The sequence below is a fragment of the Lissotriton helveticus genome, chromosome 4_2 (genome assembly GCF_964261635.1).
Source record: "Lissotriton helveticus chromosome 4_2, aLisHel1.1, whole genome shotgun sequence".
Classification (NCBI taxonomy): domain Eukaryota; kingdom Metazoa; phylum Chordata; class Amphibia; order Caudata; family Salamandridae; genus Lissotriton; species Lissotriton helveticus.
Window position 1 is genome coordinate 114697633 of NC_136064.1, and position 288358 is coordinate 114985990.

General features: G+C 43.8%; 1 protein-coding gene across 1 annotated transcript; it reads right to left on the reverse strand.

Moving 5' to 3' along the window:
- Positions 1 to 93551: 93551 nt before the first annotated feature.
- On the reverse strand, positions 93552 to 221576 carry LOC144752066 (nicotinamide N-methyltransferase-like). Its single transcript, XM_078640017.1, has 3 exons — positions 221416 to 221576; positions 169822 to 170029; positions 93552 to 94286 (listed from the first exon to the last, which is right to left on the reverse strand). The coding sequence occupies exons 1-3, from the start codon at positions 221561 to 221563 to the stop codon at positions 93851 to 93853; spliced, it is 792 nt and encodes a 263-aa protein (XP_078496143.1). The 5' UTR covers positions 221564 to 221576; the 3' UTR covers positions 93552 to 93850.
- Positions 221577 to 288358: the final 66782 nt, after the last annotated feature.

Consider the following 288358-nt stretch of genomic DNA (forward strand, 5'->3'; position numbering starts at 1 on the left):
CACTACGACCTATGTTATATACGCTATATTATGCAAATGTGAGAAAGTTTATATTGGGAGCACCATCAGAAGACTGAAAGACCGAGTTAGTGAACACTTTAGGGGTTTAAAAAATAGGGACAGCAGAGTCCCTATAGCTGCTCATGCCATGGATTGCCCGTTACAAACAGAACACCTTACTATGTCTTTTCATGGTATAGAGACCATGCCTATTGATATAAGGGGTGGCAACCGTGAACTCAGACTAAGGCAACAAGAAGCACGTTGGATAATGCGGGTTCATGCGGTGGAACGGGGCTTGAATTTTGAGGATGAATTACAAATTTTTTTTTGGTATAATCCTCTCTGCTAACTGAAATATTGAATTTCCTCCAGAATGTGAGAAACCTATATATCTAATTAAGTACCATTGGATGAACAAAGAAACGGGTTGATGTGTGTAGTATGTAGATCTCATTGGCAAGTATATGGAAAATATACCTCTTTGGGGTTTCTTTTCACTTTTCTTTACCAAATTTTGAAAACTGTGTAAAGTATTTGTGTATGTATAATAATTTCCGTATAACGGACATATGAATGTTAGTATTGCACTTAAAATGAAGATTATTGACTCTCTTTTTACCTTCCGTCATTTCTAGTGGGTGACACTGATATAACCATATCTTTTCACATACTATTGGTTTCTTAACATCTTGGTGTACACCCACTTTCCTTTTTTCTGATATTGTAATGGTTTTCTAAATGGTTCTAACACTTGGTTTTACTTGTGCATTTGACGGACTAATTTCATGATAATATAAACTAAAACTAACAATGGCACGAATTACGGTGTCTGTTGGACAGCTTCTAGTTTATTTGACTTAACTTCTCAATACCTTGCGTGTTATTCTGAACATTACAAGATGTCGGGCGTTTGCAGCTAGAGACTGTTTGGTCCTACTTCTATGTCTCACGTCGCGTGTAAGATGTTTTAAGGAGTTTCAAAACATGGCGCGGTAGCTGCACGCCGCTTTACACTGGGGAACCCGCTCCTGTTCGGTCTCTGCACTCGGAGGTACGTGGGGGTTACTATATGATTTGACTTTAGACTGATTTACGTTATGAAACTATTTTCGCAAGTTTAAAGATTGTATAAAGATGTTTTATGTCTCTTTGACATGGGTGCAGTTTTGGTTTTCAGTCCGTCTTTGTATTCTTTAATTATTTACTGAACGTTATTGTTCTATCGTTTTGGTAATTAATAGAGCACGCTATGGTTTTAACTATCGCTTCGGATGCAGTACCCTCTTTACTTTTATTTTGAGGGGGAATAATAACTAAGGTTATGTTACATTTGGCTCCTAGGTAATCACCCTATCGTGGAAATCTTAACGACTCAGTCCCTGGATATTTGGGATATGAACTTTTTTTGCTTGGAAGGACAGGACGCCCTTGGAATTGATAAATACGCCATATGTTGCATGCTTAAGTGAGTGCAGCATTTTATTATCACTGTATACGATTTGTTGGTTTATACTAATCTCTTTTGCCGTTTATTATTGAAACTGGAAGAGTTATCCAATAAGATCTTTGTTTGCAGTTTTCTTGCAGACTTTGGACTTGGAGTTACTCTCTCCGTATATCTACATGACAGTTTCGTGAAATCTCAAGGGTGAGCCCATCCCTTCTGTTAGTTCACTACTATTTCTCACTTGGCTAAATAATTAAGGGCTCGGTTTCATGTAGATGATGGTCACTAGCATTACTGTTGGGCTTACTTTGATGGAACCTCTGTGCATTTCGGATACTTAATTATTTTTATTTTTATATAATTTTCTCTTTACGTTTTGGTGGGATGTGGTGGCTATCCCTTGCCCTTTGAACAATTCTGGAGATATCACGTTACTGAATTCTATGTGATACTCGACTCCTTATTTACAAAAACATCACTTATTACACCGGTTGCACAATGGATTTCTTAATCACGGTGTTAACTTTTAACCTTTTACCTTTGGGCGTGTTTCTGTCCTTGCACAGATGGATTTTTCTATCTGGTCTACCTTTCTCTCCAGTCTTTTTCGGGAATGTTTCATATGTGTTTAACTGAATTTGGACTAGGTTTGGCACAAAAACTTTTACTTGGCTGGTTGGTTTGCAAATGGAGTGTTCTCAAGACAACTTTGAGATACTCTTTCTTTGCCCTAATCTCCTGAGGCGGAAAGCCGGGAGCGACGCTTGCTGCTAAAAATTGTATTTTATTGTAAAATCTGTGTGAATTTGTGTATTTTAACGCACTCTGCCCCCCTCCCCCTGCACTTACCTGTGTCACTGGAAACAGCGGATCTGAACGCTGTCTGGCACAGGACTCACTCGCTCGCCGCCATCGCCGGCCACGAGGAGACTAGGACACGCCCCCTCCGGGTGGCCACGCCCACTTTGACTTAAAATCCTTTAAAAGCGCGCTCTGACCACTAGAGCTGCACTTTGCCCTAATCTCCTGAGGCGGAAAGCCGGGAGCGACGCTTGCTGCTAAAAATGGTATTTTATTGTAAAATCTGTGTGAATTTGTGTATTTTAACGCACTCTGCCCCCCTCCCCCTGCACTTACCTGTGTCACTGGAAACAGCGGATCTGAACGCTGTCTGGCACAGGACTCACTCGCTCGCCGCCATCGCCGGCCACGAGGAGACTAGGACACGCCCCCTCCGGGTGGCCACGCCCACTTTGACTTAAAATCCTTTAAAAGCGCGCTCTGACCACTAGAGCTGCACTTTGCCCTAATCTCCTGAGGCGGAAAGCCGGGAGCGACGCTTGCTGCTAAAATTTTTATTTTATTGTAAAATCTGTGTGAATTTGTGTATTTTAACGCACTCTGCCCCCCTCCCCCTGCACTTACCTGTGTCACTGGAAACAGCGGATCTGAACGCTGTCTGGCACAGGACTCACTCGCTCGCCGCCATCGCCAGCCACGAGGAGACTAGGACACGCCCCCTCCGAGTGGCCACGCCCACTTTGACTTAAAATCCTTTAAAAGCGCGCTCTGACCACTAGAGCTGCACTTTGCCCTATCTCCTGAGGCGGGAAGCCGGGAGCGACGCTTGCTGCTAAAAATTGTATTTTATTGTAAAATCTGTGTGAATTTGTGTATTTTAACGCACTCTGCCCCCCTCCCCCTGCACTTACCTGTGTCACTGGAAACAGCGGATCTGAACGCTGTCTGGCACAGGACTCACTCGCTCACCGCCATCGCCGGCCACGAGGAGACTAGGACACGCCCCCTCCGGGTGGCCATGCCCACTTTGACTTAAAATCCTTTAAAAGCGCGCTCTGACCACTAGAGCTGCACTTTGCCCTAATCTCCTGAGGCGGAAAGCCGGGAGCGACGCTTGCTGCTAAAAATTGTATTTTATTGTAAAATCTGTGTGAATTTGTGTATTTTAACGCACTCTGCCCCCCTCCCCCTGCACTTACCTGTGTCACTGGAAACAGCGGATCTGAACGCTGTCTGGCACAGGACTCACTCGCTCGCCGCCATCGCCGGCCACGAGGAGACTAGGACACGCCCCCTCCGGGTGGCCACGCCCACCTCAACCACCCTCCCTTTTGTGGGCATAAATAATGTGTCAGTTCAGGGAGCGCAGCGGACGGGCGCAGCGGGCGCGCCGTCAGCGCGCCGAAGGCGCGCCAAAGGCAAGCCCGTCTGGGCCCGTCCGGGCCCAGACGGACCTAGGCCTAGGGACTTTGCCAAACTGCACTCATGACCGTGTGGTGTACTCTGGAGAGGTGCCCCGCGCACTCCAACCTCAGAAAGACCTTGCTTGCTACCACACGCACATTGAGGGCACACCCTTCTCCAACTGTGCGCACTGCAATCCGACCCCCCGGAGCTCAACTAAATCCGAACTAAAACTTGGACTCCTTAATTGCCGCTCCCTTCCCAAACATGCCCTTGAAACCAACCTGCTAATACAAGATCTGGATCTTGACCTACTTTTTTTAACTGAGACATGGCTATCAGATAGCTCCGATTCAGACATCGTATCGGCCCTCCCCACTGGGTACCTCTGCCAAGCCTTACATAGACCAAAAGGGAGGGGAGGGGGGGTTGCCATAATCTTCAGGGACAAATATACCTGTAGAACTTCCAATGCCTACATTGAGGACTGCGAGAGTTGTCAGTTCTCCCTCCAAACCTCCCCAGCTCACTCTATGTCAGGGCTCTTAATTTATCGCCCCCCAGGTCCCCCCGGCAATTTCATCAACGCCGTCGTTGAGTCAGTGTCACAACTAGCATCTGCAACCTCCAACTTTCTCATGTTAGGTGACCTAAACCTCCATTTCATGGACCTTTCGGACCGGACAGCCTCCGACCTTCGGCTAGACCTGATGTCACTCGATATCCGATTGGTTAACAACGAGCCCACCCATGAGAAGGGACACCTACTGGATACCCTCTTTACAAACGTAGCAACTATCACCACTAAACCACCCATGCCCCTTCCATGGACGGACCATTTTCTGGTCCCTATCGCCTGGGAAATTTCCACCATGAACCTCCCTACCACTAAAATTCAGGTAACCGACAGACGGTGGCATAAACTTACACCGGGGGAATGGGCCACCGTCCTTGCAGAATCCACCCCCGAGCTCTCGACCGACCCTATTACAGCCGATAAGCAGCTGGAGGAGTGGATTACCGGCTCCCTAGACACACTTCTCCCTAAAACAGTGACCTTTAAACATCCCAAACGAATACCAGCGGCTCCATGGTACACCCCAGAACTTAAAGCTCTGCGCCAAGAGTGCAAGAGAACAGAACGCTCTTGGAGGAGAAATAAATCGAAGAGCGACAAAGATAGCTACTCGACCTCCCTTCTAACCTACAAAACCGCTATACGAAAAACCAAAAGCGCGTTTTTTAAGGAAAGAATAGAGAAAGCGGGATGCTCTAGTAAGGAATCTTATGTCATCCTTAAAGAGCTTTTAAAAACCCCAGAACAGGGACCAAGACAACCCACAGATCCCAAAGCTGATCAGGAAAAATGCCAACAATTGGCTAACTTCTTTCATAAAAAAATCCAAACAATTCTTGACTCAATCCCCCTTACAAAGTCATGTGACGAAAACGATCCCCCATACCTCTCAACACCTACTTGTCTCTCCTCTTGGGGGTAAGTCACAACGGAGGAGGTAGGAAACACGTTGAATTCCATAAAGAGTGGATCTCCCAGGGACCCCGCCCCTTTCCGGATTCTTAAGGAAGTAGCTCCCACGATTACCCCCTCCCTGACACACCTGATCAATGCCTCACTCCAACAGGGAGTTGTACCCCCGAGCTGGAAGAAGGCCGTCGTAAAAGCCTTACGCAAGAAACCCTCCCTCGACCCCGAAAACGTGGCCAACTACAGGCCTATTTCCCTACTCCCGGGAGTAAGTAAGATCGCTGAAAAGTTGGTCAACAGGAAACTCTCCCAGTTTTTGGAGAGTAACAACAAATTAAAGAGCTCACAGACGGGCTTTCGTCCAGGACAGGGCACTGACATCGCCCTCCTGGCCGCGGTTGAGGAAGCCAGAACATTGCTTGACGACGGAGGATCAGTGGCAGTGATCCTCCTCGACCTCAGCGCGGCATTCGATACCGTCAACCACCAACTCCTCATCAAAAGACTCAAGAGAGTAGGGGTGGAAGGCTCTGCCCTTTCTTGGATCTCATCCTTCCTAGATCAACGGACCTATCAGATCTGGGAAAAGAACGCGCGCTCCTCCGAAATTCCCCTCCAATGTGGCGTGCCTCAGGGCTCCTCCCTGAGCCCCACTCTATTTAATATCTATATGTCCACATTGGAGGAGGTTATCACCCCTTTCGGAGTGAGCGTCGTCAGCTACGCCAACGACACACAACTAGTGGTGTCTCTATCCCACCCCAGACAACAATCAGCAGACTTATTTAACTGCCTTTCACAGGTCCATCTCTGGATGAACAACTCAGCCCTAAAATTAAATGGGACAAAAACCGAAGTTTTACTCCTCGGTCCAAAAGGGCTCACACTCTCCCCGAACATCTGGCCAGCCTGTATGGGCCCCCCCCTGACCCGAAAGTAGAGGTAAAAAGCCTAGGGGTATGGCTCGACTCGGACCTCTCATTCACTGTGCAGGCAAACAAAGTAGCCGGGACCTGTTTCGGGCTCCTGAAATCACTAAGGAAAGTCCTGCCCCTTTTGCCCTTTAACTCCCAAAAATTGCTTATTCAAGGCTTGATAATCTCAAGGCTTGACTATAGTAATGTGATCTACCTAGGTGCCCCTGAGGCGACCCTCACCAAGCTTCAAAGAATCCAGAATACTGCGGCCCGGATTATCACAAATACCCCTGCCAGAACCTCCGCCAAACCTGCCCTCAAACTCCTCCACTGGCTTCCCATAAGGGAGCGGGTCAAATTCAAGGCCTTGTGTCTAGCCCACAAACTACTTCAAAAGCAAGGCCCCCCCGCTCTCAGTAAACTTATCACACCCTATAGACCCACAAGATCTCTCCGGTCGGACACAGAAAACCTCATCACCACCCCCAGATTTAAGAAAACCCGCTCAGGCGGAAGACGCTTTTCAGTCCAAACCGCACGTCTTTGGAACTCGCTCCCCCGCGACCTGAGACTAGAAACACGGTACCTTCACTTCAGGAAGCGGCTTAAAACTCATCTTTTTCCCCAATGATTCACGCCCACTCTAAACATTGACCCCCTGCCCCCCCTTTCCTTCTTTAACCGTCCTGAACCGGCCCAAACCAAAGAGATAGGGTGCCTAGCGCTGGGATACCTTATGGTGACTATGCGCTCTACAAAAATAAATAATAATTTGTGAGATTTATTTAACCTTTGTTGTGAAGACTTTACAAAAAGTTGTATTTTAAGGTTTGAATGAAAGCCACTTTGTTTACTTAATGTAAATAGCAAGTGTTTTTGACTCTTGACAACTTCTCCTGAGTGGAATGTAATTATGTTCATATTTATTGTAATGCTTACAGCCCTGACGAAGTCGTTTGGTTTTGATGACCTTGACGAAACACGTGTTGGCAGCGGTTGTTTTTGTACGTGTGAAGATTGGATTGATTCTACTAAAAGACTAAAGAAGAATAAAACGGAAAAAACTTACAAAATTTGGACTTGATATTTTGAACTGACCTGCTTCTTTCTAGCTCAGGATCTAATATTCATGGATTTCTCTGAAGTCCACTCCTCTGAGTCCTGCTCCTCCATCCTCCTGACTCACCCTGAATCCATTTCCCTCAAGCCAGATAATGATTGAATGTAGAATAGAAGTAAAAAGAAAATGGTTCCTCCTTGAGACCTTCAAAATAAGTGGAACATGATGACTACAATAGCTATCCTCCTTTCCGAGCCAAGAGAGATTGCCCCTTAACTTAAGATGAGAAGGAACAGGTAATGAATGATGGCATGCATTGGTCGCTGACTGAGTAATACTAATATTTAATCTACTCACTAAAAGTAACTGAAGTCAATGTTTCCCCTCTTGTTTTTTAATAACAAAATTGTACTTCTACTACAGGTCAATCCATTTCATTTTGAATATGGACTTTGGACTCACTCTGTACACTGCACATTGAGTTGGACAACACAATGATGATGACCAGAGTGACATAATATATATTCACAGTTACTCAGTAGGATCGGAGATGATTGTTGGAATGAGTCATGGCGTTTTATGAGTGACTTAAAAGATCAATAAGTCAACAACAACTACACCAACCTACATGTCTGTGTACTAGTTGAGTTGAGTCTGTGTAGTGGTATGAGTGACAGCAGTGCATTGATTTAGTCACTTTATTTATAAAATGCCATGTTGCTGTATATGTGCCTTGTTAAAAAATGTACGCTAAATGGAGGATGGGTCCCGGGTGCCGTGGGCCTTCTCTGTCCTGTTATTGTTGTTGTTGTAGGTTAATGCTGGAAACAGAGTACACACGATGTACCCATGCCTCCAGTGAAAGGGTTCTTGTTGCACTTCACTGTAATTTATGCATTTTGTATTCTCTTTCACCTTGATTTTTCAATATCCCTTTTGTTTTTCCATCTACAATTACAGGCCGGCCCTTACCCTGTGTTATACTGGGAAAAAAAACTCACACTTATCTTACCAATCCACATCTGCCAGGCAGGCAGTGGTGTCACCCAAGATTGATGGACGGAGTGTCCATGGAAGGGAGGACCAAGAGGAATGCCGAGATGCAGCTCCACAATTTGACCGGGATAACAACATACCGTAACAGTATCAACATTCATCATCTTTTAAATAATTTGATTAATTTTTTATCTTCAATCATTACAACTGTGTGTTGTTGTTACTATGTTTGCTTTCTGCTTATTATAATTCATCCCCACAGCTATTTTTCAATCTTTCTTGCTATCTTTAAAAGTAAGCCCATTACAACAGAACCGAACTGTGTGTGGTTTCGGTCTCTATGAGGACAGACACGCAAGGCACAGAGACATTGCATAATACACTACTGCTGTGTGCTGTCTAATTGTCTAGTAGTAGTTAGTAATTACTACTTATCATTAACCATCAAGTTATCAATATCATCTTCATGCATGTGTTTCCTTTTTCTTCCTTAACAGATCCAGGGATATGGTTGTCTGCCAAGATTGTGTTTTGTTGTGTGTCCATGCGTAGTATTTTTCTTTGTCAAACCTTTCCCCAAACTCCCCCTTCCTAACCATTTATCAAACCCTAACCCTCTTCCCCCGGGCAGTGTGATTTATTGAGGTGTGACTAAATTAAATGTACACCAATATGTTATCAGACGCTTGTTGGAACGGATGAGGCGCAAGCAACACTAATTCAATTTCAAAGCAGGGCAATGATCTTCTTCTGCTTGTCCACCCATGATCAGTATATTTGTATTTTTTTCCAGAGGAACCTAATCCATCATCATTAATTGCCGGCATCGATTGGATTTGTCATCCTCCTACATAGCACTAATGGTTACGCTTGTGTTGAGTGTAGGCCTAGTCGAGTGACTAAACCCAACTATAGTTTGTAACTTGCTGTACGAGGCTATCACCGCCACCATTATTTTTTATTTTATTTTTGCATATTATTGTTTGGCAGTAATTTCTGTACTGTATTTAGTTCTACTACTCCTTCCACAGTTTCTCTTAGGTGACGGACTGTTTCATTTTCTCTTTTTGCAAATGCTACTGCCAGTGTCTACTACTACCACCACAACCATGGCATGTTGGGAAACCAAACCATTATCATCGCCATGCAGCCACAGCTGTGCCTAAGTTAAACATCAAAATGTAAAGCAAAAAATTGATGGACAGAATGTAGAACAATGTCATACATTCACCCCAGTACAAAGATCTGGGCCTAAATCCATTGTTTTTTTGCTCACCATGCCATTCCACTTTGGACCAAGCTGTATGCAAATCAGTCCGACCTTGCACCCAATGGGAACAGTCCAGCCTGAACTGCCAGGCCAAGTTCTCCATGGACTCGAAACAAGCATCCTAGAACCGGTTTGGGCTTTCAGCCCTCATCAGCTAGGATAGCTTGACTCCAGTGGCATGGAGATCACAGGACCCACGTCTGGGCATTCCCATCCCACTCGGGGTGACAAATGCAAAAAGAAAAACTGATGGACAAAATGGAGAACAATGTCATACATTCACCCCAGGACAGAGATCAGGGCCTAAATCCATCGTTTCTTTGCTCACCATGCCATTCCAGTTTAAACCCAGCTGTATGCAAATCAGTCCGACTCTGCACCCAATGGGAACTGTCCAGCCTGAACTGCCAGGCCATGTCCTCCCTGGACTGGAAACAAGCATCCTAGGAACTGATTCAGGGTTTCACCCCTCATCAGCCAGAATAGCTTGACTCCTGTGGCATGGAGAGCACAGAACCCACTTCTGGGCATACCCGTCCCACTTGGGGTGACAGAGCAAAAAAGAACACTTGATGTTCAGAATGCAGAAAAATTTCATACGTTCACCAGAGTACACAGATTTTTATCTAAATCCATATTGTTTTGCTCCTCATGCCATTCCTGTTTGAATTCAGCAATATGCATATCAGTCTGACCCTGCACCCAATGGGAACAGTCCAGCCCAAAATTCCGGGCCAGGTCCTCCCTGGACAGGAAAAAAGCATCCTAGGATTGGTTTTGGGGTTTCACCCCTCATCAGGCAGGATAGCTTGACATGGAGTGCACAGTAATTGCATACCCGCCCTACTCGGGGTGACATAGGCAAAAAAACAGGTGATGGACAGAATGCAGAAAAATGTCATACATTCACCCCAGTGTTGCAGGGATTCTGCACATATACATAACTATGCACAGGAAAACAGGGCCCCAGTGAATAGCGGTGTACCTACCTACCACATTAGTACCCACAATCACAACCGACTAGCTAGTGTCTCATTTGTTCTCTGACTCCAGCGAAGCTACCAATGATTAGACAACCCGGAACACTTCACTCTCTCTTGGGAATCACGGGAGCCAGATACTCTTTCACACACTCACTCATACATGTTCACAATGTAAGGAATCTGAGACGGGGTATAGTTTAAAAGTTTATTTCAACTAACGCGCTCTATGGTACAATATACGTGCCATTACTAGCATCAAAAGGCAATAACACAATATAGTCAGCATTGTCACAATTCCATAGAATACTAACACGGATTCCATTTTATAAAAGACAGTGGACCAGGACTAAAAGACATAACCACCTTCCCCATTGTAAGGAATAGTTTATTATAAAAAGAAGACCTCTGGGCTTTATCGGCAGACCCCCAATAACTCAAGGCCTAGATGCAAGATTTACATCTCAGGATAAGCACAGCTCTTCTCTCTGGAAAAGTGTGTGAAAACATGTTTTGGTTGTAATATTAAAGCACACGATTTCCAGTAGTGCAGCTGTAGGTAGCATGCAATGTCTAGATGCTAGGGACTGACCAGATCAGAATATCATGGGGCATTGTTGATCGACCTTGTACAATGTGTGCAGACTAAACTTCAGAGCACAGCAGAGAATGTGCAAAGCAGACAGTTCTCATATGAACAGGGCACAAACAGAGTCTTGCAAAATATATGCATGCTGTGTTGAGCACAACAGCAGCCTCATGGCACGAAGCTCATGCTAACTTAGCATGAGTCGACAACGGACCTAATGGACCCATAATCCATACTACACCCTCCCCCTGGTAAGTCCATCATTTGTAGGCATATGATGAAAACAGAGTTCAAAAAGTGTGCCCATTAATTTGGAAAAATCAAAGACAAGAGTCTAGGAAAAAAAATTATTATTGGAACAAGAGAGGAGAAGAGAGAGAGAGAAAAAAAATTAATGAAAAAAAGGGCATCCGAAACCCAAATGATGAGTGCTGGCCATATCTGCGGTCAATCCATCAGAGTGTAGGTGCAGAAGAATGCAATACCCTCCAAAAGAACATCATTGTGGTCAGTAGAAAAAAGAGACGCCATCCAATTTAGCAACGTGAATGAACAGGAGTGTTCCTCATAGTTGGGTGCCTCCATTAGCATCACTGGATAACTTGCGTGATTTTCAATATAACTCTGTAATAGGAGACCATGAGCAGCTTCACAGATATCCCATTGGTCCAAGATTCCAAGTGCAGATGCACGTGCCATTAAGCCAATCCCAGAGCAGTCCTTCTCATGAGCCACTAAGGGGTCCATCAGCTGGGTCCGGACATGACATATTGGTAAGGCATAAGTCCAACGCCAATGTAAAGTGACATCTTAAACATGAAAAGACTGGTTGCACGCAAGTGAAAAATGCAAAAAAAAAGGACAACCCATAAGACACGCTGAGTGTCGCCAGCAGTAGTGTACTAAAGCATCTATGCATCCGGTCAGAAAGCAATTGCAGCTGGCCCAGTCTGTGCAGTACCACAAGAAGAGCATCCATTATGTAGCAGGCACAGCAGAATCAGGATTCCAGCGACTAATGCCAGTATTAAGGGAAAACCACCAAAGGCGCTGGAAATTGTAGAATTAATTAATGCAGGGTTTTATTACTGGGGGTCTCTAGGTGGCAATGGTTTGCACCTTTGAGCAAAAAGGGACCCTTGCTTCTAGTCAGGGAAAGGGGATTACACTCCTGGATTACCCCTGCTCAACCCCTTGGTAGCTTGGCACGAGCAGACAGGCTTATCTCAAAGGCAGTGTGTTAAGTATTTGTGAACACATACAGTAATACAGTGAAAACACTACAGATTGAAACCATACAGGTTTTATAAAAATGAGTATTCTTTACATAGACTTATCATAAGATCACAAATGACAAAAATCCAAAATACTGGAATCGAAAATAATACTTCTAGATGGTAGAAACAGTTCACTTAAAAGCAGTTTTTAGAAACACATAACCCCAACTGGTGTTATCACTATGTGAAGGTCAAAGAGTTCCCAAAGTACAGCGCCGACCACGAGGTGCGCGCGTCAGGCCCGGAGTCAAAACAGACCCACACAGAACAGTACTTTGGAAAAGCAAAATCAAAGACAGCTCACGATGTCGGGGAGGTGCGGAGCCGTTGGCGCCTTGTGGCGTCAGTTCCTTGCTTTGGGGGAGATATTGAGTCGGTGTCCTGGATGCTCACGCAAGCAGGGGATGCATTGGTTCCTGACCGGAGAGGAGCTGACGTGACAATGGCGCCAAACTCATGGCTCCGTACGATGTCACAATGTTGATGGATTCTTGACCACCCATTTTGACGATCGGCTCCGCGAGTCGATGCGGCACAGCAGCAGGCGTCGGGCCTACGTCGTAAGTCGGAGCAGCGTTCACTGCTATGGCAGGTTTACGATGTTGTTCACTGGCGTCGATGTGGCGCTGCAGCTGGTATCTACGTTGCAAGTCGGAGCAGTGCTCACGGCTTCGATGCAGATGGCGGCGTCGCTTGCCGGCATAGGTGTTGCAAAATTCCTTCTGTAGCAGCTAGAACAGCAAGTTGCAGATGCAGGCAAACAGAATGGGTGAATTCTGGTATCCCTGAGACTTCAGTCAGGAGGCAATCTCAAATCAAGCCCTTGGAGTAATGTTCTGCAAGATGTTGAAAGTTCTTTAAAAATTGCTTCTCCTTTCATTGGCAATGAAGAGACCACTGCAGGCCAACCAAGCAAACAGCACACTGGCAGAGAGACAACCCAAACTCCTGCAGCTTCCTTGGTTCTTTTCCTTGGCAAAGGTTTGTCTTGTTTTTCCAGAAGTGATTTAAAGTCCTGGGGTCTGGGCCCCAATATTTATACTAGCAAATCATTTGTCCTTGGAAGGCAGATGATCCTCTACCTAGTCCAAACCAGTTCTGTGCTGTCCTGGAGAACTTTGTTTACAGTACTCCTTCTTTCCTTTGTCAAGGTGGGCCAGGGTCATCAGATGCACCACAGGAGGTGTAGCCAGCATTGTGGAAGGCAGGCACAGACCTACTTAGGCCCAGGTGCTACTCCTCCCACCACTCTACAAGCACAAAGGTCTATTCAGCCTTGTGCTTACTCACCCTGTCTCCTGGAGCCACCCCGGCCCCTGTCACTCACAAAACCAGGCATAAAATACACAGCCTATCAGAGGCAGGCTGAATGGTTAGGCAAGAAAATACATACTTTCTAAAAGTGGTATGTTCAAACACAGCCTGTTAAAACCAGCTTCACTAAAAGATGTATTTTATCATTCTGAGTAAAGGCATTCTAAATTTGAATTTCTACCATGTCCCCCGTGTCAGTTAGAGTTCTGAGATGTTATAATCAAACTGCCCATTCAGGCCTATGGGGACAGGTAACCTTGTAATAGTCATCTGCATCAACCATCCGAGGGGCCTGTGGTCTGTCTGAACCCGGAAGTAAGTCCCAAACAGGTACGGTCTCAACTTCTTCAGTGCCCATACCACAGCAAATGCCTCACGCTAAATTGCACTCCACCTCTGTTCCCATGGAAGTAAACTTCTACTGATGAAGGCTACAGGTTGGTCTAGGCCCTCCTCATTAATCTATGAAAAAACAGCCCCCACACCATGCTCTGAATCGATATAGGTGAGTCTCGAACTTTCGGCCCCCTGCCATTGCCAACATTGTGACCAGAGTGCGAGTGTGCGCCGGGGCATCAGGGAAGGTGGGCCAAAGTTGCCGCGCAGTCGCCGCTATTTTAGCGTATTGGAGATATTGCCCTGGGCCAAGCTCAAAGGCGGTGACCGCCTCCTGATAGGTCATAAACTTGTCGTTTGGGTACAAATCCACCAGCATGAGGCACCCTCCCTCCGCCATTTGTCTATGGACATGACCCCCCCAATCCGGGCAAAGGATGGCAACAGCCAGAAATCCAATTCAGGAGCAAAGGGCTGGGTATGGAGAAGGCGCCGCACCACCTGGTTCCAGACCGCGGCCGCCAACCACGCCAGCAGGGGGGCGAGATTACGTCGCCTCCCAACCTGCCAAAGCAGCACTCCCAGTTGCCCCGTCCCAAACGACCCTGCAAGTAAGGACCATTCCCAAGAGGTGTCCGTATCCAGCCACGTAATCGCGTGCTGCAGTTGTGAAGTAAAATAATACAGCTCCAGGTCGGGGACCTCCAGACCTCCAGCACCCCACCTGCGTTTTAGAACCTCCAGACTCATCCTGCACCTCTTCCCATTCCATAGTAAAAGGACTAGGAGAGAATCCAGTTCACGGAAAACCCGGTGTGGTATCTCATTGAAGGACCCCTGCAAAGTGTATAGACAGCGTGGGAGGATCGCCATCTTAATGAGGGCAATCTTCCCCATCAGGGAAAGTTTAAGGGCGTTCCAGAAGGCGATACTTCCCTTGAGACCCTGGAAGATCCGTCCCATGTTGTGTTGGTAGAACGTGGCCGAGTCGCGACCAATCCAAATCCCTAAGTAGTGGAGTGTGTCATGTTATGTTATGTTATGTTATGCACTTTTGTATTGCGCACAGCTGCCCCAGCTAAGGGGCGTCCTGGCGCATGGCAGGCAATGTGCAAGAGTTAGCAGAAACACAACACAGATAAAAGAGTTTATTTAAAAAGGAAAGTTTTCAGTGCTTTGCGGAAGGCCAAGAGGTCATCCAATAGCCGCAAGTCCACTGGGAGGGAATTCCAAAGTTCAGCCGCCCTAACCCGAAAAGAGCGACCACCAACCCGACACAGCCTGTATCGGGGGACCACAGCGAGCGCTTGGCTTCCCGATCTCAGAGCGCGGGAAGGAACATACCACGACAGGAGATCAGCAAGAATTGGCGGACCTACTCCCCTCAAGATCTTAAACGCCAAGCACAACACCTTAAACTGGATGCGAGATTTGATGGGGAGCCAATGCAAAGATCTCAAGACTCCCGAGACAGAACTCCTTCGAGGTAAGCCAACAATGTAAATGTGTTGTATTTGTATAGCGCGAACAGTAACCCGGAGGCATCCCGGCGCTTGTACTCCTACCACAAGGGAACCCCTCCTGGCTTTTCCTTGTGAGGTGTCCACTCCTGGGCATCCCATGGTGAAACCAGGCATCCCTTGTGCATCGGGGGCCGTTGTGGAGACTAAGCAAGCTATTGCCCAGAGTTGCAGCGTGGGGCCCATGCTTAGATTCGGCACTGAGGCGAGAATATCCGGTCAGAGGAATTTTAGCCCGATCCCGCCGAGGCGGGAATCGAACCCTGGTCCCTGGCCAGCGTTCTGCATCAAGGTCTGCCGCTCTAACCATTGAGCCACACTTCTCCACTGGCTCTCGCAGCGGCATTCTGCACGCGTTGGAGGCGGGTGGTCTCCGCCACATTGGTCCCTGCCAAAAGCGAGCTGGCATAGTCCAGGCGAGATAATACCGTGGCCTGGACTATCAGCTGCCTGGTACCACGGTCAAAGAACTTAAGAATGGGCCTCAGCGACAGCAAGATACCAAAACAGCAGGCCGCGATTTTCTTCGAATGGCCCTCGTAACTAAGAGCAGGATCCATCCAAACTCCCAGATTCCTAAGTTCAGTGACCGGGAGAGGGACCGGCCCCAGTTCAACGGGCCACCACTTGTCCCCCCACAGTTCCGCCCTCCTGCTGACGATCATGATCTCGGTTTTCTTCGCGTTGAGCTGGAGACAGTTGTTCTTCATCCAGCTTGCCACCGCCCTAAGTCCACTCTGAAACCTGGGGGCATCCCGGTCCGCATCCCCGCTGATAGTAACCGCTAGCTGAGTGTCGTCAGCATACGAGACCATAGTCATGTCCCATTGCTTGACGATCTCAGCCAGCGGTCTCACGTACAGATTGAACAACGTGGGAATCAGCGAGGAGCCTTGCGGGACCCCCTGTCTCAGAGGAAGGAATTGGGACTGGAACGGTGGCAGAGCAACGCTAAAGAAACCATCGTTCAGGAAGGAGCGAAACCACTGGAGGGCAGAGCCACCCAGCCCGATCTCCTCCAGGCGATGCAACAGGATAGGATGGGACATGGTGTCGAACGCGGCGCTCAGATCTAATAAAACGAGCGCCGCTGTCTGCCCCGCATCCATCACTGTGCGCAGGTGTTCAGCCATGGAGAGAAGGGCGGTCTCCGTGCTGTGACCCGCACGGAAGCCATTTTGGGTGGGATCCAAGATGTTAACCTGGATAAGGTGGGCCGAGAGAACTTTGTTGACATGGGCCTCCATAACTTTGGTAGGCCAGGGAAGCAAAGAGATAGGCCGATAGTTTTCAGACTTGTCTGGGTCCAATGAGGGTTTCTTTAGAATGGGAGAAACCACCGCCCGCTTCCAGCTAAGGGGGACCGTGCCCGACTCCAACGAGATGTTGATCAAGGAGTGTACCACGGTCCGGCCCAAGAACGACTCATCTCTAAAGAGAGCCGAACTAAGAGGGTCGGCGGGGGACCCAGATTTCACCTGCTTTGCCAAGATGTCAAACCCTTCAGATGTCAACAGGGGCAACGCGTGCAGGGCCGTGTCTCCACAGATGGAAATCGGAGACTCAACTGGGGGTCCTGTAGATGGAAAGGTCTTATAGATGTTTTGGACCTTTTCCTGAAAGAACACCGCAAGGGCCTCACAATGTGCAGTGGAGCCAATCGTCGGCGCCCCAAGGCGCTTAGCTAGAAGGTCCTTCATCAATTTGAAAATGGTTTTCGAGGGATTAGAGCTGTTGCCAACTTCGGCAGTATAGTAGGTTGCCCGAGCACGGCACACAGCCCGATGGTACACTTTGACGGAGGCGAGATAGATAGCTTTTTTCCCCGAATCGTACGCCTTCCGCCAAGCCCTCTCTGCACGCCTACAGCTACCCTTGAGCGCACGTAGGGCGCCATCGTACCACGGGCTAGATTCTCTAGCACTGGTCTTACAGGCGGTGAGTGGAATAAGCGCATCTAGCGCCTTGGAGATCCACGCGCAGAACCCATCGTAACCTGAATCAACAGTTACAAACGGGTCTAATGGCTCTGCAGCGAGGACACGGTGCAGATCTTCCAACCGTAATTTACCCCAATGCCGCCTCATCTACCCACGGGAGTCCTATCTCCGGGCGCCGGGCCCCCTCCCAGTATACCTGCTCTCCAGGCACATACAACTGGGATTTCGCTTTGTTGACCGCCACACCAGAGGCGGCTGCAAACTGCGTTAGTGCGGCCATCAGGATCGGCAATAATTGCGCCGGACAGCTCAGGTAGATCAGAGCATCGTCCACATACAGGGACACCACCCCCACTCGAATACCCCGGTCTTTAAGCGCCGTACGGAGATGGCAAGCCAGTGGCTCCATTGCCAGGGCAAAGAGCAGGGGGGAAAGGGGGCACCCCTGTCGGGTTCCCGCTTGATATTGATATCTCATCTGAGACGCATCTACCCGTGCGGACTCTGGCCACTGGCCTAGCATATAGCAGTTGAACCCACCGTACAAACCCCTCCCCTAGCCCAAGTTTTAAAAGCATCTTCCAGAGGTAGGGCCATCGGATCGAGTCGAACGCTTGTTCAATGTCTAAAAATACCAGCGTTTTTTGCCCGGCCCGACCCTCGGAGGTTTGCATGACATGGGCCAAGCGGCGGACATTCCGCAGGGTGTTCTGGCCCAGAATAAACCCTGATTGGTCATCATGGACCAGGCGACGAAGGTAAGGAAGGAGTCTAAAGGCCAGAACCTGGCTGATAATTTTCAAATCCACGTTTAACATGGAAATGGGTCTATAGGATCCTGGGAGGAGGGGATCCTTCCCCGGCTTGGGGATCATGACAATTGTTGCCGCCCGCATGGAGTCTGGGAGCAAGCCCTGATCATAGGCTTCCATAGCCATAGTTTTGGGATCAGAACACCTCTGAACTCTTTATAAAGTTCAGCCGCAAATCCATCCATTCCGGGGGACTTAGCCGTCTGCAGATGGGTTATGGCTGCACGCAGTTCTTCCATGCGAAGTTGTCCATCCAATTCCTCTTGACTCTCCGCGTCAAGGCCGGGCAGTTGAATCCCTTCTAGATACAGTTCCATGTCCTTGGCGCCCGTCTGGGGTTGCGCCTCCGAATATATTCTAGAGAGGTGGGACCGGAACACTTCGTTAATCGCCTGCTGGGTATGCACGAGCCGGCCCGCTTTGTTTTGCAGCACCAAAATCGGGTGGGGTTGGGTTTCGGCTCGAATCAAATGGGCCAGTAGCCTCCCAGCATTGTCGCCCTCCGTGTACCATCTCCTCCTGCTGGCTGTCCTATTAAATTTACCAAGGGAGGCCCAGGTGTCTCCTAGGCATTGTCGCGTGGCCGTCCATTCCGGCCGCTGCTCTTTGTCCGTAGGGAAATCTCTCTCCAGTGCCGCCAAACGGTCTTCGTGTTGGCAGAGCTCCCGTTCTAGCACCCGATTGACCCCTACCTCCGTGGACAAGCAAGTTCCCCGCACCTTCATGGCGTCCCATTCAGTCGCCCGCGTACTAGCCTCGAGCCCTTGCAAAATAGCCTCCTTACATGTGGAATCACCAAAAGCCTCGATATTGAGTCTCCAGAGTGGGATCTTGGGCTAAGGGCCACCCACCAAGTATGTAAGTAGGAGCGGAGAGTGGTCAGACAGGTAACGCGCCAAATAGTGTATTTTGTCCACCCGGTCGGCGACCGTGCCCTGGAGAAAGAAGTAATCCAGTCTACTGTGGGTGTTGGCAGCAGGCGTGTAGCACGAATATACCCGGCCCACAGGGTTACGATGCCTCCAGACATCTACCATGTTATAGCTAAGGAGCATCTGGCTCAACGCCTCTCTCATTTTGGGCTTCGCATCCAACTTTGGGGGACTCCTGTCTAGATCCTTATCAAGTGCACAGTTAAAATCCCCTGCTACAAGGAGCTCCGTTTTAGGGTCTATATCTAGGTGTCCCAACACTCGACCCAAGAACTCACCATCATCAACATTGGGGGCGTACACATTCACCAAACATACATTACGGCCATACATAGTGCCCACCACTATTACGAACCTTCCCTCTGGGTCTAACTTTGAGCTAACAGCTTTAAAAGGAACCCCTGGAGCTACCCATATTAGGGCCCTCCCTGGCAAGCCCAAAGTAAGACGTGGCAAAAAACTGCCCACGCCATCTACGCTGGACATATTTAAGGCAGTCTCCCCAGAGGTGCATTTCCTGGAGGAAAGCAAAGCTGACACCATACCGGTGGAGATAGGAGGCCACCCTGATCCGCTTGACCCTATTATTGAGCCCTCTGACATTCCATGTGATCAGTTTGTATTTGCATGCGTCACCTGTCATGGTACTGCTGTGTCCGACTGTGCACCCCCCATTCGAAGGCCCTTGGAACCCTCCTCACTGTGCGACATGACCCCTCAATAGGTAAATTGTTTGGACAATGCAGAGCACAGGACCCCCTACAGGGTAAACCAACCTGACATTCCAAAACTAAATTATAAAAAGACCATGCAGGACCCCCCCAAAACCTAAACAAGGAACCCCAACATAACCCACCCACAGGCGGTAGTACCGCATCCCCCAATCCGAAACCGGTCGGGAGACCTCGAACCCCACCCCAATGCGACACCTCCCGCAGACCCCCCTTCAACTTGGAGTTAGTGGATTAACAAGTTAAACACAACAATAGAGTTCTCGATAGTCCAGAAGAGTCTTTTCCCCTCGTGGTCGAACCTTCAGCCGACTGACTGGCACCGTGCAGCCCTGCCCGGCCGAGGCCTAGCCGGCTAACGCGGCACACTATAATCGGCCACTTTGAGGAAAATTGGTACAATAGAACAATTACTGTGATAAACAGGTTCACTGCCCCCCCGTCCCCTCAACCCGACACTCCTATTACTCCGGAGAACAGTCTGATCTCTCAGGCAACAGGCTGCAGCAATCCCCCAAGGTTAAGGTAGTAAGATACTCACAGTGTCCGAGACCCACTGCGTTACAGTTGGACCACCCCATTTACCAGTCAATTGTCCTGAGCAGGTGCGACCACTGGACTGGCTGCTGCCCCTGAGTCCGACTGGGTTTCCTGCACCAAGGAAAGTGGGGAAAATTGATTTTGGGTTGGAATCGCCACCAGGTCGGTCTTCAGGGTGCCATCCAGGCCCACTGTAATGCGTTCATGGTACGTTCTCCCTGGGGTTGACTCTCCACACCGTGTCTTCGGTTCCGCCGCCGCGCACTACGTCGTCGCTGTTCTTGCCATCCCTGCGTGTGATCCAGTCCCGCCAGGCCCGTGTGTCCTATCACCGTGCAGCACTCGGAGGCTCGCCGGGAACAGCAGGCTGTACCTAATATTTTGAGCCCACAGCCGTCGTTTGACCTGGAGAAAGTCGTTCCGGAGGTCCTGCACTTTCCGAGTGTAGTGCGGGAAGATGTAGCCCATGTGTCCTATCACTGTGCAGCACTCGGAGGCTCGCTGGGAACAGCAGGCTGTATTTAATATTTTGAGCCAGCAGCCGTCGTTTGACCTGGAGAAAGTCTTTCCGGAGGTCCTGCACTTTCCGAGTATAGTCCGGGAAGATGTGAATGTCCTGGTTGTCAAACCTAGGTGGACAGGTCCGGCGGATATGTTGTAGGATCAGGTACCGTTCCCTAAAATTGAAGAACCGGGCTAGTATGGCCCTATGGGAAGACCCCGGTTTCGGAGGCGGTCCCAGGGTCCTGTGGGCCTTCTCAATTGCGAATAGTTTAGAAAGGTGCAGGTTCGGGAAGACTTTGCCGATCAAATCCTCCAGAAACAGGTCCGCCGCCGGCCCTTCTGAACACTCCGGGAAGCCCAAAAAGCGGAGATTGTTCTTCCGGGACTGCCCTTCTGCATCCTCGGCCCATTCCTCCAGTCGGGCTGTATGATCCTGGAGGGCCGCTTCCGTATGGGCCTCCATCCTCCAACCCATGCCGGGGCGCTCCACCGTCAAAGGGCCCGGGACCGTGTATTTAACTATCTTGTTCGCCTGAGCACCCCTCGTTGCTGGACGGTCCTTTCCCATCATACTGTGGTCACCGAGGGCAATCCACCGGGGCCCTACCCGGGGGGACTTACGTACCAGATATTGTTTTCCCACAAGCTGCGGCACAGGCCTGATCTCAGTAGCCCAGGGTCCGGCCGGACCGGCCTCTAGGCAACCGCAGGGCGGTCACACCTCCGATGGTCACCGGGCACTCCTGTACCACCACGGGGTCACCCGAGCCCTCGCACCGCCCAAGATCAAGGCGGGGTGGGAAGGGCGATACCCCAATGCCAATTGTCCAGCTTGCAGGTCACCGCTCGCCGCCCGGCCACAACCGCCAGTCTTCACACCCCCTCAACCAGGGGCAAAGGGGGGGTCCAGCCCACTCCACAGGATCACCTCCTGGCTCCGTCAGTTCTCCCCCACAGCCGGAGCGCCCGCAAACCTCGTGGATACCAATCAGGGGCAGGAGGGGAAAGAAAAAAAAAAAAAGGCAGCCCAGTCTTAGCAACCGCTCCTCTGACTGAAGTCTGTAGGCCGAATCCGGGCCTTCAGGAAAGCGGGTAGGCCTCGCCATTGTAAGCGCCCCCACTCACAGCTTCCATGCCGGGGACCCAGTACTCCTACCTCTGTCTGCTCCTCGCAGCCTGTCTTCCACTCCAGTGACCCCCGGAGGATCGCAGCCTTCCCTCTGACGTGTCCGTGGGGCCTCACACCACGTCAGGGCAGCCGGGGGGCCAGAGCCATCCCCTGATCCGTCCGCCGCCGTCGTGGCTCATCTCCCGGTGCCAGGGGGAGATCCAGCCCTTTCATAGTCAGCCGGGGGGGAGAGGTCGAATGCTGTCCTCAATCGCTCCCAGCCCGCAGGCCCAGGCCCCGGTCTCTCAGACGGCGCCCGGGGGCACGAGCAAGTACCTAGGCCGCTCCAGCAGGCCTCGCTTGGGGGTCACACTCCCGGATCCAATGGGGCACCTCTCGCAGCCGCTCCGAAGCACCTCTGAAAATGGGGAGCTTCTTGTCCGGGCTCTCTGGGCACCCCGTCGGCTCCAGCGGGGACACGCAGCCGCACCGAAGGGTCTCCGGGTCTCTAGCGCTCTCAGGGAAAAGCGGCCGCCATTTGTCAGCCGTAGGCGCGAACAGGTCCGTGACGGGCCACCGGGTCCTCAGCCTCCACCGATAAATATTTCTCCCCAAAACAGCGGCAGGTCAGGTCCGGGGGGGCTCCACACCTCAGGAGCACCTTTTTGACAAACCAAATGTGCCAGGATAATGCAGGAGTAAAAGCGTCAAAGCAGGAGCTGGACTAAGACACGTCTAGCCTGACATTTTCTTAAGCCACACCCCATATTTTTTTAAAAGTTGTGAAAAAGTTTTAAAATTGTAGTTGCAGCAACTGCAATGCCCCAAACAAACAACACCAACTTACTTGTAAAATCTCAAATCAAGTCCAAAAAGTCCTCAAATACAAATATCCAGCAGCAGCAGCAAAAAGTAATCCTTCCCGCTCCAGATCCAAATGAAAAGTGACCAGGACATGGACAAAGCACTGGGAGGAGCCTGCTGGACAAGAACAGGAAGTTGGAGACTCTGGGGCACTTCGTTCCTCCCACCCCCTCCCCAAAAATAGACTCCTTGCACAAAAAAGTGAAACCAAATGTCAATCTGAGGAGTTATTCTGATCAAAATCATCATTTTCAGAAGGTTTATGCTGCCTGCGGTGCATTCCTTGTGCAGAATTGCAATTTTTGCAAACTCGGGAAAGCAAGCTGTTCAAATCTCCCGCCGGAAGTCAGCTGCGCGCTGCATCTACGTGTTCGCAATTGTTTACTCCCGCGATGCGTGATTGCGGGCCCTTATGACGCACTCGCGTTGTCAAACTCTTGCTGTGCAAGATGGCGGGCTGCGATGACGTACTCGTGGTCGAAAAACTCTTGAGCGATCACGCAGCAAGATCCAAAATGGTGCAGCACACACAAACCGGGAGAAAAACAACTCGGCGAACTCAGAATCACTGTAAGTCAACGCCACGCAATCGATAATGTATTTTTCAAGCGCGACTAAGCCAAAAAATCCGCCAGCTTGTGAATTGCAGATTTTTGTGCAAATTCGCAGGATTCGCGGACCCCGAAATTGCCAAAAATCCACAAATTCCGTGAGCGGAATGGATTTTACGCCCATACTTACTCTCCACAGAATCCCTGAGAGCCCGTTATAAACTTGACTCTCAGTGACTCCACGGGGGGAAGAGGGAGTGGATAAAATAAGAAACAACAGAGAGACTGCGCTGGAACTGTTCTTACTGCTTCTCTTGTTCAGTCCGTCCTGCTGACCCAACTTCGGAGAAACCCTAAATGTGCCCAAAAAGAGAGATTAACATACCACCTAACTACTCTATATTCTATCTTTGCTTTTGCTCAATATCTTTACCTAAGCTTCCAGTAATCTTGCTCCTCTTCTTTTATTATAGTCTCATTATTCTTTTGACCTCGTCTGCTGAGATGATACCTATTGAACAAGACATTGTTTGCTATATCAATCCTTTTTTTATCTATTAATTTCATTAATGTATTAATTCCTTACCATCTCAACTTTTGTGTTGGCTCTAACTTTTTTCAGGAATAACTATTCAATAGCTAACCTACTCTATCTAAGTATATACTATTGAGTACTAATCCTATTCTATTCAAATAACTAAGATGTACCTAGCTGAGAATATAACTTTAATATGCCTAACTAAATGTGCTTACTCTAAAGTATCTCCTACTCTATTAAATGCATTGTCTTATTCTTTCAGGTTCTCCGGACATTTGTATCACGGGTAAGTTGTTTTATGTAAATTAACTTTCTGTTAGGACATCGAAAGAAATCACAGCGCCGCCGGACAGGAGAAGGAACTACAAACCCCAGAGCGCATAGCTCGAGAACTACGGGACCCAGAATGCCGAGCTGTTGACCGGCGCTTTTCAAACGAAGAGCATAAAGCCCACAACGGACGCAGAGTAAGGCGTAGGATATTGCTGTTCGTAGACGGAGTTATCAGCTTCAGCAAGGTGAGACCTTGAATCCTTTACCGTGCCACAGCATTGTTCTCACGCGTAGCGTGCTCCGTAGACTTTGATGAGAATCGTTGTTCTCAGGATCCGTCCCCACCGTAGGGTTACCTTTCGTTCAGAGACAGCTGCGGGAAGGTTCGCCCGTGAGGTAACAGGCGAACAAACAAAGCTGTACAGCTGCAGTCCCCGCTCGAGGGTATTTCGAGCCTTGAGACTCGCGCTTAAGGTGCTATTTACTGCAGTCCCCGCTCGAGGGTATTTCGAGCCTTGAGACTCGCGCTTAAGGCGCTATTTACTGCAGTCCCCGCTCGAGGGTATTTCAAGCATTGAGACTCGCGCTTAAGGCGCTATTTACTGCAGTCCCCGCTCGAGGGTACTTCGAGCCTTGAGACTCGAGCTTGAAGCGCTATTCATCGCAGTCCCCGCTCGAGGGTAATTCGAGCCTTGAGACTCGCGCTTAAGGCGCTATTTACTGCAGTCCCAGCTCGAGGGTATTTCGAGCCTTGAGACTCGTGCTTAAGGCGCTATTTACTGCAGTCCCCGCTTGAGGGTGTTTGGAGCTTGGAAACAAGCGCTAGGAAGCGCTCTACACAGCAGTCCCCGCTCGAGGGTTTATCGAGCGTTGAGACTCACGCTGCTATATTTGTTTGCTTCGCTGTAAGACTAACCAATTGGAGAAACCGGGCTGGAGAACAGCTTGCGTGGGAACGCCCTCCGTTGGCTGGTGTTAGGAGTAACATCAATGCCGAGGACGAAACAGGAAAACCACCTTATTCCCCCATAACAGTCGAGTGGCATTGTCGGCCACTGCTTAGCACGGTGTCCTCTGTTGGAGAGTGTCGGGACCGACATTCGTGCAGAGGACGGTTGGAAGGAAAAGGCATAAGTCCCTAAGCTTCTCCAGAGTTGTTAGTCTCAACTTGCGTTATAAGCTGTGATTAAAACCTCGGTTAACAGCGTACCTGATTCTGTGGTGTCATTGCAGGGTACGGAAGTGGGTGGTAGTGTTCTATACTCAATCCTGAGGACACAAGGATTACACTTTCTACTGAAATTCCTTTCCGTAATTTAATATCCAAGAAATATCATCCTCTATAATTCCTTTAAGTTTGTTCACTTATCTCTCTTTTCGTTCTTCTTTGCAGGAGTGACGGCGTCGGTGGAGGCCATAGAAGAACAATGAAAACGAAAGTACGTGAAGTAATTCAGAAGCGGTAATAACGGCTTCTGTTCTCGGGTCTCAGACGATTGCTTCCTGCATCCGCATATTGTAGAAACACCGTAAGAATCACACCGACTTCGTTTAGGAAATTGCAATAACAGGAGCACTGAGGAACACGGCTGGCTCGGGCAATTACTTTAGTGAAGTGCGCAGTTTCCCGTGATTGTGCGCTTCACCTGAATCACCGCACCTACAACCTGCATGGAAACTAGACCGCGTTATCACTGTTGACTTTAGCGGCCATCTTGGAGTTCCAATTGTGGTTAAAGTACCACTAATCATTATTTTGGGGGCATTTTCCTTGGTTCAACCAATTTGGTTTACTTGCTACAGAGGAGATCACATGTCTTGCTTGCCTAGGAGTTCTGGCAATGGGTGGTGACAAGGAGATGGCTGGACTGCATCAGTAGTTCTCAGGGGATTGTAGCAGTGCAAGTGTTACTGCCTGTGTCATTGCATTAGTACATGGGTAGTAACTGGATGATTAGAGTACTGCAAGGTGAGTTCATGGTGAATTTATATGTGCTTGTGTTTTGGCGCAGTAATTAGATAAATACATGGAACTGGCTGGGTGATTGGAGGAGTGCATGGGTAGTGACAAGGAGATGGCTGGGCTGCATCAGTAGTGCTCAGAGGTTTGTAGCAGTGCATGTGTTAGTGCCTGGGTCATTGCATGAGTACATATGTAGTGACTGGATGATTAGAGTACTGCAAGGAGAGTGCATGGTGAATTTATAAGTGCTTATGTTTTGGGGCAGTGATTAGATAAGGACATGGAACTGGCTGGGTGATTGGAGGAGTGCATGGGTAGTGAAAAGGAGATGACTGGACTGCATCAGTAGTGCTCATGGGATTGTAGCAGTGCATGTAATAGTACATGTGTCATTGCATGAGTACATGGGTACTGATTGAATGATTAGAGTACTGCAAGGAGAGTACATTGTGAATTTATAAGTGCTTTGGTTTTGGAGGAGTAATTGGATAAGAACATGGTGCTCTCTGGGTGACTGGAGGAGTGCATGGGTAGTGTCAGGGAGATGACTGGACTGCATGGATAGTGCTCAGGGTATTGTAGCAGTGCATGAGTTAGTGTATGGGTCATTGCATGAGTGTATGGGCACTGACTGGATGATTAGAGTACTGCAAGGAGAGTGCACTGTGAATTTATAAGTGCTTGGGTTTTGGTGGAGTAATTGGATAAGAACATGGTGCTCTCTGGGTGATTGGTGGAGTGCATGGGTAGTGTCAGGGAGATGACTGGACTGCATGGTTAGTGCTCAGGGTATTGTGGCAGTGCATGAGTTAGTGTATGGGTCATTGCATGAGTGCATGGGTACTGACTGGATGATTAGATGATTTGGCGGAGGGATTGGATAAGTACACACATGTCACATCAGGCCCGCCTCCTCCCTTCATCACTGTGCAAACACGCCCCCTGGCAGTTTTTAAGTTGGGGGATTAATACCCCTTGAATCCCGAGGGTCCCTGGAGGCCAAATGGCCCACCAGGTACCTCAAGTGAGTATCAGTGATGTCATTTGAGATGTCATCAGTGATGTCATCAGTGATGTCACTGACCATGTCAAGAATGATGTAATATGTGACATCTTCAGCAGTGCATTGCGGGGCCAGAAGTTATAGTTAGCTGAACTAACTATACCAGCGGGATTTCTATGGTTTTGCACAAGTGAAATATCTAACTAACTATAACATCCCTGAAACCTATGTTTTTGTCATTGAATTTCAATGGTTTTTTAAATGCTAATTTCTAACTATAACGTCCCTAAAAACCTATGTTTTTCAGTTAATTTCAATGTTTTTTTCAAATGAAAATTTGTAATTATAATGTGCCTCAATCCTATACTTTTTAAAGTTAATTTCTAAGGTTTTTCAAATGCTAATTTCTAACTATAACACCCAGAGCAAATTCTGCCATTTAAAAAAAAAAAAGAAAAATCTTTTCTTGGCCCAGGGGGTCTCTGTGGGACGCCCAGAGCAGGCCTAGGGATCAGGGTGTTTCTATCATGCTCCCTTGTCTTGTTTTTTAATTTGTATTCTGATTTCTTGTGACTCTGTTACCGAGTCACAAATGGCTGCCAAAACTTCCTGGTTTGGAGTGTTGACAGCCAATTAGAATGAAGGTTGTGGTCAGGAGGGTTCGCGAATCCACCACGGCCCTAGATATCAAAACTTTTTCTGTTTTAAATTCCTCAGCATCTACTGAACGGATTTACAGCATTTAACCAAAAGGACTCTTTCTGAACCAAGGGCTACATTTTTGCCACATTTTGTGTAATTCCAGTAGCAGTTTGGGCTGTATGTTTTCTATGGAAAAGAACATGGGAAAAATGCTTTTTGTCAACCTTATTCATCAAACTGCGCTAAAGTTATTTGGAAAACAAAAACGCTTTTCCTATGGAAACTAGGTCCTAATTATAAGTACCTACTGGTGACCGCCAGTAGGTAATGCATACATATATATATATTCACTGAAAAAAACATAGGTTTCAGGGACGTTATAGTTAGGAATTAGTATTTAAAAAACCTTAGAAATTCACAGAAGAAAACAATGGCATCACTGATGACATCACTCATGAAAAAAATACAGACTACCATTTTTGAGCCCATAGACACACTAATACCAGATACTAGATACCCATCCACTGATTCCTATCTACACTCGTACATGCTGTCACTTAATATTACATCAGTATAATAGCCACTCATACACATATACATGCATTCACAAAGTGCTACTGATCCACAGAGTTGCTCACACATCTACTCAGTCATACCAAAAATGATTCACACACCCATGTACTCACCTATGCAGATATATACATACCACCTGACCTATTTATACACACACTACTTCCCTGATTTATATAGATACTATCATATACTTACTCTCTTATACAATCAATAATACAAGTACACATTTGTGTATGTAGACACTCTTGCAATCACTCTGTCTCACTTATAGTCAATTAAACAGCCCAACACTCACATATACTGTCTAAAAACATTTATAGTTACTCACATATATACAACTGAGACATCAATTCACTAATCAACACACCTGTAAACACAGTCACTACCCATACAGCCCTTCTGAGATGCACTTGTGAATCTATAGAACCAATGAATCATCCATTCACACATGTATGCAGAGAGTCAGGCACCCCCCACCCACCCACTTAGACACTCAGACACCAATACAGACACTCATACAATCACTCAATAACCCATATAGACACTGGTGTAGCTATTCACCAACCCATGCACCTGCTTACACACCAACTGAGAGACTAATAGAGACATTCACACAGTTTAGTCATTAATCCATGCATTCAGTAACACACTAGTAGTTCAATCAGTGACTTATAGAGTTAGTCATGCATCTACAAAATAATGCATTCATGTACTTGTACATCGATTCATTCTTCAATGGACCTAGGCATAGATATATATATGAAAAATATTTAAACTCTACAGAAACAAACATTCACTGGATGATGTCATCAGTGATGTCATCAGTGATGTCATTTGAGAAGTCATCAGTAAAGTCATGAGTGATGTCACTGACCATGTCATGAGTGATGTAATATGTGACATCATCAGCAGTGCATTGCGGGGGCACGAGTTAAAGTTAGCTCAACTAAATATAACAGGCAAATTTCACTGGCTTTAAATTAGTGAAATGTCCAACGAACTATAACGTCTTTGAAACCTATGTTTTTTTCAGTAGATTTATATATACTGTAGTGTAGTTCCTATTATCCCAATAGGCTCTGCGCATTGGAATAATATCTTCAATAGTATAGACGTAGGACAGAGGTTAACTAGGTCTTCTACTGACGATATTAGACTTAAAGTTTAGTGTTTGCCAGCTAGCTCAGAGTTCACTAGAAACTTTTTCGAATAGACAAGGAGGAGTTTAACCTCCCTGGATAGACAAGAAGGGATTTAGTTTCTGACAACCATAGAACATGACAACTTTGCTATCCCCTAATCAAGAGTATATCTCTAGAGTCGTGTGAAAACAAAAGACAACTTATTTTACTCAGTCAGTTCAGTGCATTCTTAGTTTCACCAGTTTGTAGAGAAAAGGAAGAGACGGGCGTGTTCAATAAAAAGATCTTATTTATTGATCAGTCTCTTTTCTCATACAAGAGAAATGAATCGCTATTATTGCAATACTTAGAGTTAAGTAAAGTGCATACAGTAATAACAGAATTATAAAATAATACTCTAAAAGCATTGATATGGTTTCTTAGCCATATGATACTTAAAATGGATAAAATAGATACATACATATATACATTGACTAATCGTACTCAACTGGTGCTTCTAACTACGCCTACCCCAATGTACCTGACCTAAACCTAATACGTGGCGGGAGTAGATAAGTAGCAGTTTAAGTTAAGTTTGTTTTGCCAAGGGTCTGCTTCAAGAATTCTCTACAAAGGATGATTCAGTTCAGTACCTGGGAGTTTAGAAGGCTGGAGGGCTGGTATCTCTATCTCAGGTCTTGATATTCCAGCTGCCTGCGAGGGCTGCTTGGAAGCGCCGGAGCTGGATTTCTCGGCAGGAGGAAAGGCAGCGTCTCTCTCTCTCTCAGCGCGTCAGAAAGGAGGGGCAGCGTCTGTGGGCTTCGCTGTCAGCTTGGCTCCTCGGCAAGTCTCGCTGCTCCAATCTTGTCACCACCTCGTGTGTTTGCTTAAGGCAATGTCGGTATTATTTATACCTGAAAGGTGCCGGGATTGACGTAAGGATGGACATAAATACGTCAATAAGGATGTCATACGAACTTGATCGTTCGCACATTCTTTACTGAAGTTCTCGGCTAAATCAAAACAATGGCTGTGGGGATTTCCCAGATCGTGGTAGGTTTGATTTGTTTTGAGAACACCGTATGCCTATTAGGGGGCTGGAGGAATAGTGCTTGCCTAATGAGATGGCATGCGCTATGACCTAATCAGATAACGGGCTTCTGTGCCGTTGTGTGGCTAATCAGATAACGGATTTCTGTGCAGTTGAATGGCTGCTAGTTAATTATTAACCAGACAAGGGTCAGAAACAGGGGGATCGATACAGTACCCATAATAAATACACCACACCCACTCCACGTAGTCTATGTCCATATTTACAAGTCTAGGCATAGTACACATACTAGTAGTGCATGTGTATACCGAACCACCCCAAAATACAATCATTTGCATATTGAAATTTGGAAATGCGAAATACATGAAAAGATGAGTATAGTTACTATATGCACTTCAAGCAGTATAATAAATGCTAAATCTAAACGCATATTTTGAAATCAGCATAAATGAAATGCGGAAATTACACATAAAAAGGCTCTTAATACAGAAAAAAAAGTCGAGACCATCTCGTCACAAAATCATAATACTCTTGAACATGCTAGAGGGTAGCTAATGTGTCTTGAGTAGCTAAATATAGAAATGTTGTTCTCTAAGAATAGTCTTACTTTAAGCAGAAGATAAGTGTCCCCAAAAAAATCGTAAATATTTTGGAATGGAAGGGGAAAAATTGTCTCGCTCTCTGTAAAAACTGGTGAGAAAATTTCTTTTTGCTGTATTTTCAAGGTTGAAGGCCAAATACAGGGTGTAGGGAACGCCGTGTGCTAGTTTGCTCAAAGTCATTCTTTCTGCTCTGGTGAAAACATCATATTGTTGAGACTTTCCAAAAAAACTGTCAACTGCTTCTTGTGAAAGTTCCACTAACTCGGATAAATTTTGTAACATGCATTCATGAGCATGATTGCCTTCATTGATGCTTCGATCAGCATAGCTGACAGAAGGTTGTACCTGATCGATGCTGCTTTCATCTTGTACTTCACAACTCTTCAATCGTAGTGGTGAAGTCTCCACGAATGCCGTCATCAGGATTGGTAGCCGCTGGGGACAGCATAATGCATGAGCCGTTACCGGACCCAACAAAGTCTCTGCGTCCATTGGCACATCCGATTGTAGTGTCAGACAGGTGTCCAACACGCATTCTTCGCCGCATAGCAAGCACCTTAATACAGGCATAACACAACTTTGCCACATCGGTCTGAATGAAAGAAACCAAGTCATGTTCAAATCTCGTAGCCGTGCTAGTCCAAGGACTTTAGTTATGCGGTCCCGGTAGCCTATAGCTCGGATTGTTTCTTCCATTATCGCTGGTGTGTTGTCTGTGACGTGGTTTGCCATAGCGAAGTAACAGGATCAAAAATAGGATGCCTGCCACTAGTCCCAAAAGGAGAGGAAGTCCGCCAAAGATGGAATGGACAAAATCAGGAAAAATACCCAGGATGGCTTTCAATGGGGTTAAAGCTCCCGAAAACACTGTCTTAAATACACTCGCGATTCCGCTTGTATCAGAAATATTTAAGATTTCGCTCAGTATTTCTGCGAAATGTATGGGGGAATTGGTTGATAACAGTGAATGAATCTCAGCCGTTGTCCTTGCAACTTGGAGATCATATGTTTCTTTTGATGATGATAACATGGTTGGCGTCTGTAGGAGCACTGTCTTCATTCTGCTTAAAGTATCAATTCGAATAGAAGAAATTTTCAAACTGGGCCACAACCTTGCCTCCCTGTCTTGGGCATCGTTCGGGTACAATACTCGTTCACAGCACATGACCTTCGTAGTCACGGTTATGAGATAAGGTTTTCCGGGCAGCAGACTGCAACATCTGCGATCTACAATTAGAATGTAACTCCCGTTCGAGAGTCTCCTAAAGAATGGGTCTATCTGTGTTGCAGGTGTGCCTAGCTGGTGACATGAAAGGTTATTTGAGTTCCCTTCACATGCTCCATGCAAACTAATACCCTGACACAAAAGTGTACCGCTTAGTGACCTTTCACAATTATTGCCACTAAGGAACACACTTTGTCCTTTATTACTAACACATGCGTGTGTATAGGGCAAGTTCCATGTTGACTTAATGTATCCTTTACCAAACCTTTCATACTGGCCTGCCTGTATATATTTTTGGCAGTATTGAAACTGGAAAGTTGTTATCGGAATATTTATTATCCCATGTGTTATCCTTTCAATGACAGGTCGTTCTGACATTGTCAATGGTAATCTCTCAAGTTTTTCAATGCTCAGAATTGTATAGTCAGCACCCTTCTGTGCCAAACTGATTTGTTTATCAGTAAGGTTAAAGATATTAAATAGTGACGTTGTGTTGATTAAACGCCAAGGCACATAGCCTGAACGCAGATTTTGTAACGTCCAGCCAAGCTGTACAATAGAACGCAATTGGGACTGACCGTGTTGTAACATCAGTAAGTCTTGCGATATTATATCGATTGCTGAAGATACAATACTGTCCAGTGAATATATTCTGGAGGACAGAGTCATTAACCCATTGTCCACAACAGAAAGTGATTTTTCAAAATTAATACGGTCAATTTCCCGTATTTTTTCTGCTGTCTCAATTTGAGTTACTTTCCAAACTTCATTGTAAGCTGCATATATAGAGGCCGCTGTGAAACGTTTTTGACGCTGTTTGCGTGGTCCCATAATGAAATCACGCAAGTCAGCACCTTCTTGAAGTAAAGTTAGGTGTTGCTTAATTTCTGCCAGTGTGGATGTTTGTAGCCATTGAAGGCAGAGCTTGCCCACACTGTAAGTAGTTACTATCCCTGGATGTTGTCTTTGGGAATATCTAGGGTCTGGCCTGGTCAATTTGAACCCCTGTATTTTGTTCAGGAATCTGTCTTGACAGTTATTTGTGTCTGTGGGCCAGATCAACCATTGTTTCCAATCAGGATGTGTTCTGTTTTGGTTTAAAATATGGTTTACGTCTATCTCAACATCTATAGAGTTATTACTATTCGTTGTTGGCTTTGTAATAGACGGTTTGTTTAAGTCTTTAATTTTGGCTAAGCCAAGACAGGTAGTTTGTTGAATGGTGTCATTCAAAAATATAATTTGTTCTGGGATCATGCAGGCTCTGAACAATGATTCTATACCTTGTACTTGCCAATCTTTTGTACCCCAAACAGTTTTTGTTTCAATGTTACTGTTCCAGAAATCAAAACCAAATGTATTCATTTGCTCAAAAAATGAATCTGAATATATCAATTTTGTGTTTGTAAGCATGGTCTTCATACCTGTCTTATTTGACATTTTGAAATAAAATGTTTCTGCATTACTAGTGTTAAACCCTGAAAAGTATGATTATTTATCATAAAATGTTTTAGAACTACCCTTTGGAGGAGTAGCACAATGTTCCCATTAGTTATAATTTAAAACATTTCTAGGTTGTGCAGATTTATGGAGATAATGGTTACCATAGTGGTTCTAGCAGAACATTTGATCATAATTAGACGAACCTTGCAAATAATCATGTTCTGTAAATTTAGCAGATATTACTAGGTCAGACATCATATCATTAATACTTTCAAAGTCCCAATCATCAGCAAATATGCTTGGTTTTACAAAGTCACTTAACGAGATCTTAAATTGATGTGGATACTTCAGGATTTCAACCGGGCCATAGATTTCATAATCAGTATTGTCCCATGCTACACTGCCTGGTATAGGGTTGGCTGTGAAGTTCACTGAAGAAAGTTCTCTTTTCTTGACGTGTGAAGTTGTGTGTGTTTTAAGGACCAAGTTGATTTTCTGGCTTGCTGTGTCCATTTTAGCATATTTTCCCTCAATGAAATGTCCCAAGCATAGTACCATGATGAGCCAAAGTATGAGGATAAATGCACCTAATGTCACCCAAATTTCAATCCATGGAGAAGTCAGATAGGTTCTCTTTAGTTGATGAAAAAGTTCCTTTGCTTTGTCTTTAAAAGTTTTTGTTGATGGCTGTACTTCTGGTTTGCTTTGTCCTTCTGAAGAATCATCGAAGTTGATGAAGTAGCCGGATGCTGTTCTGTCAATTGTTCCAATTGCTTCTGGATTACTTTTTGCTTTTGGCTTTTGCTTTGTTTCATTAGAAAACTCTGTAGTTACATCATCGTAGGTTGTTGTTTCTTGATGAAAAGCTTTGATTTGGGTTTTAAGAGGTTCAAGTTCCATTGCTTTGTTGCATAGTCCTTGTTGTTTCACTGTAGATTTTCCAAATGTGATCAGTCTTTCAGATTGAACCTCTGTGGATGTAGCAAACTTTGGTGTTCTGCTACTTCTTGGGAGTCCACTTGGCCTACTATTTGTTATCGGCCACATGATTGTGGTTTAACCAGGTCGATGGATATGACTCGGTTCTCCTTTTTACCAGCAAGGGGCGGTAGTACTACGGATCTTGTCCCGTTGATAGACAAGACAGGAACTGCTTTTCTGTAAGAAGGCCCAAATTCCTTCTTTACCGCGATCTTTTCTCTGACCAGATCCCCGACTTTTGGAATCCAGACAGGCCTTGCTGGGACAGGTGGTTTTTCTTCAGTGGTTGTTGGCTGCTGTTTCAACTTTATGTTGCTCAGGTCTTTTCTTGTTTCATTTAAGTCCTGTAAAATAGCCAAGCGATCTTTGATATCAAAGCATTTTTCTTTAACCACTGAAGACTGACTATCTAAGTCCTGGATTAACATTCTAGTCCCAAACAATAGTTCGTACGGACTGAGTCCTTTCCGAGAATTTCTTGGCAGGTTATTTAGACTACGTTGGACACTTATTAGATGTTTGACCCACCCAGCTCCCGAACCTAATACCTTTGCTGTTATAGATTGCTTTATGCCTTGGTTTTTTCTTTACACCATCCCGTTTCCCTCAGGAAGGAAGTGAGAAGAGTCCCGCAATGCAATGTTCATTCTGACCAGGCACCCCCATAAGCTGTTTTAGAGCTAGAGTGAAGATTTTGGTCAGAACGTAACATGCTTCTTGCGTATATGCCATTATAGACTCGCAAATCTTTTATAACAGTTCAGACGTCAGCCAAAAGTTGGGGTCTACATTATAAGTGAAAATAGTCTTTATATGTTAATGTGACGCATTATTCATACTGGTTTTTATTTGTCGATTTGATACATTCTGGAGTGAAACGCCATTGTATTAACCCGTTTCTCTCGCCACTGCGATCTCTATTGCAGTCTGGGCATTTTTTTACAAAAATGTGATGATGCAGGCTCATGCCTGGCCACCAGTACACTGATTGTAATTCTTCCAGAGAATCTTTTAGCTTAAGGTGTCTGAGACCCTCACCCATATGTGCGTCTGCTATTAACAAACCTCTCCTGTCCGTGTTTGGAATTACTCTATCCCCCAATCCAGGGATTCGAGCAAAAGGGACTGAGTTTGCATCGATTATGTATGTATAATTGAGTGGGTAATTGATCGGTAGCGCTGAGCAGTCGCCTTTTGATGACGTTTTTACTGCTAGCACAGTTTCCCCGTCAATGTATTTTACTGCACGCTTTTTTGTAGCTACGGAAGCCAAATTACTTGCTACCGCTGTGGCTGTCTCAGCCAATGAATTCCCTGCAACGTGAACGCCATCACGCTGATGACTCAGTGAGTGTATCACGTGAGTTTTTGGTAGTTCTTTCTGTATAATAACTACTTGTTCCCAAAGCACTTTTTGCTTTATTGTTGCACCTGTGTCATCTTTGTAACCGTTTTGAATCCATTTCTGTAAATCGTTATTGTATGATTTGACGCAGTAATACGAATCGCACGCTATAAGTTATCTAGCGCCATTTTTAACGCTAATATTTCAGTTTGTTGTTCTGAATTATTTTCCACTGAGTGTGTTTTTGTAAGTAGAGGTCTTAATTTACCTCCGCGCCACACTTCTTTTACAATTTCGCATGTGGCGTTGTAAGCCATTTCTCCCCAAACTGAGGGTTGAGCATGTCCGTCTGTATATATTACACAGGCGTACTGTCGTAAAGGGTAGAATGTCGATTGGCAGAGGGTATTCTCTCTCATATTCTAGATATTTTAATTCTTTCATTTCCGGGTCAAAATAGTATTTTACTTTGTCTGTAGCAACAGAATTTACCCATTGTATCCATTCTGGATTCAGTGCCGTTGTCGGTAAATTACATGGTGTTGTTAATGCCTCAAAAGCTGATTCTGCTGTTCTGACTGTAACCTGTCTACCGTCGGCTTAGTATTTCTCTTTTGCTACAGCTGTCTGAACCGCATGAACAATGTTTTCCTTAATGCTGAACCTTTTTTCAGTTTCTGTGTACAAATGTGATTTGTATGCTATTGGTACCTTTTCTCCCTCATTAGAGGTCAGGTACGTGAATCCGCATCTTCCTGGGATGACTCGAATCACAAGGTTGCGTGTGTTGTCACGTGTTTGTAATTTTGTTTTAACTAACATATCTGTTTGTAAAGACCTCAAAATTTCTGTGTGTTTTTGAGTCCAATTGATTCTTTTAAAATCTGGTTTTATAAGATCATAGAGAGGTTTAACTCTCTCTGCATAATTTATAATGTAAGTTCTTCCGAAATTTAGGAAACCTAGAATTGATTGTAAGTTTTTTAGTGTTCTAGGTGCTTGGATTACAGCACATTTCTCTAGGAAATTGTCAGCCAGGCTTTTGCCTTCACTTGATAGTTCATATCCTAAAAACAGGACTGTTAGATGGGCAATTCTTGACTTTTTAAAGTTGAATTTGTAACCCTCTGCTGCGAACCCAAGTATTATGGTGTTCACTCTCTTCAAGTGGGTATGCAAGTCATCATCTGTTAGATAGATGTCATCGTCATAAGATAATGCCTCATCATCATATATTTGTAGTAACTCTGTTACTCTTACTGAGAATAATCCTGGGCTGTTCTTGAACCCCTGGGGCAAACAACAGAATTTTTTTTGCGCGCCATTTATTGAGAACGCGGTCAAATATCTGCTCTCTGGTGCTATGTTTTGACAGAAGAATCCATTAGAGATGTCTAATGTTGTTTTGTATTTTTTGCGCACTATGTTATTCATTAGTGCAGCACTATGTGAGTTTTGTACTGAAAAGGTTTTGCAACAAGAGTTAAGGTGTCTGTAGTCCAAAACAAGACGATATGAATTATCTGCTTTGGAGACAGGAAACAAAGGATTATTCATTTGTGAGGTGCAAGTTTCAATCACCCCCTGGTATTCAAGTTGATCTAGGATCTCTTTTACCCGTTTTTTAGCTTCTTGCTTAACTGGATACTGCCTCTGAGCAGTAGGTTGTGATTTTAACTGGATTTTGTGAGGAGGAGAGTCCTCATCCCATCCCACATGGTTTTTATATAATGCAGGAGCTTGGGCTACTGCCCATTTTCTTGCAAGTGTATATTTTTTATGAATTGGAATATGATTTGAGAAGGCAGGCATAATTATTTCTTCGCCATGAGGGCACTCCCTGACAAACTCTGGTGGCCAGTCTCTTTCAGCTAGAAGGATATCATATCCCTTGGAGAGATTATCCCAAAAGAGACCCCTTATTTTCCTAGTCTTATCCCCCTCTATACGCAATGTTATTTCATATATTTCATGAGGTTTGCTAACTCTGGTATCTGCAGTTTCCACCTGAATGTATTAATTCGTGTCCACTGTCTCCAGATGATTCATAAGGATCTTGCGAGCTATGCTCACTTCTGCTGCGCTGTCTAGCATTGTCTGAGCCCATTCTCCGTTTTTCAGCTGTGTCCTCAGTATTCTCGGCATGGTTGATTACTTTAATACTGGCTACCTTCTTTTTTGGAAACTGTAATTTTTTATTTTGATGAGCAGGTTCCTTGTCTTTGGACTTGACGTGCTCTTCCCTGTGTTCTGACCGTCCTCTCCTTTCCGATTTCTGCGAGGAAGTCTGAAAAGATTGAGAGGGACGTGTATCAATATCTTGATATCTATCAGGTTTCTTCAGATTATCCCTATTTCTAAGGTTGTATTTTTTCTCAGAGGGCTCCCTTTGGGGAGACTTGTGTCCTTGGTCCGGAGATCTTTCTCTCCGCCGAGGAGACCTTCCTCTGGACTGGAATCTTTTTTCTTTAGGAGTGGATTGTTTATTTCCATCCCAACTCTTTTTGTGAGTGTTTAGATTATTTTTAATAAATATTATTTCAGGGTTTTCAATTAGTTGGGGTTTCACCGGTTTTCCACCCAAACTATCTCTTCCTAGTTCTTCATAGGATTTTTCTATGATTCTGGCAATTTCAAATAGTTGGTCTGCTATATCTGTCTCTTTTAACCTCTGGCGAATCGCCACATTTGCTGCTTCTCCCTTTATATTGGTTAATAATATTGCCAAGACCTGCTTGAAGTCTTTTAGTAATTTCATACCAAGAGTTAAAGCAGGTTCTGGACCGTATTCATCTTGAATTTGTTTTAGCACATCTGGTATTACTGACATGGATGGAACACCATGTGTTTTTGTATAAATGGAAGCAAAGACTGTACCCCAAGTGTCACAGTCCTCCACATGTGGTGCGATTCCCATTGGAAGACAGACAGTCAGAATTCTGTGTTTCTCAACCGGGGTGGTATCTGGAAATACCGCCTCTATTTGAGTGATTTTTTGTGCTAACCAGAATGGAATTTGTTCCCGTTTTGCGGGTACTTTACCTAGACAGGACTGTATGTTCTGTGGTGTAATTTTATTTGTGTTCCCCTGGTGAGGGATCAGCTGTGGAATTTTAATAGCTGGTAGGACTGTTGAAGTCCGCATTACATATTGGACTAATTGTCTGTGTATTTTAATTAGTTGTTTTAGCTGTGCTAAAAGATCTGGTGCAGACATTTCTTCAATGTCTGGATGTGGTGTGTATCCGGATAGGGCCGGCCAAGTTGCTCCTGGTCTACCTAGTGGACCGAGCCTGGTGATGTGATTATTAAGTTTTAGGGCGCCATTAAACCAGAGCATGTGCTCTTGGTATTTGAGTGGTATTTCCACCTCCTCTAAAGGAGTGTACTCATTAGGAGGTTCCTCTGTTTTGTAATAGTAGAAGTCCTTTGTTACAGCGTTTGCTGCTGGAAAGTTTATCCATGAATAGAATACCTCTGTCTGCCGATATTTGTGTGCCTCGATTACCAATATGACTGTACCACCTTTCGGTGTCAGCCCATTTTCTCTAAGTTTTAAAGTTATAGATTTTCTTATGTTGACCGGGATGAGTATTGCATCTGGGTCTGTTTGCAGCAGAGTATTGTCAGCTGCTAGGAGTTCAGCTGCTATTCTAACTGTCTCCCTTTCTTCTTCTTCTAGTGACATTTTAATGTCAAGAAAGTTATTTTATTTATTTGCAGATCAGGTTTCTATGGAAACAAAGATTAGATGCACAATATTTTGGAACAGTGTATCCTTCAACGTTGAATAAACCAAGAACCATACATAGAAGTCTCCTCCTACTAAGTTTGGTGGATTTAACCTTTCACCCACTCCAGACGTCTTTGGAGTATTATGGGGAAAAAGGGTCTGTGTGAAAAAGCACGACTGAGTTACTCTAATGTCTTACGTTAGATTTATCGCCCATCCAAACACGTTGGGCGCCATGTAGTGTAGTTCCTATTATCCCGATAGGCTCTGCGCATTGGAATAATATCTTCAATAGTATAGATGTAGGACAGAGGTTAACTAGGTCTTCTACTGACGATATTAGACTTAAAGTTTAGTGTTTGCCAGCTAGCTCAGAGTTCACTAGAAACTTTCTCGAATAGACAAGGAGGAGTTTAACCTCCCTGGATAGACAAGAAGGGATTTAGTTTCTGACAACCATAGAACATGACAACTTTGCTCTCCCCTAATCAAGAGTATATCTCTAGAGTCGTGTGAAAACAAAAGACAACTTATTTTACTCAGTCAGTTCAGTGCATTCTTAGTTTCACCAGTTTGTAGAGAAAAGGAAGAGACGGGCGTGTTCAATAAAAAGATGTTATTTATTGATCAGTCTCTTTTCTCATACAAGAGAAATGAATCGCTATTATTGCAATACTTAGAGTTAAGTAAAGTGCATACAGTAATAACAGAATTATAAAATAATACTGAAAAAGCATTGATATGGTTTCTTAGCCATATGATACTTAAAATGGATAAAATAGATACATACATATATACATTGACTAATCATACTCAACTGGTGCTTCTAACTACGCCTACCCCAATGTACCTGACCTAAGCCTAATACGTAGCGGGAGTAGATAAGTAGCAGTTTAAGTTAAGTTTGTTTTGCCAAGGGTCTGCTTCAAGAATTCTCTACAAAGGATGATTCAGTTCAGTACCTGGGAGTTTAGAAGGCTGGAGGGCTGGTATCTCTATCTCAGGTCTTGATATTCCAGCTGCCTGCGAGGGCTGCTTGGAAGCGCCGGAGCTGGATTTCTCGGCAGGAGAAAAGGCAGCGTCTCTCTCTCTCAGCGCGTCAGAAAGGAGGGGCAGCGTCTGTGGGCTTCGCTGTCAGCTGGGCTCCTCGGCAAGTCTCGCTGCTCCAATCTTGTCACCACCTCGTTTGTTTGCTTAAGGCAATGTCGGTATTATTTATACCTGAAAGGTGCCGGGATTGACGTAAGGATGGACATAAATACGTCAATAAGGATGTCATACGAACTTGATTGTTCGCACATTCTTTACTGAAGTTCTCGGCTAAATCAAAACAATGGCTGTGGGGATTTCCCAGATCGTGGTAGTTTTGATTTGTTTTGAGAACACCGTATGCCTATTAGGGGGCTGGAGGAATAGTGCTTGGCTAATGAGATGGCGTGCGCTATGACCTAATCAGATAACCGGCTTCTGTGCCGTTGTGTGGCTAATCAGATAACGGATTTCTGTGCAGTTGAATGGCTGCTAGTTAATTATTAACCAGACAAGGGTCAGAAACAGGGGGATCGATACAGTACCCATAATAAATACACCACAATACATACATATAGTTCACACCAAAACTTCACCTGAGAGAAGAAGCAGAAGCCACACGGGGATACTTGTGGAAGCTGAGTAATTTATGGAATGTGGCAAGATGCATTTCGGCTTCAGTGGCCTTCGTCAGATGCTCCATATTCTGGAATGCTGGCCCCACCTCGTTTAAATCCATCCTGCGCCCATCCCATTGGTGGGAAGTCGCCCAACCTCCAAACATCTATCCGTATACTCCTTGCTGGTCTCAAATACTACAAGTCCCAGAGTTCTCTTTGTTTGGGTAAGTACTACGTGGGGGATTAGTATGATGGAAAGTGTCCAGTGGACTGGCAGGGTGCATGAAATCACAGGAGAGGCGAGAAATCAATCACCTGATGGATGGTGCAATGCACAAAGCTTCCTCAGGCCCCCAAACATTCAAGCCCCCACGAGTACAGACGCGCTGGGCAGGGGCAAGCATGACAGTGCATCTAGCCCTTCGTGCAGTCACGAACTGCGCAGCACCTGCCCTTGCTGTGTCTGAACCGGGAGGCGAGCCCGGGCCAAGCCAATACCTTGGAGAGACAAGAAAATCTGCCGGAGCATATAGTTCCTTCAACTAGTTATCACTAACTAGAATATTGATTTTAGTACTAATTATATTGCTTTGCGACCAATAATTTTTAGAACCCCAAGGTTGGGCGTAGTTCGTGAAGTAGCGCTACACGTGACTATGCAAAGTGCACTTTGCACTATGCGAGCTACACGTAGCACTACTCGAACTGCGTAGTAGCATGTTCGCACTGTGCAATATGCCGTTTTCAATGATTGCACAATGCGGACAAGCATCCGGCACTGTGAAATCATTGAAAACGGTATCTTGCACAGTGCGAGCTGTAGTTTTCTCCAGCTCGAGTAGATTTTTACTCGAGCGGCAGCTTTCTCAATGCAGACTGGTAGTTTCTCATCGCGAGCGGTCGCGAGCAAGCGAGAAACCACTCACAATGAGAAACCTGACCTCCCCGCGTTGAGAATCTCGCCTGGTGGTTTATTTTCCACGCTCACGATCGGAAACTTGATGTGGGAAAAAGTCTCGCCAGGATGTCATTTTGCTTGCTTGCGGTCGCCAACTTGACGTTGAGGACCGCGAGCAAGCAGAAAATGACCGCTGCACTACGCTACGCATGTTCGCACTGTGCTACATTCAGTTCACGTAGTGCAAAGTTGCGCAAACTTCGAAAACTACACAAGCGTAGCGTAGTGCTTCATCCAGGCATACAAAAAACCCCAAGAGGACATTAAAATGATAAGATAATCTTCCCAAAAGAATAAGGAAGGAATGGGTGAAAGTATTACACAAACACTCATAGCCCAATGAGGTGCAACAGTGACATAGACTCTGAAAGTCCATGCCAAGCATCAACAAATAAATCATACCGAAGGGAAAATTCCAACGTACAGGAAAATACATACAAACACCCAGTGTGGGTAAATCTAAGTTTTGAAAAGAAAAATAAATAAATATCCCAAAGCGTGGGGGTCTCTGAGGAAAAAAACAAGGGACAGGGAAAAAATCCTCTGAGGTACAGTATAGAAGATAAAGAATGGTACATAACAACTACAATGATTCCCGGGCCCGGCTACTTTCACATGAATTCTGGGAAAAATCACTAAAAGTATGCATCCCAAAACACCGACTGGAATAGTGAGTAGACAGGTGTCAGTTGGTAAAATGAGTCGAATTATACCATGCAATTGTATGGAATGACTCCTAAGTGGTTAGCACTCACACAGGGGATGGAAATCAAAATGTAAAAAGGAAAATCTAAAAAACACAAAAGCCACACATGGTGACCTTGCTACTGAATATAATGGAAAAAGTAAATACAAAAAACAAACAAGCACACACTTACTCAGTACTCAGTGCTCGGTGAGCCAGATATTGCCTTATCTGGATACTATACATGGCCTGAAACTTTCTCAGCAGGTACAGGGCTCTACACATTTAGCTGGCCACACGCTTAATCTCCTATTCTCTAATAATCCTGGTCTAACTACCCTTCCTCCTTTACCCCTTACCTGGTCTGACCACTACCTGATCCCATTCAGGTTGACTGTGTCCTAGCCATCGGTTACTTCATTCAAAGTCAGGGACCAGGGTCGAAAATGGCACAAGGTTACCTGCGATGCCCTAGAACCCATCTTAGCTAATCTGATAGGGCAGCCCTCTAACGATCTGAACACAAACATCTCCAATTTTAACCCTTGTCTTTCCTCCTCTATCGACCTCATTGCCCGATGCAACCCTTATCTTCCTTGAGATCAAAGCCCTCAGCTCCTTGGTTCTCCATGGCTTTACACGAGGAAAGGAGCAAATATAAAAAATTGGAACGCAGTTGGCGACTAACGTACAATCCTGTCGCTAAGCTGCACTAAAAAATTTCCACAAACTTAAGCGTGCCACTATGAGGGATTATTTTGTCGATAAAATCAATGCTGCTGAAAACTCATCAAAAACCCAGTCAAAACCTCTGTGACGGTCTCTCAAACTTCTTTCATGATAAAATTACTAATATCTCTTCCTCATTTAATCAGGATCGTGCATTCCCTCCGCTAGACCCCAAGGCCCCTCAAGAGGAGGCGTTTGTCTCATTTAAAAGCAAATCTATGGAAACTGCTCTGACAATACTGCAGTGGTGTAAACCGGGTTCACCACGTGACCCTGCTCCTGCCCAGGTGCTGAGCACTCTTGCTCCCCTTGTGACTAGCCCGCTTCTTTCAATCTGGAATACATCCCTACTTTCAGGTCAGTTTCCCACCTCATGGAAGCAGGCTATGCTGATTCCAATCCTGAAGAAGGTTGACGCCAACATCTCAATGTTCAGCAATTATCAGCCTATTTCGCTCCTCCCTAAGCCAGCAAAAATACTTGAGAAAGTTGTGCAAGAGCAACTAGCCGACTATCTTGAATCTAGACAACTTCTCCATGACTCTCAGTACGGTTTTAGACCGGGCTTTAGCACGGAGACCGCACTAATTGAGGTGTCTGAGACCATTCAGGAATGCATGGATGCAGGCGAGGAGGCCATGCTCGTTCTCCGTGACCTGTCCACGGCTTTTGATACCGTTTCTCATGATATTATATTAGATACACTGTTCAATATCGTTATACGGGGTACTCCTTTGGCCTGGTTCAGATCTTTTCTGATGGGTAGATCACAGCAGGTGTTCCTCCGGCCTTTTGTCTCTGAGGATAAACCTCTTCTCTGCGGTGTCCCACAGGGCTCGGCACTGAGCCCCCTTTTTTTAATGTCTATCTCGCTCCTCTGGCTGAAGTAGTCGAATCCTGGGGAGTCAGAGTGACCTCTTATGCTTATGATACTCAGCTCGTGTTTTCCCTCCAGAGATCACTCTACAGCAGCCTGGCCAACTTTAGACGCTGCCTCATTAACATCTCCTCTTGGATGACTTCTAACTCCCTCAAACTTAATACGGATAAGACCGAGGTCTTCTTTTTCAATCAAAGCACTCCACCACCTTCTCTATTGTGGTGGCCATCGGAGCTTAACCCCCCTCCGGCACCGGTCAAATCAGCTCGTAACCTGGGCTTTCAATTTGACAACGACCTGTCCTGTAAGATTCAAATTAACAAGGTCACTTCAGCTTGCTTTGGTAAACTCTGCATGATTAGGAAAATTCTACCTTTTCCTCCCCTGGAGTCGCACAGGACCGTCATACATGCTTTAATCACTTCACATCTAGATTATTCCAATAGCATGTATGGGGAGCCCCAGCTTATTTGATTACGCGGCTTCAGACAGTGCAGAATGCTGCAGCTAGGCTGATATGCAACATCCCTTATCGCCATTCCATCACCCCTTACCTGATGAAACTGCACTGGCTGCCAGTTACCTATCACATCCAATTTAAAGGGTTAGTCTTGGCCTTCAGGGCCCTTTACAGCCTTGGCCCGGCCTATCTTAGAAGAAGGCTAAAGCCCTTTCACTCAGCGCGAGCTCTTAGATCTAATCATCTTCACCTCCTCTACTCCCCTCGCTTTCGCTGTTGTAGAACGGGGGGTAGAGCCTTTGCTGTGGTAACTGCAAAACTGTGGAACAGCCTTCCAATGGGCCTACGGCTGACCACATCTAAAATATTGTTCCGAAGCAAATTGAAAACCTGGCTGTTTTCCAACTTCTAGCCACGCCTGAAATTCCTGCTGCCTTCTGTCTGTAGCACCGCGACACCCCCGTTGGGGGTAGCCGTGCACTTTATAAGCTTCAAAAATAAAGAAATAAATAAAAATAGATGTGTTTATTAAAAAAAGTAATTATGAAACAAAAAATGAACACAAAAAGTTTCTTCCAAATGATGTACCTGAGCAAACAGAAAAGGAGTCATACATCAGATAACATGCTAGTGATAACCTCTTGATGTAACCTACATAAAGGAGTCATCAGCCGAACGCCATCAGATCTAAGGAGTACAAGGGAAAGGTGAAACTATAAAAACCGGCAATGTCAGTTGTGACACATCACATGCTCAGGTGCTTCTTAATGAGAGATGTAGCAAAAACAGCGGCTTTTGAAGGGTGGATAAAGGCACAATGCAACCGTACCAATGTTTCTAGGGGGAACTAAGATCAGAGGTCAATATGCTCCCAAAAATATTGGTATTGAAACATGAGCAATGGTAACCGCAGCTATACAGTTTGAACCGGGAGTGTCAAAATACAGAGGATATTGGAAAAATGTTGAATATTGATTCATGATAATATTCAAAAAATGTTGTTGCAAAGAAATGATGGCTGCACAGCCTGAAACGGGAGCATCACAAGGGGAAGGATAACAGCAGCAACACATATACCGCAATGTTGATTACCTAATATATGGTGCACTTTGGGCATGAATGGCACAGAGCCAGATTACTCATTCACAGTGGGCAAAAAATGAGCAAAAATTCTGAACTGACTTAGGAAAGAGAAGTAATAACCTTTAAAATTGACAGTCATATCTAATAAGTACAATTGAACAGATTACCAGTGCCTAAAGTTTTACCATGTTCATATGGGATGGTACTTAACCCTCTACATGGAGCCAGTATATCACTCATACAGCTTGTAAAGGTGAATAGATACTTGAAGGCCCCAGCAGTCTTACAAAGCATTGTAATGGATAGCTAGCTCCCACGGAATTGATTTATTTAGGTCATGGGAAAAATCCAGAACACTTCTCTGCTTTTTTTTACAGCTTCGGGTTCACATTCAGGTTTATGATTGATTTTTACCAATATAAGCTTCTCTTGAGGTTTATGACCTAAATCCAGGAAATGCCTTGCCAGAGATGCAGCAGTTTTTTTTGGTGTGGATAGCCGATTGGTGCTCCATGAGACGTGTGGTAAGGGCCGAGATGTTTCCCCTACATATCCTAATCTGCATGGACAAAATGAGAGATATACAATGTACTCTGTTTTACAATTGGTAAGTGACTTCATGGTTATAGGATGAGCATTATATTCAAAAGTGGCCCTGCACTGTGTACATTTGTAATTACCAATGACTGTGGTTTGTCTGTCAATTGTTTTCTGTATGTAGGATACATTAGTACTCATATGGGAGTGTTCTACGTGATCTTTAAGGTTTTTATTATGCCTATGAGCAAACACATGATGCAGTAGATTGTCACTCTGTTTTATGTTTGTGTTCAAAATATACCAGTTGGTACATATCATCTGGCAAACTTTCTCATTGAGGGTGAAAATCTAGTTACACATAACAAATTGCATTGAGGATTTCCCAGCAGATGGTCTCTATTGTAGAAGTGTCTTCCTTTAGGTCTAAATATGAATTATTTTCAGTCATTGATTATATTTTGAGTTCCTCTTATATTTTGATCCCTGCCTAAAGGAACTTGTTAGAAATGGGGGTCTCTAGTTGGCCGGGGTAGGTACCACTGTCCAAATAGGGACGCTTGCTTCTAGTCATGGTAAAGAGGAAACCCTCTGGGATAACCCCTGCTCACCCTCTAGGTAGCTTGGCATGAGCAGTCTAGGCTAACCAGAGGCAATGTGTAAAGTATTTGTACCAACACTCACAGTAACACGGTGAAAACACCACAAACTGAATCCACAACAGTTCAGAAAAATAAAGGAATTTCATCTAAACTACACAAGACCAAAACAACAAAAATCCAACATACACAGTTCAAGAATATGGTTTCAAAAGAGTTCTTAAGGTTGCGATAAAAATTCTTCAGGTTGCGATAGTTTAATCCACAGTTACGTGAAAAGTTCACAGTTGCGTGACGTTTAGCTCACAGTACCTTTAGTTGCGACAAAGTTCCAAAAGCAGAAGCTGGTGCGGTGGAAAACAAGCGATGCGTTGCTCCTGAGACCCTGGGGAGGCGTTTGCGACAGCCCCGCTGCAGCAGCGGGCGTTTTGCGACAAATCCGGTCTGTATGGGGAGGAAGGCCACTTGTATGGATTCTGGTGCATAGGTTCCGTAGGAAGTTAGTTCTCGCAAAGGCACGATGCGACAATCTTTGGAGGTGCGGCGATCTCCGGGGCGACGATGCGTGGACCAGCGGTGATCTTTTCTCTCGCAGCTCCTCGATGCGTTGGCTTCGGCAATGACTCTCGCAGCGACGTGATGCAGTCCGCAAGCAGGCAGTGCGGCGATCCCACCCAGCATTGACAGGCTCTAGGACGACACTCGCAGCGATGTTAGACTTCCCGCACTGATCGGGTGCGTCCCGCAAACTAAGCATGCGACGGCTCTGACAGCGGCAACAGGCGCTGCGAAGATGTCGACCTTCGTAGCGGCGGGAATCTTCCCGCACTGTCGGGGATGCGCTCCGCAGCGAGCTATGCTATAACTTTTCTTTAGCAAAGTCTCTCAAGCTTAGTTTCCAGCTTCCCAACACAGGTACAACTTCCAGAGGCACCACACATGGGCCAAGTACTCCAGGAAGGACAGAACTCTCCCAGTAGATTTGATTTGATTTGATTTTGATTTGTGGTTTTGTATAGCGCTCGTATGCCCGTGGGCGTCTTGGCGCTGTAGAAAAAGACGTGTTGTCCTAAACTGGTAACATTGGTTTATAGGGCCTTGAATAGCCATGTTTTAACCGCTTTCCTAAATGACATTAGGGAGGTACTGTTTTTGAATGCGAGAGGAAGTTGATTCTAGTCTTTGGCAGCATGTAAAAGGAAGCTTTTTCCTCCCCACCTCGTTTGTTTGAACCTGGGTACTTGTAGCAATCTTGCCTGGCTGGACCGAAGGTCTCTTATGGGGACGTATAACTTGAGGTGTGTTCTCAGGAACTGAGGTCCCGATCCTTGTAGTGCTTTGTATGTTAGACACAGCGATTTGAATCTAATTCGTTTTGCCAAGGGGAGCCAATGTAGTGTGTCGAGATGGTACGAGATGTGCTCTGACCTTGGTATGTTTAGTAACAGTCGTGCTGCTGAGTTTTGCAGGCGTTGTGATTTAGTCAAGTATTGGGCTTGCATCCCAGCATATAATGCATTGCCATAATCAAGTCTTGATAAGGCTAATGTGGTCACCACTGTTTTTCGGGACTCTATGGGGATGTATGGCAGCAGTTTTTTGATCATTTTTAGGATGAACCACATCGTAGATACTAGTTTATTGGTTTGGGCCTCAAAGGTGAGTTTGTTGTCCAGCAAAATGCCCAGATTTTTGACTTTGGCCACCGGTGAAGGGCAGTTGCCGAGATCTGCCGGCCACCATTCAGGGGACCAGATTTCTGTATTTGTTCCTAGTAACATGACTTCACTCTTATCCCCATTTATTTCAAGCAGTTTTGCTCCATCCACTGGCTTACTAATTTCATGCAATTGTTGAAGTTATTTGCCGTGGCTGAGGTGTCATTTTTATGGAGACTACGATCTGTGTGTCGTCGGCGTACGACACTGGCAAAAAGCCACAAGCTCTGATGATTTCGGCTAGCGGTCTTACGTATAGGTTAAAAAGCGTTGGGCTTAACGAAGACCCCTGCGGGACCCCACATGGGGATTTAAAGGATTTTGATTTTTTTTCGCCCAGTTCCACTTTGAAAGTTCTATTTTCCATGAATGATGCCAACAGCTTTCTAGCCTCTTGGTGGACTCCTACTGATGTTAGTCGGTCCAGGAGCATGTCATGGTTCACCGTATCGAAGGCCGCTGATAGATCTAATAATATCAGAGCGGCCTTCCCCCCGGCGTCCAACACGCTCCTGAGCTCTTCCACTGCCATTAGCAAAGCTGTTTCGGTGCCGTGACCTTCACGGAAGCCATACTGTGAGGGGTCCAGTATGTTCGCCTTGGTGATAAATTGGGCAAGTTGTTTGTTTAGCAGTTTCTCCGCTACCTTAGCACCAAAAGGAATTCTCGCTATTGGCCTGTAGTTACCAGGATCTTCTTGATCTAAATTGGGTTTTTTCAGGAGGGGCAGGACTGATGTAGATTTCCAGATGGCTGGATATGTACCAGAGTTCAGTATGAGTTCCAGAAGATTGATCATTTGCTCACTGTACAGCTCTGGGAACAAGTGAAATATTCTTGGAGGACATGGATCTGAGTATGCCCCTGATTTGGTTGCCATTACAGTCTGGTGGATGTGCTCCTTCTCAGGTAGGAGGAATTTGAACTCTTGTTTTGTGGTTGTGTTCCTATCTGGGTCCTTAGTATGGACATTTGTGTCTTGTATAGGGGATTGTGGGGTGGCAGATTTAAATGATTCATAGACTCGGGTCACTTTGTCGATAAAAAATTGTCCCAAGGTGTTGCAAAATTCTGTAGTGGCTGGCATATTGGTTTCGGTTTTAACTTTAGCAAGTTGTTTTACTGTTCGAAATAATTCCTGAATAGAGTTTTTTGCTTCCTCTATTTTCTGGGTAAAATATTGACTTTTTGTGGTAAAGATCATTTTCTTGTATATGTTCAGAGAGGTCTCATATTCCGTTTTGCTATCTGGGCTATAATTTACTCTCCATGTCCTTTAGAATTTCCTGCATATACGCTTCTGAGCCCTAAGGTTTTCTGAGAACCAGGGTTGCGATGGTTGTTTTTTCATAAAGGTTGCCTTTTTTTGTGGTACTGCTGTTTCTATGGCCGATGTTATCCAGCTTGAAATTTGGTTGGTGGCCATGTTACATTCCTCAGTTAATGTTGGTTTATGTGATGCTAGATGGTCTCGTAATTTTATGTCGTCTATATTGGACCAATCTAGATATAAAGTAGGTGTATTTTGTATCTGTGCCGACATAGCTCCTTCTTTATTGTCCATGGTCAAAGAAAAGATTATGACCTTGTGATCCGACCAAGGGACGGGAAGACAGTCCAGTATTTTAATATGTTTATTGGAGGTAAAGATACCATCCAGAGTGTGTCCTGCTTTGTGTGTGTCTGTGTGGACTAGCTGTTCTAAGCCCAGATTATTTAATGTGTCGGTCAGCACTGCTGTCCCAGTATTGTCGCTTTTTTCAAGATGAATGGTAAATTCCCCCAAGATGGTATAGTCGGAGTATTGCACGCTGGATTCTAAGAAGGGGTTTAGTGAGGATGTCAAATTGATTTTGGCTTTTGGCGGTCTGTAGATCAGAAGGCCGTTGAAAGTATAGCTTTGAGTTAATTTGATGTGAAAGGACAGCGTTTCGCAGTCCAGGGTGCTGCCTGAGGCGCAGCTCTTCATTTTTAAATCACTTCTGGCTATGATAGCCAGCCCCCCCCCCTCGTTTCTTTTTCGATCAGCTCTAGCTAGTGAGTATCCTTCTGGTCTAGCCAGTAGTAGGTCTGTATCGGATGCTTCATCGTCCCAGGTCTCGGTGATGAATATTAAATCCAGACTATTGGCATCTATAAGCTCTGCTGTTTCGGTATTATGTTTAATTAAAGATCGAGCGTTGATGAGCCCTGCTTTAAAGGATTTTGTCTCGCAGGTCATAGGCTGAGGTAGTGGCATCCAATTGCTGCAGTGAGTATATTCAAACTTGATTTGGTGCAATATTTGATTTCGGCTAGCGGGGAGAGCGGATTGCAATGGTGTTTGGGTCTTAGGGATAATGGCTCCTCTGCAGAGTAGCTCTTCCTACCCCTATTATGATTTTTTTGGACAGGGTTTATGGCCCTGGGCCCGGTCCAGGCGCGGACGGGCGCAGACGGGCTTGCCTTTGGTGCGCCACTGGCGCGCCGGCTGCGCGCCTCCGCTGCGCGGTCTTGGGTTAGTCATAATATATACACCAGGGAAAGTATCAGGGGGTGTGTCCTCGCTCAGCCCAGTCCGCCCTCCACTCAATCAGCCTCAGCTGCGGTGGACCGGGGTCGGAGGGGAGGCGTGCTGCGCAGGTAGGGGTCAAAATGAGCTTTCAATCAGCCCAAACAAATGTTAAAAAAAGTGAATGTTTTAAAAAGCGGCAATCTTTTCTGCAGACAAACAGTGATTAAAGGGTACAGCTTAAGCACAGCGCGACTCACGTCTTGTCTCTCGCGTCAGGGGAAAGCTACTGGCCTTAAATATGTTTGCTGTTAATGTATGTATCAGGGGGTGTGTCCTCGCTCAGCCCGGTCCGCCCTCCACTCAGGGGAAGCTGGGGGTGAAGTCCTTTTGTTCCTGGGACTTCAGAACAGGGAGCCAGCTCTTCTCAGGCCCTTGGAGATTCCTTCAAGCAAGGGGACACAACACAAAGCAAAGTCCTTCCCCTCTCCTTGGCAGCAAAGCAACAGAATGGCAATCCAGCAGCGCAACAGCTGGACAATCTTCCTTCTTCAGTTTCAGCTTTCTCCTTGGCAGAGGTTCCTTCTTGATTCCAGGAAGATCTAATTTTCTGTTGTCAAGGGTCCTGTACTTATACCCCTAAAAGTCTTTGTTTTCTTTGTGCAAGTGGGCCTTGAGCCCGGTCTGAACCAGTTCTCGGTGTTGCTTGAGCACTTTGTTTTCTTGGCTTCTCCTTTACCTTCAGCGTGAGGGGTAGGGTCGTCAGTCGTCCAGCAGGAGGTGGAGCCAGCATTGTGGAAGGCAGGCACAGCCCTATTCAGGCCCAGGTGCTAACTCCTCCCACCACTCAAGTTGCAAATGCAGTCATTCAGCCTAGGGCTGACTCATCCAGCCTCCAGGGGAATCCCCAGGCCCTGTCACTCTCAAACCAGACAGTCAATACACGAACAGGCCAAGGCACACAGAAGGGTAAGACAAGAGAACAGCAACTTTCTAAAAGTGCTGTTCTCAAACACAGGATTTAAAAACAACCTTTCCTAAAACATGTGTTAATAAATTCTGAGTTCAGGGATACTAGACTCTTATGTCCTATCTTGTTCCTATGGGAAGAAACGCTGGTAGCCACTGTAGCCAGCATCCCCCATGTTAATCTATGGAGCAAGATAGCCTTACAATAGTGAAAAACAAAAATGGCTGCCATTCACTACCAGAGCATGTCACCTGCACCAGTTCATGCTCTACCTTTCACATACACTGCACCCTGCCCAGGGGGGTACCTTGGGCCTTCCATAGGGGTGACCAAAGTGCACACAAAGGTAAGGGTTAGGCCTGGTCAGTGGGGACACTGACCAGGAGGACATGGCAGTTCACAGACTGCACACAAGCACTGAGGTGGCAGGCCTGAGACACCATTGTGGGGCTACTCATGTGGGTGGGACAATCAGGGCTGCAGGCCCACTAGTAGAACTTGTCATCACCAGCCCTGGCACACTCAGTGCACTTTACTAGGGACTTCATGGTGATACAAATATGCCCATCTTGTATATCCAATCACAATAACAATTTATACAGAGAGCATATGCACTTTAGCACTGATCAGCAGTGGTAAAGTGCGCAGGGTCAGGAAAAATAAGGGAGGAAGAAGCGAAAAGTTTGAGGATGACCCTGCAAAAAGAGCTAGTTCCAACAGAACTCTAATGCTCTCTTCGATCTCTCTGTACTACAGCGCCAAGACGCTGCGGCATTTGAGCGCTTTATACATTTTCAGTCAGTCAGTCATTGAGGAACTATGGAAATATTGAATAGCATGGGGTCCTTGTCTATTTACACTGCAGGATCTGTGAATCACCAGTGGAAAAATAGAGAACCAGGCATTTACGTGGCAATCTTATACAGCATATACCACACTTTGTTCAGTTCTTCCCACACAATCATGAAAGTGATGCAGAAATGTGCATTCGTAAACCCACACATCCTGCCAGAATACAGCTTTTGCCCCATTAATATATTTTTGTACTATAGTCTGACTGACTTTGTGAACTTCTCCTTTACTCTTTTTACGGCTAAAAGTTCTGACTGGACATTGGTTTGCCATTCTGTGATCTCAAATCCAGCTGCTGCCTCCTGGGGTATGCTTAACTGCGCATAAAATGTACTTTTGCAGAGAGGAGAATATAAAGGGAGAATTGATTATGCAATTAAAGCAAAATATTATTTGAGATCTCTGACGCACCTGGTCCAGCAGAGAGAAAGTACTCTACTACTGACTGGCAACTGCCTTAGAAACTAAAGTTTAGGCCTCACAAGAAGAAAGTCAAGCATTGAATTGTGTTGTTAATGTTCATTTGCCCAAGCTTCTTTTCTCTTTCCAGAAGGTACCCCAATCCAGAACAGCCCCAAACATAATGGACCATTAAAACATGTAGAAGGTCCTTTTACTTTTTAAAACTTTGCAGGTGCATTTGCCACAGGAGGAGTGAGACTTTGGATAGGCTGAACAAAGGTCGCATCCAAAGCAGAGACATTGGCTGAGGAAAGATTCATGGAGAAGTATAATTTACAAAAATATATTAGATGTACTAAGCCTTGGCATCATCCTTGCATCACACAAGGCGATGCAGGGAAACACAAAGTCTACTTGGAACTTTTAAACACACGCAAGGCCTAATTTGGATTGTCTTGCATGGCTTTGTAACAAAATGCAATGCAACACAGATGCTGATGCTGCCTTGCATTATAGTTCAACTTGTGAGGCCTTCCATGGTTAGAACATTGGCCTTCCATGGCTAGAGCATGGTCATTCCATGGGAGGAGCATGGGCGTTCCATGGGAGGAGCATGGACATTCCATGGGAGGAGCATGGGCGTTCCATGGTTGAAACATTGGTGTTCCATGCATAGAGCATGGACATTCCATGGTTGGAGCATGGCAGTTCCATGGGAGGTGCATGGGCGTTCCATGGGTGGAGCATGGATTTTAATGCATTCAAAGGTGTACTAAACCATGTAAGCCTGAGAATGGAGCACAATGCCATCCCTTCCCCAATGGAAAGGTTTGGCACAGCGGCGAGGGCAGCTGACACCCAAGTGTGTGGCTCAAAGGTTGATCCCTGGCACCAGGGGCAGATCAGCTCATCATTATGTGACTCTTGGCAATAGCTCACTTAATCATCCCCGACAGCCCCCTGTGCCATGTGACGCTTACGGGTGATTAGTTTGCACTTTACAAATACCGGGTTAATGAGGTGAACAAGAAAAACATCATTTATTTCTCCTTGTTATTCCCTCTTTCGATGTGTGTTAAATTCAGCAGCAAACACAGGGGAAAGAGTAAAATACTCCTAAGGACTGTGTTTAAGCAGGAAGCTTTCAGTTTCTGCACAAAAGCTGTCCAGCCTGTTATGCTGGCACACTCGCTCTATGGTGCAAGGATGCATGCGTTGGTGCTAAGCATCACAAATGGGCAGTTGAAGGAGGGAGCAGAAGTGCTCCATATCTTTGCATTTCTCTTTCCCTGGAACGCAGTGCAGCAATTGTGGTTGTTGCCTAGTGTTGCGGGAAAACTTGGTAAATAATACATCTGTCTGGGTCAGAAAAACAGCTGTATAGGTCTGTGATCTCATTCTTATAGCATTGCTCGATTATGGCGCTGAACGTGGGAGCTCAATTGCAATACAAGTCCAATTATGCACAACAATTTTGATTTTGTGGTATTCCAAAGCCAAACATCATCACTATAGGGGCAGTGATGGCTCACAGAAGGATGGACGTTGCTCTGGGCAATGTAAGCACAGCTCCCTTCTTCCTTCCTCCAAAGACAACTCTCCAGTTCCATCATAAAAATATCTAATTATACTGGTGAATACTCTGCAGGGGACATGATTAAATACAACACTGCTTTGTGTAGTGAACATGTTTGCTTATTAAGCTTTTTCTCCAGGTGATATTCTTTAAGTGTGTGCTGAGCTTTGTGTGATGTTCTTTTGGTGTTGACTCTTCATCTGGTAAACATCAGAAAATGAACTGAAAATCTATGCGTCTGAACCATGTAAACCAGGACCTGACATCCGGCCTGAGGGAGCTCAATGGGATGGGCCCAAAACCTGAGGCAAGAAAACGATGGTGGCATTGCACATATTTAGATGCCTTCTCATTGAAGGACATCTTTAAATCACCCTATTATAGGAGGTTCTCAACTTACAACTGGAACCTTTTCTCACCCCCAGTCAGTCTTTAATTCATTAAATACTTTATTCCCATGAAACTGAGCCTTACATGTAATACATCTGGGTCAGATGTACTAAACACTTTTGCAGTTAGAAACTCTACAATTCACAAAGCAACTACAAAATAGCTATTTCTAAAGTACAAAATCAGTTTTACTGTTCATAACTGAGGTTTTTCCAAACAGAATCTTTAGTTTTATTTTTTAAAGTAGCACTGGTTCCTTTAATGAACATGGGCCGCTTTAAATAATAAAATCCAAACATAGAAATGCAGGTCACCATGCCTATGTTTGTAACCAATCAATAGGTATTTGCAATTTTCAGTAGAATTCTTTAATTGTGTTGTTCTGAGACACCCTGCCCTTGGAGATTTTACAAACCAGCCTAGAAGCACATAGGTTTGTTACAAAATTAGGTACTGGTCATAAACAATCGGTGCACAGTTGTCTGCCCACTTTTTGCACCCACTATCCTGGTATATTGCTTCCTTCTCGCTGCTATCATTGGAACTTCTCTCCATCCATTATCAGCAGGCAACAGTGATGGCACATCGCTGGGAAAATAGGTAGGGCAGGGGGGTAAGGAGGGTATAAAAGAACATAACTAAATCCTGATGATTGCTGCCTTGCCATTGGTTCAGCTCCAGCTACCGACATGACGATTCTCACACAGGCTCCCAGAATGCCCTGGGCAAATCCAATTGCTACTCTCATGCTGGTATTACCCAGAATGAGAAAAGCATAGGGATTGGACGGAGTGGGCTGGTTCCATGCTCCAACAGGGACTGAGAGCCTATGGAGATATCCATGTGCGCATGTTGGTTTGGCTGGCCATGGAGGCCAAACCAACATATGTACTGGTAGTGCCCGGAGGCAACCACTCCTCCGACTGCCAGAAGCCCCACCCTCAAGACCCGGCGGCAGCTCCGGAGCAAAATATAATGTCTACTTTTGAGAATTATAGCTTTCCAGGACCTATTATTGGTTTCATACCCATTTTTTACCATTGACTGGAAGGAGGTTGAAAGCACAAACAATAGCAAAAATAGGCTATGTGCCAATAAAATGCGAAAACCTTGTACAAAATGTTGGTTTTCTGAAAAAAGTCTGTCATTCTTTGAAAGCTGGAAAGATGGTGCTTTGAGCACCACACACCCCTTGTTGATACCATTTGCAGAGACAAAACCATACACTTTCAACTGCAGTACTTTTTTACCAATTAAAAAACAAATAGCAATATTTTGGCTAATTTCAGGATTCCCTCAAGGAGAATCAACAAGCACTAGGTACCTTTAAAATCACCATGATGTTGGAAGAAAAGGACACAAATTTGGCGTGGATAGATTATGTGGTCATACTGTTACGGGGGCCTAAGCATAAACTACCACAAAGAGCCAAAAAAAGGCTTAGCACAGGGGGGCGGGAAACAACTAGCACCAAAGGGGTTAATATATTTGGTTTGTAATTTAATGCATTAGTTTAAGTGTTTCAGTAATACATGTATATGTTTTTAAAAAACATTGTATTGCTGGTTGTATACAGGTTTTTTTTTTTTTTTAAATATGGTTGGTATACAGGGTGGGAATCCTCGCGTATGGTACGCAACCCAAGCACAGTGTAGCTATTACAATCATAAATGTATGGTAAACTTTTCAAATTAGTTCAAAGTGAGGTGATTATTAATATAGTAAATACTAAAATCTAGGATGCAAGAAATATTAAAGTTTTGATGTTTACCAATGATTTAAAAAAAATTGCAATGGTATTGTATACCATTTTTAGGAATCGTGTTAGGTACTCGATTCCAATGTAGTGTTGGCTGTTATAGTTAGGCTGACATTTCACTTGTACAAAACCAGGGAAATTTGTTTGTTATAGTTAGCTGAGCTAACTATAACTCGTGCCCCCGCAATGCACTGCTAATGACATGACATAGTACATCACTCATGACATGGTCAGTAACATCACTGATGACATCATTGATGACATCTCAAATGACATCACTGATGACCTTATCCAGTGAGTGTGAGTGTTTCTAAAAAGTTTAAGAATCTTATATATATTTACGCAAAGGTGTATGCGAAGAATGAGTTGGTGTATCAGTGTCTGCATGGATGATTTCTTGTGTACGTGACTGACTGTATGAGTGAGCGATTAAATGTGTCTTGGTGAATGCATGGGTGAGTGATTAATCTGTGTAAATGTGTGTATCAGTCTGTCAGTTGGTGTGTAACTGGCTGCATGGGTTGGAGTGTAGGTACATGAGTGCATATATGGGTTATTGATTAGTTGTCTGAGTACCTGTATGGGTCTTTGAGTGTCTGTGCGGGTGGGTGAGGGGCTGTGCGACTCCCTGCATGGATATATGAGTGGGTGAATCACTGAGTGTGTAGGTTCATGAGTACATCAGCGAGGGGCTGTATGGGTGAGTGAGTATGCGTATGGCTGTGTTGGTGAGTATATGGATGTCTCAGTGTTATATGGGTGAGTAATTTGTGAAAAGCAGTAAATGTGAGTGTTGGAGTGTATAAGTGACTGTATGTATGAGTGAGTGAGTTTGAGAGTGGCTATATGGGTGAGAGTGTGCTTGTGTCAGTGTTGGACTTGGCCCGTCTGGCAGGATCACCCCTAAACTTTTTGCTTTGGTATGTGACTTGGTGTTAGTTATTTTTGGCTTCTGCGCACTTTACTACTGTGTCCCAGTGTAAAGTGCGTGCGCACTCTGAGTGCGTGTGGTGAGATTGGCCTGCCCTCCCATAGGAATGCATCTGGAATGTATGTGTCCCTGGTAGTTCCTGATGCGTGGGGAGTGCTGGGTGGAGTTTGGTATATGCGAACTCATGAGAGTAAATGCTGCGCGATGATGTGTGTGGCTTTAATGTGGCTAGTGTGGAAGTGCCACTTCTAGAAGCTGGCATGTCTGTGTAATAAAGGTAAAGTGACTGTCTGGGTTTTTTATTGGCTGGAGCTGGCTGGTGTGCCTGACTCCAGGAGTCAGGATAGGTCTTCTCCGGTGGTGTAAAGAGAGATTGACAGCCAGATGGGTAGGAGGAGTGCACCAGGGACCTGAATATTGCTGGGCTTTCCCTACACAATGCTGGATCCGCCCTCTGTGGTGCGACTGATGACCCTAGCTGCGTCTGGTTTTCCCTTAACCCTGCAGCCTCAGACAAAGGATTTATGTGTATAAAAAGGGGCTGTGACCCCATGCAAAATCTTCTCTTCCATGATCCTACCTTGAGGGGGGCCTGCTGCTGCTGGGCACCAGGAGGATTGCCACTGGGTGCTGAATCCCTGCTGGAGGACCCTGTGAGCTAGCCCCTGGGCCCAGCCTATGCCCCCCACCTCCTACAAGAACTTTCCTGGACTTTTGGGATTCCAGCCTGCCAGCCCCTGGGACACGCTGGCCTCCCCCTCCTGAGAATAGTGCATTTGCGCTGCTGGAGCAGTGATCCTGGCCCTGAGGGATTCCCCAGTGTGGGGATCCCCTTTTGCTTATTATCGGTGCGGGTGCCCACCCCGCCCATTGCCGTATTTTCTTTTGTTATTATATCCCTAGCGGGTGCCCACCACACCGGGTACTTTGTGTTATTTTTCGGGAGCCTACCCCGTAGTTCTGCCACCGTGGGAGGTACTGAGGGCCGCCGCGACGACCCGGAGGTTGTTCCGGAGACACTGGAAGCCAGGCAAGTTGTGGCGTGACGTGGGCGGGACCGTAATAACCAGGAAGCGGATGGGAGCCTACCCCGTCCTCCTGTGCTGACTGGAGAGAGCCTCCGTCTCTCCCCGGGGCTCCCAAGAGCGAAGGAGATCCCCGGGTGCTGCCAACGCCGCAAAGCCCACGGAGAGTGACGGGAGGTGCGGGCGAGGCTCCGGTGCTAGAGGAGAGCCCCGCGTGTCGCCCAAATCCCTGGAGCCCCTGAGGCTCCAGAGGACAGCACCGTTATTTAAGGAAGAGTGGAGGGGGCATGAGGTACATTGCCTGTGCCTGCCCCCACCGCAGTTCAGGGAGAGTGCTGCCAGAGGAAGGAAGAGCCTTGCGCTACCCTGACGCAAACTGTAGGCGTCTGCTTCAGAACCTGGTGATTGGGGCCAGAGATCGTCTAAGTGGAGCGGGAGTTCGGGTGCACACAAGGAAAGGTGTGCAAGACTCCTGGGGGTATTGTTTTTTTGAGCCCCAGAGGCTCCAACGGGCATTGTTGTTTCCAGCCCACAAGGCTCCCGGGGGCATTCCTGTGGTGTTCAGAGCCCCGTGGCTCCAACGTTGGTGGCAGCATTTTAATCTAGAGCCCACAAGGCTCCAACGTGACCCGGGTACCTTTTGTTTCAGAGCCCAAGAGGCTCCGATGTCTGGGGCTTTATTATCTGAAGCCCACAAGGCGCCAACACGCATTGTAGGCATTAGAGCCCACGCGGCTCCTGGGAGATTTTGTATTCAGAGCCCACGAGGCTCCCACGTTGTTTTGGGGCACTGTGTTTGTTTGGAAGCCCAGAGGAGAGCCAGGAGGCACGCTGGTGCCAGGCTCAGTTCCCCAGTTGCCCAGCACTTAGTGGGCAGCTGCATCCTTTAGGCCCTTGCAAATTCTACTTTGGCTGCCTGCACAGGCAGCCCAGACATTCTGGACATTGGGCCTGTGAGCCCCTGGGAGGCCAGGTTGGCCTGGGGTCAGTAATGCGATCTTTTGCGCAAATGTGATTACTTGCCTAATGTGATTTATGCAATGCTTTATGCCTATACCCCTAAATGTATTTTTATGCTTAGGAGGTTGTTTTTCCTAGTATAGGTTCTGCTAGTGAGTTCATGGTTCCCTGTGTGATATATTAGGATTAGGATTACGTAGTGGGTACTTACCTTTTACCAGTGGTTACTGGTTGTGTGCTACATTTGCTATTTGGAGCTACAATTATTCTAAGTTCTAAGTGCTATTTCTACAAAGTGCTAGTTCTAAAAGTGCTTATTCCTGACAGTGGTCAACGTGGCCCTGTCCCGTGTATATAATCCCCTCTAAATTCTGCCCGTGCCAGTTGGCACCGTGTAAATTGTGTGTTTATTGTGTAATGTGTTTGGTATAATACAAAGGCTATTTTTATATACAACCTTGTGTGGAGTTTCCTTTGTGGTGGGTCTTGGGTGTTGTTGCTGGGTGCGCACGCAAACGCTTTACACCTTACCTCCGAGATAAGCCTGACTGCTCGTGCCAAGCTACCAATCAATCAATCAATCAATCAATCAAGCATTTATATAGCACACTACTCACCCGGGGGGTCTCAAGACGCTAGGGGGGGTGTCCGCTACTGCTCGAACAGCCAGGTCTTGAGCTGCTTCCTGAAGGTGAGGTGGTCCTGGGTCAGGCGGAGGGGGGTCCGGAGGGAGTTCCAGGTCTTGGCGGCGAGGTAGGAGAAGGACCTTCCCCCTGTGGTGGCTCTTCCGATGCGGGGGATGGTGGCGAGGGCGTGGCCGGTCGATCGAAGCTGGTGTTTGGGAGCTTAGAAGTTGAGGCGGTTGTTGAGGTATCCTGGGCCTTTGTTGCGTAGGGCTTTGTGTGCGTGGGTGAGGAGGCGGAAGGTGATTCTCTTGTTGACCGGGAGCCAGTGCAGGTCTCTCAGGTGTCTGGAGATGTGGTTGCGACGGGGGATGTCCAGGATGAGTCGTGCTGAGGCGTTCTGGATCCGCTGGAGTCTCTTCTGGAGTTTGGCGGTGGTTCCGGCATAGAGGGCGTTGCCGTAGTCCAGACGGCTGGTGACGAGGGCCTGGGTGACCGTCTTCCTTGTCTCGGTGGGGATCCACCGGAAGATCTTACGTAGCATGCGCAGGATGTTGAAGCACGACGAGGAGACGGCGTTGACTTGTCTGGTCATGGAGAGGGAGGAGTCCAGGATGAGGCCCAGGTCGCGTGCGTGGTCTGTTGGTTTGGGTGCGCTGCCTAGGGCGGAGGGCCACCAGGAGTCGTCCTAGGCGGAGGGTGAAGATCCCAGGATGAGGACTTCCGTTTTGTCCGAGTTCAGTTTCTGGCGGCTGTTCTTCATCCATTCGGCTACCTCTTTCATCCCTTTGTGAAGGTTGGCTCTGGCGGTGGCGGGGTCGTTGGTGAGGGAGAGGATCAGCTGGGTGTCGTCGGCGTAGGAGATGATGTTGAGGTTGTGCTGGCGTGCGATGGCTGCGAGGGGGCTCATGTAGACGTTGAAGAGGGTTGGGCTGAGCGAGGAGCCTTGAGGGACGCCGCAGATGACTTCGGTGGCTTCTGATCTGAGCGGGGGGAGGCGGACTCTCTGTGTCCTTCCGGCGAGGAAGGAGATGATCCACTCCAATGCCTTCTCCTGGATTCTGACGTTGCTGAGGCGCTGCACAAGGGTGCGGTGGCAGACAGTGTCGAAGGCCGCGGAGAGGTCCAGGAGGATGAGGGCCGCTGTTTCTCCGTTGTCGAGCAGGGCTCGGATGTCATCGGTCACTGCGATCAGGGTGGTCTCGGTGCTGTGGTTGGCCCGGAAGCCAGACTGCGAGGGGTCGAGGGATCCGTTCGTCTTGAGGAAGGCGGCCAGCTGTTTGTTGACGGTCTTCTCGATGACTTTTGCAGGAAACGGGAGCAGCGAGATGGGGCGGTAATTCTTGAGGTCGGTGGGGTCGGCTGATTGTTTCTTTTGTAGAGCGCTGAGTTCGGCGTGCTTCCAGCTCTCCGGGAAGGTGGCGGTGTCGAAGGAGATGTTGATGATGTCCCGTAGGTGGGGTGCGATGACAGCGTCGGCCTTGTTGAAGACGTGGTGAGGGCAGGGGTCGGTCGGAGATCCGGAGTGGATGGAGTTCATCATCCGGACGGTCTCTTCGGTGCTGACCGGGGTCCAGGCGTGGAGGGTGGTGGTGGGGGGCGGTGGTTTGATCGTGGCGTGCGTCGGTTGAGTGCCGAAAGCTGTTGTGTATGTCCGCGATCTTGTTGTGGAAGTAGGAGGCGAGGGAGTTGCAGAGATCTTGCGAAGGGGTGATGTCGCTGTTTCCGGCGTTGGGGTTGGAGACCTCTTTAACGATGTTGAAGAGTTGCTTGCTGTTGTGGGCGTTGTTGTCCAGTCGTTCCTTGAATGCAGTTTTCTTGGTGGCGTGGATCAGTTGGTGGTGTTTTCGGGTGGCGAGCTTGAGGGCAGTCATGTTGTCCGGTGTAGGGTCTCTGCGCCAGGTTTTCTCGACTGCTCTGCAGTTCTTCTTGGAGCTCTTGAGTTCGTCGTTAAACCATGGGGCTTTCTTGCTGCCGGGTCTGCTCGGCGGGGTCTTCAGAGGGGCGAGGTCGTCTGCCCAGTCGCTGATCCACTTCGTGAGGTTGATGGCCGCTTGGCTGGGGTTTGTTGTGCTGGTGGGAGGGTTCTTGCTCAGGGGGGGTGCCAAGGGGGTGAGCAGGGGTTATCTTTGGCGGGTTACTTCCTTGCCCTGAAGTAGAATGGTGGTTTCTGCCCGGCTTTGGCGCAAGCCTTAGCCAACCGGAAATCGCCATTTCTAACAGTCAGTGATTGAAGAAAAGAGTAAGTATGTGTTACTATCTGTATAAATAAGTGAGGTGCTGTGTCTATAACTGTATAGGTAAGTAAATGGCAGTGTGATTTACTCTTTGGGTGACTGACTTGGTGTGTGAGTAACTCTATGGGTGAGTGGCAGTTTGTGACTTTCTGAATGGGTGTATGAGTACATATATCAGTAGTTGTATTAATGAGTCACTGTGTGTATGACTAACTGTATGGTGAGTGAGTGGATGTGTGTGTAGACCTATGAATCAGTGAGTAAGTATGTACCAACAGGTATTGGTGTGTCTATGTTACATCTATCATAGTCTGTATTTTGGAGTAGGTATATGAAAGGTTATATTAGAGTTTGAGGAGGTTAAACAGGTATTAAGTGGATAATGTCATCAGTGAAGTCATCAGTGATGTCATGTGGGATGTCATCAATGATGTCATCAGTGATGTCACTGACCATGTCATGAGTGATGTAATATGTGACGTCATCAGCAGAAGTTCAGAAAGAGGAGGAAAGGTGCAGAAAGAAGCAAGAGATGTACAGAAACAATCTACAAAGGTACAAAAAGAATCCTACTTTGACTGTGACTTTCAACAAACAAAGTAGCCTAATCACTAATCCCTCTCCCAAGATGTCTTAAACCTCACTTTTCTCTTGAAGGCTCCTTAACACCTTGGCTGCTAGAGGTTTTCCCCTCCTGTGCTGCATGCCCAGATTTACCATTGTTCATGACAAGGTCAGCTCGTCATAAGCACACGACCAATGTACTGCATGACGAGCTGAGCTCGTCATGAGCAGGGAAGGGGATATTAATCGACTGCTCAGAATGTTAGACCTACAAAATATAAAACAGCAATCCTAAGCACATCACTGTTGTAAGTCTGACCAAGTTTGTGAAGGTATGCATGAGTGTGGCTCTGCTTTTACCTAGTGACATGTTACATAAAAATAAACATACAAATAAGTGAATACCTATGTTTCAAACAGCGTACTTTGTAAAGTTATGTAAAAAAATATTGAAGCAAGAGTAGTGCAGAAACAAGCAACAGAGGTGTAGAAAGAGGCAAGAGGGGTGCAGAAAAAAGTAAGAAAATTGCAGACAAAAGCAAGAGAAGTACACAAAGAACCAATGGAGGTGCATAAAGATACAAGAAGGGTACAGAAAGAGGCAAGAGAACTGCAGAAACAGGAAAACAATGTGCAGAAAAAGAGAAAAAGGGTGCAGACAGAGGTAAGAGAGGTGCAGAAAGAGGGACGAGGGGTGCAGTAAAAGTAAAGAGGGGTGCAGAGAGAAGCAAGAGAGGTGTAGAAAGAAGCAAAAGAAGTGCAGAATGAAGCAATATGGATGCAGAAAGAGGCAAGAGGGATGCAGAAAGAGGCAAGGTGGGCACAGTAAGAGGCAACAGAGGTATGGAAGAAGGCAAGAGAACTGCAGAAAGCTGCAAGAGAGATGCAGAAACAGGCAAAAGATGTACAGAAAGAGGGAATAGGGGTACAGACAGAGGCAAGAGAATTGCAGGAAGAGGGGTGCATAAAGAGGTAAGAGGGATGCCGCAATTTGCAGGAGAGGTGCAGAAAAAAGCAAAAACAGTGCAGAAAATACCACCAGACATGCAGCAAGAGGCAAAGGTTGTGCAGAAAAAGGCAAGAGAAGTGCAGAAAGAGGTGAAAGAGGTACAGATAGAGAGAAGAGGGTTCATAAAGAGGTAAGAGAACTGCAGAACGAGGCAACAGAGGTGCAGAAATAGGCAAGACAAGTCCAGTTAAAGGGAAGAAGGGTGCCGAAAGAAGCAAGTGAGGTAAAGAAAGAAGCTGGTGGGGTGCAGAAAGAGTCAAGTGGGATACATAAAGAGGCAAGAGAGATGCACAAAGAGGTACTAAGGGTGCAGAAAGAGACCAGGGGGTACAGAAAGAAGCAAGAGAAGTGTAGAATAAAGCCGCAGGGGTGCAGAAAGAGGCAAGAGGGGGCAAAAAGGCAAGAGGGGTGAAGAAAGAGGAAACAGTGGAGCAGAAGGAGGCAAGAGAAGTGCAGAAATATGCAAGAGAGTTGTAGAAACAGGCAAAAAGAGGAACAGAAAGAGGGAACAGGGGTGGAGACAGAAGAAAGAGAAGTGCAGAAAGAGGGAAGAGTGGTGCAGAAATGTACACAAGAGGTACAGAAAGAAGCAAGAGCACAGCAGAAAGACCCAACAGAGGTGCAGAAAGAAGCAAGATGGGTGCATAAAGAGGAGAGGGAAATGCATAAAGAAGGAAAAGGGGTGCAGAAAGACCCAACAGGGATGCAGAAAGAGGCAACAGAGGTGCAGAAAGAGGCATGAGAGTTGCAGCAAGTGGAAGAGATGAGCAGAAAGAGGCAAAACTAGTACAGAAAAAGAAAGAAAGGTGCGGAAAGAAGAAACAGAAATCAGAAAGAGGCAAAGGAGGTACAGAAAGAAGTAATGGTGGTTTGCACACCATTAGTACCAACTTAATACCCATATTTAACATTTCTAGGTTTGCAAAGGGCCTACTAACAGTTGTCGCTGCATTTTTGTACTGTTTGAGGAGTTTGAGCTAAAAACATTTTTTTTTGTTCAAAACTGCAGATTATGCTGCAAATGATGGGTTATGTGGCAAATGCGGAAATTGTATAATTGTGTAAAAGTCAGTGCAGACAAATAGTTGCATAATTTCAGTGGCCCTGCTCATAATGTAGTTCATAATTTAGCTTCTATGGAAACGAAGAAGACTAAACTTGAGGTTACCAGTCCACAACATAGACTACCATACCACATATTTACTCTCCATAACACATAATCATACTCTACATAATTCCTATACACTAAATACTACATACTTTCTATCAAGATAAATTCACTGAAAAACAAACCACATAATTCCACTACACACAATGTACATCCACTTCACTCTTTGCAAATGCAAACCTATTACATTGCAAATGCTTCTTTAACTAGTAGTCACATTTGCAGAGAGGCGGAGAAAGGGGGATGGGCCTCCAACCAGCGTTCAGGAATTCCACTGCACAGGAGCTACCAGGAGGGGTTCTTGCTCCCCAAAGTCCCTCAGGAGAAAAGTGGACTTCATCCCCCAACCCGTAGTGTGCCAGGAGGCACATGTGCAGAGTGGTGGTGAAATGGGAGCATGGCCTTCGAAGACCTCTTAGCAATTCCACGGTGCGGGACATACTGGAGGTAACAGGAGGGGTAGTTGGCCACCAAGGAGATCCTTGGGGGCAAACTACCCCACCTTTTACGTCCAGTAAGTCCCACGCAGCAGCATTGGTAAGCTCTCATAGCAGGCCACGCCCCCTTTGCCCACCAGTCTGCAAGCACTCTCCCTGGAAAGCTCTTCGATGGGGATTAAATAACTGTTCACTGTTGGGAGTCAATAGGGGCCTACTAGCCTACTTGTTACCTCCAGTAAGCCCCACACAGTGGGATTGCTGAGATGTGGAAACAGGCCATACCCCTGTTGTCCTTTACTCTGCAAACACACCACCTGGTGTACTCTTAGTTGGGAGAAGTCCCCTTGCCTCCTGAGGGTCCCTGGGGGCCAACTAACCCTCCTATTATCTCTAGTAAGCCCCACACAGCTGGATTACTGAGAGTGGTCAGGCCATGCCCCCTTTTTATACCACTCTGCAAACGCGCCACCTGGCACACTTCTGCTGGGGCATAAAAAAGGTTACCGGGGCTTTGGGGGACTGCGAGGCCTCCCGCCCATCATAAATGGACTTCTGGAAAACGAAGCACGTTAGCCCACGTTAGCTGCATTATTGGCACCAACATTACATCAAAATATTGACACAATACAACAACAAAGAGTCACCAGGTGCTTGTAAATCTGCCCCAGAGCGTATGCACCAGTGTATATATGCTGACTGGGAAATTGTAGATTTATAACACAACTCTAATTCTACACAAGCAACACTATTAGTGGTGTGGAGTGGTGTGGCTCACTGGTTAGAGGCGGCAGACCCGGAAGCAGAGAACGGCCCGGGACCAGGGTTCAATTCCCGACGCGGCAGGGTCATGGACCAGGGTCAGCGGACTCGATAATTCTCCCCTCGGTGCCTACTCTAACCAGGGATCACACTCGGCAACTCTGGGCATTAGCTTGCCTCATCTCTACAACGGCCCCCCACATTCGCCGGGGATGCCTGGTTTCACCTTGGAGATACCCAGTAGGGACCATCTCACAGGGATAGCCAGGACGGGTTCCCCAGCGGTCTACAGCACCACGACGCCTCAGGGCAGCAGTGCGCTTTACAAGACACATACATACATACATACATTAATTACTCTTGAAGAGCTAATATGACTGCACACATTTCAGAAATATAAATACTGCATTTTACTGTACAACCATTAGTCATTTTGCAAAAACAAAAACAATAACTAGTTTCTAATTCCATCAAAACGTTTAAAAAAAGAGATATTTAAGCACCTATGTTTCTTCAAACACGAAACATACAAAAATGCTTCACTCAGAATAATTCCAAAATGCACACAGACGCACACTGTGATTCTACACAAAAAATATTATACATTGCATTTTACCAAAACACATTTACTAATCTAGAAACGGTAAAGTGACTGAACACATTCCATGTATATAACTACTGCATTTCAGTGCACAGCCCTAACTCATTTTGCAAATACATAAGCAATTACCTGCATTATTTGTGGCAACAATACATCAAAAAAGTAACAAAATGGCAGCACAAAGACAGGCAAGAGGCTTGTAAATCTGCCCAAGAGACATTGCAGTAGTTTATGTATACTGACTGAACAATTGTAGATTTGAAACACAAGCCTAATGTTAAACAAGCAACACTATTAACTACTCTAGATCCCGCAAGCAGCTTACAAACACGCTCCGGAATTTTGGGGACCCTGTCTGGCGCAACTGTTTTTGGACGTGCAAAACTGGAACAGAGTACCCGAAAGCTGGCAAGGATCCATATTGACGCCAATCTACAAAGGTGGTAAAAGATCAAATCCAAATAACTATCGCCTAATAGCATTGCAGGACGTTGAGGCAAAATATTTTGCAACGCTTCTCTTAAATGATTTGGTCACTTGGTCAAGTGAAAAAGAGCTGATACCCATCAATCAGACAGGGTTCAGGAAGGGAATAGGTACAATAGCAAATATCCTATCCATCACTATGATAGCGGAGAAGTGTATTACCAGCAAACGGGACCTTAACCTGTGTTTTATTGATCTTCAGGCTGCATTTGACAGTGTGGACCGTAACTTATTGTGGTCGAAATTGAGAGCATGGGCAATACCGTAGAACATTTTAAGGGGTTTGCTGTTATTTTATTCTAGTACTTGGTCGCAAGTAAAAATAGGGGATGGCACACGGTTGTCGAGAAAAGTCTTTACATCAATTGGACTCAAACAGGGGTGTGTTCTTGCCCCTCATTAATTTAATCTTTTCATCTCTGATCTTACTGGGAAACTGAACAATTGTAATGCTCACCCACCTAAATTAGGAGACCTACAGCTGACCCACTTGGCTTACGCCGATGATATAGTGCTCATGAGCCAAACGAAAGTTGGTTTAACCAGATTAGTTACTGAACTCTCAACATTTCTTTTGGCAAATAAGTTGGTTTTAAATGTTTCAAAAACCAAATCCATGTTTATAACCAATCGCCGTGGATCTAACTGCAACATCTGGCTAAAAGGAAAACCATTAGAGAGAGTCTCAGCATACAAGTATTTGGGTTTCTATCTGGATGATAAGCTTAATTTTAAAGAACAGAAGAAATATCTGACGCAAAGAGCGGGTGCCCTGATATTCGGACTAAGTACATTGACAAAAAAACTTGAAGGTCCATCACGTAAACCTTTAATAATTGTAATGGCCAACATAGTTCTTCCAACACTGTCCTATGCAAGTGAGGCATTGCATGGAAAGGATATGGACCTACTTAACAGTTTAACAACAAAAATCTACAAGAAGGTCTTACGATTACCCAGGATGGCGTCGCCAGCTCAAATGCGACTAGAATTTGGCATAAAAAATGAAACTGTGGGCAGATTATACTCATATATCAAAGTATGGTATCAGATCAAGCAAAAAGCAACTAATAATAACCTTAATACACACCTATGGCAAGAGCTTGAATACCCAAAAAAATCCAAAGCGAATCAATTCCTCACACACGCTTTGGAGGTGACTTGTTCAAAAACCCCATGGGACAAAAATCTGTCATTTGCAGCACTAAAACAAGCATTAAATAAAGCGGCCAAATTCCATTCATTGGTATTGGACAAACAGATTTTTTCCCATCGCTCGCACTCCTGGGCTGTGATAAACGGCTATAAAACACTAACCCCAGCAGTGTATCTGGAAACAACATATTCCATTTTTATTAAAAGAAAGCTGATGTTACTGCGATTTGGCAAATTCCCGACATTGGCAGAGGAACCAGCTTGGAATCAGCACGTAGCTGTAAAATGTCGATTGTGTGGTAACCTCAAAGAAGATTTAATACACATAATCTGCCACTGTAGGATGTTGTCTAAGGAACGTTCATACCTTTTAAAGCAAAGTTTTCGGATCAAGAAGCTACGAACATGTAGATCTGCTATAATTGGAAGCCTGGATATAACTGCCCCTCAAATGCATTGCAAGCTGGTGAAGTTTTTGCAAGCATTTGAGAAATATCTTAAACAACACGAAGACCCCAACTGTTAATAATCTGGAAAAATGATTGACTCTTAATTCCTGTTCTTATAAAATGTTTTTTAATCCTTTTTAAATGATAAGTTATAAACTTTTATAATGTGTGTGCGAAATACATCAAATTGTTATGGTTTTAATTAACTAAACAATAAAGTTTAAATTAAAAAAATAAATAATTCAAATACTCTAGGACTGAAAAAGTGACTGCACACATTCCAAATTTTTTAGTACTACACTTTACTGAACAAAGCTGACTAACCAAACACATTAACTTACCAAATGGTTTTACCACAATGGTTATCCAAATGCAGACAAACTCAGAATGTGATTCTACACACTTTAAAATGATAAACACATTACTCTTACTAAAAAAGCACCACATACATTCCCTTACAAGTTATCAACTCAACTTTCAAATTGATTTGTAGATTAAAAAGAATGCCAGTCACACAGCAGATATTCTTATACAGAATCTCTCTACTTCAGTGTTCTTAGCAAAACCAGAAAATGCCCATTTTCCCTCTCAATTTACACATATATGCATGTTAATTTCAAATCAAATTGCTTAACACACTAATTCAAAAGGAAACACACATTTCTATTGGTTGAACATTTGAACCCTTTCCAACTGACATAACTTTGAACCCTACCCCAAACAGATCATGCAAAAGTCAACTGACCACAGATGTCAAAAGTTCAGCACACTGTAAAACACTCCTCCTCAACAAGTTTAGACTCTGCATAGGTACTTAGTTATAAGTACCAATAAAGAGAAAAGCTGTTATTAGAACCAACTAACATCTAAACACAAAAGATTGATAGATAGCTTTAAAATATATATTTTTTATTGTTTTTTTCTTGATTAGGTACGCGTACGGGACGACCGCACTTGGTACTCATACTGTAATTTTACCATTAAAAAAAGCCCCTACCACTAATTTTTATCATCCCCGGGGGCTCCATCCCCGGGGGCTCAAATAAAATGTTGGGGACCGTGGGGGGAGCCCCAATGCCCCCTATTCGTATCCCGTGATTTAAAACAAATATATATATATATATTTTGGGGCCTTGGGGATCCTTGTGGGACCCCTGAGCAGGACTAGGGGGTCAGGGTGTTTCCACCCTGCCCCCTTTCCGCCTTTTGCGCACTTGTTTTTCAGTTTTCTTGTGCCACGGTTCTACAGAGGCACAAGATGGCTGCCAACACTTCCTGGTTTGGAGTGCTGACAGACAGTTGACAGCCAATTAGCATGCAGCTTGTGCTCGTAATGGTACGCATACCGTATGCGTACGGTACTTTGTCTATAGATATATCTATGATTTTACTTGTGATTTTCTCAGAAACAACTGCACAGATTTACACCATTCAACAAAAGGTGTAATCTGCAAACCAAACTTTACCTTTTTGCCAAATTTGGTGTAATTCCGTTCAGCAGTTCGGGCTGTAGCCTCACTTAAAGGTCCCTATGGAAAATTGCATGGGGAAAACACCTTTTGGGACCCCCTTTTTTCTCGGCCCCCGCTTCACAAATCACCCCAAAACTTTCAGGGAAGGAGCGGAGCGCCCCATCTTCTTTGCGAATTTCGTGAAGATTCGTAATCCGGCGCTAAAGTTATTCCAAATAGAATGTTGCGGATTTCCTATGGAAACTAGGTCCTAACTATAACTACTTACTGGCGATATATATATATATGTATTTATATATATATTCACTGAAAAAAACATAGGTTTCACACACGTTATAGTTAGGAATTAGCATTTAAAAAACCTTCGAAATTCACTGCAAAAACCATAGGTTTCACACATGTTATAGTTAGCTGGACATTTCACTCACACAAAACCTTTGAAATTCCCCCGTTATAGTTAGTTCAGCTAACTATAACTCGCACGCCTGCAATGCACTGCTGATAACGTCACATATTACATTACTCATGACATGGTCAGTGACATCACTATAGTCCGCATCCTATTATTGTGTCACAGTTTGCGGATCTGAAATTTCTTTGTAAATATCGCAACAAATTACTTGGTTACGGTGAGCAGTCTATTGATCTCATTGGGAAGAGGAAAGAAGAGCACCCTTGTCCAAAACATTAGTTTTATTTTTTACTATTTTGTTCCTGTTACACAGTTTTTTGTTTCCAGTTCCATTTTTTTTTGTTTAAAAAAAAAAAAAAAACTTGTTGAAAAAATACAAAAAAAATAGAAAACTAAAAAGACAGAACTACCTTCACTGGGCAAAGAAAGAACTATATTTCTTATTTTTTTTTTAAGGTTTTTACAGTTTTAATCCACCCAACCCCCATCCCCAAGATCACACCCCCCACATACGGCAACTTTGGGTGGTATATACATACATACTCTTGATGTTGTAACAAACAGAATTATTTTTCATAAAAAGGAAAACAATAAAGAAAACAACAGAGAAAAAGGAAACCAATTAACATTTCAGTTAAAGTACTTAAATGGCATTACACATCCGGTCTTTCTATCCATTGTTTAAGAGGATACCATATTTCTAATCCTTTTCTTTTCTTGTTCGTACCTTTCCGACTATAAATGGCTATTTCCAGGCTATATGTTTCTAAAAAGCATGCCCGCCATTGCTGAAATGTCGGAGGATATGGATCTAGCCAGGCAGATGCCAGGCAAATTCTAAGTACTGCCATTGAGATAAACAGAAGTCCCTGCATTGTATCGGGTCTGATATCACTGTCTACCCCTAATATTATTTCAGCTGTTGTGATCTCATTTCTTGTCTCAAAGATTCCAGATAGAAAAGTGGAAATTTCTCATCTGATGGTGCTTAGAGTATGACATGTGGCAAGCATATGTATTAGATCAGCTTCCGACATCGCGCATCGAGGGCATAGTGTACCTTTACCTGTACTCCATTTAGATATTCTATTGGGGGTATAATACAATTGAAAGAAAGTCTTATAGAATTGGGCTTGCAATTTGGTGGACATTAATACTGAATTTGAAAGTTCGAATGCTTTTTGTGCTAAGGTCTCTAAGATTCCTAGTTTGTTGTGCCAAAGATGGGTATGTTTATCTAAATCATCGGGAAAAGCTATAACTAAATTCTTATCTATTTCTCCAATTTTCACCCTGTCACTTTGAACCACTGTTTCAATTGCTAGAATTTTTACGAAAGCCACGCTGCCACCCCCCTTTTTCATTATAAAATCCCTAATTTAAAAAAATCTCGAGATTCTAAACCAAATTTATTTTTTAAAGATTCAAATGAACGGAAGCCATGGAACAAATCCATGTTGCCTAATTGATATGATTTTGTGGATTTTTTTTGCGGGGGCTACTAGCTAACAGTTTTTTATATATCTTAGAATCATTATTTATTAATGTAATTGGACGATATGCTCCTAATTCTGTGGGGTCCTTATCTTCTTTCGGGAAAACAATAATTTTTGCCCGGGCCCAAGATTCCGGCGGCCGTCCACCTTGAAAAATATGAATCGTCAAATTAGTTACGATTTCTTTCAGTTGCTTGCTAAATCTAGCGTAAAACTCCACGGGAATTCCATCTAGGCCAGTTGCCTTCCCGGAGGGAAGGCTATTTATCGAGAGGAGAATTTCTACCCATTGTGGAGCCTCAGCAAGACTATCTTTATCAGATTGAGGTAATTGGGTCCCTGTGATTAGATCTAAATATTCGTCGATTTTAAACTGGCTATTACATGTCTCGGTGTATAAATCCACATAATACCTCTTAAAGGCATCCCTGATCTCCTTAGGGTCTTGTGTGAGTCCATGAATAAGGTCTCTAATTGCTTTAATTGTGTTTTCGGTGTTTTGCTGTCTTGTACGGATTGCCAGTTGATGTCCTACCTGCTTGCTCAGTTGGTAGATTTTCTCCTTCTTCATTGTAGCTTCACAGATTGCTTTGGTGGTAAATGTTTCAGATATATAATTCCTTGCTATTACTACATCACTTAGAGCCCTTTCTATATTGTTTCCAACTTGGACTGCTCTCACTAGATCTTCTTCCTTCCTTGCCAAATTTTCCTGTAGGTTTTTTAAGTTTTGTTTTTCTTCATTATTATTTCTTATTGAAAATCTAAGAGTTTCACCCCTTATTCCTGCTTTCAGTGTGTCCCAGATCACCTCCAATGGGGCACTACCCACATTAAACTCTAAAAAATCAATCCAATTTTCCATAAGTTTAAATTATTTTTCATTGGTCAATAAGGCCCTTTCACATGTCCGGATACTGTGATCTGATTGTATCTTCCCGGTGTCAATGCTGATAGTTAAAGGATTATGATCGGAAAAAACCCTTGGTAATAGATCTTTAGAGCAACTCTAAATAATAGTATTTGATGCAGATATATAATCCAATCTGGCAAATTTAGGATGAGGGTGGGAAAAAAAGGTGTAGCCAGGATTGGATGGGAGTTTCATCTCCCAACAATCTAATAACCCATGAGTATGGCAAAGCTCTTCAAGGGCTCTAAAGGTTTTAGGTTTCCTACCTTGATAAATAAAGTTGTGCCCCGAAGACCAATTTGATGGAAGATTAAGGTTAAGGTCACCACAAACAATCATTGGTACAGGCCAGTGTGCTAATTCATTAGATAAGAATACTAAGAGTTCGCGATCATCTATAACACTCCCTTACACTGAGCAAATCGTAATTTTTTTCCCATAGCATATTGGCAGTCCGTGATTGCCCATCTACCACATTTGTCAGCAGCTGATCTCATAAATTGAAGTCCCCCACCCCTTGCCAGAATAGCCACCTCGCGTGTTTTATTTACCTGTGTAGCGGCGACAACTAGTCTATATCCCAGGTTTTTCAGTAAATGTCTTTGGGACCCCTCAACATGAGTCTCTTGAAGACAAACAATTTCAGCCCGATAGACTGAAGACCTATAGCTAATTTCTGTCTTTTTTTCTGGTCGTTTAGCCCACAAATGTTGATGGTCAATATTTTAAATTTAGCCATTCATACTTGTAACTTTTACTTTGTATAATTCTAAACATTCTCTTATTCCTTGTTTAGAGGACGCGTTTTTATTTTAATTATTAGCCAAGCCATAAATTCTGACCTGATTCTTTGCCTGTATGATCGCCCCCTCCCTCTTCCCCCTAACACGCCTAAAACCCCTCTACTGAACCCAACCCCCCCACCCCTAGGCCCCATCCCCCCTTTACCATCTAGTGAGGCTACCTGGTTCCCGAGGATCCAGGTTGCGGGCATCTTGGTGATCAGTAAGCTGCTAGCATTTCCGCGTCCTGACCCCTGTAGCTACTGGGATTGGAGGTATAATAATTATTCTCTGTAATACATTGCCATATATTTCCTGCACGTACACATTGATCATTCGTAATGCTGTTGTTTATCTGTCTATAACACCCCCACCCCTCATCTCCCTTTCTCAACTTGCCCTGCTAATCATATCACTGGTGATATGGGCGTGTTAACATATGAATGCAGTCTATTTGTTTTGCTTTGTTCTTTTTTTGAAGTTTATCTTTGTCTTTACCAGGTTCTGTGATCAACTCTAAATATGTTTGCGCCTGTATTTCACTGGTGAAACTTCTAGTGACGCCATTGAAAATGATCTTTAATCTGGCAGGATTCTGTAGAAATACTGTGGCTCCCAACTGTTCAAAGGGGGTAAAAAGTTGCTGCATCCTCCATCTCCGTTCCACCATCGCATAGGAGAAGTCAGGTCTACTAAAAAACGTATATCCTTTATATCCTCTTTTACGGGTTGGTCGTGCCAGATCAAAAATAGCTTCTCGTAGAAGAAAATTGCCAAAATAGACCAACATTGCTCGTGGGTATTGCGCTGATGAGTGCGACCGTTTAGTAAGGGTTCGTGGGAAATGGTGAGCCCACTGGACCTCTTTGTCCCAATCCCAGGTGGTTAGTTCGGGGAATAATACTTTAAAGAGGGATAACATATGGGTCGTTCCCCTCGGCTCCCTCGGGGATTCCAAGAAGGCATAAATTATTACGCCGGGCCCTGTTTTCCTGGTCCTCAAGCTTCATCATCAGGTCTTTCACCATTCCCTCTTGTTCTTTTCCCTGTGTCTGCAGGGCGGAGACATCTTTTTCCAGGTTTTCGATACGTAGCTCTACCGAAGCCATTCTATCCGAAATTTCAAGACAAGTTTGGCCCACTTTGTTAATAGCTCCTTGGAGTTTCTTATTATCATGTTTCACGTCTTCTTGGAATTTCCTGATAGAGTTAAATACATCGCCCAGGGAGGGCTCTCTTTGTCTTCCCCCGTTGCCAGATTGATTATAATTGGACTTTTTCGGATCTCTTAACAGACAAGGATTCGGGTCTAACAGTGAAATTGCTTGTGGAGATGAATTCTTCAGTCTGGGATCAATCCGATCCATATTGCTCCCCTGATCTGTTGTGTCCTCATAGATTAATTTTTTTTGTCTCCTTTGTCTTCTTTTCTTTTTTTTGCGGTGTTGTCCTTAGGAGAATCGTTCATCTTTTTAGCGTTAGAATCTGAGGGTTCTGAGGATTCAGTACTTGTCTGCTCACGTCTCAATCTCTGCGCTTCACTCGAAGTGGACACCCCAGTCTCATAGATTTCAGACTCCGCTTCTGACTCTGACTCTGACTGTGACGCTGATCCAGGCTACGGTTGTGTTTGTGCTCCTTGTGCACCTTGAGCTCCCGGTGCTTGAGCTTGTACTGGTGTTTGTTCTTGGAACTTTTGGAGGGTGTTTTGAGCATTATCCCCCCTCCAACACCTGTTGGAGCGTTGCTGTCTGATGACGGAACTATAACGTCTGAGTTTTGCTCCGGGTATTGTTCCTGATATGTATCGTCAAACTCTGCGCTATTCAGGCTTAGAGGTTGAGGAGAGGTTAAAATAACATGACCAGCGGACTGTTCGGGTTCTTCTGTTGGTGCTGTCGGGACGACTGTAGGTTCAGCTAATACTGGACTGACCAATCCAGTCGCTAGTCCGGTCGCCAATTTCCCACTTATGGCTGCCGGTGTCGTAGCAAGCCTCAGCCAGGCCCGCTAGTGCAAGGGGTTCACCCTTCTCCGCACAAATTCCTCAGACAAAACGAAAGAAGTTGGCACAGGAACTGGAAATACAAAACATAATGTTTATTACACCTCATGAGGTGGTGCTACAATTCAAACAGTACCCTGTGGCATTGCAAGAAGTAGCACACCGAACTAGGGATGCGTGGTTTATTTATACCCACACAGGGGCTCAAAAGAAGGCGGTACAAAGCACAAGAGGACAATTCATGTACATATAAGGTAATATCAAGAAGCACAATCGATCAGTGGGAGGAGCTAACAGTCTTGGGGTTTCGGCTAACACATTCCAATCTAGGACTAATCGCTAACAGATGTGGACCCTAACGGTCAGTGGCAAAACAAGGGGACGCTAATATTAGCCTGTTGCTGGGCAGATTCAAGTGCCATGAGCAGGAAGATAGGACAAAGCACATGGTCGACATGAGGTAGCGTGTGGCAGACAAAATGGCTGCCATGAATGTAAAATGGAGTCCACTAAATGCCAAGATAACGGCTAGAACTAAGATGTCTTTTGCTAACGCTCAATCTAATTGCTGTTAAATTACAACACCGGGAGCATGCTCTGAATATCCGGTAATTTTGACTGATTACTTGATTTTCTTGCAGCCTCAACTACCCCTCCCAGATCAAATTGCTCCTTGATTACCGGGCTGAAGATGGTTGAAATCCGAGGCTGAGCGTCATTCGACAGACCTCTGGTTTTGGCAGCCGACTTTAAGTTTTTAATGGCCTGTAGTCGCCTTGCTTATTTAGCCAATATTTCCATTTTTGAAGATGACTGCAAATTGTCGGGACCCACTTCTGTATCTCGATCCTTTTCTTTATTTTTGTCTTTAACTTTGTCTCTCTCTCTATCCTTTTGTTTCACTTTCTCTTTCTCCTTCTCCTTCTCTTTGTCCTTATCTTTATCTTTATCCTTGTCGGTGTTTTTATATTTGTCATCCTTATTTTTAGAACCCCTTGTTTCAGGCCGCCTCATTGTATTTACCGGGCCTTGTGTGTTCTAGGAGTCTGGGGAGTCATGTTTATCCTGAGGGATTCCCCCCCCTGTGAGCCCATCACTGCTGTCTCGTTCTGCACGCACCCGGACCCTTCCACTCCAGCCATGCTAACCTGCAAAGATAGATCCTTACCCTGCACTGACCTCCGTATCTGCAGTAGTCTCTCTTGGCTGCCCGTGTACTGGCAGGAACAGACAATCTTCCTCTCAACTCCCGATGTCAACCGGCGTTTATTAGTCATCAGCCAGGAACAGGACCAAACCCGTGGCGATGGGCCCCTACAAATCAAACGGGCCACAATCATCAGATGCGTTACCACAGAACGGCCTGAACAGCCTGAAGTGGAGCCTGAAGTGGAGCAAACAATAGCTGCAACAGGGCAAGCTGAGTCAAACAGAATGGGGTCAACCCGCATTGGATCCCGGCTGTGTCTCCTTGACAACGGAACGATGCCGGCGGAGTTTTGCAGGCAAGCAGGTGGAGCTGGAAGAGCAGTGGAGCGTTGAGCGTGGAGCGCCGAGCAGTCATGTCTGTCGATCCCCCCTGAAGCTGCCGGCAACCTGCTACTTGCTTCATAATCCGTGGGCGCTCTTTACCCCCCTGCAGATCTCCTCCTGCGAGGGCCCGTCCCGCTGTGTGCAGAGGAAAGAAGAGATGACTTTTCATACAGCCTCCAAAACCTTTCAGGTCAGCATCGGGGTGACATGGTTCTCCAGCAGAAAAACGGCCAGGCCAAGGCCAAGAGGCCGCGAAGCTGTTATCGGGGGTAACGAGGTAATGGGGGATAATGTTACGTTCATAAGCGTTCATAGGCGTTCACAGGTGACCCAAGCGTCATGCACAGGTACTGGCATGGTAGGATTCCGCAAATGACAATCGGCAATCAGCAATCGCCCATACTGCGGTAAAGCTGATTAACCTGCTTAGCTTGTTTAGCCTGTTTCGCAAGTCCAGCCTGTCAGGGAATCACAGGGAATCACCAGGGAAACACCATCACAGTATCGCCATCACTGTATGGCAAATGTCCATTTTTTTCGTCATGTTCGAGGCTAGCAAAACAAACCACTTAAAGATTCCAGTGTAGGTTTTAATCATAGTCCATTGCCAGGGTCAGAAGACACAGGGCACGACACAAGGGTCAAAACTTCACGGAGTTCAGCTTTCTGCCCCCGACCACGCCGACTCCATCTTGCCTCCGGAGATGCCAATAACTATATTTCTATGTTAGTGTGTAAAAGTTTGTCAAAATTAATGTGTAGGTCATAAATGAATTAATGCATACATTAGTACTGTTTGCTGAATGTGAAAGTGCCAAGTGAGAATGAAAGTGAAAGTGACAATGTCTAGCTGAATGTATAGCAGCTTCACTTTTAGAACAGTATATACATAAGCACATACTATTGAATGACTCACTACAACATTGAAACGGTAGTGTGAGAGTGTTTGGTAAAAGCCTAATGATACAGACTGGGGAATAGAAGCTATAAAAGACAAGTTTGCCGGTGCATAAAAAAATACATTTGTAGTCTATAAGGGTTTCAAGCAGTCTATACCCTAAGACCCACTTTCCACCATGAGTACTTGGGTAGTAGCTGAATGATTACAATTCTGGAAGCAGAGTGTCTCAAAACATTATTATTATATAATAATACATTTATTCCTGTAACATTTTATAATTTAATAGAGCTTCTAAAATAATTTCATCAGGTATTCCATTTTCCTGGTATCAATTTCAAAAATCATCTGATGAATCTCAATCTCATCTAATGCTTCCACAAAAGCATCATCCAAGGTTTCATCAAGAAAATCACAGCTGATATCTCCAGCATTCATTTCTTCCACTTCATTAACATTGCTCGTAAAAGATATGTTCATCTCTTCTACGACAGTGTTAGTATTTTCAAAATCGTGTTCCATATTGTTTTCTTGATTTTCCATTGTAAATTTGTTATGCTGAGCTCCTTCTACAAAAACATGAACACTTTATTTTATAATTTTTCCTAATACAGAACACAAAACTAGCTTTAACAACTAATTTGCTCTTTAAAAAATATTATATAAATACCATTCTCAACTACTTTATAACATTATATAATTATAATTATTTATATGAACGTTCAGTTTAAAATGTCTTAAATTATCAAACAAGTACTCCTTATCACTATGGAAAAATCCAGGCTGTTATTATAAAATGCAGTACTAAAAAAAGTACAATATCTCTATTCACCTTACCTGGTACAAACTAGTAGATGTGTTGTAGTAAAATGTAAACAATACTGGAACACTCAGTATATTTTTATTTTAAGTTTTTCAAATGTATATAAAAGATACAAACCAGCTTTGAACACTTATGTACTCCATCCATGTTTTGTTATTTCACCTCTGTAGTAGCACACTCTATTGGCAATTTGTAACAGTTATTTATACTTACCTTAAACATAATAAATAATAATAAAATTATATATTATGAAATTAGCATCTGTGGAAGACAAAAAAATTACAGTTACAATATATCCTTTACAACACCATAAAATGTGTCAAACATGTTATTTGCCTTTTATGCTGTTCTCAGAATTCATTGAATTTCACTAGAAATAGTGAATTCAATAGTACTCGTCACATAACAGCGGGCAAAAAATAGACAATTAATAAGATTATCTTAAAAAAAGCAATCAACATTCTCAATACCAATAGAAAAAATTTAAATAAAACATATGTTAAATGTTTTTTTCAAACAGCAATTTCTTACGTAACTATGAAATATCTCAAAGAATCTTCAAGTACCAAAACACTATCATTAATTTTCAAACACTGTAAAGAAAGTTACTTTTAAACATATGCTGAGAAAGTAGACAACAAATAGTCCTTAATAGTTGTATACACCTTTCCTCATGGCCAAATAGTATATCTCAAATTCTTAGTAAAAAACTTCCTCAATAGTAATTCTCACAATCCATCTCCCACCTTTCTGATGCAAAACCTCTGACATCATTTTCAACATCCCCCAGGATCATTCTTCAACTTGTCGCTATTCAACATCTACATGGCACCCTTACACAAGTGGCCCACCTTCACAACATCAACATTATCTGCTAAGGCAATGACACCCAACTCATCTTCTCCATCGCCAAGGAGCCACACACCACTGAAGGATGTTACCAAATGCATAAGGATCAACTCTCTAAATCTCAACTCGAACAAACACCTACAACGAGTTCAACGAATCCAAAACACCTCCGCCTGACTGATCATCAATGTCCCCTTCCCCAGGCACATCTCCCACCACCTGAGAAACCTACACTGGCTGCACGTGAACAAGAGGATCACGTTCAAGCTGCTCACCCTCACTTACAAATCACTCTACAACACCAGTCCAACCAACCTTAACAGCAGTAATCCTGAAAGGTCAAATTTTGTTCTTAACATTTTGGATTTAACAATATTAGGTAAGAATTTGGTATCTCTTTAGGCAAAAGTGGTTTAAAAACCAATTGACTATCATTACAATGTATCCAACCTTTCAGACATTGTAAATAAACAGTGTAATGTCCACATGTTGTAGAAGGTCCATCATGAAAAATAATTGCAACAGCTACAAAAGATCTCCCTGATATTGATACTTGACCAGCTACAAAAATTTTAATTAAAGTTTCCAATTTTCTTACATCAGCTCTACAGCGTTGCAGCATTAAAATAACATACTGTCCATATTTTTGTATAAATAATGTTGATGACATTTCTGATTTACATTGTCTACACTCCATGTTTTGACTTGCTCCTCTAATTAGATTGTTAAAAGACACCTATTCACAGTCAGGTAGAGTCAAATATATGAACTTTTCACTGTCAATGTTACTGCTACATGTAAACAAACAATGTTCACAGCTATGTTCCCATTTATAAGAAAGGCCAAAAAGATTTTCAATATCTATACCTTCAGGTTCCAACACAACAAGCATATACATTAGAAATTCCTGACAATCTTGCTGACTTTTCTGTGTAAATTGAGTAGAACCAGAACATATGTCCAAAACATTTCGAATATCAGAAACACTTTCTATTTTACTTTTATCACTACTACATTTCTCATAAACAGAATACAACAACGAACAGAATCTTTCTTTCCGATTTTCAACAATTTGTTGTTGCAAACTTTCAAGAAAAAAACAACATTAACAACTACATTAGCATAGCAGTTTACACCAGAACTATTTTCAAACTGATAACCAACATTCTCTTCAACACTTGCCTTTTTCTTTCTGCCTCCAATCACAACTTCATCTTGTTTTTTTTTCTTTCTCTACAGCTTCACTACAGATATTCTCAAATGTTCTTTTTCTACGTACCACACGCTTTTCAAATACTGGATATTGACCTATATTGGGTGCATATTCTCTACTTAACCTATTATACTCTTTCACACAACTTGCATCTGCACTAATGTTTGTCTCATCGAAATCAATCAAGTACAATCCAGATAAAGTTCTCACTCGAGACAAAGCAACATATGCCATACCCTCTTTAAACACAGTACTTCCAATATTCACTAAAGCACTATCTACACTTAAACCTTGAGATTTATGAATTGTCACCACATACACCAAATTAATAGGAAACTGTTTTCTGTGAACACACAAATCTTTTACAAGCAAAAACCGAGCTGAACAACGACTAAATTGTTGTACTTCATCAAGTTTATAAAATTTGATTTTCAAAAATTCTATACCATCTCTATTTACATAATTAACAAAAGCAACAATTTAACCCACTGCTCCATTTACTAAACCTTTTTCAACATGCAAATTACATCGTAAAATTACCCTACAGTTTACACATGCATAGAAATTCTTTTCTAAACCAGCAGTTTTACTTATCGATTTCTCTAAAGAATCCATTTTCCTCTTCAACTTTTTAGTCAAAATGATAGTGATTGCTTCATGTTCTATTTTATCAATAGCTCCCAATTTTATAATTTCTTCATTTTCCAACTTTAACATTTCTTCATTGAATAGAGAACATTCACGCAGTGTTGGCATTAAGAAGATTACAGATTTGTTTTCTGCAATTCTCATATATATTTTCTCTGGGACAATATTTGTATTTGGAAACAAATTGGAAAGTAATCTTCTCTGTAGAGCTTCTTTGCCATGTGTAGTCACTTTTCCAATTCTTATATCTTGAAGAATAGTTCCATAATCAACATCATTTGCCTGTCGCATATTTGTAATAAGTTCCTTATACTCAAAATATGACCAAATGTTTACATTTCCAATGCTCCCCAAAGACTTCTGGTATCTTCATGCGCCAGTGTTTTAAACACTGGTTGTCCGTTTACAGGAGTAAGTTGTAGTAGATCTCCAAAAACGATGACGTGTTTTCCTCCAAATAATACGTCATACTCTGTTTTAAGTATTTGCTGCATTCTTAAATGCACAAAGGCAAGCATTAAGTTTGATACCATGCTTACCTCATCAATAATGAGAAGTTTCATTTTCCTCAAGACTCTTGAAAGGTTCTCCAGATAGGTTTTGGTATTCTAATTTGTTTTCATGCTCTACTGGTAGCATTAATAAACGATGTAAAGTAATTCCTTTAATATTGTGGACTGCTGATCCAGATGGGGCAGTGACAATACAAGACAAATGCGACTCAGTTGCTTTCTGTAGAAAAGTTGTGATTAATGTAATTGAAAACCTTTTCCTGTTCCAGCTTGTCCACTCACGTACATTCGGATAGGGTTCAAATGATGAGCAAGAGCACTCTTTCTTCTCATAAAGTAATCCATGGTGAATCTGTTCTCTCACTTGCTCATATGTTTGATTCTGCTTAACATTTATTTGTTCTTCTAAGTTCCCTAAGTTTGTTACACCTCCTTGCGCTTGATACATTGCTGTTTCCACCTCTTCCATAGCAGTTGCTGCTTCATTTTAAACAATTGGTTCTCCTAGTGGGTCCTGACTCAACGGAGCAGAAGTTTGACTGTCTTGAGAACTGTCTCTAGCAATCTCAGCTGCAATTGTAGCTTCTTGCTCAATTTCGTCTTTCAACATTTTAGCACAATTAGCCAAAAACAGGACATTCTATAGTATCTTTACTTGCGTTGAAGGAATCTTCATAGCTCTCAAAATCTACAAGTAATTCCAATTCCCAACGCCATGGCTTGAAAAGTTCCAAAAGAGCTAAGTAGTAAAATTCCCTTTTGTCAGGCGTTACACAACTCAGTTTACGGTGATTAATCAAATGTCCTTTTCTTTGTTTCAGCAAACATCCTTCAGAACCAACCACGGCATATATATCATTATTGATGTTTTCTGTAACATGCCGTTTAAAAATATAGTTTTGAAGCACTTCATAGAGACACATGTTCTCAAGATGATGACTTCTATTTGGATAATATGTATCCAACATATTTGTTTTCACTATATCTGTACTTTTTGGCTCTTTTTCAGCTAAATACTCTATTTTTTGTACAGATTTAAGTACTCGATTTCATGTTGTATCAAGACCTAGACACATCCAAATGATTCTTCTAGATTTGGAGTAAAGACTTGCAGATGATAAGCGATCTGAACATTCATACGCTCCAATTTCGCGATGAGATAACATCTTCAAACTGTAACTATATAATTTCTTACCTAGACTCTTCTCGTGGGAAATCTCTTCCCACATCTCCTTCAATTCTGTCTTTTCTGATTTTGTTATGTAGGATGTTACATATCAAGCAACAGCAATTGAATTGTCTGCAACATATTGAATATCCATGTTGGCATTCCACATGGACAAAATGACTGGATTGTAGTCATTTATGTATTTTGTCACTCTTCCTTTCGATATAACAGGACGTGGAAATCCAAAACAACATTTGCTGTAGAACTTGTCCTTCGATTTGTACTTTCGACAACAGTATTTCCCTCAAAGATGGCTTTGGAAACGTAAGACTTGTTGTCTTAAGTCCTTATCTTATGTACTTTTGGGTATATCACATGTAGCATATTCTTCAATAAAAGGCAACAGAGTATCATCTGAGTCTGTTCCAAATTTGGGAGCAACTTTGATCCATATTAGTATATGTATGTGAGGAGCACCTCTCACTTAATACTCCTTTCTCCAAAAGAAATCGAGAACCTCTCCAAGAGGAGGATTTTTTTATTGGTGATAAAAGACATCATTGCTTCGAATCTATGATTGAAATACCTGCATACATTAACTGGATCCAAAGAGCACAATTCTCCAGGTGTCTTGTATTCAATATTTAGTATATTTGGATTTGCCTCTCGAAGAAATTGAAGTAAATCATCCCAAGCGTACTCAGCACAGCTTAGAGTAAGGAACCATGTAGGAGTTCCTAAGTTCCTTTGCATACATTTCAGTTCTCCATGACGATAGTACCAGTACTCATTAGTACCACGCTGACATGCCATAAGATTAATCAGCTGAGATTCCAAAACATTATCTTTCTGCTGTACTTTATCCATAAATTCCTTTGCCGAAACATTTTGCAGATGTACACCTGTTTCAATATATGGTTTACTGCATAAGAAAGTCCAGACAAATCACTCTCAAACAAAAGATGAAACAAATATGGAATACATTGTCGAAATCTTGGATCTTCTGCATATAATCTTGATGTCTGGTATTCAGATGCAGGAATCTGCACAGGTCGGTCATCATATCGTCCTCCTTTTCTTGTGGGAAACAACTGAGGGACACTATGAGCTTCCAAGCTTTTTTCCCATCCATTAATGGGATTTCCCTTTGCTTCTTTCATTTGGAATAACTCTATAGTATTCCCCATCACTTCTTTAGAATGAAGTGGATGAACACTGTAATGTCCGTCAATTTCTTCAGTTCTGGACACATCCACTTTTTCGATTTGTCTAGATGGCGACTCACTATCTTCTTCTACAGTTATTTCTTCTTCTCTCACATACGCATTTTTATAATATTGATTATTTTTGACCAGATTCAACGTTGTCTTTTTCACTTTCCTAACATCCACTAATTCTCGCCAGATTTATTTACTCTTTGTAGCAACGCCATTAACAAGAATAACTAGAGGTTCATCTTCTACATTTTCTACACCAATTGTTTCAATATTTTTCTTTAAATCTAGAGGCAAATATACAACTCTTCCCTTTAATCCTCTCTGTAAATCTGAAGGTGGCATTTTTCCTGTCTTAGGCTCCATACAAATAATAGCCTAAAATGGATGCACACATTGAATAAGATTAGACTCATAGGTATTTAAATCCATCAGTTCAGATGGAATACTTACTGACTCAAGATTATTATGCACAGCTCTAGCAGGCATTTTGTTCTCATCTAATTTGTTATAACAATATTTACAAATACGTTGATCAGAACCCAAATCAAAACAATTCTCTACCAACAAATCAGTTGCAAAATCCTTCCACTCCTTATTATTTTCCTTTTCACTTTTTAAATACAGATCAACAGTCCTGGTCTGAATTTTATAATGAGTTTGTCGACCACAAATACAAGAATAATTTGGCCTTTCACCTGAAATCAACTTAATCTTTGTAATTTCTTGCTCAAAATTTTCCGAAGTACAACATTGTGCATTCTGTTCCACATTTTCTTCTATTAATATCTCAGTTTCTGCACTGTCTTCCTGAGGACCAAAGTAACTAAGCTGAATTTCATCACAAACATTCGTTACATCTGATACATATCCACGCAAAAGAGCACTGTTCAACTTTTTTAACATTAGTGCTGGAATTTTTGCGTAATACAATATTCTGACTCATTTCCTCATTCCAGTATGATGAACTGCTAATATTCTGAAATGGTGAAAAACACATTGACATACTTTTTTAGAAAGACAAGCCAGAGAATGACCTTGCAAACCAGTATTTTCTCTCACTCTGTATAGTCCTTGCAACATCTTAATCTTTTGTTTAACACTTTTCTTACTATAGTTACGTAAGAAATTGCAAAAAAAATCAATAGATTCTTGCCGTACATTACAAATACATATCAACAAAAGGTAGTTCCGCTTCCCTGTGCTTAAAAATAACTTTTTGGACTGACACTATCTCTGCAGGTGAAATCGCCGTGACTCAGAAGGCATTGGTCTATGGCAGCCATGATTGGTATGTCGAGAACATATATACCTTTCACTGTGGCATGAGGCTCTGCTTGTGTGTCTCCGGCGGCCAGACCCTCCCGCCCACAGCTAAGATGGAAACCCTGTGTTGGTGCCTCCACCCAGAAGAGGAAACTACAGGGATGAGGTGGGTGAAGACCGTCTGCTGGACGGAGCAGCCGGAGCGTGCCCCCACCCGCCAAGGACAGAACAGCTGGAGCTGGATTCATGCAAGTGGGGCAGGATGCCAGAGCAGGAGCAGCGCTCTGTCGCTGTCCTAATGCCCAACGGGCATTGCCGCAAGTGATATGTGGAGCTTAAGTGGCAGAGGTGGGAGGGGGCTAGGAAGGCCGGGAGCTAAAATTACTGATAATTTAGCAATTTAGAACTTTTTATCATGTTTGAAACACACCCTTCTAGCCCAAGGAAGGAGCAATTGCAATGTTCATTCTTTCTGCCAGGAAGCTCCCCTTTTTCATATCTCGAAATCCTGCCACTTCTAATCAAATTTAATTTCTGCTATGGTCTCCAAAATAGGCTTAGAAGTCCTGCCCGAATCTGCTGTGGCATACTGGCCAAATATTTCAGTTCCGTGCAAATTACATGGCCAGTGAAGGCACCGTGGGTTGCTGCCCCTGACGCTTCTGTGTCTACCCAAACACAAGCCTTGCATTTTATGTGCTCCTGTCATTCCACACAATATATTATCACTGGTACATCATTATTTCTGGGTGAGCAAGCATTAATAGATGGCACTCGAGAACGGTTTCATGCGCACTCATTCGGCTTGCATGGTGTGTGAGCAGTTTCCCAGTACCGCTGTTCTTAATGTTTTAAAGCCAAGATACCTGCTGAAACGAAAATGTGACAAGATAACTTTGCACTGCAGTACATTGGTGCTAAGATGAGATTGTGGGACAACCAGGGCTTTAACCCCTTCACCGCAGGGGTAATTTCCCCATGATGCGGGAGGGTGCGGGGGGGTCGTGGCGCCTCGGTGCTCGTGAGTGACGAGCCCAGCTACTCATGAGTCACAGTGGAGATGTGCTCATGACGAGCTGGTCTTGTCATGACCCAGCCCACCGATTAATTCTCCTGCAAAGATGGGGAATCAATCGTGCGTGGGTTGGCCGCGGCCGTTATGACGATCCAAGCTCAACATGAGCACAGCTCCACTGTGACTCATGACGAGCTGGGCTCGTCATAAGCATTGAAGGGGTTAGGTGGGCTTGGTCTGTTGCCAGTGCTCAGCATTAGCAGTTCTTAAAAGCAGGCACCGAAGCAGGTCCCTATCGCACTCTCTATTTTTACCCTCGGGGTGAAGGGAACGTAACTCCACAATAGTAGCACCTGTCACTGCTTTTGATGTACTTTCTAAGAGACTCCTTTTTGTTTGTTTTATATAGCGCTAACTTGGAGGGCTTTACATTAGCACCAGCTATATTACACAAGCACATAATTATTTTTTGAATCACTAGATGTACAGGCGACGTTAGGCTTGAACCTGCTGTCTCAGCTCAAAAGCTCCAGCCTTACGCCACATGCTCGCTCACAAAAACTGCAGCATTTCCAGTATTATATATAACTAAAACATAATTGGTTCATATTTATCTTATGCAACTTACAACAATTGACAAAGGCAATTGTACTGGCTTGTTGCAGGTGTAATGTCACTTCTATTATATATCTGGATGCAATGACAGGAGAAGCACAATACCTTATCCAGCAGTTTTTGACACAGACTTTTCTAAACTATCCCATTTTGATTGTAGTTTTCTGTTAGTAGCACTGTAACTTCTTCATGTTCCATTTTATCATTTGCTCTAATTTCAACACTCTCCCCTTTTTCCAGTTGCAATAATTGTTTATTGAATTTACTAAACTCCTCAAGAGGTGGCATCAAGCACACAATAGAGTTTTCTTCCTTATCAATATTGTACTTCAGCAGCTGAAACATTACTTGGAAACACATTTTTGATGAGATGGGTTTGTTATCCTGTCTTGCCCTGTCATGTGAGGACTCCCACTCGTATATCCTTTTGTATATCGGCATAATGTATATTTGATGCTTGGTACATATTTTGGATTAACTCTTTGTATTGACAGTTTTCCCAAATGTTTACATTTCCAAACTTTCCTAGTGAATTCCTTGTTTCATTATGTAGTGATTTCTTGAATATAGGTTGTCCTTTTAGAGAATTAGTTGTAGCAGGTCTCCAAAGACTACTTAGTGTTTTTTTTCCAAAAAGTACATTGTAGTCAGTTTTAAATATTTGCTGCATTCTTAAATATACAAAAGAAAGCATTAGATTCGACACCATCCTGACCCCATCAATATTTAGTAGCTCTAATTTCTTTAATACACTTCCCACTTCATGACAAGCATGACATTTGTTGTCATGTTCAACAGGCAGCATTAACACTTGATGAAGAGTAACTCCTTTAAAAGTATGAGCAGCTAAGCCAGTTGTTGTAGTGACTACCCATGACAAATTGGACGCTGTTGTCTTCTGTAGGTAACTTGTCAGTACTTCAATCAAGAAGCTTTTTCCAGTTCCAGCTTGGCATTTATGTACAATAGAACTGGTTTATATGTAGAATATTCACAAGTAGTATTCTCATGGAGGAACCCATGTTCTACTTTACCTCTTCAAAACGTTATTTCTGATCTGTGTTCAATTGAAGTATTAGTAGCTCTAGATCCACAGTGTCCTGTCTTACTTGCTGCATTGCATTCTCTACCTCCTTCATGAAGTTGCAGCTTCATTTTCAATGATTGGCTGTCTGATACAATCTTGACCTCCAGGTGCAGAACTGTGACTGCTCTGAGAACTCTCTCTTGCTATCTCAGTGTTATATTCCATATAGGTACCCTGATATCGGCCCAGGTAACTTTGTTACCCCTCACCTATATTCTTCCCTACATTACACTTATAACGGTTTACAGGCACTGACCTTTTACCTAGATATGACACTGCATTCAGAACACTGGTTTTCCCTACTTCAAAATCTCATACATTTTGCATGAGGATTCTTGGAAGCACAGCAGGACCACCATCTCCTGTATAATATCTATGAATTAGGTTCATGTCCAACGTCATCATTAGTCGGACACAGTAATACAGCGATGTAGGACCCCTTGGGAGACCTATGGGTGTATATACATCACATCTTGCTAAGATAGACAAAGGAGACCAGGACTTTCAGGCCGACACACTGACCAGAGAAGCTGAGGTTTCTGCATGCAGCTGCTCCAGCTCGCTGTGGTCTAACACCCCTCGCGAGATGTCCAACCCCACACCAGGATGGGGTCCTGCAGTCTCTTATTACGGGTTGACTTTATCCTAGAGGGATTCTTGGCTTAACACTGACACACATATTAGGTACACTTAGGTATATCCAGTTAGGGAGGCATCGTAGGAGCATGCATCTTTTTATTATCATGTATTTTAAATGCTTGTATGTATTTATGATTCCTGCAATATGGTAGAGTTATAAAATTCATTTACTTTTATAACATTGCTAATCATTTATATCTTTTACTGTCTATTGGTTGTTGCCGTTCATCTATTTTTCACTAGAATAACAACTGCTCAATAAATACTTTTGTGTATCTCTATCAGACAGACTAAGTAAGCACGAGTGACTGAGCAAAAATTAGTATATTGTTTCCACGGTCCTGAGGGATCAGGGTTGTCATGTTTGATAGTTGCCAGGAACTATTCTCTCATTTGTAAGAGGAGATTATAGTGGTGCTGTGAGCTAGCTGATACGAGAGGACAATATACACAGTGGGGTGTTCGGAATCAGTCTAACACCAATCCTACAGCGTATGCTGTCCAAACGCGCAGATCCTGTATAGTGTTATAGAAACTACATGACATCAGCAGCAATTGTTTCTTCTTGTTCAAACTCATCTATCAACATTTGAAGATACTCTGGAAATACTGAGCACTCAATGCTGTTACATTTTCCAAATAACTCACTTTCAGTTTGCCATGGCTTGAACAACTGTAACAAGGCTAAATATAAAAACTCTCTTTTGTCTGGAGTTTGGCAAGTTAACTTTTGATGGTTGATTACATTTCCTTTGTTATGTCTCACCAAACATTCTTCAAATCCCGCCAAAGCAAAGTTACCTTCATCTATGTTTTCATTGACATTACTTCTGAGCGTATAATGTTGAAGTATTTCATAAAGACACACCCTTTCCAGATGATGAATTCTTCTTAGATACTATGTATCCAGCATGTTTCTCTTCGGAATATCTGTACTGTGTGGCTCAAATTCTGCAAGATACTGAATTTCAGGAAGAGACATCTGTACTCTTGTATTAGTATTAGCAAGCCCTAAACTCACCTATCGAACTTCTCTAGATTTAGAAAAAGAACGAGTTGAGATTAACTGGTCTACACATTCATAGGAGCCTCTGTGAGAAAGCATTTTCAAACTAAAACTGTACGTTTTCTTTGTAAGGCTCTTTTCTGCTAAAATCTCCTCCCACATCTTTCATCTCAGTATTCTATAATTTTTTTATTTAAAATGTAATGTACCAAGCAACAGAAATGGAGTTGTCTGCAACAAACGGCACATCCATGTTTGCATTCCATATCTTCAGGATTACAGGGTTGTAGTATTTAATGTACTTGGAGGCCTCTGTTCTCCTAAGATTATATGTATTTTTCGGGTGAGTTCCTTGTAAGTGTATGAATAACCGCAGACTTAAAGCTGTTGACTCTTCCTTATGAGACGACAGGTCGTCGGAATCCGAAATGACATCTTGTATAAAATTTTGCTTTTGCTCTGTATTTTTGCTGACAATATATTCCCATCTATGATTATGGAATTGTAGAACTTGTTCTCTTAATATGTTTTTACTACTACCATTTGGGATGGAGAAAGTGATATACTGCTTAATAAAAGACTACACTAACTCATCACTGTCTGTTCCAAACTTTGGGACCTCTTTTACCCACAACAGCAGGTAAATTTGAGGAGCACCTCTGGCTTGGTACTCCCTATGCCAAAATAAATCAATTACTTCACCAAGAGTAGGTTTTGTTTTGTTTAAGATGAAAGCCATAATTGCTTGAAATCTGTGATTAAAATATCTGCAAACATTTACAGGGTCTAGTGAGCACAGTTCTCATGCCGTCTTCAGATGAATGTCTTGTATATTTAAATTTGCCTCCTGCACAAATTCTAGCAGGTCATCCCATGCATATTCAGCACAAAGCAGCATGCAGAACCAAGTAGGTGCTCCAAAGTTCCTCAACATGCACTTAAGTTTGCCATGAAACAGATACTAATATTGATTAGTTCCACACTGACATGCCATTAGGTTTATTAAATTGTATTCCAAATGCTCATCTTTTTCGTGAATTTTTCCCAAAAGTTCTCCTGCTGATATATTATGCAAATGAACTCCTGTTTTTAGGATATGATTCACAGCATATGAAAGCTTAAACAAGTCACTCTCAAAATAGGTTATATATATGGAATGCACTGACAAAATCTAGGATCTTTTGAAAACACTGCACTACATACCTTCCCCATGGCTGTAGGTATTTGCACAGGCCGCTCGTCATACCTGCCACCTACTCCAGTAGGAAAAAGATGTGGGAAACACTGAGCTTCCAATCTTTTTTCTCACTCACTTAATGGAGCTCATTTAGTTCCTTCATTTGAGATAGCTCAATGGCATCATCAATAACCTCCTTAGAATGCAAAGGGTAGATGCTATAATGGTCATACATTTCTGCTGTTGGTGGAAATGTCTGATCTTCCATATGTGTGATATCTTGCAGGCTTTCCACATTTCTATAGTAAACATTGTTTTGTACTGGATATAAAGATGCTTTTCTAACTTTGGTAAAATCTCTCAACACCTGCTATATCTTGTTCTTGGTAGGCACACCATTTACAAGAATTACTATTCCTTCCTCTAAATCTCTATTAACCCCTTACATTTCAATGTTTTTCTTGACATATAATGCAAATACACTACTCTGCCTTTTAGACACTTTCACAGCTCTGATGGGGTAACTTGCCTGTCTTTGGCTCCATATCTACTATAGCCTGACATGGATGTATAGTTTGCATAAGAATAGGCTCATAAATAGTTAAACCTTAAAGTGCTTCTGGAATGGAAACCAGTTTTAACTTGTTAAGCACAGCTCTAGCAGGCATTTTACTATCCTCTAATTTATTGTAGCAGTACTTACATATAACTTGTCATTTCAAAATAAAACATTTGAAGTATTGAATTCACAACAAGAAAGTCATAACCAGGAGGTACAATGACAGCACTCTTTATTGACTGACTATATGAATCAGCTACTCATTACTACTATAACTACTCCCATTTATGCATCAACTACTCACTGTTACTACAACTACTTACATGTATGCATGAAATACTCACTACTACGACAACTACTCATGTGTATGCATCAACTACTCGCTACTACTACAACTACTCACATTTATGTATCTACTACTCATTAATACTACTATACATAAACTGCTAAGGTAGGAATTTGATGCTCGTCCGATATCACTTTTTCACTAGTTTGCTTCCTGGCAGTGTTCTCCATTTCATTTGCAGGCTACAGTTCTCTTTCTTTACGTGCTTTTAAAACAACAACATATTTATGATCTAATATATCATACTGACTTTCTGCTACACGATGATAAATATAATCTTCCAGGATGACATACCCAGCCCCCTTGAGTGCATCCTTCAGAAAACCCTCATACAGGCAGAAAATAGGAAACTTGAAGTCTCCGCACATGAAAAACGTTGCTTCGAGGCAGGCACTCATTATCAGATGTCCTCCGGTCTTTAACAGTGAGGAGACATTTTTCAGAGCTTCACAGTAGGACTTCTCGTCTGTGACAAAGTGCTCCAAATAGTGTGCCAAAACCAGACAGTCAGCCTGGGGGTAGATGACGGGAGACAGAGGGTTTCTGTTTGTGCTATCATGTTTGAGAACTGTTTTGACTTTATTTTGTAACATGTGTTTCTTCTCAGTCCATGTGTCACTGAAAGCAAAGAGATACACCATGAGTAGCATGCTTTTATTTGTTGACTGACACATGCTTTGTAATGTGAAGATGATCATATTATAGCCAGTTTTATAAAAACAAATAGATGTTTTCAAGATGGCCGCCCCCTCCGTCTGTGCTCCTCACTTTGTATCACACACTTCTCTGCAGCAACCTCTTATGATGCTTTAATTATTGAGAGAGACCCCTTATGTACCAGGGGATTGGAGTACTTCAAACAGTAAAAAAGAGATTTTCCCTTGGCTTACACACTAGTATTCTCATACACATTCGCATGTGTTTTTATATGAGTAGTGAGCTACATACGTTGCAATCTATCCACACATGAATTTTTTTTAAATTTTACAACATTTATTCTTAAAAATGTCTTTTACTTTAGTACACAATTATTGGACAGTTTAAAACAAGTTTTTCATAATCACAGAACACATCAGCAATATGACATTATTACAATACAGCATTAAAAAACAATTCATTAGCACAATATTATACACTCAAATAATTAAAAAGCGCAAAGGTAAACATTTTGCACTGGGTTATAATGAACCATATGGCAATACAGATGTCATTCAACTTCCACCGTCTTGCATCTGTTTTGCTTTCTGGAATTAGTTGTTTGCTAGACAAACAAGAACACTGTGTACATTTAGTGGAAGTATTTCTGAGAGATTCCAAAACCTAGGCGATGGTAATAAAATGCATGTTTTGGGAATTGTGGTCGTTGTCAGATACATTTATAGTCAGTGCTTCTTTTCTCCACATTACTTATATCTGAAGGCATTATGTGGGAGCACTTTTTCCCTTCACCATCAATAAACACTACATGTAACTCCTACTCAACGTTGCTCCTCAGTAACTCTGATATTAGCTTGGTCTTATATTTTTCAAGAACGGTACTTTGAAATCTGAGGCCCTGATCATAGTAGATTTGTCAGACCACCATTTAATTCCTTTCTCCTTCCTCCTTTCTAAAATGGTGACAACCAAAACAAACATTATGATGGGTCAAAGCCATCCATATCCTTGCTTCTAATGCCTCTTTCTACCACAGCATGACAACAGTGAACCTGGGATAAACATTCACATGGCCAATACAAGAAACAATGACCGAGATCATAAAAGTATTGATACCCTCCAAACTGAAGAGGCAAAACAATTAAGAAATTCAACAAACGGTTCTCAAGCAATCTGAACAAAATAATCAAAATCCCTTTGTAGACTAAACTTTAAGCATTATACAGTAAGTGTGAACAAGAACAGAAAACACACTTTTAAAAAGCATTTTTTTATTATGAGGGAAAATGAATGTGTAGAAAAATATCAAAAATAAATATATTTGCAAGTGTCAAGGAACACATAACTAAATCAGTGACACCTCTGTCAGAAAGAGCAATCAACAGCTCTGAAAATGTCCTCAGATACTTAACCAGTCATAATTTGGCACACTTCTGAAATCAGATCTGAAAATTAAATAAATCCTCTATTCGAAATTTATGCATACCAAGGTGAAGATTAAACCCACTTCCAACTCCTGAACCCAATAAAACGTATTAACACATCCCTTTATTTACTTCCTCTAGACCATCCTTATTAATAACTCCCTAGCCCTGGAGGAAGCATAAACCTACCAGAAAATTGGTCAGACCTTACCTCTACAAAAAAATTCAGAAGCAGATCTCAAAGATGGGCACACTTTGATCTGTATCTCGAACTGCCATTTTCTGGATGGTACACGGACAAAATGTTGAGTTTTAAATATCATGTTACAGAAAAATTAGAACACAAATTGTGCTAGAAAAATATTGTGATGCAAAAATATCATTTTCAAGATATAAATGTTGTTTCAGTAAATATTACAGTTATCAAAAATATTGCTGTTACTATAATTTTCAATAATATATTTGTAAAAAGTATTGTGTTTTAATTATTTCTATGTGTTTTAGCTCATATATTAAATGGGTATCATTATTATTTGTATAATTGTTAATAATATTGTTGAATATCATTTGTAATTTTATGTGATTTATAATCTTTAACTTATTTTAGTAATTTATAGTGTCATAGTAGGTTGCTCAGTTTTAGAGGAATTATTTAGGTATAACACATAAAAAATTAATTATTGATTCAATGTCAAATATTTGATTGAGCGTTCATTAAGTAATTGTGCAATAATTATATTTTTAAGTCATATGTTTAGCTGGTTCCTGTTTTGTAAGAAAATAGGGTGTAAAGTTAATTGAGGCAAATGTCATTAATAATTACCAATTTAATATATTACTAATTATTTAATTGATTATTCAATCTGTAAATTGTGTAATATTTATATGTTTTAATTATATATTAGATGTGGGCTGTTGGTTTTGTTGGTATATCGGGTGAGAATGTAACTAAGTAATGATTAATTAATAATTAATTGATTCATAATTATGTAAGTATTTTATGTGAATCTGTTTTATTGAATTTTAATATTGTTACAGATTAAGCCATGATAAATATGTTAAATAGCAAGCAATGTTGAGCGTCACAATAAATATGTATATATTAGTAATTTGTGCAATAAATATATATTTTATAGTTGTATATATATAGGTGAGGGTTGCTGGGTTTGTAGGGGTATAGAGTGGGGAGGCTATTAAGTAATCATTATTTACCAATTCATTATTATTACATTATGAATTATTTAATTGATTATTAATTATTTAATTTGTGTATTTATTGTGTGCACTGTTGGGTTTGTAAGGATATAGTGTGGGATGTTAATTAAGTAATATTTAGTTAACTATCTATTACTTTATGTAATTTGCTATTAGTTATGTTAATTGTGTTATGCTTATTTGTTTAGTTATGTTTTGAGCGTGGGATGCTAGTTTTGTGGGGGGTATAGTTCTCAAAGTTAATAAATAATTGATAATTACATTTTTAATCGATGACTAATTATTAAATTGTCTAATAATCATTTAAATTGTTTTTTTTAAATAAATATATGTTTTCATTTGGCAATTTAATAATGTTCATATTTAGAGTTTTATATTTATTGCAAACTGATAGGGTTATTCAAATATGTTATTTGTTTCAAGTGAAATACTTTCCCTAATATTGCACAGAATGGAGTATGAATAGTAAATGTAACCCCACCGAAGCCCAAAGCTCACCTTACTGTTGCACAGATTAGAGTGGGAATAGCAAAGGTTATCCCTCTGAAGTCCAACTCTTTCTCAGCTGTTGCACAGACTTGAGTAGGAATTGTAAATCTTACCTCTCCAATGTCTAACCCTCCCCCCACAGTTGTCGAGACAGGAGTGAGAATAGTAATTGTACCCACCCCAATGTCAATGCTTTCCATACTGTTGCACAAACATGAGTGGGAAAAGACAAATGTAATCCCTCTGAATCCCAACACTTTCCCTACTATTGCACAGAATGGAGGGGAATAGTAAATTACACCCCTTCATACTCCAATGTTTTCCCTCCTGCTGGGAACAGTATATCTATTACTTCCAGACTTCAATACTTTTCTTAATATTGTTTGAAAATATCTATAATCATATTTATGTAATGATGATGAAGAATGATGTAGGCACTCCAATAGAATTCACCAATTTTTATTCAAGGAAACTACAAATTCATCAAATATACATATATATGTATTTTTAGAAATGGGATTTCAGATTGCTAAGGCTTGCGCCTAAGCCAGGCAGAAACCACCACTGTAGTCAGGGCAAGGGAGTTACACACTGAAGATAACCCCTGCTCACCCCCTTGGTAGCTTGGCACGAGCAGTCAGGCTTATCCCAGAGGCAATGAGGAAAGCGTTTGCGCAACACACTCACACAGCAGCAACCCACTAGGCACACTACAAAAGGAACTCCACACAAGGTTTTTATAGAAAATAGTGATTGTATTGTCATAAACACATTAGAATAGTACTCACATAATATACATTGTGCCACCTGGCACTAGGTCATACATATAAGGGATTATATACACCTGACAGGGCCAACTGGACCACTGCCAGAACCATCAGAAAGTGAACTTAGTAAAAGTAAAACATATCATAAACGTACAACCAGAAATCACTGGTAACCACTGTACTCAGCATCATCCTGTAACATAAGCCACCTTATGCACAGTATCACATTAGGCACCAAATCTATTGTATGCCAACCTCATAAACCTAAACACATTAGACCATAACCTCCTAAGTATAACCCACATTAGGAAATAATCTCACTAGCATAAACCACAGTAGAGAATTACTCAAACAAAAACACAGTAAACAATACATCATAGTCATAAAACCACATTAGAGGCATAAAACAGGGTGCGTAAATCATACTATATAAATCATATTTCCTAGCACCACATAAATCACATTAGGGCCTGGTGCCCTATAAACCCCTGGCCAATTGGCCTTTTCAAAGGGGCTTAAACGCCCTATGTCCAAAAGTCAGGGCGCGCTGCCACTGCAGCAGTATCCAAAAGTGTGTCATGACGCTGGGGCAGGAGTACACCTCCCTCCTCTCTCTCACCATGCCCCCAAAAAGTAATGCAAAAACAACAGATGATGGACAGAATGCAGAACAACGTCATACATTCACCCCAGTACAGAGATCTGGGCCTAAATCCATCGTTTTTTTGCTCACCATGCCTTTCCAGTTTGAACCCAGCCATATGCAAATCAGTCTTGACCCTGTGCCCCATGGGAACAGTCCAGCCTGAACTGCCAAGCCAGGTCCTCCCTGGACTGGAAACAAGCATCCAAGGACCGGTTTCGGGCTTTCAGCCCTCATCAGCCTGGATAGCTTGATTCCAGCGGCATGGAGAGCACGGGACTCGCGTCTGAGCATACACGTCCCACTCGGGGTGACAAAAGCAAAAACAACAGGTAATGGACAGAATGCAAAACAATGTCATACATTCACCCCAGTACAGAGATCTGGGCCTAAATCCATAGTTTTTTTGCTCACCATGCCTTTCCAGTTTGAACCCAGCCATATGCAAATCAGGCTTGACCCTGTGCCCCATGGGAACAGTCCAGCCCGAACTGCCAAGCCAGGTCCTCCCTGGACTGGAAACAAGCATCCAAGGACCGTTTTTGGGCTTTCAGCCCTCATCAGCCTGGATAGCTTGATTTCAGTGGCATGGGTCAAACCCATATCTTTTGACTGGGTGTGAGTGTTTGATTGGTTCAGATGCTCCGTCCATCACCACCCCCTTTTGTACCCCCCTAAAAAATTAATGGCCTAAACGTTGCAGCTGCCCACTACTTTCTGGGCAGCTGTGCATATCAAGTGAAGCCTGGCACCACTGTGCCCTCTTAAGCAAATGTGCCCAAAACGTTACAGCTGCCCTCTGTCTTGTGGGGCAGCTGTGAATACACAAATAGGCACTGGCACAACTGTACCCTCGGGCCTCACTCGAGCTCTGTGCACAAATCTCCATCAGTGCAGCTGCCCTCTGCAAATGGGGCAGCTGGGGTAAATAAACTGAAGGGGCCCTGGCATATCTGTGCCCTCGGGCCCCACTGGGCTTTTCAATTAAATTGGCCCCAACATTGGCCCCAACGTTGGAGCGGCCAGCAACAGCGGGTCCACTCAAGGAAACAGTCACGGTGGCCTCACTGGCACCACACCGCGTGTCATGAGCCCCCACTCACTGGAACTCAGTGGCAGCTTCACGCTGTCTCCTCTTATGGCGCGGAGTCTCATGTGGCGGGGGCAGGTACTGACAATCTGCCTCGGGCCCCCTCCACCTCACTCTCCTCCAGCTGCAACCTGCAGGGCTCTCCCTCACACACGGGAGCCCCACCACTTCACTGGACATTCTCACCGGCGGTTCCTTCCTGCCTGCCACCCCGCCTAAAAGCTGGGCCGTCTTCCAGGTCCTGACAGCGGCCCGGAGAAGTTTCAAAAGCGGCACAGGCCGCGGCGGTGAAACACGGGGTGGGCACCATAATGCGGGGTGGGCACCAGCCAAATAAATTAAAGCAAAAATGCAGCATCACAGCTGGCTGGGCACCAGCGCTTTAGATATAAAAAATGAGCAGGGTGGGCAACCGCAATTAAGGCATAACAGAGGAATCCCTACAATGGGGATTCCCTCACCAAGGGCCACAGCTCAGCATTGCACAGCCCCCAGGCTCTCCCTCTCCTTTGGGGAAAAGGTAGGATAAGTGCTTCCAGGACACAGAAGACAGCAAAAGGTCCTGAGTCCTGGAAAAAGAATAAGTGCCAGCAAAATGTTCTCAGAGATGAAAAGGGTAATGCAGGTCTCCCAGGTTCAGGGGTCAAGGCAGGGCCCAGGGAGGCAAACCCTCATGGTAGCCCCCCAGGCCCCAGCAGCAGCGCGCCCCCAGTAGGAACAGCGCACAAAGACTGAACATTTTCATGGAGTCACCTCCCCTATATTTATATCAACATTTCCCTTTGTGTCACAGCACAGGGCTTGGGATACCAGTCAGAAAAGGTTAAGGAGGGATTTGGAGTACTTTGTTTTCAAAGCTTCTCTTCTCCTTTGTCAGGTGGGGGCTCAGTGATCAGACGCACCACAGGGGGCAGAGCCAGCATTGTACAGCCTGGGCACAGTCCTATTGAGAGTCAGAGGATTACCCCTCTCACTACTCTTAGCCCAGGTGTCCCATTCAGCATAGCTGACTCACCCTGCCCCTCCTGGAGCCACCCACACCTCTCAGCTCCTGTCACTCACAAGCCAGACATACAATTCACATCAGGCAGGCAGACACACAGCACACAGAAATGCCAACTTCTAAAAGTGGCATTTCTCCACCAGTCACCATAAATCTGCGCACACCATTGCGCAGCATTTATCCTCACGAGTTCATACATACTAAATTCGACCCTGCACTCCTCGCATACCAGGAATTACCATGGACAAACGTATCCCCCATGCACTCCTATGGGAGGGCAGACCAACCATACCAATGTAACAGAGAGAGCGCACACACTTTACACTGGACCACAGTGCTAAAGTGTTCAGAGGCCTAAAATCACCAACATCATGTTACAGAAAAAGGCTAGGAAAATGCAAAAGGTTTTGGGGTGAACCTGCCAAAAAGGGCCAAGTCCAACATATATATAAACTACTGGATGTACTAGACAGGAGACATTGGGTATCAAAGCACTTTAACAAGAGCACCTGTTTTGTTACAGAAGGGCACATTAATTTAGGCACGGGGAGATTAAGAGATTTGCCCAGAATCACAGGATGTTGAGTGTCGATGCCAAGACTCGAACCCGGTTCCCAAGCTTTGAAGCTTAGGTAGTTATAATTAGGTCCTATTATGCATAGGAAATCTGCAACATTCTATTTCTAATAACTTTGGCGCCCATTGATGAATCTTAGCGAACTTTTACGAACTTTCGGCCATCTCTGGTCTGCTCCTATCCAGAAAGTTTCACAGTGATTCGTCAAGTGAATGCTGAGAAATAAGGGGGGTCCCAAAACGTGTTTTCCTCATGCAATTTCCCATAGGACCTTTAGCCACAGCTACAGCCCAAACGGCTGAACAGAATTACGCCAAATTTGGCAAAGCGGTAGTCCTCAGTTCAGTCTTGTGCATTTTGCTTAAATGGTGTCAATCTGTTAAGTAGTTCCTGAGAAAATCACAGTTAAAATGATGTTAATATCTATGGGCACGGGGATCCGCGGAGTCTGCACGCATCATCATCGTACCATAAGCGCACCCTTACGATCACGCGCTGAATGCTAATTGGCTGTCAAGTGGTTGTCAACATTCGAAACTAGGAACTGTTGGCAGCCATTTTGTGCCTCGGCAGGAGCTAGGCTGAAGAAGTCAGTGGAATATGTGTGCAAAACATAGAAAGGGGGTAGGGTAGGGTCTTTTTTTTATTTATAAGACCCGGCAGGTGCGTGTAGGGTGCGCGGATTCTGCCGTAAAAAAAAAAAATTAAATGAAACAGATATTCTTTTATAATTAGCCCCCGGGGGGACAAATCCTGGGGGCAAAATTAATAAATGTAAATGGGCCCCAGAGGGGCCCCCTAGCCCTGGGGACCCCCACCCTAGGCGTTACAAAATACATTGTTGGGAGGGGGTCAAAAGTCCCTCCCAGTATAATTTGTGGGGGGCTCAACGGTTCCTCAAGCCTCTGGGAGCACCACCCCCGGGGCTTTGTGTATTGTGGGAGGGGGGCTGCATGGCCCCCCTCCTGGAGTCCTCGAGGGTCCTGGGGGCCACCACCCCCCAGGGCAGCTCCTGCAGTATCCTGGGGTGTTTGGTGCACAAATCCTACGCGTTGGGTGCACAACTCTAACGCGTTGGGTGTGACTACTTCAGATATACTTCAAATTTATGTGTTTAGTTCTTAGGTGGCTCTAAAAAGAGCCCTTGTGTTTATTGCAAGATTTTGGTACCTACAAGTATACAAGTAAGTACGTATGCAGAGTCTAAAGTTCAAGAGGAAGACTCCCATCTGTAAAATGTACACTATCTCTCCTATAGATGCCATCCATATTGAAACGCAGATTGTTGTGGTAAATGGAACCCTATCTATAGTCTTGAAGAAAAGCAGAAACAGATTTATTCACATGTTTCCTAGCTTTCTCAATCTGTGGACAAAATTGATTGGACCAGTTCCATTTCTGCCTTTGGCATATGTTAGAATGGGCAAAGGCAGTTTTGGGGAAAGGTGTCCTTCATAAGCATTTTCAGACCTACCCCAGTTAAAGTGCCTAGGTCATTGCCACCACAGTGCACAATTATGAGGTCAGGGTGTTGGAGATGCAAAAAGGATTTAACCAATGGCATCAATTGGTGCCACTTCAACCCTCTCTGTCCAATCCATTTAATGTCTACATTTGGTAAACCTAGGTCTGTGTGATTTCCCTTGTTTTCTGCGTACCTTCGGCTCCAGCTCCGGCAACACTAAAATGCAGTACTAATTCTAGACTATGAAATGTGTTTTGGTAAAATGCAAGGGATAGTGTTGTTTGTCTAGAATCACAGAGTGAGTCTTGTGTGCATTTAGGAATCGTTCTGAAAGAAGCACTCTATACTAATGTGTAGTAGAACATTTTGTGCAATGTGTACAGTCACCTAAACTATTGTAGACTAGTAAATGTGTTTTAGTAAAATGCAAGGGATAGAGTTGCTTGTTTAGAATCACACAGTGAGTCTGTGTGCATTTAGGAATCACTCTGAGAGAAGCATTTTGGTACTTCATGTGCTTCCTGACATGTAATTGATTAAAAACGTATTATGTTCTCACATTTTGGTACAATTAGAAAATAGTTATTGCTTATGTGTTTCCAAAATGAGCTTAGCTTTAATAGTAAAATGCAGTTATGAAATATGTGGAATTTATACTTGATGTGTTTGCAGTCAAATAAGTACATGTACTGTTGCAGTGAGACAGGCTTTAGGGCACGCAGTGCTTGAAACTCCTATGCACTATGCAAGTGGTTGTCTAACCACCTTCACAGTTTTGTTTCAGGCCTACATTTCCCCAGTCAGTATCTGTACACTCCATTTATAAGACGCACTGTTATTTGTCGAGAATCACACTGTGAGCAGTGTCCATTTGGGAAAATTGAAAGAGAATGATTTGGTTGGTTGATGTGTTTGCAGACATATACTTTTGCAGTGACACTACCCCCAGCACGATTCCCTAAACTACACAAACACCACTGCAATACCCTAAACCCTCAATCTACCTTCAGCACATCCACATACACTATCCATTCACCACTGTACTACCCTAAACCATAAAACACAACCCAAGCACTACCCTGTACACTACTCAAACACCATTGCACTACCGTAAACATTAAATCTACCCCAGCACGACCTCCTACACTACCCAAACACCAATGCACTACTCTAGAATACTACCACAGCACGAGCCCCTACACTACACAAACACCACTACACTACTGTGAGAAGTTGGCCTGGTAGGGGATGTTTCCAATTCTGGAACCACCTACTACCTGACCAAACAATCCCTTATGGTGTCTGGTTGTAAGTCAACCTTATTAGACAAGCTATCCTAGGGGTAGCATGGACTAAGCAGCCTAAAGGCTTAACTTAAGAGGTCGTGTTAAGCGAGCTGTTTTACCACATACAATCCTGTAATACCAAATGAAAGGACACCACACAAGTATATATTATAAAAATATATGTGTTTATTACTAAAAACAATCCCCAGTATTCTTTATGAATAAAGGGGCACAAGCGTTAAATCAAAAGCACTGTTTAAACATACAAGTTGCACAATTATGGATGAGGGCGGGGGGCCACTCAAACCATATACTAAACAAGTGGTATAAGAGAGGCCACTCGAACAGTGGTTAGGCCTAGGGCCTAGGGAATCGCTGGGAGCAGTCAGGACAAGCAATGCTGAAGTCGGGAATGGCCCTCGGGATTCGGGAGATGTGCGGAAAGCGCACGCATGCACCAATGTTAACCAATGGTGCGTAAAAGTCAAATAGTTAAAGTTTAAGGACACTTCCGCTGAACCTAGAGGAACAAAACTTAACACACAGACCCTAGAGGTGTGCACCAGTGTGGGAACACCGGCGGAGCAAAGTTACCTCACCCACAGGAAGTGGGTGCACAGGGTCGAAGTGGCGTCGGGTTTTGACACGCAGGCTCTTGGTGCTTGGAGCTGAAAGGGCTGCAGGCAGGGTGAAGACGAAGTGTCCGGTGGAGTCCAAGGGTGGACTCAAGTTGTAGAGTACCTGAAAGCAGAGGGGACAGAGTCTGGGTCACTCAGCAGTGACCAGGGTGGAACCAGGACGGAACCAGGCAATGTCGGGCGCAATCAGGTGGTCGTCGAGGAGCTTCTCTCCGCTGTCACGTGGGCTCTGGGGCATCTGCGACGTCCAGGAGCAGGTCACGATCTGTCCCACGCAGGCTCTCACCGTCGGTGCAGTCGGCTTCAGGTTTGGAGCAAACAAGCCTTGGTAAGAGCAATCCACGCAGGATCGGAAGATTGCTTCTCACTCGGACCAGGAAGGTCAGAGTCGGGGCTCCTTTTCAGGGGAGCTGGTGTGGATCTGGAGCAACCAGATTCACGAGTCTTCTTCGGTAGTTCGTCGGCACAGGGACCACAAGCCAGCTGGCAAGTGACCGGGCCAACGCGTTGAGCCAAATCGTGCCAAAGGGCCCCACGCAGCACTCGTCGAGTGTGGAGGGCTGAACTTCGGCTCAGGAGTAGCTCAGGGTGGGGGCTTCTCAAACCCCGGTGCACAGCTTCGAGGGTCACTCGTGGGCTGCACGGTCAGCGTCTCGTGGTCACTTCAAGATGGCGTGCCCCACGCTTCCGGTCGCCTCCACGGGTCTCAGCTTTGCAGGGACTGTGGATCGGGCTGTTAGAAGCTGGGCAGGCTTGATCTCGTCGATCTCAGTCGCTCGAGTTCCGGCGGGAACTGCAACTAAGTAGACGTCGAGGGCTGGATGGTGCCTGCTGCTGCAGGGTGGTCACTCCTTGACCACAAGGGAGATTCTTCGGGCTTCCACGTTGAGATGGAGGGCGAAGGGTCCAGAATATCGTTTCAAATGTTTCTTCCAGGAAATCTGATGTGCATTGGCACTGCTCCCACTCTTATTCGAATCTGGTGGGCGTGATTACCTGCTAGGTCCCCTCCTATGGGTGGGACCCAGGAAGTGGGTGGTTACACCCCCTTCCTTTGATCCAGGCCGCCCTGGCACGAGGGCTGGAGTGCCCCAGAACCGGTTTGGCCGGATTATGCAAGGGGCAGCCTTGTGCGCCCCAGGCAGTGTCTGGTTTCTTTCAAACCTCCCTGCTACAATACACTATCTCCTGTCTGGAGGGCGGTGACACCCTCCTGTGACAGGAAACCCTTTGTCCAGGACCCCCTTGACTGGGTTTCGGTCAGCTCCAGGGGTCCAGACATTTGTCTGTGGCAGAGGCATCCATTTTGTGGATCTTAAGGCCTTTGGAGAAATCAACCGCATTAAAGTGAAGTAACATGTCTTACCCCTCTAGAGGGGTGGAATGCCATCCCCGTCGCCAGAACTGGCGAGGGGATGGTATTCCAAAGCGTATGACACCTTACACGACATGTTTTGATAAAGCCAAACCAGAGTTGCTAAATAACCGCGAGGATTATAAGGCACTTAATAGTATATGGTATGGCATTATCCTGAAACAGCTTAGGGATTTGTTCCCGACGGCTGCAGACAGGCTCAGCTCATGCTAGAGCTCCATCTCACATAAAAACCATGCACCCAGCCTCCAGGATTGGTGAGGCCTGTCTATAGGAGTGGCTCACAGGTTTACATGTGTCCAGATATAGGTTTAGACATAGGTATACTATATCTAAGCAAGGGGTGTGTACACCACCTTACCCCAGCTGAGTGATCAGCCAGTTGTGTCAATTTAAGAACCAGCCAGGGGTGGCAAAAGATATGCTGCAGCCCCTGGTAGGCCTTAGTGGCCCCTGTGCCCTGTGCACCTATAGTGCATTCTACAGGGGCTGACAAGGAGTCCATTTCCAATTGGTATGTGCCTATAGCACATGTGTCATTAATTTAGTGAGAGAACAGCAGGCTGGGGGTCTGATCAGCAGGCCCACAGCCTCAGTAGTCGAAAACCAGTGAAGCAAAAAGCAAAAATTTGGGGTGACCATAGGATAGCAGACCCTACTCTCCTACACAACCCCCCCCCAAACGCAGGGACATTAAACTAACCTTGACCAGATAAGTCTTCATGTTCTAAGTGGAAGTACCTGGAGAGACCATCTGCATTACCATGGTCAGTCCCTGGGCGGTGCTCCACTGTAAAGTCCATCCCCTGTAGGGAAATGGACCACCTGAGCAGTTTGGGATTTTCACCCTTCATCTGATTAAGCCATAAGAGGGGCTTATGGTCTGTTTGCACCAGGAAGTGAGTTCCAAACAAGTAGGACCTCAACTTCTTTAATGCCCAAACCACAGCAAAGGCCTCCCTCTCAATGGCTGACCAACGTTTTTCTCTTGGGGTTAGCCTCCTGCTAATGAAAGCAATTGGCTGGTCTTGACCATCTTGATTAAGTTGTGAGAGTACAGCTCCCACCCCCAACTCAGAAGCATCTGTCTGAACAATGAACTGTTTGGAGTAGTCAGGACTCTTTAGGATAGGTGCAGAGCACATGGCCTTTTTCAGGTCTTCAAATGCCTTCTGACAGCTAACTGTCCACTGAACCTTTTTTGGCATCTTCTTGGATGTCAAGTCATTTAATGGTGTCACTATAGACCCATAGTTTTTCACAAACTTTCTGTAATACCCAGTCAGGCCCAAGAAGGCTCTGACTTGTGTCTGGGTAACTGGAGGAGCCCAGTCCTGTATGGCCTGGATTTTGCTTTCCAGTGGCTGAACCTGGCCTCCACCTACTAGGTGGCCCAGGTATACAACCTTACTCTGCCCTATCTGGCACTTTGTGGCCTTGATAGTTAGGCCTGCCTTTTGCAGGGCCTCCAAAACTTTCTTCAGGTGGATCAGGTGATCCTCCCAGGTGGAGCTAAAGACAGCAATATCATCTAGATAAGCTGCACAAAAGTCATCCAACCCAGTAAGGACTTGGTTCACCAACCTTTGGAAAGTGGCAGGTGCATTCTTCAAACCAAAGGGCATTACCACAAACTGATAATGTCCACTAGGGGTAGAGAATGCTGTTTTGGCTTTTGACTCCTCAGCTAGTCTGATTTGCCAGTAGCCAGCTGTCAGATCAAATGTGCTCAGAAACTTGGCAGAAGCCAATCTGTCAATGAGCTCATCTGCTCTTGGAATGGGGTGAGCATCTGTCCTAGTGACAGCATTGAGACCCCTGTAATCCACGCAAAACCTCATTTCTCTCTTACCATCTTGGGTATGAGGTTTTGGCACCAGGACTACTGGGCTGGCCCATGGGCTCTCTGATGGCTCAATCACTCCAAGCTCCAACATCTTTTGCACCTCAGCCTTGATGCAATCCCTGACATGATCAGGTTGCCTGTAGATCTTATTCTTGACAGGCAGACTGTCACCAGTGTCCACAACATGGGTACACCAGTCAGTTTGGCTGGGTGTGAGTGAAAACATTTGCCTGTGAGCCTGCAAAACTTGTCTGCAGTCCCTCTGTTGCTGGTCAGTGAGGCTGCCTGCCAAGGCTACTCCATCAACTGAACCATCATCAGGGTTCTGAGAAAGCAGGTCTGGGAGAGGGTCACTCTCTTCCTCCTGTTCCCCATCTGTGGCCATGAGCAAGCTCATGTCCTCCCTGTCCACAAATGCTTTCAAGCGGTTCACATGGATTACCCTGTGAGGGCTCCTGGGTGTTCCAAAGTCTACCAAGTAGGTGACTTCCCCTTTCTTCTCAATAATAGGATAGGGTCCACTCCATTTGTCTTGGAGTGCTGCTGGAGCCACTGGCTCCAGTACCCATACCTTCTGTCCTGGTTGGAACTCTACCAGCACAGCCTTTTGGTCATGCCAAGCTTTCTGCAATTCTTGGCTGGCCTCCAGGTTTTTGGATGCTCTTTCCATGTACTCAGCCATCCTGGAGCGGAGACCAAGTACATAGTCCACTATGTCTAGTTTGGGCTTTTTGAGAGGTAACTCCCATCCTTCCTTCACCAAACACAATGGACCTCTCACAGGGTGGCCAAACAAAAGTTCAAAAGGGCTGTAGCCAACCCCCTTCTGTGGGACCTCTCTGTAAGCAAAGAGCAGGCAGGGTAAAAGAATGTCCCATTTCCGCCTGAGCTTCTCTGGTAATCCCTTTATCATGCCTTTAAGGGTCTTGTTAAATCTCTCCACAAGCCCATTGCATTGTGGATGATATGGGGTGGTAAACTTATAGTTTACTCCACATTCCTTCCACATTGCTTTTAGATAGCTGGACATAAAATTTGTCCCTCTATCTGATAGTACCTCCTTAGGAAAGCCCACTCTTGAGAAAACTGCAATGAGGGCTTTTGCCACCACAGGTGCTGTGGTGGTCCTTAGGGGAATAGCCTCTGGGTACCTGGTGGCATGATCCACTACCACCAGTATGAATCTGTTCCCAGATGCTGTTTGGGGGTCCATTGGACCCACAATATCAATTCCAACTCTCTCAAAGGGGACCCCCACCACAGGTAGTGGTATTAGGGGGGCCTTTGTTGTGCCACCTGACTTACCACTGGCTTGGCAAGTGACACAGGAGCGACAGAACTCCTTGACATCCTCTGACATGTGAGGCCAGTGAAAGTGTGGAACAAGCCTGTCCCACGTCTTGTTCTGGCCTAAGTGTCCTGCAAGGGGAATATCATGGGCCAAGGTAAGGAGGAATCCCCTAAACTGCAGAGGTATCACCAACCTCCTGGTCATGCCAGGCTTGGGGGCTCTAGCCTCTGAGTAAAGGAGTCCCTCATCCCAATACACAGTATGGGTACCTTGGGCATCCCCAGCAGCCTCAGCAGCAGCCTGCTGTCTGAGGGGTTCAAGGGAAGGGCAATCTAATTGAGCCTGCCTCAGGTCTGCCCTTGAGGGTCCCCCTGTCCCCAGAAACTCAACCTGGTCAGATTCAAGCTCCTCAGAGACAGTCTCCTCTTGGACTGCAGAATCAGTTTCCTCTGAAACCTGATCCTCAACCTGGGGCAAGGTGGAAGGCGAGGCCTTTCCTCTCTTGCTCCTTCTCTTGGGTTGTGGCTGGTCTATTGTCTCAAGATCCACCACTGGTTCAGGAAGGCACTTCTTAGCCTGAGCCCTTGTCATGGCAAGGACATGCTCTGAAATCCCTAGCATTTCTGCATGAGTCCTGTACTCCACTTCTGACCATGCTGAGCTTTCAAGGTCATTGCCTAACAGACAGTCTACTGGTAGGTCTGCACTCACCACAACTTTCTTTAGGCCATCAACCCCTCCCCAGGAGAAGTTCACAACTGCCACACTATGGGAGGTAGTGGAGTTGCTTGCATTGGTTACTAGGTAGCTATCTCCTAGTACAATCTGTCCAGGGTCCACAAAGCCAGGGGTCACCATGGTGACACTAGCACATGTGTCCCTGTAAGCTTGAGCCAGTTTCTCATTTATTAAGGGAGTCTGCCTGTATTTGCCCAGGTTAGTGGGGCTTACTGCAGTGGGCAACTCAATGTCCACATCATACAGGAGAACTGCCTGTGTAGGGACTCTGACTAGGCCAGATCCTACTTCAATACCCAGGGTCAACCCAGCTACACCCTTGGACTGTGTTCCACCACTGCTTACTGTACTTGGGGTTGCAGTTGCTTTAGGAGCTGTAGTGGTGGGAACTGGATTTGCCTTGGTGCACTCACTGCCCCAGTGTGAAACTGATTTGCAGGTATTACACCAAGGTGTCTTTGGACCTTTGTTCTTCTTCTTCTTGTTACCATTTTGGGAACCACCCTCCTTACTATTAGTTTGGGGGCCTGAAGACTTCTGGTCTTTTTCTTTATCTTTCTGATTCTGATTACCACCCTTCTGGTCTGTTTTCTTCTGGTCACCACCTTGGTTCTGGGGTTTCTGCTTAATCCTTGTTCTGACCCATTTGTCTGCCTTCTTTCCCAATTCTTGGGGAGAGGTCAGATCAGAGTCAATAAGGTATTGATGCAACAGCTGGTTTGTACAGTTATTAAGGATCTGTTCTCTCATCATAAGATTGTACAATCCTGTATAGTCTGAAACTTTACTTCCCTGTAACCAACCCTCCAAAGCCTTAGTGGCACACTCCACAAAATCAGTCCAGTCTTGAGTCTGTGCTTTCTGGGTGTCTCTGAACAACAACCTGTATTGTTCAGTGGTTAGGCCATACCCTTCAATGAGAGCACTCTTCAAAACAGAGTAGTTTTTGGCATCCTCAGGTCTAACTGTGAGGAGCCTGTCCCTCCCTTTCTCAGAAAAGGAGTACCACAAAATTGCAGCCCACTGATTCTCAGGAACCTGCTGTACCATGCAGGCTCTCTCAAGAGCAGTCATCCATTTGTGGATGTCATCCCCTTCTTTAAAGGGGGGCACAATCTTGGTCAGGTTTCTATTGTCATAGGCCCTGTCTTTTTCTCTTGGAAAATTGCTGCCACCAGTGACATCTAAGCCACTTAATTTCTGCTCTCTTGCCAAGGCAAGTTTAGCTTGAGCTAAGGTAAGCTTAGCTTGACTCAGGGCTACCTCCTCTCTCTCTATCTGGAGTCTGACAGCCCTCATTCTAGCCCTATGCTCAGCTTTCTGAGAAGCACTCATGCCTCTCTCTGATTCTCTGGAGGCACTAGAAAGATGAGAGTCCCCTGAGGGAGATCTCACTCTTCTGTTGCCTGGGAGAATCACATGTTGGGTTCTGGGGAGGTGCTGGCCCTCTCCATTCCCCAGTAGGTCCAAGTTGGCCTGGCTAAGCCTACCAACTGGAACCTGGCTACCCTGATCCTGTACTTCTAAGTCCTCAACATCTGAGTCCTCATCCAAGTCATCATCATCCTCCTCTTCAGGGGGATCAACTGCAGGGGGGTTCCCTCCAGTTCCTGTGTCTAGGGAAGCTGCTTTTGCCTTCTCTAAGTCATCCTGTTCTAGGATTTCTACCAGGATTAGGCAGGTGGGGCTTCTGCCCCTTTTTAACCCTCTTGCTTTGCACAAGGCAATCAAGTCTCTGCGGGTTAGTTTGTCATATCCAAAAGTTGCCTGGGTAGGGTCAACAGTCACAGGACTAGACCCTGAGGCCTTTCCTGTGTCAGACATGGTTACTAGTGAGGTGTAAGTGGTGCACTTACCTACACTAAGTGTTTTCCTACTGGACCTTGCTAGTGAGTTGTAGTCAGGGGTGTGCTACTCCCTTCAACCTACAACTACTAAGTTCAGTAGAACTTAATATGCTAAGCTTTTGATTTTATATGTACCTAGAGGTACTTGATGTGATCTTTCAATTTGATATAAAGATTGCAATGGTAAAACAACAGCAAGCTCAAATCCGCACCGCTGCTCACCAATGTGAGAAGTTGGCCTGGTAGGGGATGTTTCCAATTCTGGAACCACCTACTACCTGACCAAACAATCCCTTATGGTGTCTGGTTGTAAGTCAACCTTATTAGACAAGCTATCCTAGGGGTAGCATGGACTAAGCAGCCTAAAGGCTTAACTTAAGAGGTCGTGTTAAGCGAGCTGTTTTACCACATACAATCCTGTAATACCAAATGAAAGGACACCACACAAGTATATATTATAAAAATATATGTGTTTATTACTAAAAACAATCCCCAGTATTCTTTATGAATAAAGGGGCACAAGCGTTAAATCAAAAGCACTGTTTAAACATACAAGTTGCACAATTATGGATGAGGGCGGGGGGCCACTCAAACCATATACTAAACAAGTGGTATAAGAGAGGCCACTCGAACAGTGGTTAGGCCTAGGGCCTAGGGAATCGCTGGGAGCAGTCAGGACAAGCAATGCTGAAGTCGGGAATGGCCCTCGGGATTCGGGAGATGTGCGGAAAGCGCACGCATGCACCAATGTTAACCAATGGTGCGTAAAAGTCAAATAGTTAAAGTTTAAGGACACTTCCGCTGAACCTAGAGGAACAAAACTTAACACACAGACCCTAGAGGTGTGCACCAGTGTGGGAACACCGGCGGAGCAAAGTTACCTCACCCACAGGAAGTGGGTGCACAGGGTCGAAGTGGCGTCGGGTTTTGACACGCAGGCTCTTGGTGCTTGGAGCTGAAAGGGCTGCAGGCAGGGTGAAGACGAAGTGTCCGGTGGAGTCCAAGGGTGGACTCAAGTTGTAGAGTACCTGAAAGCAGAGGGGACAGAGTCTGGGTCACTCAGCAGTGACCAGGGTGGAACCAGGACGGAACCAGGCAATGTCGGGCGCAATCAGGTGGTCGTCGAGGAGCTTCTCTCCGCTGTCACGTGGGCTCTGGGGCATCTGCGACGTCCAGGAGCAGGTCACGATCTGTCCCACGCAGGCTCTCACCGTCGGTGCAGTCGGCTTCAGGTTTGGAGCAAACAAGCCTTGGTAAGAGCAATCCACGCAGGATCGGAAGATTGCTTCTCACTCGGACCAGGAAGGTCAGAGTCGGGGCTCCTTTTCAGGGGAGCTGGTGTGGATCTGGAGCAACCAGATTCACGAGTCTTCTTCGGTAGTTCGTCGGCACAGGGACCACAAGCCAGCTGGCAAGTGACCGGGCCAACGCGTTGAGCCAAATCGTGCCAAAGGGCCCCACGCAGCACTCGTCGAGTGTGGAGGGCTGAACTTCGGCTCAGGAGTAGCTCAGGGTGGGGGCTTCTCAAACCCCGGTGCACAGCTTCGAGGGTCACTCGTGGGCTGCACGGTCAGCGTCTCGTGGTCACTTCAAGATGGCGTGCCCCACGCTTCCGGTCGCCTCCACGGGTCTCAGCTTTGCAGGGACTGTGGATCGGGCTGTTAGAAGCTGGGCAGGCTTGATCTCGTCGATCTCAGTCGCTCGAGTTCCGGCGGGAACTGCAACTAAGTAGACGTCGAGGGCTGGATGGTGCCTGCTGCTGCAGGGTGGTCACTCCTTGACCACAAGGGAGATTCTTCGGGCTTCCACGTTGAGATGGAGGGCGAAGGGTCCAGAATATCGTTTCAAATGTTTCTTCCAGGAAATCTGATGTGCATTGGCACTGCTCCCACTCTTATTCGAATCTGGTGGGCGTGATTACCTGCTAGGTCCCCTCCTATGGGTGGGACCCAGGAAGTGGGTGGTTACACCCCCTTCCTTTGATCCAGGCCGCCCTGGCACGAGGGCTGGAGTGCCCCAGAACCGGTTTGGCCGGATTATGCAAGGGGCAGCCTTGTGCGCCCCAGGCAGTGTCTGGTTTCTTTCAAACCTCCCTGCTACAATACACTATCTCCTGTCTGGAGGGCGGTGACACCCTCCTGTGACAGGAAACCCTTTGTCCAGGACCCCCTTGACTGGGTTTCGGTCAGCTCCAGGGGTCCAGACATTTGTCTGTGGCAGAGGCATCCATTTTGTGGATCTTAAGGCCTTTGGAGAAATCAACCGCATTAAAGTGAAGTAACATGTCTTACCCCTCTAGAGGGGTGGAATGCCATCCCCGTCGCCAGAACTGGCGAGGGGATGGTATTCCAAAGCGTATGACACCTTACACGACATGTTATGATAAAGCCAAACCAGAGTTGCTAAATAACCGCGAGGATTATAAGGCACTTAATAGTATATGGTATGGCATTATCCTGAAACAGCTTAGGGATTTGTTCCCGACGGCTGCAGACAGGCTCAGCTCATGCTAGAGCTCCATCTCACATAAAAACCATGCACCCAGCCTCCAGGATTGGTGAGGCCTGTCTATAGGAGTGGCTCACAGGTTTACATGTGTCCAGATATAGGTTTAGACATAGGTATACTATATCTAAGCAAGGGGTGTGTACACCACCTTACCCCAGCTGAGTGATCAGCCAGTTGTGTCAATTTAAGAACCAGCCAGGGGTGGCAAAAGATATGCTGCAGCCCCTGGTAGGCCTTAGTGGCCCCTGTGCCCTGTGCACCTATAGTGCATTCTACAGGGGCTGACAAGGAGTCCATTTCCAATTGGTATGTGCCTATAGCACATGTGTCATTAATTTAGTGAGAGAACAGCAGGCTGGGGGTCTGATCAGCAGGCCCACAGCCTCAGTAGTCGAAAACCAGTGAAGCAAAAAGCAAAAATTTGGGGTGACCATAGGATAGCAGACCCTACTCTCCTACAACTACCTTGAACCCTAAAACACTATCCCTAGCATGACCCCCTCAACTAGATAAACACCACTTCACTACCCTAGAATACTGTCCCAGCACGACCACCTACATTAACCAAAGACCATTGTACTACCCTAAACCTTAAATCTACCTCAGCAAGACTTGTTACGTTACCCAGACACTACTGTACTACCCTAGAACACTATCACAGCATGACCTACTACACTACCCAAAAACCATTTCACTACCCTAAACTTTAAACCTACTCCAGCACGACCCCTTACACTACCCAAACACCACTGTACTACCCCAATACTCCATTTATAAGAAATACTGATATTTGTCTAGAATCATACTGTGAGTCAGTGTCTATTTGGGAAAATTGAGAGAGAAGGATTTGGTTGGTCGATGTGTTTGCAGACGTATACGTACATGTACTCTTGCAGTGAGCCAGGCTTTATGGCATGCAGTGCTTGAAACTCCTATGCACTATGCAAGTAGTAGTGTAATCGCCTTCACACTTGTGTTTGAGCCCTACATTTCCCCAGTCAGTATCTATAAATTTCATTTATAAGAAATATTGTTATTTGTCTAGAATCACACTGTGAGTCAGTGTCCATCTGGGAAAATTGAGAAAGAATAATTTGGTTGGTTGATATGTTTGCAGACATATAAGAACATGTACTCTTGCAGTGACACTACCTCCAGCATGACCCCTTACACTACCCAAATACCCCTGCACTACCCTAAACCCTAAAACACTACCCCAGCATAACCCCTACACTACCAAAATATCACTGCACTACCCTAAACCCTAAAACACTACCCCAGCACGACCCCCTACACTACCCAAATATCATTGCACTACCCTAAACATTAAACACACCAGAGCATTACCCCTTACACTACCCAAGCACCACTGTACTATCCTAAAAGAGTACTTCAACACGATCCCCTACACTACAAGAACACCATTGCGCTACCCTAAACCCTAAATCTACCCCAGCACGACTCCCCACACTACCAATTCACCAGTGCAGTACCCTAAACCCTAAAACATTACCTCAGCACGACCCCCTACACTACCCAAATACCATTACAGTACTGTGAACCTTAAATCTACTCCAGCACAACCTCCTACACTACACAACTCCACTGCACTATCCTAACCTCTAAATCTACTCCCAGCATGACCCCCTACACTACCCATTCACCACTGTACTACCCTAAACCCTAAAACACTACCCCAACACGACCCCCTACACTACATAAAGACCGCTGCACTACCCTAAACCCTAAATGTATCACCAGTATGACCACCTACACTACCCTTTCACCAGCGCACTATCCTAAACCCTAAAACACTACCCCATCACAACTCCTACACTACCCAAACACCATTACATTACTCTAAACCTTAAACCTACCCCAGCACGACCCTTACACTACCCAAACACAACTGTACTACCCTAAAATAGTACTTCAGCACGATCCCCTACACTATATAAAGATCATTGCACTACCCTAAACCCTAAATCTACCCCCCAGCATGACTCCCTACAATACCCATTTGCCACTGCACTACCCTAAAACACTATCAGAGCACGATCCCCTACACTACACAAACACCACTGCACTACCCTAAACTCTGAAATACTACCCCAGCACGGCCCCCTACACTACCCAAATGCCATTGCATTACCCTAAACCTTAAACTTACCCTAGCACGACCCCTTACACTACCCATTCACCACTGTACTACCCTAAACCCTAAAACACTACCCCAACACGACCCCCTACACTACATAAAGACCGCTGCACTACCCTAAGCCCTAAATGTATCACCAGTATGACCACCTACACTACCCTTTCACCAGCGCACTATCCTAAACCCTAAAACACTACCCCATCACAACTCCTACACTACCCAAACACCATTACATTACTCTAAACCTTAAATCTACTCCAGCACGACCTCCTACACTACACAAACTCTACTGTACTATCCTAAACTCTAAATGTACCCCCAGCACGATCCCCTACACTACCCATTCACAACTGTACTACCCTAAACCCTAAAACACTACCCCAACATGACCCCCTACACTATTCAAACACCATTGCAGTATTTTAAACCTTACATCTACCCCAGCATGAAACTCTACACTACTCAAACACTACTGCACTACCCTAAAACACTATCAGAGCATGATCCCTTACACTACACAAACACCACTGCACTACCCTAAACTCTGAAATACTACCCCAGCACGGCCCCCTACACTACCCAAATGCCATTGCATTACCCTAAACCTTAAACTTACCCTAGCACGACCCCTTACACTACCCAAACACAACTGTACTACCCTAAAAGAGTACTTCAGCAGGATCCCCTACACTACATAAAAAAGATTGCACTACCCTAAACCCTAAATCTACCCCCAAGACGACTCCCTACACTACCCATTCGCCACTGCACTACTCTAAACCCTAAAACACTACCCCTGCAAGACCCTCTACACTAACAAATTCCATTGCACTACCCTAAACCTTAAACTTACCCCAGCACGACCCCTTACACTACCCAAACACCACTTTACTACCCTAAAAGGGTAATTCAGCACGATCCACTGCACTACATAAACATCACTGCACAACCTTAAATCCTAAATATACCTCCAGCACGACCCCCTACAGTGCCCATTCAGCACTGCACTACTCTAAACCATAAAACACTACCTCAGCACGACCCCCTACACTACCCAAACACCATTGCAGTACTCTAAACCTTTAATCTACTCCAGCACGACCTCCGACACTACACAAACTCTACTGTACTATCCTAAACTCTAAATGTACTCCCAGCACGATCCCCTACACTACCCATTCACCACTGTACTACCCTAAACCCTAAAACACTACCCCAACATGACCCCCTACACTACATAAAGACCGCTGCACTACCCTAAATCCTAAATGTATCACCAGTATGACCACCTACACTACCCTTTCACCAGCGCACTATCCTAAACCCTAAAACACTACCCCATCACAACTCCTACACTACCCAAACACCATTACATTACTCTAAACCTTAAACCTACCCCAGCACGTCCCCTTACACTACCCAAACACAACTGTACTACCCTAAAATAGTACTTCAGCACGATCCCCTACACTATATAAACATCATTGCACTACCCTAAACCCTAAATCTACCCCCAGCATGACTCCCTACAATACCCATTTGCCACTGCTCTACCCTAAAACACTATCAGAGCACGATCCCCTACACTACACAAACACCACTGCACTACCCTAAACTCTGAAATACTACCCCAGCACGGCCCCCTACACTACCCAAATGCCATTGCATTACCCTAATCCTTAAACTTACCCTAGCACGACCCCTTACACTACCCAAACACAACTGTACTACCCTAAAAGAGTACTTCAGCAGGATCCCCTACACTACATAAAAAAGATTGCACTACCCTAAACCCTAAATCTACCCCCAACACGACTCCCTACACTACCCATTCGCCACTGCACTACTCTAAACCCTAAAACACTACCCCTGCAAGACCCTCTACACTAACAAATTCCATTGCACTACCCTAAACCTTAAACTTACCCCAGCATGACCCCTTACACTACCCAAACACCACTTTACTACCCTAAAAGGGTAATTCAGCACGATCCACTGCACTACATAAACATCACTGCACAACCTTAAATCCTAAATATACCTCCAGCACGACCCCCTACAGTGCCCATTCAGCACTGCACTACTCTAAACCATAAAACACTACCTCAGCACGACCCCCTACACTACCCAAACACCATTGCAGTACTCTAAACCTTTAATCTACTCCAGCACGACCTCCGACACTACACACACTCTACTGTACTATCCTAAACTCTAAATGTACTCCCAGCATGATCCCCTACACTACCCATTCACCACTGTACTACCCTAAACCCTAAAACACTACCCCAACACGACCCCCTACACTACATAAAGACCGCTGCACTACCCTAAACCCTAAATGTATCACCAGTATGACCACCTACACTACCCTTTCACCAGCGCACTATCCTAAACCCTAAAACACTACCCCATCACAACTCCTACACTACCCAAACACCATTACATTACTCTAAACCTTAAATCTACTCCAGCACGACCTCCTACACTACACAAACTCTACTGTACTATCCTAAACTCTAAATGTACCCCCAGCACGATCCCCTACACTACCCATTCACCACTGTACTACCCTAAACCCTAAAACACTACCCCAACATGACCCCCTACACTATTCAAACACCATTGCAGTATTTTAAACCTTACATCTACCCCAGCATGAAACCCTACACTACTCAAACACTACTGCACTACCCTAAAACACTATCAGAGCATGATCCCTTACACTACACAAACACCACTGCACTACCCTAAACTCTAAAAAACGACCCCAGCACGATCTCCTACACTACATAAAGACCATTGCACTACCCTATACCCTAAATGTATCCCCAGTATGACCACCTACACTACCCTTTCACCAGTGCACTATCCTAAACCGTAAAACACTAACCCATCACAACTCCTACACTACCCAAACACAAACAGGCAGACAACAAGCAACAATGTTTCTTCCTTCTATTTCATCCAGAGAGGTAGTCCGTATAATCTCCATACTTAGTATAATCTTCGTGTTTACCCATCTTTCGTTGCGGCAGCTGGTATACCGTTAGGGTCTCCCCCTCTTTTTCCAGACAGTTCTTTACACTGCTTAATTCTGACCCCCCCTCAAGGTTTTCAGTTCTCCGGGGCAACATCTTGAAACTGAAACTACCTGTCCCAGAATGCATCAGCTCGGATGTGAGAGGGGGAGGAGCTGCTTTGACCACAATATCACTTGCAGGTATTAATGTCGAGGTAGTACTGGAGCCCCCAAATGCTTCCACTACTGACAGCTGGCGCATAGTACATTCCCCGGCAGTGGCCGTTTGCAATCTTGTTCCACCAGCCACTGTAACTTCGGGTACCCTGGTCACCTCACCTTTCTTTCTTGGGGCCTCACGCCGTGTTTGCCCGATTTTTCCACCGTTATCAGACCGCCCCAGAAGGTCTTTCTTCTCTTTCCTCTCTCTCCTTTCTCTAGTCTCTTGGGCGGCCTCCATAGAGTCTCCATTGTCTCTGCCATCCGCAGCGGCACTCCCGACGTTCTGCTCCTTCAGCACCTTGCTTGGTTTTTGAGCCATACTCGACCGCCACCAGCGCTTGGCAGAGACGACATCCCACGGAGAACCAGGAAGAGCTGGGGGCGGTGCACTCTACTGAATATCTCCCCAATCGGATGACCAAAGGTACGCTGATTCCGCAAATATTGTCGATTCACCGGTAGCAAGTGCCAGCTGCCCAATTCCTTTTCGGGGGCAGTGGCAGGATTCACCAAAGCCCGAGCAAAACTTAACATGGGGCAGGTCAGGCGTAGGTCCTGCGTAGGTCCGGCATAGATTCCTGCAATTTAGCAGACCATAAGTACGGGTCCTGTGTCTTAAAACAATCTCAAAACAGTCTCAGTAGGAGAGGAAAGCCAAACCATCCTCTCGGGTCACAGAACAGGGGAGGATGGTCAGCGCTGCCTGCAGTGAGCTCAGCCAGCGGCTATCTTGCCCCCAGTGTCGTATGTGGCCTCACAAGAGCTGTACTCCTAAACTGGTTCATTTCCACCCCCTTCTCCCTGCCTTGTGGTGTCCCGCCAGTTTGAAAATAGTTCTGGTGTCAACTGCTATGCTAATGTAGTAGTCAATGTTTTTTTTCTTGAAGGTTTGCAACAGGAAATTATGTTGCATTCTGTTAATGAAAAATTAAGAACTGATACAAGTAAAATACATACAGTTTCTGATGTTCGTAATCTTTTGGATGTATGTTCTGGTTCTACACAATTTACAAAAAATATCCAACAAGATGCTTAGGAATTTCTAATGTATATGCTTACAGTATTGGAAAATGAAGGTGTAGACATAGAGAATATTTTTGGCCTTTGTTATAAATGTTGCACTAATGTAGACACTGAAAGATCTCTATGTTTGACATTACCGGACTGTAAATCAGTGTCTTTCAATGAATTAGTTAAACCTGCAAATCAAAACATGGAGTGTAGCCAATGCAAATCAGAAATGTTATCAACATTATTTATACAAAGATATCGACAATATACAATTTATCTACTCAACTATCAATATCAGGAAGGACTTTTGTAGCTGTAGCAATATTTACCACAATGGTCCTTCAACAACATCTGGACATTACACTGCCTATCTAAAAAGTGACAAAGGCTGGACTCTTTGTAATGATGCTGAGTTGGTTTTCAAACGTTTGCCTTTCGAATTACCAAATTCCTACCTAATATTTTTAAAGCCAATGTTTTAGGAAGATAATTCAGCCTCTGAGGAATTTATTATTATGATTTAATAGGAATACCATTGGACAATTTACATAAAAATGACTGCAAAAATGCAATTTGGCCTTAAGGCAAGGTATTTCTTTGAATTATGGACTTTTTCTTGTACATTGTCTCGGCGTACATTTTTAACCGCAAACATTTACAGTGTTTATAAATGTAATTTATAACATTTTCTTAGCAGTAACCATTTTATATATGTGTGATTTGTATTATACGGTATTTTACTGTGGATGGATTGTTGTTTTTTTTTTTAAAGTCTTCCATGCTCATGACGGTTCCCGGACGTCATGAGTCATGGTGGGCGTGTGCTGATGATGGCCGGGAGCTGTCATGACCACGCCCGCAATTGGAATCTCAGCACTGCGGCGGAATTCGTGCTGCAGCAATGAGGTTAAATAATCTAATTGATTGGGTTTTTGTTGCCCGCTGTTATGTGATGAGTATGATTGAAATCACTGTTTCTAGTGAAATTCAATACATTGTGAGAACAGCAAAAAAGGCAAAGAAATTACTTTGTAAAATGTTAAAAGGATGCTGTATCGTTAAAAAATTATTATTACATGTTATCATTATTTTTTCTTTTCTTTTACAGATCCTAATTCACAAATATGGAATTTACTATATTTTACATTATAAAAAACAACTGAATAAAATGTGTAGCGTTTTTTAGTTGTATTACTGCTGAGGTAAGTTTAAGTAAGTCTTAAAATGCAAAATGGACTGTGTTTGCACACATTCGAAAACATGGAGGATTGATGGACTAGATTTGTGCCAGAGAATTCAATTGCAGACAGTTATGAAATAAATAGGAGACAGCTTCAGAACACCTGTCTGCAAGATACATGGTATAGTACACAATAGAGACATGTGGTGGTCTTGTAGGTCTTGGTAATTTTAGAATTATAAGAAATAAAACTATTAAACTTAAAGCACATCACAAAGTGTTTTTCCTCATGTGACAGTAGGCCCCATCCCTTCTCTTCAGTCATATATAAATATGTGCTATAAGATTCGTAAAACATAAGTACTTATAAATGTATCTTGTTCTCTGTTAGTAGTACAGAAATGTACTCCTATAATAAGAATTGGCCCAGCTTTTAACTCTCTTTCTTATTTGCAAGGTAAGGGAAAGGCATTCTATACACTGTTTTCCATGTAAAGATAATCTCATCATACACATCACTTTCCGTTGAAAACGTGTTCTATAGGTTTTGCTTTCCGTGTTTGCACAGAACAGTCATAGAACAAGACATATATCCAGTTTTCTAAAAAATTATAAATCCGGCCATGTATGTGAATCGTGCATCATCCTCCATTCGGTGTAGCAAAGCATAACAAGGAGAATTGTTTTCACTTCTCCTCATTTTTTCACTTTCAATATATGCTACAACGCATTTTTCAGGAGTCATTTTGCTTTGTTGATTATAAGAAGTTATCGTGCCTCTCGGAACAAGGGAGGGCCTCTGTCTGATGTAAGGGTTTACAGGGAAGGGAAGTTTGCGTCTGGCATCTTTCAGTGTTCAATTGTGTATTTTGTCTGTAAATATAGACAAGGTATACATGTTCCTGTTATAAGGCTCGACAGGGAAGAGAGGATTTCTTCCGGTCAATAGTTCCAAAAAAAGAAGTTGGAAATGTGGGCTTACATGGCCAAGAAGTTACGGTTTTCACTTGAAGTCACGATTCACTCTTGTATAAGAAGAGGAGGAAGGTTTCCCCCAGGATATTTTAGTAGATATTATATTTTTGCTAGCTTAAGCATTGTTTTTTAGAGCTTACATTATGTTTTTTTTATTATTATATAAATATATTTTGTGCTACGGAGATAGAGTTTATGCCTGTGCAGGAAGGCAAGGATTTTGCATTAGGCAAATATCAACTATTTGCTGGATCAGGAGCGGTTCTGAGTCCCGGATAAGATGTGCCACTCTACGTCTTGTGACTGGCACATGAGGATTTATGATCAACAGCTATTAGACTTCCTTGCCTTTTGCAAGGAGCTGTCAGTATCTATGTTTATTTCCAAAGACAGTCAACATGAGTATTGTGTGATTATAGGTTGTGAACAAAAGGCTTTCCAATGTGGTTTTCTGTTCTCTTCCTGTGTTAAAATGAAATGTAAAGACGTTTATTTAATAGTTCTGCTGGTTTATATATATAAATAGACGTATACATAATATGCTTCACATTTTGTACAATTGAAGTACGATTATTTTATGATCAAATATCTTTTTATTGTGGCCTTTTAGCATGCATTGTGGTTGTCTTTTTAAGCATCTGTGTCTTGTGTAACTTGGATTGTGACTGTTTTTATAAATATCAAAGCTCTAGCTTTTTTTGAATATGTAGTATTATATAACTACCCCTTGCCCACCCAGACCCTGTCTGAACCATGTGGCACAGCACCACATTTAATTAGCTCAAGTCACTATCAGATAACTGACCACATAATGTACAACTAACACTGATTTGTTGAATTAGTTCTTCACATTTATATATTGAAGTATGTACTTGATGACAGGAGGTTGCTTCTGGTGTCTCTCACTTTGTGCAACAAATATGTGTTTATGGGACTGCGTCTGGCTGCTTACATTTGTTTTGAATTTTGATGACCTATTTGGGGTAAATTGTATTGTTTGAATGTTTATTTCTGCAAGGAACGGGGGGCATCTTATCACATTGAGTTTAATAGTGTCTTTTTTCCACTGCATGCTTCCAAAAGGGAAGCTACTTTCCTTCATCACATCGCATTGTGGTGTCCCATCTCAGGCCTGGCAGTAGCCAACGCCTTTCGACTTCTCTCTCCATATTGTAAAGGGTGTCCTCTTTTCTTCTCCTTTTTCAGCTACATGCAGTGTACTTTAATAGATATAATGTCTGTCACCTTTACTCGATTTGCATTTGGCATCTCTCCCTCTCTTACCTGGCTTATAGGCCTTTCTCCCTGAAGTGACGCAAATACTGATCAATAGATGTTCAATTTGATTATGATTCATGGTCAAACATCCTGTGATCTTTTTCAGAAACTTTTTGTAGCGTGTGTGGCACGTCTATTTTCTTAAATATTTCCCAGAAGTGACCAAAATGCGTCATGTCCTATAGGTCAGAGGCACCTGATAATGTTGTCCTTTTATGGTCAATGGTTCATCATTAAAAGAGTATAACGATCTGCTCCTTAGTCCGTTCGACAGACTACCCCGCTGCAGTGACCCCATGGGTCGCTGATGCCTGTGTGGTCTCCTTCAGCCCTCTATCTAAGCATCTTTGGCTGAAGCTCTAGTTTCGTATTGTGCTTTGAAATGGTCTCTTTCTCTCTCCTCTGCATTGCCCTTATTCTAAAACATTATTGCAAAGTAATATTGGTTGTTCCTCCTAACTTTACGTGTGCATTCATAGCATCTCAGTCAAATGCATGTTGCATTTTGAAAGAATTTCCATTGATTTAAAATATATTTGCATAGAATGAGTTTGTTCTTCACTCCAGAGATGTGACTTTAAATGCCAAGACTTTGCTAAGACTACGTAACAGTTGCACCTCCTGAGAAAAGCATCATTTGCAAAGGGAGAGCAAGGACAGAACAGGGAATGCAGCCTGCTACCATTACCAAATACCTGAAAGACCTGAAAGGTATGCTGTAAGGATTTTGTTAAAAAATGAACAAGAGGAGGGAATGAGAGAGGGTCTATTTTTTACCCCAGGACCATTCTGCCCACACCTTAGGTATGAGACCCTTATCCTTGTCCTGCCAGCATAATTTGTAGGCCATGTTAAATCAACCAGAGGGACCGGTTATACCATATACCAAATACCCTGGGATATCCTTACCACTCAGCCAGCATAAACCCTTATGTAGGCCACTCTGTTCAATTTGTAGGCCTTTTGTTAAATTGACCATTGTTCTGTATAGCAGGCTGAAGGCATGCCTGATCCAAATCTTATCCAACTCCTCTCTCTGCGAGGCCTCCTGCTCCAAACTAAAGAGCCCCCACCCCACCTGTGTGCGAAGTTCACTGTCTCAAAGTTCAACATCCCTCTGTTCTTTCAACATATAGCAGACCGCATCCTGGGCCAGTACATGAAATTAGGGAAGTTTTCCACCGCAGATGTGTACAGCTGAAGTGATGACTGTGGCAACCAGGACGTACAGATATATATATGTATATATAAAATCCCTTCACAATACACATTTTTCTGCTTGCCCTATGCAATTCGCGACAAGAGTTTAGCTTAAGAACTGACCTTTCACCTAGCTTACGTGCCACATTTAATGGAAAAGGTACCACAGTATCTGACAAGAGTGTGAACCATGCTATAAGTGACGTAGGTAGAAGTGGCGTGAGATGACATTACCATAGCCACTTCTCACCGCCTTAGAGACTATAAAAAAGGAGTCCACAGAGACATCTCGGACTACCCCACCCGTCTGTTGGTAGATGGCAGGCGGGTGTGGGTGCTCCCCAAGAGCTCTTGTTTTTTTGTTTTAAGACACAATTTAACTTGCCAATGTATTTGCTGTATATGCTATGTATGCTATTTTGTCTCCATGTTGGTGTTTCCTTATTGAGAAATTAATGCTTATATTACACTTGCAAGGCTGATGTTCAAACCTGAGTATTCCCAGCATTTTAGATCAAATGTGTTTTGCATTCTGAGGAACATGTTCCTTGATTTAAATCATGTTTCTTATGTTGCATTTATAGATGTGTCCTCAAGGTTTTTAATCTGCACATGTTTGAATTTGAATTTGAATTTTAAAATATTTATTAATCGCACTTATACCGGAACGGTTTCATGGCGCTGGACAGCGGTGAACCAGTGGAGGCAGAGAGGGAGGCTAGACTACTGCAGATCTAGAAAACAGGAAGGTCTTAAGAAGTTTGCGGAATTCCAAGTAGGAGGGTGAAGTCCTAAGTGCAAGAGAAAGCGAATTCCAGAAGGATGGAGCCAGCACCGCAAATCTGGCCCCCCCCGGACTTCTGCTTCCTGAATCGGGGGACTGACAAGAGAGCCTGGTGAGCGGAGCGGAGCTCTCTAGTCGGAAGGTAGGATGAAATGGCTTCACAAAGGAAAGCGGGGGCAGTCCCCGACCTAGCCTGATACGTGATGCAGCCCAACTTGAAGAGGGCCCTCTCCCTCACCGGTAACCAGTGCAGAGACTGCAACAGGACAGGGGGGTCGCATGGTTGGTTTTGGGGAGACCATAAATCAGGCGAGCCGCCTGATTTTGTATCAGTTGGAGCCGGCGGATCAGGTAGGCTGGAGCACCATTATAGATCACATTCCCATAGTCAAGGCGCGATAGCACCATGGCCATGAGAATGAGCTTGAGGGCGGCGACAGAGAAGAATCGGGAAACCTTACGGATGGTACGGAGGGAAAAGAAACAGGCAGACACCACTGAGTTGACCTGCGTGTGAAGGGTGAGCAGGGGGTTAATAAAGATACCCAGGGTTTTAACCTTGGGAACCGGAAGGGGAGAGAGGCCAAGAGAGTGGGGCCAAAAGGAAGAGGACCAAGGACTGCAATCACCCCCCGTCAACACCAATTCGGTTGAGGTGGTTGCAGTTCATCCACTCTTGAATGAAAAGCATGACTCTCTGGAAGTTCAGGGCAGAGGTGAGGGAACAGGAGAGATTGAAAATAAGTTGGAGGTCATCGGCGTAGTTGAACACCGGGACCTCCATCTGCTGTAAAGAAAAAATGAGGGGTGAGATGTATAAATTAAATAACAAGGGAGACAGGGAGGAACCCTGGGGGACGCCGCAAGTCACTCTCCGAGGTGGGGCAGCAAAGTCGGCCAGATGGACGGCCTGCTCCCTGTCCGTTAAAAAGGATCGGAGCCAGGCAAGGGCCGTGCCCCCAATGCCCGCCGCCTCAACACGGGTCAACAGAATGTCGTGGTCCACCGTGTCGAACGCGGCGGACAGGTCTAACAGGACCAGGGCCTGGGGGAGGCAGGTGTCGATGCCCTCCCTCAATTTGTCCATCACCGATACAACCACCTTCTCGGTAGAGTGCAGCGGGCGAAAGCCCGCCTGACGGGAAGAAAGGCGGCCCGTGGATTCCACAAAGGAGCTCAGGGTCCCGGTGACGTGAGCCTCTGAGACCTTCGCCAGGTAAGGGAGAAGGGAAATGGGACGGTAGTTAGCAGGCAGGGAAGGATCAGTGCCTGCCTTTTTCAGAATCGGAATGATGACTGCCGATTTGTGGGCGCAAGGGACAGTGCCAGTTTTAAGGGAGTGATTGATTAAAGTAAGTGGGGGGGAGTAACAGTTAGAAAAAAACTCTTTCAGGGCAAATGCTGGACCAATGTCCTGGGGGGAACCCGATTTTACCCGGGCCAGTAAGGGGAGGAAGGTTTCTCGTGTCAAAGGGGGGAACTGGGTAAAGAGTGAAGCGGAGGGGGAGGGGTGAGCAGCAGGCGGTACCGGAAGTGAGGGAGGGATGTTGGCCTTGATGAGGGCTACCTTCTCAATAAAGAAGGAGTTAAGGGAGTTACAGAGTGTTTGAGATGGGGGGATTTTGGAGGTCACCCTGTCGGAAGCAGCGAGCTCGTGTACTGTGGCGAATATTTCCTTGGATTGATTTTCCGCTGCCAGGATTCTGCCAGAGAAGTACTCAGCTTTTGCTTTTAGTATGTCCCTTTTATATTCCTTGAGTACCGAGCAGTAGCTTGCTTTGAGGAGGGGGCAATAGGTGCGCCGCCACGCTCGTTCGGCTCTGCGTGCCGCTAACTTTTTATCTCTAAGGGAGGGGGTAAACCATCTGTTGGCCGCGTGGGCGCGTTTAATGATCACTCTCTTGAGGGGGACAGTACTGTTGCACGCCTTTAACAGCCAGTTGTTAATGGCTGTGAGCTGGGTGGGGAGGGATAAACCACTAAGCTCAGGGCTAGATGCTGCGAGGGAAGAGCAGACCGCGGGGAGGTCGGCCTTGTCCCACTTTCTGGCCCAGGTGTTTTTGGGCAGGGGAGGTTTGGGCGACCGTCCGAGGTCTACTGCAAAGGAGATAAGGGAGTGGTCTGACCAGGAGCAAGGCGAGATGGTGGGGTGATCGATAGGGATATTAAGGGTCCAGATTTGGTCAAGTTGATGGCCATGGATATGGGTAGGCGTAGTGAGTTTGTGGTATATAAATAAATAATACCGGATCTATTTTTGAATGAATGAATGAATAAATAACAGATAGCTCAATAAAATAAGAGTCAAGATTCGAGGTAGTAGGAGTTTCTGCAGGTTTATTACAGCATAAGGACAGGATCAGGACAACCTGCATAGAACAGAGGTGACAGGGCCCAGCAGGACAACTGGGGCCCAGCAGCTGCCGGGGCTTGATCTGGGATGAGCGCGCGCTAACTTTTAATAACAATACATGGACTTATATACATGGCGCGAACACATAGCATTACATTGCAGTAGGCGTAGCAGTGGGTGGAGCAGAAGGCGTGACGCGTAGCAGTCGCGAAAGATAACAGAAAAAGTAGGTGTAACTGGGAGTATACATAGACATGTGATGCAAACGTAACAGAATATGTCATGAATGGGCGGAAACTTTGGAGGGGGCTTACCTAAGGAGCCGGGACCTCTAACCTGATGGTGCGCGCAAACTGGCAATGACGTATTACTAGGAGAAGCTGGGGGCTATGAACTCTGTGCTAGGAGCAGAGACTAGAGTCTGGAGGGTCGGAGCGACATGTACCTAAACCCTATCTGGTATCTGATGTTTAGGGAACATGTTGATATAAACTAGAAGTCATGAGGGGAAAAGCTAACTTGATTCTAAGACTGGACCATGCATTATTCTACATGTAGTGCGTGATGAAGAATATTAAATGACCATTTAAATACAGTATTTCTCTAACGTGGAGACGAGAAGGCTAGACAATGACGGAAACTATTGATGCAGTTCAGTAGCTTAGGAATGCAGAGAAGGAGGACTGAACTGATAACTGGAACTATAACATACTTTTGGCAGACTCAGAGGCAGAGCCAGGCTGCACCGGGCACTGCGAGGCAGGAAGTAAGTGAAGGGTCGAGGATACAGGTGGGGGCTGTATCGCTCCTCAGCGAGGCTTTCAGGAGACAGGAGCTGAATCTGATGTCCGGGCCCTGTTGAGGCCTGGAAACGGGGACTTTATAATGGAATAACGTGCACACTGAGAAACGTGGCAACGTAACTTTACATAGGCCTGATATTCGTAGTATTCACGAGGACTGGAAACTAACATACTAAAGGTGGACACAACTGGAATTGCGTCATTAATCGGACATGGGGAATAACATATGCATATTAGTCATGCACACATAACATATGATGGATGAGGCGTAGGGACACAGAACATGGCAAAATTTACTTTTCCACATTCCCTCCTTGTCACTACGTTTCCATCAGGAAACATCAATATTCATGATACCATCTATCATTTCATACAGTACCATTTGCTCGTCTCGAATTGTCTTGGAACGGGATTTAGAACGGGGCTTGGGACTAGGAATACAAGAGGTAGCACACATGCTGCAAATCGCAGGGCCACATTGTATACAGAGGCAGCAGCTAAATATGATCGCTACTGCAATACCTAAAAAGGACAGGACTTTCCATCCCCATGCGGAAATTATATTCCAGAACCAACCGGACCATGTCCAGGTGCCTGGATCTTGGTGTAACAGATGAGCAATTTTATGGAGTCTGGTTATAGCTGAATAGACAGACGGCGCGTTATTTGGAATGAAAATGCAGCAACTAGATCCGATGACTCTACAGGCCCCGCCCCTATCGGCCAGTATGACGTCAAGGACGAGACGATTTTGCAAAACGACAAATCTCATAGCAGATTGTTCTTCGGTTAAGTTACCTAGAGCAGAGGCAGTCTCATTTACTACAGCTTCAAGGGTTCTTGTTAACCTACGGATCAGTTTACTATTCTGGACAGGTCCTACAAAGAAGAAGAAACCTTTATTGAAATCTGTATACTGTTCTAGAGTAGTTTCAGTATAATCGACAATTGGGGACTCCCTTCTATGTCTAATGTGTACTAGATGTGTGTTTCTGTGATAATCAGATGGGGCTAGGAAAACAGGTGGCAGTAGGAAGGCAATGTAACAGGTTCCCTCCCAATCGAGGGGCAGACGAACATATGCAGTTTGACCACAAATAAAATAAGAATGACGTGAAGCTTTGAAAACAGATTTCCCACTGTCACTATACTGGATAACAGTAGTACATTCACTATGACCTACATGTATGGAACCATAACTACGGACACATAATTCGCCTTTTACAGGTAGTACTGAAATAGCAGGTAAGTCTGGAGTAGTATCAGACTGAACATTCAGGACCATGAAATTCGACGAATAATTACCTAAATTATACACTTCATTTTCTAGATCTAAACCTGTTCTGTGGGGGAGACCTTTCTTGTCTGGAAAACATGTACTGTTAAGAAAAGACATATCTGTTGCGGATGACGTTAACGTGGACCATGCTCCACATGAACCATTATGAGAAAATGGATAAGGAAAGAGTGGCAGAACTCCCTTCGGTGTCTGGAAAGGGGGGAGTCGACCACACACCCAACAATTAGTGGCATTGCTGGTCTGGTGTGAATAATGTAACATACGGATAAATGAGTTGTTGCGCATAGCGAGGCGGTAAGAATATTCGTGAGGAGGCAGATCACTAAACGTGTGCTCTACTGTAGCATTAGCAGACATATTTACATGAGGAACTGGAAAATACAGATAGAACGCATAGCTGATGCAGGAAATCATAATGCTGATGAATAATATGAAACTTAGAAAAACGATACATCTGATTGAACTTTGACTGACTCTCTCACTATGGGGGTCTATTTTATACATGTCAGAAACAATCTAACCGTTTCACCTAGGGGAGGACTTATACAATCAAACTGACTGACTTATTTTGCTAGACCTGAGCTTTAACTTATACTCCTGTTGCGGAGTTTTCTCTAACAAGGGAGGGGTTGTAGTAATGTCTTTTGCGGGACAGTCCTTTAAAACAATGTTTTGGCAGTCTTTAGAATCTTGGGAATCCTTGGAAATGTTCTTGGAGACTGGTTTCAATCCATTGAAAAGTTTTACATGAGAAAGATGGACCCACCCCTTCCTGCCTTCCAACTTGACGGCAGTACGGGTGGTCAAGAGGACCTGACGTGGCTCCTTCCAACGAGGCTCCAACGGACTTGATCTGTCAAAATTTCGGACCATCACAAGGGAACCTGGAACGATTTCATGCGGTGCCACCTCGGTATTGTCTGGAAATGCGGCGGCAACCTGTGAACGACATGAGTTGAGGGCAGACATCAAGGAAGCTAGGTAATCTGTCAGCATATTACATGAAACATCGGTAATACTTCGGGGTCTAGGAGTACCCCACATGTTAGGGGGGCGGCCGAATACGACCTCATACGGGGACAGACCTGATCTGGAATGTGCGACCATGCGCATATAAAACAAAGCGACTGGCAGAGCTACTAGCCAGTCCACACCTTTTTCTTTACAAACTTTGGCAATACGGATTTTCAGGGTCTGATTATGTCTCTCGACTAGACCGGCTGCTTCAGGATGGCGTACACAATGAAACTTCCACTGGTACCCTAACAAAAGGGAAACGTGCTTCATTAACTCTGAGGAGAATGGCTGACCGTTATCAGAATATACGACTCTAGGGAGTCCGTATCTAGGGAAGAATTCACGAACCAACTGCTTGGCAGTGGTCGCGGCTGTGTAATCTGGGACTGGATATGCTTCTGTCCACCTGGACAAAGCGCATACGACTACAAGGACATACTTGAAACCTCGACATCGCTCCATCTGAATATAATCCATCTGGAGGACCTCAAAAGGGTGGTCAGGGGGCTGGAAACCACCTTGTTCCACCGGGACACTTTTACCTGGATTAAACTGACAACATATCATACAGGTACGGACTTTCTGTTTGGCTGCAGCTCGTAAATGCTTATTGAACCAAATATTCTGGATACTGTCTAACATAGCTTTTTCTCCTAAATGTGCTGGACTATGTGCGGTATTGATAATGACTTGAACCATAGAGTCGGGGAGAAACCATGTGGCTCTACCCTTCGTTAACCATCCTTGATCTGTCTGGACCCCTCCTTGTTCAGACCATTTCTTGATTTCATTGGGAGTAGCATGTAACTGGATATCTATGACATCTTGTGTAGGGTCCTTAACTGTCATGCATGTAATCGGATCTGGAGTATGTGTCATGTTAACTGGAATGTCTGGAGTCTGTGCTGTAAGCTTGGCTGTGCGGTCTGCTAGATCATTACCTTGGGAAATAATGTCAGTAACTTTCGTATGTGCTTTGCATTTCATGATAGCAATAGATGTCGGTAAATGTATGGCATCTAACAGGGCTTGAATAAGGAGACCATGCTGAATCTTGGTTCCATGAGAAGTCATAAAACCTCTCTCCTGCCAGAGCACTCCGAAGTCGTGTACAACTCCGAATGCGTAACGTGAATCTGTGTAAACATTAACTTTCAAGTTCTTGGCGTGTATACAGGCTTGTGTCAGAGCAACTAGCTCTGCTGCTTGAGCGGACAGGGTGTCAATACGGTGTGTCTCAATAACTTCGGTGTCAGTAGTTACTGCATACGCGGCGACTAGTTCTCCTGTACTAGTTCTCATACATGAACCATCCACATAAAGTGTCAGGTCGGGATCTGGTAACGGAATATCTGTCAGGTCTTGTCTTGGCTTTGTCGTAATATTAACTACTTCCACACAGTCATGTGGGTCAGGATTTGAACTAACTGATGGTAACAGTGTAGCAGGATTCAGGACGTTGCAGCGTCTAATTTCTATGTGTGGCTGGAACAGTGTCAATTCATAACCTGTTAAACGTGCAATTGTCAAGTGCTGTGTTTGTGTTCGGTTTAAAAGAACTTCTACTGAATGTGGGACTTGTACTGTCAGGGAGTGTCCTAAAACTATGGAATCACTTTGTCTGATAGCTAGAGCTGTGGCTGCAACTGACTTGAGGCACGCAGGCAACGCCTGGGCGACTGGATCTAATGTGCTCGAAAAATAAGCACAGGGCTTGTATTGTCCTGCTTGATCTTGTGTAAGAACAGATAATGCTGTACCTTCACGTTCAGTAACGAAAAGTGTAAAAGGCTTACTGTAGTTCGGTGTAGCTAGAACTGGAGCTTGACATAGGGCTTTCTTTAACTCGTTGAAACTAAGTGTGTGTTCAGATGTCCAAGGGAGGACAGTCGATACGGCTGCCTCCTGTGTCGTTAACTGTATCAGTGGCTTGGCTAGAAATGCATACTGGGGAATCCATTGTCTACAATAAGAAGTAAGGCCGATAAAGGCACGTACCTCCTTCTGGGTTCTGGGCTGGGGAAGACTCGCTATTAACTGGATACGGTCGGGTGTCAACTGCCTACCCCTCTTGGACAGCAAGTGTCCTAAGTATACCACTTGCTGGACACAGAATTGAAGCTTCGAAGGTGACACCTTGTGCCCCATCTCGGCTAGAAAATACAGAACTGTAAGGGATGCTCGCTCGCAAGCACGTTCAGAACGGGCTGTGATCAGGAGATCATCGACATACTGGAGCAGGGCAGTGTCAGTTGGCATGTGAATGTTGTCTAGTTGTCTCTTAAGTGCTTGACTGTAAATACTAGGGCTTTCTGTGAAACCTTGAGGAGCGCGTGTAAACATATAGCTCCTTCCATTTAAACAAAATCCGAAAAGAAACTGGCTGTCTGGATGAATTGGGACACTAAAAAATGCATTCTTGAGGTCTATGACAGTGAAGAACGTGGCTTCGGAATCAATGGCTGTTAATAGGGAAGAGATGTCTGGGACAACTGGGTACTGCGGAATAATACATTTGTTAAGTTCTCGTAAATCAATCACTAATCGATATACTGGGGGTGCATTTGGATCAGTACGTTTCATGACTGGAATGATCGGAGAATTACATACATTGGAGTCAGTTTCTACAACTACTCCTTGAGCCATGAGCTCGTCAATAATTTTGGATAAGGCTGCTACAGCCTCAGGTGGCAATCTGTACTGTCTGATTCGTGGTAACACTACACCTGGCTTGAGAGTCACACGATGGGGTGTGATTTGCATGTAACCTACATCAGTTGGACCTTGCGCCCATAAGTGCTGTGGAACATTAGACAATCTCGAATCAAAATCTCGTAATACATAGTGACCCTTGAAGTCACGTAGGAACAGACGTATTCCCTCTGGGGAACAGCAAATAACTGCACCTAACTCTTTCAGTGTCTTAATGCCTAATAGGTTTTCTGGACATGACCTAGTAAGTAACAGATCAGTAGTGCGGGACAATGGACCTACTTCTAGAGTAACTGGTTTTGATATCTCGTTAACGATGGGTTTTCCTGAAAATCCAAGGGAAACATTTCTTGAGCCTGAGAGCGGAGCCCCTGGAACTTCGGCATGACTAATTGTGGTCCTACTTGCCCCTGTATCGATCAAAAACTTTCTGTCTTTCCCTAATACTTGACTGTGAACATAGGGACCTTCTTGATCTACAGGTATCTCGATGAGAGGCAAGCCTACCTCCCTCTCTAGGCTGTTTCATGAATATGGCTGGTACTCTGGATACTCAGACTGTGCATACTGGTACATCTGTGATGTGACATGCTGTGTTGCAGCAATAGGCTGCGGTACTGTAACTGTCTGCTGTGCATTCTGTGACTGAGGAATCTGTGAAACTTGTTCTTGTCTAAGCGGACGTGGTCTTTCTTTAGTCTTACCAGTAGCTATATTATGTTTCAGAACTGCACACTCGTTTATAAAATGACCTGGCTGTTTACAATAATTGCAGTTCCCTTTAACGGGAGCTGCAGGATGACTGACTTGATTCGGACCCCTCTTCTGACTGTCTTGAGGAACAGATTGTGCAACCAGCACTTTCATTTTCGTGTCTTTCATACGTTTTCTCTCGTGTTCTTGCTCTTCCCTGATTCTATTCTGGTGATACTGAAGCATCTGGAGCATCTGGGACGGAGTATTTGCTTGCCAGGTGCTTTCGACTTTCAAAACTCGATTTTTAATTTGTGGACTTGAATTCTCGACTAATTTAGTAACGAAAAGGTGAGGGTATGACTCACTACTTGTCTTGAGACCACTGTTAATACTGAAACATTTTTCAAACCTAGAATAAAAATCACTAATATCTTCATCTTGTTTCTGTTTACAGGCTGAGATTGCATCCCAGTCTTCTTTTCTTGTTGTCAATAATCTGGGTAAAACTTGTATTAATAATTCTGGTAACTCTTTACATTTATCTCCAAGACCGGTACCTGGTACTCGTGCCTTGTCTTCAGCTTCTAGAGCTGCCCAATCTATCTTTTTCTCTCCCACCTCCCATTCTTTTTCCTTTAACTTTTCATACACCCCTGCGGGCAACAGAACCTTTAACATTTTAATGATATCTGGGTAAGTGTATTCTCCCATACGGAGCATGTCTTTTAATTCTCTATGGAACCCTGCTGGATCTTTGTCATGACAGGGAATTAATTTCTTCATTTCAAGAAGTTCCATCTTTGAAATCGGAGTGTATACAAACACTCGTTGCATTACGCCACCCGCCCCTTGGACTGGGTGGACTTCTCGTAACGGATTCTGTCTGTCTATGTAGAATGATTTGCTTTCTGGGGGTGAGACATGAACAAAATGCGGGTTCAGGAACGTTCTATATTTGTGGCGCTGTTCTAGAATGACACTAATTAAATCGGTACCTAGACCTCTCCATTTATACTGGAGTAACTCGTTCAGGATATCGTGTAACGGGCCTGGATCAGAGTGTTGACCCTCATACAGAGTAATGAGGTACTGGATCATATACATACCCACCAGTCGTTGCTCGGCTGGGGGCAGTTTCAGAAACATTTGTGCCACTATTTCGTCTGGAAAAGTGGTAGAATCAGTAATCCATCGGACTGCTGATCGGGCTAGTTCTTGTTCATGCATGGTACTTAACTCACTGTAACCGACTCGTGATTTCAAAATGTGATCGGTAGCTTGAAATACTTGTTCTAGAGAACCTTGTTCTGGTGCTAGATGATAAATAGACTTGGGTTCTAGGCGTAAATGGCGATCTGGAAATCTAGATTTTCCTACATACGCTATTCTGGCGGAATTCTCGTCTTCCTCTTCAGGATCAGAGATACTTTCTTTCTCGCTTACTTGTGCTGCTTTACGTTGTTCGTGTATCTTTATTATCTCTTTACGGATTTTCTTGTACATACTCTCCATAGCACCGACGGTCTTGTGCTTACCCTCGGCTATATTATCACTCCACCTTGTCAGGATTCTCATTTCGGCGGAATCTTTAGACGGGTAATCTTGTTCTCTTATTAGACAATTGATCAGGAACTTTAATATCATGAGTTGGATCTCGGCTTTCCTTTGAGACATAGTCTCGCTAATACTTTCTGGATCATCCCCTGTACGGATGAAACGATATATTCTGTCTAGATCTTCTTTCATATTCGGTAAGGTGACTAGATACTCGGCCACCTTTCTTACGCGGAATGAATATAAAACCATATTATCCTCGCCTGGGACTGGATCATAGCAACATTCGGCAAGGGATTTTCTTATTTCTGCTACAGACTGATACCTAGGCGTACGCTGTAATGCTTGTGCATGTAATTCGGCTAACGTTAAACGCTTGTGTGGCGGCTGGGTTTGAGGAGGACCTCCTCCTGCGGCCCCTAAACTGGAGTCGTCTACTGAGGCTCTACGTCCTGGCAGAGTGGGAAATGGAAATGCAGGCTGGACTTGTATGGCGGGCTAGACCGGGGGTACCGTAACAGGTACTCCGGTGTCTGGAAGAGCGGGAAGTGCCTGATTTACAGGGACTGGCGGAGCGCGAACAGCATTTGCATATTCTGGGACTGTGTCGTCCAAGTAGGACGAAATAAAAATATCAGCTGCGGTCTGTTTGTGACGTAACTTAGTCGGAACTAATGGTGGCGGGAAATTACTGGATGCCTCTGGGGTCGCTTTTGGCAAACCTTCGGCAAGAAGAGGATACATACCCTTAATAAGGGCATGCCTCTGTCTGTCTGACTGTTCGGCTTTGACTTGTTCACCTATCTCGATTAATTCTCTTTCTTGGGCTCGTTCCTGGGATTCTCTACTTAACTCCGACTTTCTGACTTCCTTTTCAGTTCTTTTATGAGCTTCTTTACGCCATAACTCGATGGCATCTTTCTGTGACTGTCTGGCTTTCTTTTTCCATAATGCTTCTTCTACTCGCATGATACATTCGGCATCCCATGTACCCGATACGGGCCATCTATACTTTTCTTCTAACTGTTTGGTATACTCTACCCATAAATCTAGATACAATATGGCGCTTATGCCATGTTTCTGATACATAAAGTGACCTGGACTGTCCCTAGGCGGAACAGGAACTGCTGCTTCCAGCAGACCCTTTCTAGTTTTTAACTGACGTAGTTTGGAAAATATAGGCATGACTGAACTGTAATCTAGACACAATACAATACACAATAAAAACACGAAATCACATCACACTCATACCACAACATTAAAATACATAAAGAACATTATAAATAACAGTTCGAACAGAATATTACCTGAAATACTGAGAACAGAAATACAAGAATTTTCTCGAGAACGGAACAGACTAGAGTTACTGGATGCACTGCTATAACAGTACGGAACATACCGGTCCCATAAAGGAACGCATCAAGACCCGTATCCACCTAGGTGAACACTTCGTTTGCGAGTCTGGGTACCACCAACCCACGGACCAGGAGTCAATTTAGATTGGTCCTGTCTAGATACTACCCCAGCAATGGTACTCACCGGGCAGCACGGAACGGAAGGCCTCGGACGGGACTGGACTGCTACGACGACGAACTTCGGACTTCAGTTACGGGTGGGCCTCCGGATACCTCGGACCTTGGACTCTCGGCTTGGGCTCAGGTCGGGACTCGCCGCGTTCCTCCACCGTCTCGTTCGGATGCTGGACCGCCTCCTCCGTCTCCTCCGTGGGCCTGAGGGATACTTGGAGCAGAAATATCTGCCAGTGCACGGTATGGTTCCGTCACGACTGCAGAGGGTCAGGGGGTCGGCGTGGCTTCACCGACGCGTGGGGAAAGGGCAAGTCCCTGTTCGGGCGCCATTATGTGGTATATAAATAAATAATACCGGATCTATTTTTGAATGAATGAATGAATAAATAACAGATAGCTCAATAAAATAAGAGTCAAGATTCGAGGTAGTAGGAGTTTCTGCAGGTTTATTACAGCATAAGGACAGGATCAGGACAACCTGCATAGAACAGAGGTGACAGGGCCCAGCAGGACAACTGGGGCCCAGCAGCTGCCGGGGCTTGATCTGGGATGAGCGCGCGCTAACTTTTAATAACAATACATGGACTTATATACATGGCGCGAACACATAGCATTACATTGCAGTAGGCGTAGCAGTGGGTGGAGCAGAAGGCGTGACGCGTAGCAGTCGCGAAAGATAACAGAAAAAGTAGGTGTAACTGGGAGTATACATAGACATGTGATGCAAACGTAACAGAATATGTCATGAATGGGCGGAAACTTTGGAGGGGGCTTACCTAAGGAGCCGGGACCTCTAACCTGATGGTGCGCGCAAACTGGCAATGACGTATTACTAGGAGAAGCTGGGGGCTATGAACTCTGTGCTAGGAGCAGAGACTAGAGTCTGGAGGGTCGGAGCGACATGTACCTAAACCCTATCTGGTATCTGATGTTTAGGGAACATGTTGATATAAACTAGAAGTCATGAGGGGAAAAGCTAACTTGATTCTAAGACTGGACCATGCATTATTCTACATGTAGTGCGTGATGAAGAATATTAAATGACCATTTAAATACAGTATTTCTCTAACGTGGAGACGAGAAGGCTAGACAATGACGGAAACTATTGATGCAGTTCAGTAGCTTAGGAATGCAGAGAAGGAGGACTGAACTGATAACTGGAACTATAACATACTTTTGGCAGACTCAGAGGCAGAGCCAGGCTGCACCGGGCACTGCGAGGCAGGAAGTAAGTGAAGGGTCGAGGATACAGGTGGGGGCTGTATCGCTCCTCAGCGAGGCTTTCAGGAGACAGGAGCTGAATCTGATGTCCGGGCCCTGTTGAGGCCTGGAAACGGGAACTTTATAATGGAATAACGTGCACACTGAGAAACGTGGCAACGTAACTTTACATAGGCCTGATATTCGTAGTATTCACGAGGACTGGAAACTAACATACTAAAGGTGGACACAACTGGAATTGCGTCATTAATCGGACATGGGGAATAACATATGCATATTAGTCATGCACACATAACATATGATGGATGAGGCGTAGGGACACAGAACATGGCAAAATTTACTTTTCCACAAGTTGGGAAGAAAAGTTGAGGCTGGTGAGCAGGGCCGTGAACTCCTTAGATCTTGCATCTTCAGCTGGGTCATTCGGCCAATAGTTCAAGTCCCCAAGCACCAGGACTGCAGAATTATTCACTACCAAGGTGGCCAAAAGACCCTCAATAGAGGTTAGAAAGTCGGGGGTGGACTGAGGCGGACGGTAGATGAGTACACAAGTCAGAGGAACCCCGAACGAGGTCGAACGGACTACTAGACAGTCCACAGCGGGAATAGGAGGGGAAGGTAGTGTCTGAAAATGGAAATCAGTGCGGGTAATCAAAGCAACACCTCCCCCAGTCTTTCCCCCGGGGCGATCCATTCTGATGGCCGAGTAAGTGGAGGGCAGCATAGATAAAAGGCTCGGGAGGGAGTCATCCCTAAACTATGTTTCCGTGAGGAATAACAGGTCAGGCTGGCGGGAGTCAAGCAGGTGGAATAGCTCAAGTTGATGCCCAACCGCAGACCTAGTGTTAAGAAGGATCGCAGTGGTGGTAGGCTGGGGGCTACCAGGGATGCGAGGGGAGATGGGGTCGTGCCTGGGTGACAGACGGACTGGGGATGGAGGGGCGTCGGACAGCTGTTGAAGTGACACACTGGGCCTTGGATGTGCGGAAGAACAATTACGTAAGCCAAGTGAGGCAATGCGCTCTAGCACTGTGGGTTGAGGGGGACATGAGTGCCAGAGGGAGTAAATGGTCGCCGGAGAGTACATAGTGGGTATGTGGGCGTAGTGACCGGTACCGGGCCCCGGCCAGCCGCGGACGGGCGCAGACGGGCTTAACTCTGGCGCGACTCCGGCGCGCCTACGACGCGCCCACTGCGCTCGTCCGCTGCGCTGACGCATATTGGCTGGGATGTTATATTACATTTCATTAGCTGAAGCGTCTCTTTCTTCAATGGTTTCAATGCTTTGGTTTCAATGTTTCCATTTAAAAGTGCCTTCTGATCTGAGTCTGAGCCTGATCTCTAGGAATGCAAGGTCATTATATTTTATATTTTGTATTTTAAATGCTTTATTCTTGAAGTTGCACCTTCTAAATAAACCTGTTGAACCTTTTGGCTTGGTTTCCATGACTCACACATCTGTTCCCTTAATTTTAGAATGAGTGTTCCCGTGCACCCTGCCTCAAATTAAGGTGCCCCTTTTGCCCCTAAATCACTCCCTCGATCATTCGGTGAAGATCCCAAGTACCCCCATGCCCCCTATAAAACGCTCCCTCGAACATCTTGGTGAGTAAATGAATGTCTCATTGGTATATGTGTAAGTAACTACATATGTTTTAAGGCAATATATGTGAGTGTTAGAATACATAAATGACTATATGTGAGAGTAAGTTATTTGAAGAGTGTGTGTATAAATGAGTGTCTGATTGTATCAGTGATTGTATAAGATAGTAAGTATGTGTTAATATCTGCATAAATAAGTGATATGGTGTGTGTTTAAATAATGGAGTTGGTGTGTATAACTGTATACATGAGTAAATTGGTATGTGATTAATTCTTTGCATGACTGACTAGGTGTGTGAGTAACTCTATGGATGAGCAGCGGAGTGTTACTGTATGCATAGGTGTATGATTGCATATTATAGTACAGATAACATATGGCATTCAACCATAATTAACTTTGCAGTCTAAAACATATGAGAGGATGCTGTTGACTAGGCTCGGACTGGACCTTTTTTTCAGACTGGTTGTTTTTCCAATGAATAAGGCCTGGGAATTAAGTTTACCCCCATGTCCCTGTGACGGGAAATCCACACAATCTAATATGCACGTGATTATGTTTTGTAAATTTTACCATCCCCTCAGAAAACGTTGGATTCTCCCGATATGCAGGCGGTGGGGTTTTAGACAGTGCCGACCGGCATTTTATCGATTGCAATTTTTAGAGTCTGAAGAAGTGTGTTATGTAGTTTTAAACTTTTTAAAATGTATCATGAACCACAGTAAAAAATCTTTAGAAACGTGTTTATGAAAAAGTAACAACCCTCAAATGCAATATTTTTTATAATATCTCTGTTTATATTCATTGCATATTGCTTTTTATGAAATCTCTCTTTGTTTTACAAGCTGTACTCTCATGGATTCGTACTTTTGATTGTGTCTTTTATGGTTTTCTTTGCGATAAACCGAATAAAGAGTTGTTATTATTATTATTATATTATAGTACTGTATTGATCAGTAACTGCATGTATAAGTGACTGGATGTGTGTACAGACCTAGGAAACAGTGAGTGCTATGTAGTATCTGGCATTGTTGTGTGTATTTTAGAGTGCATGTATCAAACTTTATATCAGTATATACATTAGATTTTCACATGGATGATGTCATCAGTGATGTCATCAGTGATGTCATTTGAGATGTCTTCAGTGATGTCATCAGTGATGTCACTGACCATGTCAAGAGTGATGTAATATGTGACGTCGTCACCAGTGCTTTACGGGCGCATGAGTTATAGTTAGCTCAACTAACCATAACAGGCGAATTTCTCTGGTTTTATATGAGTCAAATGTTCAACTAACTATAACGTCCCTGAAACCTAGGTTTTTTTTAGTGAATTTCAAAGGTTTTTTAAATGTTCATTTCATATTTTAATGTTTATAAAACCTATATTTTTCTAATATATATATTATATTTTTAAATATTTTGGAACTCTATTATACTTTTTTTTAACTTTAAAAATTATGTAATTTTTTATATACTTCTTTTTTTGTTGAAAAAACTGCACTCCCATACCAGTAGCGTATCAAGCTCCATCACCACGCAAATCTGATCCACCATATTGTTAAATTCTTAAATGATGCGCATTTCGTATCCAACGGGTTCGTGACACCGCGTCCAGCAGAACATCATATACGCATGAAGTTGCCCCAGCTGCTACTTTGGTATCCGACGGGTACGCAGTACCAAGCAACGTGTTACATCATGTATGTATGGGGTTGTGCCAGCTGTGTATTGCGTATGCGAAAGGCCATGCCGGGGCCATGCCACCAGGCCCTGTGTTACGTCACAGATGTATGGTGACACGCCGATTACGCCATTCCCTCTTTTTTTGTCTCAAAAGCATATGTAAATAACTGTAAACAGTATATGACAGCAAGCGATAATCTAAAATATTTTAAACATTTATATATTTCTAACTGTAATGAACCTATAATATGATAAATATGTTTTCTCAAAATCGCGTCGGGTGCGGTCTCCTTGCACTCTTGGTGCACGATTGCCATGTGACCTTAAATAAAAGCATTTGATTGCTTCATAACATGTCCCATTGTAATAGTTGGACGACTCCTCCCATTTTAGTCATTCTCTTTACAATGTTTGTTGAGAGACACCACTTTACCTTAAACAACTTTTTTGAAAAGTTTTTTTTCTGTGTACACATATCTTATACTACACGCAACATGCAACCATCATCTTGATCAATATTTATGGTCTGTAAATTAAGCCTTCCACGTGTGATTGCCATGAATCTCAAACGTTACATTAAAAAACAAATGTGTGTTAGACAAAGCCCCTGGTGTGTGTGCTGCTTTTGGGCCTGGGTATTGGTGACTCTAAGGAGTATCATCAGCCACAGGCAGAGTGCACATCCTAGATCACATGTGACAAACAGTAATGTGTAGATTTGCATTGCTGTACACTCTGTTGTCAGGCTTTACTAATATAGTAGTGTGCCATATGTGACATTTTCAGATTCATGTTTGACATACATTGCTTGACTGTAATGAGCATTATCACTGTGTATGACGTAGCCTCACTGCTGATCCTCCCTCCATCCAAGCACATTCACATGTGTACGCTTCGCGACAGCAACACTTTCAATAATAGCGCACTCCATTGACATGCATGTCTGCGCATATCCACAACCTTCAAACGACATGTGATGTTCGCCATTCAATCTTTTCGAACAGCATCCCATTAGCGTAAGTTGCCACCCTCCCGATACATGCTACATTAATATAAATTGCGCATTCTGCGACGTCAAAACTGCAAAAGAAACACACATAACTACACTTCCTGGACAGGCTGGAACTGAACAACGCCCAGATCTTCAGAACAATTATTCACACCCCTATGCTGGCCTGGCATACGCAAGCCCAGCCTACTTTGCGTACGTATAAATAGGATAATGATGATGCCACAAGTCCAAGTTCTTCCACACTGCCTCAGGTGATATGGCTGCATCCACCTTGCATATCACAATGCGTAATACAAAAAAGGGGTCCATGAGGTGTTCACCATCTTGACAATAAAAACTGGTTCTAAATTGTGAACCCTACTGCCCGTCGTTTCTCTAAATGGATTCATGAGGTGTACACCATCCTGCAATCAACACTACAACTGAATTGTGAACACTGCTTCCCGTAGTGTTTGCACACACAACAATGACAGAAGGTGAGCAGTGGGGCATGGGTGCACAGGGGCTGAAATTGAGCACAGTACTACAGTATGGGTGGGGTGCATCAGCCTGACTGCTCACGTGCGAGCAAGTGATGATGATGTGCATAATGATGTGATCTTTGACCTCATTCAGTAACATGTCTGTCTCATTTTAAGGACCTTCTGGACCGCACTGTAGGCCTGAGCCAATGGGCAGCGCTGCGCTACAGACACGTGTTGAGCACAGTGCTGCGGTAGGGGTGGTGTACATCAGCCTGAGTGCGTAGGTGCGAACAAGCGATATTGCCGTGTGTAATGATGTGATCTCTGACCTCATTCAGTTTCATCTCTGTCTCATTTTAAGGACCTGTTGGACCGTACTGTAGGCCTGAGCCAGCGGGCAGCGCTGCCCTACAGACACATGGCATTGGCTGTTAGGGCACTGTAGTGAGCTCATTACTAAGTCTACATGCACACAGGCTTCAGCCACTGCATTACACATGCACTTCATGCTTCTAGCATGCGCTCTGTTCCTTTATATGTCAATCCTTGTTATACCATATTATTATTTAACATTGTGCATCCTTGTTATACCATATTATTATTTAACATTTTGCATTGTCCTCTTTGAACCACGATCACCACTAACAGTTGGTGGATCGTACTTCAAAAATGAAGGAAGCACTCAACTGGTGTTTTCAATTAAGCTTGGAATAAACCTTCATTTACCTCCACACGTTTAGACCATTAAATTATTTCTCCCTTTTCAGACACTGAATTTTCCGAAAATGGGCGGAGCGGGTGCTGATCCTGTGATGATGCCCTCGTCAGTCTGACGCCTTCCATCGTGGTATCAAGACACCGGACCCGACATGAGACCTGCTCGCCCACCCTACAAAAGTACCTCTAACTCTGAGCTTGCACGGGCTCGTCGTTGGACACACCAATGGTGACAGGTGAGCAGTGAAGCCTCAGTGAGCAGGACCTACAATTGAGCACAGTGCGGGGAAAGGGGCTGGGGTGCGTCAGCCTGGGTGCGCAAGTGTGAACATGCGATATGGCCATCTGTAATAATATGATCTGACCTCATTCAGTCACATCACTAATGACCTGCTGGACCGTACAGTAGGCCTGAACCAGTGGGCAGCGCTACCCTACAAACACGTGTAGAGCGCTGTGCAGCGGGAGGGGTAGGGTGCATCAGCCTGCGTGTGCAGGTCCGAACAAGCGATATTGCTGTGCGTAATGATGTGATCTCTGACCTGATTCAGTCAAATCTCTGTCTCATTTTAAGGACCTGCTGGACCGTACTATAGGCCTGAACCGGCGTTGGCGTTTAGGGCACTTAGTGAGCTCATTACTAAGGGTACATGCACACAGTCTTCCACCACTGCATTACACGCGCGCATTATGCTTCTAGCATGCGCTCTGTTCTTTTGTATGTGAATCCTTGCTATAACATATTATTATTAAACCTTGTGTATTGTCGTGCACTCCAACTCCTCTATGAACCACGATTACCACTAACAGTTAGTAGATCGTATCATCAAAAACAAAGGATGCACTCAACTGGTGTTTTCTATTAGGCATGAAATAAACTTCATTTACCTCCAGACGTTTCCACCATTAAACTATTTCTCCCTTTCAGACTCTGAATTGACCGAAAATGGCCGAAGCGGCTGCTCACCCCTTCATGATGCTCTCGGTATTCTGATGCCTTCCATCGTGCTATCAAGACACCGTCCCCGACCGAAGACCTGCTCTCCCACCCTACAAATGTACCCCGGACTCGGAGCTTGCACCAACATGTCATTGGACAGCACCTACAATTGAGCACAGTGCGGGGGAAGGTGGTGGGGTGCAGCACCCTGGGTGCACAGGTGCAGCCAAGCGATGTTCCCATAGCTAATAATGTTATCTCTGGCCTCATTCATATGTTTCATTTTAAGGACTTGCTCGACCACACTCTTTCTCGCAGACCATAGCATCCTAGACAAACGGGTGATGGGATGTAAACACAAAGGGCTGGGTGCAATAGGCCGACGCTCCGTCTCCTCCTCCCTCCCCTTCTACCTTCCACCCACTCCCTCTTCCTCCCATTCTCACTATCTTCCTTTCATTCGAACTACCTTTCTTTTCCTCTTCCACATGGCACACATACTTATTTCTCATTTTTGTCTTTCAGGTTTTATACACTGCTACCGGAGGAGTCTCACCCACGTATTTCATGTCAAACTGTTGTTTGTTCTAATAAACATGCGTCTCCATTTATGTGTGTTGTTTTAATAAAGATTATTTTTTTCCAATAAATAAGTGAGTGTATAGGTCTTTTTCTGACAGCACTTGTCTTTAGTTTATTGTGAAAATCGTCTGTTTATAGGAGGTTTAGAGAGAAAACATTTGTAACTTAGCGGTGAACCTACCAAATATAAACCAATAGACTATTACATAAACGAAGCCTGTGTAATTTCACAACTGCAAGGGTTCTATGCTTGTATCACTTTATAACACCATGAGTACTACCCGTGTGATTGCAGAACCATCATCATCATAAATAACTTTATTCGATTCAGGAGAATCATAAAAGTATACAGTTTAATTTATAATGAATTTAATTTAATTGTGGGTTTATATAGCGCTAGGAATCGACTCCCGGAGGAGTATCTCCACGCTTCGACCGCTGGGGAACCCGTCCTGGCTCACCCTGAGAGATGGTCCCAGATGGGTATCTCTAAGGTGCGACCAAGCATCCCCGGCGATCTGGGGGGGCCGTTGTGAAGATGAGGCAAGCTGATGCCCAGAGTTGCCGCGTGTGGTCTCTGACTAGAGTAGGCACCGAGGCGAGAATTATCAAGTCCGCTGACCATGGTCCACGACCCTGCCGCATCGGGAATCGAACCCTGGTCCCGGGCCGTTCTCTGCTTACGGGTCTGCCGCCTCTAACCAGTGAGCCACACTTCTCCACAGTTTAACATACAAATTCACAAATGGTATTTCATTTCCAAAGGTTCAAAAACAGAAACACAAAACACAGTATATAAAAAAGCACAATATCAGTAAATATGATATTCATATAAAAATTCTTAAAAATCAATCTAGTAGAGCTCAGCATAAAAGTAACATTAAAAGACAATTAGTAACGATCTCTGTTGCTCCAGACTTCCTTATATAGTCAAGATCGAGTATCCCTCAGGAAGAGTTTAATAGCTTCTTTTAAAAGCAAGCAAGAAGATATAAAGTGCACTGTGCTCTATCAAATTACATTACTACATGTACAAGTGGGTTAGCCCCTCACACCAACCCACTTGGTTTTTCCTGAGAATCACCAAAACTGGGTACATTTTAACTAAATGCATTCGTATAGATCATTAATAGTATTTAATTTCTAGAGATTTCAGTAGCTTTCAGTGGCAAACACAATATATCACATCAGAAAACATGCTATCAGTAGTGATTCCTGATTAAAAGGGCCAATCTAATAAAGCTAAGGATATAGCTACATACAGCAGCAGTTTGTAATGATCTTAAGTGCTCAAAACCTTCCTTAAAATTACAAGGTCGAATTTCCCTTCGGAGGGGTTTAATAAAACGATCTCTTGGAGCTTTATAAGGTGTGCAAAATAGCACAAAGTGCATTGCGCATTGTTGAGCTTCATTATCACATGGGCAAGGGGGTAGCCTCTGACACCAACCCCCTTGCTTCGGAAAAGCAACTGAAAAGTGCAGTGCATTTAGCCGAAATCTAGTTAAGTAAAAACGCCATTGTGTATGTGTAGTAAAAGATAGATAAAACTGTTGCTGTGATTTAACTGCTTGGTATAGTGGTTGTTTATCATATTTGTACACACCTAATATAGTACGATATGCATTCTTGATCACCATCTTAGTTTCTGATTAAATTGAATCTGGGTTATCATAAAAATTACCAGACCAATTTAAAAAAAGGTTTCCTTTACATAACGCAGCCATGGAATCTGCATGGTATTATCCAAATATACACAATCTTTTATGATTTCTTTTGAGAACAGCAGGTCTTCTGAGGACCACATTTTTCCCCATAGGAGCAGTGGAGACACATGAATACTGTCACTCACAAAGTCTAGGCCCACCTCGGAATGACAAAAAGTATTAGGAGCACTATTTGGAACCGATAGAAGGCATTTTAAAAACTTGTTCTCCATGATTTGTTTTTGTGCGCTTTTGTGGTATCCCCATACCCCTGCTCTATAGGTCGCAACTGGCAAGCATTTAGATTTGTACAGTATCTTTAATTCCGCAATTGTTTTTTGACCTAATTTGCTTGCAAAACGGAAAAGGGCCTGTATCGATCTAGTTGTCTTTTGAACCCGAGTTGCTATTAGAGGGTCCCAATTCAAAGTTTTTTTAAAAAGACTTCCCAAATAATTAAAATTTGGAACTTTTTCGATAACCATATTATCCACAACAAATTTATGGGTTTTGGTCCTATTTGGGCCGCAAACCATTGTGAATGACTTTGTAAAGTTAACCTTTAGGTCTAATCCCAGCATAAATTCATTAAAAGCATTCAAGCATATTTGCATACTATTTGCAGTTAAAGTCATTAGCACAGTGTCGTCTGCATAGGACAATAAAGGTATGTGTTTGCCGTTTATTTTAGGGAAGTCCAAAACATTTTCCCCCCCAAAATTTTTAGACCATTTGTGTAAACTAAAAACAGAAATGGGACCAAAATACAGCCCTGATGGACGCCTTCAGTTGATGGAATATCGAATGGTCACAGAAGTAGCAGCATGTAATCTACGCAACAAAGTGACCAATGATTCCTCAAACCCCATATACTCCATCAGAAGCCACAATTTCCCCCTACACACAGTGTCGAAAGCACTGGATAAGTCCATAAAGGCCAGGTGCATAGAAACACCCCTGACTTTCATGTACTTACCCATGATGAGGGCCAGATTGAGACACTGCTCCGTTGTCACCCTACCTTTTCTGAAACCATATTGTGTATCCACAATAAGTCCAGAGGAGTTTGCCCATGTCTCTAGACGGGCCAGTATTACTCTCCCCAATAGCTTAAAGGAGGCATCTATTAGGGAGATTGGCCTATAACAACAGGGGTCGCTTTTATTACCTTTTTTAAACATTGGCACAACTACTGCCTCTTTCCAAGATGATGGAATAGGCCCCACAATGATCTCCTTAAAATCATTAAGCAACAGGGGTACCCAAACATCAAGATTAATTTTAAACAAATCCAAGGGTACAGCATCGGGACCTGGTGCCTTGAGTGGGATACCTCTTCTCAAGGCCTCCTCCACTTCACCCAAGGAAAGCGAGAGACTAAGCTGTTGTGCAGTCGCAATATTAAGATGGATAACATTCTCACTTTCCTTAACCAAAGTGGTTCCCTTTCGGTTAAAAATCTTGGAGTAATGGGACTCCCAAACCTCCCCGGTTATATGCATAATTATGGCCCTATTTTCGTTACTAAGGAAGGGGCGATTTATGACCTCCCAAAATAACCTACTATCTCCTAAATCAGAGGCTTTCCCCCGGTCATCCCAGGCCTGCTTTTTCAATTCTAATTTCCTTTTTTCAATGGTCTCTTTATAATTTATTCTTGCTTTCTTAACCATTGCCTTATCCCGTGGGACTCCGCGTAAAGCCTTCTTCAATAATGTTTGTACTGCGGAGCATTCAGCATCAAACCATTTGTTTTCTCGGGTACTACCCTTCCCGACAGGTTTAAGCAAATATGTGACAACACTCTCGCAAAGAACTTCAGAGTTCTGTACTATCAATTCAGGCTCACAGGTGCTCATTAGACGGGTAGTTACTTGGGATAAGTTAGCTTTAAAGATTGTTTCCTCCAACTCTTTAGGATTTACCCTATCTCATTTTAGCCTAAAACCACTGTGCCTCATGACGAGCTCAGCTCGTCATGAGGCACAGTGCTCGTGTGCTCATGACGAGCTGAGCTCGTCACAGCCACACCCGTTTTCATGGAAAGTTCAGCACAGCAGGGGAATTAGCCCAGCGCCAAGCGTTCCACGGCTCATGACGAGCTCAGCTCGTCATGAGCACTGGAGCACCATGCCTCATGACGAGCTGAGCTCATCATGAGCATGCAAGGGGTTAAAAACACTGTGGAAATGCATGGTAAATAAAGAGTACACACTTCTCACAGTTTATCATACACCTAAACAAGTGGACGCAACATTTAAGAATGCATAACTCTCTCTCACATCCCTCCTCTGCCCTGTGGAGTTGCCCACGGATCAATCTCTCACAAGGGCCTCTGTTGAAACTCCACATCTCCTTTCATGGACATGTTGATAACGCTCAGCTATTTACTCTGGATTTACTAAGCCACCTTTCATGTGGCTTCGTAAATCCAGAGTAATGCAAAATATTGCAAATAGCTGCCTTCTGTATCTGTACATTAATAATAATAATAATAATAATAATAATCCACATTTGTGAAGCACACAATCACCCGTAAGGGTCTCTAGGCGCTGGGGGCCGTTGGGAAGATTAAGCAAGTTATTTCCCAGAGTCACATGGTGCTGGGCTAATCTGCCGCCGGTGCCAGGGAGCGAACCGTGATCCCCGGATTCCGGAGTCAGTCGCCCTAGCCGCGGCACCACACCTCTTACATTGGAAAGGCATTCCATAGGTGGAGCATTAACATTTCAATGCATTTGCATGGATTTTGGCATTTGCCCAGATTTTCTAAGACATTTTATTCATGGAATGCATCAAAATGATATGCCTTTCCAACATTGGCAAACCAAGGAGAAATGTCTTTATTTCTTGTTGTTGTTTCCTCTTTGTCTATGTGCAGCAATATGCCGCACACTTAGAAAGAGGAAAATGCCTCAAAGGTATATTTTTGTGCATGTCTGGATGAGGAACCGATACTGCAGGAATCTAGACTGACCAGGACGATTGGCCGCTACACTGGCCCTTGGGATTTAGAAATATTGAAAACAATTACTCCTTGCAATCCACTTTATCTGGTACATGGAGGAATTGGGCTAATATTTTGGGCCTTTCAATTTGGATAATTGTGGGACACTGGAATTGAGTAGTCCAAAAGTCTTAATCTTTTAGGAACTAAGGCCTATATTTGCCTTGAATGAATTTTTGGGAAATATTGACCCAAGCGCACAATGTAATCGGACCTTGTTTCAGATATTGGAGCCCTGACGAAGTTCCATTTGGAGCAAAACGCCTTGACTGATGTCCAATTTTAAACTACTGCTGCAATAAAGGATATTATTTGGATATATTGGGAACTCATTGACTTCTTTCTGGTGCACCTTCCTACTCTTTAAGAATGTTGTATCATACATACAACTAAAGATGTGAATTTTTAAAGTCTTCAAAAGTAGATGCAGGTTTAGATTAAACTGTACCTATTGAAATTAATGAAGGAAAACACAGGTGACACTCGGCCACTTGCATGGTGAGTTCAAATTAACCCTCTTGTGGTTATGGTTCTGTGGGCCCTAGACCAAGATTCAAAAGTTGTTACTTCGCTACTTTGCCCAGGGAGTTTGGGTGCAGAGGTGACTAAGCTGTCCTTGGAACTGAACTGGATCCGCTGGAGATATCAAACTTGCAGCACTTGACATAAATACACTTGGAGATGGATTACCAGTCTACCCATGCAGAGTAGAGGCCTTTAAGGTCATACCTTGCTCGGCAGCTGTCAATCACCTGAGGCAATGTATGCGAAAGATGGTATGCTGCACAATCAAAGACTCTAAATTCAGGATGCAGGAAAAACAGCAGTGGGGTTGTTAATGACATCGATCAATGTCACTGGGAGCTGCTCTCCGGCTGGAGATGCCATTCAAAGGGTCGATCACCTGCCCAGCAATTACCATGGCTTGTCTGCAGGAAATGTAATCCATTGTTACTTTGGCAGATGGAGAGCAACACGAGTGGAGTAGCAGCTTCAATCATGGTGAAACTTTGCTACTGTTCTGGACTTACACTCTCTACTGGCCAAGCAGGTTGAACGTCTTGTCACGCAGCACATCGATTTTGCTGCTTGCAGGTTACTGGACCCACCATCCTTTGGGAATCTGTTTTGGAATCTGTTTTGGTTTCTGGCATCCACTGGACTCCCTCTTGCTGGGAGCACAAGTAATAACCATGGACACTCCTCAGTGTTGTATGGTGTTTTAGGATCTGAGCAAAATTTCCCGATTCATGCCCTTATATAGGTACAATTCAAATTGCCATAGTATAGGCATAGAAATCATACACTTATTTAGACATAGCCCAGGAAGTCCAAAAAAATGCATGGCTACTTCCACCCGTACCAAAAACGTCACAACGATTTCTTGGAAAATCGACTTAAGCAGTCAGGGACCTCCCCTTGCTTGAATATTGATTTGTCCAAGAACTCATGTACTTTACAAAGAACTACTATTTCCTTGGGGTTCTTTACTGACTTTATTATGCTCGACATTACGTCAAACTAGCCACCTTCAAGGTATAAATATGCCCTCACTTGCCCTAGAAAGACACAGTGGTTCAGAGCAGTTCGACTATATACATGGCCGACGCAGCTCGCTACAGCAAGTGCCGAAGGAAGCCGACCCTCCAGCTGATGCACTGATCGTGAAGCCGTCCTTTCTCTCACTGAGAATCCAGCTCCAGTGTTTCCAAGCTCCCCTTGCTGGGTGTTGGGAAATAGAGTCCTCAGACAGAGGTACCAGGCGTCCTTCATTCTAAACTAAGGTATGGAGCTGATTAGAACCTAAGAGAAATCTTTGATAGATTCTTGGCAAAGAAAAACAAACCTACGCTACAAAATACTTACTCCCTCCCTGGTACTAGACTTAGGTTAAGGTATATTGGGGTAGGCGTATTTTAGAAACACCAGTTGAGTATTTTTAGTCAATGTTATTTATGTATGTATCTTTATATGGCTTAGAAACCATAAAATGCTCTTACAGTATTATTTTATAATATTGTTCTTGCTGTATGCATTATACTTTGCAGCCTGCATTAAGATTGTAGCAGTACATTTCTTGTGCTTGAGAAAGAAGACTGTTCAATAAATATTTTTTATTGAAAACGCCCTTCTCTCTATATCTCTGCACCTCTGTTAAAACGAAGCCTGTACAATTGACTGAGTGAAATTCTTATCTATTGTTTCCAAGACTCTAGAGATACATTTCTTATTCTTGGGAAACAAAGTTGTCCTGTTTATGCGGTTGTCAGATACTAATCCCTTCTTGTTTATTCGAGAAAGTTTCTAGTGACCTCTGAGCTAGCTGGCACTCACCATTAAGTCTAATATATTCAATAGAGACCTAGTCGACCTTAGTCCAATGTCTAATCTATAGGATATATTATTTCAATACGCAGAGCCTTTTGAGAATATAGGAAATACACTACATGGCGCCCAACGTTTGTTAAGGCACTAATTTAAAGCTAGATACTGAAGTAAATCAGTCATGATTTTCACAGAGACTCCTTTTTACCCGTAAAATACTCCAATAGACGTCTAGAGTGGGTAAAAGGATAAAATATCCGCCATAACTGAGTAGGACGAAATTCCTATGTATCAGTTTTTGGTTTGTTCAACGTTGAAGGATACTGTGTTCCAAAATATTGTACACCTTATCTTTGTTTCCTTGAAACTTGCTCTGCAAACTTTCGGTCAACAAAATGACTAAAAATGAGACCGGTGGAGCTGCAGCAGCTGTAGCCCTACCGGGCTCTGATGTTACAGGCTTAAATGAAGCCAAACCGGATGCTATAATCATCCCGGAAAATTTAAGGAAAACCATCACTATAAAGCTCAAAACAAATGGCCTGTCATCAAGAGGTTGGAGGGTGATTTTTGTGATAGAGGCACATGCATATCGGCAGACAGAGGTATTCTATTCATGGATTATCTTCCCTGAAGCAAATCCAGTGGCACATGTGTTTCACTTCTACAAAGAGGAGGAACCTCCAACGGAATACACTCCTTTCTATGATGTTGAAATTCCATTAACATACCAAGAGCATGCGCTCTGGTTTAAAGGCGCACTACAACATCAATATCAAATTACCAGGCTCAGATTTACTAAGCCACCTTTCATGTGGCTTCGTAAATCCAGAGTAATGCAAAATATTGCAAGTAGCTGCCTTGTGTATCTTTACATTAATAATAATAATAATAATAATAATAATCCACATTTGTAAAGCGCACAATCACCCGTAAGGGTCTCTAGGCGCTGGGGGCCGTTGGGAAGATTAAGCAAGGTATTGCCCAGAGTCACATGGTGCTGGGCTAAACTGCCGCCGGTGCCAGGAATCGAACCGTGATCCCCGGAGTCAGTCACCCTAGCCTCGGCACCACACCTCTTACATTGGAAAGGCATTCCATAGGTGGAGCATTAACGTTTCAATGCATTTGCATGGATTTTGGCATTTGCCCAGATTTTCTAAGACTTTTTCATCATGGAATGTATCAAAATGATATGCCTTTCCAACATTGTCAAACCAATGAGAAATATCTTTATTTCTTGTTGTTGTTTCCTCTTTGTCTATGTGCAGCAATATGCCGCACACTTAGAAAGAGGAAAATGCCTCAAAGGTATATTTTTGTGCATGTCTGGATGAGGAACCGATACTGCAGGAATCTAGACTGACCAGGACGATTGGCCGCTACACTGGCCCTTGGGATTTAGAAATATTGAAAACAATTACTCCTTGCAATACACTTTAATCTGGTACATGGAGGAATTGGGCTAACATTTTGGGCCTTTCAATTTGGATAATTGTGGGACCCTGGAATTGAGTAGTCCAAAAGTCTTAATCTTTTAGGAACTAAGGCCTATATTTGCCTTGAATGAATTTTTGGGAAATATTGACCCAAACGCACAATGTAATCGGACCTTGTTTCAGATATTGGAGCCCTGACAAAGTTCCATTTGGAACAAAATGCCTTGACTGATGTCCAATTTTAAACTACTGCTGCAATAAAGGATATTATTTGGATATATTTTGAACTCATTGACTTCTTTCTGGTGCACCTTCCTACTCTTTAAGAATGTTGTATCATACATACAACTAAATATGTGAAGTTTTTAAAGTGTTCAAAAGTAGATGCAGGTTTAGATTAAACTGTACCTATTGAAATTAATGAAGGAAAACACAGGTGACACTCGGCCACTTGCATGGTGAGTTCAAATTAACCCTCTTGTGGTTATGTTTCTGTGGGCCCTAGACCAAGATTCAAACGTTGTTACTTCGCTACTTTGCCCAGGGAGTTTGGGTGCAGAGGTGACTAAGCTGTCCTTGGAACTGAACTTGATCCGCTTGAGATATCAAACTTGCAGCACTTGACATAAATACACTTGGAGATGGATTACCACTCTACCCATGCAGAGTAGAGGCCTTTAAGGTCCTACCTTGCGCGGCAGCTGTCAATCACCGGAGGCAATGTATGCGAAAGATGCTCTGCTGCACACTCAACGAATCCAACTTCAGGATGCAGGAACACAGCAGTGGGGTTGGTAATGACATCGATCAATGTCACTGGGAGCTGCTCTCTGGCTGGAGATGCCATTCAAAGGGTCGATCACCTGCCCAGCAATTACCATGGCTTGTCTGCAGGAAATGTAATCCATTGTTACTTTGGCAGATGGAGAGCAACAGGAATGGAGTAGCAGCTTCAATGATGGTGAAACTTTGCTACCATTCTGGACTTACACTCTCTACTGGCCAAGCAGGTTGAAATTCTTGTCACGCAGCACATCGATGTTGCTGCTTGCAGGTTACTGGACCCACCATTCTTTGGGAATCTATTTTGGAATCTTTTTTGGTTTCTGGCATCCACTGGACTCCCTCTTGCTGGGAGCATGAGTAATAACCATGAACACTCCTCAGTGTTGTATGGCGTTTTAGGATCTGAGCAAAATTTCCCGATTCATGCCCTTATAGAGGTACAATTCACATTGCCCTAGTATAGGCATAGAAATCATACACTTATTTAGACATAGCCCAGGAAGTCTAAATAAAGGCAAAGGAGAAGTGTGGCTCAATGGTTAGAGCGGCAGACCCTGATGCAGAGATCTGGCCCGGGACCAGGGTTCAATTCCCTGCCTCGGCGGGTCTTGAGCTCAAAAATTCCACGGACCTGAAAATTCTTGCATCAGTGCCTATTCCCATCATGGCGTCCCACTCTGCAACTCTGGGCAATAGCTTGCTTAATATCCACAACGGCCCCCACAACGCTAAGGATGCCTGGCCTCCACCTTGGGGATGCCCAGGAGTGGACATCTCACAGGGAAAGCCAGGATGGGTTCTACAGCGGTATTCGTACAAGCGCCTTGAGACCCTTGCGGGTGAGTAGTGCGCTATACAAGTATCAATTAAAAAGTTACAATTTACTTCCACCCGTACCAAAAACGTCACAACGATTTCTTGGAAAGTCGGCTTAAGCAGTCAGGGACCTCCCCTTGCTTGAATATTGATGTGTCTAAGAACTCATGTACTTTACAAAGAACTACTATTCCCTTAGGGTTCTTTACTGACGTTATTATGCTCGACTTTACGTCAAACTAGCCACCTTCAAGGTATAAATATGCCCTCACTTGCCCTAGCAAGACACAGTGGTTCAGAGCAGTTCGACTATATACTTGGCCGACGCAGCTCGCTACAGCAAATGCCGAAGGAAGCCGACCCTCCAGCTGACGCACTGATCGTGAAGCTGTCCTTTCTCTCGCTGAGAATCCAGCTCCAGTGTTTCCAAGCTCCCTTGCGGTGTGTTGGGAAATAGAGTCCTGAGACAGAGGTACCAGACCTCCTTCATTCTAAACTAGGGTATATAGCTGGTGAGAACCTAAGAGAAATCTTTGATAGATTCTTGGCTAAGAAAACCAAACCTACGCTACAAAAAACGTACTCCCTCCCTGGTACTAGACTTAGGTTAAGGTACATTGGGGTAGGCGTATTTTAGAAACACCAGTTGAGTATGTTTAGTCATTGTTATTTACGTATGTATGTATGTATATATGTATGTATGTATGCTGCGCTGCCGAGGGCGGATGAGCCCTCGGCAGCGCAGCGGACGCGACGAAGGCGCGCCGAAGTTGCGCCTAAGTTAAGCCCATCTGCACCCGTCCGCGGCCAGGCGCGGGCCAGGGCCCAGCCCCCTGCCCCTCCGATAGGACACATACGCTGGAGTAGAGCTGACCTGTTGTCCCTCCGCAATAGGTGTGCTAGCAGTGCTTGTCTGCACGGTATGAGCGCGGAAAGGAACTCTGGTTGTAGGCACTGCCAGTTTACTTTTGATGCCAGTTTACTTTTGACCTGCCTATAATGGCCAAAAGGGAGCATTACAAGCTGATCTGTGGCTTGTTGAATGTCCGGTCGTTACGCAAGCACAGGCTAGACATCTATGATCTCCTCAGGGAAAAATATTGGGATTTAGTTTTTCTCACGGAGACATGGCTGGACTGCGACTCCTCCCCTGAGGCCCTTGAAGCTATTCCGGAGGGTTATACCCTTGTAAGGCAAGATAGACCGAAGGGCAGAGGTGGAGGAATAGCCATTGTTGCAAGGCAGGGCCTACGCTGCCTTTTGGATCAGACTGTGGTCACAGATAGCGAGGCGGGTGCGTTCTCCATTCAAGTTAATGGGGGGTACACTGTGAAGGGCCTCTTGATATACAGGCCACCTGGCCCATCTGCCAGATTTGTAGATAGTCTGGTTGAAAGTATTACAGAGGCAGCCTTACGCACGGATAAGTTCCTGGTGCTGGGTGATCTCAATCTACACCTGGACGATCCTGTTGATAAGGTGGCTGGGGACCTCTGTAAAGAGCTGAGTGCGCTTCAGCTCGAGTTGATAAGTGAACTTCCTACCCATTTACGGGGCCATTTGCTGGACCCTATTTTTGCTAACTGGGGACAGGTGGAGGCCCTGACTCCCGTACCTATCCCCTGGTCGGACCACCATCTGGTTCCCTTTTCGATCTCTATTCCGGGAGCTAGAGTACCGGAACAGGTAGCATTGCATCGCCCGAGACGGAGATGGGCTAACTTTTCCCTGGCCAGGTTTAATGAGGCACTCATGGTGGGGGATGGACCAGGGGGAGAGGAAGTGGAGAAAGCCAATAACAACCTGGACCAGCGCATTTTAGATGCCCTGGACCAAGTTGCCCCGCTCGCCCGGATTAAAACAGAGGGACGCGCCTTGAAAACGGCATCTTGGTTTAATGAAGAGGTGCGCATGGCCAAGATTGCGTGCAAACGTGCAGAAAGGCGGTGGAGAGTAGATTTCGCCACTCAAGCCAGAATGGATTATGTTGTAAGTAGGCGCAACTACCATACACTAATTAGAAAGGCCAACAAGGTGTACTATGACACCAGGATTAGGGAAGCAGAAAACTCCTCGAAGGAACTGTTTTTAATATATAAATCACTCTCGGTGGGGAAGCCTGCAGCAGTCCCAGAAGAATTCTGCACGATGGACAACTGTAACCGAGTAGCGGAGTTTTTTGACAATAAGGTAGCAACCATCTATTCGGCTTTCCCCAGTCGGGACATCATAGACCCCGAAATTGTAGAGGCACTCGAGGTAAGGGGAGAACAACAGGTGCTAACGACACTCGTTACCCCACCTACTGAAAAACTCATCCAGATTTGTGGGTCAATTAAATCAGGCTCCCTTCGAGACCCTACTACACCCAGACGCCTGATGGGCAGTCTGCATGTCTTAGAGCCATATATCCGTCATCTCTTGGATATCTCGTTTGAGACCTATACTGTCCCAGATGCCTGGAAACGAGCGGTAGTTCTTCCTCTCCAAAAGAAGCCCAATATCAGCTACGATAGGTTAGACAATCTCCGTCCCATTTCCCTTTTGCCATATATGGCAAAGATTGCTGAAAAAATTGTAAACCTTCAGCTGATGGGCTTTGTAGAGGAAGTTTCCCTACTCCATGACTCTCAGTTTGGCTTCCGCCCATGGCATTCGACGGAGTCAGCATTGCTCATGGCAGTAGAGTCTATAAGGCAGGGAGTGGATGAGGGCCAGACCATGGCCCTGATCCTCTTGGACCTAAGCGCAGCATTCGACACTGTAGCTCATTCCACCTTGCTACAGGGTCTGAATGTTGGAGGGGTGTCAGGAGCAGCGCTTGGATGGATTCGGTCCTTCCTGACAGGCAGATGCTTCCAAGTCCGCCAGGGAGATTGCTATTCCAGGGAGATTGGGTTGGGCCAGGGCATGCCGCAGGGCTCGTCCCTGAGCCCGACCTTGTTCAATCTATATGTCTCCCCGCTGGCGGCCATTGTTGAAAGCTATGGACTACGTCTTGTGTCCTATGCCGACGACACGCAGCTGGTAATATCCCTCTCACGTGCACCTGGTCTAGTGGCGGACAAGTTCAGAGTCTGCATGCAAGAACTGGCAGCCTGGATGTCCGCCAACTGCCTGAAACTCAATGGCAGTAAGACCGAGGTGCTCGTGGTGTGGGGAAGCCCATCTGTATGGTCGTCGGCATGGTGGCCACCCTGCCTAGGAGAGACACCTGTCCCCTGCCAGGAGGTAAGGAACTTGGGGGTATGGTTGGATGTTGGCCTTACCCAGGTTAACCGAGTGGTGGGGACATGCTTCGGAGTTTTCAAAACTCTGAGGAAGGTCTTGGATCTCCTGCCTATTACAGCACGCCAGACGCTGGTGCATGCTTTAGTCACCTCGCACCTGGATTACAGCAATTTGCTGTATCTGGGGGCCATGGGAAAGGCTCTCAACCGCCTCCAGGTGCTGCAAAATGCTGCCACTTGCCTTGTTTTGAGGCTTCCTAGAAGATCTCCCTCCAGGGCAGCGCTCCAGGCTTTGCACTGGCTTCCTGTCAGGAGCAGGGTGGAATTCAAGGCTTTAGCCACGTGTCACCGCATTCTGAGAGGCAAAGCCCCTGCCCCGTTACAGAGTCTGGTTACCCGGTATGAGCCCACTAGGAATCTGCGCTCCTCCTGCACAGGACTTCTGAAAATCCCTAAATTAAAGAAAGCGCATATGGGGGGGCAGGTCATTCAGATATCTGGCTGCGAAGCAGTGGAATGACCTGCCGCCAGAACTACGTTTGGAGCATTCGGAATCCTTGTTCAGGCGGAAACTTAAGACTCATCTTTTCAAACGCTAGGTGACGGCAATGGCTACTTGGACTGCTTACCCTACTTACCATAGCGCGGGGACACGCCTATGGGCGTAAACCAGGCGCTTTACAAATCTCCCTAATAATAATATTAATAATCTTTATATGGCGTAGAAACCATACAATGCGCTTAAAGTATTATTTTATAATATTGTTCTTGCTGTACGCATTATACTTTGCAGCCTGCATTATGATTGTAGCAGTTCATTTCTTGTGCTTGAGAAAGAAGACTGTTCAATAAATCTTTTTATTGAACACGCCCATCTCTCTGTTTCTCTGCACCTCTGTTGAAATGAAGCATGCACGATTGACTGAGTGAAATTCTTATCTATTGTTTCCGCAACTCTAGAGATACATTATTCCAATGCGTAGATCCTAATGGGAATATAGGAACTACACTACATCAGGGCACTTAAGTGTCCTCTCTTTGCGCTGCAGCGGAGTCCAAGGTCCTGTTTTTGGAGACACTATCTTTGTTGTGCCTCTTCTCAGACTCAAAGTCAGAATTGAGGTTCTGGTGCTAGGGGAGCCCCTTAATTCCCAGTTTAGGGGGCTTCAAGGGCATGAAAGGCAATGGCCAATGAGCTACTAGTCCCTGCTGCTAACCTGCCCCTGTAGTGAAAACATGATTTGGGTATATGTCACTTTTATACCCAGTGTCCACTACGCTAGGGTCTTCCAACTTGGCAGAACACTTCCCTGACAGTACAGACCTCCTAGCCCACCCAAAACGTGTGGCTAGCATTTTGAAGGTGTTTTTCTCCTAAAGAACAGAATTTCCTGCCTGTCAGGCTTTACAGGGTGGGAAGTATTTTGTCCTTGGGTTAGAGTCCAGTGCTCTTGCATATCAAAGGCGGTGAAGCCTTTGAGGCTCACTGACGTGATAAGTCTCCATCCTGGGGAAGTGCTAGCACCTCCCAACAGGAAGTCAGACTCTTGACCTGGCATCAATTGGCTGGGGAATCCCACCAAGGCACCAGAGCTTTGTATCTAGGAGGGCACCCAAGCATGGTGGCATCCCTGTGCATGCTAGCTCACCCTCAACAAGGGAATGATATTGACGGTGAACAAACAAAGTGTTTGACACCAAACATGGCACAATTTGGTTGTTCCATAATTGAGCTGGCTATAGACCTAGAGAGAAGCTGAGCAGCAAAGTTCTTTGCTGCTGAACATGGGTAAAATACATATTCAAGTTTATATAAAAACTTCTATAATCAATACTGCCACTTGAGTGTGTAAGGTATAGCATTTCTAATACCTCATGTGCAAAACTATTCCACAGGAAGAGTGTTGTTTATGTGTAAAAGTAATTTATTACCCCACACAAAGTGCAAAGTGCAAGGTAAACGTACTGTGCCTAGGTTTACTATATTGTTGCTAGTCACACTGTATGAGTTAGCAGGGAGTTTACTTATGTGGAGGCTCTGCAGTTGGGCAGACAACTCATCAAATAAAACAGGTAAGAGAGTCCTAGCTTTTTATCTACGGAGTTTGTTGTGATTGGGGTATCTCTTTGTTTGATAGAAGTGCATTGTGAGTTAGCGTTCTTAGTATGAAGTCTAATGTATTGGAATGTTAATGATGAGAAGGAGAAGTGTACTAGGTGGTGTTTCAGCTCCTGGAGGAAGAGCAGATAAAACGATGAGGGGAGGTCATCAGGCATGGGTTTTTTACACAAAGGAAGGAACCTGACCACCCTCAGTAGTTCTTTTGGGGTCATTGGCTCATCAAGGAATTCTGCTGGGATCAAGGTAGGATTTCACCATATCTGAGGGCGGCTCTTCCTGAGAGCTTAGCAATTGGTAATAATCATGGAATACCCCCATTAACCGACTGCAGTTCAGTGATGTGGGTCTTAGATTGTGCTTGGTGGAGCCTATGAGCTAAAAGTCTGTTTACATTATTACGCCCTAGATAATTGCATTGTCTAACTGTCAATAGCGCTCATTCAGCCTTTCCCGTCCGATGTGTACAAAGCTGGCCTTGCAATACTGCCAGCCATCGTTTGGTGCAACACATGGTTTGTCCTTTGTTCAGGCATTCCAATTGCTTAATTTCAGTGTTGGGGCAGGACTCCATCCATCTGGATTCCTGCCCTCGAGCAATTGTAATAGATGTGTTCATGCCCGGATGTTGGCTTTAAAAAAATCCCAAAGGATATGCAGAGGGGATCCCAAAGGGAAAATTTAGGGAGAAGTATTCTGTAATGCCTTTCTGGATGTCAGCTACATCTACCAGGTCCAGCAGGAGGTGTGGGGGCAATTATCAAGATGGCTGGATCTTTGAGGGATGGCTACCCCCTCCCATGTAAGCTCTTAGTTAGCGTGGTGCAAGATGGAGATATCCGACAGCTCAATGGTGGGTAGGCAGTAAAGGAGAGAGTGGGAAGCAAGGGCGTAGTCAATGCGGGAGTAAAGAGTGTGTACGTGTGAGTAAATCGAACAGTCCCGCATGTCTGGATGTTTGTAACACCATGCATCCACTAGGCTCAGGTTTTCATTATGCCGTTTAAGGTATGTAGATATGGCTTCTGTATGCTGGTATGTGACTCCACTATGGTCCTGAGTGGGGTCCCATACCAGGTTATCGTCTCCACAAACTAATATGTCATCTTCCACCCCTCTGGTTGTTCGTGTAAATTCTGCTTGAGGTATGCATCTTGGGAGGTGTTCGATGGATAGATGTTAAACAGTGTAAGAGTCTGATGTACCCAAAGAAGGTAAAGTATGAGGCAGTGCCCCTCCCCAACTGCACCGTTTTAGTGACCGAGGTCTAAAAGCCTGCATTGCAAAGGATGCCCACTCCAAGTGTTTTCTTGTTTGTATACTCCCAATGGTGCTTAGGATATCTTGGGTGCACCATGCGGTGGCAGTCAAACCTCAAGTTGTTCTTCTGTAAGAGGATGAAATCAGCATCATGTTGCAGTAGATATCACCAGATGTGCTTGCATTTGGAGAGTTTAAGCTCTGCACATTCAGATGTATTCATTTAATGTCTCCCATCATCTACTTGTAGTCTACTGAAGTATGCATGGCACTCCACAGCAGGAAAGAAAGGAGCGCAGTGCGCCTATGTGTAAGGGAAAGGACACCCCCCACCCTGGCCCCAGGGGAAAAGATCCTAAAAGAACCCTTGTTAAGCTCCTGGCATTGGGAATCAGTTGTGGATGGTGGCATAAGGGGGAAGCCATATCATGCTAGCCTGTGGGCCCTGCCTTGTGATTGGGTGTGACCCTTTTTACTCTTGGCAGAGGTCACTTGCAGCCTAAAACAAATTACAACAAATGTTATCAACGGACCAAAAGGCACCAACAGTGTCTTCCACACATTGCGGAGGCTGGCACTGGGTGCTCTGGACCTGCTGAAGGGGAAGAGTCATCAGGGGATAGACATCAGGGGGGACCGCGGACCATTTTGACGAGTAGATAATAAGTCCCTCCCAATCCCCGAGTTCCAGCAGTGACAGTAAAATGGCAGTGAGTTCATAGGTAGTGATTCCACTGGCATAGTAAGCCACACCTAAGGAGTAGGGTGTTTGTGTTCATAGAGAGCCCACCGTAGAGCACACGGGAGACACCTCCCTGCAGAGGCTGTGGAGATGATCTCTAAAGTCCCTATTAGCTTCCTGTGTGGACTCTTCTGTTTGTCGTGATGTTTTGATTTGACCCTGGTCCAGACCAGATGGAGACCTCTTCCGGATGGGTCTCGTACTAGAGGATCAGTACTGGTACTAGTGTCATCTGGAAGGCTTACGAGCTGCTTTGCCTCCGTAAGTGATTAAAGTGACCGGCGTCGGACCGCCCACATAAATAAGAGGGTAAAGGGATGGCCCAATTGATAGCAGATTCCCATGTTGCAGAGCTTGACAGTTACCGGTTTGAATTCTCATTGCTTCTGCAGTGTTATAGGCGTCAGAAAGCTTGTATGGGAAGTCCACCGAATACCAGCTCAGGTTTGACTCTGACAGCTGGTAGTACCGCCGCTTTTTTCTCAGTAAAGAGGTATACTCTGGTCAGGATGTTTGGTACCATGCCCTTGTGCCTGCGGGCCTTGGCCACCCTATGTGCCTTTTTCAAGAGTCAGTGGGCAGGCGTCCTCTCCTCAAATGTTCTGGAGTAGGTCTGCCATGAATAGCTTGATGTCATCACCCTCCATACCTCAAGGCATCCCGGAATGCGGATGTTATTCCAACAGCTCCTGTTTTTCAAATCCTCCTGCTTGATTTGTACCTTTTCTCTTCAATGTGTCCTCTAAGGCCATTTTCCTCCGCCACAGCATCTCTTGGTCTTTTGATCATGCGTCCACAGTACGTTCAAGATCTTCCCCTTGCTCTCCTGTGTCAGATACTTCTTTCGGATATCCCGGAGGCATGATTTAACCTATTCCTTGAGGGAGCTAATGTTGAACGAATCTCCTGCAGGTAACGCTCCATATAGCCTTGTGTGATTGGGGATGAGGATTAAGACTCTGTCTCTGGTGCCTGGGGGGAGTGTGGCACTGCTGGGTCCGCCGGCACAGCTTTGGTCCAAAGTGACATGACTGGATTGTCTTTAGCGGCTTTAGAGCATAGCATAGTAACATGTTCTTTGTCAGGCCTAGACCAGGAGAGCAGGTTTTTAGGCCACAAGGAAGATGCAATAGGACTGGCCAGATGGAGAAGGAGAGTAGCCGACTTTGTGGTACAGTGGTATCAAGCTGAGATGGTGGAGGCTCAGTTGTAGGACCCTAGAGACAGAAAAAGACGCTCCTCCACATCCCAGAGGAACCAAAGGATATCCATGCCACCTCACTCTCCCCACCTTTCTTCAGACAGCCATGTGGTAAATTATTTTAGGCAGTCTATCCCCCATCAGTCCAGAGGACAGTCACCTGTGGGAAGGGGGTGTATGGTGGGGCCACATGGAACAGATACGGAGGCCCTCAAGATTTCAAGTCTCTTCAGCATTGGGTGGGCGCCCTTGTGTCATCCACGCTGTCTCCGTCTTGGGCACCTCCAGGCGGCCCAAGGTATTTTCAGTTGCAAGGCCTCTGGGTGTTCCTCCCAGGCGGCCACTAGGAACTGGACCAGAGCACAGCTCAGTCCCACTCAGAGTTAGGAAGTTGGTGGTGGGTCACACTCCTGGTCTGATATCACTAGTGTAGAGGTGTTGGTGATACATAGGAGTAACGTTAGAAGCATTTGAACTCTTAGTATTTTTTACCATTCCAAAAATGCATTTAACAATGAAGTGCTTCATCTTCTAAATAATCCCAGCTCATGTTTTATTTACAAGTATTAGATCTTTTCAATATGGATTTCACATTTTTTCGCACATCTTTTCATTGTGACACCTTGGGCATGCAAAAGTGATAAATGAAAGGGTAATATCTCTTTCATCAAATTTCTTGGGAATCGGAGTGGTCATGTTTGAGGTTACCAACAAAAACTATAACTCTGGAAGCTTAGGGTTTTAGATGCAGTGCCGTGAGCTAGCCAAAGCTAATATTTACTGATGATATGAGTAGGCTCAGTCACTAGATTGTGAAGTTTTGTTGATCTAATACACAGTCCTACTAATTGCGTAGGAACCTTTTACAGAGCTGGATGCAGTCAATATGGAAGTCAGGTTGCTGCTGGCTAAGATACAGGAGATGATGTTGATGCTGAAGGAAGAGATAGCTGCCCTGAAGTTGGCATTATGACAGGTAGGAGATTTGCTGGGTCATTTGAACTTCGCATGAATAGTGGTAAGAACATCCATTTCACTGAGACTAGGCTTTTTTACATCAGGCATTATACTAATGTATTACAGAATGAGGTTTTCTTCTGCAGTGAGAGCATATCTTGAAGTTTTGGTTGTTCTTTTTGAGGAATTTCAATGGTGTGACAATGCAGTCACTGGATTTTGAATTTACTTGGCTAGCCCAGATTTCCTTTGCAGCTGTGGGTATGGATGGGTGCTCTGAAAGGTGACCTCAGAAGTGTTTGAAAGACAGAAGGAGTGTGGCATTTTTAAGACTGTTTCCCCCTATTGGTGGCCCTTGGTCTGTGGGTCAAATACTAAGTGACTTTTATTGTGGGCAATAAAAAACAGTTGTAGCATTGTTGAATGGTTAGAAAGCAAATGACAAGAATCTTTTGAAAAACTTGCAATGTTTTATTCTTGTTTGCCTCATGCAAAACATTGCATTTAGAGCTACACATGTGGCATTTGTGAATGATAACATCGCAGGCACATTATCTTGTTCACAGTGGCATATATTTCATAGTTTTGGCACCCGGAGTGGAAGCAGTGAAGACCAGGATACCAGTATTATTTGTGACTTGGGAGACTAACAATTGTAGGTCCGGTAGAAAATTAACTTGCACAGAATGCTAAGTCAGACTCCAGACAAGCGTGCTAAAAGTTCCTATGTCACTATGCTTAACATTGAGAAGGGGATGTTAGCAGCTACAATAGGGGACAATTTGACAGTTATTGCCTTTTATGGCAAATTCTTTTGGGGTCATGAACCCAATGAATGAAAATGGGTAGGAAGATGTTGCAGGGCTGCCTTAGAGAGCAGGTAAGGTGTAGTCAAAGAAAGCCTATTATGATACCCAGGATATTGTTGTGGGTCTGGGGTTTATTAGCAGTATGTTTCAGCAGTGTTTACATTTTGCTGATGAAACTATCAGCCAGATGCATCAACCTAAAAAACGGTCGCAAACTCTGCCCCTTTGCGACCGGTATTTTTGCAATTGAGATGCATCATCCCAAATGCAAAAATCGCAATTAAGGAATCTCTAAATTGAGATACCTTAAATTGCGATTGCATTTAAGGAATCCCAAATTGAGATTCTTTAAATGCAATGCATCAAACTAAAACAAATAGCGATTTCGCAAATAGGAGTAGCAAATTACCATGAAGTTGAACTTAATTGTAATTTGCAAAAACATTGAAAAATGCACTAAAGTGCATTTTTAAATTCCATTTTACACACACATATGCCCTTATGGCATGTGTGTGTGTGCAAGATGTACCCATATGCAGATTTCAGGGGTGCAACAGGGTGTCCTTTGGACACCCCTGCACCCTTGAAATTGCATTCTCAATTTGCGATTCGCTAATTGTTAATCGCAAATTGAGAATGTCTTCCCATTCATTCCTATGGGCCTCTGGCCTATAGGAATGAATGGGGAGGTATTCCTTAATTGTGATTTGCAATTTGCGAGTCACAATTAAGGAAAGTGTAGGAATCGCAATTTTTATAGCGATTCCTACATGCATAGGCTTTTGCAATTCCTAAATAGCGATTGATTGTGATTGATTGATTGATTGATTGTGGGTTTCTAAAGCGCTAGAATCAACTCCCGAAGGAGTATCTCTGCTCTGTAGACCGCTGGGGCACCCGTCCTGGCTTTCCCTGTGAGATGGTCCCTACTGGGTATCTCCAAGGTGAAACCAGGCATCCCCGGCGTATGTGGGGGGCCGTTGTGGAGATGAGGCAAGCTAATGCCCAGAGTTGTGGAGGGGGACCCCTGGTTAGAGTAGGCACAGAGGCGAGAATTATCGAGTCCGCTGACCCTGGTCCACGACCCTGCCGCGTCGGTAATAGAACCCTGGTCCCGGGCCGTCCTCTGCTTCCGGGTCTGCCGTGTCTAACCAGTGAGCCACACCACTTCCTTAAAAATCGCTATTTAGGAATCGCAATTCCATCTGTTGATGCATCTGGCTGTATGCATGTTATGGGTGTTTTTTAGAGCTTTTAGAATTTCTGAGATTTTGGGGGTTGGCAGGCCAAATGGGATGGAACCAAGTGAAGTGGAATGGAAAGGAACATCATTGATCTTAACCTTGTGCGGTGTGTGCCTGAGAGGATTTCAAAATGGCAGGTAGCGAACATTTTGGTGCAAGAGAGTAAAAAGTCAGAATATTTTGATATGCACTTTGTTAGATTTGGGACTGCATCAGAAGCTAACAAATTGAGTTTCTCTCTGAAAGAGGTTATGCGATTGGGGAGATAAGCTTCAGACTTTTGTCAGCGATACATTAGGCACAAAGAGATACCCCCTTTTTGTCCCAGGTTGTGCTGCTGGATCAGTTATGGCATTCTTCTCCATATGGATCATGGGGCATTTACCTGTTAAATGGGCTACAAAGCAGGTGGAGATTCGTCCTTGTGGAGCTAATTTGGGTTTGATCCAACTGAATTTAAAATTGAACATTGGGGAAAAGGTAGTATGGAATGGGGCCAACTGCTTCCATGGCTTTTTGAGTTTGTAAGAATGAGACCCTGTTCAGATGTGTTGATAATTCATCTGGATGAGAACAATGAGATATGCAACAAACTGGCAAAAAAGCTGGCAGTAAAATGGTGGTGAGTGAAGGTTGACACTTATGTGACAGTCACAAAGCCTATAATGTCTGTTTTAGAGACAACCAATGTGGCAAATAGCATTGGTTTATGGGGTGGGGACAGGGAAAGCACCTGTGCAGGGATTTCCTGGGTGACAGTCAAGCTGGGGGCCCACATGCTAGTTTGGATGGGTTGGGGACGTGCTGGATTTCCTTTGCAGAAGGAGGCCAGCAGAGTGATGCTCGGGTCAGTTGTGAATATACGGTAAATGGAAGGAAAGGGGAGGTGGGTTGAATGCTGGGATCATTGGTTGGGAGTGTGTGCATATTGGAGGGTAGGTTTTAGGATGGGAAGGGCTATATGGACTTTGCATTAGTGAGGTGGGTTTGTTTGATGTTGCAATATTGTTTAGCTGCAACCTGTCCTAATAAATTGACCTCTTGCTCTTAACTTGGCCTTTTTACAATGCGCCGTCTCACCGGAGGGCGGTAGCAGTCAAAGTGTGGACTTATGAATTGGCATCCCATTGCAGTTGCATTAACCAGTACAATAGCAATGCGTCAAGACTGACCGAATGACCAGCTGCATCCGACAGACTTGAAATCACAAATAGCCAATGGAACGCTGCGATAAAAAGTCCAATTTGTCAGTAAACAACACAGAGACCATCAGAATGCGCATCTAGAGACCTCTGAGGTCACTGGTGGCCACTTGTTGGCATTAAAACGATGAAGTCACAGGTCAGACGTCCCTAAGTAGTTTTATTATATCTGGTACAACCAGATTCCTAGTCCTGGGAGTATTTACTAGAACATAGAATTGTGAGTAAGGGAGTCAGGGTATCATGGAAGACCAGGTATAGTGCAAAGAAGATTGTCCTTTTTTCAAACCTCTATCTGTGCTGTGCTATTAGCACTTTCATCTTCTTAAACTCCCCCTTGGTGAGTTAACTTTACTTTATCATCCACACATTCTTTCTAAGGGTTATAAGATGAGACGTCAAAGAGGCAAATAATGTAGAAAAGTTTGATCCTTACCCACAGCCCTGAAGCTCACAAATCTTCTTTATTATACGACTCGAGTCCAAGGCATCAGGTTCATTTTTCAGCCATTTCTGTACCTCCTGGATGGATTTATCATCTGAGCAAGCAAAGGTGATCTTGTTGAAATACTCACAGGCTGGGAGAGTGTAATATATGTGGGGGCCATAGGAAAGTGCAATCAGGGAGTCTCCTTTAACATCACCTGTTTAGAAAGAAAAAACGTTTGTACTTTAGTGAACAGAAACCCATAATGTGTTACATGGTATTTCCTCATCAGCAAGTGAAAATAAATGGACATGTCTGTTTTAATCATCATTTGAACATTGGAATGTTGGGAGCTCCATTGAAAACAATGGAGTGCTCCGGGCTTGTAATGGCTGGTATAAGCCCGGAGCTCCAACATTCCAATGTTTCTTTGTTCACAGCTCTGGCTGTGAACAAAGGCTTCAGGGAACCTGAGGGGATTCCAATCCCTCACGCTCCCAAAAGGCTTTGTTTTTTTTGTTAGAACATTCTGTACTCTAGTGACAGAATGTTCTAATAGCCTTATAGCCCTTCGTAGATGGGATATACCGCTATTAAAGTCCCTCACCCTTGTTAAAGGCCCTTGCCTTCGGCTCGGGGCCTTTAACGCTGGAGAGGGCCTTTAATAGCCGGTATAGCCCTCTACGGCGGGCTATAAGGCTATATTAATATTATTAGGTTACATATTGTGGTTTACTCAGAACACATACCTTTCCCACATAATGACTTAGACTCTGATTTGACCCTGATAACTCCCCAGATCTACCACCTTAGGGTCAATGCTCTACAGACTCACATTTGGGATGCAGCTGCAGCGTCTAGGTAGTGGGAAAGTATGAAGGGTGTCATTTCCTTGCGCCACTGGGGATCGGGGTTCGATCCGCGGCACCATTGGCAGATTAGCCCAGCACAATGTGACTCTGGGCAATAGCTCGCTTAATCTTCCCGACGGCCCCCAGTGCCTGGAGACCCTTACGGGTGATTGTTCATGCTTTACAAATGTGGATTATTATTATTATTATTATTATATTATTATTATTACTTTTCAGCCTAGGTCTCCGGTGAGGATGGGAGGATTTTGGAACCCCAGTCATGGGTTCCTCCGCTCTCTTGTAGATGGAGTTGCCTCTTTTGTCAGGAAAATTATCAGCAACACTACAGCATCCTCATTCTAAAGTATTGTTGCAGTGAATATGCAACATATTTCTCAACAGAACTCTGGTGCTGGGATAAAAAGTTAAGTAGATGACATTATTTCCCTCTGAGATGAGTTTCCTTTTTTTCTCTCAATCACTAGCCTATCACATATTAATCTTTTCTGTCTCTTTCATTTCTTTTATTTCTTCTTTACTTGTTTTTTCACGTTTCATTGTAAGCAGTTGTGCTGCTCTACTCATTTCCCTCTGTACCTTCCATTCACAACCTTTCCCTATAAGCAGTTGGCCTGACATTGATACTGGTTGTAGTAGGTTATCTCCATGTGTAATAGGTCAGACCATTAAGGGTCACTAGGACCAGTTTGAATTGAATTTCACGTAGCATAGACCCTCGAGCACTGTTATACTGCTTCCCTATTAATAATGCCCCTGGAAAATATAGGTCCCCTATTGGTCTGGCAAAAGTGCGAATTTTATTTCTTTGTTTTGTGTATTTTTTTTATTTCTACTGATTTATATAGCACGAAACAGGCCTGATGGGGCACAATACGTTTTACATAGGCATTCCAAATAAACGTGTGTTACATCACATATAGGACCTATAGCATTTGTGATGCGAACAAGAAAAATAAAGTAATTAGCAATCTATTGAAGAGAATCAGAGATAAAAAAAATGTTAGCTCTCCAATTCAGTGCTTCAGCTTTTTCCTGGATATTTTGGGCGGTTTGTGCTTTGGTATCCATGCCAAATTTGGATCCATTTTTTCATCATCTTGAGTATTCTAAAGGCACACATGAGAGGTGGATTCTGCTGAAGGGGGTTGAGAAAATAATGAAAATATAGCTACATTTTGAGTTTTCCACGAAAAATAGGAAACAAAGTGTATTGCATAAAAGTGTCTAGGATTTTTCTTAAAAATGGCATCAACAAAAGGTTTGATGTGCTAAAGTTACTATCATTTGGTATTAATAAGACCGTCGGGGTCCGGTTTGAGGGTGCCTGAGGCATACAGAGGGTGCCTGGCATCGAGGGCGGTCTGCCAATTACGCTACCACCCCCCTCCCGTGACCCATGGTGTACCTTGAACACACCATATAAGTGCAGAAACCTAATTTGGTAAGCCTCCTAAACCTGGAGTAACCCGGAAGAGAAACCTCTTCCTCTTTGCACTTTTTTTACTCTTTTCACTATTCACGTCCCTAGGTTAGGATGGGCCTTAGCGTGCTCATACCGCCAGGGTTTAGTGCACTTTTTTAGTCCTGACGAATGCCTGGTAATTTACACCGTTTTGAAGGCAGAAACATGTTGACTGACACATAATTAATTTTGGAAATAACCACTCAATTAAACTACTTTCCTACACTTACTTACTTACTTACCTAGTGGTCAAACAATAAATATATTTTGGATACACTGAAGACATTTTTAATTCTTTCACTACTATATAATTTATTTTCACTGCACGCCTGAACTCACAAAACCTGCTCCGCAGTACACCTGGCGTTGAAGCACACTAAAGAGGCACTCGGCCTCTTTAGTGGGGCCCAATGATGAAGCATGTCACCACCAGGTGGTGAGTGAGGGCTTTCCTAACTGACCTAAGTGAGGCCAGTCTCCGTTGCTCCTTTGTGTGGTCTTATTAATATCATAGGACCATTTTTTCTTGTTAGACAGACTTAACCGGGTAATAAAAGGGGTGTTCCATAACTCTCCCTATCTCTCTTTTTGTTGGTATAAAGTTACTATCATCCCAGCTTTCAGTAACAACCAGAGATGAATAAAAAAACTATTTTTTTAGCAGTTCGTTTTTTTCAAAGAAGTAGCCCATTTTTCCAAATGTTTGCGCTTACAACCTACATCTATTTTGAGGTGGAACTGCTCTGAAATTCATGGGTAATCCCAGAAATCTATAGATTTCTAAAAAGTATACTGCATTTTAAATTCAGCAACGGGTTATTTGTGTACATCCCTTCAATAAACTAACTGTCAACAGTGAAAATGAGTAGGAAAAAACAGCCATTAATGACACTTTTTCTATCTGTAACTTTGTCAGGATTGCCGATTCACAAAAGCAATATACCATTTCAGTGCAATATATATCCTTCTGGTTGCAGTGATATATAGGGTTTGCAGGTTGTAAAATAACCAAGTAAAGAGCAATTCATATGGTTAAATATAAAGAGTGAAAACTGGGTATCATGGACAAATATGTATTTCTTAAATAGATACCTTTAGTAGAGTTTAGGAGCAGTGGTTATTTGTAATTCTCAGAATGTGTGGGAGCCTGTACTAGCAGGCGATTCAGTGAAATGCAGAGAAATCTAATTGCAATACCAAATATTCTACTAGTATGACCTGACCTCGTTCCCCACGCCGCACGGCTCCTCCTGGATGCCCGTGTCTCCCCGCTGCTGCTGCTCGCCGAGGGTTCGCCGCCCCTGGTGACTGCCACTGTCACTGTGTCTAACCTTGTCTCCTTTCCCCATCCTGTAATTTTGTCTTTTTTCATTTTTTGTACTTATTCTAATTTTCTGCTCTAGGTGCTCCTTTACACGCCATTGCCCTCCGTGCCACCCCGTCCCTCGCTTCCCGCTGCTGCTCCCCTGCGGCCCTGCCCCCTTTTGCCTCGTGTCCCTCGCCCATTGGCCCCCTCGCTCCCGCCTCCCAGCTGCTCCTCCCTCCCACTTGGCCTCTTATGGAGGTCACCGCGTGGCAGTGAGTGCGACCTGACCTCGGGTCACTCCCCAAACCGCACGGCTTCTCCTGGGTGCCTGTGTCTCCCCGCTGCTGCCCCTGACCGAGGGTTCGCCGCCCCTGGTGACTGCCACTATCACTTTGTCTAACCTTGTCTCCTTTCCCCATCCTGTAATTTTGTCTTTTTTCATTTTTTGTACTTATTCTAATTGTCTGCTCTAGGTGCTCCTTTTCGCGCCATTGCCCTCCGGGCCCCCCCGCACTCCGCTTCCCACCGCTGCTCCCCTGTGGCCCCACCCCCTTTTGCCTTGTGTTCCTCGCCCAATGGCCACCCCGCTCCTGCCTCCCAGCTGCTCCTACCTCCCACTTCGCCTCTTATGGAGGTCACCAAGCGGAAGAGCAGCGGACGCACGCAGCGAGCGCGCCACTGGCGTGCCAAAGGTGCGCCAAAGGCAAGCCTGTCTGCGCTCGTCCCCTCTTGGAGGCCACCCCTGCTACCGGGCCACCCCGAAGCACACCCAAGGACCCTTTGCCTGCCGGAACTGCAGATTCACCAGCATCCAGCCCAGCAAACCACCAACCAGAGAACCCAACCACCTCCGATGTATCCTCCTCAACACCCGCTCCGCTCGCAAGCACGCCATCGAACTCTGGGACCTCCTAGACTCCACCGCCCCCGACGTCGCCTTCCTGACGGAGACCTAGCTGAATGCCACCTCAGCACCAGACATCGCCATAGCCATCCCACAGGGCTACAAGATCTCCCGCAGAGACCGCACCAACAGAGTGGGAGGGGGAATCGCCATCATCCACAAGGATACCCTCAGAGTCTCGACCAACACCGACGACACCCTCACCACCACCGAGCACATGCACTTCCAGATCCACACCGACCCCAACACCACCCTCAGAGGAAAACTCGTCTACAGACCTCCCGGACCACGACCACAGTTCAGCGACACCATCGCCGACCTCGTCAGCACCCATGCCCTCGCCTCCATGGACTACATCTTCCTCGGGGACCTGAACTTCCACCTCGAGAACAACAATGACGACAACTCCACCGCCCTGATCGACAACCTCACCAACCTCGGACTCAAACAGCTCGTGACGACACCCATCCACGCCGCCAGACACACGCTGGACCCCATCTTCACCAAGCCCCTACGTCTCCTTCAACCACACCACCGAACCCCACCGGACTGACCACAGATGCGTCCACTTCACCTTCAGGAAACCCACCACACACCACCGCACCCAACAGCTTCTACGCCGCTGCTGGGGCAAGGTCACCAAGGACCAACTGACTACCACCCTCACCCTGAGACCACCCCCCGACCCCACCGACCCAGACACCACTGCGACCAACCTCAAACAATGGATCAACGACTGCGCCAACACCCTCGCCCCTCTCAAGACCTCCACAACCAACCACACCAAGCGCACTTGTCGGAAGCTGGAGAAGAAATGGCTCCACGACCAAACACCAGACAGCCACACAGCCCACAAGAGCGCCACCCGCAGACACCACCAACTCATCAGAACCGCCAAGAGGACCACCTTCAAGGACCACCTAGATAACAACACACACAACACCAAAGAGCTCTTCAACATCGTGAAAGAACTCTCCAACCCCAGCTCCAACACCAACGACATCCCACCATCACAAGACCTGTGCGACTCCCTGGCCACCTTCTTTCACCGCAAGATCTCCGACATCCACGACAGCTTCAACACCGACACCAGTTCCTTCGAGACAGCCATCTTTCCGGAAAGCTGGAAGCACGCCGAGATCAACGCCCTTCTGAAGAAGCCCAACGCGGACCCCAAGGACCTCAAGAACTTCCAGCCCATCTCCCTGCTCCCGTTCCCGGCAAAAGTGACAGAGAAGATCGTCACCAAACAGCTAACCCACTACCTCGAAGACAACAACTTCCTGGACCCCTCCCAATCCGGGTTTCGTAGCAACCACAGAACCGAGACTGCCTTCATCACCGCCAATGACGACATCAGGATCCTGATGGACGAAGGAGAAACAGCCGCCCTCATCCTCCTGGACCTATCAGCAGCCTTTGACACAGTTTGCCACCGAACCCTATCAGCACACCTCCATGACACCGGAATTCAAGAGAAGGCCCTGGCCTGGACCACATCCTTCCTCTCCGGCAGAACCCAGAGCGTCCGCCTCCCACAATTCCGCTCAAACACCACAGAGATCATCTGCGGCGTCCCACAGGGGTCCTCCCTCAGCCCAACGCTGTTCAATACCTACATGGCGCCGCTCGCCCACGTCGCACGACAACATAACCTCAACATCATCGCCTACGCCGCCGACACCCAGCTGATCATATCCCTCACCGAAGACCCCCACACCACCAAAGCCAACCTCCACAGAGGAATAGCCGACTGGATGAAGGACAGCAGACTGAAGCTGAATTCAGACAAGATGGAGGTCCTCATTCTCGGACCCACCCCATCAGCCTGGGACGACTCTTGGTGGCCCACAACGCTAGGCTCAGCCCAGGAACCCACAGACCACGCACGCAACCTGGGGGTCATCCTCGACTCCACCCTCTCCATGACCAGGCAAGTCAACGCCGTCTCCGCATCCTGCTTCAACACCCTCCAAATGCTCCGCAGGATCTTCAAATGGATCCCCCTCGACATGAGAAAAACTGTCACCCAGGCCCTCGTCACCAGCAGACTCGACTACAGAAACGCCCTCGAATCCAGAACGCCTCAGCACGACTGATCCTCGACGTCCCCCAATGCAGCCACATCACACCCCACCTGATAGGCCTCCACTGGCTCCCCGTCAACAACAGGATCACCTTCAAACTCCTCATCCACGCACACAAAGCACTACACAAAACCGGACCCACATACCTCAACAACCGACTCAGCTTCCACACCCCCACCCGAAGCCTCCGCTCAGCCAACCTCGCCCTCGCCTCAGTTCCTCGTATCCGGAAAGTCACCGCCGGCGGAAGATCTTTCTCCTACCTTGCTGCCAAGACCTGGAATACTCTCCCTACCAGCCTACGACAGACTCAGGACCTGCTGGCCTTCAGAAGACTTCTCAAGACCTGGCTCTTCAATCAGTAGTGCCCCCCCTCCCCCCAGCACCTGGAGACCCTCACGGGTATGTAGCGTGCTTTAGAAATGCAGTGATTGATTGATTTATTGATATTATGTGTTCCTACACGTCTACTAATATAAATGGCTCCTCAGTTGTGTGAATAAGCATAGTGGCCTTGACCAGAAAGGGCCCAAAACGCAAATTGGACACATCACATGTTTCTTCTAAAACTGAATCTTTACTTTTTTTGCAAAGTGGGTAGCTGTGGATTTTGGGTTCAAGCTCAGACATCACCGAGAGAACTTAGAAAACCTGCATGGTAGACCTCGGGGCAAATCCAGGGTGGGGTGACTTGAGTAGTTTGCTCCAGCCTGTCTTACCCAGAAACCCTTGCAAACCTTAAACTTTGACTAAAAATACATAGTTTGCCCACATTTCTGTACGGAAAATATATGGAATCTGTGAGAGCAACATATTTCCAACCACTCAGCATGTAAATGTCGGAATTTGTAAAGCGCACAGCTACCTCCACCGGAGGTGTCCCGGCGCTGTCTGTATACCGCTTAGGAACCCTTCCTGGCTTTCCTGGGAAATGTCCACTCCTGGGCACCCCCCAGGTGCAGCCAAGCATCCCAGCGCTTTTGGGGCAGTTGTGGAGAATAAGCAAGCTATTGCCCAGAGTTGCAGCGTGGGACCCATGATCAGAACAGGCACTGAGGCGAGAATATCCAGTCAGGGAATTAATGAGCCGGAGACCCCCGAGGCGGGAATTGAACCCTGGTCCCTGGCCAGAGCTCTGCATCAAGGTCTGCCTGCTCTAACCATTGAGCCACACTTCTCCACCCAAGTCTCTTGATAAAAATAGTATCTCACTCATATGGGCATGCACAGTGCCCATGACAAGAAAGGGTCAACTGCACAGCTTGGACACTTTACATTTTTCCACTGAAACCGACCCTACTTTTGCACTGTAGGTGGCTGTAGATTTTTAACTCTAGCTCAAGCATCACCTACGGAAACATAGCAAAACTGTATTTTAAAAAAAAGTATACATCCAAGTGAATCCATGGTGGGGTGACTAGCATGGCTATGCCCATGTTTTGCTATCCAGAAGACCTTGCAAAGCTCAAAATTTGAACACATATTTGCCTCACGGCTTTATGAGGAAAATATGTGGATTTCTTGGGGAGCCTCACATTTTCTACCTCCTAGGAATCTACCAAGTCTCCCAGAAAAACTATTACCTCACTTCTGTGGTTAAGTCTAGTATCCACCAAGTAAAATGATCCAAAACACAACATAGTAGATCTATCACATTTTTCTCAAAAAACCAACCTTTTTTTTAAGGTGGTCAGCTGTGAAATGTGGTCTCCAACTCTGCTGGCATCTCAGGAAACCTAGAAAATCTTCAACATTTTTTAATGGAAATTCAGGATAGGGTGGACTTTATGTGGCTCTCACTAGGGTTTTTTACCCAGAATCCCCTCCAAACCTCAAACTTAAACTAAAACTCACATTTTCCTCACATTTCTGTGACAGAAGACCTGAAATCTACGGGGGAGTCCCACGATTTCTACCACATTGAGGTTCTACACATGGGAACAGTGCCCCATTTGAGTGGAAGGGACAAGAGACTGCCACACAAAAGGCTCTAACGTACTGTTTGGAGAGATTAATTATAGGGGTAGCTTTGGTATTTGGGGACGTGCTCAGCAGCCACTGAAAGAAGCCCATCAAACCTACACATTTTTGAAAAGTAAACTTCTAGGGGATTCCAGGGTAGTCTGTGTGCCTTGTGTGGATCCCATGAAGTTTTCCCACCAACAATGCCCTCCAAACCTCAAAATGTACCTAAAATCACACATCATCATTACATTTCTGTGATGGAAACTGACAACATCTGTAGGAATCCACAAAAGTCCTATGACCCAGAGTTGCCCCACTTGTTTAATTGATATTCTGACCCACTTTTATGGCTGGGCTTTATTCCTGTGACGACTGGAACAAATCAAGCCTAGATCAATGGGAGTCCCATCAAGATCCAATAATGCTGTTATAAAGCAATGGTGCTGCCTTGCTCGTGCCTGAATGATTCCGCAGAGCTTACCCATAACCTTATAACTTCTAAATGCTGATATACAAATCTTAAACAAATATATAATTACATATACTTAAAAAACCCTCAAAAATATTTGATTAGAAATCAATAAAAATCTGCCTTAGACAATACTGTCCTGAGGATTTTCTCACATATTGCTGACAATAGAGACAGAAATGCCAAATATGGTTCTACTTATTCTTTGTAAATGAATTCTGGAATCCACATCCATGAATCATCAGCTCTACACAATGGACTGATTCCACATAAAGAGGGGACTGGTCAAACATTGATCTATGGCCAGCAAATCATTTTAAATGTATCTTGTAAATACATGATGAATGAATGATTGTTTCTGACCATGCACCCATTGTTCATCTGCTAATGACTTTTTGCATGATAAAACCTATTTGTAAAATACTTACATTATGTGCATCTGTTTGTATCTGTTTGCTGAAGAATTTGTATTAATCTACATTGATAGTTTGGGTTTTATTACTATTTTTTTTATTGACTCTGTATATGTCACATTTTGGGGCATTAGAGATATTTATAAATATTTAAACCTTAATGTAAATGATCCCCTTGCTGGTCATATACCTTTTTTCTAAATTCCCTAAAAATTGTTTTTAAAACTGCTAAAGACTTTCATTTTTGCCATGCTAGGTGTGCTCGAACTGTCAGCCTTAGGGCGATTTTCCCCAAAACATTCTGCCTGTTTTGCTTCAGTTTTTGATATACTGTTTTCATTGGCGAAGACTCTGGGCACTGAGCCACTGCTAACCAGTGCTGAGGTACATGTGCTCACTCCTCTAAACATGGTAAGATTGGTTTATGCACAATTGGCATATTTAATTTAGCTAGAAGACCCTAGTAAAGTCCACTGTATGTGCCCAGGCCTGTAAATTAAACGCTACTAGTAGGCCTGATGCACTGATTGTCTATATATGTAAATATATGTGGATATATCAAAAACGAAAGGATGCCCGCAAAGGAGTCACTCTCCCAGGTACCTTATAACTCCTTTATTGAAGAATGCAGTGATTACAGCATGAGCAGGAAATCGGTTCCAATGCGGCCTGACATGTTTCTGGCTCCCATGCCCTTGTTCACACACCTGGCAAGAGTCAAACAACAAAAAGATGCAGTCACCTGATACATTTCAAACCAGTGTCCCGCCCACAATGCTTCTTCCTGCAAAGTACGAAGCATCATGGTGCTTGTGGTGCTGCATAAGTATACCCCAGTGAGTTTTGGTATCGCTCTCAAAATAAGCAATTTTTACCCCAGTGGGTTGAATTGAAACTGTCTCATATCTGAGTCCGCTGCCAAATCCACATCATTCAAAATAGGCCCCAAGAAAAACATGTGACTGCAGTTCTCACTATTGACTCTTTGCCTAGCATGTGAACAAGGGCGTGGAAGCCCCAAACACACCCGGCTCTGATTCTAGGCATCTTGACGCTTCTTTGCTCGCTTCACCCTCATTAAATGAATTTGAATCCACCTGAGAGTCTTTTCCGTATGGGGGCAACCCTTTTTCTGGATTTAATATGGCTGGCCCGGCCGTGGATATGTGGACCACGAGTGTGTGGTACCTGAGACTGGTGGTTTTCCTGATTAAGGCTACAGGTATTGGCAGGGAGGGTGCAGGGGCATGCACATGTAAAATGGACCATGGAGGACATGAGGAAGGGGATAGGGTCATGGAATGTGGACAGGCAGGGTGGAGGTGGCAGGGACAGGTTACAGTCATCTGACATGGTAGGCAAAAAGAATGGAGCTGGGGCAGGCACACAGACATCGGAGGGCATGGGGAAGGAGAATAGGGGCGGCAAGTTAAGCACAGAGGCAACGCAGGAGGTCAATGATGGGGCATAGCATAGGGCAATAGAGGGCAGGAGGAGTGGATTGGTACATCCTGCTAAATGGAGGGCAGTGGCAGCACATCAGGCCATGCATGGCAGGAGGGAAGAGGCTAGTCCATGGATTCAGACAACAGAGGATAGGGAGGAGGTGGATGGGGCAGCAAGCTAACTGTTCAGAGAAGGCGGGAAGGCAAGTGGCAGAACAACAGCCACACAGGGCTGTAATAAGGGATCAGGGACATGGACTTGGACAACGGATGGCTGGGAGGGGGAAGGCAGGAGCAGACAACCTTGGGTGGGGGCAGCACAATGCCAGGCCCTGCTTCCAACTCCCCACCATCCAATGTGATATGCATCTTACTTAACATTAACAAAAACTAGACATTTTCAGAAAAAAACAAAGATTACAGGAACGGTATACTTAGACTCAGATTACACTCATAAACAACCATTGAAATTCAGCAGTTATAGTTACCTGAGCTAACAATAACTTACGCCCCCCAGGTACTGCTAATGACCTCAGACATTACATCATTCATGACTTGGTCAGTTACATCACTGATGACATCACTCATGACATGTCAAATGAGCTGTGAATGGAATGGAACTATAATCGCTAGAACTTTATTTAGGGATAGTATGTGTATATTAACACGCCCCTATCTTCTTTACCTTCGTGTAAGAACCATTATAATAAGCAACGTGCCCAGATTAATATGGCCGATAGTAATGTGTAGTCCATTGTTGATGTTGATGTTTGCAATCCTAAGTATGTTTACTATGAATAAGTCACGTTGGCGAACATACAGGTATGGCAGTCATGGGGCAAGATATGCTGAAATGACATTGTGCAACAGTTGATGGACAGAAAGCAGTACAATGTCATACATTAACCCAGTACAGAGATCTGGGTCTAAATCGATTGTTTTTTTGCTCACCATGCCATTCCAGTTTGAAACTAGCCACATGTAAACCAGTCTTGACCCTGTGCCCCATGGGAACAGTCGAGCCCGAACTGCCTCGCCAGTTCCTTCCTGGACTGGAAACAAGTAAATCAAATCAAAACCTTCTTTATTCGATTTTCATAGAAAACCATAAAAGCACAGTAAAAAACATAATTCCTTGTTAAAAGTGTTTAAAAAAGTTCATATGATTGACACAGAGTTAAAAAAAAAATTGCAGTCAGTCGGAGTTAAGATAGGGACGGTGATTAACACAAAATTTTAAAAAGCAAACAATAAATTTGGCGTACAGTTCATTTTCCAACATTTGCAGGGCCAAAAAGGCTGGACGACAAGTCCGAAACCCCATTATTCTCAGTATTGGAATTATCCAACGTCTGCGTGGTATTACATATAACTTACAAAACAATACAGTGTGCATTGTATTTTGACTGGAATTAGAATCACAGGGGCAAGATGGCAGAGTCCTCGACCAGTCATTCTGTTTAGGGAACGAGATCAACCGGAAATAATTATCCAATCTGAATCGTGTAAGTAGAAATTTTTCATATTGATTCAGATTATATTTTAAGTATGGTTGTAGCGAGAAAGTAGTTTGAATAGCCAGGGGATGTTGAACTGAGCTTCTTCCCGCTTTTTGCACCAGTCGAAGATCTCCCAGATGGAGGAGACACAGCTTTTTTAGCTCCCTTCTTGAAACTTTGGAGATCGAACCTGGGTGAGTATAATAACTCAGAAGACCCAGGTCAGTAAAAAAAGATTTTACGTACTCGAGCCATCTTATTTTGTGGGTGTTATCTAGTGCCATACAGTCCTCGATGAGGGCGCGAGTTAGTAAACACTGCTCGTTGGTCCAAATGCGTCTCCACATCATTATTGGTTGGATCTTTAGAATGTCCGAGATAAGATCCAGGCCTAATTCTAGGTGACACCCATATGTCGTTGTACTTTTGGGGACTGAGAGGAGATAACGGAGGAAGGAATTCTCTACTCTCTGTAAGTCATCTGTATTTGAAAACCCGCATATGCCGGAACCATAACTAGCGACACTGACGCATTTTTCTTGAAAGATCTTTAACATTTCCTCAGGAGGTCTCTTTCCTAGTTTTTGTGCAAACGCCGTCTGTGCTGATGTGGCCCTAAGGAAGGATAACTTCCTAGCCTGAATTGCTTTCGACCAATTTATTTTACTATCTACCACAATACCTAAATAGGGATAAGAGGTTGTGGTCTCTAAGGTAGAGTTATTAACAAATATATCTTTGTTTTTTCTATTTTGACTCGGGCCCGCATACATAGTAAAAGTCTTTTTTATGTTTACTTTTAAGTTCAGGGAAGTCATGTAGTTACAGTATCTGTTTACCGAGCGCTGAAGTTGGACCGGGTTCTTGCCAGAATGACGGCGTCGTCGGCATATAATAGTGCCGGAATTGGTCAACTACGAATTGCTGGCAGGTCTTGACTATCTTTAACCATTTCTGATTCAAGCCCATTGGTGTATAGGGTGAACAGGAAGGGGGCCAGAAGGCACCCCTGTCTGACCCCCCTCTCTATCTTTAAGGGCTTGGTAAGGTCTCCATCAATCCCATACCTCACCCTCGCTGATGCATTTGAATAGAGTTCTCGCTAAAAATTTACTAGCGAAGGTTCGACTGCCACATCCAAAATTTTTGCCCAGAGTTTAGAGTGACTTACACAGTCGAACGCTGCTGTCAAGTCAACGTAGACATAATATACAGTGACCCTCCCTTTGCTGAGACATATTTCTCCATTAACATGGACATATTTAAGACTTGGTCAACTGTACCCAGCCCTTCTCGAAAGCCGTATTGTAAATCTGATACTATGTTGTTTTCTACGGCCCAGCTTTGGAGGCGGTCTAATAAAATACGACCGGCAACCTTGCCGAGAGAATCCAGAAGCGAGAGGGGTCGATAGCAGGTCGGGCTGCTGCGGTCACATTTTTAAAAAATTGGCACCAAAATTGACGTGGACCAGGACTCGACAAGACCGGCCCTGGTAGTTGCTTCCAGAACTCTCGTCAAGATAGGGGACCATAGATCTAAATTTTGTTTAAAAAGGTCCACTGGGACCCCGTCTGGACCAGGGGCTTTGCCAAATTATGACATTTTAAGGACCGTAATAACTTCTTTGTGGGCAAAGTTTATCTGTATGGGATACATTGTTTGCTTGAGGGTCTCAACCAAGCCCAAAATGAATTCTTCATCTTGTCTAAAAATGGCTGAGAAGTGATCGACCCAGGCGTCAGCATCTACAGCTACTTCGAGTTTTGAAAGGTTTCTCGCTACGCAGAGGAAGGGTGCTTTAACTGTTCTCCAAAAAGTGATAAATCTTTCGTGGAGCAGCTTTGATGTAGTTGCTTCCATAGGGAATCTTTAACCTGGGTTTTGCGCTTCTTTTGCGCTAGGTTATAAGCCTTCCTTAACTCGGCAACCTCATGTCTGTCCCTAATTTCCTTGTTTAATGCTACCTTTAATCTAGTATATGCTTTGGTGCATTCAGTATTAAACCACCCCCCTCGTGATGGGCCTTTTTGATTTCTTGTCAAAAGATAACTCTTCTCTAATTATTCTAGTGATGGCCTCATAGCTACAAAGTACTTGTTCAGGGCTGGCATTCAGGTCTAGGCATGAGTACAAAGCAGGCAGGGCTTTCTTTAATACATTGCCCAATACTAGTTCTCGGTCTACCTAGCCCCATTTTAGGGTAAAGCCGTTAGGCCTATCTAAAATAAGGGATTGCTGGTCCAAGAGGCTCCAATAAACTTTCTCTATCATGGGAGAGGGAATACTTATTTGGACACTATTAGGAAAATGGTCACTAAGTGCATTTGGAGTTGTTTCAACTAGAACTGGAAACTAGTATATAGTCAATTATACTGTTTGCACCTCGCCCGTTAAAGGTACTTGATAAAGGGACTGGGGGGCTAACCAGCTCGTTCACAAATCTCAGATCTGCGACGGTCATTATTTCATTCATGCGGCCTCCCATGGCCGTATGTACAAAATGCATTTGGTTGTTCCCATGCTCATCTTGTATGCCAGAATTATTAGGACTGCTATTTTTAAACAAATACAAATTAAAATCACCGCCCCATATTAGCGTTACAGACTTATTAGTGTACCTTGTACGCAGATTTTGAAAAAGTTAAGAAATATTATTTAAAACAGCAATTAAATCGACTGTGTCCAAATTATTATACAAATTAATCACTATGTAGATAAACATCTTATTACAGGTTATCATAAGTGCCTGATATTTAGGTTCTAATCTCAAGACTTCAATTTTATCGAATGGAAGAACATTTGATATGTACAATATGAGGCCTCCTTTTAATCTACCTGAGGGTGAAGGAACTGCTTCTGAAAAAAAGGTTTTGTACCCCAGAAGATGGAATGGTGTACGAAGCCATGTTTCCTGTAGGGCTATAATATTGTATGTTGTTACTACTGCTCTCCAATTATTGTCTGTAATTTTAGTTTGTAGCCCTGCCACGTTCCAAAAAATAATGTCTATCGTTAAAGAGTTAATACTTATGTTAGGTTTTGAGTTGGTATTCTGTGGGGAATGTTCCATCTGTGATTCTAAACCTAGGATGGGCTCTTCTACTTCTATGTGCTTATGAATCTGTCCCAAATCAGCTACAGATATTACATTGGTTATGTCTGATACAATGAGACAGGACTGAACAAGTGAAACTTGAGAATCATCATTCCCTTCTATTGTTGGTTCTATTGGGGTGGTGCTTTGGCTCTCTCGTAATTTGTCCCCTAATGGTATGGTCAGTCATTCGTTATCATCTAGAGCGGACAGTGCACTAAATCTGTTATGGGTGGGAACTATTTGCAGTGACCAGGATGGGTTGTGGGGCTTTTGCAGGAGCCTGTGATCATAGATCTTGTTTTTCGGGGGGGTAGAAATAGCATAGTGGGAGTATGGTTATCCCGACCATGGTTGAAATGCTGGTACCCTCAATATTTAGGATCTCCATACTAGTAGGCGTGGTGTTCTAAATGTAATAACTATACAGTCCCCATTCAAATCCTTCTCCCTGGCCCCTACCCATTGCACTTGTCTGATCATCTTAAATTCATCAGATAGTTGGCTATAAAGCCCTGTCCTATTGCTTAGCCAATGTAATGACTTGTTCTTTAAAGCTATCCAAGATTATTTCTCTGGGAAGATGGTTAGATGGGACATTTCCAAGTATTACCACATAGGGGGTAGCATCTGGTGGCAGATGTAAGTGTGAATCTACGGGCCTTTGTTCCACGGAAAAAGGAACTGTACTATGGTCTTGACTATGCTCCTACGGGGGCGAAGGCATTTGTGATACGCTTCCCTGTAGAAGCGGGTTCAAATGTTTATTAATGTGTCTTGATGGGGTATATGTTGCCGTTTTTCCAGAATGATTTAGATGGATTTGTGCCCTGTTAGCTAGGGAAATGGTTACGGGAACTGCTGGGACTGTTTTTCTAGTCTCACGCCTAACATTTTTTGGTGCGTTTAGATTTGTCGGTTGGATGTTTGTAGCTGTGTTTAAGCACGTATCACCAATTGTAGCTAAATTTGAGGAATTGAGATTAGTCAGTAGAAGGGTTTCTATACTAGCCACTAGTAGTCAGTTGGTCCAGCCTGACTCTTAAATACGAGTCAAGTCTTTCCACTAATGCTGTTTGCTTCTGAGTGTCTAAATATGACTGACTAGTTATATTATCCTGTCTAGTTGGTTTTTGTTTAGCTTGTTGATTAGAAGGTTCGACATGTTTCCTTTTAAGTAGTGCGTTTGATTGATTTCTGGATTTGTCTTGGGCCGAGTGGACCATGACTAATTCAGATTCTTTATGAGAGTTACGTATACCGGGGCCTCTTTGTCTAGGTTTTCGCTGCTTTTTCTGGGGGGGTTGAATTGGTGACTCACTGTCAATTGACTGAATGTCATCAATAGATGCTTGAATACATCCATTTACTCAGGTGATTTTTTCCTCCCCTGGATTTGATTTAATTGAGTCGTCGCTCAGGAGTGGTGGCTGGCTCGTACCAGAGGAGGAGCCTGCAATAGATTCCTCCACTGAGTGAATCTTTTTATCCAGAACATCCACCGCTCCTGTTAGATAACTCATAAAGGTTTGCTGTTTTTCAGTCATTGGTCTGTTTCCCTTAGGGCTGGGTAGTTTCCTTTTCCCATTTTCCACGTTGGAAACTATCTAGACGGTCGTAGCAGAGGGGACTTAGACCTAGCTGTTATTCACGGGGGAATACAGGTCCAGATTTGAATGCCTTTACTAAAAGGACACAGGGCCAAGAGACTGGGCCCAGCCCAGCCTCCTCCGGCCACTGACAGGAAAGGACGAGCCTGCCCTTGGCCCCGGATTTGCCTGGGTGAGCCCGCGCGCGTCCCGTGGCACGTTGGCCCGGTCTGGTTTTAAAGGTCCCTGGGAGGCGGGGCTTCTGCGTAGCACTTCACGCGAGACCGCGCTGCCCGCTGGATATTATGGTCAGGCAGCACGCCATCCGCGGATGGGTTGATGCGCGTTTGGCAGGTCAAATCACCCTTGGTAGAAGAACACTCCCCCAGCAGTACAAAGGGAAACAGGCAGCAACTCTGACGGGGTCCCAGCGGGATTCCAAAGTTCACGAGTCTCACAGGTATTACGTCGTCCCGCGGCGCGTTGGCCCGGTCTGGTTTTAAAGGTCCTTGGGGGGCGGGGCTTCTGCCTAACACCTCACGCAAGACCGCGCTGCCCGCTGGATGTTGTGGTCAGGCAGCACGCGGTCCGCGGATGGATTGAGGCGCGTTTGGCAGGTCGAATCACCCTTGGTATAAGAACACTCCCCCAGCAGTACAAAGGGCAACAGGCAGCAACTCTGACGGGGTCCCAGCAGGATTCCAAAGTTCAGGAGTCTCACAGGTATTACGGCGTCCTGGAAACAAGTATCCTAGGACCAGTTTATGGCTTTCAACCCTCATCAGTAAGGATAGCTTGATTTCAATGGCATGGAGAGCACAGGACTCACGTCTGAGCATACATGTCCCACTCGAGTGACAAATGCAAAAACAACAGTTGATGGAAAGAATGCAGAACAATGTCATTCATTCACACCAGTACAGAGCTGTGGGCCTAAATCCATCGTTTTTTTGCTCACCTTGCCATTCTAGTTTGAACCCAGCCATATGCAAATCAGTCTTGACACTGTGCCTCATGGGAACAGTCCAGCCCGAACTGCCAAGCCAGGTCATCCCGGGTACTGGAAACAAACATCCTAGGTCTGGTTTCGGGCTTTTAGCCCTCATCAGCCAGGATATCTTGATTCCAGTAGAATGGAGAACAAGGGACTCAAAGTCTGATCACACACGCACCACTCGGAGTGACAAATGCAAAAACAACAGTTGATGGACAGAATGCAGAACATTGTCATACATTCACCTCAGTACGGATATCTGGGCCTAAATCCATCGTTTTTTTGCTCACCATGCCATTCCATACTGAACCCAACCATATGCAAATAAGTCTTGACCCTGAGCCCCATGGGAACAGTACAGCACAAAGTGCCAAGCCAGGTCCTCCCTGGACTGGAAACAAGCATCCTAGGACGGGTTTCGGGCTTTCAGCCCTCATCAACCAGGATAGCTTGATTCCAGTGGCATAGAGAGCACAGGACTTACATTTCAGCATACCCGTCCCACTCGGGGTGACAAATGCAAAAACAACAGTTGATGAACGGAATGCAGAACAATGTCATGCATTCACCCCAGTACAGAGATCTGGGCCTAAATCCATTGTTTTTTTGCTCACCATGCCATTCCAGTTTCAACCCAGCCATATGCAAATCAGTCTTGACAATGTGCCCCATGGGAACAGTCCAGCCCGAACCACCAATCTAGGTCCTCCATGGACTGGAAACAAACATCCTAGGACCGGTTGTGAGATTTCAGCCCTCATCAGCCAGAATAGCTTGATTCCAGTGGCATAGAGAGCACGGGACTCACATTTCAGCATACCCGTCCCACTCGGGGTGACAAATGCAAACACAACAGTTGATGAACAGAGTGCAGAACAATGTCATACATTCACCCCAGTACAGAGATATGGGCCTAAATCCAACTTTTTTTGCTCACCATGCCATTCCAGTTTGAACCAAGCCATATGCAAATCAGTCTAGACCCTTTGCCCCATGGGAACACTCCAGCCCGAACTGCCAAGCCAGGTCCACCTTGGACTGGAAACAAGCATCCTAGGACTGGTTTCAGGCTTTCAGCCCTCATCAGCAAGGATAGCTTGATTTCAGTGGCATGGAGAGCATGCGACTCACATCAGAGCATACCCGTCCTATTCGGGGTGACAAATGCAAAAACATCAGTTGATGGACAGAATGCAGAACAATGTCATACATTCACCCTAGTACAGTGATCTGGGCCTAAATCCGTAGTTTTTTTGCTCACCATGCCATTCCAGTTTGAACCCAGCAATATGCATTGTGTGCATATTAACACAAGTTTTCTTTTCTTTATTGTATCAATTCCTTAATTTTCACTTATTGACCAGGCCAATATTGCCACCAGCTTTTTGGATTAAAGTAATCTGTAGTCCTTTGTTAATTTTGGCAACTGGAGGCATTTGTACATTTAAATAAGAATGCTGCAATGATGTTGTGTACCAATATCAATGCTCGGACGAGACGAAACTCGTGGATCATGTCCTTTGCAGATTAAATACTTCCAAACTATACCCTGAGTGCTTATTCCTTCCTTGTAAGAGTGAGAGGAGATTAAAACATGCAGAGAGTGTTGAAGCAGGAGGAGGAGACGGCATTGACCTGTTTAGTCATGGAGAGGGTGGAGTTGAGGATGACCCCTAGGTTGCGTTAGTGGTGGGTGGGTGTTGAAGCGGTTCCCAGTGCGTTCGGCCAACAGGTGTCATCCAGGCCGAAGCGGTGGATCCGAGGATCGGGACATCCATCTTGTCCGAGGTCAGCTTCAGTCGGCTGTTCCTCATCCATTCAGGGACGGCCTTCATTCCTTCATGAAGGTTGGTTTTGGTGGTGTGGGGGTCCTTGGTGAGGTAGATGACCATCTGGGTGTCATCGGCGTTTGAGATGATGTTGAGGTCATGCCGACGGGCGATCTGGGTGAGCGGTGCCATGTAGATGTTGAACAGAGTTGGGCTGAGAGATGAGCCCTGGGGTAAGCCGCAGATTATCTCAGTGGCTTCGGAGTGGAAGGGGGGAAGGGAAGAAGGTGGATGCTCTGTGTTCTGCCGGAGAGGAAGGAGGTGGTCCAATCCAGGACCTTCTCTTGGAACACGGCATTGTGGATGCGTGTTCGTAGTGTGTAGTGGCAGACCATGTCGGAGGTGGCTGACAGGTCCAGGATGATTAGGGCCGCCGTTTCTCCATTGTCCAGCAGGGACTTGAGGTCATCGGTGGCAGCAATGTAGGCAGTCCGGTGCTGTGGTTGCTGTGGAACCCAGACTGGGAAGGGTCCAGGGTGTTGTTCTCCTCGAGGTAGCGGGTCAGTTGTTCGTTGACGGTCTTCTCGATGACCTGTGCCAGGAACGGGAACAGGGAGATGGGCCAGAAGTTCTTGAGGTCCTTGGGGTCTGCCTTGGGTTTCTTGAGTAAGGCATTGATCTTGCCGTGCTTCCAGCTCTCCGGGAAGGTTGCTATCTCGAAGGAGGTGTTGATGACTTTCCGGAGATGGAGTGCGATGGCTTTGCTGGCTTTGTTAAAGATGTGGTGTGGGCATGGGTCTGACGGAGATCTGGAGTGGATGGTGTTCATGATCTTGATGGTGTTGTCATCGTTGATGTTGGTCCAAGAGAGCAGGTGATTGGTGCTGATGTTGGTCGTGGGGGCGGAGGTCCCCGTGGTTGTCAAGGCAGTCGTGGTGTTGAAGCTGTCATGGATGTCTGCGATCTTGCGGTGGAAGAAGGTGGCCAGAGAGTCGCAGAGGTCTTGCGAGGGTGGGACGACGTTGGTGTTGGAGAGTTCCTTTGCTGTTGTGCGCGTTGTTCTCTAGGCGGTCTTTTAAGGAGGCCCTTTTGGTGGATCTGATGAGGTGATGGTGTCTGCGGGTGGCGTTCTTGTGGTCTGTGTGGCTGTCCGGTGTTCGTTCACAGCGCCAGTTCTTCTCCAGCTTTTGGCAGGTTTGCTTGGAGGCCCGGGGGTATTCAGTGAACCAGCTGGCTTTCTTTTGGGAGTGACTGTTGGAGGGTTTCTTGATCGGGGCGAGGGTGTTGGCGCCGTTGTTGATCCACTGTCTGAGGTTGTGGGCAGCGGTTTCGGGGTCAGTGGGGTCAGCGGGTGGGCTCTGGGTGAGGGTGGTGGTTAGCTGGTCTTCAGTGACTTTGCTCCAGCAGTGGCAAGGCATCTGTTGGGTGTGGTGGTGCGTGGTGGGTTTCTTGAAGGTGAAGTGGATTTAGCAATGGTTGGTCCAGTGGAGTTCGGTGGTGTGGTTGAAAGAGACGTGGGGGCTTGCGGAGAAGATGGGGTCAAGCGTGTGACCGACAGAGTGGGTGGGTGTTGTGACAAATTGTCTGAGTCCAAGGTTGGCTAGGTTGTCAATCAGGGTGGTGGAGTAGGTGTCATTGTTGTTCTCAAGAAAGGTCCCGAGGAAGATGTAGTCCGTGGAGGCGAGGGCGTGTGTGCTACAAAGTCGGTGATGGAGTCGCTAAACTGTGGTCGGGGTCCAGGGAGTCTGTAGATGAGGGTTACTCTGAGGGTGGTGTTGGGGTCGGTGTGGATCTGGATGTGCAGGTATTTGGTGGTGCTGAGCGTGTCATTGGAGTTTATTTATTTATTTATTTTACACATTTATTAAGCGCACTGTTACCGAAACGGTGTCCCGGCGCTGAATGACTACTAGAGTGCGAGACGGAGTGGATTAGTGTGTGAATAGCCAAGTTGGTCGAGACTCTGAGAGTGTTCCTGTGGACGGTGGCAATTCCTCCTCCTGCTCCATTGGTGCGGTCCGTGCTGGTGATATTGTAGCCTTCCGGGACGGCTATGGCTATGTCGGGTGCCGAGGCGGGCTTCAGCCCGGTCTCCGTCAGGAAGGTGACGTCTGGGGAGGTTGAGTCGAGTAGGTCCCAGAGTTCAACGGCGTGTTTCCGGGCGTAGCGGGTGCTGAGAAGGATGCATCTGAGGTGGTTGGGTTCTTTCCTGGTCGGCAGCATGGTGGGGCGGATGCTTGTGAAGCTGCAGTACCGGCAGGTGAAAGCTCCGTGGGTGCGCTTCGGGGTGGCCAGGAAGCAGGTGTGTGATCGTCCGGTGATGAGTGCATCGAGGGTTATGGCATCGTAGCGGTGGCGGGCATTGTGGCGTTCACAGGGTCCAGGGGTCCAGGGGTCCAGGCTCAGATGGGCGCAGGCATGCTTGCTTAGGCGCGCCCTCGGCGTGCCAGTGGCACGCCCACTGCGCGGCCCCTGCGCGACCTCCATATGAAGGGATGTGGCAGGTAGAAGCAGCTGGGAGGCTGGAGCGTGGGGGCAAATGGGATTGCAGGGGGCAGGCCGTAGGGACCTAGCGGCAGGAAAAACGTGCAGGGGCCGTGGGAGAACTGGGCACAGGAAGGAAAAATAAGTTTAGGCAAGAAAGCAAGTACAGGCACAGAAGAATAAAAACAAGTCTGGGCAAGAAAGCTCACACTGTAATCTTAGAAACATGACAGTATCCCTTGCAATTCAGTAAAATGATTACTACAGTGAAAGGGGGTCTTGCTGGGAGTGCTGTTTCAGAGTTTAGAGCAGTGCAGTAGTGTTGAAAGAGTTTAGCAGGTTTTGCTAGGGATGGTGTTTCAGGGTTTAGGACAGTGCAGTGGTGTTCAGGCAGTGTAGGGTTTCAAGGTGGGACTGAGAATGTAGACATGAAAATTCACTGAAATGATAACTACATACTACAGAGAGAGTGGATATGGCATTTCTACAGCACACCCAGGATCTTTATTACACAGCATTGAGACTATTTGGGAATTAAAAGGCCTGACACACATGCTGCATAGCACTTTTTAGCACTACATGTCCTAAAGCCTGACTCACTTCATGAGTACATGTATTCCAAAATTTTTAAACACATCAACTAAGCAAACTATTCTGCCACATTTTTCTGAAAGGAATATTGACTCACATTGTGATCTTAGACACATGACAGTTTCCCTTGAAATTCAGTAAAATGATTACTACAGTGAAATGGGGTCTTGCTGGGAGTGCTGTTTCAGGGTTTAGAGCAGTGCAGTAGTGTTGAAAGAGTTTAGCAGGTTTTGCTAGGGATGGTGTTTCAGGGTTTAGGACAGTTCAGTGGTGTTTAGGTAGTGTAAGGGTCGTGGTGGGATTGGTATTTCTGAGTTTAGAGCAAAACAGTTGTGTTTCGGCAGTGTATGGTATCATGCAAGGACTAGGAGTATAAATCACTGCATGTCCTAAAGCCTAACTCACTTCATGAGTACATGTATTCCCATATTTTTAAAAACATCAACTAAGCACATTATTCTGCCACATTTTTCTGAAATGAATACTGACTCACACTGTGATCTTAGACACAAGACAGTATCCCTTGCAATTCATAAAATGATTACTACAGAGCACTTAGAGCACTGCAGTAGTGTTGAAAGAGTTTAGCAGGTTTCACTAGGGATGGTGTTTCAGGGTTTAGGACAGTGCAGTGGTGTTCAGGCAGTATAGGGGGTCAAGGTGGGGCTGATATTTCTGAGTTTAGAACAATGCAGTTGTGTTTAGGCAGTGTATGGTATCATGCAAGTGCTACGACTATAAAGCACTACATGTCCTAAAGCCTGACTCACTCCATGAGTACATGTATTCCCATATTTTTAAACACATCAACTAAACAAATTATTCTGCCAGATGCTACTGAAAGATTTTCCCAGAATGTTTACTATACTGCTATAAAAGTATCTGAGAATTCTAACCCTGATATACAAGTGTGTAGGTGGTTAGGCCATTTCATGTACACACTCTACATTTTTAACAACAGCACTGTACTGCAAAGAAATATCTCCTCAAACACATCAACATACCAAATGCTCCTTTCACAATGTTTTTCCCAAAGTAGACCAATTCAGAATCAGACTCTATACAAATAAACTTCTGCTTCCAAATTAGAATACATTTGTCTTTTTAACCTAAAGTGCACAACATAGATCCCTTTACAAATTATCAACTCACCTTTAATAATCGTTTTGTAGATTTAGAACAGTGTCAATCACACACCAGATTTTCTTAAGCAGAATCTCTGAATTGTGCACCAGTCACTTCAACCATAGAATAGCATTCTTTCCCTCTCGTTTTCCACACATATTCATGTAGATAACCAATGAAATTTCTTCCCACACGAATTCAAAACCAAACTAACATTTTAATTGGTTCTACATTGCAACACTTTCAATCTCACATAATATTCAACCTTTCCCCACTGCTCTCTGTGCCTATTACTATGGTAACACTCCATAGAGCACCTAACTGAACACACAGGTGAAAAGTTCATTGGCAAACCAAACCAGCAAGGGTGTTTGACTTCTCAATACACCAGCTTATCCTGTGCAATATTCCTTTCAATGACTTTTTCTCGACCATTAGCATTTCTCCTTTTAAAAAATAGTAGCATGCAAACTGCCTTTGAATATTCTAATATATACCAAAGGCAAAAATGGAACTGATCCAACCAATATTGTCCACAGATTGAGAAAGCAAGAAAACATGTGAATAAGTCTGAGACTATGGTATGGGTTCTATATACCACAACAACTTGTGTTACAGCTTGCAAGGCATTTATAGAGGAGACGGTGTACATTTCACAGATGAGGGAAACAGAGTCTTCATCTTGAACTTTAGACTCTGCATCAGTACTTACTTGTAGGTACAAAAAACACTCAATGAACACAGCCAACCAACATCTAAACACTCAAACTTGTTATTTAACTGTATTTTTTTTGTCTTTTTTTTCCGAAGTACGCGCAACGTGCACGCACCTCGCGATTATTTTTGTTTTAAATGTTTTTTTTGCCCTTCGGGGTCCTTCAGGGACCCCCTGAGAAGGCCTATGGGGTCAGGAAGTCTCTGCCTTGCCCCCTTTTCATGTTCTCCACTTTTGTTTTTGACTCACTTCTGCCTCGAGGGTGCGTGCAACGTGTGCGCACCTCGCGATTTAAATTATTTTTTTTTTTGCCATTCGGGGTCCTTCAGGGACCACCTGAGAGGGCCTAGGGGATCAGAAAGTCTCTACCCTGCCCCATTTTTACGTTCTCCACTTTTGTTTTTGACTCACTTCTGCCTCGAGGGTGCTTGCAATGTGCGCGCACCTCGCAATATATATATATTTTTTTAAAATGTTTTTTTGCCCTTCGGGGTCCTTCAGGGGCCACCTGAGAAGGCCTAGGGGGATTCGTAAAGTGGGGGCCGAGAAAAAAGGGGGGTCCCAAAATGTGTTTTCCCCATGTTAATTTCGATATGACGAATAGACAAGGCTACAGCCCGAACCGCTGAACGAAATTACACCAAACTTTGGGAAATTGTAGGGACTGGTACGCAGAAGTGCCTTTTCTATGGTTGGTGAAAATTGCTCCAGTGGTTTTTTCAAAAATGTACTTAAAAAACACATATATATCTATAGGCACGCTTCGATCGCTTACCGGTACGCGTACCGGGGAGCGCACCTAGCGCGCCACGGGAGTGCATGAGCGGAAAGCTGATTGGCTCTCGGGTGTCTGTCAACATTCTAAACAGTCCGGAGAGTCCACCATCTTGTGTCTTGTTAGAATCGAGACACAAGAGGTGTAAAAATAAAGGGGGAAATGATTAAAAGGGGGCAGGGTAGACACCCCCTGACCCCCTAGGTTTTCTGAGGGGGGCCTAGAAGGACCCTTAAGGGCAAAAAAATGATTTTTTTATTTTTTTTATTTTGCGGGGTAAGCGCTGACTGCGTTCCCATGTACGCTTACAGGTACGCGTACCCTGAGTGCACCACGGGAAAAAACAGTGTAAAAAATTAGAGTAAAAAAATAATTTAGAGTGCTTAGAGGTAGGGTAGCTCCAAAAAGAGCTGTTGTGTTATGTGGGTGTTTTTTGTACCTACAAGTAAGTACCGATGCAGAGTCTAAAATTCAAGTAGAAGACTCTATTCTCCTCATCTGTAAAATGTACACCATCTCTCCTATAGATGCCTTGCATGTTGTATCGCAAGGTATATGGAACCCATACCATAGTCTCCGAGGAAAGCAGAAACAGATGTATTCACATGTTTCCTTGCTTTCTCAATCTGTGGACAAAATTGGTTGGACCAGTTCCATGTTTGCCTTTGGCATATATTAGAAAATACCAAGGCAGTTTTTGGAAAAAGTGACATCAATTGCCCAAAGATGTCCTTTAAAAGCATTTGCAGACCTACCCCAGTCAAAGTGCCCAGGTCATTGCCACCACAGTGCACAATTATGAGGTCAGGGTGTGGTAGATTCATGAAGTATTTTACCAATGGTATCAATTGGTGACTTCTCAATCCTCTCTGTCCAATCCACATAATATCCACATTTGGTAAATTAAGGTTGTGAATACCTCTGGTAGCTGCATATTTTTCACTCCAGTGAACATAGCTATGACCCACAATCCAGACTTTTGGCATCTTCAAGGTAGATGTGGTTGTATTCAGATGAGTTGTGGAAATGAAATGGCAGTTTGAAAGTAGGAGTTATGAAAAAAAAGTGGTTGAGATTCAGTGCACTTGAAAAACAAGAAATGATTGGTGCTTTCTTAAAATTCACCACTGAAAATTATGGTGCATGCTTTTGTGTTTTAAGAAAGAAGTAATTCTAATGGTTGAGAAAAAGTTATTGAGATAAACATTGCACATGATTAGCTACTGCATTGAGAGGTCAAACACCCTTGCTGGATTCTTTTGCAACATAGTATGATGAACTTTTCAACTGTGTGTTGAGTTAGGTGGGAGTTACCATGGTAACAGGGTGAATGAGCACTGGGGGGATGGGTGAATATTATGTAAAATTTCAGTTTGCCTCTCTTAGCTTAAAGGGTATTCTGTGCCTGTGTCTCATGTCACTTTGCACCTGCCCAATCTCTCTCTTTCTGTTTGCCATTTCTCTCTTTGTGTGTGTCTCATGTCACTCTGGTAAATGTTTTCTGGTAAAATGTCTGGCTTTTACATTTTGGTCAAGGTTGACACTGAGTGTTTGTGTGAAGTAAGGATTTATATTCTCACATTTTTCAATGTTGTCACCTCTGTCTGCTGACAGTTTGCCTCTCTTAGCTTAAAGGGTACTCTGTGCCGGTGTCTCATGTCACTTTGCATATCCGGATGTCATTGGAATACACCTTCTTTGTTAAAATACCCCTCACACACCAAAAGGGCCCTTGGTGTCATGCTTCATCATCGGGGTCTTCCCGTCCCGCTGCGGGGCGGGGCAGTGCTGCGACAAGCGGCTACGCTGGAGCACCTTTAGGTGGAGGTGCTATGTGTTGGGAGTGAGTGTCAGTGGGGTCAGGAGTGATATAAGTGTGAGTCGTTAAAAAATACCTGGCCTAGTGGAAAAAAGAAATTTTATTAAACACTGGCTGGTATTATTAAAAGAAAAGTGAAGCGGAGAGATGGAGCAGATTAATGGTCTTTCTCTCCTATGTGGGTCAACATGTTTTGAGGCGCAGGGCCTCTTCGTCAGGACCTAGGGGAAGATCCCCCTGTCACTCACTAGTGTTTCTCCACAGAGGTAGAAAAAGTGTATATACAAAAAAAGTGAAATACGATTGACTATGTGTGTAACTACAATTAATAATTACGACACATTATTGCTTCCACACTAATAATGTAGTATGCCTGCAAGATAAGAAAAACTTATTATAATTGCGCCGATCCCAATGTGCGCTTAACTCTAAGTCACCTGTAAGGGAGAAAGAGACACACAAACATATATACCAGTTGGAATGTTGGGATCATGCGTAAGCAGTGAAGGAGATTAAAGCACATCCTGAGAAAACATACAGTCACACACAGAAATGTTGCACATAGGGGATGTTAATAGCCAGGAGTGGAGGTATTGAAATGAATACTTATCATTGGAGGAGTCAATGCCTCATGAGCCAGCATAAGACAGAGGGGTAAGATGGGGTCCCAACTACAAAGAGGAGAGAGAGGCAGTGCATTGAAATTCTGTCCCATCAGATGTTATCCAAGTCTCAGAAGGTATAGGTCTGACTAGGATACAGGGTTCATCCTATTCAAACGGCTATGCCGTACTTACTGAGCCCCTCGCACGCTCGTGCTTCCTCCTTCGTCTGCGGCTTCCGTGGATGTGAGGGAGGCAGAGGGCGGCGCGTTTTTATAGGGTAGGGTAATTGATTGATTGTTCAATTAAGTAAGGAAAGCCCGCGAAGTAACGGAGGCCCAAATGGTTAGTAATGCGGGCGGCCATGATAGAGTGGTAAGTGGCCCCACCCCCCGCTCCTTTAGATGCAGTCTCGGTCGTGGGTTATTAGATCGGGTGCCTGGATCCTAACAGGCTTAGACTTATATCTTAAGTCCGTAGTAGCTCATAGCTCGGCAGACTATGGTTATAAATAAATCAACCCGCACCCGCGCTGTAAGGCACAGTGCATTCTATTCGTACACGGCGCATGCGCTGGATTGCTCGTTCTGCGCGCATGTGCGTAGAACTCACACTGTGGCCGGCGCGCATGTGCAAATCTTCCCCGGTTGCAATGTTTCAGGAAGACACGCGTTGAAGGGCTGGGGGACCGTGAATACTTCAAAATAAAGTCATATTATGGCTGGAAAAATGGTAATCATGCAGCTCAGATATTAAGATGGTGAATGCAGATTGCTGAGCCACATCTATACTGTTGTTTTTACATAAATATACATTTCAGTTATTGGAGGGCTTAGAGAGGAAGAACCAAACTGAGAACAGGAGCCAGTTGCTTATGGTGTACATTAACCTAGGTATTAAGTTGGGTCCACGGAATGTCGTCATTCAGACCTGTGCGGTGTGTTCCCAGACGGTACACCCAGCGTTGTTCTTTAGATAGAAGGTCTCTATCGTTGGGAAAAGCCTCGATGACTGTCCATTTCAGGTCATGGACATTATGCCCTACGGTGGCAAAGTGTGCAGACATTTTCGTTGTTGTCCTATTGCAGCGTACATTGCTGCGGTGTTCACCCATTCGAATCTTCACGGGTCTGCTGGTCATGCCCACATACTCCTTGTTGCAGGGACATGTGATTAGGTACACCACATTGCGGCTATTGCAATTAGTAAAGGCTCGTTGTTCCCATGTGGATTGGTTGGAAAATGTGATACTTCTGCTCTTCTGTGTGTATTGGCAAGATACACATGCACCAAATGGGTGGTGTCCACTGACCCCTATGACTCTTGCGGGTTCAATTATTCCAGTTGCTTTTGGTCTGGTATGGACCAGAAGATCCTTCAGGTTCTTTCCTCTTCTATGTGAAAACATAGGTTTAGGAAAATTCAGTTTGCCATAGGATAACAATCTCCAATGTTTGTTCACGATCTTAGTGATCTGGTTGGAGTTTGTATTGTAAGTTGTTACGCAGATGGGACGTGGATCAGGTTCTTTCGCCTCGGTGTCCTCCAGAAGCGCTTCCCTGTTGTTGTTACGTGCACGTTTGAGGCCTTTACGAACAATGTTCGTAGGGTACTGCCTGTTCAAAAGTTTGCACTCCAAATCAGCCGCTTGTGTCTTAAAGTCATTAATGTTGCTACAATTACGCCGTAGGCGGAGGAACTGTCCATACGGAAGGTTCTCACGTAGATGGCGTGGGTGGAAACTACTGTAAAGGAGCAAACTGTTCTTGGCTGTTGGTTTACAGTGAGTGCATGTTGCAAGTTTACCTTCTTTGGGGTAGATGTTTAGATCGAGGAAAACTAGATTTTCATTGGAAGCCGTGTGAGTGAATTTTAGGAACTGATCCTGTTGGTTCAGCCAGTTCATGAACCGGGTGACGGAGTCTAGGTCACCCCTCCAGATGACCAATATGTCATCGATGTACCTTTTCCATGTAAGTACATGATGCCTGTAGGGATTGCTGTGATTCAAAATTTTTGTGGATTCCAGGTGGTGCACGTATAGACCTGCCAGGCTGGGGGCACAAGTACTCCCCATGCTGGTTCCGTGTCTTTGGAGGTAGTAAGTGTCCTCATATTGGAAAAAGTTTTTTGTGAGAGACAGAGAGATGCATTCAAGGACCACTTGTCTGGGGGTGTGGTAATCCCACAGTGTGGAGAATAGTACTTCTTCTATTATTTCCAAGGTTTCTCTATGTGGAAGACTTGTATAAAGGCTCTCCACGTCAAGACCCACAAGGAGATCATGTTCCGGGTCAAAGGAAACCTCTTTGATCACTTGGAGGACTGCCGTGGTGTCCCTGAGATAGGTATCCGTGGTTTGAACAATTGGTCAAAGGAATGCGTCAGCAAATTTAGATAGTGGTTCCAAGATTGAGTTTATGCCAGACACTATAGGACGCCCAGGTGGGTAAGGGGCGTCCTTGTGAATCTTGGGTATAGTGTAGAAGTACGGTACTTTCGGTTTGTCTTGGATTAGAAATTCACTCTCTTTTCTAGTCAGCCAATCATGAGCTCTGGCTTCCTCGATCATTATTAGAATCGAGATCCTCACTTCCTCAGTGGGATCTTCTCTTAGCACCTGATAGTTACGTCCATCATTCAACAGTTTCCTGCATTCCCTGTCATAGTTACTGTAGGCCTGTACAACTGTGGCCCCACCCTTGTCGGCTGGTTTGATAACGATAGTCTGGTTATTTGCAAGTTCCTGCAGAGCAGCCTGTTCCTGCCTGGAAGTATTCTGAAAGGAGATCTTGTCACCGATGGGTAACTTCTCAAGATCTTCCATCACTGCTTTCTCGAAAGTCAACAGTTCTACAGGAATGGTGGAGTCTAACGGGGTGAAAGTTGACTTTTTCTTTAACCCTGTATCTGACTGATCGGTACCCTCCTTGGTAGAGTCCTGAAAAAACGCTCGGAGTTTGAGTTTCCGCATGAACTCTTTCATCTCCTGACAGATTTTAAATGTGTCCATTTTATTCGTAGGAACAAAGCCTAGACCTTTAGACAGAACGTTCTCTTGGGCCTCCGTTAACTCTTGATCCGACAGGTTCACTACTAGGTTCCCCGACTGGTGGAGGCTGTTTGGCTCCGGGTTGATACACCTGGTGCGGTCTCCGGTGGTTGGTTCCAATGAACCTGAGTGCCTTTTCGATTTCTTCCCCTTCTGGGGCCTCGGCGCTGGCCTAAAAAAGGCGGCTGCCCAAAGTAGTTAAATTGGGGAACCTGTGGGTCCCAAGGCTGGAAATGGTGACCCATAAAGGGTGGTGCTGGTTGGTATTGCATGTACCCTGGAGGTGCCTGGTATGGTGTCCAGCCTCTTCCACTCCTTGGGAATTGCCCTCTAAAGGAGGGTTTCCCTCTGTTTGCACCCGGATTGCTATTTCTGCTCGAGTTAGAGCTATTCGAGCTGGTATCAGAAAAGGTAGTGTCTTGATCGCTGTTTTGATTTTTTGACACATAGTCTTTCTTGATATACGGGTAGATCCGCTCATGTGTGAACTCGTCTGATCTTTTTATGTTTTTTAGATTTACTTTTTTTCAGAGTGAGTTCAAACTCGGTCATTTCTTGGTTCAATTCCTCGAGTCGTTTTTTAAGGGCAGTAGGGGATAGGTAACTCTTGATTTTTACTTCCAATTTTGATATTTCGATTTTGAGTTCCTGTGTTAACTTCGTTGCTGTCTTTACAATGAGAACCAACCAATCTCTGGTGCATCGCCAGCTAATCAGGGACCAGTCTCTTTTAAATTCGAGGTTGTGGGTAAAAATGAAAGCTTCATTCTTAACTATTAACCCAGACGGGGCTGTCTTGGATTTCAGATCCTATCCCTATCCCCCCTATGTGTCAAAAAATCAAAACAGCGATCAAGACACTACCTTTTCTGATACCAGCTCGAATAGCTCTAACTCGAGCAGAAATAGCAATCCGGGTGCTTGCAAATAACCAGACTATCGTTATCAAACCAGCCGACAAGGGTGGGGCCACAGTTGTACAGGCCTACAGTAACTATGACAGGGAATGCAGGAAACTGTTGAATGATGGACATAACTATCAGGTGCTAAGAGAAGATCCCACTGAGGAAGTGAGGATCTCGATTCTAATAATGATCGAGGAAGCCAGAGCTCATGATTGGCTGACTAGAAAAGAGAGTGAATTTCTAATCCAAGACAAACCGAAAGTACCGTACTTCTACACTATACCCAAGATTCACAAGGAAGCCCCTTACCCACCTGGGCGTCCTATAGTGTCTGGCATAAACTCAATCTTGGAACCACTATCTAAATTTGCTGACGCATTCCTTCGACCAATTGTTCAAACCACGGATACCTATCTCAGGGACACCAAGGCAGTCCTCCAAGTGACCAAAGAGGTTTCCTTTGACCCGGAACATGATCTCCTTGTGGGTCTTGACGTGGAGAGCCTTTATACAAGTCTTCCACATAGAGAAACCATGGAAATAATAGAAGAAGTACTATTCTCCACACCGTGGGATTACCATACCCCCAGACAAGTGGTCCTTGAATGCATCTCTCTGTCTCTCACAAAAAACTTTTTCCAATATGAGGACACTTACTACCTCCAAAGACACGGAACCAGCATGGGGAGTACTTGTGCCCGCAGCCTGGCAGGTCTATACGTGCACCACCTGGAATCCACAAAAATTTTGAATCACAGCAATCCCTACAGGCATCATGTACTTACATGGAAAAGGTACATCGATGACATATTGGTCATCTGGAGGGTGACCTAGACTCCGTCACCCGGTTCATGAACTGGCTGAACCAACAGGATCAGTTCCTAAAATTCACTCACACGGCTTCCAATGAAAATCTAGTTTTCCTCGATCTAAACATCTACCCCAAAGAAGGTAAACTTGCAACATGCACTCACTTTAAACCAACAGCCAAGAACAGTTTGCTCCTTTACAGTAGTTTCCACCCACGCCATCTACGTGAGAACCTTCCGTATGGACAGTTCCTCCGCCTACGGCGTAATTGTAGCAACATTAATGACTTTAAGACACAAGCGGCTGATTTGGAGTGCAAACTTTTGAACAGGCAGTACCCTACGAACATTGTTCGTAAAGGCCTCAAACGTGCACGTAACAACAACAGGGAAGCGCTTCTGGAGGACACCGAGGCGAAAGAACCTGATCCACGTCCCATCTGCGTAACAACTTACAATACAAACTCCAACCAGATCACTAAGATCGTGAACAAACATTGGAGATTGTTATCCTATGGCTTCTTTTCACATAGAAGAGGAAAGAACCTGAAGGATCTTCTGGTCCATACCAGACCAAAAGCAACTGGAATAATTGAACCCGCAAGAGTCATAGGGGTCAGTGGACACCACCCATGTGGTGCATGTGTATCTTGCCAATACACACAGAAGAGCAGAAGTATCACATTTTCCAACCAATCCACATGGGAACAACGAGCCTTTACTAATTGCAATAGCCGCAATGTGGTGTACCTAATCACATGTCCCTGCAACAAGGAGTATGTGGGCATGACCAGCAGACCCGTGAAGATTCGTATGGGTGAACACTGCAGCAATGTACGCTGCAATAGGACAACAACGAAAATGTCTGCACACTTTGCCACCGTAGGGCATAATGTCCATGACCTGAAATAGACAGTCATCGAGGCTTTTCCCAACGATAGAGACCTTCTATCTAAAGAACAACGCTGGGTGTACCGTCTGGGAACACACCGCACAGGTCTGAATGACGACATTCCGTGGACCCAACTTAATACCTAGGTTAATGTACACCATAAGCAACTGGCTCCTGTTCTCAGTTTGGTTCTTCCTCTCTAAGCCCTCCAATAACTAAAATGTATATTTATGTAAAAACAACAGTATAGATGTGGCTCAGCAATCTGCATTCACCATCTTAATATCTGAGCTGCATGATTACCATTTTTCCAGCCATAATATGACTTTATTTTGAAGTATTCACGGTCCCCTAGCACTTCAACGCGTGTCTTCCTGAAACATTGCAACCGGGGAAGATTTGCGCATGCGCGCCGGCCACAGTGTGAGTTCTACGCACATGCGCGCAGAACGAGCAATCCAGCGCATGCGCCGTGTACGAATAGAATGCACTGTGCCTTACAGCGCGGGTGCGGGTTGATTTATTTATAACCATAGTCTGCCGAGCTATGAGCTACTACGGACTTAAGATATAAGTCTAAGCCTGTTAGGATCCAGGCACCCGATCTAATAACCCACGACCGAGACTGCATCTAAAGGAGCGGGGGGTGGGGCCACTTACCACTCTATCATGGCCGCCCGCATTACTAACCATTTGGGCCTCCGTTACTTCGGCGGGCTTTCCTTACTTAATTGAACAATCAATCAATTACCCTACCCTATAAAAACGCGCCGCCCTCTGCCTCCCTCACATCCACGGAAGCCGCAGACGAAGGAGGAAGCACGAGCGTGCAAGGGGCTCAGTAAGTACGGCATAGCCGTTTGAATAGGATGAACCCTGTATCCTAGTTAGACCTATACCTTCTGAGACTTGGATAACATCTGATGGGACAGAATTTCAATGCACTGCCTCTCTCTCCTCTTTGTAGTTGGGACCCCATCTTACCCCTCTGTCTTATGCTGGCTCATGAGGCATTGACTCCTCCAATGATAAGTATGCATTTGAATACCTCCACTCCTGGCTATTAACATCCCCTATGTGCAACATTTCTGTGTGTGACTGTATGTTTTCTCAGGATGTGCTTTAATCTCCTTCACTGCTTACGCATGATCCCAACATTCCAACTGGTATATATGTTTGTGTGTCTCTTTCTCCCTTACAGGTGACTTAGAGTTAAGCGCACATTGGGATCGGCGCAATTATAATAAGTTGCAGGCATACTACATTATTAGTGTGGAAGCAATAATGTGTCGTAATTATTAATTGTAGTTACACACATAGTCAATCGTATTTCACTTTTTTTGTATATACACTTTTTCTACCTCTGTGGAGAAACACTAGTGAGTGACAGGGGGATCTTCCCCTAGGTCCTGACGAAGAGGCCCTGCGCCTCGAAACATGTTGACCCACATAGGAGAGAGAGCCCATTAATCTGCTCTATCTCTCCGCTTCACTTTTCTTTTAATAATACCAGCCAGTGTTTAATAAAATTTCTTTTTTCCACTAGGCCAGGTATTTTTTAACGACTCACACTTATATCACTCCTGACCCCACTGACACTCACTCCCAACACATAGCACCTCCACCTAAAGGTGCTCCAGCGTAGCCGCTTGTCGCAGCACTGCCCCGCCCCGCAGCGGGACGGGAAGACCCCGATGATGAAGCATGACACCAAGGGCCCTTTTGGTGTGTGAGGGGTATTTTAACAAAGAAGGTGTATTCCAATGACATCCGGATATACACCCACCCAATGTGAGGTGGACCCTTTTTGATTAACTTAAATCCCTGATAAGAGGAGGAAGTGCCCACCTCGGTGCCCACCGGCATCACCTCTTCACTCCCCCTTTTTGATTTCCTTAGTCATGTCACTTTGCACCTGCCCAATCTCTCTCTTTCTGCGTGTCATTTCTCTCTTTGCGTGTGTCTCATGTCTCTCTGGTAAATGTTTTCTGGTAAAATGTCTGGCTTGTAAATTTTGGTCAAGGATCACACTGAGTGTCTATGTGAAGTAAGGAATTATATTCTCACATTTTTCAATAATCTCACCTCTGTCTGCTGATAGTTTGCCTCTCTTAGCTTAAAGGGTACTCTGTGCCTGTGTCTCATATCACTTTGTACCTGTCCCATCTCTCTCTTTCTGTGTGTCATCCCTCTTTACTCATGCTCTCCGCCGTTCTTTCACTCCCGTTCCCTTAGTCTGGGTCCCTCACTACCCCTCATTCCCTATCTTTCTCTCACTTTCCCTTTACTTTCATCCCCCACTCACCTTCTCTCAGTACCTATGCTTCAGTCCTCTTCCCCTCTATTACCTTCCTTCGCTCACTCACTCATTCCCCTTTCCTCACTCATCTTACTCCACTTCACTCACTCTTTCTCTCACTCCCTCTGTCCTATCACATCCTCATTCTCCTTCCCTCACTCCCTCTCTCTTAGCTTCACTACCTCCGTCCCCTCACTCTCTCACTCCTCTTCCATCACGCTTACTCCCTATAACTCACCTACACTCCCTCACCTATCTTTTTATGCTCCCTCACTCAGTCCCCTTCTCTCACTCTTTCCTTCACTCTCTCTGTCTCCTCACTCCCTCACTCCCCTTGTCTCACGCTCACTTGCCTTTATCCACCCTCTATCACCACTCTTTCCTCAACCTCACTGCTCTTCTCTTACCCTGCCTCACCCCCGTTCCCTTATTCCGCTTTCCTCACTTATCCTCTTTCCCCATGTTCACTCCCCTTCCCCTCACTCACCTCCCACACTCACCTTATTTCAGTCCCCCTACTACACTTCCCTTCCCCTCTCGGTTCTTCCTTTGCTCCCTCACTCGTTTTCCTTTCCTCTCTCACTGTACTCCACTTCACTCACTCCTTTAGAATATGTAGGGAATATAGTTATTTTTGAAGAAGTGGAGGTCGTTCTAAAAAGAGCTGTTTTTTTTCTTCTTTTTTAGTTTTTAATTTCTTTTTTTTTACTTTTTCCGAACGTTTTAAATTTTTTTGGGTATTTTTTTCAGAACAAAAACAAAACTAGGGAATGTCAAACTGCTCAACAGGAGCAAAAAAAGAGGAAAAATTAGGGCTGAGGGGCGCAGCGGTGTTCTTCACTTTTTCGGACAATTAGTAGAATGCTCTCCCTATAACAAAGCAGTTCGTCACACTGCTTACAACGAATTGTAATGTCAGAAAAAACAGGCTGAATATTTGGTATCATGTCCACTGGTCTTCCTCTCACCGATGATAATGATGCTCCGGTGGAAGTGGAGGGGCCATCTCTTGGGGGATTCCGTGCCAGATCCCTGGTGCTCTCCCTTGCGAAATTATTTGGGTGCCTCCTCTGTACATGCCGGATCAAGTTGGCATTCCCAAAACTATATTTGCGGGTGGGATCCCCACGTGACAAAGTTGTGTCACATATCTTGCAGGTCATTTTTGCTGCATTAACTTTTTTTTGCCCCTCTGGGACACAAAAGAACTTCCAAATGAAGTGCTCTTTGACTTTTCTCTGGGGGGTGTCCTCAGGTAGGAATTCTAGATCAGAGTCTGAAGAGGGCTCCCTGGAACCAGACATCTTTCCAAAAAATGAAGTATTTTCAAGAAGAATGGAGAAGAGGTGTTCTCTCAGCAATTGCAAAGAGGTAGTGAGGAAAATGGGTGGAGACTTTCCATAGTTCTGTAAAAAACTGTTATTAACCAATCAAAAGTGTTGTTTTAAGGTCAAATGGCTTGACGCGCGCTTACGCTATGCGCTCCGGGGCGCTTACAGGGGCGCTTACACGCCACGTACGTAGGCGCTTACGGAGGCGCTCCTGGGGGCGCTTACGCGGCGCGAATAAATGACGTGTTGCTCGATTTTCGGAAATGTGTTTAAAAGTCAAAATACGGTGATTAAAAATCAAAAATACAACTTTTGTGAGTATGCCACTGAATGTCTTGCATTATTATTTACTTTAAATACATACATATATTATTTTCGATCGCGGGAATAGCGCTCACGCTACGTGTACGGCTGTGCTTACCGGTACGCGCTCCGTGAGCGCTCCAGGGTTTAAATATAAAAAAAAACAGGGAAAATACATTCCAAAAATAATATTATAAAAATATAGAATATTGGAATAATTAGAAAAAATATAATAATTAATAGCTATAAAATTATCTATTAAAAAACTTTAAAAATCACTTAAAAAACCATAGGTTTAACACTCGTTAAACTTAGGAATTAGCATTTAAAAAATCTTTGAAATTCACTGAAAAAACCATAGGTTTCACACTAGTTATAGTTAGCTGAACATTTTACTCATACAAAATCATTGAAATTCCCACGTTATAGTTAGTTGTACTCACAGCGATACTGATGGATGAAGCATGACAGGCCTGGTTAGCCACGCGTAGCCTGGTATATCAGTGGGGGGATAAATCAAGCAGGATGCTCCACCGCTTGTTCCAGGGCACTCTACATGCCCAGCCGGTGCCCCGAATACTGGATCCGGAGAGGGGTGCCTATTCTTGAGCCTCCGGCAATAGCGGAGAGCTTTGCGGCGTACTACGAGGATCTCTATGCGCCCAAGGAATGCCTTGCGGAAGACATTATCCAACGGTTCATCGATGACCTTCCCCGTGGACCGTCTCAGACGACATGCGGGAGCAGTTAGATAAACCCCGGTCAGATGATAAATTGGGCGCGGCCTTGGGAGAGCTGAACCGCGGAAAGGCCCCCGGTCCTAATGGCTTTCCGTACACATTTTTCAGGCGTTTTTTCGTGCAGTTGGGCCCACATCTTGAACCAGTTGTGGAGGAGGCGCGTGAAAGTGGCCTGCTTCCCCCAGAACAAAAACATAGTCCAACCTGGAAAATGAGTCATGCAATGTGGAGAAGTAGGTATATTTCCTCCGTGGGCCATGCATGCGTCTCCATACATCGATCCAGTCTAGTCCTGTGGCCAGGGCATGAAATTTAGTGGGAGGGCCACCTGCCCCGTCGGTCATCCCGCTCCTCCACCTGTCGCAACCCAGCTCCATCACATCGTTCCAGTCCCCTCCCACCACAGGTAGTGTATCTGGAATGCCACCCCAGAGCGACATGAGTCTCTCCACCAGGGAACACTGTAGTGGCGGTGGAGCGTAAACACTACCTAAGGTCAACATGTCTCCCCCAACTCTACCGTGCACTATAAGATATCGACCCTGTGTGTCCGTCCAGAGTTTCTCGTGTGTATAGGGGACCCTGGGGTGAATCAGGATCGCAACCCCCCACGAGCCCCGTGTGAACTCCGAGTGGAATACCTGATGGAACCCAAAGAGCTGCAGGCATAAAGTTTTTGTGCCAAGCAAGTGGGTCTCCTGGAGTCCGGCCTTTTTGGCAAACTGAAGGACCGCCCCTCGCTTCACCTTATCCAAAACCCCGCGCATATACCAGCTAATTATGCACACGGAGCCAGGGGCTACCTGCCCTCCCCCCTCCGTGCTAGACACGGTGGAGAATCTCTACTCATACTACAGGTGTGTCTGCGACTCAGCATGCAAAGAGCGTGGCAAACAATCAGCATCAATATGCAGTCAAATAATCCCCCCACCCCCATGCCCTCTACCATCCCCCCCCTACTCCCCCCACCCCGTACCTCACGAACATGGAGGCATCTGTCGTGGTTGGATCGTAGCCTAGTACCCAACTCCGGGACAAGGACCACCCCCTCCAATGGATCCCCAAATACCAACCCACAACTTTGGGACTTCACTCCCACCCACCCACTTCTGTGGGGACAGGCTCCCAGCCCTGAAGAAATACTAGCCTAACTAGACAACCCTACATAGAATACATAGATAAATATTGCGGAAGTCTCAAGTATCATTCCCCTACTGGTTGCTGCTCCGGTGACGGATCCTTCTGCCAGAGCGTGGAGCCAGATCAAGATCTAAACCTGGATTGTGATCACCAATTACGTTGTTGCTGGCCCCGGAGGCCTCCGTGGGCCACCCCACTCGATGAAAAATCTGAATCCCTGCCTGGCGGCGTATGGACTCGCACTCTCACCATTTCATCTGTCCACTCGAAAACTTCCTCTGGGGAGTCGAAGAACAGCGTGCAAGACCTGAAGATGACCCTCAGCCGAGCTGGGTATAGCAGGGCCTATTGAAGCTTGAGGCCCCAAAGGCGTGCTTTAGCCGCAAGGAAGGGTTGTCGCTGCTGCTGCACCAGGCGTGTATAGTCCAGAAAAACAAGTATGGTCGCATTGTCGCAGATGAGGGAGGCCTTCGCCCTTGCCTGCTTCAGGATGGTGTTGTGATCTGAGTAGTATAGAAATTTGGTGATGATTGGCCGCGGGAGTGCCCCGGCGGGGGGTGGAGGGGTTCTGTATCAGAGCCCTGTGAGCCCGCTCCTCAACAAAGGAGCGAGAGAGTGCATCTGGGGGGAGCCAGCCCTACAGCCACCGGGTCAGGAATTGCTCCACATTATCGCCCTCGCAGCCCTCCGGGAATACCACGAAGCGTAGGTTATTCCACCCAGCCCACCCTTCGCCATCCTCAATGCGCAGAGCCTGACCCTTCTGGATTTTTTCCATGTCCGCCACCTTCTTCTTTAGTATGGAAACGTCATCCTTCACCTCCAAAATGCGGGTCTACGTCCCGGTGATGCGCTCAAACGCGTTCCTCAGGTCCTGATGAAGCAACATGACAACCGATCCCACTGCCCCGATCTAGGCGTCCAACATGTCCCTGGACTGGGTAATAGCCGCTAGTAGCACTGTATTGTCAGGGACCTGGTTCTGTGACCCTGCTGCCCCGGTCGGTGAGCTCACCTCTGTGAACTTGTCGATGGTATCCTGCTTGGTGTGACCTCCACCTACTGGATCCCGTGTCATTGTGGCACAACTGGTGACTCCGATCTGAAGAGCCTCCCCCAGTGGGCTAGACGCAACAAGCAGCACAGGAGCCAGGCAGGGCGTCTCCCCAGGAGCCTCTAGTGGGCCATGTCCCTCACGGGGGGCCACGGAGGCTATCTCCAAATCACCACGGCCCCAGGTCTGTATGGCCGCACCCCACTCCTCTGTGGCCACTAATGCTGGAGAGTGTCCCCAGCCAGGTCCAAATCACAGCCCATGGCCCCCCCGCACACCATTGGTAGGCCCAGCTGCAGCTGAAAGGAGGGCCCAGCACAGTCACCGCCCCACAGTGAAGTCCGTAGCGGCCAGACCTCGTGTGCAGCCGCTGTTCCACCGCTTAAGGGGACCCCAACCGCAGGAACACAGAGCCCCTCCACTCTCCACCACCGCAGAGGGCCGATCCGGCTGGTGAGCTCACACAGAGCTGTGGCCGATGTCCACCGAAGATAGATAGTTGATGGGGAGGGGGGAGGAAGGAAGGCGCTCCCCGCTCCACATAGGCCCGCTCTGGCCCACTGCGCCAAACCGGGGACCAAGCCTCTTACCTCCGCCTCCCGGGGCACCACAAGATGGAGGGTGCCCTCCCGGGGCCTCACCTGTCCAGCGAGGTAGGCACGGCAGACCAGTTGTCCCCGGAACTCACGGGGGCGGCCCGCTACAGCCCCGCATTTACAAGTGCCACCGCTCCGAGGGGGGAGAGGGGATGCACCCCAGTCACTGCGTCCGTGGGTGTCCAGGGCTCCACAAAATGGCGGCTGCTCCCACAGGGCCTCCTCGAAGGACCGACACCACAGCCTGGACGTCCTCGGTCTCCTCTCGGCTCGCCCACTAGCAACGGCAGCTGCGCCTCCTTCCGCGCCGCAGTCACCAGGGGTTACACCAGCACCGGGGCAACGGGGAACCAAGAGCCTTGCCCCCACCAGCCGTACTTCCGCAGCTTCGCCGACCTCCAGACACATGCCGCCGGCCAGGCAAATCACAGGAGGCCCCGGCTCTCTCTCGTCCTATTCCCGTTAGGCCGGCCCTCTGCGCTGGATCACAGCGAGCGCCGCCGATGTCAGGTACCACCCGCTGTCAGATGTTCACCTGGATACTCGGTGAACTCCTGAGGATAAGCCTTTTCTCTCTAGGCGTCTAGAGGCAGGATAGTGAAACAGGATTCTGGTCAGCTGGTCGGAGCACACTCACAGCACGACCACCATTGTCGCTGGCAAAGCCACGCCCCCGATTTGTACAGTTTTTAATGGCTAGAGGGAGCAAGTTCCACAGTTTTGCAGTGTTCAAGATAAAACTGCTTCCTCCTCAGCGAGCTTTGCTAAATTTAGGTATCTGAAGAAGTTTACTATGTGCTGAGCTTAGTATTCTACAAGGATGGTACAATAAAAAATGTTGTTTCAGGTACACTGGTCCTGCTCCGTGAACAGCTTTATATGCCAAGTACCAGGAGAGAATGGAGAGGTTTAAGGGCTTGAGAAACAGACTGGTATTTAGGAATGTTCAATAGCAGCCTAGCTGCAACATTTTATATCCACTGAAGTTTCAGCAAGTGCTGGTTCTGAATGCCCAAATAAAGGGCATTTCCATAGTCCAGTCTGGACATTGCTAAGCTTGTCACTAATATTTTTACTATATCTGGGGGAATAAATGGTCTCACTTTCCATTTTAATTTCAGTGTTAAATCAACCTGAGAGGCAACATTATTAATTTGGTGATGAAAGGTAAGTTTGATATCAAAGATGATGCCCCGGTTCTTAACCTTATGCACTGGAGTAGGAAGAGTTCCTATATCCAGAGGCCACCAGTTCTGGTTCCAGAAAGAGATATTGGATCCCATCATCAGAACCTCCGTTTTACATCCATTGAGATTTAGGCAGTTTGAGCTCATCCAGTGGTCTACATGGGACATACATTGATTAAAGCGAGCAGCAGTACCCTCCAGATTGCTTGAGATGGACACCACAATCTGGGTATCGTCTGCGTAAGAGACCGATGAAAAGCCAAACTGCCTGATGACAGCAACTAAGGGGGGGTCACATATAGATTGAACAACATAGGACTCGACAATGAGCTCTGCGGCACCCCACATGGAAGTATAAACTGTTCTGAGCAGGAGTCTCCCATTTGAACAAATTGTAGCCAGTTATTCAAATAGGATTTAGTCAGGCTTAAGGCTGAATTCTTGACTCACACTTTGGTAGCCTTTTGATAAAAAAATTGTGGTTCACGGTGTCAAAGACCGCCAAAAGATCCAATAGGATCAAGGGGGCCCTTGCACCTGAATCCAGCAGTTACTCTGCTGCCATTACCAGGGCAATCTCTGTACCATGTCCTTGACGGAAACTGTATTGTGTAGGATCCAGAAGGTCTACGGAGGATACATATGCAGTGAGTTGGGAATTTATGATCCTCTCCAGAACCTTAGCTGGAAAAGGAATCCTCGCAACAGGTCTATAACTGTTATGGTTACTTGGATCCAAATTAGGTTTTTATAATAGAGGAAGGATCGAGACCTTTTTCCATAGCTATGGAAAGATACCAGCACTGATGATCTCTTTAAACAGTAGGCTAAGATTCTTACTAATACCCTCAGATGCTAGTTGGAATACTGTTGGGGGGCATGGATCTGATGGTGCTAGGAATTTAACTGTTCTAACTATGAGAGAAATAGCTCTGCATTGGGTGGCACAAAGAAGTCCAGACCATGACCAGGACATATGGGGAGATAGTGGAGTGATCCACTAAAGGGTCGCTACCCTTTCCTGAAAAGGAATCGAAAATAGCCTGTACTTTTTCCCTAACGAAACCAGCAAGTGAGTTGCTGAACGCTACACTGGTATCCTTTATTAACGGAGAAGGTAGTGTAATGAATTCCTTTAGGGTTGAAAAAAGTATTTTACTTGAGTTACCGGTAGGCCGGTCCCTGCCCTGATGTACGCTGATGATGCTGTTTTGATGGCACGCACCCCAATGGCTTTACAAACTTTGGTTACATCTTTTAACAGCTTCATGCTTGGTTTAGATCTGAAAATCAATTGTTCTAAAACTCTGTCTATGTATTGTGGGTCAAGAACAAACAAGCATCTGAAGCCAATTTTTATAAATTCCAATCCCTTAGAAAGGACCTCCACCTTCCCATATCTGGGGATATTGTTCCATGAAAGTGGCTCATGGACTACTGCAATTCACGCTAGATCTTTGCTATTTTCTAAGACTATTATGGCCCTAAAATGTTGCATGAAAAAACTAGGAAAAAAACCCATTAAGGAGATTTTAACTGTTTACAATGCGACTTGTTTATCTGTAGTTACCTACGGATCAGGATTGTGGGGTTACTCAAATATTAGTTCAATTCAAACCATGGAAAATAAGTTTTTACGTCACATTTTGTCCGTGCCCGAAAGTACTGCAACGATGATATGCCACGCTGAATTGGGAGTACCGTATGTTACTGAAACCATCAAAATTCAGCCAATTCTTCTTTGGCACAGGGTTTGGACAAATGATGAATGTGTGGTAAACCGGGCTATTTTAAAGGATATTTTAGCATTGGACAATATTAATGATTTTAAATGGATATGCTATGTCAGAAACTTTTTTGAAGAATTAAGTTGCCCCCAATACTTTGAGGATCCACCTTCAATGTCACACATATCTAGAAGAGAGTTGAAAAATTTGTGTATGTCGTTCCTCAGGGAAAAAAGTCATATAGTGGAGGCGAGAAAAAAGACTGTTTCTGCCCATCAGGATATTTTATGTGGAGAGAAATTACAGCCATATTTATCATTGCATATGTCCAACCATGAACGCTTCCTTTTGACCCGGTTTAGACTTAACATTGTTTTTAGGACATTATCTTTCCCTGTGATGAATTGTTGGTCGAAAGACCTATGTTTTTGTCCATGTGATGATGTATCCCCACAATCTGATATACATATATTATTTTTCTGTAAATTTTATACTTTTTTCCGAAGGAAACTTATCATCCCTATTCTTAAAGATTTAAATGTATATAGATGCCGCCTAGCGTTTTTAGAATGCCAGAAAATGGAAACTGTTTTTATGGTAGTCTCACTTGCCGAATTTTTAAAATCAGTTTTTAAGTGTCGAAAATCAATTCAAATGGATTAATTTTCTATGTTGAACACATGTACTTAATTTTGGTGTCTTCTTTTTCTTTGTGATTTTAAAAAATGTTTACTTAACCCCTTGTAAATTGTACCTTTCATGCTACTTTTATGGTTATTCTTCTTTTTTAACCGAATAAAGTATTTTTGAATCTTGAATCTTGAGTTACCAGCCTGCTTGATTTTGTCCATGAAGTAGATTGTGAATATTAAATGATTTCACCCTCCGTATAGTTTTTCTCCAGCGTCTCTCTGCTTTTCTGCAGAGTTGCATCAGGTTGCGTAGCATGTCTCAGAACCAGGGTTCCGACTTTTTCATGTGTTTACTAATAATAGTTTTTGTATGGCGCTAAAGTGTTTACTGCTGCTTTTACCCAATTCGTAAAGCTATAAGTTGCAGTGTTTATTTCAAACTTTACATTTCGTTTAGAGTAGGCTAATACTAGATGCATTTGCTGAGGGCAAATGTTTTTCCAATTTCTCCCTTTAAATGTCTTGTCGGTGGAGTCAGGGCGTGGTACGTAGTGTGAAGAGGTAAGTGTGAATAAAATTGCCTTATGATCTGACCATGAGATTGGCAGAGCTTCCTGTACTTCCAGTTGGGAATTGGATGTGAAGATTCCATCTAGAGTATGACTGGCCTCATGCGTAGGGTTCTTAACCAACTATTGCATCGATGCACTGGCCATCAACTCTAGAGGAGAGACAGTGTATTGGTCATTTTCATTTTGAAGATAATAATTGAAGTCACCCAAGATGGAAAAATCCGGGGAATCAATACTAGATTCAATGATATAAAATTATTTCTTTGAATTTATTTTTTAATCACGGAGGTCTGTACAGTAATGAACCATTAAAGATATAGTTGTCACTTTGTGTGATTCGGAATGAGAGCACTTCACAGTCGGGACAGCTTCCTTTTGGGGAGCTCTTCATCAGCACTTTATTCTAATCCACCACCCGGTTATCCAGTCTGTAATTTCTGATTAGTATATAGCCTTGAGGGATGGCTAATTATAGTTCAGGGTCAGAAGTGCTGTCTCCCCATGTTTTAGTCACAAAGGCCATGTCTATATTCTGTGCTGTGAGCAGCTCTGCAAATGCAATATTGTGTTTTATCAGAGAGCGTGTATTCAGAAGTAGTCCTAGAAATGAGTTCTGAAACATAGGGCCCATTGGGATGGTGGGCGGACTTTGTCCGCCCGCCATCCTGCTGAAAAAAGGGACCGCCCACCATAAGGGCGGGGATCCCGTGGGGACCATTAGAATGCACCTTCCACAGTGGCGTGGGCATCCTGCATAATTAACATTGCGGCAGGCGGTGCTAAAAGCACCGTCCGCCGCAATGGTAAAATGCACGTCATGCATTTCAATGCATAACGTGACAGGCACCGCGCGGTGCCTGCCATGTTGGACATTGCAATGCAGGGGGGTACCATAGATATCCCCCATGTGCACCCCTCACCCCCCAGAGTCACCGGGGGCCCGTAACAGGCATGCAACGGGCCCCCGCAAGAGGTGGCATGTGTCTGCCCCATCATAATATGGATGGCGGTGTCTAGCTGACACCGCCACCATTCAAAAACTCTTTTACACCCGGTCGACTTGTTGCCTGGGCAGAAAAGCGGTGGATGGCCTTTCCGTCTGCCGTGGTCCACTTCGTCATTGTAATATGGTGGGGGGAAATGAGTGGCAGGCTGGGACGGAACTCAGGCGGATCACCATTACCATGCGGGTAGTGGTGATCCGCCCGAGATCCTAATGACCTCCATAGTTTGCAGGTGTGGATACTGTTCTGAGCTTGTAAAACCTTTGACTTTAGTAAAAAATAAATCTATATTGTAATGTGGGCAGAGCTTTGTCTCCTTTGATGGATTTAACTGTTGGCACAAATCTTTCTTAGGTATATTGAAGTTCAAAATTGTATATTTACTATAGATCAATCTAGGTTCCTGAAAAGGAGGAAAACAAACAGGGGTTATGGCTCTAGGCCCGGTCCAGGCGTGGACGGGCGCAGACGTGCTTGCCTTTGGCACGTCTTCCGCCAAATCCCTGTGATGCACTTTGAAGTAGTTCGGGGAAACAAAGTAGTAGAGGGGAGGTTAGGAACACTATTAACACTTTACAGTGGTCACAAGGTGGTGGACAGGGACTGTGAAGGTAAAAATAGATTTTTTATACATTTTAAGGGGCATTTATGTAATTTGTGTGGGGCCTACAAATCACATTAGGAAAATAACAGAGTGTGTTGCGGTCTTTTTATTAAGTCACCGGGTGGGATACTCCAGAGGAGCAGTATTTACTTATAATGTGGTGTTTACATTTCTGTCGGGACGGCTACATCTACGGATCAAATAGTATAATATGGAAGAGGGGGTTGAAAAAGAAAAAGTGCTGTAGCAGTCTTCATTTAAAAAAAGGTTCTGAGTATGCTACTTCTCTGTAGCAATGTTTACTTATATTGTATAGTTATAGTGCGGTGCTTACTTCTGTTGCAGGTAGTGCTATTTCCTTGCAGCAAAATAGTAGGTGTGGTTGCGCTGCAAAAATTAAGTCTAAATTTTTAACAGTTTTAATTAAGCAAATTAATAAATTTGTGTATATCAGAGGGGGGGACAAATATATTCAATGCTTTTTTCTCTGGAACTTTTAAATCTTTTGTCTTCGTGCCAACGGCTCATAAACTCCTCTGAGAGCATAATGACTGTGAACATTATAATATATAGATATTCACACTATATAATCCCCAAGGGGTAAACAGAGTTAGATACCAATAGGGGCTGACGTTACATATCAACGGGTCATGAACTCCTCTGAGATCACCATCATTTTTAATATTATAATATACATATTGATAGTATATGATCTCACAGTAACAACTAGAAGCTGGTGACGTTACGTATAAATCTTTAGTCTTCGTGCTGACGGGTTTTCAACACCTCTGAAGTCAGGTACAGTGTCAATATTATAGCATACAAAGTCACATTATATGAGCTCAAATGACCCAGAAAAGGAGAAATGTTTGCTGTATTCTGTCTGTTTCTGAAAACAAGCAGCTGACATTACAGAAAAAAGGCAAAAACAAACAATAACACTTATTCCTAAATACAAATGTTTAAATATTCACAAATAGCTCATATTATAAATATCTACTATGCCATAATCAAACAACTTACAACTCTGGAATATGATTTGTTGCCGCAGAACAAGAATTCAATGCTACAAAAGGGAACATGCATCACAGAATGGACACAGGTAAATAACTCACAAAAAATGAAACTAATCGAACAACGGGTGTGCTTTATATACTTTTTGACTAGTAAGTAGTCTATGGAAGGAAGCTGCGGCTCTGCCCACTTAAATGGCATGTTTTATAGTTTACACGTGCTCACGTTTTAAGTGTTTAACTTGTGCATGTGTTTGGAAAAGTTACAAAATGTGAAGTGGTAAAGGTTTTGATTTTGATCCTAACAAGTATAAGGTCCTTAATATGTGCATACGTTGGAGAGCTTAAAAATTGTTACCCGGCAAACCGTGCCATTTCTATTCTCATGACAAAAAACATCTATTAATTGCCGTAATTCTAAATAGAAGACATCAAAAAAAATATCTTTCAGGAAAGAAGAAAAAAAAAGACGTGCTAATATGTCTCATCACTATGGTTTTAAATTATAAATATATTAGTAACTCTAAAGCCTACAGGTACCCTTGAAGGGAGTGCCGGCGCTCGGGCGTCGGGAAGATTAAGCAAGGAGTTGCCCACAGTGACATAGTGGTGGACTAACATGCCACTGGAGCCAGGAATTGAACTGTGAATGCTGTTGTTCGAATTCAGGTGTCATAGCTGCGGCCTCACACTTTTCCCACACTTATATGTTAATTACTGTTAATTAAGTTTTAAACATCGTTAGATTATAACTTATAACAGACTATTGTTACAGTTAGTTTTTCACTACAAAAAGTATGCACATGTTTTTAAAATTTACTTAAAACAATATAGGTTTCAGGGACATTGTAGTTAGAAATTAGCATTTAAAAAACCTTTGAAATTCACTGAAGAAAACATAGGTTTTACAGACGTTATAGTTAGAAATTAACCTTCAAAAAAACATAGAAATTCAATGAAAAAATGATTGGTTTCAGGGATGTTATAGTGAGCTGGACATTGCACTCGATCAAAACCATAGAAATTCCACCATTATAGTTAGTTCAGCTAACTATAACTCACACCCCCGCAATGCTCTGCTCATGAAGTCACATATTGCATGATTCATGGCATGGCCAGTGACATCATTGATAACATCACTGATGACATCTTAAATGACATCACTGATAACATCACAGATGACATCATCCATGTGATAATCTGAGGCACCTCCTCACTCTCTAATATAACCTTTGATACACCCACAGTAAAATACAGACATCCATTTTTGGAACCATCAAGACACCAATACAGTTACTACATATGCACTCATTGATTCCTAGGTCTATATACTCATTCACCGATACAATCACTTATGCATGCAGTCGCTCATCAATACAACACTATCATATGTACTTATACACCTATTCAGACACTCACAGACCGCCACTCATCCATGGAATTACTCACACACCTAATCAGTCATGTTAAAAATCAATGACACTCCCATTTACTCACCTATACAGTTATACACCCACCACCTCACTAATTCATACAGGTAGTAATGCATGCTTACTTATATATATATTCACTGATACAAGTACACACTCATCCATACAGCCACTCTCATAATCACTTACTCTCACATATAGTTATTTATATTCACCATCACTCACATATACTGCCTTTTACATGTGTAGTTACTCACATGTACCATTGAGACATCCATTTACTCACCAACACCCATACCCACACTCACCCACTCATAGAGCTGTTTCCACATGTACTCTTGAACCCATACACCCAGTGAATCAACTACTCACACATCTATGCAGAGAGTCACACCCTCGAACCCTCCCACACCCCGACTCAGGCACCCATACAAATACTCAGGCAAAGAATCAATAACCCATACAGACACTCATGTAGCTACCGACCAACCCATGTACCAGCTTACACAACAACAGACAGACTGACACAGACAATCACACAGTTTATTCACTAACCCATGCATTCAGTAAGACATGTTTTATCAGTCACTTATACAATTTTTCACACACCTTCTAAATCCTACATCCAGACACTTATACACCCACTCATTCTTCAGTACATCTTGGCATATATATATATAAAACATACTTAAACTTTGCAGAACACGCAGTCACTGGATGATGTCATCAGTGATGTCATCAGTGATGTCATTTGAGATGTCATCAGTGATATCCTCAGTGATGTCACTGACCATGCCATGAATGATGTAATATGTGACACAATGAGCAGTGTATAGCAGGGGCGCGAGTTATAGTTAGCAGAACTAACTATAACAGCTGAATTTCTCAGTTTTTTTTATGAGTTAAATGTCCAACTAACTATAACGTCCCTGAAACCTGTAGTTTTTTCAGTGAATTTCTAAGGTCTTTTAAATGGTATTTTCTAACTATAGCGTCCCTGAAACCTTTGTTTTTTTAATGAATTTCAAAGATTTTTTAAATGATAATTTCTAACTATAACGTACCTGAAAACTGTGTTTTTTTCAGTGATTTTCAGAGGTTTTTTAATGCTAATTTCTAACTATGCCTACAGAGGTAGGACATACACACACACACATATATGCAGCAACAGACATGAGTGTATATTCCAGGGCTTGTTCCCTCAGTAAACTCAGCAATCTCTCCTGCTTTACTCTATTCATTGTTTGCCAGAACTGTAATTGGAAGTAGAAAGCAGCTGCTTCACTGCAGACTGTTCAATACCAGCATGAAGCACTTCTTCACAATATTTTCCTCTTCCCTGACTTAACAGCCCAGGGACTGCAGTTTCTAAACCATCATTTATTGGGCTGGGCCTTAGAGGGAGCAGGAAAGGGGAAAATCCTCAGTGACATATATGGATTATGTCAATTTAAATTTCTATTTTCGGGCTGTGACATATAACTATTTGTTTTAGGCTTCTACGTGTTATGCATTTTTGTAGTTATTTTCATTACACTGCTTCTGTGTTCGATTGAGTAAATTATGTTTGTGTGCATCGTTGTGATATATTTATACATTTAATTGAATCATAACCCAATTACTTGACTCAAAAGTTTTTACATTTCTGTTTTTGGGCTGTGAAATTTAATAATTCATTTTGTGCTTCTACCTATTATAGTTTGTTTAATTTAACCTATATATTGTTCCACTCCAACAGATATAAATTACAACTAGTCCTAATAGTAAATACCGTAAGAGATCAGTAACATTTGCAAATGCAACTCAGGAAAAAGGTTTTTGGGGGAGAACTGGTAGATATATGACATTTAAAAACAATGTTGGTAACATCCATTTTAAGTCCTTCACCCATCATAAAATTTACCAGTAAACACATCTCTTGCCTTTCTGTGCACAATACTCCTGTACTCTTTTTTAATAGCAGGTGAGTAGACATCTTATGCAGGCCTGTGCTAAATTTCAGTATAATGAGCACAGGTTAATAAAGACAGAGGTGAGGAGGAAGAGGAAGTGCATGATGGGACAGTATTTACAAGTCCTTTGTGGTGGCTGCAACACAATGTATTGAAATAGAAACACTCTCACCCAAAATGTAAGCTTTATTCTTACCCAAAATGTAAGCTTTATTCTTACCCAAATTTCAATGATGCATCACAATCTATAACAAGCATATCAGCAAGTGGTTTGGACAAATATGCCAGACAATATCAACACCACTTAGTTTATCTGCTGCCAAAAGAATTGCACACATGCTGCTGTCTGCGGAGGAGCAGGGACATGAGTAATACGTACCTGATGAGAAGAGTTTGATGAAATTATTAAAATTCTGAACAATCGTATCATTATAAAAGGCAGATTCAGGTGTGAAATATCTCTCCTTCATCTTTTGTGGATCATAACACTTTTCATAGCGCTCCTTGTGGCTGAGATTGGAGGCCATTTCTCTGGTGAAGTTACTTCCTACCCTTAAGTCTCTGTTACATGCACTCGTGTTATATAGCCAGAGATTTTACTTTTGAATGATCTTAGAAAAGAGGGAAATGTTTACATATGCCGCTTATTCAACTTCAGGGCACTGTTACCTGCAGAGTCAATAACCACACAACTTTTATTTTCAGCCAGTGGCTGTTTTTGTGTTTGTACTGTTTCTGAGTGCAATGAATTTACACAGGATGTCATGGGAAAAGAAACGCTTTGTTGGACAATGCAAGCTGGAATCGCTGTTTGGCAGGTACAATCGCATTAATGGATCAAGCGTTGGTAGAAAGTTGAGGTGTGTCAGAGGTGTGAATGCGAGAGAAAAGGGGTGATTGCAGAGTTAGATAATAGGAGGGGCATAAGTGTTAAATGAGACGGGAGTGAGATGATTGAGTGTGGGATAGGGAGAGGGCTGGAGGTGTGGTTTGGGTAGATAGGAGTGAATGTAGTGTGAGTGTGAGAGGGTTGGAGTGGATGGTACGTGAGCGTAGTGAGAATTTCCAAGAACATGGTGAGTTGTGAATATGATAGTGCTTTCATTTAGAGTGTTGATACGGAAGGAATTTAGAAAGCATGGTTAGGTGAAAGATGTGGTTCGGGGGGCTTGAGACAGTGAATTTTGCATAAGGATGTATGCTACGGGAGCCTGAGATAGTGAATGCAGTAATAGAATGTATGGAGTGTAAGTTAGAGTGGTAAGACTGGAGAGTTGGGCGCTGAATAAGTGTGAATGAGGAGCGCGTGGAGATAATAAACACAGTATCATGGGTATGTAGGGGTGAAATTAGATGGTTATTATTAGATGGTTATTCAATAGTAGGATGTCATTGGTTGGGTAAAACAATAATAACAATGTTAAAGATTAACAGTAAAAGATGACATTCAATAATGGGTGAACTCGGGTTTTGAATTTTAAAATGACGAGACGGTCAGCATTGATCATTAAATACGTAAAAAGGTGGCATATTGCAATAATAGTGAATGTTGTATTGTTCATTTACAGTTACCCCTGAAGAAGGGCCTGTAAGCCTGAAATGCATTGGAGCTAAATAAAAGAACACTGCTTTGAATTCACCATGCGCTCCCATCATGTTCTTGAGCAAGGTCCAGATGGACACAACTTGGGCATGAGAAGCTTGTGTATCGGCATGGTTCCATAAATGTGGATTGAATATGAAGGATGATGGAATTATGGGCAAAAAATTGTGTAATTTGGATTAAATTGGGTTGACATTACAAGAGTACTGTTGTGATTATACAGTTTTAACATCAAAATCACTTCCAGTATGGCATTGACTGAAAATTCCATGCTGTGCTGGAACTTCTGTGCATGTACACGGGGGCACATGTTGTTACCCGATGTGCATTCACAGGATGTGAGACACAAGGGTGCCTTGAAGGACCCATGCATTTCCTCTCCACAAGGAGGAAGAAACACCATAAAAATCCTGGTTGAGAGGAAACTTTTAATATGCTTTTAGGGACCATTGTGCTCCCGCTAAGCATTTGGATTCCTTTGGACTGCTGTGCTACCACCAGGGAACAATGGCTTCCTGGTGATGTTAGTGATCCTAGCGCAGCACGAACACTTGGATCATATAGGGCATCGTAAGACCACCACCTCCACCCCACCATGAGTCTGGTGGATTGAAGAAAACCAGACTCATAATTAGGCTCTGAGTGTGCAATTCATTATTCCTGTGAAGTGGACAGTATCACACAACACTTTAATAACAGTTAAGTGACTGGACATTATCTAATTCCCTGGGCATGATAGATCTCCGTCAGAATTCTGGTGTGGTTGCTCCTCTAAAGAGAATTTTCTAGATTGTGAACTCATGCTGCAAAATGCATGCTGGTTAGAAGTAGGGCACGGTGCGTACTGATAAGCCCTTCTGGCCATACACAGGCCTAGTTAATTCACAAGGATTTTTATTCTTTCTTTCTTATCATGGCTTAAATGTGTTATTCCAGAGCAGAGCTTGTTGCTTTATATAAGTCCACCTACATGATCGAACCCGTGTATACATCACCTGAAAGGAGCCCAAATGTTTCAAGGGCAGACCTCTCTTGAGGTATCTCTCCCTAGCCCTACAAGGGCCAAGGCCCCAGTAATTGTCTCTAAACATCTGAAGGCTATGTATTTTAATGCACGATTCCAAAACATGTGTTGGAAATATGGACTCTCCTAGATCAGAAGAAACCAGATGTCTGTTTCATACCTGAAACTTGGCTTCACAAACAGGCATCTCTGGATATAGCCATTGCCTTTCCACCATCATATAAGCTAGTAAGGTTGGACAGAGCAGTTGGGAGAGGACGGGGACTAGTAATTGCTACAACAGGTATATTAGAAATCATCATTGTGGACTCTCTGTACCCAGATAAAGAATATGGTCCGGAGCCTTAGCTTATAGACCGCCTGGATGCAAAGCTAATTTTGTGAATTGGTTAGTAGAATTTATTGCGCCCTGTGTCGTGGGTGAAAATAATTTCATCCTCATTGGGAATTTTAATTACCATGCCAATTTAGCACTGGACATCGACACTGACCAATTGATTACATCCCTGCAGACACTAGGGTTGGAGCAATTGGTAGTTGGGCCTACCCATCAGGCTGGCCACACCCTTGACCTCTTGTTCACAAACTCTACTAAGATTGTAGTTGGACAACCTCTACTGCTTCTTTGGACGCATGTTAACTGTGTATTAGGCACCTACTATTGCATTGTACTGAAATTGCGGATGATCTCAAATGGTAACCAATTGAAACCCTGAAGCCACTTATACAGGGCCTAATCGTTAGCCGCATGGACTACGGTAATGCCTTACTGGCCTCCATAAACGAAGACCTCTTCTCCAAACTACAGATTCTGCAGAACACCGTGGCCAGATTAATCCTGGACTTACCTTCAAGATCACCATCCTGTCCCAACTTAAAAACCCTCCATTTGCTGCCAATTAGGTTGAGAGGACAATACAAAGTTCTTTGCCTATCACACAAAAGCATCTATGACACAGGCCCTGGTTATCTAGGAAAATAACTGAAAAAAATGTCAGCCAGCCAGAACTTTGAGATCAAATTCTAAACTTATTTTAATTCCTTTACGGGTTCGCACTGTGCGAAATGGTGGCTCATCCTTCCTATCTTGCCCCCCATTTCTGGAATTAGCTTCCGTCATACATCTTGTCTATTCCAGATAACCTGCGCTTTCACAGAGAACTAAAAACATGGCTGTTCCCCAAATGATGTGACCTAGAACCTTGGTTTGTTGATCTGTCTGCAAGCGCCCTGAGTTCTAACGGTGATATGATACTCTTTGACTTTGACAGTACAAATATTTGTTCTTAAATTATTCTAACATTCTCTTATTAAGACCATTGTTTTCCATGCAGGTGCACAAACTATGTATAGTTGTTACTGGAAGTACACTCCCTCATAATCATTGCAATAATGAGAAATCAAAAACCACTATTTCATGCTATAGGAATAATAAAAAGGCAGCTTGGAAAAATATACCAGTACTATGAAAGATATAGTGCAAATACAGGGGGTGGCATTCTCAATATCACAGTTAAATCATCTCATCTCTCTTCCTGATTGCTTTTCAGTTCCTTATAAAATTATACAATTAATAACAACGACACATACTTCTATCATGTAGAGCATCTTTAAAAATGTCAGGCAATCCATATGAGTTCTAAAATTGGATTTCCGTAAGACCGTCCTTAAAAACTGAATTCTGGGATCAGCATTTATTTAATAAGCAGAACAAGATAAAGTGACAAGTGCCTTGTTTGCTGGTATGATCTCACTGACAGGGGGGTTAAGGCATGTGACAAAACGCATTCAACAGGAAAAGGGAGAACTTCAAGAGAGTTAAAGAGCAATGGCAAACTGGGTTTATTACCCAGAGTAGATATTGTTCTATATTAGCAGTCGTGGAGATGAGGCCTTCTGAAGCCTTAAGTTAGAGTGATGGTTCATAAAACACATTTTAACTATCTCTTTATTTTTTTAAGTTATCTGGGCATGATTTGTGAACAGATTTTTCAAAGCTAAAGTTTCGAAAGTTTCCTTCAAGTAGGTGAACTAGGAAATTTGGGCCACCCCATTCAAAGAATATCAATCGGAGATGCAAGATCAGACGACCTCTGCCTCCGGGTGTGTCCAGGTCTTAATCTACAATAGTAAAGGTAAGTAAGCCAGTACCCATACGCAGTATGTCTTCTAAGCAAGCCTAGCCCAATTCCCCATGGCATATCAATGTGGCAGTTTCTGGTGGCGCCATTATTAACCTCTGCAAAAAACTATGTTCCACCTGCTGCAGGGGATCGTGTGTGCATACCCACATAAAACTGCTTTATATGCTGCAGCAGAAACACATTTGGCTATATAAAGGTGAATTAATTCTTTGATGGGTTTCTGTCCTCTGGGAGAATCTAAAAATTGCCTCAATATTATTTTTAAATAGTTGTACTGTGGCAAATACAATTGTTTTCCAAATAAAATCATTCATTTTCTCTAGAATGGTGTTCCCCATTACAAAAAAGGGTTTGATTTAATGGGTCATATTAGAGACCTGTGACTTATTATTCTAGGTTTCCCACATATATCGTAAAGATGCACAATAGAGTTTGCAACTGATTTGCTGTACAGGCCAACAATACGGCCTTGTCCGCATGGAGTAAAATGGGGATAAATTGGCTGCCCATTCATGGAATGTCCTTCCCTTCCTTTACCAGATGTTTAGCAGTTCAATTAATATTTAGAAGAGACTCGACTGTCCTCCTGAGGTGAAAAGCCGGGAGACATACTGTATGCTGCTGTAATTTTACCTGTTAAATACTTTGATTACTTTGATTTTTCGCCGGATTTTAATCGTGCTCACCTTGCAGTATCTGCAAACACAACAATGATGGACAGAATGTGGATCAATGTCACACATTCACCCCAGTCCAAAGATCTGGGCCCAAATCCATCGTTTTTCCACTCCACACCACCCTGGGTTAGACAATGGCGATATGCAAATCAGCGCTGACCCTGTGCCCCATGGGAACAGTCCAGTCCGAACTACAAAAGCCATGTCCTTCCCAGAACGGAAACAAGCATCCGAGGAGGACCGGCCCGGTTTCGAGGTAACACCTCTCTTCAGCCCGGCTAGCTTGATTCCAGTGGTGTGGAGTGCCTGGGACTCACGTCTGAGCATCCCCAGTACACTTAGAGCGGTAACTGCAAACACAACAATGATGGACAGAATGTGGATCAATGTCACACATTCACCCCAGTCCAAAGATCTGGGCCCAAATCCATCGTTTTTCCACTCCACACAGCCCTGGGTTAGACAATGGCGATATGCAAATCAGCGCTGACCCTGTGCCCCATGGGAACAGTCCAGTCCAGTCCAGTCCGAACTACAAAAGCCATGTCCTTCCCAGAACGGAAACAGTATCTTGCACCCAGCTCACCCCGCAGACTCCCTTCACCCAGCCGAGATAGGCGCTGAGGCTGAAGGAGACTGAGGCGCTGAATCAGAATAGCGGCCATCTTAGGGGAGTAAATGCACAGCGCTCTAGCGCTCTAGGCGACAGCAGGGACTCGTGGGGCATCGCGAGACTCGACTGTCCTCCTGAGGCGGAAAGCGGGGAGACATACTGTATGCTGCTGTAATTTTACCTGTTAAATACTTTGATTACTTTGATTTTTCACCGGATTTTAATTGTGCTCACCTTGCAGTATCTTGCACCCAGCTCACCCCGCAGACTCCCTTCACCCAGCCGAGATCGGCGCTGAGGCTGAAGGAGACTGAGGCGCTGAATCAGAATATCGGCCATCTTAGGGGAGTAAATGCACAGCGCTCTAGCGCTCTAGGCGACAGTACAAAGGCAGACGGGCATGCTTCTGCGTAGCGGACGCCATCAGCGGGCGCGCCTTTGTTGCTCCGAAGTCAAGCCAAAGTCCAGCCCGTCTGCGCCCGTCCCCGCTGAGTACGAGCCAGGGGCTGGGCATGCTGCTCAGGTAATCTCCAATAATCAATTGCCTAGAGACCTCATAATGTCATTGAACAAGCAGCCCAATTGTCATCAGGCTCTTAACGTAGCTACCTGGGTAAGGCCTGTTAGCTGCTATGGCTGTAAACAGGTTTTTGAACCCTACCAAAGACCCAAGAGGAAAGGGGCACTCAAGACTATAACTGGCGGACTTATAAATGCAAGATCTATGTTCAAAAATGCACTACATGTGCATGACCTAATAGTAGAGGGGCAGCTGGACTGTCTGTTCATCACCGAGACATGGTTAAAAGAATGGTAAAATCTGGACATTGTACACGCTCTCCCCCCCCCGGGTTCTCAATCCAGAGATTGGATAGACCAGTACAGCGTGGTGGAGGCTTGGCGATTATTCACCGAGACTCTTTATCATGTAAGATCACGGAGCTAGTTGATATTAAAAGAGCAGAAAGTATCTGTTTCTGCCTTCAGCTCCATGATTCGTTTACTTTCGCTGGGGCTCTAGTATATCGCCCAACGGGTCAGCAAACTTAGTTTTTGGAAAGCTTGGGGGAAGTGCTGAGCAATCTGACACTCAAGTTCTCTAACTTTACATTATTGGGAGACCTGAATCTCCACCTGGATGACAGCACCGATCCGACTGTAATCTGTTTCAGAGACATAATGAATGTTCTAGGGCTAACCTTGAGAACTGTAGACCCGACCCACAGAGTGGGCCATATCCTGGACTGTATTTGTTCCAACTTAAGATTTGATTAAAGTAGAGCCCCCCATGACACAAACCTGGTCAGATTACAAATGTATCGCGTTCAGCATCCTAGTGGACAGTAGGGGGGTAATAAAGAAGGAGGTACAATGCTGTGGGAGGAACTCACCACGTTAGGGTAAAATTGTAGATCACTCTGACTTTCTGAGATGGGTGAAGGAGGGTAAACCCATCCTGACAGGGAATACCACCACAGACAATCAGCAGTTTGGGGAATGGATCAGTGACATAGGGAATCGGATGAAACCCTTAGGATCAGATTGCAGACCCTGCCCTAAGAAGAAATCGCCGCCCTGGTTCTCGATAACTCTAAAAGTAACACTAGGTGAAGTTAGAACACTAGAACGTAGATGGCACCGTAATTAGGATAGAAAAGAATATGATGTGTACAAGGTGGCCAGGAAGCACTATCACGCTCTTATTAAACGTGCAAAGGCCGACTTTTACACAGCAGCTATCGAATCTACAAAAAATAAGCAGAAGGAAATCTTTAGAATTGTCAACAGTTTCAGAAATTCTAAATTCCTGTCTCAGGAAATTCCAGCATCGCAGTCTCTTTTCGACTCCATAGCCAGCTATTTTGAACAAAAAATACATAACCCCACTAAGGATTTGTCCCCATTCGAGCCAGTTGATTCAGAAGAAATTATTAAGGATGACACAAATACGGCCTGCCTGAAGGCCTTTTCCCCGATTACTATGGAGGATACCCGCCATGCCATATCCCTAATTAAGTCAGGATCCCCTTTTGACCCATGTCCACCGGTCTTGTTAAAAGCCATGATAGAGGAGGCAACCCCCATGATAAATTCTATTATTAATTCGTCACTCCTCTCAGCTGAGATTCCAGCACAATGGAAACTCGCAGCCGTAAAACCGCTCCAGAAGAAGATTTTACAGGATCCCACGACTCTGTCCAATTTGTGCCCTATTTCCCTTCTCCCAGCACTCTGTAAACTGACGGAAACGTTTGTAAACAGACATCTTACTGCATTTTTAGAAGGGAATAATATACTTCACGCTAATTAAGCGGGCTTCAGAGCCCAGCACTCCACGGAGTCTGCCCTTCTGTTTACAACTGAAACTATACGAGCTGCCATGGATCAGGGGAAAAAGGCTGTCCTGATCCTTTTAGACCTATCTGCAGCCTTTGATACGGTGTCCCATGCTATCCTTTTAGATCGCCTGGCTATTGCTGGCATAGCAGGAACCGTATTAGAGTGGCTCATGAACTTCCTGAAGCATAGGCGTCAAGTAACTACTTTAGGGCATTTTTGCTCAGGGGAAAAAGTATTGAAGACAGGGGTACCTCAGGGCTCAAGTTTGAGCCCAACGCTTTTCAATCTTTACATGGTCCCCCTGATTAAGTTAATTTCTTCCTTTGATATCAGCACAATTGTGTATGCTGATGACACGCAGTTGGTTCTAGTCCTTGATAAGGACATGGCGAATGCAGAACAAAATCTTTAAAACTGTCTAGCAGCGACATTCACATGGATGAAAAACAGCCACCTAATGTGCAATTCCGCCAAAACGGAAATTCTGCCATTTGGACATAACAACCCATTCTCTCCTCAGAAATGGTGGCCAGAGAATGTGGAAGCTCCTCCTAGCACTATTAGTGCAGCACGAAATTTAGGGATTACATTTGATTACACCCTCTCATTTAAACAGTAAGCAGGGGCAGTAGCAGGCTCCTGATTCAACATCATAAAGGGTCTAAGGACATTTTTCGACCTCCTTCCCTTGGAAGCCAGGCGCACGGTGGCAGTGGCATTAATTACATCAAGACTGGACTACTGTAACAGCTTGTAAGCAGGGTCAAATAAAGCGGCCCTTCACAGGCTTCAGATGGTCCAGCATGCTGCCGCCCGCCTGGTACTTAGATGGCCCAGAAAGTCCTCTGCGTCGGCTGCACTGGATGCCCTTCACTGGCTCCCCATCCACAAACGTATTCTGTTTAAGGTACTAATCATCACCTATAGGGCCTTTCATATGCAGGGTCCGATATACCTCTGCAAAAGCTTTACACGATATCATCCCTCCAGTAATCTTAGGTCCGCCACAGCCAACTTGCTCATTGTTCCCAAATTCAGACTTTCTACGAAGGGAGGTAAATCCCTGGCAGTGATGGGCGCTAGGGCGTGGAACAAACTCCCTCACCATCTGCGCCAGATCACCTCCGAACAAGGTTTCAGGAAATCGCTGGATTTACAGCCTCTCGGATCCAGTATGCAAATCATTAGTGTAAGGTCTATTCCCTCTGTGAACAGTCCGGCTGCGATCCATCATTCGGCTGGTTTGAGTAAAAGCGCCAAGATGCTCCGTGGAGTGATAGTGCGCTATATAAATGTCACATCACATCACATCACAGAATGTAGAGGAAGGAGGCAAAAATATAACCGTTTCTCACCCCCTTTAGGGACTTTATTTACGATTGTATTTCACTCTGTGGCCATATCAGACTTTCACCGTCAGATGTTGTTGTTTAATCAATAGTAAGAGATTGCGTTCAACCACCATTGATTTCATCAGTGCCCAAAGTTTGGAACTAATATAAAGGTCAAAAGCACTGGTAAAATCTATAAACACCTGGGGCGTGGATTGAGCGCCAATGATGATGGCGGCCACTTGATACTGCTCCTGTCCAATCCCGAGGGAGCTGATAATCCTTCACCGATGGAGGAGCTTCGAGAAAAATTCAGTTTAGAAATGTGAACGTCGGAATCTCTACTGCATCCAAGGATACCTTTTTGTGCAGCGTTAAGCCCGCGTTCTCTCTAACCTCAGTCTTCGATATGCGGCACCCTGAGTGAAGAGTCCGCAACAGCCATCTTGTTTCCTCCGTGACTACCTCATACAGCGGTCATCTCTTCATAGAAGTGCTGCTTTCCTCAAATCGCCTTAGTATTTCAACAAGCTTCAATCCTTAAAGGTCTCCTCTTATTTTACTACGATAATCCCACATTCCTTTTATGTTCCTCTTTGCTGTGTGGTGCACTCAGTGACTGTACTGCTCTTTTTATCAAAAGTAATTTTTCCCTTTGTATTGCGCTGCTGGAAAAGGAATCTGTCATACTTTGAACAACACCTTATATTTTGCAGCAAATATTCTTTTTTACTTTTTGAAACTTGCTCTAGCATGCAGGAGTTTCTCTGACTGACTTATGACTGCCTTCTTGTGGTTCTTTTAACCATCTATCTGCTGCTGCAAATTTCTCCTCACATAAATGACATTTCTCATGGAAATGTTTTATTTTTGCTATCTTGGAAGAGGGTGACTGCCATCTTGTGGTTCTTTCCAGCATTTACTATAGCAATTTCTCTTGATATAAATACAATTTTTCATGGAATTGCTTTCTTTTTTGATATCTTGAGAGTCTTTGCTTCTATTCGCTGGCTGCTTAATAAAGAACTCCTTTCTTCCGCCTTGTAGTCTACCATAACTGTTTTTAAATTGCTGGAAGTTTGCCTGTAATTTGACCACTAATGTTTCAACTGTATTGCTGCTTCTGCTGTGATCGTTGTGAGGTATCAGTGCTTTCCAACTAAGAACTGTCAACTCTCTCCTCTACAAATACTTACCTACTTGTTTCTCTCATGCTTATGGGGAGAACCAGAGGAGGACGCTGCAACATTTTACCAATTTGTCTACCTCCTACTCAAAATCCACCATGTTGCCTATCTCTAACCCCTTTTCTGTTCTTCAAGATGACGTGGTAGACCCTATAGAAACAAGTGTACCCCATCTCACCGAAACCTCGACTACCAGGCCCGCTCTGATACCTGTTTCCGAACCTCCCTCCTTTCAAGTCAAAGTTGAGACCATACATAAACCAATTTCTTCTCCATTAAAAGAGTCAAAACAGACCCTTCTACACCTACTGTTTCTCCTCCACCTCTCTTAATCAAACTGCTTCTGGATGATATAAGTGCTCTGAAGCTGAATATGACTGAAACAAATACTCGTCTGCAAAGCTTGGAGGATAATAGGTTTTCACTTCAATCTAAACTTACTTCTCTGGAAGGTCTAATTGAATCGTTGCAGGTCTCTTCTTGACAAATCTCCCCTATGAAAGCTGAAATTTTACAACTTCATAAACAGGTTGAAAACCTCGAAAATCACAGTAGACAGAATAATCTACGCATTTATGGCTTAACCGAAGGGTTGGGAGAATCCAATCCTTTAGCCTTCTTCCAGTCTTTTCTCCCACAATTGCTTGATCTTTCAGATTCTCCTCTTTTGAACATACAAAGAGCTCACATATTGGGTCGTCCTCTCTGTTTCTTCAGCTCAGCATGAACCGAGAGGTGTCATATATATACTGACTTATTGAAAGTTTTACAAGCAGTCAAAATCAAACGTTGTATCTCCTGGCAAGGTTCGCAACTGTTTTTCTCACAAGATTATGCCAAAACCACAGCAGATAAAAGGAAAAGCTTTCTAGCAATGTGACAAGCACTACAAGAGTTAAATGCCAGATTCGGTTTGATACACACTTGCCTCTTCAAAGTAACCTATAAAAAGAAAACCACCACATATGAAGACCCAGCTTTAATTCAACGTTTTCTTGGAAACTGTAGAGACAAATCTATGGATTTTGCAGGACAATCTTTTTCCTGAAAACGTTATCACTTTTTCAATGCCAAGTTGTAGTCATGTATTTATTATAAAATCCTTATTCACGATAATTGAATTAATTTTCTACATTATCCATGTCTTTTTTAGGTGTTGTTGTCCTTCAGTTATTTTTTACCCTCCATTGTTTTCTTTTCTTTATTATTATTTTGCGTTTCTTCCTATGAACATTTCTTATCATTTTTATGTTATACTTGTAGTCATGTGTTTATTTCCTGATTTCCTTGTTCTTGGCAAATGAACTAATTTTCCCTTGTTACCATATCTTTCCCTTAAAGGTATTATCTTTCTCCAGTCTTTATCCTCCATTGTTTAATATTGTCTAGAATATTTCCTTCTCATGATCTCCCCTGAAAGTGTTAATTTGGTTCGTATTCACGTCCTGTTGCCTCAACACCATCCACCCATGTTTGAGTCTCTGGTATGTTTTGATGGTCTTCTTTTATCACTTTCCTATATTTTCCTCTTCTATCCTTCCTTCTTTTTTCCTTGTTCTACTCTTCCCCTTCCTTTCTTTGGTTTTCTTTCAACATCACTATCCCTTCTTTTCTTCTATCCCTATTCAATCTTTAGCTCCTCATCATTTTCTTCACTTCTTCTATTCTCCACTTCAAAAATTGTTTACCATTCTTTTCTCCTTAATTATTACGGATTGTTTATTGCATTTGTATTTATGATGTAATACTGTAAGTGTTTTACTTTATATGGGTGATCAATTACTGTTATCCACGTGTTATCTCATGGAAGGTTAAAGGTCTGGGTACACCTACTAAACTGCAATGGGTACTCTCCCATTTATCTAATCTTAAGTCAGATATTTTTTTCCTACAAGAATCTTATTTAGTAGTTTCAGAAGTTCTTAAGCTTAAGAGACAATGGGTAGGACATGTTTTTTTTTTACCCAGGCACTAGTAAACAAAATGGTACCGTAATTCTTATTCATAAGAAACTTAAAGTTTCTTTTCTTTCTTAATAATTAGATGACAATGGTCGATGGCTAATTATTCACCTTAAAGTTAATGATGTACCTATTACCTTATTTAACTTATATGCACCTACTAAATCTGATAACACTTTCTGGCCACACATTTCCTCGCTTTTGATGTCTATTGATACACCATATGTTATATCCGGTAGAGACTGTAATCTAATATTAGACCCTTGCATTGACTGAATATCCAAAACACCTTTTATTTCCTCACCAATGCACCAGAAATTCACCAATCTCCTTGCTCACAGATCCCTTGTTGACTCTTGGAAACTCTGCCATCTACAACTTTGTGAATATACTTTCTTCTCCCCGTTCATCTCTCACAAACATTAATAGATTATTTATTTGTCTCAAAAGAACTCACCCAATATATTTTACATGCAGACATCGGATCCATTTTGATCTCGGGTCATGCTCTTGTAATTTTAGACTTATAACTTCTTCCCATTATTACTTCTAAAAAGAGATCGCGTTTTAATACAACGGACCAATCTTTCACTTCCTCCTTTGAAGATTTCATTACTGAAGTTTTTAAACATAAATTATTTTCTGTTCCATCCTTTTCTATTGTTTGGGACTCTTTTAAAGCTTCTGCCAAGGATTTTATTATTTCTTATGTTGCTAAAAAGAAACGTCAAAATTCACATAAAGCGAAAGAAATTCTTTAATCTATTACATTACTCCAATCCCTTCATACATTAACTAATTCTGTAGCTGTTCTTAATAATTTAATCAAAGAAAAATGTAAATATAATAAATTATCCACCGCCCTGCCTACCTTCTTAGAGGTAGTGCTCGCTACTATGGTAAGCCGCTTGCCTCATGCCTCAAAATTAAAAAATATTGATTATGTATTAAATTCTGCCTCTGCTCCAGTCATTAAACATCCTGAGATTTTAAATGAGTTAAAAAATATTATACTCCTCTTTATACTCCCAAATCTTTTGCAGATTTCATAGACATACAAAATTATCTTGCTTCCACACATAAACCCCTTCCCACAGATGTTAATTTTTCTTCCCTGGAGCAGGACATCTCGATAAATGATATTTCTCAAGCTCTAAATCTCCTAAACGCGGGGAAAGCACCCTGCCCAGGTGGATTCCCTGTAGAATTCCATTCCCATTTTTCCAAAGCCCTTCTTCCCCATCTTCTTTCTTTATTTTCATACTTTATCTCCTCTAATGCCTCCTCCGGGACTTTTCAAGATGCTCTTATTTGTTTTATCCCTAAAGATGGGAAATACTTTATCTCTGTAAAAATGATATACCGATCTCACTAGTCAATTCTGATTATAAGATATTAGCTAAAATACTAGCTCTCCGTTTAGAACCTATTTTGCAATTTATTATTTGTAAAGAACAGTCTGGCTTTATTAAAGGACAAAATATCTCGGATATTATCCTGACCTTCTTTAATATATTACATAAAGCTAATAAATACCCTCATTCTCTTGTAGCCATCTCTTTAGATGCAGAGAAAGCTTTGGTCTTTTATTTTTCATACTATATCCTGGTTCGGTTTTGGTCCCAAATTCATTTATTTTATTCCTTTACTATACACTTCACAGAAAGCCACCATTTTTACTAATGGTTCTTTTTCTGACCCCTTTATATTACGGAGAGGTGTTTGCCAAGGCTGTTGCCTCTCCCCTCTCCTTTTCATTCTAGCTTTAGAACCATTTCTAGCTAAGATCAAACAAAACTCTAAAATACATTGTTTCCAACATGATAAGCTACATGTTAACCCCTTCGACGCTCATGACGAGCTGGGCTCGTCATGAGGTAGCCTCCTCGCACGCTCATGACGAGCCCAGCTCGTCATGAATAATGGGTTTTTGCATTTTCCAGCACACAACGGGAAAATGCGGGGCGTTAAAGAGGTTAAAATGAGTGTCTATGCAGATGACTTTCTCTTATTTTTATCTAAACCGCAACTCTCCATTCCAGCCTTTGTAGCAGAAGTCAATGCTTTCTCTTTACTTTGTGGTTACAAACTAAACCATGATAAGTGTGAAATATTACTCTTGAATATTTATTATTTTGAGCAATAATTCCTCTCTACTAGTTTCTCATGGAATCCTCAACAAATTAAATATTTAGGTCTCTTGTTTGCTCCCTCTATTAAAAAAACGCTCTCCCTAAATATGACCCATCTCTTCTCTACTCTATCTACTTCTACTGATAAATAGCATCCTTTATACGTGTCCTGGTGGGGCAAGCTCAATACCATTAAACTGATGCTTGCTCCCATCATTCATTACATGATCTCAGATATCCCTCTCAATCTTCCTGCATACTTTAAAAAAAATGTAACTCTATTCTTTCAGTATTTTTATGGAACAAGAAAAAACCATGCATGTCTTTAATTAAACTAAAGCGCCCTATATCTCAAGGTGGTGTTAATTTTACAGATTTTCAACTTTATTATAACGCCTTCCTTCTTTAGCAACTCTCTAAATCATTAAAGAACTCCTAATCCCTCTCCATTATGGAAGGCTTTAGAACATTCCTTTTTATCCCCTTTTTCCCTTGATGAATCCCTCACGTTCACTCATAAATCTTGTTTTCTCTCTTCTCCTATACATAATACTACTCAAAAACTATTTCACTCCTTTAAGCTATCGCACCTCTCACTTAAAGACCAATTTCTTAACCCCTTCGATGCTTGTGACGGAACCATTCCGTCATGCCTCACGGTTGAGCTGTGCGGATGACGGAATGGTTCCGTCAAGACCACACCCAGTTATGGAATGTCCAGCACTCGGGGAGAATCAGCGCCGCACGCAAGGTGTTAATTCATCTATTTGGCATGACAAGTTTCTTAAAATTAAAAATAATCCATTTTTTGGAAGACTTGGCGAGACGGAGGTTTACTTTGGATCCATCAGTTATACTCAAACGATTCTTTCCTTACCTTCTCTGATGCACAGTTACATTATCAAATACCAAACTCCTTTTCTCTCAAATTTAATTTAATGATCAAAAAATAAACTGATTCTCTATTTCTTCTACCCTCCATACCACACTCCTCTTTATCTCAATGCAACATTCTTCCCAATTTAAGTGCCCAAACTAGTGCCTCATCCATTTACAAATTCCTTAGTTCTCCCATTGAACACAGATCTAAGACCCCTACAGAGCCCAATGGGAATCTGATTTTTATTTTTCATGGCCTATTACATTTTGGGATAAATTAGGGTTGAAACTCCGCAAGATCAGCCAGCACAAATCAAACACTTTATATATAATCAACTTCTGTTTACACCGTTATCCTTACATAAAATTAAACCCACACTTTCTTCAGATTGTTGGTCATGTATTACTTCTCAGGCAGACTCATTTCATACGTTCTTTTCCTGTCCCTACACACATCAGGTTTGGTTAAAAGTATGGTCTCAAATTAACACTATTTGCCATACTCGTTTCCCTTTCTCTCCTGAAGCCTTATTTCTCGGCACATTATCTGATCATTGGCAAACTCTTTCTCATAACACGGACATTGTGGATTTATTGATTGCCATTGCTTCCCAGCAAAAAAACTAAAAATTGGAATCATTTCACACAACTCTAATTTCAATCTTGGGGTACAGTGTTTGTTATAATCATCGATTACATTGTGCCTATGTATCTCCATATGGTCTCCTGAGACTATTTTCTTAGACGCCTCTGCACAAAGATCTGCCCGTCATCATTCTTCATCGGAAGAGGTCCCCAAACCACCATTACTTATTAATAATGATAGATTGTTATTTTATATTTGTAATTATACATTTTCTCTTTTTTCTTCCGCTTTAAATTGATGTTATACTCTGTTTTTTACAGAAATGTTTTCCTACTATTGTTTGTTACAATTAAAAATGTTTACTAAACTTTTCTACCTTCATATGTAATCAGTTAATTAAGGTAATAGTGCTCCCTTTGCCCTTGTTTCTCCTTTTCCCCCTCCCCCTCTTCCCTCTTTTCTCTCATACTTCCTGTAACAAATGTTCTATATGCAACTATTTTCGATTCATTATTTCTTGCTTCCATATTGCGTATGTTTTAATTCACTTAATGCTTCGACTTCTCATTTGATAGCCTGTTTCATTGCTTGTACTTGGTTGCATTTTCTCAAAAATAAAATCTATGTTTAAAACTTAAAACATCTATAAACGCCAAATGAAGTGACTCTTTAGAAAGGAAGGTGCACCAAGAAATTATTCAGGGGAACAAATTAAGTCAGACAGTATTCTTGATACATTTTTTTGATTTCACATGTTAATTTACACTGTGTCCTTATGTGATTGTTTCAGCCCTGATAAAGTTCCTTCTGCACAAAGCAACAAAGCGTGTTGGCTCTGTGCCAGTTTTAAACAATGTTTTGAATAAGGAAGACTGACAGACTTAATTTGTTCTTCTGAATAATTTCTTGGTGCATCGTCCTTTCCAAATAATCTTTTCATGACAGTGTTACCTTAACGACGGTAAGTGCTGGAAGTGGTTGCACAGAACACTCACTCTAAAAAACAACTGGGATTGAAGTGCTTAACCTTGGCCAGCCGCTGTATGCTCCTGTTGTGTACCCCAATGAAGTGATTCTTTCCTAATGAAGTGGTCCCTTTTTAGCCCTAATGTACTTCCTTGATATCAAATAAAAATATAAGCATTGGTCAATTGTGCTTACCCATGGCCTGAACCCAAATTAAACATTAGGCAGTATATTGTGTTTTGTAGCCCACTTTCCCAACTGCGCTAGGAGTACACTACCAAGTGTTTTCAGACTAGAGTTGTTTAAGGATATAGGTCTGTAACAAGATGATGATTGTTAATCCCCCTTTGTATATTTTGGAATAATTATGGTGGTCTTCCAGGAATCACTATTCTGTCAGAGATTGGTGCTTTTCCCACACCACTTTTTTTAAATTTCCTTTACTACCTCACCTACTTAGATGGGTTTGAAAGTATACTGAACCTTAATGCTATGCAGGTTTGTATCAGGCAAAGATAGAATGAGTGCGACAATACCTGATTTGATCACTCCTGGTAGTAGGTACAACGGGCCACACATCAGCAGCGATCACAGCTTCTATTTTTGGTGACTCATTGTCAGTAAAGAGAGGGCGATTGATTGTATACCAAAGGAGCTTGTTATCATTCAATGTAGCAGCATTTTGGAGATCTTTTATGCCAAAGCTTGTTCATCTCTTTACCTTTCTTCAACTACATGTTGATATCATTTCCTTGCTACGGAATGGGCCTTTTTTTTTTAAGATAGCCTTTCAATTCCTATGGACTAAAGAGCAATCTGAGTTGAACCATCTGTGCCGGGTGTATTCTCTCAGAGTAATATGTACAAATAGGTTATTCTTACAAAAGCCCTCAAAACATTGTAGAATTTGACGGCTAGGTGATGGGTAACAATCTGTGTATTAAGGTGTTCTGGATTTACCTTTTCCCATTTGCCCCTCATGCCTCTTGTATTTGGCTGCTCTATTTTGCTGCTCTTGACTGCTTTTGTATAATTCAGCTGCTGATTCATGACTAGCATGAGGGGATTCTGTTCACTCAATCAATTTGGCACAACATTGAAATCTAAAATACAATGTACGAGATCAGGAGACATAAAACAAAGTCAACCAGGCTCCCCCTAATACCACCGATAAAAGGGATGAGTTTACTTTTCTCCCTGCAAACCCTGTCTTTTGCTGAATACATTTCTGTTTTAGAAGAAATGTATTCAGAACGTCCCCATGCTACAAATGGATGAAGTGGGAATGATTTCATTTTTTGAATTCGTAAGACCACAACACTGCTTCCCACTGAACCAACACAAATTGATACTAACATCACCTGCCCACAGTATCATAGTCTTACTTTTAGTGCTCTAGAGAAAGGAAAATAGAAAGTCTTTAAAGGAATCAATTACTTCTGCTGCCAAATCCTTAAGACCTTTGAAATAAATATACATCAACATAATTTCATAGTGAGCTAGGTGATTAGGAAAAGGGGTGAGGATCTAATTTTAACCAGTTTGTCTGCGGGTATTTGTGCAGATATAAAGTCGCCAATCCACTTTTAACCCTTCCTACAGGGAAAGCATGAGCTGGCTTCAAGACAGCATGGAAGCCATTTAGATGGAAACCATGTGTCATCCATGTTTCCCGGAGACCTACCATGTCTGCAAGATTAACACAATTGGTCCAATCAGGATTATCAAGTTTAGATCAGGCCCAGCAACATTCCAGGAGATGAAGCCTTAGCCCACCTTTTTCAAAGCAATACTAGGCTCTCCTTCCATCTTTTTGGTGTGTGCAAGGAGGGTGGGCCTGTGAAAACATCAAATCACTTTTTAAAAAGATATTTTCCAAAAACTTTGTTTTTTGGGGAGTCATCAGCGATGTCATCAATGTTACCATTTAACATGTTATGGGTGATGTGATATGTGAGGTTATAAGCAGTTCATGTTGCGTGTAAATTATAATTAACTCACTCCAGTATAGCTGATGATATTCAGTGTGTTTTAAGCCTTAGTTTTAAACTTATTGTTATGAAGAAACTTTACATTGAGGCGAGGTAAGTAACATCTTTATGAACTGTCTCATAGGTTGCCATTAATGAAACATCTCCTCATAGGCAATATTCTGAACCATGCAAATGTACTTCTGAGATGGGACGGAGTAAGGGGAGGAGAAAGGAATGGTCAGAAAGCCACAAGCAGCTGACTGCTTAGCTAATTGCAACACATTTCCAGAGGATAGGGAGAGAAACAAAAGGATTATTTCATACAATATAACTTCTGCCAAAATAGAGCATTTCTCATTCTTTTGATATAGGAATTATATATTTTTATTAACTTGACTTGCTATACTCTTCCTGGGTCAATCCAATTGTTCGATGATCCGACCAACTTGTCCATGCTCCACAGTTGACGATTGTCTATACATATCAATATTGTGTTTTACTTTAGTAATTCACATCGGTTAAGAATATTTACTCTCATTTGACCATTATAACCTATTTATAACTTTGGCATGTTACGCCATGTTTGGAATCATACCATTCCTCATATTTTGCTTGATGATTTAAGAATATATTATTTTTGAGCAATTGTACAGATTTTCAGGGGAATATCTCCTCCCACCCAAATTGGACGAGGTTTAGAACAGGGATGTTTGCCCCATGAGATACAAATGGGAAAATACCCGTAATCAAATTGGGCGTAATATTGTATGCCCATAACATGTCTTGAATTGTTTATCTACTAGATGCAAACATCATGTGGATATGAATTAGTACTCCTTCTCTTTATCAATTACATAATTTCAATTATTGTCTCTTTCTTTGTTTGTAGTGCTTGCAGACAGAGGTAGTGAACTGTCCCCTCTCACTGCTTATGAAAAATCAAGCACAGGGTGCCGCATTTGCATACCCAACTTTCGTACTTTTGTTGCTCTTGTTTACCCTTACTCGCTCCAAAGGAAACTCAAAATGGCAGCCAACACTTCCTAGTTGCAACCATTTGTAGCCAATATGCAGCCAGCTCGTGCTCTTAACGCCTCAGCGAATCAGTTGACAGCATTCCCAAATATCTATATCTTTAAATTTCGATATTTCTCTAAAACTACTGAACAGATTTACAACAAATAAACAAAAGCGTGCTTTCTAGACCAAAACCCTTCTCCCTGCCAAATTTGGGGTAATTCCGTGCACCCGATCGACCTGTAGCCTTGCCTAAAGTTTCCTATGAAAATGAACAATGAGAAAACAGGTTTAGGGACCCCATTTTATCTTGGACCCCCCTTGACGAATCACCACCAAACTGTCAACATGGGAGCTAATAGGGACAACGAGGTTGTTTAGCAAATTTCATGAAGTTTCATCAAACGATGCCAAAGTTATAAGCAAAACAAAAAATGCTCTTCCTATGGAAACTTGGTCCTAACTATAACTACCTACTGGCGACCGCCAGTAGGTAATATATATATATATATATATATATATATATATATATATATATATATATATTACCTACTGGCGGACGCCAGTAGGTATATATAGTTAGGATTTTTTCTCTATGGGTTTTTTGAAAATTCTATGTCTAATAACTTTGGCGTTTGTGGACGGAATTGGCTGAAATTTTCAGGAAAATGGCACATTTTGTTTCTGAGCAGCCCTTGAAAATTTGGGGGGGGTTCGTCAAGGGGGGGCCGAGAAAAAAGGGGGGTCCCAAAACGTGTTTTTAACATTGAGTTTTCCATAGGGCGGTTGGCCTCACTTTTAGCCCGAACGGCTGAATGGATTTGCACGAAACTTGGCAAAATTGTAGGGACTGGTAGCCCGATGTGCCTTTTGTAGGTCTCAATATATGTGCTCCAGTGGATTTTGAGAAATTAACGTTTAAAAAAAGATATATATCTGTAACAGCGGACCGGGCAGCGCACTGGTTCGCGGACTTTTCGCGCAACGGAGCTTTGTGAAGCGAAGCTGATTGGTTCTCCGGCGTCTGTCAACATTCCAAACAGTCCGTAGCGGCCGCCATCTTGTCTCTCGGTAGGATCGAGAGACAAGAGGAGGCCGAAGCGAAGGGGCAAATGACCATAAGGGGGCATAGTACATTGTCGCTCACCCCCTAGGTTTGATGTGGAGGTTTTAAAAGGGCCCCGCGGGGCAAAAAAAAATAAAAATAATAATAATCGAACAGGTGAATGGATTTGCACGAAACTTGGCAAAATTGTAGGGACTGGTAGCCCGATGTGCCTTTGCTAGATCTCAATATATGTGCTCCAGTGGATTTTGAGAAATTAACGTTCAAAAAAAGGTATATATCTGTAACAGCGCACCGCTTCGCGTACTTTTCGCGTTACGGAGCTTTGCGAAGCGAAGCTGATTGGCTCTCCGGTGTCTGTAAACATTCCAAACAGTCCGTAGCGGCCGCCATCTTGTCTCTCGGTAGGATCGAACAGCTGAATGGATTTGCACGAAACTTGGCAAAATTGTAGGGACTGGTAGCCCGATGTGCCTTTGCTAGGTCTCAATATATGTGCTTCAGTGCATTTTGAGAAATTAACGTTCAGAAACAAGATATATATCTGTAACAGCGCTCCGCTTCGCGGAGATAAAATTATATGTGTATTACCTAGCTGTTGCTAACACCAGTTAGCGACGGCTAGTAGAAGATAGCGACCATCTTGGGCCCCACTTTGCATGTGAGTGATATTTATCACTAATGACATGCAAAGTGGGCATGCCAAGATGTTAGCGACTGGAAACAGTCGCTAACATCGCTATCTCCTATTATCAACTTTTGGAAATATTCGAGATAAGGGCGAATATCTCTAAAAGCTACCACCTGCCCTGAGCAGTTCTTAGCCATGTTATCCAATGGGAGGTGGATAACATGGCTAAGAGCATTAGCTCGGTAATGCATGAATATCGCTGAGTTTTCAGCGATATTAATGCATTGCGGTCGTTTTTTATCGTATTTCCGATAAACCTTGATAATAGCAAGGTTTATCTGCGATAATTTCTGACGGTAAAAAAATCGTTGCTAAGCATCGTTAGGGATAAATATCGCTTAACTTTGGTAATATGCCCCAACGTCTGTTAACGTTCGATTCGAAGGAAATCAGGAAGTGTTGAAAAACATTGTCTGCGCCATCTTGTCTTTTTTCAAATGCCACACTTTTGTCGTGCACGGCAGCCATTTTAGATGCCTTGACCAGACCCACTCTGTGCACGCTGTCGATCCTTAGCATGGCTCCCCACCCTCGCAAACATCTCCCCCAGGCAGTGGTCACCCCCGCTCTCTGTCTTATGCATGGGTAATAAACCTCCCCCATCTGCGCTACTGTTCCCTGAGAATCACACCCTGTGCCCGCCCGACACCTCCCTTTCGCCCTATTCACTACCGCACCCTCTGACACTCCTTTTCCTCTGTGTCCGATTGTCCAGGCTGGTCCTAGGGTATCAGCTAGCCCTGCAGATGTAGTTTATGGCCACAGCTGTAAAGAATCACCCCTCTTCAAAGGAGTTATAGTAGATCAAGGCCCACACTCGATGAGATTCGTCACAGCAGAAGCGTTGCTATTATCTGAAAACCATCCTGTATTGTGATTGGGGAGGGGACCGAGCCTGAAGCGGAAGATTCCAGGGATGACTGTTTGTACATCAAAGTTTTTACAATTATGTGTCACATTAAAAATATATAGCACTCCGACAAAGTAGTAAGATTATAAAACTTTAATAATTTATAAATATATACAAGAAAACAAAAATAGTAATAACATATAAACATTTTTAGGGAAAAACAACGAAGTAGCGGTCGGCTGTGCGAATAGTCCCAACGCAGCACAACGTCCAGATTTCCGGCGTGGGGCGTCGCGGGGGGTGGGTCATCAGTAGCAAACTGTTGTGCGAATAGTTCCAAGGCAGCAGAACGCGTTGAAATCTAGATGACACGAAAGTGATGTCTAGTAAGTTGCCACCCAGCAAATAACGGCATGGGGCGTCGCGGGGGGTGGGTCATCAGTAGCAAACTGTTGCGCGAATAGTTCCAAGGCAGCAGAACGATGGCACCAAGGTGATGTCCAGTAAGTTGCCGCACTGGTTTTGGTATCCTACAATGCTGCTCCGAATAACGGCGTGGAGCGCCCCGGGGGAGGCGGCGTGAACGGGCCTCTCCAGGTGGAGTGTCATCTGTTGTAGTGGGGCGCCCCTTTACCGTTTCAGTTCAGTTGCCATTCCGTCCGTTTTTGGTCCACTGTGTCAAAAGCCGCAATTCAGCTGAGTTGCGCCCACTCTTGCGGTGCAGCGATAGGCGGCTGTCACAGGACTCTCAAAATGGCGGCAGGCTGTTTCCTTTTTGGGCCTGGTCCACTGAAATGGCCCTGGGACACCTTGGAAATCGGACGCTTGTCTGCTAGGTCTTGGACCTCATTCTCGAAAGCGTCCCCTCCGCCTTGAGAATTCATCAAAAGTTTTGGGGGCTCCGACTCCTGCAGGCTTCTGGTGGGGAGCGGCTGCCATGATTGCTCGCGGAATGACCACGACTGAGCTACGAGATGGTGGTGCTTTCATGCTGACGCCAGCTTCAGTCTGAAACATCCAGAAACAAGGTGGGGCTTTCATCGTTTGGGGAAAAAAAAAAGTTTTCATCCTATGAAAAGTGTTGTTTTTAGGTCACATGATCAAGCCTTCCATCATTAGGAAACCAAAAGTAAAATGAACCAATGAAAAGTTTTATAAACAAGTCACATGACCTGTTATGCGGCATAGGGTGTAAAATTAGGAGAAAATACGTTGGCACGTGAGGCGGCGTCAGTAGCGGACCGATGTGCAAATAGGCTGAAGGCAACACAACGCGCCAAGATCTGGATGGCACCGAGGTGGTGTCCAGCAAGTTGCAGCACTGGTGTGGCCATCCTACAATGCTGAAACTCGGCGTGGGTCACCCCATTAGCCTGTGAGATGGCGTCAGTAGCGGACCGATGTGCGAATAGGCCGAAGGCAGCACAACGCGCCAAGATCCGGATGGCACCGAGGTGGTGTCTAGTAAGTTGTCGCACTGGTGTGGCCATCCAACAATGCTGAAAGTCGGCGTGGGGCGCCCCGTTGGCCTGTGAGTTTGCGTCAGTAGCGGACCGATGTGCGAATAGGCCGAAGGCAGCACAACGCGCCAAGATCCGGATGGCACCGAGGTGGTGTCTAGTAAGTTGCCGCACTGGTGTGGCCATCCTACAATGCTGAAAGTCGGCGTGGGGCGCCCCGTTGGCCTGTGAGATGGTGTCAGTAGCGGACTGATGTGTGAATGGGGCCAAAGGAAGCGCAACAATATTTTCTACTATATTTTCGGAGTAGAAGACACCACAAGGCGCTGAGATGCCAAGATCCGGATGGCACCGAGGTGATGTGTAAGTTGCGGACGGATGTGCGAATGGGGCCAAAGGCAGCTCAACAATATTTTCTGAAGAGAATACACCACAAGGCGCTGAGATGCCAAGATCCGGATGGCACCGAGGTGATGTCTAAGTTTCGGACCGATGTGCGAATGGGGCCAAAGGTAGCGTAACAAGATTTTCTGTATGGAAGATACCACTAGGCGTTGAGATGCCAAGATTCGGATGGCACCGAGGTGATGTCTAGGAAGTTGTGCCACTGGTGTGGCCATCGTACAATGGTAAAAGTCGGCGTGGGGCGCCCTATTGGCCTGTGAGATGGTGTCAGTAGCGGACTGATGTGCGAATGGGGTCAAAGGCAGCGCAACAATATTTTCAGACTGACACCACAAGGCGCTGAGATGCCAACATCCGGATGGCATCGAGGTGATGTCTAAGTTGCGGACTGATGTGCGAATGGGGCCAAAGGCAGCGTAACAATATTTTCTGTATGGAAGATACCACTAGGCGTTGAGATGCCAAGATTCGGATGGCACCGAGGTGATGTCTAGCAAGTTGTTGTGGTCATCCTACAATGCTGAAACTCGGCGTGGGTCACCCCATTAGCCTGTGAGATGGCGTCAGTAGCGGACCGATGTGCGAATAGGCCGAAGGCAGCACAACGCGCCAAGATCCGGATGTCACCGTGGTGGTTTCATAGTTGAGAGGCACTTCATCTGCAGTGGGGCGCCGAGATCCGGATGGCACCGAGGTGATGTCTAGCAAGTTGCTGTACTTGTGTGGTCATCCTACAATGCTGAAACTCGGCGTGGGTCGCCCCATTAGCCTGTGAGATAGCTGTTCTTTGGATTTGGGCCTGGTCCACTAAAATGGCCCTGGGACACCTAAGAACTCGAACGCACGATTTTTTTTTCCTTTCCTGTACATGCAAAAAAAGGTAAATGCCCGGTATGTTACACGCTTCATCTGCCACGATGAACTCTCCAGAGGAACCGAAAAAATATATAGTTGTGGTAACTATACCATGCATCGTCATATGGAGAGGTGGCACCAATTAATTATAGTGCTGCATAAAAGAGAGATTTGGAGGAGAACCCCTGACCTGCTAGTACATTCATCAAAGAAGTGGCACTGAGAGCTTCAGAGGCAAGGGAAACGGTCCCAAATATTTAGAAGAACTTTGGAAAGATTAAAATGACATGCTTAGATTGTGGTAAATTAATTTCATGTGGGCAGATGAGTGTTACTCTAATAAATACAGCATATGAACATCATCATAGTCGATGGTTGGTAGAGACATTTTGACTATATCCTGGACCTGCCCGTCCTCGCCCAAAATGGCGCCGGAATAAATGGGACTCGTAACTCCTTGTTGTGTACTGGTTGCAGAACCTTGAAATCACGAGATACGTATGCAGTTTTGAAGCACATGGCGGGCGGGGACGAGAATTGATTGAATATTTCGACATCCCTATTGATATTAAGTTCTGATGTGTTATTGATTACTGTACTGTTGAAAATTCGAATTAACGTCACCCATGGTACTTGCCCGCAAATGTATATCTAGATAATTTTATTGTAACTGGCCCTGTCGTATTTTAATTATAAAATGTACGTCCACCGATTCCGTAACTGTTAGACACCTTAGTTTTTGCAACCTAATGGCCCGCCCGTTACGTTCCTCTACAGTGTAAATGTCTATTCATCATATACGATTACAGTTTGCTCCGTGGCAGGCCCACGTGGTTATAGGCTCGTATTTGTGTAATGAAATTTTCACAATAAAGGTTTTTAAAAGAAAACATGGTAGTAGTGTATACATTGGTAAAGTTTTTAATAATAGTCACTGTTTTAGAATCATTAAAAGGCAAGTGAAATAAAGCAGACCAATTACATGAAGGGTAAAAGGTATAATACGAAGGAACGCAGTAAAGATAAATGGTCAAGGGCTGTTGTGTTTTCTATTCCTGCAACATAAAGTGATCGATAAGAATCTCATATTCAGGCGTATCAGCGACTAAGACAGCAGGTCGACCCTCTTTTGCTCAACGGCTCCGTCATAGAACGAAGAAACGCTCTTTTTCTCGAAAAAAGAATATATTTTACTTGCAGGACAGTTGTAAAATTTCCGGGAAAGTACATTAGCCTGGAACATTATAACATATATTTAAGAGAAAATAATGTTCGGAAGTAATTAAAAGCGTAATTTTTAGGTGATATGACCAAGGCTTTCATCATTAGAATAAGAAAAGTAAAATGAACCAATGAAAAGTTTTATTAACAAGTCACATGACTTGTTATGCTTACGTTACGCGCTGCGCGCCCCGGATGACTTCCGGATGCGCTAACGCGGCGCGTCATATGACGCATTACGCGACAACGCAGGTCCAGAATATAGTCAAAATGTCTCCACCAACCAGCGGTCGAAACACAACCCCTTTCAGCAGGCTAAATAGTTCTGTTAAATGACAACAGAAAGGACAGGCAACAAGAACCATCAGTCAAAGAGGGGAGGGCTAGTTCTTCTCTACCGGGTTACATTGGGGCGCTACCGGAACTGATCGAATTGGTAGTCTACAGTGTTTCTGGATGTTTCAGACCGAAGCTGGGGTTAGCATGAGAGCAGCACCATTTCGTAGCTCCGTTGTGGCCATTCCGCAACCAATCATGGCAGCCGCTCTTTATCGTTATTTTGGGCGGGGTGGGTGGCGGAGCCGAGCTGTTTTGCAGCCATCATTGTGTGGAGTTCAGTTCATCTCACTAGTTTTGTATTTGTCATGAGGGGTTGTTCCTAATGTTTCTATTTTAGCGAGGTCAAATGAGATCCCAGTAGTGGCCTACTGATTTTGCTCGATTCCTTTTCTTTTTTTTTACACGATTTTTCGTTATCTGCAAAGACTAAACAGAGTATTGCGACTCTGTGTTTGTTTGTAAATAGAGAATGAACCAAAGAGAACTAATTCTAAAACAGTAAATACTTGGATAACAATCAATCAAATGGAGAGAGAAGCAGGCACGACGGATTACAACGGGGGCAAAGGCCTGCGTTAACTACCTTTCACTATCTGCAAAGAGAGAGTACTCCTAATAGAAAGGAGGGGGGGGGGCACCATTCAAAGCAGATCAGTGTGCATAAACACGAAAATGTTTTCACTTACCACGTACTTGACATTCGACAGCTTATGATATTTGCTATTAAAAAACCATTGAAATTCACTGAAAAAACCATAGGTTATAGACCATATATAGTTAGGAATTAGCATTTACAAAACCTTGAAAATTCACTGAAAAAACCATAGGTTATACACCATATATAGTTAGGAATTAGCATTTAAAAAACCTTATTTTACTCACACAAAACCATTGAAATTCCATATATAGTTAGTTGCACTAACTATATATCGCGCACCCGCAATCCACTGCTGATCATGTCACATATTATATCATTCATGACATGGTCAGTGACATCACTGATGACATCACTGATGACATCTCAAATGACATCACTGATGAGATCACTGATGACATCTCATTTGACATCAATGACCACATCACTGATGATATCATTCATGTGACAATACAATGCATCTCCTCACGTTTTAATATAACCTCTGTTTCACCCAGTGTTAAATACAGAGTATAATTTTTGAAACCATTGACACACCAATACTAGTTACTACATACGTACTCACTGATTCCTACGTCTACACACACATTCACTCATTTACCCATACAATCATTCATACATACAATCACTCATCTTTACAACACTATCATATGCACTCATACACCTATACAGACACTTACACTCTGCCACTCATCCATGGAGTTACTCACACACCTAGTCAGTCCTGTAAAGAATCAATCACACTTCCATTTTCTTGTCTATACAGTTAAACATAGAGCACCTTACATTTTCAAACATATACTAACACATACTTACTTTCTTATACAATCATTGATACAAGTACACATTGATCTGCACAGAGTCACACACCTCCCAGCCAGCCACACACACACTCAGTCTCCTATACAAATACTTGGACAATCAATCAATAACCCATATAGTTAATCATATAGCTACTGATCAACACATGCAGCAGTTTACAGAACAACAGACATAATGATGCACAAATTAAGACAGTTTACTCACTAACCCATGCACTCAGTGAGACACATTTAATCACTCACTCATACATTCAGTCATGCACCTACTAAATCCTTCGTCCAGACACTTATACATCTACTCATTCTTCAATATGTAAAACATATTTAAACTTTACAGAAACACACAGTCACTGGATGATGTCATCAGTGATCTCATCAGTGATGTCATTTGAGATGTCATCAGTGATGTCATCAGTGATGTCACTGACCATGTCATGAATGATGTAATATGTGACATGATCAGCAGTGGATTGCGGGTGCGCGATATATAGTTAGTGCAACTAACTATATATGGAATTTCAATGGTTTTGTGTGAGTAAAATAAGGTTTTTTAAATGCTAATTCCTAACTATATATGGTCTATAACCTATGGTTTTTTCAGTGAATATATATATATATATATATATATATAGTTAGGAATTAGCATTTAAAAAACCTTATTTTACTCACACAAAACCATTGAAATTCCATATATAGTTAGTTGCACTAACTATATATCGCGCACCCGCAATCCACTGCTGATCATGTCACATATTATATCATTCATGACATGGTCAGTGACATCACTGATGACATCACTGATGACATCTCAAATGACATCACTGATGACATCACTGATGACATCTCAAATGACATCACTGATGACATCACTGATGACATCTCAAATGACATCACTGATGACATCACTGATGACAACATCCAGTGACTGTATGTTTCTGTAAAGTTAAAATATGTCTTACATATTGAAGAATGAGTGGATGTATAAGTGTCTGGATGAAGGATTTAGTAGGTGCGTGACTGACTGTATGAGTGAGTGATTAAATGTGTCTCACTGAATGCATGGGTTAGTGAAAAGAAGAAGTGTAGACAATTGTGAGAGACACGGTCCTTTAATACGATCCAGATAACAGCTCTCCCGGCAGCAACTGCCATCCAGGAGTTCTCAGCACTAGAACACAGGAGACTCCACGAGCACCATGACGCTCGTGGAGAAACCTGTGCACTGAAAGAAACAGTGTACATTGTATGCATAACAGTACATCCCCACACATCCCCCTTCCCTCAATTGATAACAATTTACAAAACAATTGATACAACTAACCCACCCCTTCCCCAAATTGTAAATAAAAGCATTAATTCAATAAGTTACGAAATCACGAAATTTTCCAGGAACAATTTTACATCTGGTGGAAAATCTTTTAGTCAACATGTCATTAGGAACAGAATTGGAGTCATGAGCGGGTAGACCTGGAGGAACAGTACTTGTACCTGTGTTAGAGGTGGGTAAAACACAAGATTTCAAACCAAATTTACTTTTCACAAACTCAACTTTATGCTTAGGAACAATGGAAACACGTGGCTTGTTCCAAATTTTACCATTCTCCAGAACAACTACATGATCCTTTACTTCCTTGACTAAGACAGGAGAAGAAAACCGAGCTAACCCTTTCTGCAAAAGTACTGGTTTTTTGATCCTAACCCAGTCTCCCGAGCACACAGGAGACAATCTACAACTCCCTTGAGCATATCTGGTTTGAGTGCCAGCTCTAACATCAGCCACTCCAGCGAGTTTGATACTGTCAATGTTTTTTCTTGCCATCCAATCTTTATTTAACTCTGACCCAGCCACTCTACCTCTGAGTAACGTAAAAGGTTAGACTCCTGTGCTGGAATGGGGAGTGACTCTCAATGCCCACAACATGTCAGAGATAATCTTTTTCCAATTTAAACCATTAACGTTGGCTAACTGTAACTGATCCTTAATTACACGGTTCAGTCTCTCAACTAACCCATTGCTCGAAGGGTGATATAAAGAGGTGAGAATGTGCTTGATTCCAAGAGATTTTAAAAATTTCTGCATCTCACCCGACACTAACTGAGTGCCATTGTCCGATACTAATTCTTCTGGTATGCCCTCTCGCAAAAACACATTTTTGAAAAATTCAATGACAGTAGAAGATTTTATGCACTCAACAAATTTAACTTCCGGCCACTTTGACATGTAGTCAATTAAAACTAATGCATACTTTGGAGTTGCTCCTAGATTGTAAAATGGGCCCGCAATATCAAACGCCAATTTATGCCAAGGTAACTCTTTAACTTGCACAGGAGTCACAGGAGAAGGAGTAGTAACTTGAGATTTGTCACTAAGGACACAAGCACCACAATCACGCACACAATGTTCAATTGCTTTGTCTACTCCAGGCCACCAAAAATCTTCACGTACCCTCCTTTTCATAGCTCGAATGCCCAAATGACCAACGTGAGCTAATTCTAAAACTTTTCCACAAAGAGTTTCCGGAACCACTAGTAAACCAGCCCTACGTAAAACGCCATCAATCAAAGATAATTCATCACGAACTCTCCTGAATGGTATTAAATCTGAAGAAAGTGACTTATCATCAGGCCAACCATTTACCAGGTAATTCATTACACAAGACAAATTCTTATCTTCAGTCACTGCTAACTTCCACTCATTTTCCGTCAACGTGATGCCAACCTCAGATACAGAACTCACTGCACATACCATCTCTAAATCTTCATCACTCTGTTCTAACTTATCGTGAGGAAGAGGCAATCTGGACAAACAATCAGCCACATTGTTTCTAATTCCAGGAACATATTCCAGGTGGTAATCAAACTCACTAAGCCTGTATTGCCATTTGGCAATGCGAGGAGAAGCCCTCCCACCACCTTTCATAGTGAAAAGATCAACTAGGGGCTTGTGGTCAGTTTTGAGTGTTATGTGATTACCCCAGAGAAAGTTCCTGAAATGCTGCACACCCCACCATAAAGCTAACGCTTCTTTCTCGATGGTAGAATATGTGTCTTCAGCTCCACGTAAGGTCCTGGAGGCAAATGCAATTACTTCTATTTTACCATCCGCTCTTTTCTGAGAGAGAACTGCATCCAGACCCACATTGCTGGCATCGGTAATTACAATGTTCTGATCATTAATATTAAAAAGTTTAAGGGGACGTGCCTGTACAATAGCATTTTTCAGTAAGTTAAAATCATTTGCACATTCTTGTGACCAATTATATTTAACATTCTTTTTCAATAAATTTCTCAGAGACACAGTCCTGTCTGAAAATTTTTTGACAAATTTAGCGTAATATTCGATCAGTCCCAAAAAGGAACGTAGTTGATCCTTGTTGGATGGTTCTGGTGCATTCTGAATGGCATCTAATAATTTCATTTTGGGTTCCACCCCTTTGGCTGAGATGTGATGACCCAAGTAATCTACACTATTCTTGAGAAATTTGCATTTGTCTTTTCTTAGGGTCAACCCAAAATCTTTTAAAATTCTCAAGGCTGTTCTTACTCTGCTATTGTGTTCACTCACAGACTTGCCATAAATGAGAATGTCGTCCTGAAAGAAGACGACTCCCGCAGTGTTTTTGAAAAGGTTTCCCATGAGGCGTTGAAAAACTGCGGAAGCCGATGCCAGACCGAACGGCATCCTCAAATAGCGGAAAGCACCTTCAGGAGTTACAAAAGACGTTAGGTGTCTTGAATCCTTGCTTAATACAACCTGGTGATACGCCGAAAAAATGTCTAAAGTAGTGAAATAACTGGCACCCTCCAATGTGGATAACATTTCATTAATGTTGGGTAGTGGTTGCCGATCAATCCAGATGCAAGCATTTAAGTCGCGCAAATCCACACACATCCTAAGGGACTTATTGGCCTTGCGCGCTAAAACTACAGGAGACAACCACTCTGATGCCTCTATAGGTTCAATTACTCCTAAGAGACACAATCTCTCCAGTTCAGCCTTGAACTCACTTCGCATACTTAGAGGTACTTTGCGAACTATGTGTGCAACTGCTGTAGCCCCTTCCTTTAAAATGATTTGATGCTGAAAACCTTTGAGTTTGCCTAATTTGTCACAAAAGACCTCTGGAAATTCATGCACCCACTCACTTTCACCAGAAGGGCTTAGAGAACTTATTGGCTCTGGATCAGGCAAAGAGGCATAATACTGCTTGGCCTCGCGTCTTGATAAAACCATATCTTGATGGTTGGGATCAAGAATCATGTTTAGTTCACCTTGTTCATGCCAACCCAATAAATTGGTACCATCTTTTACTACATAAATGATGGAGGACGTAGAATCTCCTTTGAATCCCATTTCCCCCCTAAACTTTCCTAATACTTCTACTCTTTTGCCTCCATATGCAAACATTTTGATAAAAGATTTTGATAGTTTAATATTGTCTAACATGTCTAAATCCTTAACATTAACTATGGAAAATGGAGAACCTGAATCTGCTAGGAATTTGATTAATACGCCATTCACCTTAATGGAACAAACAGGAGATTTTCGTCTTTGAGTTGCATCCATAGTTGCTATTTCAACAACTCCATCAGCATTCATGGGGGAAGAAGACAACATCAACAATTCATAATGTTCGTCCTCTTCATCTACATGTAATCGTTCATCAATGCTTTTCACTATTTGTGACGAACCTTTCTGCATCCCTGTTGCTTTACACATACGTGCTAAATGACCCTTCTTGCCACATTTGAAACAAGATTGATTAACAGCGAAGCAAAATTTGAAATTTCCTAAATGAGATCTACTCCCACACCGATAACAGGATAATCCTTGCATATCATTCCTAAGCTTATTGGTACTGGAAAATGTAGGAACTTGAAAACGATTTGGGTTTGATGTCCTCCGTTCTGGAATACTGACTGCTGTCTTGGTACTGATGGCATTGATGTCAGAAGATTCTGTTGGAGTTGCTAGAGGTGATGCAGGAGTACTCATTTCTTTTAAGCAATATTGTGAATGCTCAACAGATTTGGCCAGAGTCAATGCAGTTTCTAGATCAGGGTCACCAGATGATAAAAGTTTTTCACGCACTTTTCTGTCATGAGTGCGTTCAATGAGTTGATCCCTAATGATTTCATCTCTGAATTCTCTGTAGTTGCAGTTAACTGCCAGAATCCTTAGGGCTGCAACGAAATCATCAATGGATTCTCCGGGTAATTGTACTCGTTGTAAAAACTTGTGACGTTCCAACACTGTGTTTCGTTTTGGACTAAATCTTTTGTCCAATGTCTTTACTAGAGATGCATATTCGTCTAATATTTGCGCATCGCCATCATCACTTGAAATGGATATTCTTACTTCTTCGAGAGGTAGAGTTTCCAGAATGGACCTTCCTTCAGGTCCCAAATTATACACTAATAGCGCCTTCTTCTTTTTTGATGTGAAGGTATCACCATCGATGGCCTCTATGTATGCGTCAAATGTAGCTTTCCATTGTTTCCAAGGCATGGGAGGAGGACCCGGAGATTGCTAAAAGGGAGGTGGCGAGGCTACCTTTTCCATTTGCGTGGGGAGCTGCTGCCTCAAAACCAAGTAATAGGTAAGTAATTATAAGTAACTCAAGTCTATTCAGTCTACTAAATACTCAAGGTATTTAGTGGTTATTCTTTTTTTTTTTTTTTTTTTTGAATGCTTGCTGTGAATATGCCTGCTGTGTTTATTTTATTTATTTTGTTTATCTTAAGAACTGTAGAAATGCTTTTCCCTTGTTAAATACTTAGTAATGACATCATAATACAGGTTGAAATTCATGGAATCTGCTTTGCTTATTGTGACGATGTTTTCAGGAGGGACTCTTTGCTGGCAGAGATGATGTGAGTCACAATGTGCTTTGTGTTGTCATGGTAGCGTTTTTCAAGGGAAGGACGCGTCATTAGGGAATGTCAAAAGCAGGGCTCGCACTGAGCGTTCAGAAGCGGCGCTCGCGTGTCAAGAGAGAATGTTCAGAAATTCTGCTCGCGCTGAGCCTTCAGAAGCAGCGCTCGCGCTGATTTTTTTTTTTTCTAACAGCGGTAATGCGCTTAGGGTTTGATTAGTTAATTTAAGATAACCGCGCAGCAAGGCAAAGTTCAACTCACGTGGTGAAAGTGATTCTGGCTTGACGTCGATCGCTTGAAATGCTTTTTTTTTCTTGTAAGTGGATTTTCACTCTTGTTTGACGTCGCGTTTTTTCCTTCTTCTTAATTGAGATACGGAAACACTTGGGAGAGTTGAAATACTGGACCGCCTTCGTCGCCAGTGAAAAGAAGACGTGTAGACAATTGTGAGAGACACGGTCCTTTAATACGATCCAGATAACAGCTCTCCCGGCAGCAACTGCCATCCAGGAGTTCTCAGCACTAGAACACAGGAGACTCCACGAGCACCATGACGCTTGTGGAGAAACCTGTGCACTTAAAGAAACAGTGTACATTGTATGCATAACAGTACATCCCCACAGTTAGTGACTAAACTGTCTTAATTTGTGCATCATTATGTCTGTTGTGATGTAAACTGCTGCATGTGTTGATCATTAGCTATACGAGAGGCTATATGTGTTATTAATTGGTTGCCCAAGTATTTCTATGAGAGATTGAGTTTGTGTGGGGGTGGCTGGAAGGTGTGTGACTCTATGCATAGATGTGTGAGCAGTTTATTCACTAGGTGTATGAGTTCAAGACTGCATGTGGAAACAGCTACATGGGCAGTTGACTGTGTGCATGAGTGTATTGATGAGTGAATGGATATCTCAATGCTACATGTCATAGTAAGTACATATGTTAAACACAGTACATGTGAGAGTTGGCATATATAAATAACTGTGCATGAGAGCCACTGAATGAGTGAGTGGTTGCATCGATCATTGTGAACTTGTATCAGGGATTGTATAAGAGAGTAAATATGTGTTAGTATATGTTTCAATAAGTAAGGTGTGTTTAACTGTATAGTTGAAGAAATGGAGGTGAGATTGTTTCTTTGCATGACTGACTGGGTGTGTGAGTAACTCCATGGATGAGTGGCAGTGTGTGAGTGTCTGTATACACTGAGTGTATCTAAGGTTATATTAGAGTCTGAAGAGGTTTATCGTATTAGCACAAGAATGATGTCAAATGAGATGTCATCAGTGATGTCATCAGTGATGTCATTTGAGATGTCATCAGTGATGTCATCAGTGATGTCACTGACCATGTCATGAATGATGTAATATGTGACATGATCAGCAGTGGATTGCGGGTGCGCGATATATAGTTAGTGCAACTAACTATATATGGAATTTCAATGGTTTTGTGTGAGTAAAATAAGGTTTTTTAAATGCTAATTCCTAACTATATATGGTCTATAACCTATGGTTTTTTCAGTGAATTTCAATGGTTTTTTAATAGCAAATATCATAAGCTGTCGAATGTCAAGTACGTGGTAAGTAAAAACATTTTCGTGTTTATGCACACTGATCTGCTTTGAATGCTGCCCCCCACCCCTCATTTCTATTAGGAGTACTCTCTCTTTGCAGATAGTGAAGGGTAGTTAACGCAGGCCTTTGCCCCCGTTGTAATCCGTCGTGCCTGCTTCTCTCTCCATTTGATTGATTGTTCTCTTTGGTTCATTCTCTATTTACAAACAAGCACAGAGTCTCAATACTCTGTTTAGTCTTTGCAGATAGCAAAAAATCGTGTAAAAAAACAAAAGGAATCGAGCAAAATCAGTAGGCCACTAATGGGATCTCTTTTTGACCTCCCTAAAATAGAAACATTAGGAACAACCTGTTGATAATAACAATGTGTATGTACATAAGCGGCGTTCATTTGTGTTCACAGTACCCCTTGTTGATTGTTTGAATCGAGCATTGAATTGTTCGAAGTTGATTCTCTTAAGAATCTTCTCTGCCTGCAAACGAGGAAGAATAGGAATATTCTCTCTCCCTTTGCAGATAGTGAAGGGTAGGTAACGCAAACCTTTAACACGTCGTGCCTATTTCGTTCCTCATTGATTGATTGTTTCCCCAAACATTGACTGTTTGGGAATTGGTTCTTTTTGGAGGTATTCCCTGTTTGCAAATATACGTAGGAAAATCTTTGCAAATAGTGAAAGGGTACGTAATGCGGACCTTTCTCCCCCGTTGTAATCTGTCATGCCTATCTACTCCCCACTGATTGATGCACCTGTTTCACCCGGACCATTTACTAGAGATACGTCATCTGGCCCGACCAGAGAGCACCCCTAGTGAAAAGGACATATGCAATAATAACGAAGTGATCACTGTATCCTGTTAACAGAAACTTTAGCATGAAACAACCTGGAAAGAAAAGAATAGGAAAACGAAAATCAGTAGGCCACTGATGAACATGAACTTTTATTAAACAACGAACAAAGAAACGATAACATAACGTAATGATAAAACCTATTAATGTCCTAGAAACAAGAAAACGTTAAAATATGCCAGTGGTGCGAGACCAGAAAAACAGTAAGAGAAACCAAATCACCCCTCTCTGTCCCACCGCCTGCCACGCCAAAAAAATCGATAGACTAGGGAAAATGCAAGTCAGTAGAACATCCGCCCCCACTCTGGAAACTTCCAAGGTGGGGCAGGGTTGCGGCTACGCCCAGCCGGGAGCAGCCCATATAAGGCAGGTCCTGCTGCCACGCCTCGGCCAGGAGATCCTAACGTAGGGTGTAGCCGGAGGAGAGGCCGAGGCCAGCGGTACCCGGCCAGGGGATTGCCTTTACAACGCTGAAGAGTTGCAGGGGGGGGAATATCTCCTCGACCCTCCCCTCTCTCTCCCAGTCCGGCCGCGGTGGCCCTTGACAGTTTCAGGTAGTCCCGCCACATGCTCTTCCGGTCCGGCCACCAACGGTCGGGGGGCCGAGGCCGACGGGATCCGGCTGCAGCCGATAAACCAAGGAACCCGTTCATGGGGCCAGAGCCAGGGGCGTCCGGCCGACATCCACCGGAAGCCCGGCCCGAAGACGGACGGGACACTTCTTCTGTCTTGAATAATGGCTGCGACAACACTGGGGGGGGATGTCTTGCACATGCCTCCGACCCCCCCCCCTCCGTCCTCATCGCCTGGTCCGGCCATAACAAATCTCAAGCGAGACGCCGTGGGGTGCACTGGGAGGGAGAGACGATGCGAACAGGCCTCTCCCGCCTCCCCAGGTGGAGGCTTCCCAGCTGCACCCTCAGCGCTCCAGGCGCCCGGAAAAGGGTTCTTCCACTGTGGCCATGCTGCAACGTCTCGCCCGGCAGGGTGGAGCCCGTCCGCTCATTTGACCCCGCGATCGCCAGTAGCTACCGAACTCTCAAAATGGCGGTCGACCTGGCAAGAGCGGGCCCAGCATAAAGAAATGGCCCGGTCACTGGTTGACTCCACCACCGTAGTCCTCCACGACCTTGAAGATTCTAGAGGAGCCGCGGGAGTCTCCGACCCCCGATGGGGAATGACTGCCATGATCGCCCGTGGAGTGACGAAACTGTATCCGCGGGACGTCGGCGCTCCCATGCTGGCGCCAGCCTCACTTTGTATTACTAGAATCCTGCAGACCTCAGTTCCGGTGAAAGCACAGTGTGACCCGGTAGGAAAAATTGTTGCACCCCCTCCCCTTTTTGACTGATAGTTCAAACCACCGATCCTTTCCTTTGCCCTTTTAACGGAACTTTGGACTGCCTCCCCCTCTTTTACATTTTCTAGAGAAAACAAAACATTAACCACTACATTAGCATAGCAGTTGACACCAGAACTGTTTTCAAATTGAAAACCAACAACATCTTCAACAGAATCCTTTTTGTTTCTGCTGTGACCCTGCTACAGCACAGACATTGTCCCCAGCAGTAATTCTGCAATGCCGGTAAGAATAGCTGTGGTGCCTACTGGACTCACTCACCCCCGCGGCGCCCCACGCCGTTATTTGCTGTGCGGCAACTTGCTAGACATCACTTTCGTGCCATCTAGATTTCAGCGCGTTCTGCTGCCTTGGAACTATTCGCACAACAGACTGCTACTGACGACCCACCCCCAGGCAACATCTTCTGAATTTTCATAATTTGAAAGAACTAGTAACATGTCCTCATCAGGAATTCAAAAGAAATTGCCACGGTCTCTTCGTTGTTTAAATGTTTTTACTGTTTTTGTTTTGTTGTATATATTTATATGTTATTAAAGTTTTATATTCCTACTACTTTGTTGGAGTGCTATATATTTTTAATGTGACACATAATTGTAAAAACTTTGATGTACAAAGAGTCATTCCTGGAATCTTCCGCTTCAGGCTCGGTCCCCTCCCCAATCACAATACAGGATGGTTTTCAGATAGTAGGAACACGTGTGGTGTGACGGATCTCATCGGGTGTGGTCCTTGATCTACTATAACTCCTTTAAAGAGGGGTGATTCTTTACAGCTGGAGCCATAAACTACATCTGCAGGGCTAGGTGATAGCCTGGACAATCGGACACAGAGGAAGAGGAGTGTCAGAGGGTGCGGTAGTGAATAGGGCGAAAAGGAGGTGTCGGGCGGGCACAGAGTGTGATTTTCAGGGAAGAGCAGCGCAGATGGGGGGAGGTTTATTGCCGATGCATAAGACCGAGAGCGGGGGTGACCAGTGCCTGGGGAAGATGCTTGCGAGGGTGGGGAGCCATGCTACGAATCGACAGCGTGCAGAGAGTGGGTCTGGTCAAGGCATCTAAAATGGCTGCCGTGCACGACAAAAGTGTGGCATTTCAAAAAAGGCAAGATGGCGCAGACAATGTTTTTCAACACTTCCTCATTTCCTTCGAATCGAACGTTAACAGACGTTGGTGCATATTACCAAAGTTAAGCGATATTTATCGCTAACTATGCTTACCAACGAATTGTTTACCGCTAAGCATCGTCAGAAATTATCGAAGATAAACCTTGCTATTATCAAGGTTTATCGCAAATGCGATAATAAACGGCCGCAATGCATGAATATCGCTAAAAAGTCAGCGATATTCATGCATTACCGAGCTAATGCTCTTAGCCATGTTATCCACCTCCCATTGGATAACATGGCTAAGAACTGCTCAGGGCAGGTGTTCGCTTTTGGAGATAATCGCGCTTAGCGCGAATATCTCCAAAAGTTGGTAATAGGAGATAGATATCTTGCATGTTGTAATGCAAATTATTGTGGTATTTGGAACTCATACCATAATCTCTCAGGAAAGCAGAAACTGATCCTTTTGGGACCGCCTAAAAAGGCCTAGGGGGTGAGGGGTACTCTACTTTGCCCCCTTTTCACGTTCCGAACTATTTTATTTTACTCTCTTCTGTAATTACACAAAATAGCAGCGATAAGATGCATCGGAGACACACAGTGAGAGAAAGGAGGCCGGAGATGAAGAAGAGATGTCAAATACACATTGGAGATAATATAGTGGCAGAAGGGAAGTAAATATGAGTAAACTTACCATGTAACATAAAAATGTTGCACTCTATACTATAAGTCTCATTTTATACTACAATCACTTCGCTACAACCTCATAAATTAAAAATAAAAATGAATAATGTCTCAAACAATTTTTGATTTCTAAATATAAATTTATTCTTCAGAATTTTCTAAATTTGAAAGAACTAGTAACATGTCCTCATCAGCAATTTCCTCATGAAAAGTCTGCAATGATGATTCTTGTAACTCTATGGTCTCCAAACATTCGATAAATTCGCCATCAACAGATTGATCAAAAAATTCATTCAAGTCATCTCCTCCTTGTGACAATATTTCATTATTGGTGCTGTCAATTTCAATCAATGTAGTGGAATCATTCAAGTCATCTCCTCGTGACAATATTTCATTATTGGTGCTCTCAATTTTAATCAATGTAGTGGAATCATTCAAGTCATCTCCTCCTTGTGACAATATTTCATTATTGGTGCTGTCCATTTCAATCAATCTAATGGAATCATACAAGTCATCTCCTCCTTGTGACAATATTTCATTATTGGTGCTCTCAATTTCAATCAATGTAGTGGAATCATTCAAGTCATCTCCTTGTGACAATATTTCATTATTGGTGCTGTCCATTTCAATCAATCTAATGGAATCATACAAGTCATCTCCTCCTTGTGACAATATTTCATTATTGGTGCTCTCAATTTCAATCAATGTAGTGGACAATTCAAAAGAAATTGCCACGGTCTCTTCATTGTGAGCCATTTTATTTTGAAATTGCTTGCTGTAAATTGCAGAAAAAAATAATCACTTTCATTTATCGTTTTTAGTAATACATAAAATAAAACTAACTTTATCAAGTATTTAGTATAACAGAAGGACTGCAAATAAATAACAGAAAACATTTTTCAAATTATCTTCAAGTGTACAACATAGTTCCCCTTACAAATTAACAACTCACCTTTTTAAAAGTAGGAGAAGTGTTAGTACTGTGTAAATCAAACACCAGAAATTCACCACCAAAAATTCCTCACAAATGTACCTCAGACAGTAGTATCACAAAATGGCTGTGGTTTCCTCTCATTTGACATATATACATAACCAATTAACTTTCATCACACACAAATACAAAACCAAAGTAACATTTTAATTGGTTCTAAATTTCAACACTTTCAAATGTGTTTTCCCCATGCAATTTTCCATAGGACATTTACATACGTCTACAGCCTGAATGGCTGAACGGAATTACACCAAACTTGGCAAAATGGTACATCAAACCTAAGAGGTCAGGAAGGATCTACTATGCCCCCTTATGGTCATTTCCCCCTTCGCTTTGGCCTCCTCTTGTCTCTCAATCCTACCGAGAGACAAGATGGCGGCTGCTACGGACTGTTTGGAATGTTGACAGACGCCGGAGAACCAATCAGCTTCGCAAAGCTCCGTAACGCGAAAAGTACGCGAAGCGGAGCGCTGTTACAGATATATATCTTTTTTTGAACGTTAATTTCTCAAAATCCACTGGAGCACATATATTGAGACCTAGCAAAGGCACATCGGGCTACCAGTCCCTAATATTTTGCCAAGTTTCGTGCAAATCCATTCAGCCGTTCGATTATTATTATTATTATTATTTTTTGCCCAGCGGGGCCCTTTTAAAACCTCCACATCAAACCTAGGGGGTCAGCGAGGATCTACTATGCCCCCTTATGGTCATTTGCCCCTTCGCTTTGGCCTCCTCTTGTCTCTCGATCCTACCGAGAGACAAGATGGCGGCCGCTACGGACTGTTTGGAATGTTTACAGACGCCGGAGAACCAATCAGCTTCGCTTCACAAAGCTCCGTTGCGCGAAAAGTCCGCGAACCGGAGCGCTTCCCGGTCCGCTGTTACAGATATATATCTTTTTTTGAACGTTAATTTCTCAAAATCCACTGAAGCACATATATTGAGACCTACAAAAGGCACATCGGGCTACCAGTCCCTACAATTTTGCCAAGTTTCGTGCAAATCCATTCAGCCGTTCGGGCTAAAAGTGAGGCCAACCGCCCTATGGAAAACTCAATGTTAAAAACACGTTTTGGGACCCCCCTTTTTTCTCAGCCCCCCCTTGACGAACCCCCCCCAAATTTCCAGGGGCTGCTCAGAAACAAAATGTTCCATTTTCCAGAAAATTTCAGCCAATTCCGTCCACAAACGCCAAAGTTATTAGACATAGAATTTTCAAAAATCCCATAGAGAAAAAATCCTAACTATATATACCTACTGGCGACCGCCAGTAGGTAATATATATATATATATATATATATATATATATATATATATATATATATATATTCACTGAAAAAACCATAGGTTATAGCCCATATATAGTTAGGAATTAGCATTTAAAAAACCTTATTTTACTCACACAAAACCATTGAAATTCCATATATAGTTAGTTGTACTAACTATATATCGCGCACCCGCAATCCACTGCTGATCATGTCACATATTACATCATTCATGACATGGTCAGTGACATCACTGATGACATCACTGATGACATCTCAAATGACATCACTGATGACATCACTGATGACATCTCAAATGACATCACTGATGACATCACTGATAACATCTCAAATGACATCACTGATGACATCACTGATACCATCTCAAATGACATCACTGATGACATCTCAAATGACATCACTGATGACATCTCATTTGACATCAATGGTCACATCACTGATGATATCATTCATGTGACAATACAATGCATCTCCTCACACTTTAATATAACCTCTGTTACACCCAGTGTTAAATACAGAATATATTTTTTTAAACAATTGACACACCAATACTAGTTACTACATACGCACTCACTGATTCCTACGCCTACACACACATTCACTCATTCACCCATACAATCATTCATACATACAATCACTCATCTTTACAACACTATCATATGCACTCATACACCCTATACAGACACTCACACTCTGCCACTCATCCTTGGAGTTACTCACACACCTAGTCAGTCCTGTAAAGAATCAATCACACTTCCATTTTCTAATCTATACAGTTAAACATAGAGTACCTTACATTTTCAAACATATTCTAACACATACTTACTCTCTTATAAATCATTGATACAAGAACACATTGATCTGCACAGAGTCACACATCTCCCAGCCAGCCACACACACACTCAGTCTCCCATACAAATACTTGGACAATCAATCAATAACCCATATAGTTACTCATATAGCTACTGATCAACACATGCAGCAGTTTACAGAATACCAGACATAATGATGCACAAATTAAGACAGTTTAGTCACTAACCTATGCATTCAGTGAGACACATTTAATCACTCACTCATACAGTCAGTCACGCACCTACTAAAACCTTCATTCAGACACTTATACATCCACTCATTCAGTTGTGATGTGATGTCATCAGTGATGTCATTTGAGATGTTATCAGTGATGTCATCAGTGATGTCATTTGAGATGTCATCAGTGATGTCATCAGTGATGTCATTTGAGATGTCATCAGTGATGTCATCAGTGATGTCACTGACCATGTCATGAATGATGTAATATGTGACATGATCAGCAGTGGATTGCGGGTGCGCGATATATAGTTAGTACAACTAACTATATATGGAATTTCAATGGTTTTGTGTGAGTAAAATAAGGTTTTTTAAATGCTAATTCCTAACTATATATGGTCTATAACCTATGGTTTTTTCAGTGAATTTTCAAGGTTTTGTAAATGCTAATTCCTAACTATATATGGTCTATAACCTATGGTTTTTTCAGTGAATTTCATTGGTTTTTTAAAAGCTAATATCTATAGCTGTAAAATGTATTCTTCTTTAAATCCAAAAATATATTTTATATGTTTATTAATAATTTTTTTTAAATATTTTTTTTGTTTCGCTCCCGGTCCGCGAACAGGAAAGCTTTCCGTTAGCTCAAATTGATGCCGCGACCCGGTCCGCGAACCGGTAAGAAATCAACATAGTGACGGTATCGCGTTGCCACGTAATGCGTCTTATAACGTACTGCGTTAGCGCACCCGGAAGTGCCCCGGGGGGCGGACCGAGGCGCGAAACGCAGCTCCCGCGTTGCCGCGTAATGCGTCTTATGACGTACCGCGTTAGCGCACCCGGAAGTGCCCCGGGGCGCGGACCGAGGCGCGAAGCGCAGCGACCCGGAAGCTATCCGGGGCGCGGACCGCAGCGCGTAACGTAAGCATAACAGGTCATGTGACTTGTTAATAACACTTTTCATTGGTTCATTTCACTTTTGGTTTCATAATGATGTAAGGCTAGGTCAGGTGACCTAAAAATAACACTTTTCATTGGTTGAGAAGTATTGTTTTTCCCAAATGATGAAAACCCCTCCTTCTTTCCTCACTCTGACTTTCATCATTGTGAGAGGAAGACCTATTTTGCTTGTTGGAAAATGGCTTCATTGGTAGCTTCAGCTGGTGGACCCCCACCACCACCACCACCTCCTCATGGGAAGAGAGGACCACCTCCCCAGGTGATTACCAACACTAAGGAGGAAGATGAAGAAATGGATGAGGAGGGAGAAGAACCACAGTTCTTAGAAGAGTTGCCCCGGGTTTCCAGAAAGAAAGCCAGTTTCATCTGGCAGTTTTTTTCGATGCCTCGTGGACAAAAAAAAGTCAACGCGAGGTATGTCACCTGCCTGCAAGGAACAATTGTCCAGAGGGACGGACAAAAAATATAGCTATGGAAATCACACAATGCATAGGCACATGACAAGGAAGCATCCCCTAAATTACAGCCGGGCGGAAATAAGGGATATGCAGGACAATCCAAGACCAAGTCCTGTGGCCAGACCAACAATACCGATTTCTCTAACACCAGAAGAGGCACGGGAAACTGTGCCAAATATTCAAGAAAATTTTGGGCACATGATTCACTTATGTATGCACTGTCGTGCATTATTAGCTTGTGGCAACATGAGCATCAATGCACTCAACCTGGCGTATGAACACCATGATTGCCCTAACCGCCCCCAGTAATTTTTTTTTGCTCCTGTTGAGCCCTTTTCAACGCCTGTTTTTTGTTGTTCCCCCCCCCCAAAAAAACCAAAAAAAATATAAAATCGTTCAAAAAATACAAAAAAACCAAAAAATGTTCAAAAAATAAAAACAAAATATAAAACAACAAAAATATCAAAAAAAAATTTCTTTTCAGAACTACCTTCTCTTTCAAAAAAAATTGCTAGAATGTTTAGCACTCTGGCAAGCTCTATTTCTTTTGGTTCGCTTCCGGGTTAGCTTCCCGGTACGCGGACCGGGAGCTAACCCAAAAAATTTTTTTTTTTTAAAAAGTGTAAGTATAAGGAAAGTAAACAGAGAGTGATGTTAAAAGAAAGACAGCTATAGGGAGTAAAGAAGAGATACTGTTTAATAGATCTATTTACCGAAGAAAAGACAGAAGAGGGTATAATTGTGAAAAACAAAATAGATAACGAAGTGAAAGAAAAAAAAAGAGAGTATAACATTAACAAAGAAGAGTTTCTTGGAGAATGTGAGTGAATGTTCAAAATAAGATTAAAACATGAGGAATAACAGAGAGAAAAAATAGAAAACAGAAAACAAAAAATAACAGAAAAAGATTAATTGAAACAGCAAAGAAATGTAATTAACATAGAGCCATATCATCAACATAGGCAATAAAAGTTTTGCAGCTTTTATTGGCAGAAATGTGTCGCTAAAGCTGCTTTTGTGGCAGAAAACTGCCACTAAAACCACTTTTGCACCAGTTTTCTGCCAATAAAAAGAGCAATAATTTTATTGGCTGTGTTCATAATATTCCCCTTAGTGTGCTTCAACTACACAGAGAAAGCATTATGAACAAGTAGTGATAGAGTGATCAGTCAAAGACACTAAGAGTAATAGAGACGCAGTGAGTGAACAAGAGTGAGGAACTATGAGAAGAGAGGGACTGAGAAAAAGAGTGGAAGGAGTTGAGTAAGTAGGTAATAGAGAAAGGAATGAGGGAAGTAGCAAAGGCAGGAAACTGAGGGTTAAAGAAATGAAGCAGTGGAACTAATAGTAGTTAAATGTGATAGAAATGTAACGAAAAGAGTACAAAATATTTACCTTATAATTGTCGTTAAATTACTCACTTTTTGTTTTTATACTTTCAATCTGTGAAAGAGAGAACAAACATTTGAAAAATATTAAAACATGTATTTAAAAATTAGAAAAGACAAGGGAAAAGATTGAAGGACAAACAGTTTTTCAACAACTTTGACACTTACAGAAGCTTCTGCTTCTCCAGGCCCCCTACACAGTCCTAAAGATATACATTTTAAACTAACAGTATCTTGATGCAGATGAAGTGAGGCCTATCTTAAAACATGGTGCATCTTTTGCATTGCTGTTGTTTCAGAAAAGTGTCGCAAGACACTAAAATTTTAAATAATTGCTTCAGGATGCCAATAAGATGTCTACTATCCAGAGGTTTGTTTGAGGTGAGGCCTACTCAGGGTTGCAGATGAGATTTACACTTGTTGAAGAGTACAGAGGAGATAATACATGTGAAGGTCTACCAATGAAGTGAGTCATGTCCACTGCACTCTTCAACAAAGTCCAAACCTCCTATGTTTCCCTGGACAGACCTAAACTTGATCTGCACAATGTGATTCGTAATGATAGGAAACACAGGTGATGTAATTGAAATACGTGCAATTTATTTTGCTCATTTCACAATCACATCACTTGTGTTTCCTTTGCTTAGGTATCTCATTGTGCAGATGTAGTCTAGCATATGAAAGAATACGCAGAAGTGCAGCACTGCATGCAACAACTTTGACACTTACAGAAGCCTCACCTTCTCCATGCCTCCTACACAGTTCTACATATACATCATAAATGCAAACAGTACAGAATTAATTATACATGTTAAATGGTTTATTTTTGCTGTTCTCAGAATGTATCAAAATTCACTAAAAACAGTGACTTGAAGGTATTTATCATATAACAGCGGGGAAAAAAAAACACAATCAAAATGATTGTGTTTAAAAAACCCATACAACATCAGAAATCAAAATTTAGAACTCCTTAAAGTTAACTTACTTTCCATGACGTCCAAGGATGTCCTATGAACAGCTTACACTCTTTTGTGCTGTTATTACTTTCAGCCCGCCACTTTCTGAAAGAAAATCTCCATCGTTTTTAAAAACACGTTACATGCAATAAATGACTTCTTGCTCTCTACCACAAGTTTCCACAAGGCCAAATCTGGTCAGAGCCATTTATAACTCTTGGATTTCTTGTAAGCCAATCCCGTCATTTGGCATTTCCGCAACTTTCAGAATTAAAATGTTGAAGATCATTTTCACAATCCAGGAATAGTAATATCTTCCCCTTCTTGCTCAGTCATGTTCTACATTTCCTATGACACTGATACTGCTTACTATGAAGCACACTTACACTACCTCTATGACTACTACAATTATTTAATTCTCTACATCACTTTTAATCACAAAGCAATGTAAAACAGTAGACAGCATTGCAGACTTACATTCCCTCTACTCCATGTTTTGATTGGCTGCTTCAATTAGCTTATAAAAAGAAACAGTTTTTCTGAACTCATTCAAAGTGCACGTATTTCTCCATGACGTCCAGTCCTATGGTTAGAAGTTATGTCTCTGAACTACACTTATCCTCAAGGCCAAATTGTGTAGGAGCCATTAGAACTTCTTGAAATTCCACAGAGCACATCCCGAGATTATTTCCCTAAAATTTTGGTTTTAAAAACACCAGGTAAGAGTTTTTAAGGTCATACGGCAATTTGTTTTTGAAAATTAAAACAGAATCATTGCAGAATGACCAGCCATTTCTAGACTTTAAATAAGCTGTGTAATGTCCTGATGTTATTGAAGGGCCGTCATGATATATAATTGCTGCAGTTACAAAAGTCCTTCCTGATATTGACAACTGCGAAGCTACAAAATTTTTAATTAAAGTTGTCAATTTTGTTCCATCAGGCCTACATCGTTGGAACATTAAAATGACATACTGGCCATATGTTCGTATAAATAATGTGGACATCATTTCAGATTTACATTGGCTACACTCCATGTTGTGATCAGCTGCTTTTACTAGCTTATTAAAGGAGACTGATTTACTGTCTGGCAAAGTTAAATATATAAATCTTTCTGAGTCTACACTAGTAGTACTTGATACCATACAGTTCTCGCAGTCATGCTGCCATTGATAAGAAAGCCCAAACAGCTGATCTACATCTACACCTTCAGCATGTAATACATCAAGCATATACATTAAAAACTCCTGACAATCTTGCTGAATATTTTGAGAGAATTGTGTTTGGCCTGAACATCTGTCTAACAGATTTCGAATTTCAGACACACTTTCTATGTTTCTTCTATCAGTGCTACATTTCTCTAACACAGAATTTAACAAACTGCAAAATCTTTGATCAGAATTGACCACAATCTCTTCTTTTACATTTTCTAGAGAGAACAAAACATTAACCACTACATTAGCATAGCAGTTGACACCAGAACTGTTTTCAAACTGAAAACCAACAACATCTTCAACAGAATCCTTTTTCTTTATGCTTGTAATTTTAGGTTCATTGACTTTTTGTCTTTTTGCTACAACCTCCCCAGTATTGGTCACATTTCTTCGTTTCCGGCCTACCACACGTTTCTCAAACAAAGGATACTGAGGCAAATGTGGCGCATACTCTCTTCTTAACCTATTGTATTCCTTAACACAATCTAGATCCGCACAAATGTTTGTGACATCACACTCAATCAAGTACAATCCCGATAAAGTTCTAACTCGTGACAATGCCACATATGCCATACCCTCCTTGAACACAGAACTGCCAATATTCACCAATGCACTGTCTACACTTAAACCTTGCGATTTATGGATTGTCACCGCATATGCCAAGCAAACAGGAAACTGCTTACGGCGAACATATAAGTCTTTTACATGCAAAAATCTAGCAGAACAACGACCAATTAGCTGTACTTCCTCAATGCCATCAAATTTAATTTTTAAAAATTCAATTCCATCTCTATTTCTGTATTTCACAAAATCAACAACATTACCCATTGATCCATTTACCAGACCTCTTTCAACATGTAAATTCCTTCTTAAAATTATACGGCAGTTCAAGCACACATTCAGAGTCTTTTCAAAACCTGCAGTTTTAGATATACTCTTCTCTAATGAATCCAATTTTGTTTTCAGATTCTCAGACATAATAATTGTTGATCCCATATGCTCTACTCTGTCAATAGCTTCCAGTTTCACAATCTCTTGCTTTTCTAAATGCAACATTTTGTTGTTAAATTTGGCACATTCTGCAAGAGTTGGCATCAAACATATTCCAGATTTCTTCTCAGTAATTTTCTGAAAAATATTCTCAGGCACAACATCTTGTTCTGGATATAAATTTGACAGTAATCGTGCATGTAAAGCTTCTTTCCCATGCTCGGTCACTTTTCCAATTCTAACATCTTGTAGAATAGTCTTGTAAACTTCATCCTTCGCCTGACGCATATTTTCATGCAGTTCAGCATAATTGAAGTTTAACCATATATTGACGTTGCCAATGCTGCCTAGGCACTTCCTGGTATCTTCATGCGTGAGCATTTTGAACACAGGTTGCCCTTTCACTGGTGTCAGCTGCAGAAGATCTCCGAAAACAATGATGTGTTTGCCACCAAATAACACATCATACTCTGTTTTGAGAACTTCTTGCATCCTCAAATGCACAAAGGCAAGCATGACATGCTTACTTCGTCAATGATAAGAAGTTTCATTTTCCTCAAGATTCTTGAAACTTCAAAACAAGCATCTCCAGATAGCTTGTGATATTGTAATTTGTTGTCATGCTCCACTGGCAGCATCAGTAAACGATGTAAAGTAATCCCTTTAATATTATGTGCTGCCAGTCCAGTTGGAGCAGTGACAACACAAGACAGCGATGACTCTGTCCTTTCCTGCAAATAGCATGAAATTGCTTTAATGAGGAAACTTTTTCCAGTTCCCGCTTCTCCACTCACGTACAGTCGGACAGGCTTCAACGACGTACATGAGCACTCTTTCTTATCATGACTTAATCCATGATCAATTTGCATGGTAACTTCGTCATATATTTTCCTCTGCTCAACGTTGAGTTGTCTTTCCAACTCTTCTAAGTTAACCGCATCCTCTTGAGCATGTGCCATGGCTCTTTCCACTTCATTCATAGCAGTGGCAGCTTCATTTTCGATAACAGGTCCTCCTAGTGGATCCTGACTCAATGAAGCAGAACTCTGACTGTCCTGAGAACTGTCTCTGGCAATCTCGGCTGCAATCGTTGCTTCCTGCTCAATTTCCGCATTCAACATTTCTACATATTTGGGAAAAGCAGGACATTCTATGGTCTCCTTGGCGGCATTGAAAGAGTCTTCGTAACAGAGGAAATCTCCAAGCAGTTCCTCTTCTGCACGCCAAGGCTTGAAAAGTTGCAAAAGTGCTAAATAGAAAAACTCCTTTTTTTCAGGAGATTCGCCACTCAATTTTCGATGGTTTACCAAGTGGCATTTTCTTTGCTTGACCAGACATCCCTCACTTCCTATTACAGCATACACTCCTTTCTCAGTATCTTCTTTGATGTTCCTCTTGAATATGTAATTTTGAAGAACCTCATACAGACAAACATTCTCGAGGTGAATGCTTCGATTTGGATAATATGTATCCAACATGTTGGTCTTCAAAATGTCGGTACTGTTTGGCTCCTTTTCCGCCAAATACTCAATTTCCCGCACAGGTTTGAGAACTCGATTACGCGTTGCAGCAAGACCAAGACTCGCCCAAACGATACTCCTGGACTTGGCATAGAGACTTGCTGAAGACAACCGGTCAGAACATTCGTACGCTCCGATTTCTCGATGCGACAACATCTTCAGACTGAAACTGTACAACTTCTTGCTGAGGCTCTTTTCATGGGAAATGTCCTCCCACATATCCTTCAATTCTGTCTTCTCTTTTTTGGTGATGTAAGACGTCACATACCGAGCCACAGCCATACAGTTATCAGCCACAAACTGTATATCCATGTTAGCATTCCACATGGACAAAATCACCGGGTTGTAGTCGTTGATGTACTTGGACTCTTCGTTCCTCTTCAAATTGTAAGTGTTTTTAGGTGATTTCTTCATGACATTGTGTCGCAGCGAAGACATCAAACTGTTTACTCTTCCTTTAGAAATCACCGGTCGTGGAAAGCCGAAACGACATTTAGTGTAGAACTTGTCCTTGTTTCGGAATTTACGACGGCAGTACTTTCCACATCGATGGCTTTGGAAACGCAGAACTTTTTCTCTTAGGCTTTTCTTCTCCTTTGCGTTTGGAACAGCACACGTAGAATACTGTTGGATGAAACTCATCACTGAGTCTTCTGGATCCGTTCCAAATTTAGGTGCATCCTTGATCCACAGCAACATATGTATATGAGGAGCACCTCTTGCTTGGTACTCCTTTCTCCAGAAGAAATCCAACACCTCTCCAAGAGGTGGATTCTTCTTATTCATGATGAAAGACATCATAGCTTCAAATCTATGATTGAAGTACCTACATACATTGACTGGATCCAAAGAGCACAGTTCTCCGGGTGTCTTGAATTCGATGTTATCTACGTTAGCATTTGCCTCTCGTAGAAATTCAAGTAAGTCTTCCCAGCCATACTCGGCACAGCTCAGAGTGAGGAACCATGTGGGAGTACCTAAGTTCCTCAGCATACATTTTAAATCACCATGACGACGGTACCAGTACTCATTAGTACCACGCTGACACGCCATGAGATTAATCAGGTGAGAATCCAAAATACTGTCTTGGACATTGACTTTATCCATAAAGTCACTTGCCGAGATGTTTTGCATGTGTATACCACTTTTCAAGATGTGGTTCACTGCATATGACAGTCCAGACAGATCGCTTTCAAACAGGAGATGAAACAAATAGGGAATGCATTGTCGAAACCTAGCATCTCCTGCATACAATCGCAAAGTCCGGTATTCAGAAGCAGGAATTTGATGAGGTCGCTCATCATATCTTCCTCCCTGACCTGTTGGAAAAAGCTGTGGGAAACACCGAGCTTCCAAACTTTCCTCCCAAATACTAATGGGACTCCCTTTGGCTTGTTTCATTTGAAACAACTCAATAGCATTCCCCATGACTTCCTTGGAATGCAAAGGATGAACACTATAATGTTCATATATTTCTTCACTAGTAGAGGGTTCTACTTTCTCAATTTGACCAGCACACAAATCGCTATCCTCTTCCTCACTTACTTCCTCTTCTGCAACATATACATTCTTATAGTATTTATTATTTTTTTTCAAATACAATGTTGCCTTTTTAACTTTCCTAACATCTACTAAATCTTGCCATATTTTCTTATTCTTTGTCGGAACCCCATTAACTAAGATAACCAGAGGTTCCTCTTCCACTTTTTCTACTCCAATTGTGTTAATGTTTTTCTTCAAATCTAGAGGCAAATAAACAACTCTTCCCTTTAATCCTCTCTGTAAATCTGATGGAGGCAATTTCCCTGTCTTTGGCTCCATTCTTACAATAGCTTGAAAGGGATGAATACTTTGAATCAAAATAGATTCATAAGTATTTAAATCCTTCAATTCAGAAGGAATCTCAACCAATTCCAGATTATTATGAACTGCTCTAGCAGGCATCTGGTTTTGATTTAATTTGCAACAACAATAACTACACACACGTTGATCCAATCCCAAATCAAAACAATTTTCTACCATCAAGTATGTTGCGAACTCCTTCCATTCACTATTATTTTCCCTTTCACTTTTTGCATATAAATCCACTAACTTAGTCTGATTCTTATAATAAGTGCGTCGACAACACACACAAGTGAAATTAGGCCTCTCACTTGATTTCACCTCAAACGTCGCAATTTCCCTCTGGAAATTATCTGTACTGGAAACCTGTACACTATCTTCCACATGACCCTCTTCTTCTTGCTCAATTTCAACATTCTCCTCTTTACTTCCAAAGTAACAAAACTCAATTTCTTCACATATATTCTTCACATCTATTTCAGAACCATGCAAAAGAGCAGCGCATAATTGTTTAAGCATAATTGCTGGACTCTTAGCATAATACAACATTCTAACTAATTTCCTCACTTTATTATGATGCACTGCTAGCATCCTGAAATGATGAAAAACACTCTGGCATACTCTCCTGGAAAGACAGGCCAGTGAATGACCATGCAAACCTGTCACTTCTCTTACTCTGCAAGGATCTAATTCTTGCAACAACCTTATTTTCTGCTTCAAACTTTTCTTATTAAATGACCGTACAAAATCACAAAGCAAATTGATGGAATCCTGTCGCACACTGCAAATACTACTACACTTCCAGGTGTACACAGGACCCTTAGCACGTCTTCCTAAAACCTCATTACCTAACACCTCTTCTGCCTCTGTTGTCACAAGTTTTTCTTTTTCAACTGGACAACCATCTTTCACTTCATAAGCACGACCACTGGTGTCAACTGCATGAACCAAATCATTATCCTGGAAATAACTCTCCTCATTAAAAAATGCCTCACAGCTTGAACTATGCATCCATTCTCCAGAAAAAACTTCACAAAAATTACTACGATTAACTATTCTCTTCCATCTACTATTTCTTTTGAAATCATAAATTGCCTTGTTTAGCTTCCTAATTCTATTGATTATCAAAATAAATAACTTACCTTTAATTTCAAATGCCTGATCAATAACTTTCTCAACTTTTTTTTTTCTCTTATAAAAAACCAGTTTCTGTTGACCTTTCTTAATATTTTTTAACAAATTGCCAATTATCCTGTTCCGGAACATTCGTTTATGAATCTCCCTAAACTGTTGTTTCCTTCTACTATCATGCACAGAGTTATCTCTTGCTCTAGCAGTAAAATTTTTGATTGGCCTTTCCTTTCCATTTGAAATGCTTCTCTTTTTATGGACTGAAACATTTTCTGTAGTAATATTTTTTTTACTACACATATTTCTTATAAAATATTTTGTGCTCTTACCCGGTGCTTTCTTCGTGACTTGACAAATCTTTTTGTTAGAGGACTGCTGCTTATTTGATTTCACCTGCTGTCTTTGACGTTTTGCAGCCTTTCTCTGTCTTACTATTGTTGGCATGGTGAAATCTTGAAATGATCTGCAGTTGAATCTGTGGTAAAATATAATAAAAAATGTTATTAACCATTATTACCAAACAGTAAATCAATAACAGTGATCAAAAACTTAACACACTACTTGACATTGACCCATGGTGTGCCGTATTTACAATCAGATAGGAGAAAGCTGCGTCAAAACCCTGCGCCTGCTTTAAGCAGGCATAGGTCTTGACGCAACATTGTGGAGATGGGGCACCCCTGAGCCTTGCTTGAGCTGCATCGCACTTGCGATACAACTCCAGCAATCACTACCTTTACAGCACAGATACGTCACGCATCTGTGCCATTTTTGCCCCATGATGCCCCGCATTGTAAATGCAGTACACCATGGGTGGCGGAACAGCGGCACAGGATGACTGACACATCCCTGGTGATGCACCAGTCATCATAAATCTATCCCTAAGCTTCTTATCTTGTTAGAGATGAACTGCCATATGTATCATCAAACTATTTTGCATTTCCTAAATAGCGAATTTTAAGGAATAAATAGCGATTCTTTACCATTCCTAATTTGCAATGAGCAAATTGCTAATTGCAAGTTACCCATTCATTTCCATGGGCTAGGAGGCTCATAGGAATGAAGGTGCAATTTGCGATTAGCAATTAGCTTATCGCAAATTAGGAATTTTTCCAAAGGTGCAGGGGTGTCTCAAGAACACCCTGCTGCACCCCTGAAAACGAAATTTGGGGGCATATGGCGCACATAAATTTAAACAACATTCCTTTACCTCAAAAACGATTTTCAATTCATAATTTGAAAACACTGCCCACAGGGAAATTACTTAAAATGTCCTTAAGACACATGAAAGTGTTTTTTTATTTCCTTTCCAGCATGGTTGGGTCACTTTTAACATGACTATGTAACACAAACATTTAAAAACTAAATTTCCCATGCACAGGTCGGAGCATATTTACAAGCAACTTGCGCCACAGAGAAAGGTCTTACATTAAAATGGGAAAAATAACATCAGGGACAGTCAATTGCCGTATAAAGAAGCATACACCATTATGTCCTTGTCATAAATTTAAAAACAATTCCTTTTCCCCAAAAACGAATTTCAAATCATAATTTCAAAACACTGCACATGGGAAAATTACTTAAAATGTCCTTAAGACACATAAAAGCGTTTTTTGATTGCCTTTGCAGCATGTTAGTATCACTTTTAACATGGCTATGTAACACAAACATTCAAAATCTAAATTTTCCATGCACATGTGGGAGCATATTTACAAGCAATTTGCGCCACATAATTCATAATTTTCTCCTTAAAGCACACTATTCTCTATCTAAATTAAAGAAATATTTTCTCACCTTAGCAAATACTTTGAGTTTGAAAACAGTCTCAGAAACACACCAATTTGTCTTCAGCAGAGCAAAAGGTATGCACTCCAGAGTCTGCAGCTATCAAAAGCACAGAAATGCTGTAATTCTTCACACATATCTCTCATGTCACCCAATCAAAACTCTTCCCTCACTTTTTTTCAAATGAAAACCCTTCCCCCCTCTGCCCTTTCTGCTTTTTCTGCATGGCAACCACCTCCTGGAAGACCTCTGGTGTTTGCAAGTTCACACAACAATGTTGCAATTGAACTCTGAACTCTCAGTGCACCTGCATATCCAGTGCATTCTTTCATTTAATGATTTTTTATTGACCACTCAAATACATCTTTCAAAGAACACATCCGTGCACCCTAACTTTCTGTTTTCAGCAATCAAAATCCACCAATCACTGTTACTGCTTCATGAACACAGAAACTCCACAGTTTTTTTTCATTTTACACTCTCATTTTTTCAACTGCCATTTCATTGCCACACTTCATCTGACTGCAGGAGAACCTTCTCTCACCATATTTTCTGTCTGGATTGTTGGACATAGTTATATTCACTGGGCTCAAAGGTACGTTGAAAACAGGAATTTACCTAACCTCAATTTACAAGATGTGGAAATTAAGTGGTTTGGCCACAGAGGATTAAAATGTCACCAATTGATACCATTGGTGAAAACCTTTATGCATTTGCCCAAACCTGACCTGTTAATTGTGCACTGTGGAGGTAATGACTTGGGCACTTTGACTGGTGTAGGTCTTGAAATGCTTTTAAAGGACACCTTTGAGCAATTAATGGCACTTTTTCCTCAGACTGCCTTGGTATATTCAAATATATGCCAAAGACAGAAATGGAGGTGGTCAAACCAATTTTGTCCACAAATTGAGAAGTCGAGGAAGCATGTAAACAAATCTGTTTCAGCTTACATGAGAGACCATGGAATGGGCTCCCTGTACAACAATAACTTGCGTTACTACATGCAAGATATCTACAGAGGAGATGGAGTTCACTTCTCAGATGAGGGCAACAGAATTTTCACTCTGAATTTAAGAATGTGCATTGGTACCTACTTATAAGTACCTAAATGTACCATAAACCCAAAAGCTCTTCTCAGAGCTACCCTACATCTGATCACTCACAATTATTATTTTATTCTAACATTTTTCACTAATTTTCAACAAAGTACGCTCCCTGGGGCGCTACCCGGTACGCGAACCGGGAGCTAACCTCGCGAAATTTTTAAAAAAAATGTTTTTTTTGCACATATAAGCCTCCTCAGCCACCCTCACAAAACCTAGGGGGTCAAGATAACTCTACCGTGCCCCCTTCTACCCATTCTGAACATTATTTGCCCTCCATCTTGTATCTTAATTCGACCGAAACACAAAATGGTGGACTCCCGGAACGCTTAAGGTCCGCGAACCGAGGCGCTCAACGGTTCGCGTACCGGGTCGCTCCCTGGGAAGCGCACCATCAAAAAAGGTGGGAAAGTAGTTCACAGAAAAGCCACTGGAGACAATTTCACCAAATATAGATTAGCTCATACTACATACCAATCCCTACCATTTTCACAAATTTGATTGGAATTCCATTGAGCCATTTAGCCTGTAGACCTCTCTAAATACCCTGAGGTAAATTACTTCTCAAAACACATCTGAAGTGTTGAAATTGACAACCAATGAAAATGTTACTTTCATTTTCTACTTTTTTTACCTGACATTTCATTGGTTATATACCTCAATATATATAAAGGAAGAGAAGAAAACACAGCCATTTTGACTACTACTTCTTGGTGTACATTTCAATAGTATTTTCACTAATTCCTTCAACTTCTTTCTAAAGGTAAGTTTTTATTTTTAAAACTGAAGTTTATTGTGCACTATAAGTTAATATGGTAAACTTTTTCTGATAGTTATATACTATCCCTCTGTAGTAGTTATAGATTTAGATAGACTTCTCTGTTATAGTTATGGATGGAGTTAGGCTTCTCTTGTATAATTATGAATTTACTTACGTTAAATCACATACACTTTTTTATATTCCTACTTCCACTCTGATACTATACACTGCCCAAAGATAAATTCACTGATAAAAACTGCCTATCTAAAATTAATCCCAACAGTGCCCTATATCTACTAATATATATTTTTTTAATCTAAATTTCAGGCAAAATGGAAGGCGAACAGAAAGTTGAATTTCAAATTGTCCTGCAAGAGAGCAGCCAAGAAATCATTGATGAAAATGATATTGAATTTTTCGATGAAACTTGGGACAATGAACTACTGCAATGTGTACAAGCAGTAGATAACCTCCTTGCAAATGAGGACATTTTACACCCTCAGAGACTACAATGTATATTCCATGATAATTATGAAATTTCTGACAATGAAATGTTAGAAAGTTTAATAAATTATGAAACACAATCACAATAAAAAAAAAATGCATAAAAAATAAAGAAAATAAAAAATAATCAACAAAACCAACAATGTATAGGCATTTATATAGCGCACTACTTACCCGTAGGGTCCCAAGGCGCTTCGACCGCTGCGAAACCCTTCCTGGCTTCCCTGAGAGATGGTCCCTTAATGGGTATCTCCAGGGTGAGACCAGGCATCCCCGGCGGTCTGGTGGGGCCGTTAGTGAAGATGAGGCAAGCTAATGCCCAGAGTTGCCGAGTGTGATCACTGATCAGAGTGGGCACCGAGGCGAGAGAATTATCGAGTCCGCTGACCCTGGTCCAGAAACCTGCCGCGCCGGGAATCGAACCCTGGTCCCGGGCCGTCCTCTGCTCTCGGGTCTGCCGCCTCTAACCAGTGAGCCACACTACTTCACTGAATTAACAATCAATTAACATACAGCATTTGAAAAGTCTATCATTCATTTTTCATTGTAGTACGCTGCCCAGAACGCTTCCCGGTTCGCGGACCGGGCGCTACCCACGCAAAAAAACAAAAAATGTTTTTATTTTTTTTTGCCCCGCAGGGCCCTTTTAAAGCCTCCACATTAAACCTAGGGGGTCAGGGAGGATCTACTATGCCCCCTTATGGTTATTTCCCCCTTTGTTTTGGCCTCCTCTTGTCTCTCAATCCTACCGAGAGACAAGATGGCGGCCGCTCTGGACTGTTTGGAATGTTGACAGACGCCGGAGAGCCAATCAGCTTCGCTACGCGAAGTTCTGGTACGCGCCCCGGTCCGCGAACCGGGGAGCTGCCCGGTCCGCTGTTACAGATATATATCTTTTTTTAAACGTTAATTTCTCAAAATCCACTGGAGCACATATATTGAGACCTACAAAAGGCACATCGGGCTACCAGTCCCTACAATTTTGCCAAGTTTCGTGGAAATCCATTCAGCCGTTCGGCCTAAAAGTGAGGCCAACCGCCCTATGGAAAACTCAATGTTAAAAACACGTTTTGGGACCCCCCTTTTTTCTCGGCCCCCCCTGGACGAACCCCCCCCAAATTTCCAGGGGCTGCTCAGAAAGAAAATGTTCCATTTTCCAGAAAATTTCAGCCAATTCCGTCCACAAACGCCAAAGTTATTAGACATAGAATTTTCAAAAAACCCATAGGGAAAAAATCCTAACTATATATACCTACTGGCGACCGCCAGTAGGTAATATATATATATATATATATATATATGTATGCATATTATCTACTGGCGGTCGCCAGTAGATAGTTACAGTTAGGACGTATTATCTATAGGAAAACTGCAACATTCTATTGCCAATAACTTTGGCGTCGATTGATGAATCTTCTTGAAATTTTTCAAACTTTTGGCCAGCTCAGTCCTGCACCTTCCTCGAAAGTTTGGGGGTGATCGGTGAAGTGAGGGCCGAGAAAAAAGGTGGGTCCCAAAACGCATTTTCCCCATGCAATTTCTCATAGGACCTTTAGCCACGGCTACAGCTCGAACAGCTGAATGGAATTACACCAAATTTAGCAGAGAGGTAGTCCTCACTTCCGACTTGTGCCTTTCGCATATCTGGTGTCAATCTGTTCAGTAGTTTCTTCGAAAATTACGGTTGAAGTTATTTATATATCTATGGGCGCGAGGATCCGCGGATTGTGCGAGGATTGGCCTCGTAGGATAAGCGCACCGTTCCGATCGCACGCTGAATTCTAATTGTCTGTCAAGCGGTTGTAAACATTCGAGACCAGGAACTGATGGCAGCCATTTTGTGCCTCGGTAGAAGCGAGGGTGAAGAAGTCTGGTAAAAATGTTGGAAAAATATGAAAAGGGGCAGGTAAGACACACCCTGACCCCTGTTCAGGGGATGACATGGGGACCCGTAGGGCAGAAAAAGTAAGAACATTTTTTACAAAAAAGTCGCAATTTACAGGCTGAAAAAATGCAGCATGTATTTTGGAGATATATATCAAGCTCATGAGTACAGCTGTTGGGTGGTTCTACAAAGAACCCTTGTGTTTATTGAGAGATTTTAGTATTTACAAGTAAGTACCAATGCAGAGTCTTAAGTTCATGAGGAAGACTCGGTTTCCTTCATCTGTAAAATGTACACTATCTCTTTAATAGTTGCCATGCATATTGAAACGCAGATTGTCGTGGTATATGGACAATATTCTATAGTCTTGTAGAAAAGTAGAAAAATGTATTCACATGTTTGTTCACTTATCTGCACAGATAAGGTGTTCCAGTCTTCCCCTATCTTGACGACTGGTTGTTGAAGGTGGGCTCGCCCCAGACAGTTGTCTCCCACCTCCAGACTACGGTGGACCTCTTGCACCTGCTGGGGTTGTCCATCAACGTGCCGAAGTCACACCGGTGCCCTTCTCAGAAGCTCCTCTACATCGGAGCGGTTCTGGACTCGACGCAGTTTTGGGTTTTTCACTCTGAACAGCGGGTTCGGGATAATTAGGCTCTGATTCTGTCAGGTTGACGCTGCGGCTCCTGGGGCTGGTGCATCACGCAAGGTGGCATGTGAATAAATATAAACATAGGCCACGCAGTTTGCCTCCCGTAATACACAAATTTCAGGGGGTAGTGGTTCCCAGGGCTTGAGGGGGGTCATTGAAGCCCACATACTTGTAATGTTGTAGGGGGGGTTGGATGCGAAAGTGGTGCAAGGGGGTTGTAAATCTGGAATACAGTGTTTTGTTTTACTTTGCTTCCCTTTCTGTGATGTAGAAGATCCTGGGTAAATATAACGGTTTTTGTACAGCCAGTAACTTTTAACCCTACCCCCAAATGACTCTCTGCCTGTTACCATAGTAACAGTTCAAGGTACACTTACTTGAGCACAGAGGTTAGACCGCACTATGTTGCTAATGAGTTAGCCTCAGAATTATACTTCAAATTATAAATATAATGTCTATTGATGACTGCTACCCCCAGAAAAAAACAGACATATGTACTTTTTAAATTAACTTTAATTAAAACAATAACTGAAACTATAATTAAACAATAACAATACAATACATAACTAGAACCATAACTAACAAAACAATATAAAAAACAACATACAATATGGACTCCAAAAGAAGTACTGTAGTTAATCTGAAAAACAAAAAAGAAAATTAGTGTTTAAAATTGGATTGATGTTACTAAATGAGGTCAAACATTACAAGTCACTTGACAATATTTATATTTTTTTAAATGTTTGCAGTGTGCCTGATAGATTTAATTTATGTTATAGGCTTGAATTCAAACAATGTCTGTATAGATATGCTTACTGAGTCATATTTATATAACAGTCTTTAATTCAGAGATGAGACAGAATTAGGTGAGAGATCAAGTCATTATGCAGGATAATATTTTTTAGGGGTTATTTACAAAACTCTTGTGCCACTTTTGTGTTACTTTCCTCATTTTGAAAAAGGTCTTTTATTTCTAATGCATTTATTCGGATGCATTGTATATCTAGGCCGCTCTGCTTACTTTGTGTAAACACGGTGAACAACAGAGCTCACAACTTCAACTCAGCTTTGGTTCTACACGTCAGAGTGGACAGCAGCATCCAAAACTTTAAAAGAGAAAGAGAAACGATGTGAGAGAGTGAGAAAACAATATTAAAACTGTGATAGAAAGTTATAGATGGAGCAGATTTACTTACCAAGCATCCACCACCCATGGACCTTCCTCCCCGTTGTTGCCACCTCAATTGCTATGCTTTGTCAATCAAATCTCTTTACTTGACCTTGGATGTACTCGCTCTCAAAACGCTCCCACTGGCCATTGTACATGCAGACTTTGGTCACCCCTTTTTATCCATTTTTGTACTTTGAGATATAATGTCCTACCTCTGTTATTCATCTCCTACTTTCTCCTTTCAAATTCTCTTGTAAAAACCTATCAACGATTAAAGGGAACCTTTTCTGCATATTTTTAATGAAGCATTTGACACAATGCATAGTGACACCCTATTTATTGAATGTTTTAAAATTAATTTTCAAAAGTCTTAAAAAAGGTGAATGCAAGAAAAGTTACTTGCTGCATATGCAAGACTGCTTTCAAGAGCACACCCCAATAAAGAGGACTGGTGTGGAACTGCAAGTATGTGGCAGCACTTGCAGACTAAGAAGCTGGTCAACTTTGCAAGGAAAGAGTTTAGGAGATTGAGGGAGGCTCCTCCTGCTTCTTGAGGAGGCCCAAGTAACAGTGGAGCAGCACCGTCAAACTCTACCGCACAGCCTAATATTCGTCCCCAATTTGGAACCCTATAAGAAAAAAAGTAAGAATGTTGGGAGCTCTGTATGCCATCCTAATACCTAATCATCCTTTAGTTATACAGAGATCTACCCTGTATCAGACCCATCCGTACAAGTGTGATTTGGAGATTATCTGCCACCGAAAACCCCTCAAGTAATTATATCTGTTACTTTTTAAACTTCGTCGAGTAGTCGTATTGTGAGTATTTATCTTAAAGTTGTCCGTTAAAAATTTGTGAATCTCTCAAGCTTCACACAACTAGTTAATGCCATATTTGAGACATCGGTGAAATGAACTGGTACAGGAGGATATACTTTCTTCAATGTTGGTAACTTGCTGCTCACTTATGTAACATTTTGCTAACTGATTTATTTTGTTGTTCATAAACACAATTGTTCTTAATAGGATTGGGGATTAAAAGCAATCATCAGAGGTTATATTTGGACAGCAAAATAGGAAACAGCATAGCATTATACAAATGTTAGGCCGAGATTTGTCACTCACTCCATTCACACACTTCTGGGCTTGATCTGATAGAACCCTTTTTGGACTTCCATGATCTAGAATTTGAGAAATAAATATCAAGGTAAATTAAAAGACATGTTTTCAAAAAAAATAATTAAAAACAACATTTTTACTTTGTATCTGAAGTATAGGCTGAAAACGTGTAACAAGCATTTAATTGAGAAATGGGTTTCAGAAAGAAACGTCTATAAGACTATCACAATGCAGATTTATATTTAACAAAAATATTTATAGAAGCGAGAAAAATTATAACTCATACATTGTTCAATTTTAAATCACAAATATGGGCAATAAAATCGGGAGGACATGCTTTTTTACATGTGGTTCATTTCAGAATGCCTACGAATTCTAGTAAAACATGACAATAACACAGTTATCCATCTGCAAACACATGAAATACACAAATGCTTATCTCAGAATGGTTTTCGATCATGAAATGTTGAAGACAAACCTGATAACTCCATGAGGTCCATTGCAATTTTTGGCTGATAACATATGGAGAGCAGTCAGTGGATCTTGTATGTCGAGTTGTTCACCACCACGTGGTATAGTGTATGGGCAGGACAGGTTGTGGCGACCAATAGGTCTCATGGTTGAGATATCTGTATAATGAGATAGAACAGAGTTCCTGTTTAAATTAGTATGTGTTTTCTATAAGTGATTGTTTGAGTAAGTATGTGTAAGTTTCCTTAGAAGTGAAGTGGTAGTGTGTGTATAGCTGTATATGCAAATAAATGGATGTTCAATAGTTTATTAGCATGTGTGAGTATGTGTGAGAGTATCTTTTGGATGACTGTCGGTGTGTAACAGGATGTATAGGTGTATCATTACATATGATGAGTGAGTATATGTATGAGTGACTATGTAGAACTGTTGGTGAATGAGTGGATGTGTATATAGATGGTGGAATTACTGAATTGGTTGTTGTAACTGGTATGGTAATCTCCATTTTTTCGTAAATTGTATTTTTTATTTTTGAATATGTGTTTCAAGGGTTACATTACACTGAAAGGAGGTCTGTTACTCTGTCACAAGGATGGTGTCATCAGTGATGTCATGAGTGATGTCAATGACCATGTCATGAGTCATGTAATATGTGATGTCATCCGCAGTGCATTGCAGGCGCGCAAGTTATAGTGAGTCCAACTAACTATAACGTGGGAATTTCAATGGTTTTATGTGAGTAAAATTTCCTGGTAACTATAACTGGTGTGAAACCTATGGTTTTTTCAGTGAATTTTATAGGTTTTTTAAATGCTAATTCCTAACTATAACTGGTGCGAAACCTATGGTTTTTTCAGTGAATTTCATAGGTTTTTTAATAGCTAATTTCTATTTTATAATGAATCCTATATTGTATATTTATGTAATACTATTTTTTATTTTTGTATTTTTTTTTGCCCTGGAGCGCTTACCGGTGCGCATACCGATGAGCGCACCGGTAAGCGCAGTCTTGCGGCGCGCCCCGGTACGCGTACCGGGGAGCTTCCCGTTAGCGCCATTGCTGCAAACGAAAACATCATCGTGACGTATCGCATAGCCGCGTGATGCGCCTTATGACGCACGGCGTAAGCGCTTCCGGAAGCGCCTGAGTGCATACGATCGCGCAATGTAAGCGCCACCGGGCGCGCCGCCGGGCGCGCACCGGGGCGGGTAGCGTAAGCGCGTCGGGTCATGTAACCTGAAAATAACACTTTTCATTGGTTCAGAACAGTTTTGGTTTCCAAATGATGAAAGCCCGGGTCATGTGACCTGAAAATAACACTTTTCATTGGTTCAGAACAGTTTTGTTTTCCAAATGATGAAAGCCCCCACCTTCTTTCCTCATTCTCACTTTGTTCTTTGAGTGAGGAAGACCTGCTTCTATTGATAGAGAAATGGCTTCATTAGTAGCAGCAGCTGGAGCATCTGCACCACCACCACCACCACAAGGGCCACCACAACATCACATTGGTGGTGAAGAAGAAGAGAAGGACGAGGAGGAGGAGGATGAGAGAAGGCAGTTCCTGCCTGAAGACAATACCCCATATAAACCAAAGGAGCACTTTATATGGGAGTTTTTTAAAATGCCAAGGGGTGCAAAGAAGGTAAACGCTGCAAAGGTGACCTGTCTCATCTGTGGTATTGTACTATCCAAGGGGAACCCTGCCAAAACATATTCATTTGGCAATCACACAATGATTCGCCACATGCAAGGATTGCACCCCAATAACTATTCTGCAGCAGAGGTGAGAGAATTGTGCAGAAACCCTCCCCAAACATCTTCCAGAGCCTCAACAAGCAAAGAACCCACTCCATCGGGTCCAGAGGCAAGGGAGATGATCCCAAACATCCAAACCAAGTTTGGTAGAAATAAAATTGTTTGTATATATTGTGGTAAAAAAATTACCTATGGTGAGAAAAGCATTACACTCATCAACGTTGCTGGTGATAACCACAAGTGCCCAAAGAACCCTTAATTTTTTCCTGTTTTTTTTTTGCTCCAGTTGAGCCGTTTACAATTCCCTGTTTTTTGTTTCTCCCCATAAAAAATATAAAAAATATATAAAACTGTTCGGAAAAGCCAAAAAAAGTAAAAAATGTTCAAACAAACAATAAAAAAATATAAACTAACAAAAAGAATAAAAAAACTGTTCTTTTTAGAACTACCTCCAATCTATAAAAAAATGCTACATTTTTTAAAAACTCTCTCATTCTTTTTTCTCCAGGGTACGCTCCCCGGTACGCGTACCGGGGCGCGCACCCAAAAAAAAAAATAAAGGAGTGAGCATGAGGGAAAGACACAGAGAGAGTGATGTTAAGAGAAAGAGAGCTAGAGGAAGCAACACAGAGGCACTGCTTATTACATAGTAAGACAGAGAGAAGGTGTAATAGGGTGTAAGTGAGAAAAGGAAAATTAATAAGGAGGCGAAAGAAGGGAAGAGAGAGGAAGAAGACTAAAGCAGAGGTACTGGGAGAATGTGAGTGGGTGTTGAAAGTAAAGGAAGGACAGTAAAGGATGGGGAATGACGGGTAGTGACGGAACCGGAGTAAAGGAACAACGGTGAGGGAGGGTGAGAAAAGAGCAGTGAGTGTAAGTAAAGAGGGGTGAAAGAGGGTGGATAAAAGTGAATAAGGGTAAGACATGGGGAGTGATTGTGCACAGGACTCACCTCCTCTGACCCCTATACAAGCCTTACCTCCTCCGTGCCCCCTGGACAGGTCTCAATCTATTGGGTAAAATCGATAGTAACAGGATGCAGATGAGGTGAGACCTGACCGGGAGTACAGATGAAGTCAGGCCTGTCCTGGGGAGCTAAGGTGTTGAGGCCTGTGTCTAAGAGGGCAATTGAATGGACTTCATGAAGCCTCTACCCCACTGCACTCTTAGACACAGGCCTCACCTCCTTTGCACCCCTGGACAGGCCTCTCTCCCACTACACTCTTGAACACAGGCCTCATCTCCTCTGCACCCGTGGACAAGCCTCAACTCATCTGCAACCCTGAACAGGCCTCACCTCATCTGCACCCCTGGACAGGCCTCACCTCATCTACACCCCTGGACAGGCCTCACCTCATCTGCACCCTGTTACCATCTATTATACCCAATAGATTGAGGCCCATCCAGGGGGCACGGAGGAGGTGAGGCTTGTCCAAGTGTTAGAGGAGGTGAGTCCTCTCCACTGCACTCTTGGATACAGGCCTCATGTCTTCTGCACCCCTGGACATGCCTCACCTCATCTGCACAATCTACTTCCTAATCTGAGGAAAAACAGGTGAAATGACTGTGAAAGGTTCAAATATATCTATTTAATCGTGCAGACACTATTTATTCTTTCTCAAAAATGTAAAAGCCATTCATTTGCCCCCAAATCGTTTTTTAAATAATATTTAAGAAACAGAGCGCAGGTCCTATGTACAAGCATTCCATTTCACTACTGAAACCTCACTATTTTACAAAATACAATTCCTCTCTCTTGCAAAGATTGATACCAAACATTATCAAAAACCATGACACAAACCAACAAGCAAAAAGCACAATATGCTTCCTAATCTGAGGTAACACTGGTGACATGATTGTGAAAGGTTCAAATATATCTATTTAATCTTGCAGACACTATTTATTCCTTCTCAAAGATGTAAAAGCTATTCATTTGCCCCCAAATTGTTTTTCCAATAACATTCAAGAAACAGAGCGCTCGTCCTATGTACAAGCATTCAAATAGTAAGCAGATTGTGCAGATGAGGTGAGGCCTGTCCAGGGGTGCAGAGGAGGTAAGTCCTGCGTCCAAGAGTATTGTGCACAGGACTCACCTCCTCTGA

What these genes read in the sequence shown, in the direction of transcription:
- LOC144752066 (XM_078640017.1), bottom strand. Translation starts at nt 221,563, where the DNA reads ATGGCCTCCAATCTCAGCCACAAGGAGCGCTATGAAAAGTGTTATGAT. An exon ending in CATCAAACTCTTCTCATCAG is followed by an intron (nt 170,030 to 221,415) that starts GTACGTATTACT and finishes CTTTCTAAACAG; the next exon opens with GTGATGTTAAAGGAGACTCC. An exon ending in TGTGAGCTTCAGGGCTGTGG is followed by an intron (nt 94,287 to 169,821) that starts GTAAGGATCAAA and finishes CTTTGCTTTCAG; the next exon opens with TGACACATGGACTGAGAAGA.